Below are 288,358 nucleotides of genomic sequence, written 5' to 3'. Positions count from 1 at the left end.
ATCAGATCCTGACAATCCAGCCCACCATCCTGTCGTCAGACCCACCGTACTCCCCGCAGAGAGGAGGCCTCCTCAGGACAGGAAGGCCACGTGAATAGACGCCCAAAGACACAGGCTACTGCAGCCTTGTATATGACAGCAGGCTGGAAACTAGGCGGCTGCCTGTCAACAGGGCACTGGCTGAAAAAAACCACACACGTCCAGCAACGTTCTGTGAGGCCATTTAAAAATGCAGTAGATCTGGGGCTTCCCTGGTGGCGCAGTGGTTGCGAGTCCGCCTGCCGATGTAGGGGACGCGGGTTCGTGCCCCGGTCCGGGAGGATCCCACGTGCCGCGGAGCGGCTGGGCCCGTGAGCCGGGGCCGCTGAGCCTGCGCGTCCGGAGCCCGCGCTCCGCAACGGGAGAGGCCACAGCCGTGAGAGGCCCGCCTAGCAAAAAAAAAAAAAAAAAATGCTGTAGATCTGTAGGTGCTGATAGGGAACGGGCCCCGAGACCAGCTTGAGAAGAGCAAGACACGGCCACGTCCAAGGCACGCCTCCACCTCTAAAACATGACAGTGTGAGTCAGCACATGAATGAGAGAGAAGCTTCCTTTTAACTGCGGTTGCTTCTGGAGGGCTTTGCGTGTCTTCAGCAGGAAAGAGGCGATTGCCAGTATGTGTACCTGTTCATCTTCTGAATATTTTACGGCGTACGTGCATACTTTTTCAATAAAATAAAATATGTTTAATTTAAAAATATAAATTTATTTTTTTTTTTTTACATACAGATACCCAAACCACACCGGACCCTATAAATCTAAAAATAGGAAGAGTAATCTTGATCATAGAATAAAATGCTAAGGACCCCCCTTACAATTTTTTCTTAGTTCTTATACCAACTTGAATGTTTCTGAACAAAGTACGCGCACAAAACAGGACACTGATTCAGGTCTTTAAAAAGAAAATGCTTCAAGGTGACCCAGGAGAAGGCAATCTAGCTAAAAGTAGTTGGCAACCTCGCTCAGCTGGCACAGCCCTGAGGTCTCTTGCCTTTAAATTTAATGCACTTTGTAAGTCCTCGGCGCATATGCTAATTCTTGAAACGGTTGAAACAGTTGGTGAGTTTTTATGTGACTATTATGTTACCACCAATGCTTATTCAGGATTAATACACAATGACACAATAAACTGAGAAATCTGCTAACATCCTCAGACTAGAGGAGGAATTTCTGCCAACACCGCGAAAGCTCTTTGCTGGAGGCACGTCTGACAAAGAAGAGGCGGGGTAAGATTAGCACGTCTCACAATTGATAAACCCAAAGATTGCAGCTGTCAATGTATTTGTTTTTAGTTCCGGGAGTAACGTAATTGTGTAACTAGCTGCCATCCTGCCTGATTCAATCTCAATTTCTTCGGCAGTACTGAAATGGAAATCTCTTAGCATCTCAACAGTCCCATCTTCCAAGCCTAAGCACCATCCTCCAGGCTGCTGCCAAATCAATGGGTCAGAAGCTAAGAAGATAAAGACTTACTCACAGCCAAGAAGAAGGAAAGGCACACGTTCAAGGGTATTTCGGTGGTCATAACGCTGTCTGCCTTCCCGTCCCATCAATCACATCCAGGCTGTCAGAGCAAGGAGTGGATAACTTTTGAAGTGTAACTGAAAATAAGAAAAAGTCACCCAATTTTCACAAAATGATCAACTCTTTGAACACTAAGCTATACATTTTAAAGTGTGCTCGGAGGTCTGCGTCACAGAGCTTTATTGTTTCTTTTGAAAAAGGGGGGTGTCTGCTCTGGAGTTTTCTGCTTATTGGGGGTTCATGCCCCACAAACACCTAATAACTGCCTTGGATACTCAGTTTCTCCGAGGAAGAGCAGAATCTCGGCAGTGAAATATAGCAGCTGATTAACAGAAAATTTGCTGGTTTCTGCTGCTGTGCATGAACATTTAATCTCATGAAATATTTGCCTGTTCTAAAGGGATGATTGTACATCAGCGTATCCGCCCGGAAACGCGAAGCACACAGCTGCTCTCATCAAGCTGTCCCCGTAGTCAGCACAGCCGCAATCTTTTCATCCCCCATCAAAATAGGGCGTATCGTTCCTGCTTTCCAGATGAGGAAACCGAGGTTCCCAATGGCTCACCCAAGATCACACGGGGGGAAGAAGCTGAGGCCGAGCCTGGCTCTGGGACTATGAGGTCCAAGTGCACCCAGAACCAAGTCCCACCGACAGCACAGGGCTGCGCGTCAAGCCGGTCACTCAGCCTCAGTGTGGACAGATGGGGGTATCCTGTCCTGTCCCGGCAGCCCTGGGGCTGGCTGAGGACCCCGGAGGCACCACGTTTGAGAGTCAGTTTACCAGCGTTTCTCCCTCTCCCGCCTTGCTAGCCATTCCTGGCAGCAAGAAGAGGAAGAAGCCAAAGGCAGGTCGAAGCAGAACACCACCAAAGTCGCTGGCCTGGCTTCTTGCTCTGTGGTCCCTTTAGAGCAGCCATGGCCTGGGGAGGGGGTAGGAGGGCAGCAACCTCTCACGTCCCAGGGGTGAGAAGTCAGGGCATCCCGAATGACACGTAATCTTCTTCCAACATTGCAGCCTGTGTCGTGAGCAGGGTGGCCCAGAGCTAAACCCAAGACCCTCGCCACCTCCAGGAAGGCTGGTAAGGCTCAGTCACTGTCCTCCAAGGACACTGTTGCCTCCCTTCGCGTGTCAGGAAGTGAGGCCATGTAAAAAGTCAGTTGAATGAACTGATGAGCCCAGTGGGCTGGAACCACAAAACAGATCGCAAAAGCTGGTGGAAGTCTTCCGCAGAGGGAAAGGTAGAAGAAATATGTTGAACACGGATTCTCTTGGTCCGGTCTGTGAAGAAAACTCTCTTATAAGGACAGGGAACAAGGAAGGCTAAAGCTGGCCTCATCCTTTACATTTCCCATTAGCCAGCACCCTCATGGCAGGACCCATCAATTTAACTTGGGACGTCTGGCATCCAGCAAAGACAGCCCAGCCCCACAGGCTCACAAAGTGCCGACCAGCAACTCCGAGCTGCTGCCGGCCGGCGTGGGGGCTGGGTCACAGCAGACTTCTCTGCAGACCCAATTTCTCCAATTTATCACTTGATTTTGAGAAATCTCCTGCCTGTACTTGCTGCCTGATGCTGGTCTTACAGGAGTCACCAGGGCTCACTGCCCAGCCTGAATAATTGTTTTTCTTGGTTCGCTCAGCTCTCACCTGGCCAGTTTCCACCCATCCCATCAATCACATCCAGGCTGTCAGAGCAAGAAGCCAAACGTCTCAGCCACGATCCTTCTTGGGCCCGAGTCCCCTCAGCCCTTGAACCGAGCCAAGGCGATGATGCGGTAATGCTGAGAAGGCAGCTCTCAAGGCCATCGTCACCAGAGGTATGGCCTGTGTCCCTCCCCACCCTCCCTTCCAGGCACACATGCACACACATGCACACGTGAATATGCACACGTGTGTGCACACGTAGACCTGTGCACATATGCACGAGTTTGCACACAGTGCACACCACATATATACACATGCACACACGGGCAAACGATACACAGACCACAGACACCACTTGCACACGTGCACCAGTGGGCAGACACAGACGCACATACATACATACATACATGTGCGTACACATGCACACAATACACGCCACACACACGTGTGCTGCTCCCCACCCTAAGTCAGGCCTGGCAAGCCTACACATTGCTCCAGCCTGATGCTGAGCCTGCCTTAAGGCCCCCCAGATGGCTGACATTGTCCAGGTGGGCCTTCTTGCCCCTGGCAGAAAAGTCTAGTATTTATTGTCCAGAGAGCATCAGACACGACTGGGCCATTTTCCAAGCATTGAGGTGACCTGGTATTTTTCCCATGGGGTTTAGAACGTGTTGAATACATGAATTTGATCTAGGTGTGCAAACTCCGGGAAGTCGTTTAACCTCTCTGTACTTCCGTTTCTCCGCCCGTAAACAGCAGAGTGACAGCACCTCCCGGGGCTGCCGGCGGACGACAGGAATGGAGCCGGCTGCGCTCACCCATGTCTGCAGCCGCCGACAGACACCTCGCCATGAAGACGGTCTTACCCACAGCTCCGTGCCAGGAGCCACGGGCACAAAAGAAATGGAGGCTGGCGTCAAGGCGCTGTCATCTAAGAAGGGTTCGTCATCGTAATGGTATAAAAACGTGTGCAGCAAGCAGACACCAGGGGCCCACTTACGCCTCGGCCGTAAACCCTAAGGGTCCAGGTGCCAGCACAGGTTTCTCAGGCCACTGCCTCTCCTTTACTTACTGCCCAGACCTGTCCTTAGGGGCCCCACCTCTCCTCTGAGGCCGCAATCGCAAGAGTGTGTGAAGTGAAGAAAGCAAAAAAAAAAAAAAAAAAACAAAACTGGCGAGCAAAAGGAACGAATTCAAGAGACACCACCAGCCGCCAAACCACCAGGAAAAAAAAAAAAATTCTAAGCAAGGACAAGTCCAGCTTTGGTGGGGTCTGCATCTTATATCATTTGGGGCCTGTTCTTTAAGAAAAAGGGCACAAAGTGATAAAGTTAGGGACGAATGTGAAGAATTATTTCTAATTAGAAGAGAAACAACAAGTCACTGGAGCTTGGAGTCCCTTTCTTCTGGGACATCCTGAGCCAGGTGGTCCCTAAGGCCCCCACAGAGGCTCCCCGACTGAGACCCGGCTTCGCTCCGCACCTACGACCCCCGAGCCGGCACGGCCAGCACTTTCACGGCCACACAGGAGTGTCTTCGGGATAAATCCAACTCTGTGTGTCTTTCAGGGACTCGGATGCTGCCCTGCCTGCGTTTGTAAAGAATGATGACAGGTCGGGCAACAGCTGGTGTTATCTGATGATTCTGAGAGTCCACCTGCTGGCTTGAGTCGAGGAAATGAAGTTGAAACTCACCTGATCTGTTTTTCTTTTTCTTTTTCTTTCTTTTTTTTTTTTTTTTTTTTGAGGTACGCGGGCCTCTCACTGCTGTGGCCTCTCCAGTTGCGGAGCACAGGCTCCGGACGCGCAGGCTCAGCGGCCACGGCTCACGGGCCCAGCCGCTCCACGGCACGTGGGATCCTCCCGGACCGGGGCACGAACCCGCGTCCCCTGCATCAGCAGGCGGACCCCCCCAACCACTGCGCCACCAGGGAAGCCCTGATCAGTTTTTTATTAAGTGAACCAGATCCTCAAAAGAATCCCACAAGAGACTTTCTAACTTCTGAAAAGCAGGCGAAATAATTGCTGGATTCGTACTCAATATTTATTCCAATTAGCATCCTGGTTTTCGATAGCCTGGGCTTGCAGGGCAGTGAAGCAGCTACCTGGGCTGGACCACACTCACCTCCGCTCCTGCCTGATAGGATAGGCCTCCTCTCCCAGCACTCTCCTCCCTCCGTCGAAAGCCCCCCCAGTCCTGCGAGGACCACTCTCCTTTCCTGTGTCCCTCCATCCACCCGTATTCATGATCTGCTCAGCTCCATTTGGATATGGTTTGTCCACAAGTGTCACTGTGGAAGGTTCCAGAAATCTATGCTATAGCTCTCATCCTCTTCTCCAAGACGACAGTGTGGTGGGTGAAATGCCCCGCCCCATCCCCAAAGCCTCGCTGCCCACGTCCCCTTGGACACACACCCACCTCTCTACCTCACCTCTTATTCCAGCACCTCTGCGGATTCGCCCCCGTCACCTCAGCTGGACCGGGTCCCTCCTCTGCTGAGTCTTGAGACACTGACTTCCACCACCTCATGGCGACTTTCATCACAGCTACACCGACGCAGAATTCACCTGGCCTCACCAGATGGCCAGTTCTCCAAAGCCAAGTTTCCCCGCATACCTGGAACTCTGGTGGGCAGGGAACGGCAAGTGATAAAGAAACGAAACGTGCTTTTTATACAAAAGACCTCAGTGTACTTTCTATTGAAAACTATAATATTTTGAAAATTACCAATGAGAAAACGTGTTCTTTTGAAGAGCGACATTGGCTGCCTGGGGCCCTTTGGTGCCGAGGCTCCCACAGCAGGAAAACAAGGGTGATCATAACATGGGCTCTGAGGCTCAAACCAAGAGCTCACATGGGTTAGGAGAGCTTAAATGGGTACATGGAGGCACTCATAGAAACTAAGCTAATGACTCCGGCCTGGATCACAGAAAAGGAACACTCTCTATCTGCCCTGTCTCACCTGTCGCCATAGAGCTAAATTTACTTTGGGGAATAAGGCCTGCTGGGAAGCCAGCCTTCTGGAAGGGGAGGTCCTCACGCAGTCCAGACACATCAGCCCTCCTCCGAGTGGCTTCTGCCCGGGGAGCCGTACCGTGGCTTCCTGGCTGCGAAAGGCCCGTCTTCGCACGAGTCCCCTACCGCTTCCAACTGTATCCGTTCCAGATTTGTCTAAATGAGAACCACACATGCGGGCTGCTGCCTGCCTGCATTTCAACAGCACTCAAGCCTGAATCTCGGGGAAGTGTTACTCCACCACGATTCTTCCCCCGCTCCCCGAAGAACGTCAGGTCCTGTCCATTGGCTTGAAATTTCCAACATTCATATCTCCTCTAAATTAATAAATGCACTTGACCACGTCATGGTAGGGCTTTACCTAGTCTGCACGTATGTTCTACTCAGAACTGCCCATAGGGCGTTAGGCTTTGTTTCTGTAACCCGCGATGGACCTGCACAGATGACTTGATGGAACACATTTTTAAGGGGAAAATAAGAGATTCTTGGCTAGAAGGCCCAGGGCAATTACTCGTTCACCTCAAATTGCACAGAAGCGTCCTATCAAGGCTTCACCCTACCTGATAACAGACGTACAGCCCGTGGAAAGCACCCTGTACAATAATCTCCGCTGTCATGGGTCATATCCCCTTTGCCCTTGGCCTAACCTACTGCAGGTACCATCTAACTGGCCTTCCAGCCTGAAGCTCACCCCTACCCCCCCGCCATCCATCCTTTCTATAAGCAGTTATTTTTTAAACTCCTAACCAATGAGTTTGGGGGAACAAATAAAGTAGATCTGAACTTCAATGTCAAATGCCTTACTGCTGAGAATACCTACCCAATGTCATTTTGTTAGGTCATTAGTTTAAGGTCTCAGGTTTTCTAAAGCGGTCTAGAACCCCAACCTGACAATTCTATAAAAAGAGTGTTGAGAAATGAATGATGAATTTGGAGCAAGCGAAGGATATCTTTGGTGTTGAGCGTATCGAGAGGCACATGCCTGTCATTGATCTCTGCGTATATCATAACATAGCAATTATAATATCAACGAGCACGTGAAAGTGGAAAACCGCACTGACCACGTCTTACAGCTCAGAAGCATTTTCAGATTCTCTGCATCTTTGTTGATTTAAAACCTTCTAAGTGAATGTGTTTCAAAATGAAGAGTATATATCACTCTTGAGGGTGAGAATGTTAATCTGAGAATATTTTCCTATTTTGTGTCTTCATGTTGAAAATCTTCAAAAATAACATATTGTCTGGGTCAGATGATGCAGAAGAATGTTGCTTAATGTTTCTGCTGTGCTGTTTTGGAGTTTTAAGTTCACGCCTGGGCTTACAAGCTCAGGGATCACCTAAAGCTGTTCCACCTTTGATATGCTGGCGCGCTATTTTAGTACACTACCTTGAGGTTGCCATGCCCTCATGCCAAAACCCATAATCTTCCAGCTGAACTCATGTCGGGGGTTGTTTTAACCAGCTTTCAAAATAAAATTTCTGTTCAGAAATAATAATTTACAACCAAGAAGCATTTTTTCAAATACCAAAAGTTTGACTTCTCAAATTATTTAATAGATTTCATTTGACGTCACGAAATCCACCAGTAAGGTGGAGTAATGTATAAAAAGAGTCAGGAACAGTGGTTAAGAGTTATGCTGGCTGGGTTCAAATACTAGCACTGCCACATTTTAACTCTGGGGTCTTGGGTAAGGTACTTAACCTGTGCCTCAGTTTTCTTGACTGTAAAATTGGTATAATCTATACATCTCAAACATTACTTTCAGTAAGATTTTTAGTTCTCCTCTACTTCCAGGTACATGTCCCCTTGTAGTTAGATGCAGCCGTATGAAATGCTTTGGCCAAGGAAATATCTGTGACAGTGATGTGAGTGACTTCGGGGGAGAAACATTTAAGAGCTGGTGCTCCAAGATTTTCTCCAAATTTTCTTGCCCTAGAGAAACAATCATGCTTGCTCAAGCTGATTCGGAGGTGACATAAGATGGAAACAGAGCCTTCACCAGTGACTTGATGTGCACAAGAAATAAAAGCCACTGAGATCTTGATGTTGCTTGTTGCCATAGCATAAGCTAGCCCGTCCTGACTTGTACATTTCCCCATAGGGTGTTGTGAGATAAATGAATTAGTGTACAGAAACACTTAAAAAATGCCTAGCACATAAAAGCTATATAAACATTTGCCAAAAGTACTCTTTTGCACTTATTCTAACAAGTATATTTTTTCAAATCTTCACATCCTATAATTGATGACATCTCCTATTTTAATCAGCAGCAGCATTTGTTTCTAAAAGGTCCACAAGATAGTGGCACATCTTAGATCCAATGAGATCAACGTTATGATGACGATGATTTTAGGGGCTAGCGAGTAAAGACCAGAGGCCAAGTTTAAGTATGTAAGTATTGCATTCCCACCTCATGGTCCAAATAAAGGTTTTGCAATAGTTTGAGTAGAGGACAGCAGGGGAGAATGAAGTCATCGTATGAAACACAGTAGTGACTTGTGCTGAATTTAGCTGAGTGCCTGTACTTAGGTTTGGAGCAGATACATTATTTGGATTCAGTCTTTGTTCAAACCAACTGCTAACAGTACGTTAGTACTGAATATAATAGTAAATATGCAAGAAAGGACTTTCGGTAAACGCTTTATAAAAAATTATTCAGTATTCTATTTAGGGTGCAGTGATAAATTAATTCTCCTGTCAGAATAATAGATTGGCAGTAACAAGCAAATGCATTGGGTTTTTTTTTTTTTCCAGCAAAGCATCAGTCATCACAATAAATCAATGCTAATCTGCATTTTGTTGTTTTTATTATTTTCTCTGTATTGAACTTGCAAATGTGTCTTAGTTTTATAGTTGCATAAGAACTAGAAGTATAAATTTTTTCTTAGTTTTATATTTGTAGGTATTCATATAATAGAATAATAAACAATTAGGTCAAAACGGGAGGTCTTTCAAAAGGGGGGTTTTATACATTATTTAATTTTAAGAAACACTGGCCCAAACCATGCAGCCGTACGGTGCTCTTAGGTTTTCTGAGAACACTCATAAAATATTTTCTGTAAAAGAAGTCCTCCTAGACGCACAAGCAGAAAGAAACCTGGATCTGACAGCCAGGCTGCGAGCTGAGAGATATCCTCCCTCCTCCACCTTCAACATCACCAGATGTGCCCGGGTTCTCTCCTCACCTCAGTGCTGCAGAAGGTCAGGCACCGTGGGCCGAGGTCTGCAGCCGACAGGGGCGGGAGGGGATGGGCAGAGACCAGAGACCACGCCTGACAGGACTTCTAGGAATCAGCTCCTCTGCTTCAAGGAAAGAGACAGAGACGGTGTGAAATTGGCAGCTCCACGCAGGCTCCCTGAGCGGTGGGGCTACCTGTGCGGAGACAGCCTCCGTCTGCTGCCGTGGCCCCGGACGTGCAGGTAGCCCAGCCTGTTTGCGCACCGCCCACCGAGGGCTCCTGCGGGGCCCGCCGGTGCTGCCAGGGGCTGGCGCTGCTCTTGTCACAGCCAGCGGAGCACCTGGCCTCACGTCCACGGCACCTGTGCTGCCCTTCTTACCACCGGCCCCGGCGTTTCCCTCAACCCAGCCGCGCTCTGCTTGGCTGGTTTCACAACCACGAGCAAGGAGACGCACGTTCTTTTTGCCTCTTGATGGGCGTTAGGGACCTCAGCTGATCTCTTTAATGAATTAATTAATGATTTGGAAAACCTGATTAGCAAGGGCGTCATCTTGGCTGCTTGGGAAAATAGATTTTTCAAGGTAAAGAAGTGAGAAAACATTCAAATTTGATTATCTGACTCTCTGAACCAACATATGGGTTAAAAACAATAACTCTTAAGCGAAGAGAATTTAGGAAAGGAATCATCTTCTCCCAGATGTGCAGACTTGGTGGCTGCAGAGCTGGAACTGACCTGAGAGTATTCGGGTTCTACCCCCTACTGTTACAGAAGAGCCGAGACCTGGGAGGTCACCTTTCCAAGGCCGCAGAGCTAAGGGGAGGTGGCCGGGCTCGGAATCCAGCGCAGGTGCTCTTCCCTGACTTGCAGAAAATTTACTATAGCCAGCGGTTCCCAACTATGGCAGCCACACACGACGGACAGACCGTCACGTGTGGCCCCAGATCTGGGTCGTTGGGTGCACCAAGCAAACCCACTATGCGGCAGCGTCAGGCAGATGAACTCAGGGCACAGGGTCAAGCCCTGAGCTAAGAAAAACAGTGACTCGTTGAAACACACCCCACGAACATGCAAGAATGAGGCTAGGATGCCGCTGAGGGTTGAATTGTGTCCCCCAAAGATCTGAAGTGAAGTCTGAGCTCCCAGTAACGGTGAATGTGACCGTATTCCGAAATGGAGTCTTGGCGGATGTAATCAAGTTAAGGTGAGGTCCCTAAGGTGGGTCCCCGGCGTCTGGTGTAAGCAGAGCCCTCTGGCTCTGCCAGGGGTTGGGACACCTGGGTTCTCGTCCCAGAGAAAAGCACAGGTTTGCTGTTTGAAAGCGCTAAGGCTTGGGATGGTTCATTAGCACAGCCCGGTGTGACCCACCTGTGCCCAGACAGCAGGCCGGAGGGCGGCCCGGAGCGCCCAGAGCTCAGCACCACGGAGGGGAGGAGGAGGGAGCGGGGCCCAGGTCAGGGGAGCCCCCGTGGACCAGCCGGCGTGCGGGGACAGGCTTGCTTTCCGGGCCCTGTGAAGCCTCAGGCAAGTTTTCAGCAAGAGAGAGACCTGGGAGAGCGAGGGCGGCAGACAGGAGGAGAGAAGCCAAACATGATGGCCTGAGAGGGCGAGCCCGGGTCATGACCTCCAGGGTGCACTAGTCACCGGCTCTGTGACCCGGAAGGGCAAGTCTATGCCAGGCTTGATTCACCTTCGTAACAAGGAGAATAAAATGCCCATATCACAAGGGGCTTGGGAGGATGCAAGGAGTTAATCGATGGAAGGTGCCCGGCCAAGTTTCAAGCACAGGGTAAGTGCTCAGAAGCGGTGAGTGGGGACCATCACTCTTATCATTGGAGGTCAGCCGTCCAGTCCCCAGCCAGTCCCAGAGCTCATCGTCTACGTCTGTTCCCTACGTCTGAGCTCGGCTCAGATGGGCCTCCAAGATTCCCCACGAGAGCGGAATAAGCCCTTTGAAAAATCAGCAGTAAATTTAGGAGAGACTTGGGAGCCGCCAGAGCTGCTGAGCAGGGGCCCCGTTCTGAGCCCGGACAGGTGACGATGTTACAGTCAGTGAGGACGGAAAACCGCGTCAGTAAATTAACTGAACAGGCCCTGGGCGGCAGGAGCCCATTCCCTTTTTCACTCATCAGTTTTGACGAATGCAAACCTACAGTGGACAAAATATAATTAGGGAGTTCATTAAACCGCCACTAAAGAGATGAAAAGCGAAGAAGCGTTGCCCAAGAGGGCTTTGGACATCAAGGTCTCCTGAAGCACCAGAGGCTCAATTACCGCCGGGTCAATGCACCCCAGAGGGGCCTTAATTCCCAGAAAGGCTCAGACCTGCTGAGAAGGGGCCCAATGAGGCGACCACGCAGGTGGCGTGGGAGACGGTCAGCAAAAACGGCGATTACCAAGTAAAAAAGTTAATAAAACACAGCTAAACGCCGCCCTCCCCCCGCCGCGCGCGCGAATATCATAGCTTTAATTTTTTGGCTCTTCATTGCGAAACCTCCTAGTAAGGAAACATATTATAAATTAATGAGTATTGTGCGTTGCCTTTTAAGTGTGTTTTATTTATTTATTATTTTTTTTGGTTTTTGCGGTACGCGGGCCTCTCACTGTTGCGGCCTCTCCCGTTGCGGAGCACAGGCTCCGGACGCACAGGCTCAGCGGCCACGGCTCACGGGCCCAGCCACTCCGCGGCACGTGGGATCTTCCCGGACCGGGGCGCGAACCCGTGTCCCCTGCATCGGCAGGCGGACTCTCAACCACTGCGCCACCAGGGAAGCCCCAAGTGTGTTTTAATTTCTCAGCGTCGTTAGAAATCACCCTGCCTCGGTCCCAGGCACCCCGGGCTTACCTGGATGCTAAGCTGCTACCTAAGGAAGGACATGCCCTGCCTTTGCGAACTGCCATCTTCAAAGTGCGACAGACCCCTGCTGGCCCTCAGCACATGCTGACTCTCCTGGCTTCAGGGGGCTCTCCTACAGGAGACGCGCCCGTAGACGGCGTTCTGGGCCCTAAGAGTAAATGGCGTCAGTTGGCAGGTGACGGGACTGGCGAGGAGGCTGCAGGATCCGCTGGGCGCCCACCGTGGCTCCTGAGTCTCCTGGGCCCCAGAGCCCCCAACAGCAGCCAGAGAGGGTCCTGGGGACAGGGGCAGGGGCACGCTGATCCGGTTCCCCCACCCGGGGTTGCTGGAATCAGTCTCTTCCCAGGTGCTGTCTGCCTTCTCCTCCGGGGGGAGGGTCCCCCTTGCCACTTTGCTCTCATCCCAGGAGCCAGAGCTCTGCTTCCCGCTCAGCCCGATCTCAGCCTCTCTTGTCCTGGGTCACCTCCTCTCCTGGGAGGTACGGAGCCCTCGAGGGAAGGTGCCTCCGTCGGTGTCCCTCCCCTCTTCCCTGCACCCTGCGCCCCCCGCCTCCCTGGTCTCTGCGGGGGGTCCTGCCACTGATCCCCTCAGTGGACCACGGGCTCGGTCCCCCCCTTACCTCCCCCCACACTGTTCTCAGCCCCTGGTCATCAGGCTCCCACCTTCTGCCCCCAGAGCTGGTGCCGACGGTCACCGCTGACCTTCTAAGCTCCAGATTCAGGGTCTCGGGTCACTTCCTGTCCCTCTGCTGTACCTCCAGAGGCGGCTTCTCCTGAAGACGGCAGGAGCCTGGGACCCTGCCCGCCCCCCGCCCCCCCCACTCTTCTGGCCCCAGGCCCTCCTCTGAAGGATGGTCTCTAGGAACACGGCAGCGGGTGGGGCTGAGAGACGCCAGCAGAAAGGAGGGGACGGGGGAGTCAGGGGAGAGTCTCACCTACATGATGACGGAGGGGAGGGTGGGGCAGGAATGGGAAGAGGGGTCAGGGGGACGTGGGCGGGTGCGGCGGGAGCGGGCGCTGAGGCGCTTGGTTGCAGGGGGACTGAAAACAGATGTGGCCACGTCAGAGCCACCAGCAGGGGCCTGAGGAGGGAGCCTGGGGTCACCCCCACCCCCGACTCAGGTGTAAAACAAGGCGGCAGGAGGGCACCTGGCCCTGAGGGAGTTCAGAAAGCCAGGTGTCTTCTTCGATCCCTGGGGGACGGGGGGGCCGAGGCGCCCAGAGGAGGACGGACGGACGGACGAACCCGGCTGAGGAAGCTCCCGTGGGACCCGCGCTCCCCTCCGCCCCCCGCCCCGCGGCTGGGCTTCGGAGGCAGGACTCAGTCCCCGCGGAGGCCCGCGGACTCCCTATAACACCCAGGCCTGCAGAGGACGAGCCGGGAGACATGAAAGTCCACTGAATCTTGTCCCACGAGCAGTCTCCGTCCTCAGGGACATCTGATGACTGCAGTCCCTCCTCCAACCCAGAGCGGCCGCACGTGCCCAAACAGAGCAGCTCGCAGCCAGAGGCTCAGCAAATACTGAATTTGTATCAGTCCCCAAATCGGATTTTTAAGAGCAAACAGCTGTATGCCACGAAAGAAAGATCATGGAGGGGGTCTGCGGTGGAAAACTACCCATTCAAGACTTCTGCCTCTGTCCGCCTTGAACAAAGGCCAGAAGGACCTTCTCTGTCCTGCCCCGGCCCTGCCCTGCTTGTGTGAATCTCTCACAACCAGCCTGAGCCGCAGGTGTCTTTGTCTTGGTGGGTCTCCTCTGCCAGAGAGCAAGTTCCTGCAAACAGAGAGTCCGGCTCATGTTTGTTTGCTCCGCAGTATTCGAGCACCTGCATACAGTAGGTGCTCAGAGAGCTACTGAAGTGTCCTGAAGCGCACCGAACTGAATTAAATGGGATCCTTGTCCAGCCCCCTCTAGCTGGCTGGAAGGCCGAGTTGTTCGGCCCCTGTCGGCCTCATTTTCCCTCAAGGAAAGTCTCCCTCCTTCCTTCACCGAAACCCACCCCCAGGAGCGGCCAGCTGGGCTTCCCACATTGCCCGAGGCCTGGACACCGGGCCGGGGGTCTCCCTGACCAGCGAGGCAGGGCCGCTCAGGGCTTGGAGCCCTCAGGTGTGACAACACGCTCCAAGCAGCTGAAAAGAGCAAAGGAGGCGTGGGCACCGCCCCTCAGCTGCAGGTCAGCCGGGGCTGCCAAGGAGGATGAGAGCAAGTACCCAGCAGCTGTGTTTCAGAAGCTCTGCAGCAAAGTGCACTTTTCCCAGCGGTCCTGCCGCAGAATTCCTCTCATTTACAAACTCCTGATGTACATTAAAGTCTGGCTGATGAGCTTTGAAATCCGTCCCTCATCAATGGGCTCTTACGCCAGTTCTACCAGATATTTTTGTTGTTGTTGCTACTTCCAAGCATCACTTCCCTGCCAGAAAAAAAAAAAAAAAAAAAAAAAAAAAAAAAAAAAAAAAGGATGTTTGCTTCAAAAAGACTACAAAACTCACAACTGGCCAGTGTAAATGGCTCTAAATTTAGCAAATACTGTTTACCCAGCCCACGTGCCATACGTCTCCTCCCACCCCTTCCAAGACTGCCTTGGCCCGGAAGTCAGAGTTTAGCTGGACCGCGGCCCCCACGCCTGTCCTGGCCCGGCAGGTGCTGGGCGGTGTGCCCACTGCGCATGCGGCAAAACTGCACCCCCTCCTCCCGCCGGGCAGTGAACTGTGTCCCCATCCTGCTCGCCTGCAGTGGGTGGAGAGGCAGAAAACATCTGCTTTCCTCATCTGGCATTCGGATTTCAGCGTTCCCTGAAAGAGTCCGGGGAGGAGGACAGAGCGTCCCAACTGGCTGGAAACGCCTGCGCGGGCGGGGGGTGTGGACAGCTGGTTCGTCCGCGGGTGAGGGGTGTGAAGGGCTCCGACGACTGGCCGGCAGGCCCAGACCCTGCCCCTCGCCTCTCGCGCGCAGACTGCTGTGACCACTGATTGCTTTTACCCTCCGTGTCAACACGGTAGCAAACGCTGCCCAGGTGCACGTGTTTTGTGTGCAGCAGGTTGACAGTTTTTTCAAAGAACGCAACGCACAAGGGCACTTGAGCGCAGCTCAAGTAACGCCAAGAAAAACAGAGCCGGGGGTCTTAGGCTTTATGTGCCTTATGGTCAATTAAGACTTCGAAGCCAGAAGGACTCCTGGCTCCCCCGCCATATGCTGCCCCCCTTCAGATGACAGTTCCTCTCCTTTCTGTTCATCTGACCATGACCTCTTTTGGACGTGTTCCCAGATGCTCCGACTGCAGCCCCCTGTATCTTACATCCCAAGGGTGCTGGGGGCTGGCGTCACAGGGCGCTGCGGGCTCAACACAGGCAGAAAGTTCCCCACGAAGTTAGTCAGTTTCGGCAGGCCACCCAGAGCTGGGGCGTTGGGGAGGAGTAGTGAGCTGCCCCTAACTTGCTACCCAGATTGATTGGATTCACACTCTGGGCCGTTTCTCCTTCAAGGATGGAGAAAGAGGGATTGTTTTTCTTGAGCTGATGGAAGTTTTAATTAACAAAGAAATTTTAAAGTTTAGTTTTTATGGAAGCAGGAAACAGAACAGGAAGTCTGAGAAGTAACCAAAGTAATTAGGGGTTGAGAGATGAAGTAAGTAAACAGCAGAAGCACCTCGTTGGCTACAGCCAGGACGCAGGACCCTCCCATCCCATCCCTCCCCAGCCCGAGCCTGGGCAGCACGCCTGTGACTTAACATGGGGTATCTTCAGACACACAGACGCCGGGTTGAGAGTCGGCTGCCGGGGGGCCTGAGCACAGCCCGGGATTCTATTTGCCTCTTTTGTGTGAGCTTGCTTGTTAATTTCCAGGTGATCGGGAGGCCCAGCCAGGTTGAGACTCCTCTTGCTGATTCTCTTTCCATATCTATGAAATGTCAATGTTGGGCTTTTGTTATTTTTTTAAAAAAAAGGATTGAGAAACAATTATAAAATACAAGGAAAATTTTTCTGAGCTATTTAAATACGACGTTTACTTTGAGTATTACTTTGACGTTCATTTTATGTGCCATACCAGTTTATGGACAGTCTGTAAGGTCTTTATATAAATAAGGCATTTTCTATTCATAATCAAATCTCGAAAGGAGAGGGCCCCTGTAGCTAATTTGTCTCAAAATCAGTTGTATTTATGAGTGGAAAATGATGCTTAGGAGGCACTGGTTTAGACCGGCCTCCACAATGCTGCTAAATTTCAACGACCTGTTGAAAGTATCAGTCTTTCCCTAACCTCCCGTTCGCGTTTGTTTGTACGGTGTGCTGAAGAGCTGTAAAGCATCCCGAGTCTGGAGGGGCATTCTGGGTGATAGATCACGAGCAGCCCTCACGCCTGTGCTTGGTGCCCAATGAGAAGAATTCCCGTTCAGCTCTGTTCTTTCAGCAGGACCGGGCACTGGGGACCTGGTGGCCCTGGACTTTGAGTTCTGCCCCCAGCTGCTCAGACCCAGCCAAGGAAGAGCCCACGGTTGGCAGAGGGTGAGGAGATTTGGGGGACCTCTTGCCAAGCGGATTATGTATTCCCTCCTGCCCTTCGACCTGCCTGGTTGCTCTCAGAGCCAGGCTGGAGTGAGTGTCACCGAGAAGAGGAGAAATCGCCTGCTGGAGGCTGCAGCCGATGCCCCCCGCTACAGGAAGGCAGGTGATACACCTTGTCACAAGGACGAGGGCTGGGGTGTGGGGGTGGAGCATGGAGGGGAGCCCGTAACGCTGGGGACAGTAAGTCGGGATGTTACGAGCGACCAAAAGTTTCCTTCGAAGGTTCGTGTTCAGTTAAACTTTTTGAAGGAGAGGACAGCTGAACCCCCTGGCTCCCAGGTGCCCCGAGGGTCTGGGGGGGAGGGTGCAGTCAGACTGTCACAGTGAGCCCCTCCCCTCCATCAGCCACCTCAGCCTCTCTCCTTGGTGTCCCCAACATACCGTCACCTCTTGGGCAGCTGTGGAGAACGTTTTCTCCCAGTGGCCCCCCGTCAACTGACATCCCTGGAGACATCTTGCTGGAGCCGAGAGCAGGGCCCACGGGCTGCTGTGACGGGCACGCGCTGCTCCCACGGCAGCGAGAGGCAGCAGATCCCGGTCCTTCCCTCGCGGCGAGCTCGCTGCTGAGCTGAAGGGAATCAGGCTTTGCACCCCTCCGCTGGGGTCGCCCGGCCTCGGACCGTGGGGTCGAGGTGTGGGGGTTACCACAGCTCAGGCGCCCGGGAGCATCGACGGTGCCTCTCGTCACAGCCTTCCCTGGGGAACTTCTCAGTCAGAGGGCTCAAAGGCCCGAACATCACGCAGGTCAAACACCGGGAAGGTTCCACAGAGAGTTAGCCACCCATACATTAAGCTGCTTTGAGACAGATTAGGTATAGAAGCCCTCTCCGTTAAGATTTGATTACACAGATGAGATGCCGCATTAAAATCTTATATGGGGCTCCCCTGGGGGCGCGGTGGTTGAGAGTCCGCCTGCCGATGCGGGGGACGCAGGTTCGTGCCCCAGTCCGGGAGGATCCCACGTGCCGCGGAGCGGCTGGGCCCGTGAGCCGTGGCCGCTGCGCCTGCGCTTCCGGAGCCTGTGCTCCGCGACGGGAGAGGCCACAACGGTGAGAGGCCCGCGTACCGCAAAAAAAAAAAAAAATCTTATATGATAGTTGTAAACTGATATGGCACAAAAAATGAATCTCAAAATAATATGTGGTCAACATGGCATTTAAGTAACATAGACCCTTTTTTTGTATTTTATAATCATTTTTCTTTCAATCCTTCTTATACTGAAAGCCCAACATTCCCGTTTTATAGATTTGGGGGTGACAGAAATCCAGCGTTTGAGTGAATGAGGATGAGAAATCTGGCTTCACACCTTCCAGTGCAATGAACTCTCGGCACAGAATCAGATCCGACACGCCCAGCAGAGCCACCTGCCTGTCTTAGACTCCGGCACTCGACACCCTCGCCTCCCCAGGCCAGTTTAGAGGGAGAAGGCAAGGGATTAAAAAGCCCTGGAGTCTAGTTGATGGTACACTGTTGTGTTAGCGTCTGCTGCACAGCAAAGTGAATCTGTTACACGTATATGTATATCCATTCTTTTTCCGATTCTTTTCCCATATAGGTCCCTACAGAGTATTGAGTAGAGCCCCCTGTGCTCTACAGCAGGTCCCTGTTGGTGATCTATTTTATAGATTGTAGTGTGTATATGTCAATCCCCTCCCCCATAACCCACTCTCCAATAAAATTTTTTTTCAAAAGAGAGAGGAAAAATAATTTTTTTTTTAAGCCCTGGAGAATTCTTGCAATGTTGCAAGTTCCCCAGCCCTCTTCACATGAAGAAAGTAAAGTTCAGCTTTCTGAAGAGCCCTCAAACCACTGGACTAAGCCCCCAGATGAAAATAAAACAGACGTCAGCTCCGGGAAAGCCAAGCGATTCGTCTCCCTACCTCCCCACCCGACGTCCTCCTCTTGCTGCTCAAATTCTCGGCCGCTGGCCAGTTGCTCTGGGGTAAAGGGAAACCTGCCACGGCCAGTTACAGAACGTGTACCAGTCGACCACCTCGGCTTGCGAACTTGTCTGTGACACGGGGCACTCCGCCTTTGGGGGAGGGGACGGCCCCTCTCAATTCCTGCGACGACGTGCCCCTGGGGTAGGCTTTTCCTATCACACGACTCATCTAGATGACAGGCTTTCATTATTTCTGCACCTTATGCCAATCCGTATTGACCCACAAATGTTCCTGACCCTGGAACCTCTCCATCCTTTAGGTGGCCGTCGGCAGTGATGCTTCTGGAAGAAGGACGTATTTCAGTTGACGCTTCAGTGCCTTGTTCGTATACGAGTCCGGAGTGGCTGTTTCAATTTCTATCTGAGGCCCTCTTGTTTGGAAAAGTGAGACCGTCCTAGAAATGAAAGAGGAAAAGCGCAGGGCAAGCATCGAACCGGGAAATTTCTTACAAATAAAAATAGAGCAGAAGAGTTTTGCTTCATCACTTGTGGACATCACAGCCCGATGGTTCGAAATCTCCCGTGTTTGACAAACAGTTCAGGTCATTCGCCAGATCTAAGCACGCCCAGCTCCACCTAAGCTACGCTTGGTCACGAGCTATCTCCTTGTCTCCCACCGACAGCAGGATTTGATTTCTTCCTCCTCTTCTCTGCCTTTGTGTCCGGAAAGACTTGGAGTGAGATCCAGCTCATTGTTTCCTGTCCCATTTACAGCGAAATGGCTCTGTAAAACCCTGAGCCTCTGCCGTCTGCCTTCTGTCCTTCACGCGGTGCTGTCCGTGCCTTACAGCCACAATAGGAGAGCTGCCTTCAGCTCAAATACCAAAACCCGCTTTGCCCGGAGACCACACTCTTCACGGGTGGGGTCCTCTCTGCGGACATCACCCAGAAATGCCCTCTCTTTCTTCTCTCACTTCTTATTTCCAGCTTTCTGCAGACACCTTCTAAAATTTGCCACGCACATCACGAAAGGCTGCTTTTCCTTCCCTCTCTACTCGCCTGCAGCACGTCTCAAGTGCTCCAGCTTAAATGTATCACACGGTCTCCCTGTGGGCTCGGGATGTATAACTCTCACTCTCTGGCGATGCGGTTTACAGATGCCGTCTAATGTCCCGAATTCTGGAGTTATGGGAGAAAGTAAAGTAAAGGATATGACTAAACCAATTTACAGGGAGAGGGGGAAAAATGCAACCCAGGCAGAAGAAAACAGCATTCGTTTCCCACCGAATGTCAAGTAAATATGAAACTCCTGCAAGCGTTTCAGAACTTATATCCATAACCATGCATTTATATCCAATTGCTCATCACCATGGGAACCAGGGATTTTTGATTGACACGTTTAATGTAATAAAGACACAAAAGAAAGAAAAAATTGCCAAGACACAGATGTCCTCTGGGTGTAGGTAATTTTCTAGGTGGTGATTTAGTGAGTTTAAGCTTTTCAGGGATGGTTTATATTGGCTGTCACCTGCCCCAACACCAGACCTTACTTTAGTGGTTCTTAAACTAATGGGGCCTCAGAATTACCTGGAGGCCTTGAGAACCCAGATATCTGGCCTCCCCTGAGAGTTTCCAATTCAGTGGGTCTGGGGTGGGGCCCAAGAACCTGCATTTCTAACAGGGGCTGCAGATGCAGCTGGCTGGGGACCACACTTTGAGAACTGCCGCTTTGCTCACAAGGAGAAGGGCACCTGGGAGATGAGATTCCCCACTTTAACGTTCACACTAAACCCCTTCTACAGGCTTTACTCGGAAAGTCCTTACTTGGTTTCTTCTTCATGTCGGTGTTCAAAGCTCTAGAGTTCATTAACAAAACGGCATTTCAGCCAAGGAAGATGTTGTTCTGACAACAGTCTAAATGATCTCAAGTAGACCTGCCACAAATTTAATTTAGGTTTAACGGGAAAGTTTCACATGTTAATTAAACACCAACTGATTACTAAAGGCATACCCACTGTGGATTATCTGTGTCACAGACGTGGACTTATGACATAACTGCTAAATATAGGACTGACTGAGTAATAAAGAGCTGTCTCATTAGAGAGAAATCGAATGGCTATGGAAGAAACCATTTTTATGGGTGAGCATTTTTCACTGTTAGACTTGCTGATGCACAGCAACAAACAGACTTGATTTGGGATCCATTTTTCAAACTATTGTCCTACTCCTGCCCCATTTATTAAGTTGTTCACACCACAGTGAGATGACTCTCTCCCTTCCTTGTACTGACTTGTACACACAGATCCTAATGTGAGGTGCACTCAAACCTAACCTTGATTTCTATCCTCAGAGCACGAAAGAGTAACAACTACAGCAACATTCAGTCTATTCTATTGAGTCTCCTGTGCTTCGTGTTCTACATGCGACTGGGATTGTAACAGCCTTTTTCCGGTGAACAGAATCAGGGCTCGGATGGGTGAGGAAGTTGATCGAGACCACGCGGGAGACAAAGGTGAAACCTGGTCGCCTGACCCCAAAGCTCTTCTGCTTGGTCACTAAAGCTGTGTTGAACACCGAACAATTTAGAGTTTAGAAAATCTTTAACATATTTTGTGAAAGATTTTTATGTGGGGCCTAGCAGAACAATTTGATATGGTACATAACAGAATATTGTTAACATTTTGCAAATAAAAGAACTGTGGCTCAGTGAGGCTGAGAGATTTGCACAAGTTCACAGAGCAAGTTTCCAGAAACCAAGATTCGAACTCTACTACAAAGGCCCCTCTATACTCTATTATTTCTTTGGGGCGATAGATTAATATGCTCCACTCCGTAAGTTAAGAAGTATTTACTAACTGCCCACTATGTGCTAAATGCTAATAGAACATGTCTGCAGACCATTTTTATGATTGGTCAGCTGGATTGACGAGCTATTGTGAGAGGGTGAAGATGACCACATATTTTTTGACACGCCTCCCACTGAGAGATGGGAACTATTTCTCCTCCCATAGGCTCAAGGCTAGTCTCTGACTGCTTTGACTAATAGGGTAGGGAGAAAAGGACGCTAGGCCAGTTCTGTGCATAGGCTTCAAAAGGATTGGCAGCCATCACCTTGGTCTCCTGGAGTCCTGCGTTGCCATGTAAGAAGTCTGACACTCCTGCCTTAGAGGGTTTATGGGGAAGCCCTGAGATACATGGGCCCTCTATCCCTCTATCCCTGCTAGGGTGCCAGAGCCCTGGGAGAAGCTGTCTTGAAGCCCCCAGGCCAGCCTAGCTACCGGCCAAATAATAACAGGTAATCCTATTCAATGCAACATGGAACGGAAGAACGATACAGCTGAGCCCTGCTCAAATTCCTCACTGCCCAAATATGAAACGTAATAAAATTATTCATGTTTTAAGTCACTAAGTTTTGGGTTAGCTTGTTATGCAACCATAGGCTGTTAGGAAAAAAAAAAAAAAAGTTTGACCTAGAAGCAGTCTGCTGCTGTGACAAAAATTACAACATACGGCGCTGGGTTTGGGACCTGGTGGTAGAGAAAGGTCTGAGAGTCTTCAGAGGGTCTGTCAGTGGGAAGGAAGGCCAGTGAGGCTGGAGAGAAGATGATGTATGTTATGTAGGGGCAAATTGTTTAACAAAACCATCCCTTGCAGTAACATGGAAAATGAAAGATATTATCTATAAATTCATGAATTTGACTTTGGAGCTTTCCCAGCAGCATACAGAACTCTTCATCTGGCTGCCAACGATGTAATTCAAGAAGACAAAGATGAACCAAAGAGGAAACTGTTCATTTTTATTTTTTAGCAGAATGTAGAAGAAATATAAAGGAGCCAGGACTTGCTAGGTTTGAAAATAAAACTCTTTCTTATCCTTAGCCTCTCCCAGCAAAAGATTCTGAAAGGAAAAAATGGCTTCAGGGCAAAGATCAAATCCAGGGTGTTAGTGCAGATTCTTTGTTAAGACCTCAGGAGCTCTAAGGTGGCGTCTCATAGATGTTTTCGGACAAGCTAAGGATATCCAAGGCAGGCATCGAAGAACTTCTCTATTAAAAAAGATGGCTTCCAAGAATCTTAAGAGCACGTTTCCAGAGCTAGAGATAATGAAGGGTCTTCATGACTCCAGGACATCTGTGAATGTTGAGAAGGCCCAGCCTTCTAGCTGACCCTTGCAGGTCTCATGCACAGGAGTTAAGCCATTTCACACCATCCAGACCAGCCCACTTGCCACTTATAACCAGCAAGGGAGTCCAGTCAACCCTGCATGAAGCGGAAAAATTGCTGATCCAAGGTCTCCCCAAATTCCTGATCCACAAAATTGTGACATATAATAAAATGGTTGATATTTCAAGCCACTAATTTGGGAGGTCACTTGTTATGCATCAAATGATAACCATTACTATGACATGAATTTTCACGGTAAATGAGATAAGCACTCCCAAAATCAAACCCTAATTTTTATCATCACCGTCTATGTGCTCGTAACTGTAGCAGGTTCCACCAAGCTATGACCTGCTACTAACCACCTAAGAACCAGATCCAAGAGTTTCTTACACGTTCTGTAGCGATAGAGACCGCTGACTTCATCCTCCCTCATGAAACTCCTGTCGACTTCTGCGGCACATGGGATTTACAATTCTCTCAACTCCACTTTTGTAAATAACTATCTTTTGTCCCTTTCTATGTTTGCTTCTACACCCTAGCTTGAGCCATCCTATCTCTTACCTGGGCTGCCGTAGTTGCTTTCTAACTAGTATCTCTACTTCCAGAATGTTCTAAACCTCATGCCAGATTATTCTCCCCAAAGTGCAGCCCTCATCATATCCAGCCTTACCTTCCACTAAATATAAACTATTCACCCGTCAAAACATACTACTCACCACTCTCCAAATAGATGCTCCCTGGATCTTTACACACTCCGTTCCTTCTTGTAGAAGACATCTTTTTCTCACCCAACATCCATCCCAGCCTTTGAAAGTCAGTGCCAATCTAATCTAATTCCTAAGCCGCCACTGTACTGTTATTTTCCTTTCTGAGGAAAAGAGAGTCAGTCTCTCAAACTTCCGCGATGCGTTGCTCACATCTGCCCAGCAGCCAAGTGACTAATTCATAGATTTGTCCTCTACTAGATTACAGGCTTTGCCAGGTTAGGAACTATTCCCACCAATAGGATACACAAACATGGTAGCTGAATGCACTGGGGAAAATAAACCTTACACTCCAAAAAAAAAAGTTATATTCAAAAAACGACAAGACTAACACAATGAACAATTAGAGAACAAAATAGACAGTATATAAATAAGTGCTTTAGGACTCTGGAGACACGGAGGAGCAATCGAGAGGTGGAGTCAAGCAAAACTTGACGGGTGAGGCCAAATGTGCACTTGCAACTTAAGGTTGGGGGAAAGAAGTGGAGATGAAGGAAGCCATTTTAAACAAGAAATCAACATGAGTAGAAAGAGAGGTGAGAATAAACAGGAAATACTCACAGAAGAGTGAAGAGCTGGGCTTCAGTTAACTTCCCAGGAAACTCTTCAGTTAATTCTCCACGGCCAAGCTATTCTCCTAAGATAAGAAATCACGATTCTTATCCTAATCGGAGTCTTAAGATGACTTTATCTTTGGCTATAAAACCATAAAGATATTCCCCAGACTAAAAACTGGGACATGTAAGGGTAAAATATTTGAATCCAGTACCGTTTGAGAAAACCAAGGGAATATCATTACCCTGCCTGCTGAAGTTTTAGGCAAGTATTTCTCCAACGTGTAAGAATCGTGTTATAGGACGCTTGACCCCTCCCACGGGTACATCCACTGCAAAGAACATGAGCCAGGGGCCCTCAGCACCCCAACCTCTTGCTCGTTTGAAGAATCAGTGTCATTTGTTCAATGAACAGAAGGGTGCCTGGAAGAAAAGGATAAGTTCTTGAGGTAGAGACCGCCATGCTAGTCCATATCATATGCTAGTGCGTCTGCTTTCCCAGGGCACCCTGGAGGATTAGGCTCCGGGCCACTCCGGTGCTGAGGCAGGAATTTGGGCCAGATCTTCAAGCACTGCTCGTGCACATCCCCTGTTGTCTCTGCCACGGCAACCACAGATGCCGGTGGAAAGACAGAAGTGCCTCAAGACGGAAGCAGCCTGTATCCCTGAGCCCCTGTGGGGAAGACAGCTGTCCTGCAGAGTCACCTATATCTGCAGACTGTGAGAGAGAAATCAGCGCGTATGTTAAGCCACTGAGATTTGGAGCCTGTTGCTGCAGCATAACCTGGCCTATCCTGACTAATTCGTAAGTAGTTATGTATGTTTCCTAAACAAAGTGTTTGTGATCCTCATTTTAGACATGATGGATCTGGGACTCAGAGAGTTTTGAATAAGTTTCCCAAGACACCATTACCTACTCTAGGGAAAATTCAGGATACAAAACTATCTATCTAACTGAATCCCCGGAGTTTTTCACTTGTGTTGTCTTTTCTCCCAGGAAAATCTTCTACAAGTCATGGATATTACCTAGAAAAAGAGGCCACAAAATGGAAATAGAGCTCAGAATGCATCTTCAGTAATAGGGTATCTGTAAGCGGAACGACCCCTCTCCCTACCTCCCTGCCAACCCATTAAACAGGAACTTCCGCCAACGCGTCCACCCTCTCAGGAGCGTTGGGGCACAAGTAGCTGCTTTCTATCCACCACCTGTTGGCTGTCTCCCGAGGAAGGAGAAGAAGATGCAGGTAACAAGTAGGATCATGAGAGTCTGACCACCCCTGGTCCCCTGACAGTCGAGGCTCAGAGCCAGGAAAAGCTGCTCATGAGGGCCCTTCTGCACCCCTGGGCTTCCTTCCAGACCTGGTGTCCTGCAGACTGTAAGGTCACCATAGCAGGCCCTGTCCACCTGCTGGACCCTTAAACTCAGCCAGTAAGCTCAAGTTAGGGAAAAAGGAGTAGGAAGCTCATTTTGACCTCACATATAAGTCCCAGTCTACCCAGTTTTTCCAGTAAACAACAAATTTGACCCCTATCTGAATCCTGTATGTCTTTCTATATTAGTTCAGAATTCAGAGGGGGTAAGAAAACTGACTGCGTCAAAACCCTCCGACACCATCATCCTGAAAGAAAGATCAACAAAAATGTGCTTCATGTGAAACATCAACCCATTTAGCTCTGAGGACAGAACCTACAGGACGCGTCGATGGTCACTCATGTGAAATCCCTCAAGTACCGGCAAGCGGGGCTCAGAGTGGAGATCCCCACCCCAGAACAAATAGAGCTCTGGGGTTGATTTCACTGGGTTCTACTGGGTTCCGGGGCCTCAGATGTGTCCTCCTCCTCCTTTTTCTCCACTTCTTCTCTGTGTACAGGGCAAGTGGCCTCCCCCAGGGACCCCTGCCGGTGCATCTACTGTTGTTGGAGCTGACACCAGCCCCGGACAGGCCTTGACTGCTTAATCAGGGCTTCAGAAACAAGCCACAGAGCTGCGGGGCCTTTGAGGAGGCAGATGGTGGTCATATGTTTTCACGGTTACCTTTATAAATTATTTATTTTTTTTTTTTTTGCGGTACGCGGGCCTCTCACTGTTGTGGCCTCTCCCTTTGCAGAGCACAGGCTCCGGACACGCAGGGTCCGCGGCCATGGCTCACGGGCCCAGCCGCTCCGCGGCACGTGGGATCTTCCCGGACCGGGGCACGAACCCGCGTCCCCTGCGTCGGCAGGCGGATTCTCAACCACTGCACCACCAGGGAAGCCCTAAAGAATTCTCTTTTTTTTTTTTTTTTTGCACAGGCTGTGGACACGCAGGCCCAGCGGCCATGGCTCATGGGCCCAGCCGCTCTGTGGCATGTGGGATCTTCCCAGACCGGGGCACGAACCCGTGTCCCCTGCATCGGCAGGCAGACTCTCAACCACTGCGCCAGCAGGGAAGCCCCACGGTTACCTTTAAAAACAAGACAACAATGAAACAGATCTAGACCCACGGAGAAGGGAAACGAGCAGCCCCTGAGTGACTCAGACTCTCCAGCTCCACGTGCCCTCATCCCCATGGCTGAGCTGGCCTCAGGCTGACGGCTCTATTCTGGGCTGCTGGACCTCCTGCCTCCAAGTTAGGTGCTCAGCCCTGAGCCGGACCCCGGCTCAGGGGTCCTGCTCCCTCCCTCCCTCCCTCCCTCCCCCAGGCCTGGGTCCGTGCAGTGTCCCTCCCCATTCCCGCCCCGTTAGCTGGGTCCTTTCCGCAGCCTAGGAACTTGTCCCGGTTGTTCCCATAGAGGGACAAGGACAAGGAAATGTCTCTACCTGCCTCCCCTTCAACATGTCTCTGCTCTGCTCTCCCCGGCCAGCTGCCTCAGAGCACACACAGCCCGGGGCCTGCTTCCCGTCCCTGCAATGCAACCTGCAGTCGTCCACATCCCTCGCTGAAATGATTCTCTCTCCAGCCGTCTCTGAAGATGACCGGGACGGGCTTGAATGGTGTCCCCTGAAAACCCAGCCCCCACCCCCGGAAGCTGTGGATGTGCCAGATTTGGAGACAGGGTCTTTGCAGATGTCATCAGGTTAAGATGAGGTCATTATGGTGGGTCTCAACCCAGGACAATTGCTGTTCCTTACGCGACAGGGATAACGCCACGTGGCGATGGAGACAGAGATTGGAGTGACGTGTCTGTGTGAGGAGCGACGAGAGGCCCCTCCTGGAGGCCCCAGAACTGACGTCGTAGTTGGGCAGCTGCACCCTGGCTGGAGGAGCGGGGAGAGTCGGGGTCCACAGCAGAGCCCAGAAGCAGCCCCTGGGGACCTTCACCCGAGCCCTCCACATTGACGGTCACAGAAACACCTGCACCTCATTTTTTCTCTTGCGACTAACAGCCCTTTCCTCGCTCCTCCTTCAAGTTCTTGAGAAAGAAGGCATTTGATGAGAGCGGCCCATCATTCACACGGTGGCAGATCTGTGGCCAGCCTGTGCGTGTGGACCGGGTGCCCCAAGTGTTGGGGGTTCGCGCCTTATCCGTCAGGTGTGAGTGTAGGTTGTTTGCATGTGTGTCAGAGGCTGGGGTGTGGTTAACTAGGTTGGATGGAGCTGTAGGAAAGGACCTAAAAAGTATCATGAAAAAAATATAAATAAATAAAAATTAAAAGTATCATGGGTATTGGGGACACTTTTTTTCCAACTGCAATACACATTTTATAATTTTAGATCAACTTACTAACATGTTTCTTCCCAAATTCAAATGTCCACATATCAGTTTATCAGTTTAAATAGAGAAGGCAAGCCCTGTACTAGAAAACAAGTCACCTAGAAGCTGGTTTTTACATATTTGGAAGATCAATCTAATTATATAAATGTAAGGCCATTGCCCCGAGGACCTTTTATGACCTGATAACCCTCCATCGTGTGCAGACCTGGCTGCCACGGGGAGATGATCCACATTGTCTGAGGAGCCCGGCCCTCCTGGAGGAAGGGGAGAGAATGTCTCTTTGCAATTCTGTGCTTTGTTAAGCTCTGTGACGGTCTGAGATGCTCCTAACCGAGGCTCCACTGAAAGCAAATGATACCAAAGAAAGAAGGGAAATCCATTAAGGGAAGGAGACTGGCCTGGTACCCTAAATCAAACCAAGAATCTACGATTTCAGGGTTTGGGGCTAAATCTAGAAGCCCCTTGAGGCCCAGCCACCCTGGGATGGTGGTTTGGGAACAGTGGCTGCAAGCGTGTGGGAACTGAAATCCAGAGGGAGGTGCCCAGGGAGCCCACGGTGGACCAACAGGAGAGGCTTCAGCCGCGATGTGAATGCAGGCGCCAAAGCCACAAACGCGGCCAGTTTCTGAACGAAGGGTGACTCCCAGTTTCTTGGGAATTCTCATGGAGGGCAAGGGAAGAAAGGCCTCAACAGGGAGGGGGGGGGGAATTCCTTTTTTCTAGGCAGCAACGACCCGAAAAGTGAAATAAATGGGACCATATTTTTTACTCCGAGTTGGTAAAGCATGTTATACTGGCTACAATTACATAAATATATGTCATATCTCTTTCAAAATCAAAATTCAGTACACACTTTTCAGAGATAGGATAAGTAAAGCACAGTACTTTAAAGCATGCTGATTGAAGAATTTTACCTTTTCACCCGGTCTTTTGAATGCAGACTTGTGGGAAATTACCCAAAGGCATTTTTATTTTGGTCTTTTCCATTGCCCTTTTAAAATGCATTCAGTGGGACCAGCTTTACCTGCTCCTGGATGGAAACCGGCAGCTCACCGTTAGGGAATAAACAATCTTATGATCACCAAAGTCACAAACCCAATTTCATATCAGAAATTTGAATGTCCATCGCCACCTCCTTACTAAAGCTCTCCCGCCCCCGCCCCAACTTCCAAGCCCAATGATTACTTGCTATTTCAGACCTGGGGAACTTAGGGGTGGGGCAGGTAGTTTTTACCAAGACGGGATGATTTTATGATTTCCTGAGGATCTTACAGAGTTCTTCATTATTGGGGACTGTCCCCCTGCAGTTTCTTCCCCAAGGTGGCCAGTGGAGATAAAGGAGGTGGCCCCCCGGGCACCTCCTCCTCGTGAGAGGACTGGGATTCACGACCAGGAAACGAAGTTTTTCCAATTGCATCTCTTCACAGACTTTCACAAATTCTACCTTGTTCTTCTCTTCAATCTTCTGTTTGGTTGAGAAGTTCAAGACTGATGGAATCCACTTGGAAGACTTTCTCCTGTAAATTCTGCACAGAATATTTGTCTCACTTTGGCATCTCGTGGTGCTTCAATCTAAACCTCAATTTTAAAACCCAATCATACAGATTAACAATTTTTGGCAAAATTTGAAGTTATGATTTTAGCACCATGAGTTAAGCCAAGTTAAGCCAAGTTTCCCCCTTTTTCCAGCTTTTCTAAGATAAAAGTGACAAGTGAAAACTGTATATATTTTAGTTGTACAACGTGAAGTCTTGATACACATTGTGAAATGATTACCAAAACCAAGCTACTTAGCATAGGCGTCAGCCTCACACAGTTACGTGTGTGTGTGCGTGTGTGTGTGTGTGTGTGTGGTGAATATTTAAGATCCACCATCATAGCAAATTTCAGGTATACAACACAATATTATTAACTATAGACACCGTGCAGTACATTAGATCTCCAGAGCTTACTCATTCTATGCAACTACTTTGTACCCTTGGACAATATCTCCCCATTTTCCCCTCCGCCCGCCCCCTGGCAACCGCCATTCTACTATCTGCTTCTACGGGTTTGACGTTTCTAGATTCCACACCTAAGTGATACCATATGCAGTAATTGTCTTTCTGTGTCTGGAGATTTCACTTCGCATAATGTCCTTCAGGTTCATCCATGTTGTTACAAGTGGCCGGATTTCCTTTTTTATGACTGAATAATGCTCCCTTGTCTACACACACACACACACACCCCACACATTTTCTTTTGCCATTCATTCATCACCAGTCACTTAGATTGCTTCCATATCTCAGCTGTGGTGAATAACGTATAACTCTGCAATGAACACGGGAGTACAGATATCTCTTCAAGATCCTGATTTCATCTCCTTCAGCTATACACCCAGAAGTGGGATTGCTGGATCGTGTGGTAGTTCCATTTTTCATTTTTTCAGGAAGCTTTATACTGGTTTCCATAACAGCCGTACCATTTTACATTCCCACCAACAGTGCACAGGAGTTTTCTTTTCTCCACATCCTTGCTAACACTTATTATCTTCTGTCTTTTTGATTATAGCCACCCTAAAAGAGTGAAGTAATATCTCATTGTGGTTTGGATTTACATCTCCCTGATGGTTAGTGACGTTGAGCATCTTTTCATACACCTGGCCATTCGTATCTCTTCTTTTGAGAAATGTCTATTTGGGTCTTTGCCCATTTTTTAACTGGGTGGGTTTTTTGCTCATGAGTTGTTTGAGTTCCTCCCATATTCTGGATGTTAACCCCTTATCAGATGTATGGTTCTTTCTCTCGCCCAAAGGTTGTCTCTTCACTCTGCTGAATGTTTCCTCTGCTGTGCAGAGCTTTTGAGTTTTACACTATCCCTCTTGTCCGTTTTTACTTTTGGGATCGTCCAGAAATAACTCCACACATTTAGTCAGCCGATCTTTGGCAACGATGCCAAGAACACACAAGAAGAAAAGGATAGGCTCTTCAACAGTGGATTCTTTATTGAATGTTCACAATGGTGAATAGTGGCACACAGAAGAATGAAACTGGACCCTTATCTCATACCATATACAAAAATCAACTCAAAATGGATTCGAGACTTACATGTAAGACCTGAAACTATAAAACTACTAAAAGAAAACATAAGGGAAAAAGCTTCAAGACAACCATAAGCAATAATATTGAGGGAAGTATCCATTTTTAATGTATTTTCTACGTAACCTTTGATATGTATCTTACATATTTGACATGACTGAGCCAAAAAAATAATCCACCTAAGCGGAAATTGGTTGGCCAACATGCGCTGAATAATTCCTATGTGTCACTCTTGGCAGTGACCTTACCAATGCCACAGAGGACCCATGAGCTAAGAAACAAACTGCATTTAAAGACCAGTGGGGCCCAGGAGTTGACCATAGCTCCACCCCTGAAGTTCCAACATTGTATGATTGTAGCAAATATCATAACCTGTTCAATTTATTAGGGGTCAGCAAATAAAGCAATGCAGTAGTGGGGATTTGTAGACCTAGTCTTTTCATTAAGAAACAAGTATCACAGTTCACTGTTAGAAGGACATATTTATTTAGAAGGGACTATTTACGCGAATGTTCACAATGGTATAAAATGTTATTTGAGAGCACGTGGATAGTTTTGAATGTAACACAAATACCAATACTTAAGCTTTTGCTCTATTCTGCTTAGAAATATCACCCCTACCCCTGAACTTTGAAGCTGAGGTCACACCAAATGTTGCTTCAAGAGCCTATGTTAATAGTATATGTTTCGGGGCTTCCCTGGCGGCGCAGTGGTTGCGAGTCCCACCTGCCGATGCAGGGGACGTGGGTTCGTGCCCCGGTCCGGGAAGATCCCACGTGCCGCGGAGCGGCTGGGCCCGTGAGCTGTGGCTGCTAAGCCTGCGCGTCCGGAGCCTGTGCTCCGCAACGGGAGAGGCCACGACAGTGAGAGGCCCGTGTACTGCAAAAAAAAAAAAATAAAAAAAAAATATTATATGTTTGGTTTTTTAGTAGATTTTATTTTCTAAAGATTTTTCAACAAAAATAGGAGGAAAAAAAACACATAATCAGGGCTTCCCTGGTGGCGCAGTGGTTGAGAGTCTGCCTGCCGATGAAGGGGACGCGGGTTCGTGCCCCGGTCCGGGAAGATCCCACATGCCGTGGAGCGGCTGAGCCCGTGAGCCATGGCCGCTGGGCCTGCGCGTCCGGAGCCTGTGCTCCGTCCGCAAGGGGAGAGGCCACAGCAGTGAGAGGCCCACGTACCACCAAAAAAAAAAAAAAAAAAAAAAAAAAAAAAAAAAAAAAAACACATAATCTGTGATTTGAAAACTAAAGTTGGACCATGAAAGGAAAATTAGATACTTGTCTCCCTCTTGGTGGTAAGATACAAAACTGTTTCCCAGTTTTCTGTTTAGCATAAGTCACTTTGCAAAGCCCCGGAACACAACAGCCTGGTGTGCACTCCACTCCTGCCTACGCGCGAGGTGGGTTGACTGCTTCCAAGCAAGTCTGGAGTCTGGCTGTGGTCACCACCAAATAGACCCTCTACCGGAGACCTGCTGAGAGAGGACCCCATGTGGGCTCTTCTCACCAAGACCCGCCTGGGCCTGGCGCCCACCCTCCGTGCTGCTGCGGAGATAAGAGCACCGGGCACATGCCCCGCAGAACTACTACCAGCCCGTGTGGCGTCTTTGTGAAAGTTAGGAAGAGGCATCCCTTCCTCCAGGTGGATGCAGCCTTGGGCCCGGGCACCTGGCTTGGCCAGTAGAGGGCAGATGTCAGCCCAACCAGCTTACATAACCACTCCCTGCACCCGCCCGGGGCACCATGATTCAACTGCACACATGGAATTCCACTGACCAGGGAAGCCCCTCCCAGCTCCCTCCTCTGCCACCAAATTCTGAGGTCACCTGGTTCAACTGATTACGCAACACTGTACTTATTTGCTGGTGAGTCTGTTTCCCCCACTAAACTGTGAGCATTTTATGATGCACTTAATAGGTAGAATAAATTACTTGATTGACATTTTATGGAATTGAATATAGCTTTTCATTTTAAAGGACAGATGACACCAGGTTCAACTGTGATTTTACTTCCAGTGAAATCCTTCAGGCTTTCGGAGCAATGTAATGTTTTCTCCGCAGAATCACCTAAGTACGAAAACAGCCGCCGTCCAGAACAGAACGCTCACCCCAGCGATCAGGTGTGTGACTCGCATGTGGACGGGCCTCAGTTCTCATGAGAGACGATGATAATATTTATTAAATGCCTGCTGCGTGTCAGGCTGCGAAGGACAACCAAACGCGCGCAAAAGACACAATGAGGAAGCGAGAGGCAGCGCGCGGTGTGCCGCCAGCAGCACAGAGCAGGCAGTGACCCCACCTGAGCTCTTCCACGACTTGCTGAGGAAACACTCTTTTCTCACTGCTCCCTTTAGACGACACCGCAGACATCCTTGAGAAACCATCTCTGGAGGCACTGAAGGTCTTCCTGTTTGAAATTCCATTGTCTGGGCGGACAGCCGATGAACCCTGTCTATGAACTTAGAACATCTCGATTATTTTGGTTTGCTCCACTCTGATGCGTTGCACTTCCCGAGGGCCGTTCATCTAGAGCTTCCTCAGTGCTTTAGGAGTTGCTGTGAACTTTCTTTCCTAACAACCCTACCCTAGAACCATGGAAGGAAAAAGGTGTACAATCTGTTTCCTCTTCACAACCACTGCCAGGAACACATTTCCCGGGTCCTGCACCCTGTCCCCGTCCAGAAACCACAACAGACTTTTTTAAGGCTTGGATGTGAGAACTCAAAGAAACAAAACAAACCTGTTACCACAGGAAGAAAACCAGGTCTTTGATTCATTCACCAGGGCTGGTCTGCCTCACCCAGGAGGGGAGGGGCACGTGAGATGGGCCTCTTAAGCTCCCGAGGTCTCAGTTTCCCCACCTACGACCTGGGGAATGGTCTACCGCAAAGAGAGAAGCACACGGGGTTCCTCCAGCTTTCTTCACCCCCCAACCCTGCACCACCGATTTCAAAAAGGAAACTAACTTTCTTTCTCAAAGTGTCACCCTTAAGAACACATGCCTGATCCATCTTTGAAATACTGCTGGCCCTCAAAACAAACGGAAGCATTTTTGTATGAAAGGGTTTGAATAGGGACTTCCCTGGTGGTCCAATGGTTAGGACTCCACTCTTGCACTGTAGGGGGCGTAGGTTTGATCCCTGGTCCGGGAATTAAGATCCCACATGCCGTGCATTGTGGCGAAAAAAATAAATAAATAAATAAATAAATAAATACAATTAAAATAAAAATTGTTTGAATAGAAAATTTTAAGAATGAGCCCAGAAGTGTGGAGAGAGCCTATTTATCAGTTCCTTTCTTTGAGATCTCCTCTGCCTTTAGAACATTATGAGAATGTTATTAAGGAAGATCATTTCTTTCTCCAATGATTTTTAATAGGCACAGGTTATCCTTAGGAAGGATGGAAATGAATTAGGCCTTAGAAACGACAAGAACTGAACTCAAAAACCCCATCTTTGGCTGTTCAACTTACACACATGCACACACAACCCTACATGAAATACCTACGTGCAAGGTAAACAGAAAAAGAGATAGTATTTGATTTCTTGTACTTTGTAAGAAAACCACTAAATTCAACCTAAAATCGAATTTTACCAATACCATCTTCTCCAGCAAACTCCAACTAGTTTGTCTGGAAGTCCTCCCATGGGAGCACTTCCTGCAAAGACCGCGATCCCCGGAAGGACCACACAAGGCGTCCCCACGTTGAACGCACACGTTGCGGTAAACATCAGACATTGTGCCACGTCCAGGTCTGTCCTCCTCTGCTTCCACGCTGGAGGCTAAACTCACTCACATTCACAGCAAAGACCCCGACAAAGCAGCCGTGTGTACAGACTCGGAGACCCAACCTCCTTCCGACACCCTGAGCCCGGCACACAGCGCCAGGCAGCCCGGCCTTGGAACATGATCAAAGCAGAGCTGCTCTCAACACCCTACCTCTCCTGCCCACCCAACTGGGCCCCTCTTTTCCGACACCCTCAAGCCGCCCCTGCTACTTCCCAGAGCAGAATGACCAAAGTAAACCTGCTCTGGATTTTACCCCAGCCATTTCCTGGAGGTCGTTTCTGCCTGTTTGTGTGACAGAAGGGGAAACGGACAGAACAGAGAGAGGGAGCTAGAACGTTGCTGTGATGATATTTCAGTTAACTGGGGGCCTGGGTAGCATGAAGAAAGGTTCCTCTGATCCAGTTATTCCTACAAACTCACATTAATCCCTGGTCACTGTGGACATGTATGTATGCAAGTGTGAGTTACTAACGAGTGACTGTGCCCAGGTCACGCACACACACACGCACACACACTGTCACTCATTCTTTCCGAACCTTGTGGATATGCAGCATATTTTAATTTAGGAGGAAAAGATTTAAGCCTTGCATTTAAAGGGGACATATTTTTAAAGTTAGTCGTTAGTATGAGTATCAGCAGTTAGTTACTGTAATTCTCATGTTTCTAGCTGTGTTGTCTCCTAGGTTTAAAAGCACTTATCAACACCCCCGTAAGGAAAGCAAATGTCCCGACCACCAAAGCAGGAAGGCAAACCCTTTCAACCTGGCCCAAGAACACGTGAATCCGTTGCGTCCACGCATGGGTGCGCTGAGGCTAGCATTGTTCTCCACTGATGACAGATGGGAGACTGACCACTGTCCTCTAACTGCTCCCTGTCCACTGCCCGGGAGAGGAGGGAACTGCCTATAAAGCAAAGAAGCGTGTTCTAAGGGCTGGAAACCTGGGCTGGAGCCCAGAAGAGGAAGCGCTCATTCTGTCCGGTGTGGTGGCGGAGCCAGAGCTTGGAGGGAGGGAGGATTTTTCACCAGCAGCCGTGAGGGACGGCGAAGAGCATCTAAGGGAGCAGAGAGTCCAGGGCCGGGGAGCCCAGGACAGCGGGAGGTAAACTGGAGCACAGAGTAGGCGTCCTGGTGTGTCTCGGTGGTCCAGCCAGGGAAGCAGAACCGGTACAAGACTCATGCGTGAAGGGGTTGATAGCAGGGATGGAGCTCCACGGCACAGGTAGGCGGAATCTCTTCTCTCTCCCGGGAAGCCTCAGTCCTGAGGCTTTTTTACATTAGCTGGTTAAGTCAGGCTCACACAGATTCCCCAAGATCATCTTCCCGCTTAAAGTCAACTGAGCAAGGACTTTAATAACTCCTTCCGAAGCCCTTCACAGCCACACCCAGACTAGTGTTTGATTGAATAACTGGGACTACAGCCTCTCCAAGTCAACACAGCACCACGTGCTGTTACTACTGCTCATGTCATTTTGAGATTGAGGCACAGACCCCCTGGGACTAAACCCTGGCTCTGTCTCTTACTGCTAGTGCCGTGTCCTCGAGCAAAGCTACTCAGCTGCTCAGTGCCTCAGTTTCCCCACCTATAAGAGGATGATGACATGCCTTATAGAGGTATTATATGGATTAAATTATTTAACACTTGTAAAGTGCTTAGAACAATATTGAAATTAATAAGAACTCAGTAAGTGCTATCTGTTATTATGATACTTACTACTATTAGTTAAGGCATATCTGTGTGACAGCCCACGTGGCTAAGATGCCAAAAGCTACTTTAGCAAGTTGGCTGCAAGCTGGCTGCAGAGCCAGGATTGGAATTGAAGGTCCAAGGATCCAGTCCATTGATGGCTATTTATTTAGCATCTGTCGTGCTTGACAGTGTGTGGAATTAAAGAAGTGTAAATGAAACTCCATCCTTGTTGAAATTACATTCTTCTAGCTGAAAATCTGAGACAGGCGGACAGTAGCCAACAGTGCACCTGCCTGTCAAAAGAAGGGACTAGAAAATGGTACTTGGAAAGTTCAAGTGGAGAGAGATCACTTCCCCTTGGGTCAGTCTGGGGAGATGCCCTGGTAAGGGGTGGAATCTGTTCTTGGGCTTAAAGAATGGGCAGGACTGGAGAGGTGGAGAAGAGAACAAAGGGGAGGGGTCAGTAGCGGGGGCTGCATGGGCATCTTTGTCTTTGTATAGAAACCCCGAAGCACAGTCTCACGAGCTTAATACCACATCCAGAGATTAAAACACCTTTGCTCACGATTTTTTTTCTTTCATGGAGTTAGGTTTCTCCTGGTGTTTCTCCAGTGCTAGGCTTTCACTGAAGCAATAAGCAGCAGCAGCTGACACCTTATATTAAAAAAAAAAAAAAAAAAAAAAAAATAGCTTCACCAGTCTGGCACAGCTGAAGGATTTTATTTTACAAAATCTATAACCAGAAAACACTGGTTTTGCCTTTTGTACTAGAGATGTGATGGAATTAAAGGATTCAAGTTCACAAAGCCTTCATGAATAATTTAGAATCCTCAATCCCAGCAAGTATTCGCTCACTTTCTATGCACCCATATTGGGCACTGACCCTTGAAGAAGGTTTAATGGTGCTGAGTGAACCTTAACTCAGAATCACCTTCAACCACACACTCGTACACATGCTACTCTTAGTTGTTCTATGTCACTTGATGCCTAAAATCTCAGAATTAATGCATTTTCAGTATGATGGCGTCTGTCCAGTTTATTGTAACAAAAACTTAGTTGACATTTACTTAGCACATCCCAAATAATAACTCATTTTTGTCCTCATAACAAACCTTAGGTAGGAACCATAATGAAGCAATGATGCTCTTTTTGCAAATGAGGTAACAAAAGCACTGGGAGGGTGACTCACTTCTCCAAGCCATGCCCCTAGGAGGGCTGGAACTGGGGTTCAGATGCAGGCTCTCCGGGCCCTGAATCTATGCTATTAACCATTACAGCGCCTGTCATATTGGTCATTAGAAGAGTAATAGAGGCATCCAAGGGGTTCTATAGGTTTTCCACTACATGCTCGGGAAGGGTCAAGACATTGGGTGGATCTCTGCCCAATTTGGAAACTGTTTTCAGCTTGAACCCCAGCTAGCAGCTATTCTTCCTGTCAACCTGTGAATCAGGGAAAATGTTCTCCATTACCCCAGCATGGCAACAACAAGATACAAAAAACAAGCAGACACTGACTATGTGTTGCATTAGATCCACAGCCCCATGCAGAGTAAAAGACATTCCCAGGGCTAAAAGGAAGTAGTGGGACAATTTACAGCCCATATTTAGAGGAACAACCTTAAGAATGCCACCAAGACATGTTTAATACTCTGAATAAATTTTGAATACTTACCAACACAGACTCTGATTTTTCCCTAAAAGGTCATGAAGATCATTGGACAGAAAAGTGGCCCTCCAAGTGCAGATCTGCATGGAACCCAGAGAAAAGGGTCACCTTACTCTGGACCACACAAGGAAAGGAAGAGGAATCCGGACCAGCGGGGCATGTACTGTTGCCCAGCCTGGCTATGGGCTTTCCCCAGTTCCTTGCAATAAAAGATTTTGGAGTTTACACCAGACTTGTGCTATGTGTGATTTGTTACCCAGGAGGCCTTGTTATCATTAAGTTGGTACAGGAAGAAAAGCTGGCACAGTTAATCCACATGAAGCAGAAACCAGTATTTCACAGTGATAAAAACCAGTAGACTGGGGTTTATCTTAAACTGAAAACCATAAAAACAAATCATTTCAGGTTATTATTAAGCAACCAACATATCAAGTATTGATGGGGGGAGATGTCACAACATGACATCCTACAAGTTATATTCAACTTCCTCGGTGCAATCAAAAGAGGTTCAACTTTGCAAAAGTCAGAGCCCTTCATCTCTGCTTCTATGTGTCCCTCACAATCTTTTAAAACAGGTACTTGTTGCTGTCCTTGTCAATTATCTACTCTTCACTTGTTTGCTGAAATGGCTCTATCAGATGCTCACTTTTCAAGGGCTCTCACAAGATGGGAACAGCTCCTCAACATCAATTTCATCAACTTTGTATAATCCTGCCTCTATTGAAAGACCCCCCCCCAATTTCATTTTGCAAATGTTTTGTATGCAGAACAAACTCTGATGTAATAAAAACCTTGATAAAATAAGGAAGGCAGTTTCCATGTGCACTGGTCATTCTTCCATTGATTAGTGACTATTTTTATGTAATGATGACTTTTATTTTCTCCAAGCAGACTTGCAACTGAGGGAACCAAATTAATAAGGAAAGAGGATAGAGTCCTCCTGTCAAAATGCTCTTGCACAAGTTTCTTTTTATTTTCGTCATGAGGACCTACAACAGAAAAGCTCTCAGGAATTTACAGTCTAAGTATCTGGATCAGGTGAGCCAGTAACTCTCTAGTACCTTCCATTTTCGTTAAGATAAATAACGGCATATAATCAAAAGCGTGCAAATACAGAACTATTAAAACTGATATATATATGTAATATTCATTTTGAAATCTTTTTTACAGCTAGCTTGGTAGGAATTGAAACTAAACTATCACATGTCAAAAGTAACAACAAATCCTAAATAGACATTGGTAAGCAAAGGCTAAGGCTGGAAGAAACAGCACTCTGTTAATCTCTGAGGGCTGTGCAGGGAAAATAAGGGGAAGTCTAGGATCTAGTAAGGCATTAAATCAGACTGAGACTACCACATAATGAACACCAAGCCCCTCAGAAAAGAATACCTACAAGGAGACAGTATGAAAAGTCTGCTTCAACACTGGTGCTAAATGGAGGGGGGGAGGAAATTCCACCCTGAGGATTCTTAACCACATTCTGGCTCTCACTGCATTTGGGTCCAGACTCACACTACCTTGTGTAGCTCCCATAATGCCTGGTGTTGTGTCCACAGGAACAGGGCGAGAACCTTAAGCCTAGACCTCAACGAATTATGTTTAGGGATAAATTTCCAATTAATATATTTCACAATGCAAAATCAGGGAATACGTTTAAGGATACAAGCCACCATGAAAAAGAATCAACAGAAGCAATAGATATCAAAAGCAAACCCACAAAACAGCAAACCCACAAAGAAATAAAATTTAGAATTACCAAATAGAATATATAAAGTACACATGTCTATTATGTTTGAAGAAATTAGAGAAGATATCAAACTCATGAAGTAAGACCCTTAAAACAATTAAACTTTGGAAAGGAACCAAATAAATCTTCTAAAATTGGAAAACCTTAAAAATAAAATAACATAATGAAGTTAGAAATGCAAAGGATAGGTTAAAACAGACAATTAGACATCTTTGAAGAGAGAATTAGTTAACTGGAATATATATTTGAAGAAATATCACAGAATGAATCACAGAGATATAAAGAGAGAAAAGGAAATATTAATGAGGAATTGGGAGATATGATCATAGAGTCTACCATACACCTAATTGAAGTTTCTGAAGGAGATAATGCAAGGGTGAAGAAGAAATATTTGAAGAATAATGGCTGAAAAATTTTCCAAATTAATGATAAACATAAAACACAAATTTTGAGTAGGAATATAAATTCTAAAATACTGAGAACAATAGTATATTAATTAGGAGGGGCATAATTAAAACGAAGTCATCCTGAGGTTCTTGTATTCTTTAGAAAGTAAATATATTAATTGACTTTGGATTTTGTTAACTTTATATTTTAACTTTTTAGGGAAACCATTATAAGATAATACACTACTTCCAGCAAGCAGATGGAAAAATTATAATAAGGAAGAAACAGGAGGAAAATCCCAGCCAATCCAAAAGCAGGCAAGAAAAAAGAAAACTACAAGAAAAAGTAGGACAAAGAGAAAGCACAAAAATAAGGTATTAGAAATAAATAAAATATATCAATAAGCACAATAAATGTAAGTGGATTAAACTCATCAGTTAAAAGGCACAGATTATGAGACAGAATCTTTTTTAAAAATTATATATATATACAAATATTAAACTGGAGACACACCTAGGACATAAAGACTCAGAAAAGCTGAAAATTAAAAGATATACATAAAAAATACTAACCACAAGAGAGTTGACATTAATAATAGGAAAAATAGTAAAGCAATAAACATTAGTAGAGATAAATGGGATCACTAGACCATAATAAAATTATCAATTTTATTATCAATTCTATCAGGAGGATAGAATAATATTAAACCTATATGCACCTATTAATATAACATATCTTTTTAAAATGGCAAGACTTCCAAAGAAACTGATATAAAGGAGTATTTTTAACATTCTTTGCTAAGTAATTGATAGACCAAGACTTTTTTTATAATCAGAAAAGAATACAGAACATTTGAACAACACAATTAACTATCCTGATTTGTTCCTTAAAATTACAGAATTTGTTTCAAGCACACATGGAACATTTATAAAAACTGACCATATTCTGGGCCATAAACTAAGCTTCAACACATCTCTAAAAACTGTTAATATACAAACCACATTCCTTAGTCCCAGTGCAAATAATTTAGAAATCAATAATAAACAGATTTTTTAAGTCCTTTATATATGTGTAAAGTTAAAAACACCTTTTAAATAGCCTTAATTTAAAGAAGAAACCATAACTGAAAATACAAATACTCTGAACTAAACAATCATAAATATATTACCTATCAAAACTCATGTGTTACAGCTATATACTACTTAAAGAGAAATTTATAGGCTTAAATGCTTATTTTAGTAGGAAAATTCTGTAAAAGTCTGAAAGTTAATAAACTAAATATACAACTAGTAATTATATAAAGAACAACAGAATAAAGCTTTTTTTTTTTTTTTCGCGTTACGTGGGCCTCTCACTGTTGCGGCCTCTCCCATTGCGGACCACAGGCTCCGGACGCACAGGCTCAGCAGCCATGGCTCACGGGCCCAGCCGCTCCGCGGCATGTGGGATCTTCCCGGACCAGGGCATGAACCCGTGTCCCCTGCATCGGCAGGTGGACCCTCAACCACTGCACCACCAGGGAAGCCCTAAAGCTTTTTTAAATTGTAGATGGGAAGAAACAGTGAAAGTAAGAGTTGAAATTAATGAACAAAATGAAGATACCCAAAACAAAGGGATTTTAAAAAAACAAAGCTGGTCTTTCACAAGGGCTTAAAACACAGATAATTCTCTTGCAAGATTGTTCAAAAAAAAAAATGCATACACTAAAAAAATATATTCAGTACTCAGGCAAACCCGGGCATATGCATCAAAGTTCAGTGGAACTCACTCAAGGTGTTTTAATCTGTTAAGGCTTTAGTACATGGAATTAGGGCCTAAATATTGCCAGAGGGTGTGATAGAGCCTTTCCAGGTTGAACTTGTGAGTATGACTCCAATAACAATTTAGAACTACCCCAAGGGGAGCTACTACTTCTGAAGCCACCACTGGAGCAGGCAGTTTAAGAACACTCTCCCAGAGGGTGGGAGGGAGGGTGACGCAAGAGGGAAGAGATATGGAAACATATGTATAACTGATTCACTTTGTTGTAAAGGAGAAACTAACACACTATTGTAAAACAGTTATACTCAAATAAAGATGTTAAAAAAAAAAAAAAAAAAGAACACTCTCCCATAGCTGATGTCACAGCCACAACCACATTGGCCTCCTATAGTCCAAGACTTGGGCATGGACACTGGAGCACTATACACAAAAACACCCAAATAGGGCTTCCCTGGTGGCACAGTTGAGAGTCCGCCTGCTGGTGCAGGGGGATATGGGTTCGTGCCCTATATCCTCCCCCGTCCGGGAGGATCCCACATGCCGCGGAGCGGCTGGGCCCGTGAGCCATGGCCGCTGAGCCTGCATGTCCGGAGCCTGTGCTCCGCAACGGGAGAGGCCACAACAGTGAGAGGCCCGCGTACCACACACAAAAAAAACAAGTTAGGGACTTCCCTGGTGGCGCAATGGTTAAGAATCCGCCTGCCAATGCAGGGGACACGGGTTTGAGCCCTGGTCCAGGAAGATCCCACATGCCGCCGAGCAACTAAACCTGTGCACCACAGCTACTAAGCCTGCACTCTAGAGCCTGCAAGCCACAACTACTGAGCCCACATGCTACAACTACTGAAGCCCGTGTGCCTAGAGCCTGTGCTCTGCAATAAGAGAATCCACTGCGATAAGAAGCCCACACACCACAATGAAGAGTAGCCCCCGCCCACAGCAACTAGAGAAAGACCATGCACAGCAACGAAGACCCATTGCAGCCATAAGTAAATAAGTAAATTTATTTTTTTAAAAAAAGTTAAATTCCATCAAGAGTAGGGAATTATGCAAGAGTGTGTGTCATTGTGTTTGTCTTCGAGTTCTGCCCACCATACCCTTAGTGTGGCAAAATAGCAAGGAAGCTTTGTACATTTCCCACACTGGGTCTACGGTTAATGTTGTATTTCAGCATGGAAATGAGCAGTCAGTCTCTCAGAGAATATTGCTTATTGTTGTTTCATCTTCTGACCTTTTTAGTTATTCATTCACAAAACATTTTCCTCCTGCTCACAGCGTACTACTACTGTGCAAAGTGCTGGTTTGCAAAAATGAATAGTCCTTGTTCACAAGGACACCACACCCATGACCCCCTTATCCCATCAGCTGCACAAGAGCAGAGTTGAGCCGGTCTTTTGTTCATCAACTTATTAGTCAACCATTTTGCTACATTACTCGATGGTTTTCTGCTAAAACCTTCCTCTAGCACAACCGCAGAGGTGGTCATTAAGCCTCATTTTATTATGAGCACGAATGTCGGAGCCTGAGGCCAATGCTCAAACCAGATGTTTCAGGAAACCATTCTGACCTGCTCTGTGTTTAGTGAAAAGAATAATGATCTGTTTCAAACCAACTACCCAGCAAAGACTCACAGCCTTTCTCTTCTAAAAATCATCAAGGATAAGGGGAAACCTGCTTCAACAGCAAACTGTTTGTAAGCATGTCAGAACAAACCACAAGCTTTCTTCCCAGTGTTCAAGCAAAGCTACGGTGCAAAGCTGATAAAGCCTCACCCTGGAGTAGTCACCTACACCCCGGCATCCACTGAGCACCTGAAGGATTTCTGAAGTTAGCCGTCTGGGATGCAGAAGCTCAGGCAGATGGCCATTTGCCCAGTAATTCTCAGTCAATCTAACTGAATTTGAATCTTAAGTCACCACACATATTATCTTGTGGAACAGTGTGAGTGACCCTTGCCATCAAAATCAGATCAATGGTCCTGGAGCCTGGCTGTCCCGTGAGACAGCAACGTGGAGAGGTTATGGGGGGAAGACACCATCAAGGTGTTTTCCAAAAATAACTAATCACTTTGGTGCTGTTCCACTTTACATGCATTATGAGTAAATAAAATAAATTGCTTGATAATAATGATTGCTTCAAAAGAAAGTGGCATGTTTATATTTTGTCTAAGTGTTCCATTACCCTAGGGAGGTGGCAAAGGATCAGAGCTGTCAGCTGCCAGGAGGGTGAATGGTTTGAAGCTGCTGTTACATTTTATACCCAGTCTTATGGTTATAATAAATAATACATAAATAATAGATTATAGTATATGTCATACGTAAAGTTATATATAAAAATCATATATAGTTATATATAAATAAATAATATAAAATACATAATAAATATATAATTATATGTATTATGTAATATATAATGTATAGTAGTAGAGCTAAAGCTGCTTTAATAACAAATAAGCTGAGAGAAGAAGAAAGCTAGAAGATAAAGTTCTCTAGCCTATTTAAGTACCTAAGTGCCCTGGTCTATGGGTCAGGATGTTTCCTTCACTTGCCCAGAGTGACACTTAGTTATGGACTCTGATCTGGTGTCCTGTAAGAATATAATCTGATTGATTACATTAACTAATCCATTGTTAGGGAAAAGAAAGAAAGAAAGAAAGAGAGAGAGAGGGAGAGGAAGGAAGGAAGGAAGGAAGGAAGGAAAAAAGAAAGAAAGAAAGGGGGGAAGGAGGGAGGGAGGAGGGAAGGAGGGGAATTTCGCTGCAGGGCCACAGTGCTAAACTCATTCAAAGACATCTCCTATTATTACTTTTCTCATTTCCTGCAATTGAAGACCACTTCCATTTTCAATGACATTAACATAATGAGCCATATTCTCCAAGGAGTACAAAATGTTCTGTTAGTTCAACAGTCCATTCCCATCCCATTCAACGATACGATCGACATTTCAATATCACCACTCACCGTGGCCTCTAACAATAGGCATACTCTTATTTAAGGAGGAAATGGAGAACTTGGAGACCAAATTCCTCTGTAGAATCCCAGCTCTCTCTCTCCTCTAACCACTTCCTCTCTGCCACAGTCCTTCCTTCTCCCTCCCCTGTAGCAGTCAATCACACACACACACACACACACACGTGTGTGCACACACACAGGTACACGCGCGCTCCACCACCTTCCCAGTTTCCAGTAGAACTTAGTGACTGCTACCAGGTGTTTGCAGGGTTCACCTGTAAGGCCCATTAATAGAGGCTTAGCTGGAGACCATGAGTGAATACCACTGCATTCAAGTGACAACATGGGATTTTTGCGAGGCTACGGACACAATATTAATTATTTACCAAAAAAACATGACTTGCACCTGCATTCAAATGGAACAGTATCAAATAAAACTTATAACATGCAGATGATTTTAACTCCTTTATCACATATTTGTTTCTTAAAGCAATTACGTTCAAAGAGGCTCCCTCAGGCAATAAATCCTTATGTTTAACTTAACTGCCATTTTCCATCCTAACCAGGCTCCTCTGTAATAAAACCAAAACTCATCTGACATGTTTGTAGAGTACTTTATCCAAAGAGTCCCAAAGGCTTTACAAATTCATTCTATCAGAGGGAAGAGAGTAAATTATTCCCTTTATAGAGAGCTGTGAATAACGCTTCCTGGATTCCTCAGTCAACTACCTCTAACAGTGATCAACTAAATCAGGCTCCTCCAGCCATTTACAGGCACACATCCATCTGGAAGCTTGCAGAGACCCAGAGAGGCTAGATCTACTCTCCCACACCATGCCTCCATCCATCTTTCCTGTCTTTAATCACAAACCACCTTTCCCTCTTCACTCTGATTTTTACTCACCCAGTCAAAATGTGGAAAAAGGAAACGAGAACATTTCAAAAACTTAAGAATCAATGCACTAATGTAATCCCCAGTTACTCTGAAATTTAATGCCATTTCCAAGAACAAGCCTCCATTCCATCCTAAAAGCTACCCCTTGCCATTCATCACCAAAATTAGCTTCTGTCTGCTAACCTACATACTACCAGTGGTCACCCATGGAAGCAAAATGGAGGGAAAAAAGGAATAGTGATTCGTTAAAATAAAATAATGTCCAAAGACAGACAATATTTACATATATAAATGGTAGCAGCCATGAGACTATCACTAATAAAACACGAAAGAAGGCAAAAAAATAAATAAAGAACTGCAAGAACTCCCTTTCAAGGAACGAGTGAGGAAGCCCATAATGACGTCTTATACTACGCCATGCTTTTTCTCAGAGGGGCAACCAGAATCGTCCCATCCTTTGCTCAAGGAAAATAAACTGGGAGGAAATGCACCATTTGGCTGTGTTAGTTTCTGGAATTTTCAACAATAATCCCCCTTGGAATCACTCAATCAACCAACATTAATCAAGCACTGTTCTAGGCCTGATAAGGATATAAGCACACACAGTCCCTGCCTAGAAGGTGATCCACTGGGCATAGCTTTGTGTTTTCTACCACTGACCTAGATTATCTGGGCAGCATCTCGAAAGAGTTAACCATGGAATTTTTAATTTGTCGGTAGGAATACACACAAACCCCAATATTCTTTTTAATGTTAACATTACTTACACCATGGTAATAAATACATGCAGAACTGCAAATAAACAGCTTTATAGATGAAGAATCAATGCACTAAATGTTTCAGCTTCACTCTAGTATCTAATTGAGCCCAAGAGCAGCTTATTGCTGTGTATAGGCCAAATCAATAAAACATACACCTTAAAAATACCTATAAAATAGAATGCTACTGAACAGATACTATGGGGCTACAAGAGGCAATTACACGGTGCAATTATATAGCATAATACCAACAGCAAGCAGTTATCTTAACTGCCCATGAAAAATTATGGGATGTTTGACGCTAACTTGCTCTCCCATTACATCTTTCTCAAACAAAATCCAATATCAGGAGTATATTTATAGTCCTTTATTCACATATTCTGGCACTGTCACCAAAATTGAAATTTTTAGTGCTCAATAAGACTAAGGCAATGATTCAAAAATTGTATTCAAAGCATGAGTTCCTTTTGGTCCCAAAGAGGACACTGCTTAAGGCTGCAGAAAAACCATGTCTTCAATCTCGGTAAGTGGTCTGTGCTCCTAGGCTCACATAGTTGCAGTCTTTCGTGGGACCCTATTACTCTTCCTTGTTCCTGCTTTAGCACATGTGAGGAGAGCATTGTTTCCCTACAGATGAATCTGCTGGTGACCCTGTGCTTTCTTTGCCTCCAGAATTTCTGCAGTTGGAGATTCCCAATGGAGCCTGCTCCCCTACCCCCGGCATCTGGTCAGGACTTCCCCTCAGCAGCTACAGGGACATACCCCAGACCCCAAAACCAGCTCGTGTGGCCAAAACATGGGAACGGAAGAAGAGGGGAGAGGAAGGGAAGGAAACGTGGAGAAAATAAAGATGTGAGAAGAAATGAAATGAAAGAAAGGAAAGGAAATATGACCCCAAAGTTTGAAAATCATTTGAATCTGTATTCGGAGCTCTGAACACCCATTTTAAGGTCACTGCTTGACGTTGAGGAGACTCTAAATGATGCGGGCTCAAGTTCTGAAGGTTGTATCTTTAAAAGGGCCATGACCAAGTCTAAAAGTGAATGAATTATTTGTAAGGCTGGATGCTCTATTGCATGAAGAATGGAGGAAAAAAATGGTTAACTGTAGCCTGCAGAAAATAACTCACAGAGGAAAAAGATCAGTATCCTCAAATACTCAAACAGGTGTCACATAAAGAGGAATGAGACTCACTCCCCAAGAACTCACAGCCAGAACAGTTGGAGCTACTGGGAGAAATAGTTTTCAATGTAAGGAAGGATTTCCTAAAACTTGGGTCCCTGTACAGGAATAGGTTATCTCGGGCCCCAGAAAACTCCTATCACTGAAGAGAGCCAAGACCAGACGTCTACCAAATGGACAGAAGAGAAGCTTTCCCTTCGGGGAAGAAGAAGCTTGATGACTCCTAGGGCCCCTCTACACTCCAGCCTCTTGGGAGGGAATGGCGTCATGCGCCGGGACCCCTGCAGGCAACAGAGCATCCGAGAGAGAAAATATCCCGGTTGCTCTGGCACAGAGAACATTCCAGAACTGAACAGCAGCTAACTGCTCTGAAAACGAAGGAAAAAAATCACACCGGGGAATCTAAGGAATTGTGCCCTGATTAAGCATAATGAGTAGCAAGATGAAGGTCCATCCAGTGGAGTGGTACCCAACCCAACTGCTGAAGACAGCTGAGAATATTCTAAGAAGGAAATAGGCAAAGCCAGAGTTGCCATAGTAAAGTAGAGAGATTTTTTTTTTTAAAGAAATCTTTCACACGCATTCTCCCTCTTTTGTTTGGTTTTTTATGTTTCATTTTTGCTCTATAAACTATTACAATATACTGGAAGCTAAAATAGATGTTTTATGTTTTACCACGATTAAATAACTTCTTCCCGTGAATACAGCCATAGCGTCTCACTGGTTTTGTGTGCGCTTTGTTTTCACACCTGCCTCAAGCGTTCACACTGGCCTGATGCCCATAAAAGCGGCTCCAGTGACTGGGGGTGAGGAGAGTGTACAGGTGGAAACGAGAAGTCCCGCCAGGTTCAGGGTCCCAAACTGAACACCTGAGGGGAGCTTTACGGAGCTGGCAGCAGGTGCTCAGACCTCGCCCCAGTGTCTTTACCGGTTTAATAACCTGCACTCACCTCCTTCATTTTGCTCCATCCTCACCCCAGGAGAGCCTCACCGTGAAGTCAGTGTCCCCTCCAGGAGCCCACCCAGCTCTGCTAAGCATTGATTTTGGCAGGACAGGCCCTCGAGGTTCTGCTCAGCCCGCACAGGTCAGCTGGGGTCCCCGCCCACTCAGGGAACCAGGCTGATGGGGCTGGAGCCCAGCCAGTTGCAGAGGCAAGAAGAAAGAAGACAGGAGAGCCACTGAAGTGACTAACCTCACTTGCCCTCGCGTGTCATTGGCTGGAGCAAGTCACGTGGCCGCGCCTGATTTCAAAGGGAGCGGAGATCTGATCCTACCGGCGCCCTAAGTTAGAGGGAACCGCGTTTGTGACCAGCCCTAAGGGTCGCCACCACGACGGAGGGATTCTCACCTAACTGGCCTGAAGTCTGTGTGAAGCTAAGTGCTCCACGCTAAGGGGACACGCAGGTGTGCAGGAACGACCACCTGGAATGTAGATCCTGATGCTGACGACGCCACAGACGGGGCTAGATCAGGGCTTTTCGACAGAACAACCTGGAGCCCATTAGAGAATATTAATCGCACAGCTCCCAACAAGGGAGACTGAGCGGAATCTCAGGTTGTGGTTTCTGGGGGAACCACTGAAGCCGTGGCCTCCTAAGACTCTTTCCCACCCCACTTCTCCCAAGTCACATTTTTAGGATCACCTGTTATCTAGATTTAGAAAGGAGCCTGTGGCCAAAATCTGCTCGCGCATCTAACCCCCATGGCTGAGTCCATCTGAGCATTGTTACGTCACTGCCTCCTGAATATTTATATTCCACATTTACATGTTATCTGAGCCAATGTTAGCTTTGAGAGGGTGAAGCTGTAAGAGCAGAGCTGGCATTCCCATTCAGCCTAGGCTTCCTAACGCCTGCAGCTTCTCCGGCGAGGTAGCAGCTCATGTGCAAACATCTTAAAGGTAAAAAATCATCCCGATGAGACCACTTCCTCATATGGGGTCTACCGTTAACCGAGAAAAGAAAGAAGCGTGTGAAGCATCTGTATTTTTTTTCTCCCGAATGTGGCTGGAATTTCAATCTTCTCCAAGTAAACGTGGATCCATTAGGTTGTTTTAGAAACGAATGCTTAATGTTTACAATTCTTGCTGTGGCCAAGTCTCCTCTTCATTTCTAACTCTTTTTACTGGAGGATCCCTGGAGACAGTAATTTGGGGAGCTCCATCCTTATTAGAGGCAGATCAAGCCGCTCCTGTTCACTGGGTTTCAGCTTTCCTTTCATGGTATCAGGGGCAGGATATTATTTGCAAGCAGCCAAGGTAATTACCATCCAGCAGGGTCCAATTGTTTTCAATTAAAAGCTTTACTGCAGTCTTTAGTTTTTAATACCATTGTGGCCATCGGCTTTCACTGAAGAATCTACAAGCCAAAAGCCCAGGCCACATCTTCATGCCATTAAGTCCTGAGAACCACTTTCCTCCAAGATGAAAAAGCTCAATAGTCAGGGAAAAGAGGGCAAGAGCGCTGTGGCTCTTTGCTGGCCTGGGGGAAGCTATGGTATAGGATTCTAGAAGGTCACTCTCAGAAAGACAAGCACTTCCTCTTCTTGCCTGAAGTATAAGGTAATTGTCTTAATTCTCCACTTCATGTCAGCGGGAGATGCTCAACTTTAACTGCTCTGCCTCCCAGTTTCCACCCAGCCTCAGTATTCTAAAGCTCTGGCATTCAAAGTCTCTGAGCTATAATGGCACCAGACGTATTGTTTTGGTAGAGACATTTTCCATTTTTGATATTCAATATTAACTCTGAGTAGCTCACCGTGACCTGACCCAAAATCCAGGTGGGGGTCAGTTGTAAAGAGCCACCCAGGATACCTTATAGAGGCTCACATTGTGACAGAAGGTATTTAAACTGTTTTTATAGTTTAGAATCTGGACTCCATTTCCGAGGTCACAAAGTTATCAGAAATTAACTCGGGCTTTTTACGGACTTCTCAAAGGTGACAGCCCAAGGGGTAGACTTGGAGTTTCCAGCACAAATTTAGCTCATCCCTGGTGGTTTAAACCGCGGACCGACTCCACAAAAACCATTCACCCAGCTCCATTTCCTTGCCTTTCTCTACGACATGGGCTCTTTTGCAGCTCCCAGGTGTCCCTGGGCCCCAGCTCTGGCCAATAAGATAGACACGCAGGGGACCCCAGAGAGGGGTCCCTTCCCAAATAAAAAGGCAAAGCCTGCAAAGAGGAACCATTGGGACCTTCCGATTCCTTTCTCCCTGTCTTTTCTCTGCATTTATCTTGGACCAGGAGTCCGAAGGGGCAGCCACTGCCTTATGATGGTGGGTCAGTAAGCATGAAACCAAAGGCATAAATACTAAGGATGGTGGAGCAGAAATCCAGAAGGAAACTAAGTCCTGAATGGCTCAGAGCCAGCCCTGTACCACTGGCAACCAGACTTCTGATATATGAGACAAAAAAGTCACAAGCTGTTTCAGACCTGCCGCTAGGATTCGCTGTTATTTGGGGCGGGCGGACACTCCTGACTAACAGAGTAAAACAATCAGGAAAATAGCCGCAAAAGCATCTGAGAAAACCGGAGTACCCTCCCTCCTGGGTCTAGAGCAAGGAAATATTTCCACTTTGAAGCAGCAAATTTAATCTCTTAAATTGTAAGGGAAAAAACAAAAAGACTCAGAGGAATTCGCCAAACTCAAAGAATTTTGAATGTAAAATCAGCAATCCATGTGTAATAAGAGTTGTTGCCATTCTCCAAATATTTCTGGATTTCCTTCTTCCAGGAACATGGTAAGGTTATGCTTCCGTGCCCCTTCTGACAGGAGGCAAAGCCATATGATTTTCTTAGGCCATTGAAATGAGAATCCCAACGAAGGGTCATTCCCCAGCTGAAGATGTAAGAACCCGTGTGCGTTTCGCCGAGTTCTCTTCCTCTAATTGAGGTCATGGCGAAGCACCGGCCAAAAGGAAGCCTCCTGTCAACTGGGTCCCCAAAGGTCTACCTCAAGCAGTGCCCCCTGCTGACCCACACTGGACATGCAGCCTGAGTGAGGAATAAAGCTGCATTATAGATGTTAGATGTTATTGCTTGTTACAGTGACATAATCTGTCCCACGGGACTACTCTATGCTAATAAACAAGCTCTAGATGATGCAGGTAAATATCAAGTTGGAGAAGAGGATCTGTGAAAATACTGAAAATTTGCTCAGGAATTTTTAAGCAGATATGCCGAGGAATGTCATGAAGAGTAAAAAGAAAAGAGCAGTGGTTCCCAGACTTTGGTGTCCGTCACAGTCACTTGGGGAGCTTCTAATCATCCTGATTCTCAGGCCAACACCCACACAAATTAAATCAGAATGCCTGGGGGTGGGAGCCAAGCATCAGAATGTTATAAAGATCCTCAAATAATTCCCATGTGCAAGAAAGCTTGGGAACCATTCTATCAAAGTATTTTTATCTTAATTAAAAAAAAAAAAAAAACTTTCTTGATGAGCATAAAAATATTTCTTTCAAGGAAGTCAAAGAGCAACGGCGGCCATGCTGGGAAAGGAAGGTATCAAGCCAAAGATCTAACTGGGAGGACAAACCCACATCAGTTGGGTAGAAAGGGAAGGAACTCTTCCGGCAAACACTCCTGTAAACGTCTGCTCGGTACCTATTTAAGGGACCCACTGTCTGTGGCTTTAGTTACCGGATACCATCTTCAGGAGTCTTATCAGCAAAACATGACCGCATCTTTGGAACTGCTTTTATGAAAGACATGCAGACCCCACTGTTCTCCCCAGGCCCTGTGGCTTGGGTTATCACCCGAGAGTTCTGGTAGTTTCCCCACAGTTCAGGTCTCAATCTGGGCTTCAGAAAGGAGAGAAGCAGCCGACCCTCTGCGCCCAGCAGTCAGTCCTGGATGCAACGTCCTGCCTCAAGCTGCCTTCATGCAAGATGACACACTGGAAATCTCACGGTATTGAATTGCTCTCTCTAGAGACCAGCAAAGAAAGGAATTAGATATGTGTAAGGTCCTCCCGCACCATTTGCCGCCCAGCCCTAAATACCCCAAACTATTTTTATAAGACGTATGACAAATCTGAGTGAGGTCGGCCCAACCTGGAAAAGTCCCAGGAGCCCTTCGGATGCTTGTTCGGTGCCGAGCCCCAATACACACGGATGATCACACGGGTCCTCTGTGTTCCACGCCGCCTTCCCACCCACATGCCCAGCCGTCTTTCCTGTTAGGCCTTCGGAGTTCTTCAAGAACCCGTGCACGCAGCAGAGCAATCAGATGCTTTCGCCTCAGATGGCTTGGCTAATAGCCACTTCCTGTGGTTGTCAAATGAAAAGAGAAGAGCTAAGACGTCCCCGATGACTTACTGCATCACTTCCCGTATCTGACTGACTGGCAGCCTGTATCATGTAACATCACTCGTAAATTAAGAGCCTTTTGCGTGGGCGCTGCAGCTGCGCCCTCCACCCCTTTCTGCTGATTAGAAGGAAACCTTGCCAGGACTTCCATTATGAATAGTCATTTCCTAAAATGTAGCTCCAGCAGCTCTGACATCTAATCATGTATTAAGTGAATGAAGAGAGGCTGTATCTGCACCCTGTATACCCCTGAGCTCATTCTGAAGATTAAAAGGACCTCTTCGGTGTGTTTCCAGCGCACACGACGAGCACGACGTCCGCTCTCACCATGACCGCACCCCGCCTGCCCTCCAGCCCTCCCCCCGCCCTCTTCCACATTTCTGGGCTTGCCCGGTTCCTCCCCCCATCATGCCCTGGCCTGTGAGAAGAACCAGGGTGAGCTCCAGCTCCTGCACTTTGCCCAGCTCCTCAGACGCCCTGTGGTGCTGAGGCTGGACCGCTGCATCACGGTCCTCTCAGCCTCCCCTCCCAGGTGTACAGGTGGGCGGTCTCCAGGGTGCCGATGTTCGCAGAGATTTGCCTTTCTAGCCTGGCTGATACTTGAGGGCAAAAGACTCTCCTGCTGCCTAAATGGTATAGAGAGTGTGTGTGTGTGTGTGTGTGTGTGTGTGTGTGTGTGTGTGTGTGTGTGTGTGTGTGTGTTTGGAGTCAGATGACCCAGTTCTCATGCTGGCTTTGCTTTACCCGGTGTGTGGCCCCTAGCAGCCCTTGTGGGACTTGAGCTGTGTCTGGGCAAATCGCAGTCACTCTGATCCACAAGTTCCCCATCTGTAAAATGGGTATAACACCAAAATCTGTACTCTCGGCGTTGTTGTGAATATGCGAAAATACTTTACAAAATGAAAATACATTAGCTGTCATTATTGCTCAAAATAATAAGAATGGACTAACCAGCACTGCTTTCATCAAGACTTCACTATTTATGAGCCACATGTCCTGAAACAAAATATGTAATACTTCGGGGGCTTCACACAACTCAAGGCTCATAAGTTTGTTGTGAAGATTAGGATGAGGTGATATGAAATACCCACCAGAGTACCTGGCAAAAAGTAAGTGCTCAGTAAATGACAACTGCTTTTATTTTTATTCTTCTTATTGTTTGACTAGGACATGCAGATAAAAGACTTGAACAAGAAAAATAAGTGAGGTGCCATTTTTTATATCTTATGAGTCTCAAAAAGAAAAGATCAGGGAAGCAGGCTTTTCACATTTCCAAAATGACTTTGATTCCAAAATAAAGACAGACACTTGATAGCTCTGGAATATTGTCTAGCGGATTTGGGAACTCTGAAAAAAAAATGAGAACAGCTGACACACTACAGCTTAAATATAATCAGTCACTGAAATTGCTCTGCAATTTGTTTCAGTGTTTTTCTGTGGGTTTCTTTTTTTAACCATACATGTGTCCTAAATATATAATTATATGGCCAAATATAATAGCTCATTTAGAGTTATTGAGGTCTATTATATAGTCCAATAGGATCATGGGGCGGGGTTTGGAGAGGAGTGATGGTTATTAACTTGAATGAGTACCAAACAGAAGCCTGGATAGATGTTAATAGATGGGCTTAGTACCCTTTTTCTTCTTGTCTTTGCCAAAGACAGATCGTTTTCTTGCCCAAAACTAGATTGTTTTAAATTGATGTTATATATTCCTTCAAATGATCAAGGAAGCCTCTATGTAAAACTTCTTAAGGGCAGAGTATAAGTGTGGGTCTGTATGTGTATGTGTCTACGTGTATGTGTGTGTGTGTGTGTCTATGTGTGTGTATCTGTGTGCGTCTGTCTGCAGCGTGTGTATTCCAAAATGCCAAACCCTGTGTCTTGGACATAAGACATGCTTAATTTTTCAAGGAATAAATGAGTCACGCAAATTCCCCTCTCCCCAGACAGCTTCTTTGTGTACCAGTCTATGAAATGAGTATAACTTTTAGGCCAAACAGGAGAACACACTTTTCCTACCACCCTCACTTGGATTGTAAATAGAATTGGCCAGAGCCATGATCTTGTAGTAGAGTTAATCGCTTTGCCAATATATCCCTGTTGATTAACTGATGAATTCAATGCAGGCTTTTTGTCAATTTCCATTCCTATTGGATAGTTTCTCTCCCTTCAAGATAAATTAGTCAGGGCATTGGAGACCATATACTCAAAATCCACTATCTAATTTATTTTTAATCCCAAGAAAAACCAGGGCTGACGAAAGCTTGGCTATGCCTTAAACCACTGACTCCTGAGGTTCAGGGGACAGAAATGCTCATGCCATCACTCCACTGTGTGTACAGGGCTCTCGGGGTTCTGAGCCCTCGAGCAAGGAGTCCAGTCTGCTTGTTTAAGCCAACTCAAACCTGGTTTGAATCGACCTGGTCAATCTTTAACTTCCTGCATTAAAGTTTGTGAAGAACCACGTTTCATCCAGAACAGATTCATCTACCTGAGGGGCACTACCTCAGCAGAAAAATGTCACCTACAGAGGCGACCAGAGCCCGGGAATGATGCTCGTGTCTGGACCTAAATGCTGCATGGTCTGCTCCAGAATGTCTGTGTTTGCTGTCACAGGGAGAATTTTCATCAGGCCTGATTCTCACCTTCCAAAGATCCAAATGTCTCCAGGGATGCTCAATAAGGCATCTGTCTTCTCTCTGGAATTCACAGGAACCTTCTGGGGCTCCCAGATATCTGTGACCAACCAAGGGATCAAGCAACCACCACAGGGTAATTCCATGTTGGATTTGGAACTCTAAGTAATTTCAGCTGAAAATTAGATCCTGGGATCTAATTTTCAAGATCTGTTATTCTCCAGGGTTAGTCCAAGGCCACTCTTGGCGACAGTCCCCCAGGAAGCCAGGCGAGCTCTACACGGACTACATTCCAGGGGTTGCAGCTTTCTTCTTGTCATTGAAAAGGTCTCCGTCTGGTGGAGGAGCCCCGAAACGATGAGGGCTGTACGTGTTGTGTGGAGGCCATACATATAAGCGGAAACATTTGTCTCTCTGCAGAGGCAAGGCTTCTACAAAGGGAGAAAGAGGAGGTGTCTCAATCCAGCGCGAGGGTCTCAGGATACACTGGGATTGATACGGGGCCCTAGGATGGCTCAGCAAGAGGAGCAAGCTTCACGGAGTAAGGGATGACAGAGGAAACATCTTGGTGAGAAAGACCATTGAGCCTCGAGTCTTTCCATGATGCCCTCAGAATATCCCAAAGTTGATTTGAGTCCAACTGGTATTGAGCTCTCCTTCTATCCCCACGATGGCACTTGGATAATATCCTCCTTCCCTTCCACCAGCCATCTGGTGCTTCAGTCTTGCTCTCAACGTTTCTCACTTCTCTCCAGAATAAACCATGGGCTCCAGCCAGCGCCGGCTACTTCTCCCCGACAGATGAACCCAGCTCGCTTTCCCAGGAGTCGGTGAGATTTGATGCTACGCTGCCACCGGCTTTTGTGACTCATGCTCAGGATCCAACCAGACCAGGTTCTCGCCAAGAAAGAACGGGCCATCAGGAGCGGATCAGCCAGTGGTACCGGGTCCTACCACCCACCCCCAGACGGGCCTCCCGGCCTTTGTTCCTGCAGTGTTTCCCACCAGAAGTGTACCATCTCCCAAGGCTCCACTCACATCCTTCCTCATCTGGAAAGGCTTCCCTGTTGAACCCAACCAGGAGGGGCTGTTCATTCCCATGAATTCCCACGAGCCCTGTTGATGAGGAAAAGGGAACGATCAGCTTTGCCCGGTGAAGCCAGGGCACCTACCGTGAGCGAGACGCTTCTCCAAGTGCTTTGCACGTAGAACTCATTTAACCCTCGTTGTCGATATTGCTAATCACCTCCATCCACGGTAGAGGAAACTGAGGCACAAAGAGGACAGCTAACCCGCCCCGGTCACCGCCAATAAGTCACCAAGTGGGATCAAAGCCCAGCACCCGGGCCCTGGAGCTCGCCTTCCGCACGCCGATCGCCCCCTGAGGCCGTGCTCCCGCTTATCTTTTCCACTGGGCACACAGCCTGGCAAAGCCTTGCATCAGCTTTCGGTTCTGTGATTCTATGTGCCATGCCATCGCTCCAACCAGACTGCCAGCTCCAGGGGACCAGGATGCAGACATTGTAGAATGAAGCTGGCGGACAGCAGGGGCCCCTGCCCTCCTGCCTTGGAGCATTTGGAGGACCCTGGCTAAGCCGGCTCTCTGTTTTGTTTTACATCCACAGCATAAACCAGTGTTTCTGTGTAGGGTCCCTAAAATATGTCACTCCTGAGGCCAGGAGTAAACAGGGAAATGGCGCGAGAATCCGCCTCGGGGTCACGGAATCTGTATGTCTGCCGCGAGCCGCTACTGGCAGTGGATTTCCACCTTTGCACACAAACGTGTGGGCCTTCCTGGCAGACAGGCTTTCCACCTGAGCAGAGGAGAGAGCTTCTGGGGTTGGGAGACCCTACTGGTATTTTTGTTTTTGTTTTATGCGGTACGCGGGCCTCTCACCGTTGTGGCCTCTCCCGTTGCGGAGCACAGGCTCCGGACGCGCAGGCTCAGCGGCCACGGCTCACGGGCCCAGCCGCTCCGCGGCACGTGGGATCCTCCCGGACCGGGGCACGAACCCGCGTCCCCTGCGTCGGCAGGCGGACTCTCAACCACTGCGCCACCAGGGAAGCCCGGGAGACCTTACTATTTTGAGAGGAAAGTCAGTCTGCACAAGAATAAAGACTCAGCCAGATCCAGTCTAAAGCCCATCATCTGGGGTTGAAGCCGGAAGTAAGCAAATAAAATCGCTGTGTCCTCACATCTCCATAGGCTGTGGTTACCCGTGCAGAGACCTGATCCCTGGCAGAACTGAGCTACAGTGGTCCTCAGCGCAACGGCCGGGACTTGCAGGTCATGGGGACGACAGGACACACACGGGCAAGTCCACAGCCAGGAGACACAGCCCCTTTGCTAGCAGGGAGTTACGGGAGTTTGTCCTGCCTTGATTCTGCAGATCCCTGCCATGCAGCCACCTCCATTCCCCACGGTTAATTTGATCCATTCAGAAAGGTAGCAAGAAATACTGATTGCAAACCAAAGATTACCCCCATCCCAGGCCTGCCTTCCACCTTGCCCTCTACTTGACATTTGCGTCATGATTTACCTTTTGCTATTCACCGTTCTCTCTCTTGTTTACCTGGATCCCAATTGAATTGAGCAGCTGAATTTTCATTAAAGTCAGAGGTCTGAGGAAAGGACATGAGCTTTGGATTCCTGCCAGCAGGGCCATGTCTGTTCTAGTTCATTCACCATAAAATCGTGAATCAGCCGGACCCACGCTGCCTTGCTCCAGTTACGAAAGACATAGCAATGGGAGGAGATTCATAGATATGGAAAGAAGCTGATTTTTCTGCTAAGCTTCGCTCACCCTCAAGGACAAAAGCAGATCTGCCCCCAGTCTCTCTTGGCCTGAGCCTGAGAGGAGCAAACCGACGCTGGGCAAAAGTAAGAGGCTTCAGATCTACCTGCCTTCTTGTGGAGTTTCCTCATGGGAGCCCAGTGAAGAAGCATCAATGGTGCCATCAGGAGAGCTGAAACCCCCCTGAATCTCCAGCAACTCTCCCAAATCCCCTCCAATCAGCACTGCATCTAAATAAAAATACTGTATGTAAATAAAAATACTATATGAGACAGTTTCCAAATAAGCCTCCTGGCTTCTTCCTGCCCTCACTCCCGCAGTAGAACTTCCGGAGCTGCAGCAGGATGATGGTTCCCTCCCGGCACCCACTGACCACATCCCAGCGCCTCCCTGTCACCGGAGCATGAACCTGGCCTCACTAAGCTGCGATCCACCGAGACACGTTGTCGCTCGTTGCCACTTTCAGCAAAGCTTTACATGACAGAGAAAAAGGACCAGGGACTGAAGGGCACACAGCCCTTTCTGCAGCCTGCAATCTCAACTTGCTAAGAGTCAGGTCATTGGCAGCTTTGCAGAGTTGAAAATGCCAAATGCTTCTGTGACCCAGATGAAGCAGTGGTAATAGGTAACAGTCTTGTCTTGGTGGGAGAGAAGACTGTGACCCCAATCCTGATTCAGTGACCTTTCCTTAAGTGTTCCGGGGCAGAGCAGGGGAGCCAGCCCAGCAGGCAAAATTGGAACAAGGGTGCTGCCTTCCAACCAAAACCTTTTTTTTTCAGATGCCCTCAGTGAAGAAGGAGTGGGGAGGGGATAAACAGAGATCTTGAGCTGAAAACTGTCCAGATGCATCCCTGGCTATTGTCTTACCCATGGAACTAGACAGAGGAAATAGACAGAAGGACCTGTAAGTTTCTGAGTGAATAACATTACGGAAGACCCCCACTGTGACCATTCAACCAGTTCAAAATCCTTGATTCTCCAAACCTGTGGAAACTGGGCCACAAGACCACTGGTCCTGTAGAAGGACACACTCTGCAGTGTCCACTTCACACGTGGCCATGGAGGATAACAGGCAAGGCTGAACTGCCCAGACAGCCCAGTGGCCAAGGGAGTTGGTTTCTCCCAGAGAGCAGAACCAGCTGTGGCCAGGGGCTAAATAACACTTAGTCTCCCGCAGGACTTGAGCGTCACAACGGGTCAGTCATTTCTGTGGGTATCTTCATCCTTCCTGTGTCCAATGGGAGTCGTCCCTAAGGTTATTCTGCGTATATATCCTGGTTATAAAGGGCATTGAGCGGGAGGGCTGGATGCAGTAAGTGGATTGGAGTTGACGGTTCTCTTTCTTAGGAACGTGCAAATGTTTTCTGTGTGGAGGCAAAAAGCATGTACATGGGTATGTGGGTTACCAAAAGTGAGAATCGGGACAGAGACTCTTAATTGTCACTTAATATCCATTCTCCTTTCTTCTGCAGAACTAGAAGCCACGGTTCTTAGGTGGGAGCATGATGCAAGATTAAAAACCACACTTTCCAGCCCCTTATAGTCAATGTTGCTGGGTAACTAAGCTCTGGCCAAGAGTATGTAAACAGAAATGAAGTACAAAGCATCCTAGTTGTGTCTCCGCCATTCCCCATTTCATCCTCTACAAGGGCTAGAATGTGGACACAGTGCTGGAACATTTTAGATCTTGTGAAAGAGAGCAATGCTTAGAGACAGTAGAGCTATGGGTAGAAGGAACCTGGGTACCTGACACCTCAGGGCATGACAACAGCCATGGACCAGTTATGCTGGGCTGTTATATGGGAGAGAAACAACTTGTGTCTGCTACTGTGTCTTACTTCAGCAGCCAAACTTGTTCTAGTAGAGTAAAAAAATTTAGTAAACCTCCCAAAAGGCGGAAAAGGAAGGAAGGAAGGAAGGAAGGGAGGAAGGAAGGAAGGAAGGGAGGGAGGGAGGGAGGGAGGAGGGAAGAAGGGGAGGGAGGGAGGGAAAAAGGAAATAGAGAGAGAAAAGTAAATTGGAGAACAGGCTACAAGATTGAACATCCAAATAATAAAAGATCCAGAAAGACACACAGAGAAAATGGAGGAGAGGAAATCATCAGCAAGATAATTCAAGAACATTTTTCTCAAAAAAATGGACCTGTGTTTACAAATGGAAAGGACCCAGTGAATGCCCAGCACCATGATGAAGGTAGATTCACCCCAAGGCACATCACTGTAAAATTATGTCCCTAGGGCAAAGAAAATTCCCCATAACTTTTCAAGAAGAAAAGAAAAAGCAGGTATCATACAAAGGATCAAAAAATCAAAATGTCATCGAACTTCTCACCAACAACGTAAGCTGAAGCAAATCCTTCACAATTTTAACCTACTGATATTTCTAACCTATAATTTGGCAGCCAAGTACGAGGGTAGAACAAAGATATTTTCAAATAAGACAGTTCTCTGAAAGTGTACCACCAACTACCTTTTCTCAGGAACAGGAGGATGTTCTCCATAAAGTAAGGATTAGAGTACAAAAGCAAAAGACGTAGCTAGGGATCCAAAACAAGGAAGAAGCAGGGTGATTCCCAAATGGTGATGAAGAAAACCAGAGCTTTGTGGTTGAACTGAAAGACACTCAGTCTGGACTGAGTGGTTTAGAAGTCTCCAGAGATTCACTGAAGATGAAATTAATGAATTACCTAATGTGTTTGAGGATAACGAGAGATTTATACAATTAGGGGAGAGTTTGGGCTTAACTGGAAACACGTACGTGAATACCAAGCAAATGTAAAAACAAGAGCTTGAAGGTATCACGTGTGTGGTGGGCTCGGCCTGGAGGAGTGTGAAAAAATAAATCAATCCTCCTTTTCTAAAGTAGAAAATCAATAAATTATGCCTAAAGCTAAAATAAAATGAGAAATATGAATATCAGCATTTTTTAGAGAAGCAAAAGTAAATACCGAAAGAATCAGCTGAAAGAGTTGAAAGTGGTTGTTTCTGGGGAACGGAAAATGACTCAGTGCATGTATATGATTCTGATTTTTTTAATGGAAAAGAAAAGATGAAAGAGGGGAAGGAAAGGAAAAAATGAGAAGAACAAGAAGAGGAAAGAGAAGTGATGCCAGCACCAGGAAGAGAGTGAGGCTGAGGAGGGTCAGGGTTGGAGGGGGCAGACCAGGAGACCAGCATAAACCCTCCCTCCACTCCCATCCACAGGTGCAAGGATGCTTCGGAGGTGAGCAAGTGTGAGATATGAGGGCTGGGGACGGTTGGATGCCATGAAGTGAGAAACGGGCAACCAGGTAGGTGAGAAGAGGTCCAATCTAAGCACCAGCTCGAGTTGTAAACAAGGATGTCATTAAATCAAAACTCGGGGTAGTCAAATATCAAAGAATAACTTCAATGTTTACGTTTGGTGCTAAGTATACCACCTGCACATGAAGACTTCATTTTCATAGATTGTTGCTCCATCCTCAAAGGTAATCAGTTCACTTTTTTCAAAAAATGGAATGAACATGGAAACATTTAAACATATACTATTGAGAGTTACTGAAATTTCAAATGCAGAGTGAGTGAATTAGGGAGATTCCATCTTGGCCCCATTTCTATTCATTTCAAAGTTCCTGCGGGGAATAAGACATTTTTTTTCTGAAAAATGAAAGAAAAGTATGTTACTGGTGAAGGTACTATGATTTTAATTAGTTACATATTAAATGTTAAAAAATGGAACTGAGGAGGGAATTCCTTATTTATATTAAAAGGTAAGTTACCAAGAATTCTATTCTTTAGAGAGCATCTGTTTTTGTAACAGTTCATTTTTATTTAATAAAGTTCATGTCTTTTTTAACTGTGGAAGCTAAGATTTTATTATATTCCTCTGCTGTGGAAGAACCACAGTCTGACATAAGAAAGTGAGCTTTGAGAAGGTATAAATAAATAAGACAAAGGATTCAACAAGATTTTTTTTAATCATTACGCATTTGTACAGATGACAGCCAATAATTCTTGAAATTATGTGTTTCCTTTTTAACACACTCAGCTCTCCAGCACTGGCATGTAATAAAGGGTTGTAACTCACTGTACCTAAAGCAGTAGGTCAGGGTGGGCATATTATCTCAGCAGGGGCAGCAGTGAGAGCCACCAGGGACAGGGAAGGATGGCCACTGATTAGATGCCCGGGCTGTCAGTCACCCCTGAGGAGAAGCAAGAACACTACAAGGAGAAATAAAGGACGCCTTCTGTACTCTATCCATTGTGAGACAAAAGCAGTACGTGTGGGCTCCAGCGCAAGAAGACCCAGAGGCCACAAGAGAACTAACTGCACGGAGAGGCCGTCCAAACTCCAACGTCCCCCACCATAGTCACAACAGCACCTGTTCCTCGGTTCATGCCTGTGGCCGGAGGGGGGGATTCTATGTGACTGGGAGGGGAGCTTCGTTTATGGCTGAGTCCGCTAGGTATGTGGATGTGTGACAATATTCAGGGGTGTCTTTAAAACATATTGTTCAGGGAAAACCGTCCTGACGGTCAGTATTTTGGGCAATGCGCCTGGTCATTCTGTTTGGGTGGCCAGAGAAGTTCCCTGAGATCAGACGATAAATGAGCTCGTGGGCAATTGTGAATGGCCTGGCTGGTTGCTCAAGGACCTGAAAGGGAAAAGGGTTGGAAGATGGGGGAAAGAAGTCTGAGGTAGAAGCACGTCGACACGTGGGAGTGGGCACAGAGTGTAAAGACGCAGGTATCAGACGTTGACACCCACCAGAAATTACCCACACGGGAGGGGCAGTGAGTAAAGAAGTAGGTGAAATGATTAGGCCTGCTGACGTGAGCCCACCTCCATCACGGTCTGCATCCATGGCATGGTGAGCACTGGGTCAGTAGCGGAGCTGGAGACAACCTACAGCCCACCTGTACTCCCCGGGACCGATCTAGCTACTGCTGGGTGCCTCTGCGTTTCCGACCTGTGGACAGAAGCCCAGCGCTGAACCTCCAGTATGGCCGCATCCTCTGAGGAAACCAGCTGTCTACCTGGGGGCAAAGGCTGACCACATCGAATCCCCTCCACCCCACGAGGGCCGGCGGTCAGTGTCTCACAGAAATACACATGTATTCACAGTACGGCTTCGCCTGCTTGCAACATCTCAGGCAGAAGCACTAGTGAAGAGCTAGCCAAGGTCCTTGCTCTGCTGGCCCAGGACCCGGTACCACTTTACAACAAAAGCAGCACGGGGGTGTGTCCTTATCATCAACTCTACGTGTAACGTGTACCCTACCAGGCAGAAGTCGCCAGCCACGCCGAGCACTGGAGCAGCCTGCCGCAGGCACAGGTGGGGTGCCAGCTCCGGAGTAAAACCGCCCGAGGACACACTGCCATCCTCCGGCACGTGATACATGCACCGAGTCAGAATCTCCCTCTGACATCGTGTTCCCATGAGGAATACGTGCGTCTAGGAACCAAGGGATAGAAAGAGAAGTAACGCCACCACCACGGAAAGAGTGCCTCACGGGAAATTCTGGGTGGGCAGAGGGGCAATCTGGGGACAGACAGCAGCCATGACCCCGCAGGCGAAAGGGACACGAGTCCCGACACCAGTGAGGACACAGGGCGAAGAGCAGGGATCTGTCTCAGTGACTGCAGCCCCTCGACCCTTCAGAGGCCGGTGTACCAGTAACATGGCGCACGTACGTCTAACAGAGAGCACAGCACGTCAGGCTTTCACCTCCTAACACGTGTGCAGGGTTCACTTTACCTCCGAAACAGACACTTCCCTTATTATCTATGGCCTGACAGCTGTTTAGAAAATGAAGATAAGAATCACTTTAAAAGAGCGTTGTTTTTTTTTTCCCATGAGCCAAACTCTAGGACGATGTTTGAAATAAACAAATAAATCCCCTGATTCTAAAGCCAAATGGATAAACATCCCAAAGAAAGCACTGCTCTTCAGATGCAAGTGGGGAAACCCTGACACCACCTTTCAGCTCAGTAGTGCTGGGTTGGAGTGAGCTGGGCTGAGGGTGTGGCGCGTGGGATGGAGAGACACCGGCAGGAGAGGAACAGGGAGGGAGGGCAGGAGCTGCTCCCAGGACAGCGTGCCTTTAGAAGGGATGAGTAACAAGGTGCAGGGGCGGGTGTCCGGTGTATCGGATGCTTCTCAGGAGTCCTGGGATAGCAGATCCCCTCCCGGGCGGGTGAGCCTGGAAGGACCCTCCACACACGTGCCGCCTGCCCCTCCCCCGCGAAGCCCCGGCGTGGCAGCAGCACATCTACTCCCATCCGCTCCTCCTCCGCCACGGTCGGGGCTTCTGCTGGGCACTGGTGGTCCTCAAGCCTGGCTGCACATTTTGGGTTCACTTGGGAAGCTTAAATAAATAAAGAATTATTAAACAAACCAGTGAAATCGGAATCAGCCGAGGGTGTGCGCTCTTAGGAGCGTTCCCCGTGTGACCCTCGCCAACAGCCAGGCGGGGGAGCCCCGCGGAGCCCCTCTCACTGCTCCACTGCCCGGGGTTCTGCCCTCGGGAGAAACGGGTGGGGCGGATGCGAGGAAGCCAGCCGCGGACTGGTGAGCTAAGGGTGTCCTCATCCACTGCGCCCTCTCTCTTCTCGGCGCCCGTGAGCCCTGGCCCCCTTCGCCCCAGCCTGCGTCACGATGACCTGGGGAGCTCGTTCCGACAGGAGCGCTGGGCGCCCCCCTCGGCGTGTCTGACTCCGGAGACTTGGGGTGAATCTGCATTGCTAAGGCCCCAGGCGGATGCGGACCACACTTTCCTCATGGTTCTTATTTTCCAAATTTAGCCCACCTTGGTGACCTTCTCCTGACCTCTCCCATGGACTCTTCAATGAAAAGCCCTATTTGCAAAGCGTGTTTTCCACAGACTGCCCGGCACAGGGCATAAAAGAAGGATTACTTTGCAGTTTTGCTGTGTCAGCCTGCTGTGAACGTCCCTCGGGGCTGCGCCCGCTTTGCTTCCGCAGCACCGAGGTGCGGCGCGGGCAGCCCTCGCCCGCCGCGACCCTCGGTCACATAACGTCACATCCTTCTCCACCTCGCACGCAAGACCCGAGCAGGACACGCACGAGAGGCTCCTAAATGTTTTTCTGACATGAGAAGAATTTCCTCATATTTTCCTACTGAGGGGCTTATTTAACCATGATGAAAAATATGAAACACACACTATTTCCAAACCGGGTAGAATAATAAATGACTACTGATCTCTTGAATTAAACGGAACTGAAATAAATTGCTTGGAATGCATTAGTCGGCTCCCCATACACCAATGTTTTCACCTGATTTTCTGTGCCTTTGTAGGAAGAGTCTTCATTTGCACAAAATCAAGCCTGTAACGATGTTCCAAGCGGCTAGTACGATCCTCCCAGCTTCAGGAATGCAGCAGCAGGGCAGTTTGGGCTCTGCTCCGAATTAAGCATAACTGGTTCTAGGGGATCCATTTCTCAAATTTTGTTCTTCTGCCTCTCAGGCTTTTCACTGCTTTGCAAACTGTTTTCCCCTCTGGGATGGCGGAAGTCAGGCCTGGATGGTGAGTTCTGTGCTTTGGAAGGCCTGTTAACACTTTCAGGGGGGACCCTGACCGCTAACACACTTAGGCTGGAGGGTGTCGTGCTGTTTGTAGGGCAGTGGTTCTCACGGAGGTGACGGACACCTCCCGTGCGCTGACCTTGTTACAAGACCTGAAAACGTAGATTTTGCGTGTCTTCCCCTAAACATAGAGGGCACTTAGAATGTCAGCGATGGCTCCTTGCTCTTTGGCCTAGCAGAACCTGGAGAAAGCTACGGCCCAGAGGAAATAGATGAGGACAGCACATCTAAGTGGGTTTCTCAGCTTCCCAAGGATTGGGTAAGATGATACTATTTTCAAGGAGTTTAAGGCTCATAGGATGGGCTTAGGTCAACCAAGTACCCTGAATCCAAGAACCCAGAGCTAGAGAATGCCAAATAATTGGAGGTCTCCCCCTCAGTCTCCCCTGTAAATCAGAATCTTCTCCTGTCATTTTTGGCTACTACTGGGAGATGTCCAACTATCAGTTCATAATGTAGTCTGAGCTCAGTTCACTGAGACGCTGAGATGCTACATGTACTGCTAGTTCTATTTTTTTTAAATGTAGGTTTTATTTTATAAATTCTAAGCTACTGCATTAATAATAAAAGCATCCACGTGAGTAATACAGTAATACAAGAGTCGAAAACTCAGATGCTCTAAGGGCCAACAAGTAACCTAAGTGAAGAGGCCCAACTGTCAGACAGCAGGACTGGTGGGGTCTGTCTAAGGGAAGCTGCGCCCCTCAGCCACTCGTGGCCATGGGGGGATGTAGGCTTGATAGTCCTCTGACTTTTCAAGAAAAGTGGGAAAATGAAATTTTTATGTGAAATCTCCTGGCTTTTAAGTATTGGCAACTAATCCCAAAATGTTTAAAACTTTGAGCAGCTGAACAACACAAATCTAACAATCAATCCAGCACTTGAGCCCACGGTCTCTCTTCCTATTTGACCTTTTTTTTTTTTGCGTTACGCGGGCTTCTCACTGTTGTGGTCTCTCCCGTTGCGGAGCGCAGGCTCCAGACGCGCAGGCGCAGCCGCCGTGGATCACAGGCCCAGCCGCTCCGCGGCACGTGGGATCCTCCCGGACCGGGGCACGAACCCGTGTCCCCTGCATCAGCAGGCGGGCTCTCAACAACTGCGCCATCAGGGAAGCCCCTATTTGACCCTTTGAACAGCGTCGCCGTTTGGAAAGGCAGAGGGCACATCTCCCTTTACGTAAGCGTAAACAGAGTCCACAACCGCTAATGACTTGTAAGGGCCTCCCGGAGACCTGGGCAGAGCCAGGACCCAGACCGAGGAGGGTCTGCTTCCATCGGGGCATTCTGCTGGCCGTCCCTGGCTGCTGGCTCGCTGGGGGAAGCCCACGGCAGGTGTTCAGGAAGGCAGGCCTCCCCCCATCCCATCCTGTGGCTCTGCCGTCTTCAACCCACGCCTGCAAAGTCTCCTGATCCGGCCAGCAGAGGAGGGAAGATGAGCAAGCGTCACTTGTGCGGACCCATTATGGGCTGGCCTGGAAGCAGCAAGAGCTTGGTAACAGCGCAACAGACCCCAGTCGCAAGGGAAGCTGGGAACTGTAGTCCAGCAGCACGCTCAGTAGAGAGAGGGGTAGACAGATTTGGTGACCTCCTCCTTCTCCCGCAAACGTACATGAAAATGATTCACGTTCTCCAATGTCGTCCTTTCTGCAGTTGAAATCTCCTTTGCATTGAGGCTTCACATTTTTGAAATATTATTAAGATTACAACTAGAACATGGACTGACCTGATAAAACACCCAGCTGCTCCCTGGTGCTCATTATTTCTAATACAGTGCTTTGCACGTAGTAGGCATGCAGTCATGTTTACTGAAATGGATTTAAGGGGCCCTGGGGTTGGTCCCTCCTTCAGGACACCGGGCTGAAGGAGCTGGGGCCAGTGGCTCCATCCTCTCTCCAAGCAACTGGCCTCCCAGTCTGGCTGTGCTTCCCACCTGGGGAGACGATGGGTGCAGGAGGAGCAGGGGGTGAGTCTAGACATAACACCCCTCTGTGCTGTGAGCAAGTAACCTTAGGCAGGTAGGTCGCTGCGTCTCTCCAAGCTTTGGTTTCTCGTTAGTCGAATGGAGATACTGTCCCCATGACATTCTACAGCACTACTATGGAGTCACATGAAGTCAACTGATCTGTCACCGTGCTTAACATATAGAAGCTGTTGCATGAACAACTGCTAAATCAGTGAGATGCTAGATAAGGCGCTGTGGCTGGAGCGCCCTGGCGACATTATTGGGGAGATCCCAAGTGACCCAGCACGTAGGTGAGTGCTAGGTCCTCACAAGCAAAACCCCCGTACTCTTCACACAGGGGGGGTTGTCGTAGGAATCCTGGGGCTGACAGCTGCCCCAGGAGAGGGACTTCCTAACCAGCGTGCTGGGTCCACAGTTTCGCTAGGACATTCTGACCAGCCAGCCTTGGGAGTGGCTGCGCGGCCCCCGCGTGCGCCTTCCAGCCTCCAAGCAGCTCGGTCAGGGGTCCGAGGTCCCTCCGCTTATCCCCATGTAGCTCATTCTCTGTGTGCACTGGGGCGTGAGAAAAGTTGGTGTGCTCTCTCCTTCTTCAGCAGAACAAAGCTTTTTTCTCAGAAGCCTAGGTCACGCAACAGTTAAAAATGGGGCTTCTCCGGTTGCAGGGAAGAACAGGAACTCTCCCAACTTGAAAGTCAGCGAGCCGGCCGTGGCCACCGAAGCCTGCAGGCACCTACCTCCCTAGGAAGCTGTGGGCTACGTGCGGAAAAGTGGTAAAACGGGGGCCCTGAGGGGGGTGGGGGGAAAGCTGCGCATCTCAGGTCCAAGGCGGGACCAGGACCCTGCATTCTGATGGAGCTTCCCGGGACTCCTTCACGGACACAGGTGTCCCCAGGTACTGGAGCCTTCTAGGGCTAGCCTTTCACGTGACGTGCGGTCGTGTGTGCAGGGCTGTAAACCGTACTCCACGCACTACAGTGGCTCTCAGACCATAGCTTGCATCAGAATCACCTGGAGGGTCTGCTAAAGCACAGATCCATAGGCCCCAACCGGAGCGTCTGACTCAGTACGTCTGATATGCAGGCCCCCAGATTTGCACGTCCGACAGGATCCCGAGTTCCCAGGTGATGCCACTGGCCTGGGATCGCCCTTAAGAACTGCTGCTCCGGGGGCTTCCCAGGTGGCGCAGTGGTTGAGAGTCTGCCTGCCAATGCAGGGGACAAGGGTTCGAGCCCTGGTCTGGGAAGATCCCACACGCCGCGGAGCAACTAGGCCCGTGAGCCACAACTACTGAGCCTGCGCGCCTGGAGCCTGTGCTCCGCAACAAGAGAGGCCGCAATAGTGAGAGGCCCGCGCACCGCGATGAAGAGTGGCCCCCGCTTGCCACAACTAGAGAAAGCCCTCGCACAGAAACGAAGACCCAACACAGCCAAAATAAATAAATTAAAAAAAAAAAAAAGAACTGCTGCTCCAGACCAGTTTCTCAACCTCAGCACCACTGAGATCTGGGCTGGATAATTCTTTGTCCCGGGGCCTGTGTCCTGCAGGATGGTTAGTAATACCCTTGCTTCTACCTCCTAGACGCCAGCAGCAGCCCTTAAAACCGTGGGTTAGATCCATTTCACCTGCCTTCATGAATCAAGGTCTTCTGAGACTCGCACGTCCTCCAAGCAGCACTCGGCCTACACAAAAACCTGCTCGCCCGAGGTGTTCTCCGGGAACTCAGAGTCAGCTGTGTCTAGTTCCAGCTGAGCTGGTTGAGACCGGATAGGACCACCGACCCTCCAACTGGGCATGCGCGCGTGTCCGCTCTGTGACCTTTTGAGGTCAGAGGGCAGAAAACTCCACCCTCAGGTCAGGCTCGGCCCCTCCCTTTGGAGCGTGCAGAGGCCTGGAGCTTCGGTACAGCCGCGCAGGATGGCGACGACCTCACCTTTCTCCAACCACCGATCCCCACACTCCCCACGCGTTAAACAACCTGCTTCTTCATTCTTCATCCCATAAATACCCCGGGCCCCTTGCCTTTGGGGAGGAAGCTCCGAGGCTAGTTCTGCGGCCTCCTCACTCGACCGCCTTGTGAATGAACCCTCTCCTCGAGGTAAGCCTCGGTCTCTCAGCGCTTTGGGCGGCTGCGTGTCGGGGCAAGATGAGCCTAGTTCAGTATCACCCCAACTTGTGGCAGCCAAACGTGTCTCCAGACATTGCTGAATGTCCCGAACAGGCCGAAAGTTCTCCCCTCCCAACACCTATTTGAGGATAATTGGTCTAGCGGAGTCCAGAGGCCTTCCTAATATTGGCAAGTCGGTTTGAAGGTTATAGGCAGTGAGGTGATATTTTTCCATCATCTTCTTTATAAATTCTCCTGGTCTGCTCGTTTTTCACCCCTGCCAGCCCTCTGCCCCCTGGGGCTGCTGTCCCATCCCCACCTCTGTTTACTCCAAGCAAGGACAGAGCTCTCCCTCATTCCTTTAAGTTGTTCCCCCACCACCACCACTTTCTTTATCACAAGATTCAGCTGATCTTGTTAAAGAAGGTTCTCAGGCCTCCCTCTGGACCTTCTGACTCAGGGCTGTGGTGAGGCCCCGGGATCTGTATATTAAATGGGTCCCAGATGGTGCTGACATGGTAAAATCTGGGCAGCTCTGCCTTGGTGCTTCTCAAACTTCAAAGTGCAAATCAACGCAACTCGGGTCTGATTAAATTCCAGATTTGGATTCCGTTGGTCTGGGGTGGAGCCTGGGATTCTGCATTTCTAAGCAGCTCTCAGGGACACCAGCATATGCCCCGGGGCCACAGGCCACTTCCAGCTGAACATCAGACTTCAGACTCCAGTGTTTCTGGGGATGCACTGGCCCTTCCCCAGCCCGGGAAATTTCTTAGGAGCCTTGTCTATGGTCCATCTGCCACCGTGTTCTAGACCGAATCCCCATCCTTCCATCCTCTGCCATCATCACGGCCCCAAGTCTGCTCTCTGGCTGCTGCGCAACCACCAACCCCCTACTTTACACACAGCGATTTCCTTTTCCCTTTCCTTCACTCCTCTTTGCTGACTCCTTTTGAATCAGAACCAGCTGGAGAGGGTGCCTTGAACTTGTCACCTGAAAGGTTCCATCAGGGTGTTTTCTTAAATGAAAGTCCAGCTTTGCTTCCATGAGAAATCCTTCGTGCTTCTGCTGCAGTGGTTCTCAGAGTGGAGTGTGGTCAGCATCGCCAGGGACCTTGTGAGAAAGGCAGTGAATCAAAAGCTGTGGGGGTGGGGCCCCCGTCTGTGTTTTAACAAGTCCCTCAGGTGATTCTCATGCACCTTGAGGTCACGGAACCTCAAGGCTGGCCGTTCTAGAGCACCGCCAGCGTTTAAACAGATTCCCTCTCCCGTCTGCTGAGTAAACATCAGGTCCGTGTCACACCAGCCAATGAAGTCACAGCTGCTTGGTTAGTTGCTGGACTCCAACAGCTAGTGAGGTTTAAGCCATCTGAATGGTTCTGCAGGTGGCATGCCACCTTACTAAATGCAATATACATTTACAAACACAGGCGATCTGGAAGCATGAGTTGTCCTTTTGATTTATACTTGTAATCACACTAATGCCTAAATTATTTATGTAAGTGATAAGGCCCCATCAGTTGTAGGCGCTCTGAGGTGAGCCTATGTAGATAACTGCTCTCCTTCCCGAAAATAAAATATGTCAGAATAGAATAACGTGGCATTTTCTTAAGAGCGAAATGGTGATGTGATTTGCAAATGCCATGCTCTCAGGGCAGGAGTAACATTCTCATTATTCATAATCTACCAACAGACCTGGAATCTAGGAGCTGTTATAAAGGCAAACAAGGTGAAAGTCTATCTACACATGCCAAACACATCGGGTATTTGTTTCTGAATTATTTAGACTTGATCACCCGCACATGCTGATGGTTTCATGTTGGCATTAATTACCTCATTGAATCACCTCCGCGCTCGGAGAACCGGCTGCAGAAACAGGGCAGACGTTGATTTTGAGTTTGGTGTCCTCTAAATGAGCAGAGCACACCTCAGAACAAAGGAAAAGGAGTAAAACTGTCACCTGGAGACCTCGAGAGAATCTAACAAGATGCAAACCCATTGATACTTGGTTTCCCATTGAGCATCAAGCTAGTTTCTCCATGAAGCTGGGCTGGCACAAAAGGTGGGCATGTGTCTGGTGAATACGGTCTCTGTGAAAATGCTCCATGGTGGACCAACTTTCCTGTCACTTAAAATATGATTTCTGAATATGGGGCACAGGTACATTATTTTTCCTGGTTCTCCTGATTTACACCAGTTCTTCCCTATCAATGCAATTGAATTAAAAGTAAATGCTGCAAAGCCAAAGAAGAGAGGAAATCTTTCCCATCGACCACCGTTTCAGTGGGGGAAGGTAAGTGCCAGACCCTCAACCCTGCAGTCAGAGAAGCAGAGAAGTCGGCTTTGCTGAACGTGCATATCGAAGTGCACGAGGGGAGGGCACCATGGGAGCAGAAGAAAAAGCCGGAAGACAGGGCACAGCCTGTGACAGGCCCTTCCAAAGCGGGGAGCAAATTGCTGAAACACAGATACTGGGGGGGGCAGGACTCTGAGACGGTCCCCAGGATTCCCCCCCTGGCGTGCACATACCTCTGGTGTGCTGGCTGGGACCTGCGGATGTCACGAGGTATCACTGTGCGGTGGGGTTTGCGATCCCCTGTCTCTGGTAATCAAAAGATTATCCCATGTGGGGCTTCCCTGGGGGCGCAGTGGTTGAGAGTCCACCTGCCGATGCAGAGGACACAGGTTTGTACCCCGGTCCGGGAAGATCCCACGTGCAGCGGAGCGGCTGGGCCCATGAGCCATGGCCGCTGCGCCTGCGCGTCCGGAGCCTGTGCTCCGCAACGGGAGGGGCCACGGCAGTGAGAGGCCCGCGTACCGCAAAAAAAAAAAAAAAAAAAAGATTATCCCGTGTGGGCCTGACTTAATCAGGGGGACCCTTGAAAGAAGGTGACATCGTAGGGACTCCTTCCTTCTGGCCTGCAAGAAAGCAAACGTCCATGCTGTGAACGGCCCACGGGGGTCTCGAGGAGCTGAGAGCAGCCGCCAGCGGCAGCCACGAAGAATGAATTCTCCGCAGGACACGTGAGCTTAGCAGAGGATCCTGAGCCTCGGACGAGACCCCAGCCCCAGCCGACACCTTGACTGCAGCCTCTGGAGACCCTGAGCTGACTATGCACACGACACACCGGCCGCCTGGGCGCAGAAACTATCAGGTGATGATTTGTTTTGTTGTAGCTGCTCGAGGTGTGGTAATTCGTTATAGAGCGACAGGACACTAATACAGATGCATAAAATTTTTCAGATGAATGTTAGTAAGTGGTTATTTACTTAATTGGAGCACTTTTTTTTTTTTTTTTAAAGAAAAAGTTAACTTGAAACTACATTGATCAGCTGAGTCAGCCAGAAAAAAACATTGTAAATTCTCTCCCTGGAAATTAACAGCCCTGGGAGACCCTCCTCCTGTCCGGGCGCCATTCATCTGAACCGAGTGACATTCCCTGAGCACCTTCTGCATTCCTGGCTCTCCCACACAGGTGAGCGTATGTTCCCCCGGTTCTCACTAAAGCGAAGTTTAGAACGGCAGTCACACTAGCAAGGTGACTATTTTTTCTGCCTCTTATCGTTTTTTTTTAATTGAAGTGTAGATGATTTACAATGTTATGTTGGTTTCTGGTGTACAGCAAAGTGATTCACTTATATATATATATTTTTTCAGACTGTTTTCCATCATAGGTTATTACAAGGTATTGAATACAGTTCCATGTGCTATATACAGTAGGTCCCTGTTGTTTTCCTATTTTATTTATAGTAGTGTGTATCTGTTCATCTCAAACTCCTGTTTTATCCCTCCCCCACCCCTTTCCCCTTTGGTAACCACAAGTTTGTTTTCTAAGTCTGTGAGACTGTTTCTGTTTCGTAAATAAGTTCATTTGTATCATTTTTTTTAGATTCCATGTATAAGTGATATCGTATGATATTTGTCTTTCTCTGTTCAACTCACTTCACAGTATGATAATCTCTAGGTCCATCCATATTGCTGCAAATGGCATTATTTCATTCTTTTCGTGGCTGAGTATACACCACTGTGTATATATACCCATCTTCTTTATCCATTCACCTGTCGATGGGCATTTACGTGGCCTCCATGTCTTGGCTATTGTAAATAGTGCTGCTATGAACATAGGGGGGCATGTATCTTTTCAAATTAGAGTTTTCATCTTTTCCAGGTATATGCAAGGAGTGGGATGGCTGGATCATATGGTGGCTCTATTTTTAGTTTTTAAGGAACCTCCGCATTGTCTTCCATAGTGGCTGCACCAATTTACATTCCCACCAACGGTGTACGAGGGTTCCCTTTTCTCCACCCACTCTCCAGCAGTTATTGTTTGCAGACTTTTTGATGATGGCCATTCTGACCGGTGTGAGGTGGTAACCTCATTGTAGTTTGGACTTGTGTTTCTCTAATAATTAGTGATGTTAAGCATCTTTTCATGTGCCTGTTGGCCATCTGGATGTTTTCTGTGATCAAATGTCTGTTTAGGTCTTCTGCCCATTTTTTGATTGGGTTGTCTCTTTTTTTGATAATGAGTTGTATGAGCTGTTTGTATACTTTGAAAATTAAACCCTTGTTCACATCATTTGCAAATATTTTCTCCTATTCCATAGGTTGTCTTTTCATTTTGTTTATGGTTTTCTTTGCTGAGCAAAAGCTTTTAAGTTTGATTAAGTCTGATTTATTTATTTTTGCTTGTATTTCTATTGGCTTGGGAGACTGACCTAAGAAAATATTGCTACAATTTATGTCAGAGAATGCTTTGCCTATGTTCTTGTCTAGGAGTTTTATGGTGTCATATCTTATATTTAAGTCTCTAAGGCATTTTGAGTTTATTTTTGTGTATGGTGTGAGAGGGTGTTCTAACTTCACTGATTTACATGTAGCTGTCCAACTTTCCCAGCACCACTTGCTGAAGAGACTGTCTTTTCTCCATTGTATACTCTTGCCTCTTTTGTAGAAGATTAATTTACTGTAGGTATGTGGGTTTATTTCTGGGCTCTCTATTCTGTTCCTTTGATCCATATGTCTGTTTTTGTGCCAATACCATGCTGTTTTCATTACTGTAGCTTTGTAATATTGTCTGAAATCTGGGAGAGTTATGCCTCCAGCTTCCTTCTTTTTCCTCAGGATTGCTTTGGCAATTCTGGGCCTTTTGTGGTTCCATATAAATTTTATGATTATTCTAATTCTGTGAAAAATGTTATAGGTAATTTGATAGGGATTGCATTAAATCTGTAGATTGCTTTAGATAGTATGACCATTTTAACAGTATTAAGTCTTCCAGTCCAAGAGCATGGGATATCTTTCCATTTCTTTGAGTCATCTTCAATTTTCTTTATCAATGTTTTATAGTTCTCAGCATTTAAGTCTTTCACCTCCTTGGCCAGGTACTCTTATCTTTTCTTGATAGTGGGTCCCAGTCCCCCTGTGTGGTTCCCACCTCGGGTTAGTTCTGGTTCTCTCCAGAGCCATCACACAGGTTTGAACCAAGACTCCCAGGGAAAAGTGCTTGGGGTCCACTGTTTTTCTGGCTCTCTGCTCTGGCCTCCACATGCTGCCTCTTAATGAGACCTTTACTACCCACTTTGCCTCCCTTGGGTGCCCAAAGAATCAGCTTCCCCACCATGAACTTCACTAACACCCACGACATGTTAGACCCTCTCGGGTCCTCAATGTACTGAAACTATGGATAAACCAGATATCCCTGGGCATCCAAATAAAAGCTCCCATAAGGCTCTTGTGTGTAAAGGATGGAGGTGTGTACTCAGCAGCAAATCATCTGACACCTCCGCATCAAAGCCCCTCAGACATTTCTACAAAGGCCCCCCACCAAAGTGATGCTCAGTTCCAGCCTTCCCCACCTCTCCCCCCAACACCCAGGCCCCTGTTTGTTTCTCACGTAGGGAAGTTTTGTTACTTTGGCGCCTCCATTCTCTCTTTCTTCCCCAAAGCACTCTCAAAGCCTCATCAATCTCCACCATCACCCTACTCCCAAAAAGAATATTCTTTCTTCAAGGGGAATTCCCTTGCCAGCTGCTAGGATAATAAACTCTCTCAGGATGTTGGAAACATGTTATGTTCCCCAAAGAAGTGGAGGTAGACCCCAAAATATCTTTTAGCATTTGTATAAAGCAGCTTGGCTTAGCATCTGCTGCCTAAGAAACGACCCCGGAACTCACGGACTTAAAACAACATGGATTTATTATTTTTCATGTCTCTGTGAAATCTGACGGGGCTGCTTCTCAGCTGGCTTCCCCTGGGCTCACTCACGCAGCTGCATCGAGCTGGACTGTTGGCCCGAAAGAGCCGCGATGGCCTCGCCGACACGCCTGGTCATCGTGCGGCTGTAGGTGGGCACCCAGTTCTCCTCCACATGGCCACTCCCCCTCCATCACATTAGATGGTGTCTTCCCAGAGCTGTTCGGGGCCGTGTTCTAAGAGGGAGCAGACGTCACAAGCCTCTTAAAGCCTAGTCTCAGAAGTCACAAAATGTCATTCCTATTGTGTTCTGTTGGTCAGAACATGTCATCACAAGGCCAGCCCAGGTTAGGGGAGTACACGGGGGACAATGAACTTTAAGTCCTGATGGGAAGAAAAACAAACTCATATTGCAAAGGGGCAGCTCTACCTGGCTGGGAGTAACCATAGACCATATTTTGCAACCCCTCTTACACAGGGTCCTGGACCGGGAGACAGGTCTGAGGAGTGAGAGCATACGGCTCCTCAAGGCTCTTTGCCCTTGGTCCTCGGCCTGCACTTGTCTTAAACACATTGATTCCGAGGGCTCTCAGCTCCCAACGTGGCTACGCTTGCCTGGTACATCTAAAGCCAAGAAGTAGGCTCTGTTTTGTCCCAAACTTGGGTCACCCCTGCTCTCCCACATGGAGCTCCTCAAGCAGCCCCGAGGAAAGGTCAGTGCAAACCGAGGCTCTGGGACACCCCTCCTCTCAGAACCGAAGGCCTCCAGGCACTGGACACACTGGCCTTTTCTTCCTACGCAGGGACATCGTGAACACCAGAGGCCAGCGAGAGTCGGGCTCCGAGGACAGTGGGGGCCGGACATCATGGGCCTGAGACTTGACTGGATGGACAGTGAAGAGAGCCAAGCAGAAAACAGGGCCTGGAGCAACAGAGACCAGTGGGGGCAACGGGCAGATGGGACGCCAAGCTATCAGCTATGCTCAGGAGGTGCCGGGGGAGTATCGGAGTAGATCTGGAGCAAACCGTGAGGGACTGAGCCTGAGGGCACCACCGGGCCAGGAACAAACCAGATGGCTTGGTTCACAGACAGAGGTCTTTCTGTGCACACAGCCCACGGAAGCTGCAGCATCTCACCTGTGTAATGTAGAGTCCCGTGAAGAAGTCAAATATGAAAAACAAATCACAGCGTCCAGGGAAACTCCACAAACTTAACCTTGTCACCTTGATGAAAATGAGCCATTAAAAAAGTAGACTGCAGGGCTTCCCTGGTGGCGCAATGGTTGAGAGTCCGCCTGCCGACGCAGGGGACGCGGGTTCGTGCCCCGGTCCGGGAGGATCCCACGTGCCGCGGAGCGGCTGGGCCCGTGAGCCATGGCCGCTGCGCCTGCGCGTCCGGAGCCTGTGCTCCACAACGGGAGGGGCCACAACAGTGAGAGGCCCGCGTACCGCAAAAACAAACAAAAAAAAAAGTGGACTGCAGAGCCCAATTCCTCAGTAGAATTATCCAAGTTAATTAACTTGATACATTTCAGCTTTTCTCCGTGCAGTGTAGACAGAGGCACACTCAGAGAAAATATAAGATTACTTTTCCCCAAGGAAAAGCCCAGCAGTAAAAAGGCTTTAATCTATGTCCTTTCAAAGTCTACAACTTCCCAAAGAGGGGATATCTTTCCTTTTCCCTCCAAGGGAATATTCTGGGTATTCACATGAACGCATCTGGCTGCTCAAAAACGTCACGGTCGAGAAAAGAAGCAAGCGAAAAGGACTTATTTGCCAGTTGCAGAGTTAGGGGTGGCAAAATTCTTAGGGATGAGGAAAGGAAGAAGACAGACTTTTTCAAACAGGCAATTTAGCAATTATGTTTGGGGGGAATTTTTTTAAAAGCAGTTTGGTACATTTCTATTTTTAAAGTAATGACATATACTTGATCAAATATTGCTAAAATGCTATTTCCAGCAAATTGCACAGATAATTAAGTCTCATTTCAATGATGTTTGAAATAATAGCAATAAATCTTTATGGGTTCTTGTATTCAATCCATACTAAAAATCCATTTAAATTTTATTTTAATACAGAGTTTTCTCATCTCAGTGACTTTTTATGAGTTTAGTTAGCTAAGGATATGTCCACATAGGCAACATGGAAAAGAAGGAAATTATTTGGTGAACTCAAGTGTTTTAAAAATAGATTTATTCTAATTACATATAGTACTGCTTCAGTTCTTCATTATTTTTCCTTCAATGGCTTCAGTATCTGTATTGTCAATTCCCCTCCCTCAAGTTTCAGAATGAATGGAGTATAATTTTCTCCCATACTTATAATGCAGGTTGAACGTTATAATAAATACAAAATTTAACAAACTACTTCCCATATCTACATGAGGGTGGTGGGGGGGGGGGAGGTGGTAACGAGTGGTTAGATTAAAAGGATCCCTAGACACACTGTTGTTGAAAAATATCATAGTTCAAGGGCTAAACAGAGCTCTGAAACCATGCCTCCCGCAAAGTAGCACAGAGAACTTCAGTTCTGTTATTTCTTCTGACGTTCTCAACTGCTCAGGTATTTTGGAGAGGAAAAGCAGCTTCCCCAAGGCACACGCCTGGTGAAAAGACTTCTACTGGGACCAACCCTGTTCCCTGAACCCAGGACCCAACACGTGTGAAGTGAAGTGGTTTACAGTAGAAGTATTCACTAAGCCCTACGTGATGCCAGCACCCACAAGAAAATGCACCCCTGTTATCTAGATAGGTCAGCTGAAATTGTCTTCATACATGAATTTCTATAATATTATATTACTTTTGCATCTTATTTCAGGGGTCGGCAAACTTTTTCTATAAAAGGCCACATGGTAAATATTTGGGGAGTACAGGCTGTCCGTAAGGTCTCTGTCACAACTCGTCAAATCTGCCATTTTAACACAAAAGCATCCATAGACAATACAGAAGCAAATTTGTGTGGCTGTCTTTCAAATAAAATTTTATTTACAAAAATACCAGGTGGGACAGGTTTGGCTCATGTGCTGTAGTCGCCAACCCCTGCTCTAGTTGACGCCTAGACCAGAGTGTTGACGTTACCACCGAGGTCAGCCTCGTTACAAAATGGAGGGTATGAGGAGGTCTATGTCCTGAGTGAAATTTTTATGGGCTCACTTTATATTTCAACACGTACACACTTCCAAAGAAGGATTTAGAAAGGCTTAGAGAAAATCCCCGTTTGGAAATGCACAAAAGATGCTCGAGATGATCTGAAACTACTCGAGGAGAATGGGAAGATAGGCAACTAATCTGGTGGTTTTCCCGCGTACGCAGGGGCTGTATGGGAATAAATTTCAAACTCGGGATGAATTAAGCCCTGGCATGGGCCCTGAGCCTCCTGGTGGACCAAGCGGAGATGCAAAATTCCTCGCAGCCCCGTATTTCTGAGGGTTCCTCAGACACGTCCTGACATAAACCACATGGCTGTATGTGGACAGATCTTTAGCAGAGGGGCGCGTGCATTTCTATGCAGAATCGAGTTAATGGAGTGCATTGCTTTGTGTTCGTGCCCCCAGGGTGGAGCCTGGAGGATGAGCTCATCCCACAGGCCTGGCTTTTTGACCCGAGTTCCTGCATGAAAGAGGCTGAGTGACAGCGAGTGTGTGCTCCGCAGAATAAACATGGAGCTTCTTTCCGGAGCACCAGATTATGTCCAGATTTTGAAGACAGGCAAATAACACATCTGTGCTATTTAAAATGAGTGTGCGAACCTCCTAAAATCGGAATACCTGGGTGCAAGTTCCGGCTTACTTCTGAGCCTTGAGGAAGTTGTCTAACGTCTCTGAGACTTAGTTCACTAATCTGTAAAATGGGCTTAATAATAGTACCTCCTGGGGTGGGAATAAGGATTAAATCACCTGCATCCTTGACACAATTGCATCCCCACACAAATTGCTGCCTCTGTCTCACGTTTCCAGCCTCCGTGAAGATGGGCCCCTGTCTGTCTGCATCTCTTGGTGCTCTCACTGTCCCTGAGACACCAGGGGCCCTGTTCCTACTCAGACAAGTGGCTGGTGTTTCCAGCATCCAGATATTAAGCACAGTAAACTTCTCGTTCCGCCTCCATTTCATCTCTTCGTTTCTTCCCAGAAAAATTCCTGAGTTGGCTTTGAAGGTTCATTGGCCCCTGGACTGATCAGGAAATGATGCCCGGTTCCCACCAGCAGAGACGCTAAGAAAACGGTCTAATATCACACCTGACATCTTCAAAAGACGCGATCAGATCTGAATTATTTTCCATGTTGAAGGAGAAACTAAATAATTCATAACACTAAACCACTCTGTTTGAACAAACATTGCTTATCAGAAGTACAGTGCTATCTATGGTAGGTCATGAATTTGCATTTCTAGCAACAAAGCCATTTATTATATTTTTACAAATGTCAGGTTCTTATAGAACCTGCATTACAAAAAAAAAAAAAAAAAAGACTTTCTTCCTTGACGTAAAACCACTTGTTTTTAGACTTCATCACTCACATTACTCAATTTCTTTACATTTAATTATTCAATTCAAAAATTATCTATTGATTGTCTGCTGTGTTCAAGTCCCTCCCTTCAGAAGTTTACATTCTGAAAAGGGAATATAGAGTGTGCAACTGGTTGCCATCTAAAGCAGAGGAGGGTCCACGTGACAAGAGAAGCTGCGGCTCTAGAAGGAAAAAGTCAAGGCTGCAAATCCCAGCTCTCCACCTTCCCTGCAGGGAGAACCCGGGCAGGTCTCTTCCTCTGCCTCGGCTTTAGTCTCCTTGTCTGCACGGGGTTCATGAGAACACCTTGCACGCGGGGCTGACTGCACCACGGTGCACTGAGACACTGCACGCAAGTGCCTGCCTCGGTCGAGCCTATAGGCGAACAAAACAATGACGACAGACGAAAAGCTGCCCAGTTTAAAGCGGGACAGAGAGACCACGCAGCAAGAGATTTAGAAACAGACTGAGGTTTAGAAAAACAGAAATGAATTAAGTTTTAGGAAAAGTAAATAGCTTACTTTTCTCCATCACCCGAGTCTGTAATCTCAAATTCAAAACTCCTACAGCCATGCCTTGGTCACTGGCTCTTATGAAAAAAGCAAGAGCAGAGGATAAGGAGGCGACAATGTGGTGAATGTGCCAGGCTCTGGAAACAGAAAAGGACGCGGGGGGATGCGGGAGAAGTGTGGCCTCACCCAGAGCCTGGGAAAAGCCAGCGGAGGGGAAAGTGGTTTGCCGTGCGAGACTCCCCGTTATAGAGAACGTATTCAGGGCATCGCTCAATCTAACGCTCAAACCCCGAACCCCAGACTCCCTCGAAGACCCCCCTCCTGCCTTCTTCCTGTTTTCTTAACTATCAAAACCATCCTTCTGCACAAGACAGGCTTTCGGTCATCCCATGAAATGACATGGGCTCACTTCAAATACCTCTGCTTCGGCAACGTTAATGGGTTGGGATTTGTGGAAGGTTCTTGTGAGTAGGAAACAGCAGAAGGTATGGGATGTCACCTCTGAGGCTGGGCTATGCGGGGACCGTGGCTTCCATCTTCGAGACTGTGTCTCGCCCTCTCACGCCCACTCTGACAGATGCCTTGTTGGGGGGCTGCCCTAGGGAGAGGCACGCGAGGCAAGGAACTGAGGACAGGCTCTGGCCATCAGCCAGCGAGGAACCGAATCCTCCCATGTCGTGAGCCTGAAAGTGGACCCTGCCCCGGGCTGAGTCTCCGGATGAGACAGCAGCCCTGCTGACACCTGGGTGGCGGCCGTGTGGGGGCTCGGGGACAAGCAGCCAAGCTGTACCCAACTCCTAACCTACAGAAACACTGAGATAATCAGTGTTCGGTACTGAAATCCATTACGTTTGGGGTGATTTGTTACACAGCGATAGATAACTAAGACGTTGCCTATATGCTATTTTCTTTGAAAAGAATTTCAAATTTTCCTTAAGACGATGAAGAGGGTCTCTTTATTCATTCAGTTTTTCCTCAGTAAGAAATTTTATGAGCCGCTCATAAAAAACAAAGCTAAATTTAGCCTCTACCATTTAAATCACCTTGTTCATTCTCTACCCTGCTTATCACAGGACCTGAAAACATGCTTCTTACATGTGAAGTTTTTATATTTTTAATTCTTAAAAATGAGAGAAAAAAAGAGAAGCCAGATATTTTTTCTGCAAATAGTATTTGTGCTCTTTAAACAGAGAACAGCATTCTCCCTCAAATCTCAATTTCTAGCCTCCTGCTCTATCAAGTGTTGCAAAATTACATTTTTCCCGACATTACCTGGAAAGGTGGTTCCTTTTCATATCTTATGCACTAGCTGCTCTGACAGTGCAATCTCTGTGCAGAATACAAAGAGCCCGTTATTTGGTAAATTAAAGCTTTGTTTACTGTGGGTGTATTATGGGATCATGACATTCCTCTCGTCCTGTCCCCTGGGGCGGCAGCACTGAGCATCACCAAACATCTCAACTCGTTCCAGCCGAGTCAAGACTTTGCTCCAAGCAGCATCCTTAATATTCGCCATCTGTAGTGGGCGCTTCTACTAGCAGAAGATACGTCCTAAGCAGTGTTCATAAAAGAAGACTTGAATCAGGCTTTGTCTCCATCTACAAAACAACGTGGAAAACGGAAGCAACTATCTGGATAGTTCAAGCATCTTCTCCATCAAAATCTGCTTTTTCTGGAAATAGCTTGATAATTTATATAAAAATATGCAGGAGGGGAGTTTTGGTTAGTTAAGCATCCTGTGGTCCTGAATCCCCTTGCTGGCCAGTCCAGACCCTCCTCTCTGGGGGGGGTGAGGATGGGACCCTACGGGGCGCACTTAGCTGGCAACACCGTCCTCACCTTGTGCTGAGTCCCTGCAGGAGGCCTGCGTGCACCTCTGACCCCGATACCCTCCACCCAGCTCTTCCACTGGCCTCCCGGTCACTTCACCCTGGCACAGAGAGGCCTCCTGAGCCCTGACGTAAATGGCTCCCCTTCCTGCTGCCTAGTTTCTCTCTCCTTTGTCCTGATACGTTTTCCCTCTGGGTTCCCGTCCCTTCCTGAAATCACATATTTACTGACTCCTTTGCAACGTTCTTTCTCCCCCTGGAATGTGGAAACGTCAGGCATAAAGTCATCAAGTCACAATGATTGAATACAAGAATGGGTGAATTTAACCAGGTTGCAGAAGAAAAAAGAGCACACATATAATGCTCCAGCAGCCCAAGTAACTGGATTATGAGGATATAAAAGAAGGAAGCTTTTGAAAAAATGGAAACAGGGAAAGAAAAATAATTAGCTCATCCTGCAACACAAGGCATTAGAGGAAACATTCGTGGATTATTTTCAGGAGCAGTGACGGGGGAAAAAGGGGCGGAGCGTCCGTAGCTCAGCCCCCTGCGGGACAGCCCGTCACACATCTGTGAAGAATGAAGCCATGAACTGGGATGACACGTCCACCAGCCCGGCTCTGTGTCAGTCCCCCCGGCTCAACTCTTAGGCGCACGGCCACCAGGAGCCAAGACAAATGCACCCTTCGAGGCTGGTGAGAAATGCATATTCCTTGTACTGCAAGGTGGTGATAACCCGGTAACTGAGCGGGGGTAATGAGATCCGCGGCCGTAATTGAGCCTAAATGACAACTGCGGGGAAATGACTGGGAACCGTGCCTCATTACAGGACGGCGCGCTCCGCCCAGGCTTCCACACCGACCCTCGGCACGGACCCTCTAACGATGATGTATTTCGCTGCTTCCTGTTCCTGCAGAAGCCGCCGGATCCACGTGCGTGGAGAGAACAGACGGATGGATGGCTTGACCCTGGGCTTGGCCTGGAGTTTGGCTGCCGTGGAACAAAGGAAAACGACGTCCTCTTCTCTGTTCAGGACAAAGTCCCCGCCTGCTCGGTGAGAGTGCGCACAGCCCCTCCCCGCTGCCCTCAGCTCCGCCCAGCGAGGCTCGAGCTGGGTCCAGTGAAGGAAGCCGGTGGTTCTTAAGCAGGGCTTTGCCCAGACCTATGCTCGTCCGCTTTCCCTCATGTCAGCATTTCCTGCTTGGCTTCTTGTCCCAATGCCGAGCTGTCCCCTTCTCCTTCTCCACCGATGCTGTGATGACAAAAGCAAGTCCAAACAATTTAGAGCAAGAGTGTCGGTAACCGACAAGGAAGTGCTCTCCATCCCCTGACACGTGACAAGCCCACGAAGGCCCAGGACACTTCCGCCCTCCCAGAGGCCCGGAGACCTGCCTGTCCCGAGACCGGGCCCTCTGGACAGAGGCTGAGGATAACCTCACAGCTGAGTACATTGGATAAACGGCAATTAAGTTATTCGAAGGAAAAAATAATTGATTGGAAAGCAGTTAACTTGTGCTATATAATCAAAACAACCAGCTGGGGAAAAATTTTTAATATGTAATATAATTGACTAGAGTTAAAGGGAGAGTTAGGTAATTCCAAACAACCACTTCTTCTCACTGAGTTCAGTCGTTCTCTAGCCACTCCCTCCGCACAGGGGGACAGGTTGTCACAGCAACAGGTTGTCACATGGACCCTGAACGGTAACCACACCGCAGCGCAGTTGCCCCGAGAGAGCATGAGTCCGCTGCGGCAGGGCCGCCTCTCAGGCACCCCTTTATCCTCAGGGCCCAGCTCAGAACCTGGACCATGGAAGGTGATGTATTAGTTTCTTATTGCTGCTGTAACAAATCACTACAAACATACTGGCTTTAAAAAGCACAAATTTGTTACAGTTCTGGAGATCACAAGTCTGACACACATCTCACTGGGCTGAAATCAAGACACTGGCAGGGCTGGTCGCTTCTGAAACTCTAGGGGAGAAATGGTTTCTTTGGTTTTTCCAGCCTCTAGAGGCCACCCACATTCCTTGGCTCACAGCGCCTCTCCCCCGATCTTCAAAGCCAGCAAAGGAGTCTTTCTCACATCTCATCACTCAGACCTTGACTTTCCCACCTCCCTCTTCTACTTTGAAGGGATCTTGTGATTTCATTGAGCCCACCACGTAATCTGGGACAATCTCCCTATTTTAAGGTTGGCTGACCACCAACCTTAATTCTAGCTATAGTCTTCAATCCCCTTTGTCCCGTAGCATATTTACGGACTCTGTGGCTACAGAGGCGGACCTCTTTGGGCAACCCTTGTTTTGCATACCACAGGGCTCACCAGATACGTGTTTAGCGTGGAGTCAATGAATAACTCTGGCTATTTAGGACAGTCACATGGCCAACAGACAACTATCCCAACCTCAAAGCATTTCATATTTTAAAAGGAAAAAAGCTCCAAATTATTGTCCATTTCGACATCACTCGCAAAGGTAAAGATCGGCAACTTTCAGCCACACTAAGAAAGTGATCGGTGATTAACTGTATCATCAGTGACCAAGTGGTCAGTGCTTCAGACTAAGGGCATAGTATTGTGTAGTCCAGAGGGAAGTGGCAGGAAATGTTATTGGTTAGGTTGTCCTTGGATGCCACTTAATGGAAGCCAGAAAAGTTGGTTTTCTAATTAATATTTTTTGTTTTTTCTTTAAAATTTATTTATTTTTGGCTGCGTTGGATCTTCGTTGCTGCACACAGGCATTCTCTAGTTGTGGCTAGCAAGGGCTACTCTTCATTGCCAAGTGGCTTCTCTTGTTGAGGAGCACGGGCTCTAGGCGTTCAGGCTTCAGTAGTTGCAGCACATGGGCTCAGTAGTTGTGGCTCATGGGCTCCAGAGCACAGGCTCAGTAGTTGTGGTGCACGGGCTCAGTAGTTGTGGCTCACGGGCTCTAGAGCACAGGCTCAGTAGTTGTGGTGCATGGGCTCAGTAGTGTGGCTCATGGGCTCCAGAGCACAGGCTCAGTAGTTGTGGTGCACGGGCTCAGTAGTTGTGGCTCATGGGCTCTAGAGCACAGGCTCAGTAGTTGTGGTGCACAGGCTCAGTAGTTGTGGCACACAGGCTCAGTAGTTGTGGCTCACGGGCTCTAGAGCGCAGGCTCAGTAGTTGTGGCTCATGGGCTCCAGAGCACAGGCTCAGTAGTTGTGGCTCATGGGCTCTAGAGCTCAGGCTCAGTAGTTGTGGTGCATGGGCTCAGTAGTTGTGGCTCACAGGCTCTAGAACACAGGCTCAGTAGTTGTGGCTCATGGGCTCAGTAGTTGTGGTGCACAGGCTCAGTAGTTGTGGCTCACGAGCTCTAGAGCACAGGCTCAGTAGTTATGGTGCATGGGCTCAGTAGTTGTGGCTCATGGGCTCCAGAGCACAGGCTCAGTAGTTGTGGTGCACAGGCTCAATAGTGTGGCTCATGGGCTCCAGAGCACAGGCTCAGTAGTTGTGGTGCGTGGGCTCAGTAGTTGTGGCTCATGGGCTCTAGAGCTCAGGCTCAGTAGTTGTGGTGCATGGGCTCAGTAGTGTGGCTCATGGGCTCCAGAGCACAGGCTCAGTAGTTGTGGCGCACAGGCTCAGTAGTTGTGGCACACAGGCTCAGTAGTTGTGGCTCACGGGCTCTAGAGCGCAGGCTCAGTAGTTGTGGCTCATGGGCTCCAGAGCACAGGCTCAGTAGTTGTGGCTCATGGGCTCTAGAGCTCAGGCTCAGTAGTTGTGGTGCATGGGCTCAGTAGTTGTGGCTCACAGGCTCTAGAACACAGGCTCAGTAGTTGTGGCTCATGGGCTCAGTAGTTGTGGTGCACAGGCTCAGTAGTTGTGGCTCACGAGCTCTAGAGCACAGGCTCAGTAGTTATGGTGCATGGGCTCAGTAGTTGTGGCTCATGGGCTCCAGAGCACAGGCTCAGTAGTTGTGGTGCACAGGCTCAATAGTGTGGCTCATGGGCTCCAGAGCACAGGCTCAGTAGTTGTGGTGCGTGGGCTCAGTAGTTGTGGCTCATGGGCTCTAGAGCTCAGGCTCAGTAGTTGTGGTGCATGGGCTCAGTAGTGTGGCTCATGGGCTCCAGAGCACAGGCTCAGTAGTTGTGGCGCACAGGCTCAGTAGTTGTGGCACACAGGCTCAGTAGTTGTGGCTCACGGGCTGTAGAGCGCAGGCTGAGTAGTTGTGGCTCACGGGCTCCAGAGCACAGGCTCAGTTGTGGCACACGGGCTCAGTAGTTGTGGCTCACGGGCTCTAGAGTACAGGCTCAGTAGTTGTGGCACACGGGCTTAGCTGCTCCACAGCATGTGGGATCTTCCCGGACCAGGGCTCGAACCCGTGTCCCCTGCTTTGACAGGCGGATTCTTAACCACTGCGCCACCAGGGAAGCCCGGAGTTGTTTTCTTTTTAATTTTGATTTTTTGGGGTTTGCTCAATAAGCTCTGGAAGCTCCCTCTAATTGACAAACACCATGTGCTGGGAAGAAGGCTTAGATGGGGCAGTAGACTCATAGATGCTGGTGGTCCTGGAGAGAAGATTGATATTTTAAAGTCGTTTCTCCCGTGGAGAAGGCAGGATCTGATCAGGTAAGTTACGAGGATCCACAGCTCCCTGCCTTTCCCTTGCCAAGTGGCATCTCTCCCCGCCAGGCACTCTGCTTTTGCTCCTGAGAACCTGACGGGGCTGATGGCAACTCCACCTCCCCGGAGCCTGGGTCAGGGCTGCTCAGAGCAGCGCTGTCCAGTTCAGCACCGTCAAGGAGGGTGACCTCGTTCTGCCCTCTCCTTGGGGTCTCTGAGGCTACGTTGCCTCTCGGAGATCTTTAGGGCAGAAGAAGCACCTCTGAGGAGTGGGGTTGGACACGCAGGCTGAGGCTTTTCCTTTGAATATGCGCTAAGCCCAGGTGAGGCCACACTCAGGTTAGTCTCCTGTGCTGTGAAGATTTGCTTCTACATCTTCCTAGAGGATCTGAGAGTGGCTGCGCATACCACATGTGGGGGTCTGCGGGCAGCTGGGCAGGTTGCAACTTCTTTTTCAAGAAAGAGAGGGCTTGTAGCTTCCCTGTGGTTCCAAAGACCCCTACAACCGAGTTATTTTTAACTTTTAGCATCCTGGCAACATAGACAACCCCACTTATGACCTTTGCATTATAACTTAACATTGCTTTATGAAGAGAAAATATCAATATCAACTTGTTAGAGGTGCCTAAAATATTTTTAAGGCAGAAGATTCAGATTCATTATTATTATAATTGAGTATGATTTATTGGATATTCACTATGTGCCAGGAAGTATACCAGATGCTGTAAAAACACATGACCACATCTAATCAGTATCACAACTTAAGAGAAAGATTTCTTGCAAAGGAAAATAGTGAAGTTCAGAAAAGTGATACAGCTTTCCAGGTGGTTGCAATACCTGTTTTCAATATTGAGATATGTAGTGCTATTTCTAATTACCTAAATATCTATTTTCTTGTTGGTCTAATCCATTATTTTTAAAATGTGAAGTGTGAATCATTTACGTCTTGAGATTTTCAAGAGACTTATATGTTGCCTTAGAATTTCTAATCAAACCAAGGTGTACTTTCTGAAGTATTATAACCACACCCTCCTTGCTAGATGCTTCCAAGACAGCTTAATGATTTTTCGTTCCAATATCCCAAATGTGGCCCACCCTCTCTTCTCTTGTTTATTATCCATTTACATTTACCCCAGAGCCGTCCTCTTCTAGAAGTCCTGTTTGTGGTGAGAGGATTGAGGAGAAATGGGAATTTTAAGAAAAACCGGAGAAAGGTGGGGCAACTCTGAGTCCTTCCAATTCCCGACCCTGGAGCTGACCACCCCCATCCCTGAGCTGCTCACCCCTCTTCCGCTTAGCCTCCCTTTCCCTCTTTTCTGAGTCAAAGTTCCTTCTCTCAGAGCCAGATCCCCCTACCCTAGGCTACATCATTTTTAACAAGACTTGCTGGGTATTGAAAGGCTAAGCCAGAAAGAAGACCACAGTTCTGGACCCTGGCCCTCTCTCAGGTGGAACATAATCGAAGGCTCTTGTGATGAGATATTATACAATGCCATGTGAAATAAATACCTAAATATGGGTATTTTCAATTCCTCAGAATTTCAACCACTAAACATTACAAGATAGGTCACCTGTCACTACAGTAACAGGGCCTGAGACTCTGCTCTGGTGCCCTCTGAGAAACAGAAAAACAGTCCTGGTGTCCAGGAGCTGGCCTGGCACCGTCATCTAAGTGCCAGTGCTGCTGCAAGCTGGCCTGGCAGGCTTTGGTGTTCTGGTGAACGCAGAAAACTTCACAAAATGTCACATCAGACAAGGCTACTTTGTGACCACCATGGACTGAGACAAGAATAAGACCACTAGTAATCATGTCTCGACAGAGAAAAACCATGTACACTGTCCAGGCCACAAAATACCTGACCTCCCCCCATCCTGGCTGCCATGAGTGCCTGTGTCTTTACTAGTGACAACCTAGCCTTGATCTAGTCTTCCCTCCTTCAGGTAAGATTTATTACAAAGCCCAATCATAGAATTACCACAACTTCCTGACAGCATCCAATCCAGAGCAAAGCTTAAATCCTCCCCCAAATCACCCAACTAAAGCCCACATCCTGTAAGGCCTCTTTAACACCCTCTAACTGCAACCCTCACGTTCCCAGTGGTGTACGTTGCCCCTCAGGACGACAAGTAAGCAACCCAACTTGTTCAAACGCAGGTGTGTTTTCTTGATGGTCTTTGGCTGGGCTGGGGGTGGGCTTTGACACCATGAAATACTAGTCAGTAGGTCTAATTGACAGCTGTGGACTCCTAGCCTGGCAGAAATTCTTTAAAGAAAAATGGTAACTATGTAAAGGTGATGATTCTGTTTTGAAAGCTATGTTAACCTCTGGATTCCACCATTTCCTCACAGTCAAGATGTAGAAGGGATAAAAAGGAATGGAAACAGTTTTCATCCTTAAAAATAACAGTGTGTCCTGATAGAAAAATAGGCAAGAGATATGCAAATCAGTTCATTGGAAAGAAACACAAATGACACACTTAGGAAAAGAAGCTCAACCTTGCACACAATAAGAGAATTGCCCATTGAAACTGAGATGTCATTTTTCATCAGATTAGTGAAAATCCAAAAGCTTGACCACACATGGGAAAAGAGGCAGGACTTCACCTTCCTCCTGCTGGACTTACTGGTGGGAATGACAATGATTCAGTCCCTGTAAAGAGAGATTTGGCAGGAGTTGACAGCATTACATATGCATCACCCTTTTTAACCATCAATTCCATATTTAGAAGCCTGTACCAAAGATACACTGGCAAAAACTCAAAAACGACATATTCACATGGCTATTTACTTGTTACTGTTCATAACAGCAAAGACTGTTAACAACCTAAATGTCCATCACTAGGGAATGGAACTGATTGAACTTGAAGACAACAGAATACTACGTAGCTGGAAAAGGAGTTAGGAATCTCTCTCCCCGGTTATGGGGTTATCTACAGGATAAATGGTTAAGTGAACAAAACAAGCTGCAGAACAACATTACTAGTGTGCTACCTTGTATGACTGAAAGGGGAGGGAGAAGCCGAGGTCAGACGCTCGATCTTACCGAACGCACCTGACCCAATGGTTTTGGCTTTGAATCTACATAGTGTTTTACAAATTTTAAAAAGAAAAATTAATTTAAAAAGAAAAAAATCAAAACACTGAAAATAAGCCAAAAGAATATCCAGCTTGTATCTTATCCACCTAAAAGAATTCTTATAATAACCCTAAAACACAATATTTCGATGGTATGTCTTTAATGGGATATATCCTAAGGCCAGAAAACATCTGAAAGTAATCCTAAACTGCTGTCTCTATCTTTTGTTAGTTATAATATTATTATTATTTTGAAACACACACACATACTAGAGATAAGACAAATAATAATTGTTAACAACATTAGGGAAAAGTTTTCAGTGTAAAGATATACTTAAATTTAAAGTGTTCTAAATCTTGTGTTCATCCACAACTATTTCCTTAGAATCAGTTCTTAGAAGTAAAATTATTATATATGCAACATTTAGATTTTTTTAAACATATTGACAAAGCAGCCTGCAGAAAGTTTGCAATAAATTTGAAAACCACTTAATATAGCATGTACACATGAATAAAACCAGAGGCTCAAACCATGGGGCATGATTACAGAAAATATTTCCATTTACTGTAGTAAAAATGGGGAATGATGGAAATTAAGGCTGTCGTTTTCCATTGAACCCAGAATATATAGACCCTTGAAGGCCAGGCTATGGGATTTGGAATCCATTCTGTATCGACAACCAATGAACCTCTGATGGCTTTATTTGGATGGGAAGTGCTACAACCAAAAGTTGAACTTTCAAAGGATTAGTCTAGCAGCCTGTAAAGGTTGAGAGTGGAGCACCTAGACAAGGGACATGTTGGGAAGTTGTTGAAATGGCAAGGTAAGAGGTGGTAAGGACCAGAACTGGGGTGCCAGCATGGAAAATGTGGCAAGGGAGCAGGCGGGAGTGATTATATCTATAGGACATGGCAAAGGAAAAACTGGTAAAGTGAGTTTGCAGAGGACATGGCCAAAGTTTTGATTACTGGTGAGAGTGGAGGGGGTAGTCTGGTAGAGAAGAAAGGACACATCTTTTACTGATGACAAGGTGAGTTTGCATGAAGATGGAAAGAAAATGGAGAATGCAGAATTTGGAAAAACTCAAATGGCCTCATGTTTACGTAAGGTGTTTAGTAATGTAGAAGGTAATACATTCTGTTCCCAAAATGGACACTCAAGTGGGAGTTTGAGAAGGATGGCGGTTTTGTAATACATTCTGTGGGACCTATGAGAAGAAGTTATTCAAGATGAGTATAAGTATTGCCCAGCAGCACTGAGAGATGACCGAGTTCTACTATGTGAATTTGAATTGATGTCAGTCTTCCTAGATGTACAACTTTCTTTGCAAAGTGCAGCAGCAGAGAGAAGATGATGTGAGATTGATTAATGGGTTGATTGAAACAATGAATTCATTAGTTCAGTACTTGCCAAGCTCTTGGCAAAGGACTCCTATGGATGGCAGCACCATTCTACCAGCTCCATAGGCCAGGATGAGGACCCAGTGGCACATCAAACACACATATTTTCTGCACTCAAGGATGTGGTCCAGGAAAGGACAAAGAGGAAGAGGAATCCGAGACATCATGGAGAGTGTATTTGAAAGATTTACCAAGGGGTCCAGTGGTAGAGAGGCTAATGACGGCCAACACAACCTGATGTGCTGAGAAAAGGGACAGTGAGACGGCTTGCACTGGGTACCAAGACGACTGCGCCATTTTCGCACTACACAGAAGTTCACCCCAAGGGATGCGTGGGGTATAAATCCACGCTGTCATCCTGGTGAAGCGCTGAGCCTGTGGGTCTGTGCCCATGCAGAAGGGAATCATTTTCCAAATTGCCTGTCCAAAAGGGGACACCTTTTTCTAATTAGCACAAAGGCACTCTATAGTTTGAGCTGAAGGTCACAGTAAAGATCCAGGTTTACCTGAGAAAGAAAATAGGGGATTGTGATCAGAGAGAATGTCAGATTTCAAGTTTTGGGGGGTAGAACGAACTCAGTGGAATCGGAGGATATTTGAAAAAAGAAGCAGGGAAGAAAATAAAATTAGGAGCAAAGGAATTGGAATAGGAACCAGGGGGCTGATTCATATATTGGGGAAATGGAAGAAAAGCAGAATGGAGGAAGATAGCATGGGGACACAGGCAAGGAAGTTGGCTGCTTCCTCACTTGGCGATCATGGCTGTGTCACACTGTAGAGTGCCTCCTGATGGGAAGAGTTTGCTGTTGCTGTGTATTCTCCTTTCTGGAAGACTCAGCTCTGACTACAAAGAGTATCTTATTAAGCATTTGGCTCAGCTCACCCAGAACAGTAAAGCAAATAGCTTTCTTGTGTCGTTTCTTTTTTATTTGTGTGTGTCATTAACGTTAAACACATGATGTTACAACAACAATATAATTGACGACTTAATGGGCCGAATTTAAATTCAAGTACTATATCCATTCATCTAAAAGCTACCCCTTAAAAGTCTGTAAAATTACTTTATTGAAAAATTTTAGATATAACTCTACCAGAAAATCTCCTCTGAATAATAATGCCATAGATTTTGCAGCTTTTTTTTCCCTTTTGGACCAGCTCTTACCTTCTTCCTACAGATGAGTTGCCAAAGATGTGACCCAAAACCTCAACCCATCAGGTTTTAGAATACGTGTCTCCAAAACCTCAAAAATCCACAGGGGTGTTTAGAGAAAGGCAGGGCACCAGAAAGACATGCAATACACAAGATGTTAATTGGAAGAATTGCCAGAAAGAAAAGGCAGGATATGTCCCTCTGTGGGTTGATGCTGGTGTGAGTTTTCCAGGAAGGACCAAAAAAAAAAAAAAAAATCACAGTTCTCAGCTCTGTTCATTTCAATGTTCATCGAAGCTGATCTCCCACCAGGCTGGATTTATTTCCTGGGGCTTCTGTGACAAATTACCAAACACAGTGGCTTAGAAAACAGAAATTTATCCTCTCATAGCTCTGGAGGCCAGGAATCTGAAATTAAGATGGAAGCAGGGCCATACTTCCTCCAAAGTCTCTAGGAGAGGATCCTTGTTTGCCTCTTCTAGCTTGTGGTAGCTCTAGGTGTTCCTTAGCTGGTGGCCACATCACTCTAACCTCTGTCTCCATCATCATTGGATTTAGGGCCCACCTGGATAATCCAGGGCGAGCTTATCTTTTTTTTTTCTACAGCTTTTTTGAGATATAATGGACATTTAACATTGTGACATATAACAGTGTGTCAATGTATATACTTATATATTTCAAAATGGCCACGATAGAGTAGCTAATACCTCCATCACATCATGTAATTACTGTTTCATTTTTTTTTAATTTTTTTGGTTGGGGTATAGTTGCTTTACAATGTTGTGTTAGTTTCTTCTGTACGGTGAAGTCAATCAGCTCTATGTATACATATAACGCCTCCCTCGTGGACCTCCCTTCCCCTCTCTGCCGTCCCACTCATCGAGGTCACCACAGAGCACTGAGCTGAACTTCCTGTGCTTTATAGCAGGTTCCCGCTAGCTATCTATTTTACACATAGGGTATATATATGTCAATCCTAATCTCCCAGTTCGTCCCACACGCTCCTTCCCACCCTGTGTCCACACGTCCATTCTGTACATCTACACCTCTATTCCTGCCCTGCAAATACGTTCATCTGTAATATTTTTCTAGATTCCACATATATGTGTTAATATACGATATTAGTTTTTCTCTTTCTGGCTTACTTCACTCTGCATGATAGACTCTAGGTCCATCCACATCTCTACAAATGACCCAATTTTGTTCCTTTTTATAGCTGAGTAATATTCCATCATATATAGCCAGGACGTGGAAACAACCTAAATGTCCAACAACAGATGAATGGATAAAGAAGATGTGGTGCATATATACAATGGAATATTACTCAGTAATTACTGTTTCTTTTCTGTGGTGAGAACATTTAAGATCTGTTGTCTTAGCAACTTTCAAGTATTTAATACTACTGTATTAAAGTATTGTATTGTATAATATTGTATTAAAATATTGTATTGTTAACTGTAATCACCATGCTGTACATTAAATCCCCAGAACTTACTCATCTTTTAACTGGAAGTTTGTACTCTTTGATCAACATCTTCTCTTTTCCATCTTTTAACTGGAAGTTTGTACTCTTTGATCAACATCTTCTCTTTTCCATCTTTTAACTGGAAGTTTGTACTCTTTGATCAACATCTTCTCTTTTCCATCTTTTAACTGGAAGTTTGTACTCTTTGATCAACATCTTCTCTTTTCCCCACCCCCTGGTAACCAACACAGTACTCTCTGTTTCTATGATTTGGAGCTTTTTAGTTTCCACATATAAGTGATATCATACACTATTTGTCCTCCTCTGTCTGACTTATTTCACTTAGCTAAATGCCCTCAAAGCCCATCCATGTTGTCACAAATGGTAGGATTTCCTTCTTTCTCATGGCTGAATAACATTCCATTATTATATGTATATTTCTCACATCTTCTTTGTCTATTCATCTGTTGAACGACACTTAGGTTATTCCCATATCCTGGCTATTGTGAATAATATTGCAATGAACATGGGAGTACAGATATCTCAAGGAGATCCTGTTTTCATTTCCTTCAGATATATGCACAGAAGTAGGATTACTAGATCATATGGTAGTTCCATTTTTAATTTTTTGAGGAAACTCCATACTGTTTTTCATAGCAGCTGCACCAATTTACATTCCTACCAATAATGCAGACGCGTTCACTTTTCTCCATATGCTATCCAACACTTGTTTTCTTGTCTTTTTGATGATAGCCCTTGTAATAGGTTTGAGGTGATACCTTATTGTGGTTTTGATTTGCATTTTCCTGATTATTAGTGATGTTGAGCACCTTTTCATGTATCTGTTGGCCATTTGTATGTCTTCTTTGGAAAAATATCTATTCAGTTCCTCTGCCATTTTAAATTGGATTTATTATTATTATTATTACTATTGAGTTGTATAGAATAATCTCAATACCTTTAACTTAATTACATCTGCAAAGACGCTTTTTCCAAATACAATCATGTTCACAGGTTCTGGGTGTTAGAACATGAACATATATTTTTGAGGACCACCATTCAACCTCCCACCCAGGTATAACTGAATGGTATTTATCTCAGATAGGATACTTTTGGCTGCAAGGAACAGAAATCACAGCTCAAACTAGCTTAGACAATAAAGAAGTTTATTAGCTCACATAATTGGAGGTACAGAGAACCCAGGTGTGGTACAGGCCAGTGGAGAAGGAATCATAGATCCAGATGTTTTTCTTCTCTCCACTCTCCTGTTCTAGTATCAATTTCTTCTTGAGGCTTGTTGTGCAATGGTCACTGTAACCATCAGGGCAACATGTGTTCTCGTTCATGGCCAGCAGAAGAGAGCAAAAGAAAACCTCACCCTCCAAACCACAGATAAACATCTGATTCAGACAGATTAGATCAGGTCCCCCACGGAACCATAATGGTTCCCAGAAGAATTCCACATCCCATTGGCTAACATAAATTCCTGGATTGGGGGATATGCTAAATGTCTTCTGAACTGTATGACTATGATAAAGAGGGAAGAAAATCTGAACAAATTTATGACACAGCAAGGGGAAAGTAGGCACTGAGTAGGAAAGTGATAGCTACACTAGGATGCTTAGTAGTAATTATCATTTTAGAAGGATGATGACCTAATTTGAGACCACTGATACCTCAGGGACCACGTGGATCCTTCCCTTTTCTCTTATTAGGTACTAGCATTTGAATTGGTCCCATGATGAGCTAGAAAATCTCAAACCATTTCTGATAACATTTTGAGTTAATCCTGTCATTGATCTGCCTCCATGAGAAGAGGAATAAGAGAAAAATACCCAGCTGCCCTCTGTTGCTGTCTCATTTCTTCAGTTGTGTAAAACAAAGGACAAGGCTTTTGCCCTCTGTATCTGACATCCGTCACTGATAGCTTCTGGAAACAATATCCTGGTCTCCAGCGAGGAGAGAACATGCCACAATTAAGGTTTGCTTTGGAGACACTTGAGACTTCTGCAGGACACCAATCTCAACCATTTTGTGAGCATTTTACTAGTTTAAACATTGAGGGTCATGGTATCTTTGAGTCACAAAGCATCTCTCAAAATCCCACTATGAATCTAGTTTATGGCTTTTATTTCCCTTCTATGAGTCTAGGTTCAAACTCACAAGGAGAGGGTAAATCAAAGAGCAAAGATCACCAAATCAGAAAAAAAAAAAAAAAAAAGGATTTTCCCCCATTCTTTTTAAAGTGAAATTTCATGGAAAATTTAGAAAATATGGACTTCCCTGGTGGCACAGTGGTTAAGAATCCGCCTTCCAATGCAGGGGACATGGGTTCGATCCCTGGTCTGGGAAGATCTCACATGCCACAGAGCAACTAAGTCTGTGTGCCACAACGACTGAACCTCTGCTCTAAAGCTCATGAGCCACAACAACTGAAGCCCACACACCTAGAGCCCATGCTCTGTAACAAGAGAAGCCACTGCAGTGAGAAGCCCATGCACCACAACAAAGAGCAGCCCCTGCTCACCGCAACTAGAGAAAGCCTGTGCATAGCAACAAAGACCTAATGTAGCCAAAAATAGTTTTAAAAAAATATTTTTTAAAGAAAATTCAGAAAATATAGAAAAGTGTAAGATGAAATTGAAATGTGAGTCCATCACCCATAAAAAGCAAACACACATTAACATTTTGGTGTATATCCTTCCAATGATATTTATGTGGATAAAAATCCTCTAGACAGATGGAGAGCTAGAAGTATGAAAGCCATAGCTAGATAGACTGGTAGCTTTGGTAGATGTTCTTTTTACTTAAAAACATAGTGAGAAATTTCCCATGTCTTTAAATTGACAACATGACTACTGGAGAAATTTTTGAAATTTTTATTTTGATAAAATTTCAAACTTGGAGGACAACTGCAAGACTAGTAGTTAAAACACTCCTGTATCCTTTACCCAGATTAATCAGATTAACCAACTGTTAATCTGTTAATCAAACATTTTGTCTCATTTGCTATTTGGGCACTCTCTCTCTCTCCCTCTCTCCCCCATATGTATATTATATATATATATATAATAATATATATATATTATTATATATATATATTCTATGTATGTATTTCATATATTTATTTTCTATGTATCCTTTTATATTTTTCTCTAGATAAAACGTAGAATATGTAGAGAGAATAACAACATTTATAATATATATAGAATAATCTATATTTATATATGTAAATATATAGATATTATATATAATGTTATATATATACCTTTTATTTATACATTTTTCTCCATCTGTGAGTAGATTGCAATAGCACACTTCTTTATCCTCAAATTCTTAAGGGTTTATTTACTGAGAATAAAAACAGTCTCTTACGAAGTACCGCAGTATATTTATCAAAACCCAGGAGTTGCACATTGATACAAATACTATTATCTAATCCACAGTCCATTCTCAAATTCCTTCACTTAGCCTAATATTGTTTTTATAGCTCTTTCTCTTTCCACAGTCCAGAATCCAATCCAGAATCATGCATTGAGAGACTAATTTCATATATGCCTAATATCCCACCATATGGATTTCTGTATTTTATTAACCAGTTCTTAGTATTGAATGTTTACATTTGATTTCTAATTTTTCTTTTCTGTGAGTAATGCTACTGTATATTATCCTTGCTCTTACATCTTTGTCCCAACCCCTTTAGATAATTATCCTAGAATAAATTAATAGTTTCAACCATGTGAAATTGCCAGTTTTATAGGTCAAAATGATCAAATATTGGTTATTTTATTTGTTTCAACTTAATAGAAAACTGGAATTACTCAGGCAAAGGAAATTATTAAGGTGTTTGGCAAGTTCTACCAAATTGCCCTCCGGAAAGATTCCATTTTGACCTTCCATAGCACGTGAGATGCCCAGTTCCTTTTATTCTCATCAGCAGTGGCTATTGGTATACCAATATTTAAATTGTTGTTAGGTTAGTGGGAAAAATTCATGTTATTGTTTTCATTTACATTAGTTTTAAAAACCAGGGTTTTTAAATATTTAAGATCTGTTGACCATTTACATTTTTTGTCTTGTGAATTTGTTGTTGTCCTTCCATTGCTCTGCTGGTGTTTTCATTATTATAAAATTGATTTTAGAAGCTTTATATCTAAAGGGATAAGCTCTTTAACTGTTTCCCCAAATTGCCTTTTGATTTTATTGTGCTTATTTTGCCTTTTGAGGATTTTATCTCTATATAGTCAAACCTATAATTCCTCCATGATTAAAAGCCCTTCGTCCTCCCACTCCAGACTCAGATAAATATTAACCGACTTTTTTTTCTTAATTTTATATTTTTTAAAATGTTGAACTGGTTTCCCATATGGAATTTATTTTAGAATATGGTCTGCATGATGTGAAGTAAGCATTGTAATGTAATTTTTTCCAACAGTTAACAAACTTGCCAATGCATTTATTAGAATATGTTTCCCAATTGATCTGAAATATCAAATGATCTGAAAGGAAAAATATGTATCCCAACTGATCTTGAAGTGCTTAATTCTTATGCTGATAGTATTTAAATATTCTATTATGTGGATCCTTTTATGTGATCTATGCCATATTGTTCTGATGCTATACTGTTTTGATTTTATAATTTATTTTAGCAACTATTTTTGTAAGAAAGACCTCATCATTACTCTTCTTTTCAAAATTTCTTTGGATATTTTCCTTGGAATCATTTTACCAAGTTGCCAAAGAATCCGTTGTAATCAAAGTAAAAATTGTACTAAATTTACAAACTAATTTGAGGCAAATAGGCAGTTTTTGCAATTTTCTGTTGCCATGCAGTAAATACACATACCTATATACATTTTTTTATTCCAATAATGTTTATGGCCTTCAGTATTTTAGTTGTATTTATATATTGCATATTTATCATTAAGTTGTTCTAATTAGTTTTGTAATTGTATTCTGAGTAGCAAAATTATGGAATTTTGAAAATCCTTATTTTTGTGTGGATACTAAATTTATTTGGAAGTTTTGGGTGAGTGCAAATAGATGTTACTACTGAGACTTTCTCAGTAACTGCTTACCATGGCTTCCACTAACATCTAACCTGATAGACCAAGTCTTGTGAAGTAAACGCGCAACCCGCCCACCAGGACCCTGGGCGATGCGTTGAGCCCCAGCCTCACAAAGGAGAGGCTGCAAATCAGCCAACTCTTACAGATGCGACTCAGGACACCAGCGCCAAGCACTGCTGGTGGCCGTTGCACTTCTGGCTTCATATTTTCACTCTTCTGGACTGGCAAAACAGCGCTGTAAGAAGAAGCTCAGTGTAAACAGAGCTGGAAAGGCTGGTGGGGTGTGCTGAGCTTCCTAGCAGTGAGCCCAGACGGCTCCCGGGCTACTGTTCATTTCCCACACGGAAGCTGTACTTCCAGAAAAATCGAAACGACTAGAAACTTAAACACAAAAATTTCTTCTTGCAACTCAACTCTGGTTTCAAAGTAAAGAGGCCCAAGTAGCTCAGATAACAGGTAATAATTTTGTGGATGTACCTGAGAAGTAACAGGGCTGGAGCCATGCGCGAGAGGCTGTGGGAACTGGATTTTGCGGGCACGGTAGGTGGCCGGGGTGGAGCTGCAGGAGGCGCAGACCTCGATCCTGCCTGCGTTTCTGAATTAGAAACCCTCCTCGTGGCTACAGCCCTGCACCTTGGAGACGCTCCCCGACGCTCCTGGGAGCCCTACAGCTTGCCTGTCACATACTCTGGCACCCAGCATTGTCCCCTGACGTGGGGCTGCTGGGTCAAGATCACGATGGAAGCACACTGAAACAAGGGATCAAATCTTCTACACGTGTATTTAAAATCCACAGCCATTCTCACACCCCAAACAGAGGGGAGTTGAGGTCAACACACACCAGCCCCACTTTGAGGGCCCCCGAAGCAGCCCCTCCAACCTGTGATGGTGAATTCTATGTGTCAGCTTGACCAGGCCCTAGGGTGCCCACGTGTTCTGTCAGATATTGGGTGTCGCTGAGGGGCTTTCTGTCTGAGCAGACTGGGTAAGATGGATCTCCCTCCTCAGTGTGGGTGGGTATCATCCAGTCCCTCAAGGGCCTGAACAGAACAAAAGGCGCAGGAAGAGAGAATTCCCTCTCTCTTTCTCTCTTGCTGCCTGTCGTTGAGCTGGGACATGGATTTCTCCTGCCCTGGGACTGGGTTTACACCATCAGCACTCCTGGTTCTGAGTCCTTCTGTACCGTGGGTGTTCCACTCTCAGGGCTTCAAACATACAACCTGTTCTCCTGGGCCTCCAGCTTCATCATGGGACTCAACCTCCCTAATTGTGTGATTCAACTTCTTAGAATAAATCTATTGGCTCTGAGTCTCTGGAGACCCTTGACTAATAGAGAACCCGAAAAACACAACACAGCCCGAAAAAGAACCTGAAGGAGGTGCACACAGGAGGGAATCCCATGAAACATGAGCTCTCAAACAAAAGTTACAAACAGCACAGGGAAATCCAGCTGATGAAGAAATGCAACATGAAACAGATCAAGCAAATGAGAGAGTAAACTGCCAGAAGATAACAGAAGAAGAGCTGTGACCTTAGGATGCTATGTCCAGCTAATTTATTATTCGAGGATGAGGGTGAAATTAAGATGGTTTGGGACATATGCAGACAAGAATTACCACTCTTAGAAACCTTTGCTGAAAGAAATACCAAAGGATATACTTCAGGAAGAAGAAAGTGAACCCAAAGGGCGGGTGAAAGAAATCAGTAAAGCATGTTGGCAAATCTAATTAAGTAGGGACTTAAAACTGTATGCATTAAAAAATCTTATCATCTACATCAACTTGTAGCTAAAATTCCAGAAAAGAAGATGGGATTCAAGGATTGCATTTCAAAGGAATATTAAAGATTAAATGTTAAAAGTTTGGTATGTATGTTTATGTTTATTTTTTCTGGAGGGGAATCCATAGTTTCCATCAGACTCTCAAAGCGAGTCATGACCCCCAAAGAAAGTGAAGAGCCGCTGTCCTGGTGGCCCTCAGAACAGGCACAACACAGAAGAGGTCCACACTTCTCAGAGCTGCCCTAGACCCAGAATATACTCCAGTCCCCCCGCCCCCTTCCTCCCCGTGTCTGCTCGGGGGTCGTCCAGCTTGAAGGGCTGGAGGATGGGCTGAGCACTTGGTCCCCTCTGTGGCCTCTACCTAACCGCCTGCAACTGTGACAAGGACAGCTCATGGTCTGCGTCAGTTCCTGTGACCCAACCCCGAACCCAAACCCTAAAGGAGCTAAAAATAAAAAAAAATTAGTCCAACGCAAATAATTTCATCTAGCTCCTTTCCAACAGGTGGCGAGATTTTTCTCTTTAACTAATATCATAGATGTTTATGCAGGAAATAATTCACAGCTTTAGTATCCTATAGCCAGAACCCTTGTATCCTAATTATGGTAAAACTCAAATCAATGAAGAGAGACTGGGACGTGTTGGCAAGATAAAAGCAGTCTCCTTCAGCAAATCTGCTAACCACTCGCTGTGAACCAAGTGGAAATATATCATATCTACCGACATTCAGCAACCTCATCAACCTAGAGCTAAATTTCTGCAGCAAGAAAACGACTATTAAGAAAGTTAAAACTATGCAGTGGGACTTCCCTGGTGGCGCAGTGGTTGAGAGTCCCCCTGCCGATGCAGGGGACGCGGGTTCGGGCCCCGGTCCGGGAGGATCCCACGTGCCACAGAGCGGCTGGGCCCGTGAGCCATGGCCGCTGCGCCTGCGCGTCCGGAGCCTGTGCTCCGCAACGGGAGAGGTCACAACAGTGAGAGGCCCACGTACCGCAAGAAAAAAAAAAAAACCAACAAACTATGCAATGACCAATTTGATTTATTTCCCCTTGAATTGATTGATTTTTTTAAATGGAACTACAAGACACTGTGAGTTTGATGGTGTAGATTGCTGTTCAGCAAACGTCCTGCTTGCTTCCGTGGTAGGAGAGAATTCTGACTCTTTAGCTGGGCTCGGCCCTGCAATCAGCTTTGCCCCCTGCCTAGTGGGCGTGATACAACCAGAGGCCATTGGCTTGTTTGTGCTCTGCGATCTGTCAGGAGAACACGCTCTTTTGCTGCCCAACCCGGCCCAGCCCACCTGCAGACCCAAGCATGAAATAAACGTGAAATAAACGTTAGCTGCTGGAAACGGTGGAGTTGAGGGAGTCTTCTCAGGCCTCTTTATTGTGGCTGCAACTGATGAAGAAATTCCTGTTCATGCCTCTTTTACAGGTCAGAAAAGCCGCCCCAGCTAAAAGAACACCTTTGCTTGCAAGATGGGCCATGTAGAAAAGCTGGGCTCTGACACGTGGGTTATTTTAGGGTTGTATCCCCTCAAAGAAAACAGGAGAGACTGTCATCTGTCAGAAGACCAGATTCAGAATCATGATAAACAAGAAACCTGTGTAAACACCCAGTACCGATTTATAATTGCTGGGGGATACTCCTGGGACTCCGACCACTTCTAGAACGTTCAGGTTATAAACGAGCCATTCAGTTCACTGGCTTTTAAAGTTTGCATGACCTTCCAGGTGTTTGAGAGCTGATGTTGAGATTAAATCTAACATTCAAGACTTTTTTAATGCTTAGAAGTTTATCATTCAAGAATGTTTTTAATGCTTAGAATGAAAATTATACATATGAAAAAGATCAATGTTTAAATTCATTAGCAATGGTCAATTATTGTGCCTTTAAAAATTGCTTTGTGGGAGTTGGGAGGTAAAGATATTTGCTTTTCAGGGAAAAAACAGAGAAAAATCAGGTGCCTTTCTTCTCTCTCAGCAAAGGGTCTCACTATCTCAGGCCCAACGCTAAAAACAACAGCCTTTACCACTGAAACAACTTTTGTCAGAAGGATTCATATTTATTATTGGGTCATAAAGTAGAGCTGCAAGTCTATTCTTATTACTCAGTGCCCAGGCATGCTCCACGTGAAGAAATAAGGGTGATTATAGGAAACACCAAGACAGTTCCAAAGGCCAAGGCCATCAGCTAGCTTCCACTGGGCTCTTTACGCCCAAGGAGGTTGTGTGGTGCGGACAGCAGTGGTTTTGGTCCAAAGCTTCAGAGGCTGACCCACTCGGACTGGAATGTAGGCAAGTCCCTAAAGCCTCTATTCCTGAGCTTCCTGACCGGGCAGTGGAGAGAAGGACGGCTGGCCTGTAGGCTCACTAGGATTAAATGAGTTCAAGTGGACCAGTTTTCCTCAAAGTGTTGTCGCTGAGTCAGCAAAACCAATATGACCTGGGGCCTGGGCAAAAACTCACACCCTCAGGCCGACCCCCAGACCTGCTGCATCCCAAACTCGGGGCTTTAATGACTCCAGGTGACGCTAATGCAGGTAAACTTGGAGACACGGATGTGGATAAAGCTCTGTGCTTGAGCCATGGGGAGCCCTCCGTTCACTGGAACAGAGAAAAACATTTCATCTGTCTTAAGGGTCTGTTGTATTCATCATGACTAACTATCATTACATGTATTTTTATCCTTCTCATTATCGTGACTGTTCACACACAGCAGCGACCTGAGCCTGGGCTACGTGAAGCAGGAACCCGCTCGTGTGCACACACCGCTGCCTGTGGGTTTGGGAGGTGAGTAGCTCACACACCGCAGAGACCCTGGCCGGCTTCGCCTCTGGAAAGCATGACTCATGTTGGTCTGCCAGCTCCAGAGTTGAAATTAGTCTCATTCCAACTCAGACACATATTTTCCAAGTGAAGACAAAAAGAACAGTTTTCTATGAACTCGTTTGGATCCATGTGTGATCTTCCTTTTCTCTTGCTCTCCCCTCTCCCCCTCCTTTTAGGCAGAAGGTTTTGGGGACATAAATTCTATAACGTCCTCATCCCCAAAGTGAGCATGGCAGATGTCTTGTGCAGACAAGACATCTTCCCTGCACCCCCAGATGGGTATCAGGATTCACAAGAAGTGGGTCTGCACCCTCCACCCCAGGAATCTATAAACTGAAGGAAAACAGCTTTTCTTTTTAAACTGTTTTCACGGAAGTGCCTCTCTCCTCCACCCTTCCATCACCACAGCCCACAGCTTCCGTGGAAAGGCCGCTGGGGCCTGCCTGGGCACCCCAAGCAGACGAGCCTGCGGCCAGGCGGGCACCTCACAAAGCCCGAGGCCACAGGCTGCCCGGAGCGAGGCCCGCAAATCGCCAGTGCTGAGCAAAGCAGATAGCAAGCAGCGGCGTCAGGATGGCGAAACCAGGTTCGCAGAGACGACTGTTTCTGTGTTTTCATTCTTGCGTGACATCCTGATTATTAAATATTTGCAAAGCACGGGGCGTGAAATGCAGCGAGAGAGGCCGGCGTCCTGCTTAGTTGCCTCTCCCCAGGGCCGGACAGAGGTGGGAGCTGCACAGCTCCACCACGAAGCCACCCACACCTGTGGTCCACCTGCAGCACGGTCCACCTGCACCTGTGGCCCACCACACCTGTGCTACTGGCTCTTTGCAGAATGCTGGGGGCTGTGGATTCCAGAGGTAAGGACTACATGTGCTTCCTAGAAACTGATTTAACCTCAGTACATTTCAGCTCTATGAAGTATACATGCAATATGCAAACTTGAAGTGAGAAGCTGTAAGCAAACGTAGTTTTTTGCCTTTGTTATGAGTAGAAACCACAAGAAACTATTTATAAAAGTGCAAACCAGTTACATTCCCTCCTTGTGACTGTTTAAAGTGCAGATCCGTCCCAAGAAGGCTGGGTTCCAGGCAGGGTCCCAGACTCATCCTTCCTAGTCGTTGGCCCTGACATTCAGCGCCAGGCTGGCTGCTCCTGTGGGACTAAGAGGTCACCATCCCTCAGGGGCCGGGGAACATTCCGCGACACAGTCCTCAGAAGACTCCCCAGGATGAACAGCCCAGGCAGGGCTGGCGCAGGAGCTTCCAGCAGCCCTCCGCGCACTGCCCTCGACCTCCAGCTGTGCCTTGCAAATGAGTCCTCTGTGATGGGCCTTAGAATGAGTCTCCAAAGGGACTTACCTCATGTTAATATCAAGTGGGAAATATACATCTCTCCCTCCTGCCTCCTATTAACTAAATAACAGAAGCATTTATATGAGCCCAGCAATAAAAGAGGGAAAGGAGATGAAATCAGAGAAAAACCTATAAAGATGATGAAGCTTGTTAAAATAAGAGCCATTAATGGAATCCATGGCGCTAGCGCTAAGTGCAAATTCACAGCGTCTCTTTCAGATTCTGATATTTGCTAGAATGATAATTCCACTACTGATTGTATTTAATTATTAAAATCTTTTCCCCAAATGAAATGCAAACTAGTTTTCTGGATGACAGACTGTTATTAACTTAGGCAGCTAAATAATCTTAGCAACTATCATGCGTGAAAATGGAAAAATTATTCGGCTTTTATATGAAAACAACACAAATGAGACAAAAATGACAAAAAGGTGATTCAAATCAACACGTTAAAATAGAAGATGCAGCTTCAAAGTGATGTTATCCTATGACTGAAGCTTCAAAGTGGAAAGTTCAAAGTCTGGACATGGAGAGGCAGCCAGATGGGCGTGGCTGTAGGCAGCTTTGCAGCCAGGCAGTGGAACCGGGCCGGACCCCACTCGCCCCTCTGCAGCAGATCCCCGTCTCAGCCTCCTTCCCCCTCCGCTTCTAAATCCTGCTCATAGGACCCAAGGATATAATGGTGGTGATTAAGGCTCAAAACTTTGTCCTCTCCTGGGGGAATCTGCATTTTAATGAAAGATTAAACTTTACTCCACGGCAATGGATCCTACAACAAGAGAATTTTAGGAGCCAGAAAACTAAGATGTTAATGGAGTGGATATAAAGGTTGAGAGGAGGGGACCAGGCAGAGCCTTGGACTCCAGGAACCATCCGGACTTCTGCTTCCCTGAAGGCCGCCCCAGCATTCTCTGCCTTCCCTGGACTGGGGAAGGGAAAAAAGAAGGGGACAGGTAGATTAATTCTTATTTCAACCACATTTTCACCTGCAGGTTCAACTCACCACACACAAAATTGTGCCTGCACTGATGTTAATAAATGTAAATTAATAGTAAACTGATTATGACATAAACAGGAGGGCCGAGACCTGGATTTTTTTTAAAAAGAACTAGTTGGGATTTTATTATTCTGTGATATACCAAAGAAAATGCCTTTCAAAGCATATCAGGATATATTTTGGTCCAGAACAGTCCCAGAATGACTGGACAGGCCACCTAGAACTTTCATTTATGTTTCTAAACATTCAAGGACATCCTTATAAGTCACTTTCATCAAAACAATGTCTTAGTGATTCCTGCAGGACCCACTAGTCGCTGCAACCTTAAGATAAGATGCCTGTTTCTTAGTGTTTTACTCAGTTAACTTCGTAAGCTTTCATTTGGTTTCACAGCAGCAGCATTAATGAAATGAGAGCTTGTGCCCAGATATCGATCGGCCGCTTCCTGCACGGACACTGTGGTTTTGCATCAGTCCCTTTTGGAGGCCGTCGTTCTCCAAGCGCTGACACAGAATCCCCGTTAACGAGATTGCCTTACACAGTGCTGCAGGGGGTCCGGGGCCCCGGTCGCCCTCCCAGCTCACCAAGTCCCTGCGAGGGTCAGTGGACCGCCAGCCAGTATTCAGTGGAAATAGTGACAGACGGTTTTCCTTCTGGAACAGGGAACAAAGCTATCAGTGTGGTTAGTGCTGGACTCACCGTCCACAGAGTGTGTCCAAGCCCATCAGCCTCCGGAGGTAAAAGTAGTTTTTCGGTAGGTCACGCCTATCTGCCCACCTCTCCAGCTCTCACCTCCCAATCTATAAGTAAAGAGTGTAACCCCCTCTGTACAATGGAACTCTGCTGGCACATGGCTCTCACATAAGGCGGTGCCAGCCAGTGGCTGCGGTCTTTTTAACAGCAGTGTTAATAAGATGCCCACTGAGAAGAGCAAATGCACTTTAGGGTGACTCGGGAGGCAGCTGAGGATGAGCTCCCTCTCTCACCTGTACGTGTGTTCCAACAGCTGCGGTCAGCAGTAGGGATCTTTGAGAAGCGAGAGGACTGCAGTCCACAGCAGTGAAGCAGCCACATGCAGAGGGCACGTGGGGCCCCGGCTGCCCACCTGCGGTTCCCAGATGTCAGGGCACGCTGGGAGGGGGTCAAGCAAGGTCCCTGCTCTCACGATGCTGATGTTCTAGTGGGAAGCAGGGGCGAGCTAGCCAATCAGTAGTGAGGTCGTTTCAGCTAGAGGTAAGCGCCCTGACAGGTAAGCTGCGCGGTGAGGCGGGGCTCACTTCAACGGCTACTTTAGATGCCAGGACAGAGGAGACAGTAGAGCTGAGCCTAAGTGACAAGGAGGGAGCCACCTGAGCCCTGGGAGGAAGTTCTGGTCAAGGCCCTTGGTTGCAGAAGTCCCCAGGTGGGAGTGAGTGTGGCATGGTGGGGTCACCGTGGGAGCCAAGTGGTGTAGAGCCTGGTGAGCAAGAGGGAGAGTGGGCCCAGGTGGGGTCCCAGGTAGGGTCCCAGGTGGGGTCTCAGGTGGGGTCCCAGGTGGGGTCCAGGTGGGGTCCAGATGGGGTCCAGATGGGGTCCCATGTGCATTCCAGATGGCGTCCCAAGTGAAGTCCCTGGTAGGGTTCCAGGTGGGGTTCATGTGGGGTCCCAGGTGGAGTCCTGGGGGTTCCTAAGGTGGGGTCCAGGTAGAGTCTCAGGTGGGGTCTCAGGGTTTCAGGTGGGGTCCCAGGTAGGGTGCCAGGTGGGATTCCAGCCAAGGCCTGCCCTTGTCCTTGGCCTTGTTATTCCAAGTGTTACAGGAAGCCAGTAGACTGTTGAAAGCCAGAGATTCACCTGGTCCCGTTTGTTTCTAGGAAGATGCTTCTAGCTGCGGTTTGAGGCTGGACGGTGTGGGTAAGAGTACACAGGGTGGGAGCTCGGTCAGAGGAGAGGAGAACGGAGACTAGAATCCAGGCTGGACCCAGCGCCCACACCCCAGCTGCCCTCTGTACCTTCCACGCCACCCTGCCTCCAGGTTCGGACGGGAGAACGGCTGTTCACACCCGATTCCAGCCGACACGCATGAGACTTGGTTGTTTCGCAGACGATTTAATCCGATGCCCGCAGGCCCTGCATCAGACAGCAGGTGGAAGGCAGGCAGCAGAGATGGAGGAAAGGAGTGGCCCTCAGTTCCTAAGCAACCTCTCTCACTGAGACTCAGAGCCTCAGCACTCTCAGGTCGCACCCCGAATTGGAAAAGGTAGACACAGAAGACGAGAACTCAGGGCCTTCCTGCTCTCTGCGTGACTAACAAAAAAAGAAATAGGAAAAAAATTCAACCTATGAGCAAACGAATGGTTCTTACTTCTCAGAAGTCCGAAAGGGTTTCCCATCAGATCCCTAGGGGCTGCTTGCATTCCAACATTTCTACTCAATGCTACTCTCTCTCAAGAGCCCCCAGCTAGGGTGACCTTTCCAGGGAAAGGACACAGAGGGCCTGAGAGATGAAAGCCAAGAGGAGGAGGAGAGGGGGACTGGGCAGGCTCCTACTCGGGCTCCAGCTCTTTGCATTTCGGGCAAGGGACCTTTGAGGAGTGGCGTGCCCGGTGCCCTGGGTGGGGGGCGGGGGGACGCGGACTTGCTCCTGTCACTGTTCTGTCCTGGGGTGATGCACCCGGGGCTGCTGTTCAGTGCTGACCGGCCAGCCTTCATGAGAACTCGGGGCAGAGCCACTGACACCAAGGCAACGTGCACCCACGTGCGTGGGGGCCAAGGTGTCCCAGCACCTTCAGAGGGAAGCCCTGGCTGCACCAGCGGATTGGACAAACGAACTGACATGTTCTAAACAGCCTTGGCTCCACCCTTGATTAAAAGCGATCTTTAATTGAAACATCAGGAGCCTGAGCCAGTTTCATCCTGCCTCTCCTAAGTGCTTTGCACAAAACATTAACTCCGGAATCTTATTACACATTTGCAACTCCTTTGACAAACATAATTGATAATTTAGCTCCAATACCGTCTTGCGCAAGCCATATTTTTAAAGGCTCGCGGACAACAGCAACTTACTGAGGGGGCTGTGTTAAGTGTTGGATTGATCTGTCTCTTTACAGAGTTACAGCTGAAACAGCAATGGACTAAACAGATCGTCAAAGAGAACACATCTGCCAGCTCCAGCCTGTGTTCACCTGGAAACCTGCATCGTCTTTAAGGGCTGACAGCAGGTGGGCGGACGAGAGCAACTCTGGTAGAGAAGGAGAGTCGGGCTCTGAGTTGTGTTGCCCTTTGCTCTCAGAGGACAGCCTCAGAGGATCTGCCTTGCAGGGTTAGCGAAGAGCCTCACGGAGAGCGGATCTAGATTCCTTGGGCATCGCAGACTTGAGGAACTGTAATCGAGGTTTAGATCTTGTGCCCTGCTTCTGACTGGTTACACTTCCCTAGCTGTACCCATGTGGCGCTGCCTGTACGCGTGGCCCCCCCAGCTGTCCTGTGACGCCCATGAACGAGAATTTGTTCATTGGTAGCCTCCATGAGACTACATTCAGTCTCAAGGGTGAGAGAAAGATAAGGAAGGAAAGGAAATGGTTACTCTTAAAACTCTTTAGGAATTAAAGAAGAAAAAACGCTCTCACTGTAACCTTACTCGTGGTTCCAGGAAATTTGAATTTCAAGAGGATAAAAATAGGTATTATGCCTAATTTCAACTCATTTCTCTCCAAGGGATTCTCTCTCTAAGAATTTTATTTTAGGTGTTACTTTCTTCTCAGTACCATCTTTAAAAGTGATCTGGCCTTCTTAAGGGCCTTCCCAGCACCTATCAATGGGCAGGCATTGTATGAAGTCCAGCTTGGCCGTCAGGTGGATAGACTGTTCAATGAGCGCCAGTTCAGAAAAAAAAAAGAAAAAAAAAGATTTTGATTCTATAATGAAGAGAGAGTAGCAGCTTTCTGTTCTAGAAAGGCAGCACCTTGGGAGCGTTTTAAAAATGAAAATCCCGACTTGCTTTTCTGTTCCCAACAAGGGAACTGAAACTCAGACTGCGAGAAATAAAATCAAATTTTGAAATGGTTTCTTATGAAATACCTTTGCCTGCCCGGTGGCATGAATGGATACACTAGCTGAAATTGTTCCTCGAAAATTGCTGTTTCTGCTGCTTCTTACTCTTCCTCGTTCTTTGCCTCCCATTCCTTTACTTCCTCCTTTACGATTTTATTTCAAATACTGTTTTCCCTTGAAAAGTTGCCTGTTAAATCAACTATACTCCAATAAAAATTATTTTTAAAATTTTAAAACATAAATAAAAGTTGCTTGTTTACACAAAGAAACATAATTTCGCATAATATACCAATGATGTTGGTCTTTTTTTTTTTTTTTTTTTTTGCTTTTCCTTTCCTTTCTCTCTTTTCCCTCCTTGGTAGACAGAATAATGTTTCCCCCCAAAGATGTCCGCATCTTAAGTCCCGAAACTCACGAGTATGTTACCTTACGTGATAAAAGGGACTCCGCGAATGCGAATAATTAAGGACCTTGAGATGAATGGGGAGACACTCTTGGATTATCTAAGTGGGGCTAATGTAATCAGCAGCGATTTCTTTTGTACGAAAGAGGCAAGAGGGTCAGAGTCAGAGAGAAAACGGGACTGTGAAAGGAGAAGTCAGAGAGGACAGTAGTTGCTGTACTGCTGCCTTGGAGGAAGAGGCCATGAGCCAAGACACGAGGCCACCTGCACGCGCTGGAGGAATTCAGGACACGAGTTCTTTTCCTGGAGCCGCAGGCTAGACAGGCACGTGGTCTGCCTTCCGAGGTCCTGCAGGGGTAGTTTTACCAAATGTTGTGCCGTAGCATAACAAGCCACCAGCTCTTCAGTGATCTGTTTTCCCAGACTATTACTTGAGGGGGAACAATTAGTCAACCTTGAACACTTACCTCGGACCCTTATATAAACAGGAAGTAAACTTTTACCTAATTTGAACCATTAGATTCCTTGGTTTCTTTTCTATAGCAGCTTGTGCCACCCCAACGAACAGAAATTGTGACCTTGAGGTGAGGTGTGTAATGGTCAGGTCACGGATGGCAAGGATATCGATGTAGCAAGCTGGGTTCGGGGGACCACGAAGAGGTCTCCGCCACGTGACGTTAACATTATAGATTATTAAATATTTTTCTCAATGTTCAGATAATTATACTCACACATATTTATGACATATGCACATACATGCATATACTTAGATAATGGAGGGATCGGTTAGTTTTTTTATGAAAGGGAGATCATATTATAGTTTCTCTTTTCACATGCAACAATACGCTGTAAAATCCCTGCAATTCTGTATAATTCTAATTCCTTCTTTTTGTGACAGCTGCATAATATCCCAGGTAATTGTTCTGTAACTTATTTAATCATTTCCCTGACTCTGCATCTTCATTTGGTTTTGCCACTGTGAACAATGCTGTGATAAATATCTTTTACAAATATTTTACAGATTGATGCTTTGTTTCCATGGGATAAATTCTCAGGAGTGAGACGGCTGGGTTAGAGGGTCAATATATTTTTGTTCTAACAAATATTCCCAATTTGTTTTCCAAAACAACTGTGACGTTTTACATTCCCTACCATGCCTGATGGTGCCCTTAGCCTCACATGCTCACTGGAAGTCTTTTTGTTGTTATTGCCCAACTGTTTGGTAGTTCAGAAATATCATGAGACTGGGCTGCCATCTTACTCTGACAATTTTGTATTTGATCATCTTTCAATACTACTGTCATTTTGGATTTGCTTTTTGGTGAATTACTTCTCCAAATCTCTCACGCATTTTTTTTTTTTTTACTGGGTTATTTACACCCATCTTGGCAATTAGTAAAAATTATCTGTATATTATACAGATTAAACCCTTTCCTCAATAATGCCTATATTTTTGTTCATTTTTAGGCGTGCTTATTTTTTCATTTCCCATACAAAACTTTCTGACTTCTATATAGTCACATAATTCTATTATTTTATTGTTTCAAGGTTGCCAGATAAGAATCTCTCTCACCCCTAGGCTGTAAATATAATTGTTTATTTTGCTTGAAGTGTTTTTTTGTCTTTAATTTTTTAATTGAATATTTAATTCATGCAGAATTTATTTTTATATAATGTAAGATAAGGATCTTGTATATTTTATTTATTTTTATTTTCTTACAAATAGATGGCTGGCTGTGCCAGAACAATGTGTATTAAATAATCCTTCTTTGCCCAGTGAATTGAAATACCACTTTGCCACATATTAAATTCTCATATATTTGAGATCTATTTCTGGATTTCCTATCCCTTCCACTGATACACATGTCTGTTCTAAGAAGCTCCCTAACTGATCTGAGTACTGACTTTCCAGTTCTGCCCGCTGGTGGTTCACGTCCTCCCTCCCTGTTCTCCTTTTTCTTCATTATTTTCAGGTATAGATCTCTCCCATATAAACATTAGGGTCACTTTACACCATTAAAAAAAATTGGAGAAGTCTTCTTGAATTATAGTGTAAAAATATCTTTCCTATTTTATTTTTTTATATCTTTGTGCATATCAGTTATACAAATGTTGGGTCTCCTTGAACCGAGTGTAATCATCAGATCCATCACATCTGTAACCTGCCTCACGATCAAGCTGGCTTTGATTGTTAATACAAAAATCTTGCATGTCCTTCAGGCCTCAAGTAGCCTAAATAATAAGATATTCGGCAGAGTTGTTTTTCAGGAACTCGGAGTCAGGTGTATCCAGTTCCGAGCTGGAGCCTGTTAAGAATGATGGGGACCACCTACCCTGTAACTGGGCATGCGTGAGTGTCCTCTCAGTGACCTCTTGACGTCAGAGGGCCGAAACTCCACGCTCAGAAAATACTAACACGTGAGGCTGGTGAGGAAGCGTGTAGCTTAGCTGCGCCTGCGCAGAACAGGTACCTCGCCCTTCTCGTATTCCCAGCCTCCTTTCCCCACGCTCCCCCGCCTCGGCTTCATCTGATAAGAAGCTCCAGACCGAGCGCCTGCCTTTGGGGAGGCAGCTTTGAGATTTGTGCTCCCAGCTCCTCGCGGGGCTGCCTCGTGGGTAAACCCCTTCTCTGCTTCAAACTTTGGCGGCTCGGCGTTTGACTTGAGCGTCCGGCAAAGGAACCTGATTCGGTAACATCTTTTGCTTGTATTTATTTTATCATTTTTTTTTTCTAGTTCCTTTCACCTTTCATCAGTTTTCTTTTTCTTTGCTCATTTCTGTGAACTCTGCCCCTTATTCTTATTTCCATGATATTCATTCTCCCTTGTGTATGCTGCAATATGAAACGATTTTGCATTTTTTCCAAAATTTTCTGACTTCCATTCGTCTCTGAATTTTTAAAAAAATTTAGTTTGTGACGTTCTTTCAGAGTTGCAGTTGCTTTATAGGGATGTTTTTCTCTTAAAATTCATTTTGAAAGATTGTATGCCAATTATCCTCTGCATTGTGCATTCTTTGTTTTGTTGTTAATTTTGTCCTTCTGCTGAGAAGCTTTCATTTTCTTCTTACAGTATCTTTCTATGAATGTAGAAGTTTTACTTTTATAATTCATTTTCATGTGAGTTGAATTTTATTGAACAAGCTCTTAACAGAAGAACTCAAATCAGCTAAAGGACTACTTCCCATGGTTTCTCAGTTAAAGGGCTATTTTGTCTGTTGCTAGAATGACGGGCAGTTTCTCTAATCCAGAGACCTCTGTTCTCCATGGATTTTTCAGAACTTTTCCGTTTTTCTCCCCTGGTACTCAGTCCTGCCCTGTTCATTCTTGTGTTTCCACTAACCCTCTGGGAACACCCACTTCTTTCTTGGCACCCATAGTGGCTATTGATTATACTGTATTGATTATATTGATTATACTGATTTCTGTGGGGTTTTTTTTTTCCCCAAAAACTTACTGATGTTTTGGAGTTTACAGGTTTCCTCTATCTTACAGTTTTACTGAAAGGTGTATATTATTAGTGTCTTCATACATTTTCCTTGTTGCTCTGTGTGGTTTTAGGAAGGAGGAATATGAAGATATGGTTGCCACCATACTCCTACTAGAACCCACTCAGTCATTTGGCCTTTCTTACTGATATTTTGTAGTACAGACTTCCAAGGTTATATGTGTCACTCCATTTACTGCTTTAGCTATATCATACATATTTTGATCTATGGTACTTCTGCTATCATTCACTTCAGAATATGTTCTGACTTTCATTATGATACCTATGTGACCTATGCTGTTGGTCATGTATTTCTGAGTTTTCAAGCATATGAGGAATTTCTGGTTATATTTTGGTTCTTAATTTCTAGGTTAATTGTACTGTAGACAGAGAGCAGAGTCTATTTAATCTTTTGAAGACTTGCTTTGATACAATATACAGTTAGTGATGTGTATTTAGCAGTTATGGGATACAATGTTCTAAGTAAAAACAATAGGTCAATATTTTTAGTCATAATTGTTAAAATTAGTCTGTCTGCTTTCTATATCCCTACTTTTGTGTACCTGCTTTACTGATTAATGAGACTACACTAAAATCCAGTCTGAATGTGGCTTAGCTTAATTCTCTTTATAGTTCTAATCATTTTTTAATTTATCTGCTTCAAATTATTTAATTATTAAAAATTGACAAATGTCTTATAATTATCTCTAATGTATCTTTTTTCTTAGGTTGATTTTGTCTTATATAGAAACGTCTGCTTTCTTTTGCCTGGAATGTTGCTCATATATATATATTTTCCATCCTCTAACTTTCAATCTCTTTGTCTCCTGTACTTTGGATATGTCTGTTGTGAACAACATGTAGCTAGATTTTTTTTTTAATCCAGTATAATAACATTTTATGTTTCCACTGGAGCTTTTAGTTCATTTATAATTTGTTACAACTGTTAAGGTTACATTTATATCTTCTTTCTTATGTTGTAGCTTTTACTTTTCCTGACTTTTAATTTTCCTCTTTTGTTTTTTTGGTCTTATTTGTATGGATTATTTTTCTCCCCATGTTTTTCCTCCACAGAATGGAAATTAAATACTTTGTAACTCTTCTTAGTGGTTACCCCATCATGTGCTATCATGTCTGCAGAAACAAACACCAATCTTTTCTGAAGAAACCCTGTTCTCCTGCTCTAACAGAGACAGGACTGTGCCCAGCACTCTTCCTTTTATTCTCATGCTAGGATTGCCCTCCCACACCCCATGCCTTGAATGTAGATGTGGCCACGTGACTTCCTTTGGCTAAGAAGAGGTGAAGGAGGTCATATGTGGTTAAGAAGCAATGAGTGATTCCCTTTATTCTTTTCCACCTGCTGTTAGGAATATGGAAAGATGTGTCAACATGGAAACTCATTTCCCCTGGGTCCTTGAGGGCTTGTGATTGAGCACATACTGACCTGTATGTGGCTAAGTGGTGTAAGGGAAAATAAAGCTTTATTGTATTCTGTCACTGACATTTGAGGACTGCTTGTTACTGTAGGAAAACCCAGCCTAACCTGAATGATTCAATATTTTTTGAACATTTTTATCGAGGTCCAGTTGATTTATAATATTATGTAAGTTACAGATATATAACATAGTGATTCACAATTTTTAAAGGTTATATTCCATTTATAGTTACTATAAAATATTTGCTATATTCCCTGTGTTGTACTATATATCCTTGTTGCTAATCTATTTTAAACATGGTAGTCTGTACCTCTTAATACCCTATCTCTATCTTGCCCCTCCCCCTTCCCTTTTATTGTTATAGTCACTAGTCTTATTTTTTTAGATTCCACATATAATGGATATCATACAGTATTTGTCTTTTTTAATCTGACTTACTTTACTTAGCATAATACCCTTCAAGTCCATCTATGTTGTTACAAATGGCAAAAATTAATTCTTTTTATGGCTGAATAGTATTTGTGTGTGCGTGTGTGTGTGTGTATGTATACATACACATACCATATCTTCTCTATGCATTCATCTGCTGATAAACACTTAGGCTGCTTCCATATCTCAGCCATTGTAAATAATGCTGCGATGTTGGGGTGCATGTATCTTTTTGAATTAGTGTTTTTGCTTTTTTCATATACATACACAGGAGTGGAGTTGCTGGGTCATATGATAGAAGTTTTTGAGAAACCTCTGTACTGTTTTCCATAGTGGCTGTACCAATTTACATTCCTACCAACAGTGTATGAGGGTTTCCTTTTCTCCACACCCTTGCCAACATTGGTTTTTTGTGGTCTTTTTGATGATAACCATTCCAACATGTGTGAGGTGACATCTCATTGTGGTTTTAATTTGCATTTCTCTAATTAACAATAATGAGCATCTTTTCATATTCCTGTTGGCCACCTGTATGTCTGCTTTGGAAAAATTTCTACTCAGGTCTTCTGCCCATTTTTAATTGGGTTGTTTGCTTTTTTACTGTTGAGTTTAATAAGCTGTATATATATTTTGGATATTAATCCCTTATCAGTCATATGATTTGCAAGTATTTCCTCCCATTCAGTAGGTTGTCTTTTTGTTTTGTCAGTGGTTTCCCTTGCTGGGCAAAAGCTTTTAAGTTTAAATAGGTCCCATTTGTTTACTTTTGCTTTTATTCCCTTTGCTTTAGGAGAAAGAAAAATTGCTATGATTTATGTCAAAAAGTGTTCTGCCTCTGTTTTCTTCTAGTTTTATGGTGTCCAGTCTTACATTTAGGTCTTTAATCCATTTTTGAGTTTACTTTTATATATGGTATTAGAGAACGTTCTAATTTCATTCTTTTGCATGTAGCTGTCCAGTTTTCCTAGCACCACTTATTGAAGAGACTGTCATTTCTCCATTGTATATTCTTGCCTCCTTTGTCATAGATTAATTGACCATAAGTGCATGAGTTTATTTCTGGGCTCTCATTCTGTTCCATTGATCTATGTATCTGGTTTTGTGCCAGTACCATGCTGTTTTAATTATTATAGCTTTGTAGTATAGTCTGAAGTCTGGGAGGGTTATACCTCCAGCTTTGTTCTTTTTTCTCAGGATTGTTTTGGCAATTCAGGATCTTTTGTGGTTCCATATAAATTTTAGTATTATCTGTTCTAGTTCTATGAAAAACACCCTTGGTATTTTGATAGGGACTGCTTTGAATCTGTAGATTGCCTTGGATAGTATGGTCATTTAAACAAGATCAATTCTTCCAGTCCATGAACACAGTATATATTTCCATCTCTCTGTGTCATCTTCAATTTCTTTCATCAGTGTCTTATAATTTTCCAAGTATAGGTATTTTACCTCCTTAGGAAGGTTTATTCCTAGGTATTTTAATCTTTTTGATGCAGTTGTAAATGGGATTGCTTCCTTAATTTATCTTTCTGATAGCTTGTTAGTGTAGAGAAATGCAACAGATTTCTGTATACTAATTTTGTATACCGCAGCTTTACCAAATTCATTGAGTTCTTGTAGTTTTTTGGTGACATCTTCAGAATTTTCTATGAATAGTATCATGTAATCTGCATGACAGTTTTACTTCTTCCTTACCAATTTGGATTCTTTTTCTTTTCCTTGTCTGATTGCTGTGGCTGGGACCTCAATACCACGTTGAATAAAAGTGGTGAGAGTGGGCCTCCTTTTGTTGTTCCTGACCTTAGAGGAAAAGCTTTCAGCTTTTCACCATTGAGTATGATGATAGCTGTGGGCTTGTCATGTATGACCTTTATTATGTTGATGTATGTTCCCTCTATGTCCACATTCTGGAAAGATTTGATGTTAAATAGATGTTGAATTTTGTGAAAAAGTTTTTTCTGCATCTATTGAGATGATCATATGGTTTTTATTCTTCAATTTATGAATGTGGTGTATCACATTGATTTTTGCAGATATTGAAAAATCCTTGCATCCCTGGGACAAACCCACTTGATCGTGGTGTATGATCCTTTCGATGTATTGTTGGATTCAGGTTGCTAATATTTTACTGAGGATTTTTGCATCTATGTTCATCAGTGATATTGGCCTGTAGTTTTCTTTTTTGTGACTTCTTTGTCTAGTTTTAATATCAGGGTGATGCTGGTGTTGTAGAATGAGTTTGGAAGTGTTCCTTCCCCTGCAATTTTTTAATGAAATTGCTTGAGAAAGACAGGTGTTATGTCTTCTCTAAATGTTTGGTAGAATTCAATGTGAAGCCATCTCTTCCTGGACTTTTGTTTTGAGTTTGTTTTATTACTGATTCAATTTCATTACTGGTAATTGGTCTGTTCATATTTTCTGTTTATTCCTTGTTCAGAATTGGGAGAGTATACATTTCTAGGAATTTGTCCCTTCTTCTAGGTTGTCTATTTTATTGGCTGGCATATAGTTGTTCATAGTAGCCTCTTATGATTCTTTGCATTTCTGTGGTGTCAGCTGTAACTTCCCTTTTTTCATTTCTGATTTTATTGATTTGGGCCCTCTCTTTTTTCCTGATGAGTCTGGCTAAATGTTTATCAATTTGGTTGATCTCTTCAAAGAGCCAGCTCTTAGTTTCATTGATCTTTTCTATTATTTTAATCATTTATTTCTGCTCTGATCTTTGATATCTGTTCTAAGTTTGGGTTTTGTTTATTCTTTTTCTAACTCCTTTTAGATATAAGGTTAGGTTGTTTATTTGAGGTTTTTCTTATTTCCTGAGGTAAGCTTGTATCACTATATACTGCCCTCTTAGAACTGCTTTTGCTGTTCCCATGATAGATTTTGGATCATTGTGTTTCTGTTTTCATTTGTGTCCAGGTATTTTTTGATATCCTCTTCGAATTCTGACAGTGATCTATTGATTGTTTAGTAGCACATTGTTTGGCCTCCACATGTTTGTGTTTTGTGCGGGTTTTTTTTTGGTAGTTGATACCTAGTCTCATAGTGTTGTGATCAGAAAAGATGTTTGGTATGATTTCAGTTTTCCTAAATTTACTGAGGCTTGTTTTGTGGCCTAGCATGTGATCCTGGAGAATGTTCCATGTGAACTTGAATGTGTATTCTGCTGCTTTTGGGTGGAGTGTTTTATATATATATTTATATTATATATATTTATATGTTATATTTATATAAATATAAAATGATAAATGTAAATATAATAAATATAAACATAATATAAATATATATTTATATTATATAATGATAGTAGTATTATTATTATTGCTCCTCCCCTTCTTGGGATCAGATAGCAGCTGCCCAGACCTGCTGGGCCAGGGACTGACACAGGCTCCGCCTTCTCATTCAGGCTGCCTGTGGAGAGGATTAGGTCAATGCTGAACCATGGCACCTCCTGCCTCAAACCCCAGCAGACCGGAGGAGGCTGACCCCAGACTCACGCAGTGCCTCCAGCAGCCGTGCAGACACAGCATCCTTGGCCGCCTCATGCCCATCCTGCCCATTGAGGGCCAGCACAACCCAGATGAGGCCACTGAATGGCACTGGATGCCCAGGGATCACCACCTGGTACCAGAATATATTATATATATAATGTATATTTATATTTATATATATATGTGTATATATGTTATACCTACATGTAATATATTTATATATTACATATAACATTTATATGTAATATATTTATATATATTATATCTACTGAGTCCATCTGATCTGTCATTTAAGGCCAGTGTTTCCTTATTGATTTTTTTTTTTTCTGTCTGGATGATCTGTCCATTGATGTAAGTGGGGCATTAAAGTCCCCTACTGTTATTGTGTTACTGTTAATTTTTTCCCTTTATGGCTATTAATATTTGCTTTATGTATTTAGGTACTCCTATGTTGGGTGCATATCTATTTACAATTGTTATATCTTCTTGGATCGATCCCTTTTTTCACTACGTAATGTCCTTCTTTGTCTCTTGTTGCAGTCTTTATTTTAGTCTGTTTTGTCTGATATAAGTATTTTTGCCCTTGCTTTCTTTTGATTTCCATTTGCATGGCATACCTTTTTCCATGCTCTCACTTTCAATCTGTGTGTGTCTTAAATGAGTCTCTTGTAGTCAGCATATATATAGTTATTGTTTTTGTATCCATTCAGCTCCTCTGTCTTTTAGATGGAGCATTTAGTCCATTTACTTTAAAGTAATTATTGATATATATGTTCTTATTGCCATTTTGTGAATTGTTTGGGGGTTATTTTGTAGGTCTTTTTTTCCCCTTCTGTTGTTCTCTTCTTTTGGGATTTGATGACTATCTTTAGTGTTGTTTGGATTCCTTTTTATTTCGTGTATGTGTATCTTCTATAGATTTTTGGTTTGTCATGACTATGAGGTTTATATACAACAAACTATATATATGCTTGATAGCTTTAAGTTGTTGATTTCATGATTTCAAATGCATTTTAACAACCTGCATTTGTACTCTTCTCCCCTCACAATTACTGTTTTTGATATCATGTATCCTTAACTACTTATTTTGGATATAGATGATTTGACTACTTTTGTCTTAACCTTCCTATTAGCTTTGTATGTGGATCATTTCCTATCCTTACCTGAATGTCTGTTTCTTTTCCAAGGTTAGGGAAGTTTTCAGCCGTTATGTCTTTAATTATGTTCTCAGCTCATTTCTCTCTCTTCTCTTTCTGGGATCCCTATACTGTGAATATTATTGCTCTTGATTTTTGTCCCAGGGGGTCTCTTCAACTTTCCTGATTTCTTTTTCTTTCTTTCTTCTGTTCAGCATCAGTGGTTTCTTCTACTCTGTCTTCCAGCTTGCTGACCCATTCCTCTGTATCATTTAGTCTACTGTTGATCCCTTCTAGTGTATTTTTCATTTCAGTTATTGTATTCTTCATCTCTGTTTGGTTGTCCTTTATATTTTTTAACTCTTTATTTAAAAAAATTCTAACTTCTCACTCTGTGCATCCATTCTTTTCCTGAGTTCTTTGGTCATCTTTATGGTCACTACCCTGGACTCTCTCTTGGGTAGATTGCCTCTCTCCACTTCACTTAGTTCCTCTTCTGGGGTTTTATCTTGTTCCTTTATTTAGAATATGTTCCTCTGTCATCTCATGTTGCCTAACTTTCTGTTTTATGTATCTGGTCGGTTGGTTATGTTTCCCACACTTGAGGAAGTGGCCTCTTCTATAGGAGACACCCTATGTGTACCAGCAGTGTGCCCCCCTCTCATCACCAGAGCTATTATGCTCTAGGGGATCCCCCTGTGATGGCTGTGTGAGTCTTTGTGTTGCTGCAGACAGCCTACGTGGGCAGTCTGGTTGGCTTGATTGGCCTCTGGTCTGTTTGGTGGCCAAGTCCTGCCTAGTGTGGAGGCTGTTGGCTGCTGGTTGGGGGCACTACAGCATGAGGCAGCTGACTGCAGAACCCTGGGGGCCCTGGAGCTAGTGCTGGGTTACTGGTGGGTAGAGTCAGGGTCCAAGAGACCCCTGAGCTGTTTCCTGCCCACTGGTGGGTAAAGAGAGGTCCTTGGATCTGGGTTTAGGACCCAGGGATCCCAGACCAGGTGTCAGAGCACCCAGGGATTCTGAGCTTGGTACCTGCCCACTGGTGGGTGAAACTGTGTCCTGGGTTCTCTGGCTGGAGGGCCATGGGTATCTTGGGTCTAGCGCCTGCATGGTGTGTGTGGCGAAGTCCTGGGTCCTCTGGTGGGTAGGGCCATGCCCAGAGGTAGCTGTGGGCTTGGGGTCTTAAGGCAACTTGTCCGCTGGTGGGTGGGGCTGTGTCCCTGCCCAGTTAGTTGCTTGGCATGAGGAGTCCCAGCACTGGTGCCTGCAGGCTTTTGGGCAAGGGCAGCATTGGGTCCTGGGACTAATAAGCTAGAGGGAAGATTCCAGAATGGCACTTGCCACCACCAGTGTCCACGTGGTGGAAGGAGCTCCCAGAAATGGTTGCTTCTGTTGTCTAAGTCCCCGGGGTGAGCTGAAGTTGCCTCCTGCCTCTCCAGGAAACTCTTCAGGATCAGCAGGTGTGTCTAACCCAAGCTCCTATCAAATTACTGCATCTGCCCTGGGTTTCAGAGCATGTGAGATTTTGTGTGAGCCCTTTAAGTAAGGAGTCTCTATTACCACCAGCCCTCTGGGACTCCCAAAAGTAAGCCCCACTGGCCTGGGGGATATGGGATTTGACTGTATTGTGACCCCACCCCTCCTACCCATCTCACCATGGTTCCCTCTTTATATCTTTAGTTGTAGAAGAGTTTTTTTCTGGTAGGTTCCAGTCTTTTTCATCAATGGTTATTCTGCAGACATTTGTGATTTTGGTGTGCTAGTGAGAGGAGGTGAGCTCAGGGGCTTTCTACCTTCGCATCTTGCACCTGCCCTGAATGATCCAATATTTTAACTCCATTTACCCCTTTCTAATGTATATACTATTGATGGACATTTAATTTTATCTTGTTTTTGATAAACCTCAAAATATTATTTTATACAAAGTTTATTTAGACTTATGCACATGTTTATGACTTGTGATCTTTACTTCTATTTGCATGTCAGATATTTCATCAAGGATCACTTTTCTTCTGCCTAAAATATGTCTTTTAGAATTCCCTTTAGCATAGGTCTGCTGGCAAACTCTTACTTTCGGTTAATCTGAAAATATATTTTGCACTTATTCTTGAAATATTTTCACTATGAAATTTAGAAAGTCTAGATGTGGATTTATTTTTATTCATTAATCTGATTGAATTTATGATTTGGTGTTTTTCATTAGATCTGGAAACTTCTCATAGTTTCTTCACTTATTGGCTTTGCCTGGTGATCTCCCTGTCCTTCTGGAACCCTGAGTACATGTATATTGAAAATCACTCCGTCTTTCATATTTTATTTTTCAATATCTCATTCACATTGTCTGTCTGTGCTACATCTGGTTATTTTCTTAATTTTCTTTTCAGATGTATCTAATCTCTTTTTAAACCTATGCATTAGGATTTCACTTTCAATTATTATATTTTTCACTTATAGGCATTCTGTTTGTCTCTTATATGTCCTTGGTTGTTCTAATAAGTTTCTTATTTTTCATACATATTTCCAAGTTTGTCTTTTATTTCCTTCAGTGTATTAGACATAGAAATTTTGTAGTCTGTTCCTGGTACATCTCATACCTACCTTTAAGTCTTTGTGACTCTATTTCTGCTGTATCTGTATCTGTATTTATATCCTTACACACATATATGAGTTTTCACTGCTGGTGCCTTATTTCCTTGTTTGCTTATTCATTCATTTTTCTTGGAATTGTATTTGTTGGAAAAGTCTGAGGCCTGCGGTGAAGGAATGTTTTTCCAGAGAAGATTTATGCTTTGTTTCTAGAAGGTTTAAACCAGATCTTTGGCTTGAGATGGTTTTTAGTCCATCAAGAAGGCTTGAATTTAGGCTGAAAGTTGGTGTGAAGACACCTTGTGGTTAAACTTCTCAGGGACAGCCTGCTTTTCTCTTCCTCCACCAGGCAGACTCAGAGCTGCAAGTGGGCACTTCTCCTGATGGTCCTTTGTATGTCTGTGTGGGCAAGTCCTTTCTAATATACCCTTGTACTAAGGAGTCCCAGCTGTTTGGGGTGTGGGCTCCCATTGGACTCCCCACCTTGGGCTGGCGCCAAGTCTTGCATCCTGTACTCCATGCCTCACAAAATAATGAAATTGAGACACAGGTTTCCTGGCCTAGCAAATGTCCCCTTAGCAAGAGCCAGTCTCCATGCTCCAGTTACTTCTCTAGGTTCATGCCATCATCTAAATATTGACTAGAGGATTCCTGACTTTCTTGCTACTTTGTTGGCTTAAAAGTTTTTGATAATATATTTTATACAATGTTTTGCTGTTTTCAGTGGGAACACATATTTGAATACTCAGTCTGACATATTACCAGACACAGAAATCTATCATTCAGTTTAGAACAGTCATTCACTGGTTATCTTTCAAGTATTAGAACCGATTCTAGGTGCTAGATGCATAACACAAGGTTCCCATCTCAGGGTCATCATGAGATGGTGATAGACACAGAGGAGCGGGAGAAGTACTACAGACATTTCCAGAGTGCTTTATGGGAGTTCTCAGATACTTGGAAGGGTTGACTAACCATGTGGCCATTCAGCAGAGACTTTCTGACTTCAGTGTTGAAAAACAAGGATCAGTTAGCCAGCAAAAGTAGGAAGCAAATAATGGTGTTCAGAGGAAATAGCAAGTGGCATGGTTAAAGCTTGGAGAGGTGAAAGAGCACATCTGTTGGAATAGCAATCATTCAAATAGGACTAGCGTTCAGAGCGTGAGGGCAGAGGGCGGGGAGAGATACTGGCGGGGAGCTGAGCGTGAAGGATGGGAGAGTGTTGCCAGGATTCCTGAGTAAGGTGATCAGCTATGTGTTTGGTTGCCTTGAAGCTCTCCAAGAGCATATGTTTCAGGAACAACAATAGGTATGGTTCATCTCACTAGAGGGCTTTTGTTTTGCTGAGGAAGGCAGATGTGCTGAGGTGGTTTGGAGGCGACTGTTTTACAAAGGTGGGTCTTGGGGGAAGGGGTGCTGGATTCTGGTGACTGGAGAGGCTGGAATGGAGACAGAGGCATAGAGTGGGGGTGAAGGGGATTAAAGCAGATGCTAAAGGGATATGAATGTTGTGTGAAAGCGACAAATATCTCAAAGGAGATGTCTGCAGGAATCGCTGCTTTGTGCATAACACAACCTCAGTAATAATAGCTTGTCCACAAGGTTAAGTTGTAATTGGCACATCAGGGGCTTGCAGAAAGGGGGATGATACAAAAAACAGAATCTTTCTGGGCTCTAGACTCCAAAAAAATAATGAGGGATGGGAGTGGGAAAGTCCAGGAATATTCTCTAGTTTGGGAGGGCTTCTGAGCCGGGTGGAGGATTAGCTAGAGACAATAAGTCAGAAGCAGGGGTGCTGTGCAAGGGTGATGGGTTGACTGCAGTGCCCCAGCATCAACATGGTGGCCACCCCTGGACAGGAAGATGATGGAGAATGAAACTAACAGGGTGGTCACCGGAAGCAGGAGGTCCCGAGAGAAAGGAGTCAAGGCTGACTTCCAGGTTCATGGGCAACAAGTGGATGGCGAGTTAGAAATCTCTGAAAGGGAAGAGGGTGGGTCCCATGTTGGATTTGTTGGGTCTCAAGCATCCTTTTCTATAGCTTTGCAGGTACCTCCACCACAGGGGGGAAAATGTACCGAATTTGACTCTAAATAGTGGGGAAGAACTTAAAATGGAGATAGCCTTTGGTAAAATGCCGTATGATTGTAAACAGTGTCCACAATTTAAGTTCATGCCCACTAAGTTCAGTTCATTCCCGTCCCAGAGGCGTCTTGTGTGGCCAGAGGGAGGACGCTGTCGTGTAACCTGCAGTCCTTGTAAATCCACGTGGCATGTAAATGAGACTTCCTTAAGGTTCTGAGTGAAAAATGAGGTTCCCGGCATGATTATGTTGCTGACCGTCTATATTTTTCCCGGCTTCGTTACCAACTCAATTTCACTGTTCTAGTCAGTTGGCCAATGGCATCATTTTCACACCTCTGTTATTTTAAAAACGGGGTTTCCAACCTCAAAGATCCATTTACTTGAACAACTGCTACTGTGGTTCCATGTTTATACAAACCTTTCTCCTCTACTCCGCGACTCAGCTCCCATCCTGACTTGCTTTTGCAGTCTGGAGCTTGGAAAGCTGCTATAATGCCAGTTACAAGACTCTTGCTTTCTGACAAGCATTCTAATCTGCTCCAAGAAAACAAAATGTCTAGCGTGTGCTTTACTGTGGAAGTGTGGTAGATAACACCCAAGAATGTAAGAGTTTACAAGTTTAAAAAACCAACAACACTGACACTGGCGATCTCGCCTCCTCCTTTCCCTGCCATTGTTCACCAGCCGCCCAATTAGGAGGGTGATTTGACCATTCTCATCATCAGTTCTCAGGGGATTCTCTGACCACCTGAGGGGCCCAGTCTCAGTTCTAGTCTCCCCTCCCCCTCACTCTGGCTTTTTCTCTCTGAGTTCTTTAAGAGCAGATCTGTGTCACATGCCACGGAGTAATTTTGCTATTACTGCATTTTCTCTCGTACCTTTCCGAGGGGCTAGGTTTCTTGCAAAGCAAAGCTGTCCTCACACAGGCAGCGTAAGAGCCGAAGATATTCCAGAGCGTAATCGTGCTTGGTGTCTGATCACCCCTCGGAGCCAAGTGGGTGACTCTTTCAAAGGCTGCAGCCGGCTTCTACCGTCTGCATCCTGGCCTGGTCCCCGTGGAAATAGTGAAGCAAAATCTGTACTACGGGAAGCATGTCAGGAAACAGCAGGGACGTAGGTAGTGAACAGATGGGCTTGCTTATTCGACACCTTCCCTTGACGACAAAAGGCAGTGGGCCTGGCAGACCTCGCTCCAGCCGCCCACGTTGTTCTCAGGAGAGGGTTCTCTCTGCGCTGTTCACTCCTCTGACGGGGACAGCAAAGCCAGTCACTTCCTGAGAAAGTCACGGATGTGTCTTGGAGGAGCTGGTAAAGTGACAGCAGGGCTTCCTTTGCAGGGACACAGACAAAATGACGACCAGCAGAGCCTCCCTCGCCTTCATTTGCTTGTTAGCTCTTCGGTTGTATTTCTTCAACATTAGGGTTTAAAAGAATAACCTTTCAGCAAGTTCTGTGGTCCATGACAAAGGACATTAGGGGGTCTGGTCACTGTAGGCCGTGCCCCTGGTGCCTTGACATCAGCGAGCAGAGGACGAGAGTTTAAATGTCATTTCTGGGAAGGTTTCTCAGCGAAGGGTTGGAGGCTCTCAGCACTAGGCTGGCATCTGTGTGCCTTCTCTTGGTCACCAACCGGATCGTTTACACGCACGTGTCTCATCTGAATAGTCTTAGGATAGAAAAACAGCGGGGAATAAACATCCTAATCTAATTGTTGGGGGTATGTGTAGGTATTGTTGATCTTTGAAATTTTCAAGTCACATAAACTGAAGTTTAATGTACAAAGTAGAATTTATTCTAAGAATATATAGGGTTTAAATAGCATTGCTTAAGAGTGACACGTCCAGCAATCACAATCGTATATGCCTGTTATAGTTGGGGGAGGAGTCTAGTTTGATTTTCTTTGAAAACTTCGGTTTGTTATAAAATGCATCAATTATTTTAATCATGTAGAAAATGTGCAAAACATGTTGCTTAACACTTCCAAGAGCGCCTGGGTGCCCGACTTTAAGTGCATGCATTTCTTAGGAAGGCGTGTCACGTCCTTTCAGGACTTTAATAAGGTAGAAAATGCCCCCTGACCGTTGACTCCAAATAGTTTAAATGTATGTTTGTTTATGTTTAAAAGAATGCAGCACCAGGAAAAACACAAGACAATAATGGCAAACACTCGCTGAAAACATACCAGTCCCAGTCAATGTGCTGAGAAGCTGACATTCATTAGCTCATTTAATCCTCTGAAGGGCCCTAGGAGGTGGGCACTGTCTGTCCATTTTGTAGATGAGAAATCTGAGATTTGAGGTTTAAATAACCTGTCCAAAATCTCCACCAGATGTAAAAAGTCGCCATAAACCCAGATAACCTATGTTACGCTGATAAATGGCGATACTGTGTTGTGAGAAAGATATTAATAGAAAACCTTAGAGATGAAGGGTTCTAACTGGAAATTCTGAGTGATGGACAAGTACTTTTAACTCTTAAAAAAAAAAAAAAAAAAACAACCAGGTGTGATTTTTTGGGGAGAGTAACTTAAGAGCTCAACCCTGCCCTGCTGGATGGGAGAACGGGCTGCTACTGGACCACGGAAGGAAACCCTGCTTCTTTCTCCACCTGGGCTGTGGTCCGTTTCACTCCTGGGCATTACTGTGACTATGTACAAAACGGGGGAGAACACTGGGGTGATACCTCAGGTCGGCAGGGCCGTGGTTTCCAACGTCTGTTCCCAGGTGCTCTTGGGGCAGGTCTGTGACACACACAGGATATTGGCGCCGTCATCATAGATGGCAAACTATTATTCAACCTAAAATCTGTTTATGGCAATAATGACAAGGGCAACAGACGCCTCATTCCTTGAAAACGGGGGGGGGGGGGGCGGGTGTGGAGTCACGTTACAGCTAATATTGGGGAAAATACAAATTGCTAAAAAGCACACCACCACATAGGACAGAATCCCAGGCGAAGAAACTTGTGAATCGAGAGCTCGAAGAGGCTCGGCCGCTTTTCCCTCTCCTCGGTCCAAAGGAGAAATCAGACGTCATGTGGAGAAATAGGTTTGCAAATCGTGACACACCTCCCAAAAGGAAGCATCAGAATGAGCTTTTCTCCAAAATCCTAGTTGCTGTTCCTCGGGGTTTGCCGAGTGCCCGATGGCGCGGCCACGCGGGCCGGACAGCAGAGCCGCCCTGAGCGTCCTCCCTGCTGCTTCTCATCGGACGCCCTGTGCTGGCCGGTGCATTTCAAGCTGGGCTGTGCGCTCCTTGATCACTGAAAAGTGCTTAAAATTAGGTTATTTCCATTCCCTGAGTCCTAATCTAAGTCTGTACTTTCCAAGGATTTATTAATGAAAGTAAGTCAAGACCAATAGATTTCTGTTGTGAAAACGATGCAGAACTCCCTTTAGAAGCCCAAACACTCACATTTTAAGGCAGCAGTTGTCAGACACGTGTTTGGCGAGTGCTTTTTAGTCTTCTGTGTATCATTTCAAATATTAGCGGTAGGTGATTTTTTTAAGCTTTTGTTATAGAGAATGAGGCCTTTGTACTCGCTGGTAATTATTGGTAAAAATGACTTTTAGGTTAAATAAACAAGAGTTTATAGACTAGGGCTCAATTTCGATGTGGTGTAGTAATTTATTAGTAGATATTTCAGTTCTGCTTCAATGGCCAACTGTACAGTTTGGAAAAACCCACATCAGATGTAAGAGCTTTATAAGTGCACAGGCCCTACCAGCAGACAGCTTCTGATGAAAACATTAATGTGAATATCTCCTTAAGAAATAAACTGCTACAGCCTACTGAACATTTACTATAGTTAAGAACCACCCTGCTGTCAGGATGTTAGAGCATAAGATCCACAGAGAACTAAATTCTGTGGGAGGAAAATCATATCATGCTAACTTCAAGGAAACTGAAATCCCACAAAATTAAATGGTGAATCTGAATCAGGTTACTCGGGGGGGAAAAAGAGGAAAAAAAAAAAAACTCAGTTGATTCAGAATAATTGAAACCAAGTGGAAATCTTCCATTAACAATTCATGTCTCTTCAAAAGGAGATTTGTAGCAACGAGGGATCAAACGGTTGATTCTAATAAAATGAACATTATCACTTCAGGTCAAGGTGAGAATAAAGCTAGTTTTTATTACACTCAGAATTTTCTGAGTCTTTAGTGCCCTATAGCTTTTCCATCAACATGTACAGTGGTGTAAAATAATTTCCCAGAGGTCAAATCTTGGTAGAATTTTCTTCTCTGGCTCAGAAGTAAGAGACCAATCATTTATGAATAGAACTTTCGTACTGGATCCCAGGAGGACCAAAAGTCATCCCTTGTAGATAATACCTGATGTTTTGGTAGGACGAGTAGACAGATTATAACAATTTTTTGGTAATAGAAAGTCAAGATAAATTTCAAAGAATGAAACGTGACACCTGCCATGTTCTAAATAGGAGATAATAGGTAAGTGAACAATCCGAGTTTTCTGTTGTATTTAACTGTGAACTTCTTTCAGCTTTGAGCTATCACATTTGATATCACATTGTGACTTTCCCCAAAGTGACAGGTTCTGCTTTACCCTGCCGCCGGCCGCGGCGGGTCCTCAAAGTGCAGCAACGATCGACGAGAGGGGGTAGGGAACGGAACGCACCGAGGTACGGGATCAGAAGGGCACAGACAACTGATGGTTGCAAGGCAAGTTTAGTAACAAAGCGTAGCCGTCTGTACACCCCTAAAGCAGGGAATTTGCTTAGTCCCGCCTTATCGGCATCAGCTGGTTGATTGACTTCTCGGCTTAGTCACGCCTTATCGGCATCAGCTGGTTGATTGGCTGCTCGGCTTCTCCCTCAAAGGCACCAATTTCCCCTCCAGGGTTGCTTTTCCTAGCTTTAGGGAACAACCAGGGACTCCCAGTAACTGAGCAGGTCCCTGGAGCGATTTGGCCAAAGGCCATCTCCTTTTTTACGTTCATACCATAAAGTCCAGGATGCAGACCAAGGAGAGTACAGTCGGGCCCTGAGGCTTATGAGGGTCTTAATGGCGCCTTCCTCAGAGGGCAATGCTCGCCACATTTCCCCCTCTTTTATTTTTTAAAGCTTGATAATGCAATTTCAACCCATACACCTCCTGACGAAGAGCAGCGAGACGAGATGGCCAACAATAAAGCGTAACAAACAAGGTAAGGCAATTAACATCAACAATACACTTGACCCCACGGTAATCAATCCTGTGAGTCCATTTTGAAACCAATGCATTGGGTTTAACCACTGAAGCTGATCCAAGAGTCCTTGAATTAATTGTTGGGGCCCGTCTTCTTGTAGATGAGCTTCTTGAAATGCTTGTATTTCCGCATTAAGTTTTTGTATGTCCAAACTAATGTGTCCATCAGTCCATACACTTAAAAAGTGCATTTTTACTTTGTTCCAATCCCAGTCAGTTTCATTATAAGCGTGTTGAGTCACACAAATCCAAGTATATTTAGCATGGCAAATAAAACGCATTTTCAATTTTAAAGCCATAATTTGGTCTCCTAAACGTATGAGAGCATTTTTTAACTCATCAACCTCAGTTTTTAGTTGAGTATCAATATGACTTTGTTATGCTAATGCAATACTGGTATTTTTAGACAATTGATTAACATAATGTGCTTGTTGTACAGTTTTACTTAATGCTAAACCGGCGGTAGCGGCTGTGGCTGTTAAAGCGGCTAAGGCTAATATGCTACATATTAATATTCCAATGAATCGTTTAGGTCTTTTTAAAGCTTCAGATAATTCTAGCCAAGCTTGCATGCTAGTACTATGATACCATGGTTCAGAAATATTTACAGGCAGCATTACATAGGAAGGTTGTTTTAACATCATAACAGAAAAAGTTCCTTTCATAGGCAGAATGCAAGTACTAAAAATACAATTCTGACAAGTTATATTATATCCTAAGGAACCAGAAGTAAACTCAATCTGTAAATCTCCTATTAGCAAGGCATATGAGGGTGTAACACAAGTAATAACCGGTTGATAAGAATAAGACAATGCAAACTTCCCCAAATCCCAATGCTTATAAAAAACCAAACTATTATTAGTAACAGAAACTGAAGAAATTAAAATGGTACCATTATTATAATTTAAGGTGCACCAGATTTGAGAATTCAAAATCAGATTGGGGAAAATCAGAAGGAAAAAAGGAGGGAAACTTCAAACTTGTAACAGCTTTAACTACCCTTAAACTATGGCCGGCCAGTAAAGTCCCTTGTCCTCCTACATATACTTCAACACAAAAATAGTATCTTTGACTTTGCAGCTTCTATTAGAGCTCCACTTTCAGCTTTATGATTAGACCCATCTTTGTTGCTGTAATTACCAGTCTCATTCTTTCCATTTTTGTTATTGTTGCCCTGTGAAATCATTTTTTTCTAGAACAGCAAGAAGATGTAAAGCTTTCTTAGCTTGGTAGGTTAATATATACAGGTCTACGAGCAAAAAACACACTGCTTGGGCAAATTTTTCTTAAAAAGGTTCTATGAACTGATAAAGTTTTTCACCAACGGATATGGCTTCTGTATACTGTCGGACATGATACAGGATGACTGCTTGATTGTAATACAACATACTGTTTTCAACATCATCTAATCCATCCATTTCTTCCTGATTCTTCAACTGGTTAAGTGTCTGTCTTAAACTATCTGTTGTTGTCTGGTTACTTTTGAAAAACAGCTACTGCCGTATTCAAAATTATATTATAATCGTCTTTGTTTATATCTTGTAGGCAGGCAAGATGTTGCAGACAGACATCATAATTTCTAGCTGTGAAAGCCTGGAAAGCACTGGTGGACAACTCCTTCTCTTGATCAGTGATCTCAGGTAGGTTCTTGGATACTTTTTGTCCCGTATTTTTTTTACTTCTGACTATTGCCCCGAGTTACTATCAACTTTACTATGTGGCCACACTTTCACCCCTAACTCCGGGGATTCACCTACCGAGATTCAGACGTCCCTCTCGTCCGGTCCCTGTTCGGGCGCCACTTGCCGCCAGCCGCGGCGGGTCCTCAAAGTGCAGCAACGATCGACGAGAGGGGGTAGGGAACTGAACGCACCGAGGTGTGGGATCAGAAGGGCACAGACAACTGATGGTTGCAAGGCAAGTTTAGTAACGAAGCGTAGCCGTCTGTATACCCCTAAAGCAGGGAATTTGCTTAGTCACGCCTTATCGGCATCAGCTGGTTAATTGGCTTCTCGGCTTAGTCACGCCTTATCGGCATCAGCTGGTTAATTGGCTTCTCGGCTTAGTCACGCCTTATCGGCATCAGCTGGTTGATTGGCTGCTCGGCTTCTCCCTCAAAGGCACCAATTTCCCCTCCAGGGTTGCTTTTCCTAGCTTTAGGGAACAACCAGGGACTCCCAGTAACTGAGCAGGTCCCTGGAGCGATTTGGCCAAAGGCCATCTCCTTTTTTACGTTCATCCCATAAAGTCCAGGGTGCAGACCAAGGAGAGTACAGTCGGGCCCTGAGGCTTATGAGGGTCTTGATGGCGCCTTCCTCAGAGGGCAATGCTCGCCACAATTTCCCCACCCCTGGTATAAAGGGAATGGATTTTAAGTGCATCCAAAATACCGTCCACTCAGCTAGTAACTCCTGAACCAGGGTCTCTGGTTCAGGCTATCAGTAGCTTCATCCTTTGCTCCCGGTCACCTATTCCATTGTTTTCTAAATGTACCACAACTGGAAAAACTTTGGGAAGCCCTGTTCTGGGGCACCAACCTGACCCCCAGGGTTCTGGGGCAAAAGCCAGGCCTCCTGACATACCACCTTCTCCTCCTTCTCCCTCCCCTTTGCGGAGAAAGGTGCCTATGGTATCTAGGTTGGGCCATAAAGTGAAGGAGAAGTTCGGAACAGTTTGGCGGGAAGCACAGAGTTGGGTGCTCTCTGGGATAAGCGAGAGGCAGTGATGCGGGCAAAGACGCTGGTCCAGGGTTCCGAGCCCGAGGGGATGGGGGTTCGTTCGGAGCAGGACCGCTCAGTCGGACGCCACTGTCCAAGGACGTCGCACGCCAAGCGCGCTGGGGGAGTGGGCGGGGCTAGTGGCTGCAGTTGCCCAGGTACGTACGCTGTAGGTCGCCTGTGGCAATGCAATTCCATCCGACACACGTCTGGAAAACGGGACTCTCTTGGCTCTCAGTTTTGTTTTTAGCAAATGCCACCTGAAATGGTAAATAGGCTGCAGTGTGGGGTTCACGTACAGGGCAGATCTTTATGTCAGTGAAGCCCCGTGAGAAACGTGTGTCTTTAAATTCGGGCGGTTCTGCTGTGGAAGTGGCACTTCTCAGAGTATTGCAGAGCTTTGAACCAGCCGTTCCCAGGCCTGTCGCCCATGGGTGTGAATTTAGTGTGAATTCAGGAATACCGTTTCTGGGTCTCTCTCTGGGCATCTGCTTCCTCATCTGTAAGCAGCAGGGTGTGAGTCTGCATGTTCACAAAGTCACTTTTACTTCTAAGGGGCTTTGATCGATTTTTTTTTCCCTCTAATTCTTCTTATTTATGATGCTAGGCCATCTCTGAGATATGGAAACTTGGGTAAACTGCTTTCTGGATGCTGTCCATCCCTCAGTAACGTAAGTGTGTGCTTAAAGTGATGATCAGAGATAGTCCTGAACATTGGAGTATGAATGAGGGGCACAGTCTGTTCTGTAGATGGAAGAGACTGAGCAGGATGGTCTCCACACTGGTACCATCAAACACACACGCAGGCTCCGGTTATTCTAGAACCCAGTGATCACCCACCTCCTTCTCCCTGGTTCAAGGCCTTCACTGTGGGTCCAGCCAGCTGGTCCACTGGTTTCCACACCAATTTCAAGGCCTAAGCCTATCCCTTGAATTTACAGTTCTCTGGGCACAGCTTTGGAAACGGGACATATGGTGGCATTTATTCACTCAGCAGATATTTATTAAGCACTTAGGTAGGTTCCAATCACAGTTAAATGCAAAGAGAGACGAAACTGAAGGTACACCCTACTTGGGGCCCGTATCCCTAAGGCCACACTAGATGTATTTTCACTCAGATCTGAGGCTGCTTTCACAGAACAGAGCTATAGCAAAAGGACTCACAATCTTAAGAATCTTATTCTCAAAGTATATAGGCTACTAAGATTAAATGCCACGCTGCCATTAGATAAAATTCCTCTTCTCAGACCAGGACCATAGTAAAAGGATTCAGGGAGAGCTGTTTAATTTTGATGCTATTATTAATGTATCCCATGGGAGTAAGATTTCTGAGCTCAGTAACACGGCTAGTAGGAAGAGGGCCATAAGCCTTCCTACCCTGGGGGGGGCGTGCTACATCACACTAGGGCTTGTCTTTGGATCCAAAGGAGACCCCTAGTTCCCTAGGACATGGAGAGTTAGGACCTGAGCTGCTGGGGGCCTGGGCCTAAGAAACGCCTTTTCCAACAGGGAACCAGAGAAGGAGGAGGACGAATGGGTTATTTCCCTTAAGACTGAACGGCCAAACCAAAGTCGCTTTATAGAGATATTTTTGTTGAATAATAATTCAATAAGATGGGCTTTTAGGAAATGGGGTTACTTCAGATATGGCTACATCAAGAAGCGAGACTTTCTCTTAAAATCTAACCATCTTTACCATAAACATTGGCTTTGCTTCCCTCCTTACAAGAGAATCTTAAATTTACTAGATGTTCTGCAAAGAATCGGGGCTTAGAATGCCGTTGTTCTGTAGACTGGATAATTAACATACTATTTTTATATTACGTGAATTTGTCTTCCCCAGTCCTAGGCTGTGAGCTGTTTTAAAGCAAGAGCTGTTTCTTCACTCTTGTCTCACAGAGGACAGGAAGAGTATTCAGCACAGTTTTGTCAGCACACAAATGTTTCTTGTGTGCGTAAAATGGCTTAGTAATTTTGGGAGTTTTTCTTTCACTTATATTTGTAGTTTTAATAAATCTGCATGAATTCCAAATTGGATTTGTCTACTGAAATAATGTAACTGACTAGTTCAGTCTTGAAATTCATATATATATATATTTACCTCCTTAATCATCATCCTCCTGTTAAATTCTGAATGCAAAATGATACAGCTACTTTGGAAGACAGTTTGGCAATTTATTACAAAACGAAACACACTCTTACCGTATGACCCAGTAATTGTGCTGTTTGGTATTTACCCAACAGAATTGAAAAATATGTCCACGAAGAACCCCGCACACACACGTTGATAGCAGTTGTATTCATAATTGCCAAACCACGGAAGCAACCGAGATGCCCTTTAGTAACTTAATGAATAAACCGTGGTCCGTTCAGACAATGGAATGTTATCCAGCGCTGAAAAGAAATGAGCTGTCGAGTCATGAAAAGACCTGGGAGAACTAAACGCACATCACTGAGTGAAAGAAGCCAGTCTGAAAAGGCTACACACTGTATGATTCGAACTGTGTGGATAAGGGAAAACTCTAGAGACAGTAAAAAATCCGTGGTTGCCAGGGGTTGGGGGAGGGATGAAGAGATGGAGCACAGAAGACTTTTCAGGCAGTGAAACTACTCTGTGTGACACCTCGATGCCGTGAAACATTTGTCCAAACTCGCAGAATGTACAGCGTCAAGAGTAAACTGTAGTGTAAGCCATGGACTTTGGGTGATGAAGATGTGTCGTAGGTTCACCGGTTGTAACGAATGCTTCCTGTGGTGCAAGATGTCGGTAGTGGGGCAGGCTGTGCACGTGAGGGTCAGGGGGGACTTGGGAAACCTCTGAACCGTCTGCACGATTTTGCTGTGAAGCTAAAGCTGCTCTAAAAAACAAAACCTTTGCCAGAATCACCGGGGCATTAAATTAACAAAATAAAATGACGTCTGTTCATCTGTGACATTTTCTGTGATGGAAGAAACCATGAAAAAATAACTATGATCAAGCAGCCTCAATAAAGGTAGTTAATTATCTCTGTAAACACACATATTCCACATTAACTTGGCGTATTATAATGTACATGTAGAATTGAAATCTTTATTTGGATAATGGACATGCAGTTTTTATATTCCTTTTCACAAAGCACACAGACTCCTGAGGAGCAGGTTACACGGTTCTGATTGGCTTTGCAGTGCACCAGGTTTTTAGATACTTGGATGCTTTCGGCAAAATAAGTCCACAGTGCAACTGTGGAAAGCAAGCTTATATTGCTCTGAAAAACAAGAAGTAAATGCACAATATATACGTTATACATTTGTCTCTTTTTAAAAAATATTTATTTTCTTATTAGTCATCCATTTTATACACATCAGTGTATATACTCTATGGTTTTTAATTTGTGGCTTCACAAATATTTTTAAAAATTTCTTAGAGCTGCTTTGCTTGAAGAGCGTAACTTAAGGGTGGTAGAAAAAATTGATAACTTTTGTTTCAAAAAGAGGCTGAAAATTACTTGTTGAATAAATGATGTCTTCTATTGAAACTTCCTATCTTTTTTGTGTACACAGACCACATATTCGAGGCTTATGAGTAACAAGAATACCAAGAGCAGAATGTCCCAGCCTGGTCACCAAGGGAGCATTTTTTAAAGGACGTGGATACCAACGTGGGTGAGTTCCTCTTGGTTTGACTTTAAACCATTAATCTATCTTCTTACATGGCTTTACCGTATTTGGGCAACGTAAGTTTGATACACAGCCGTTTGGTTTTAATGCATTTCGATGTACAGAGAAATGGTTATTTTTATTCATTGTAGGTTACTGAGTTTATTGAATCATGTACTGATTGTTGCGTCTGATTTAACACCATGCGTCCAATCCGGTTAAGCGCCCAGAAGTTGGCTGGTGCACGTAATTCATCAATATGAGTAACACCAAGTACAAGACAGACATGACTGACTCCTGATGGGACGCTTCCTAGTGTCTTCTATCTGACAGTTACTTTTTAAAGCCATCGGTAGCCGATTTGGTACTGCAACAACCCCTTTCTAGCACGTAACCCGACAGCTTACCCCACCCCGCTATTTCTGTATTTTAATTTCATTACAGCAATTCTGCAAAGAGATCCTACTCTTAAGAAATGTTCATAGGGAGGGTAGGTGGTAATTCAGATGGAAAAGGAAGGCAGAAGAGCCTATTTGCACCAGAGCCTGAGGCGTTCCTCACCACCTGCTGAAGACTGTCTGCCAGGTGGCTCAGTTTGACACTATTACCAAATTCTCAGCTAGGAACCTGCTAGAAGGATACAGATCTCACAGCCTGCACTGTTCTCATCACCACCTTTGGGTCTAGTAGGATCACATATGAAAAAATACTTAAGGAATGGGAGTGGGTGTGGTAACCAACTCCATTTTTTAAGTTTGTATTATTTAGTTAAGTTTACATTTTTCTTTCCTATTTTTCCTTTCCATTAGCTCTGTCTAATGGGGTCTTGAGGAAAGTAGTACTTCTCTTTGTTTTTTTTTTTTTTTTTTGTGGTACGCGGGCCTCTCACTGTTGTGGCCTCTCCCATTGCGGAGCACAGGCTCCGGACGTGCAGGCTCAGCGGCCATGGCTCACGGGCCTAGCTGCTCCGCGGCATGTGGGATCTTCCCAGACCGGGGCACGAACCCGTGTCCCCTACATCGGCAGGCGGATTCTCAACCACTGCGCCACCAGGGAAGCCCTTCTCTTTGAATTTAGGGCATACAGTGGTAAGGAAAGAATGAACTTCCCCATATTGCCTTTAATCATACTCTTTCTGGCCACAACTCGTTGCACATTTACTCAAATGTGGAGTTCCGTACATAAAGATATCACATGTGTATTTCAATAATTAAAACAACTTATACCTCCTGGCTATGACTTCTCATTAGTTTTAGTTCAGATACAATCTATACTTTGATTTAATAACTTTTCTTTGCTGTAAATTCTCTAGGATGGAGTTTAAGGGTGGAGGTGGAGAATCTTTAGTAGAGGATAACAAGCAATTTAGAAAAACTTGGGGGCTTCCCGGGTGGCACAGTGGTTAAGAATCTGCCTGCCAATGCAGGGGACACGGGTTCAAGCCCTGGTCTGGGAAGATCCCACATGCCGCGGAGCAACTAAACCCGTGAGCCACAACTCCTGAGCCTGGGCTCTAGAGCCCACGAGCCACAACTGCTGAAGCCCGCGCGCCTAGAGCCCGTGCTCCGCAACAAGAGAAGCCACCGCAATGAGAAGCCCGCGCACCGCAACAAAGAGTGTAGCCCCTGCTCGCCGCAACTAGAGAAAGCCCGCGCGCAGCAACGAAGACCCCACGCAGCCAAAAATAAATAAATAAATTAATCAAACTTATGAAAAATTTGGGTTAACACCTCTTTGAAGGAGTCAAGCTATTTACAAGGCTTTCTTGGTATTTATTACTACAAGTAATTGACTGAGTTCACATCTGAGATGTCTTCCTTGAAGAGTACAAAATCTCTTTGTCAAATAGACTCATGTAGAATTCAGTGAAAATGCGATGCCCTTTGGAAGACATGGAAGTAAAACTTATATGGCATTTTTTTCCTTTGTGTCCCGCCATGCCAGTTTGCTTTTAATTATTATAAGCTCCAAGAACAGTGAGAGAGACTCAATTCATTTAAAAACCAACACTGATACTTAGTGATGACAGACTTGACTACTCTCAGATGTGATATCAAACTTTCCCAGTTTTCTTAATTTTTTCCTTTAACTTCAAAACCGATTTTCCTGCTGAGAAGCCCCACAGACTGAGGCTTGAATAATAGTTTAAGGTGGGGCATTTGTACGTTTGATTTGTTGATCTAGTTTTCTTCCCTGGCATATACCAGATTAGATCTTAGCTTCTCAGATTCTTAGCTTTGGTGTTTTCATATGTGCAGTGCTCCACCCACTAACTTTTAAGTTTTCCATTTTCCCACCACCTAGAAATCTAGAATAAGTTTAACCTCTGAAAAATTTTTCAGTGCTTTTACCTCAGTGAGAAAACAATGAGCAAAAGCATCATTAGCATAAATAATTAAAATGTGTCCAAGACGGCTTCTCACCTGCACTGTTAGTCTGTTCTAATTTTACAGGCTAAATCACTTAAAACACTGTGACAAGGGGTTTTAAAATTCAGGTTTCAAGCTTAGGCAAGGTACTTTATTCATTCTTGACCTTGATAAAGTTTGAAGTTAAATGAGTGCTTATGGAATTTTTAGTATCAACTCCAATAGTTCTAGAAGAAAATACTGGTGGATTAATTCGCAAACGTTTTCTCCTAATATTTTACTTTTAACCACTTGCCCCTCGTTTTTCTTAGTGTTCGGTTAAGTAAGCAGTGCATACATTAAGAAAGCAGAACCACAGGAGTTAAATTTTCATCCTAGTTTTGAGATGCTGTCTCAAACTGGAACTGCTGTGCAGCACGTAAGAATAAGCACCCCCTCTGTACTGCACAAAATAGTACTTAACCGGAGAATCTAATCTGAAGGTACATTTTCCCGAAAAACATGATCCCCAACTTACTGTTACGAATATATATATATTTTTAGATGTGGGATATTTTTAAAATGTTCAATTAGCTTAACTGCTTTCTAACGAGACCACAAAGAGCTCCCACAAAGAGGTAGCAGATAATTATAAAAAATGACATTTGGAAGGAAACCCAAATGTCATGGAATCCCTCCACACAACAGAAACTCCTACCTAAATATTAAGAAATGTATGAATTATCAAACTAATTTTTATATAGAAACCATACTCATCTGATTTTTCAGGAGAAACATTAAAACCTGTCTTACATTATACCCTTTGAGAAGCTAGTTTGGTGTCTCAAGAGTCAAAATTACCGTTCTGAATCTGAAGATTCAGATGTCTACAGGAACCAGGGAGGGGATGAAAAAACTAAACCAGGTTAGAATAATGGAAATCAACAGTCCAGGTGTGATACTGGGGCAGTAAGGAGTAGTGGGGCAGTGAGTAACTGGGAGCTCTTGGTTTAAAAGGGATAGTGGAATTCCTCAGTTTCAGCTGATGGCTACCTCAGGCGCACGCAGGCTGCAGTTTTCTAGATAATTTGCTCTTTGAAGAAGTGTAGACTTTATGAATAGATTTTTAAAAGTCTACTAAGACTTTAAATGCTGGCAGGTAGTTCAAGCAACAGCAACACTGTAGAGGCCAAACCAAACACCATCTGTGGGCAGCTAGCTTGTACCCATGCTCTGGACCCTGCTTCTGTCGGCTTCTAGAAGCACGTGGGGAGAATACTGCCAAGGAAAACAAAGGTTCACGTGCGTGATCAGAAAGGAGGAAAAGAAACCTGGAGAATAGATTTATGAATAAGTAAGGACTGGGAAATTTCAGGTGCAAAGGAGTCCTAAAACTTAGATGTCAAGATAAAATCTTTGAGAAAAGGTTTCAAACCACTGGTATTTTTACCAATTCTTCTTTGTTCAAAAAATTGATGACACTAATCCTTTTCACATAGCCTACAGGATCAAAATTTGGTCAGCACTCCTTTTTTCTTACATCTAAAAACTATATATGAATTGTATCTGAGTTTCCTAATTAGAAACAAGTATTTGGGATGCACATCCAACTGAGAAACATTGTAGTAAGTCTGTTTACTGATTTCCTTTTCTTACCACTGGAAATCAGGGAAAATGTTATGATCAGCTTCTAGTGAAGTGAATTAGAGCTCCAGGATGTCATATTCCTCTGCTTTCTTTTAAATAGTGTTAAAAGCACCAATAGAAATTGAAAGCGAAATGTACATTCTTTATTCTGATATTTATACGTGTGGTGGGTGCGTGGGGTTTTTTGGGGGCGGAGGCATAAGCCGCATTTTCAGCTGCAGCCGGCTTGACAGGAGGAAGCGCATGCACGTTTTCCAGTTGGTTTATTGCACGTCATGTACAGTCTTAACGTGGTTCTCCATTCACATAGGATTGGGGAAGACCTATTTCGACTTTTCTGTGTACAATTTCCACAAATAAAATTCGAAGTGTTTTATACACACCACTACAATATAAACCACAAAAGATGTATTTGGTAATCAAAATTTATCAATGATAGCATGTTTTAAAAAGGTATAAATTTTTTACCACGGGAGCTGTGCTTTTTCCCACAATGTGGTGTCTTTTGCCACGAAGGGACAGCAAAACGGTAAGCAATGAGAAATCCACGTTGTGTTGCTATCTGCTGCACCTACCAACCACTTCTCCTGAGAATTAATTCCCCCTCCTTCTCTCCCACCCCCTGCAATTAGTGCAGCAGAAACACAGAAAGGAGAGTACTACGCTTAGGTGAACCAGTTTGATTCAGCATTGAGTACCAGGTAGGCATATAATTTTGTTACATCTCTTCAAAGCAAAGGCAGTTTAACTTAGACAATATTATGTTAAAAGAAACCACAGGTAAAATTACATGTGTGTACCAAATGAATATTTCTAAAAGTAACGTCTATAATATGAATTATTTTTCCATTTTAAATAAAGGTATTACTTGTGACAATGTTTAAAAATTACCTTATGTACTTAGAAAGTTTGAGTCCAAAAACTTTTCTGGGTGATTTTTGCTATTAAATAATGGACTATAATTTAGCAATACATTTCTTTCTACCAAAAATCACTTGCTGGAAATACTACAATTGCTAATTGTTATCAAGGAATGACAGACATCTCATTCCAAACACGCAAACAAACCCCTCCCCTTCCCCCCCAAACTGGAGAAGCCCTAGACTGTCATTTATAAAAGTGTTAGACTTAGCTGATAAAAAAAAAGATTGATTTGGTAATGAGCAATTTAAACCTGTTGTCTGCTTTTGGTTTACTAGAAATTTTAGATCCTTCATATTTATCCAGTTACTTTAGAAAGTTAACCACCTCCTATCTTGTGTAAACACATATGCACATCTTGGCTTTATGGACAGGGGGCTGCAACTGCCCTTCTAGGTGGACTCTACCCTACAGAGTAGGTGTAGGTGAATATCGACTTCCACGCTACATTTTTCCTGACATTTTGCCTAAGAAAAAAATGCTTGACTACTAAGTACATTAATCTCACCAACTTCTCGACTGAAAGCTTAACTTTCAATTGCTTTGTCAAGTGCTAGTAGCATAAAACAATAAACTGCCTCTGGCATTTTATCATTCTAACAATTTGGTGATTCCATGTTTTATACTATTACAGCCTGTATAAAAGTGGGCTCTGTAATGTTATTTTTGTCTTTTAAAAATGGACTTTTACAACATCAAGGGTGGCAATATGACATACATTACACATAAAAGTAGTACTCTTAACTGAAAATGAGATGAGACTGCATTCACAGGCTTCATAAAATGTGGCATAAATTGTACAGAAATTCTTCATCAATCTCAGTGACACGGTGCCATGATGACTTGCATATTAGCAGCTTGAATGACATCTTCAGGTTTTTACAGGATATATACTAGCTGTATGGCAATGTGAACTTTTACAGAGTAGCACAGTAAAGCTCTACCTAATAATAATGCATTGCCCCCCCCCCACTGGAGAAACAATATATTTGTTTGATCCAAAGAACCATCTCAATTATGATTAAATCAGATGCTCTCACTAGTCTATGTATTTCATGTATGTATATATACTATGGTAGTACTCTTTGATTGGTTAATAGCATATTGGTGTTATGGCTTCTGTAACATGACTCATTTTAGCCCCAAATTTTAGAACTTTAAAATAAATAAAATGTAATTTACAAAAATAAGCATTATTTACAAATGCAAAAATTCATCCTGAGAATTTTTATTATCCAGGAGAACTATTTCACAGAAAAGGAAATACCAGTATCTGTGAAATAAAAATGCACCTCAAGAGTTAAACTCAAGAATTGATATGTAGAGGTCAATTTACCTAGGTTGCAGCCAAGAAAAGCATGAAGATATTTAACAGATCTTCTTAAACTGACCTGCATGCAAGCCATGATATATATAACTTTTCAAATGCTATTACACTTCTCCCTTAAACTTCGTAATGTATTCTGACTGTATTTTGTAACCGGGTGAGACACACAGCTGAGTGACGCTGTTTGATCTCTTGCTGAGGGTTCCGCGAGGAGAGGCGGGTCTGCGGTTGTGAACGGCTTTACCCCGGACCGTCCTGAGACCCAGAGCCACTCTGCCTTTGGCTTCACCTGTGTTTAGCCCCTCGAACAGGAGCAGCTGGCTAAAACAGCTCAAAACTTCTTTATAGAGGAAAAATGTCCAATTAAAACACACATCTGAATAAAGGTAAGACATCAGATTCTTTGCTTTATGTGACCATAAAATTATCTACTTATAGAAATTTCAAAAAATGGTTCAACAAAGAATCAAACTGGTTTCTCGGGTATATCATTATGACGAATCTCTTTACTCTTTATGCTGTGAGCAGTGATTATTTTGGAGAGAGAAAAATAAGAAATTGTGGAATTAGTAATGCAGAGGTTGAAAGGCAAGTGGCAGGACTAGAAGAACGCCTCAAACCAACACTACTTTGTTCCCATCTCTACTGGCGCCTACCTACCCCCGCCCGGCTCTGAAGTAAAAGCCCAGAATAACCAAAGCCATTTTAACAGTAGTGTGCGGAACTGTCAGCTGACAAACAACATAAAAACAAGTCACGCTATGTTATCTGTGGTCACGTTCTTCAGGGTTAGTCCAGGAATTCAAGACTTTACATTCCTTTGTCTTTATTTGTTTATTTTAATTAAACACGTAAAGGTTAATAAACAGACATAGTCCAGAGTTAGTAGGTTGGTATTATAACATTTATTAAAATAATGCTATGGGTTAATAGAAACAGCAAAGAACCAAAGAATTAAAATGCAAGCTATGTAAAATCCCAACTAAAACCCGAAAGTGTCTAATGTATTCATTCATTAGCTAACTAAAAGCCCAAGAAAGACAAGACACCCAATATAATAAAGTACTGCAAAACAATTGGCAATTTTCAGTTATCAAAATTGTGGATTTTGCATTTTGTATCCTTTTCTCAATCAAGAAAAAAATTCTTTTTGAATGTTATATAACATACATATAAAACAAGATAGAAAAATACATTATAAACTTGTAACAATGGCTGTAAATACATTATCTTACATGTTTCTCATAGGCAATAGGTTGGTTATGATACATAGATAGCATGAAACTACTGAGATAATAAAGAATAGACAAAAATACATGTCAGCTGTACGGTAACATACAAGCGACACTCCCATCTACCCGCACTAAAAAATTACATAATACTGTCAGAAAAAAAGTCTTAAAAACTACATATTTTAATAAGAAATAAATTCAATAAAGAATAATACTGAGAACCAAGGCATTCAGAGATTTCAAAAGTCATGCTTTTTTTCAGTTGATCCAAAATTTTGTCAACTAAGTTTTCAAACGTTTGTTCAGAGCCAACATTACTCATAAATGTCACACATTTATTTCATACATTTACTTTCTTCCCCATAAAAGACCTTTGATAAACATCTATAATGTCCAGGCATAACATAGTTGAGATGAAACTAGATCCAATACTGGTATCGTTTTTAAACTATCACCTCAAGTGTTTGAGTGTCGCAAATTTATTCAACCAACCAAACAAAATAAAAATCAAAATGGCACAGCATATATTGTAAATAAATCAAAACAACTGTATGTGTAACAGAAAGACAAAGCAGTGGCATGTTAAACTAAAGCTAGCTGAATACAGAACGATGAATGTCTATTGCATAGTAAATAAACTGAAAATGGTTTCCAAGTGAGACAAGATGATGGAGCAGGTCACCACAAAGGTGCTTACTGAGCTTACTGCTGACCTTTGACTGTGAAGCTGTGAAGGTATGTAAGAGGGAAGGAGCTGACGAGCTGGGGAGCCACCGCCACTTGCTATTTGCCACGTCTGGTACTGAGCAGTTAATGATTACTTAAGAGTTTAGATGTAGGCTTTGTGCACAAATCGCTTCAACTACAAAACTGAACTTCATTAAGAAATTGGAAGTTTAAACTCACGTGTAGTTGACTATTATATGCACAATGATGCTAGTTTTTCACATTCTTTTAAAGTTAAAAAGGGGGTGTTGTTGGCTTAGGTTACTAAAACCAGCAGAGATGGACTACCCAAGTGATCTGGTATGGCAGAAACAAGTCTGATTAAATTTGGTTCATTTAAAACCTTGTTTTCCAGAATGAAAAACACAAAGATTCGTTTTTGTGAAAAAGGTTGCTAATATACTATTATTACCTCCAATTAATAATACAAAATCCAATACCCCTCCCCCCCCAACAAAATAGAGCTCTAATTTTGTCTGTAAAGTGATGTTCAGATCACACATAATTTTTATTTCAGAATCCTTTGGACTAACATTAAATATCACAATAACCAAAAGCACTCAATTATGATTTTAAAAGAATGTTTTAAAACTTACTTGCTAGGCATTAGAAAAGTTATCAAATTTTTTCACAGTATCAGATTTGGCAAATTTATGTCAAGGTAACGTGGCAAAAATCATAGAATTCAAACCATCAACTCATTTGTCTCCCCTCACATCTTCTTTCACATACTGGGCGACTGAGTAACATGCATTAACTTGTATTCTGAGGGAGGAGCTGATCTTACAAGACAGTTGACTAAATGACCATGAAGGAAAATAAGGCACTTTCTTTTCTTTAGACTTATTCCAATACTTAAAAAATAAAAAAAAGACAAAAAGGCTCTTTTGGTCTTTTGTTTCTTGACAACCACCAGAAAAAATCATTTCATGAAATAAAGGGTTTCTTTGTTCTTTTTTTTTTTAATAACACTTGAAAGTATAAAATGCTACATTTCCAAAAATATATATATTTTTTTCTGCACCAGCACCCTTGTATAGTAAAAGTATCTACTTTTTGTTCATTTGTTTCAATGCACTACACTTTATCTACAATTTCATTACATGTATACAGCAAATAGGCAAGCATGGCTTTTACATCCTTAATGATTTTTTTCTATACAGGGAGGTTTAAAAAAAATATTTGAACAGTTTGCCCAGTAATGTGACACATAATGCATGTACCTTGTTCTCGTATATTTTTTAAAGGAGGTGTAAAATAAAGGTTCAGTAATTTTAACTCAGATATTTATCTTTTTAAAAATAGTGTTGCAGTTTTGTTCTTTGCATTACTTCTCAAAATTCCTTAAGATTTTCTCTCATGGCACACTTCTAATACTTCAAATTTTGGCAGGCAATATAAAAAAGGCTGCAACTTCTGCCCTTTGAGGGCACTGTAGTGACTAAACAGCATATCAAATTTTGAATACTTTTGAAATCACTTCACCAATGACATCCCTGACCAAAGGTTCATGCATGATGCATCACCACACAGTACATTCAGAGAGCTTTGACTCGCTATGAGAAGAAAAGATTCCTAGAAGTCTCTCACAGTAACTGCCTCTGTCACTGAGTAGTTAAGGGCCATCTGTCTCCCCTTCTGAAGTGAGGCCTTCTTACCGTTCGCTTAGGGTGGGACATTAAAAGATGATCAGTGCTGTGGGAAGAATGGGGCCTTATTGCTTTACTACTATTCAGTGCAGGTTCTAGAACCACTTTCACCCAAACAGAAAAAAGAAAAAAACAAAAACCAAAAAAAAAAAAAACCAAAAGCTGAGTTGGAGGACAATTTCTTTGTCTTTTGTTTGGTTAGATGGTAAGACGAACGGACAAGTGCCTCAGCTCGCTGCACTGACGACAGGCAAGCAAAGGCGATTACCAGTTAACTGATCAGCAGGCAGGCATGGTCAGGTCATCATTGGGTGAAGAGTTCAGAGGTCAGAAGGTCATAGGTTAGTTGCCGGTGGCGGCTGGGTGGTTAGAAACAAAAAAACAAAAAACAAAAAAAAAAAAAAAAAAAAAAAAAAAGAAAAGAAAAGATAGAGAAGAGATTAGTTTCAGCTAGTGACGGCTTAATGACAACATGAAAAACTAATCACAACTAATAAAAAAAAGCATGTTTAATTCTGACAAACTGATTGACACCATCTACAGAATACAATAAAAATCATGACAATTTCATATCATGATTTGAACAAATGAAGGAGAGCCCACTCCCACAAAAAAACAAAATTAAAAAAAAAAACCCAAAAACTGTTAACAGGAAAAAATAAAATACAACTAACAACTAATAGTTAGTAGCAGTCAATGAAGAAAACTGGAAAACAACAACGATGAATAGGTTTGGTATACAGAATTCTGAAACAGTCAGTGCAGTTATCAGTATCTGACTGCTATTAAGCATTAGTATTCTCTCAGATGCAAGCATTAAAGCAACTATTAATGATGGATGTGATTATTAATAACTGATGATCAACAGAAATGAATCTAAAGAAATTTAAATTTCTATGAATAATCTGGTTCAACATAAACTCTGGGCCAAACAAGGTTTCTTTTGTTCAATAAATGTTTATTGCTTTTTCAATTATTCTATTTACAAACAACATGGAATTTCTTGGCCTCATGACACAATGCAATACTAAACTGTAGTCTAGCAGTGTTGGACACATGGGAACCAGAAAAAGGCCAGGCCTTCTGCACTAGCCAACACTTTCCAGTTGAAAATACTATTTTACACATATAGAACACTTATAAAATGCACTTGCATGTAAACACTGTAAAATCCTGCCATTTAAAATTCTATACTCAAAAAGCTCTAAGTACATCAAAAAATAGAAGAAATTTCTAATTGATACCAATAAGGCATTTTAAAACTACAAACAGCTTTCTTTATTCAATTTCAAAGCTAATACTCTGCAAATAACAATAAAATCTGACATTTCATATACATTCCTGCTTTATATTTTATATTTTAAAAGAAGCCACCTGTAAATACTATTTTCTTTTGCAAAGTAACAAACAGAACAAAAAAATTAAAAAAATTACAGTAAAACAAAGTAGTTCTCAAGTGGAAAAGTTATCATTCCCAATGTCCTTGAGTTGCTCCTTCCTTAATCAACCTCTGTCACATTCTGCTTCACCAAACTTGGTCCACTTAACAGTAGTATGATTTATTAAGACTCATTCAATAGCTTAATTATTTCTACTATATTCTGAGGTTTGAGAGAATTTTCTGTACTGTTGCCACTGTGACTAAGGCAGAGGAGATGTAAATGAAAAGATATTCAGTGCAAAGGCAGATTCTGTGCCACTTCATAAATCAAAACCCAGTAGGTGTAATTTCACAGAGTTTAAATGATCTATATAATGGACTGGTTTACCTTCATATAACAAAAATGCTTTCTATAGTCTATCATTTAGGATACCTTATATATACTACAAAAATACTGTATCTTCAATGTGACCAAATCCTCCCTGAATTTCTTAAAAATAAGTGGAATTTTATTTAAAAACTGCTATTCCAAAATCAAAAAAGAAAATAAATATTTAACATGATGTAGTCATTACCACTTCATAGGTACTCCAGAAATATAGAATCTTAAAGCATTTTCGAAATCACTTAAAATTTTGATTAAAATTGTATTAAGTTTCTTATAACAAATTATGTAATGATGGTTTTTGTAAAATTATTTAGAAAAATTGATTATGTTTTTTTGAGTGTGGAATACATAAACAAAGCAAACTACCATTTACATATATACCAGTAAACCTAGACTATATCCTCTGCCAAGTCCTGGCCTCCTACAGTACACACAGGTGTATCAACCGTGCAAAAAGCACTTATGGTTCATCACAACTAAAAAGTCAGTTGGTCTTTTATAGGCTTCAAATTCAGTTTTCAAATATGTGTAGAGGTGGGTTTACTTTTAGTAAAGAACTAGATATTTGTCAACCATGTAGTACTCTAAATGCTCTATAGAATTACATGGTTATATGTCTAAGGGCTGAGTTTCCTTGCATTAAATGACACTAATCTTCCCTTCAAAAGATTAAAAAATAATAATTTTTTTTAAAAACCTCAAAAATAGAGAAAACAGTAGTATCATAAAATAATTTAAGTTAAGGATTTCAGACCTCTCCCTTAGACCCAATGAGTGCATACAGTGATAGTAACAGCAGTATATGAGTATCTGTTATTTAAAAAAAAAAAAAAAAGTAGCATTTCGGTTTGCTGACATTGCATTTTTAATAAAAACAGTGACAGGACTAATCCAAACACATATAACTACAAAAGAGCCTCACATGGAATGTGCTGTCATTTCCAAATACAGTAAAATCCTCCTAATATCTTCAACTATCTCAAGGCACTGGAGTATTGAGTAGACCAGTAATTATTGTGTTAAAACAAAATTATGAGAAATCTCCTAAAAGGGGCATGCAGGGAAAGGTTAACAACAGAAGAAAAACTACCTTAAAATACTCTTTAGAACTGCTTTAGACATGAACAATGTGGGGGAAAAAAGCTCTGATTATTCACGGAATTATTTGGTTTCCTTAAATAGAAAGTTACTTAAAAAAAACATTTTTTTAAAATTTCCTCCTTCACTAGGAGACTTTTTCTGATACACAAAGGGTGGTTTACTTGTGCATGACACACACTTAACATTATCTTCATAAATAATCATTGAGCTTGGGGGTCTATTTATTGAATAATCTCTACAAGTAATATATGTATTAGTTAAAAGTCTTCAAACTAATTATGTATGATGCTATCATCAGTGTCTTTGGGAAGGTATTTTAGTCTCATGTGGACAACAGCTGTATCCAATATTTATCATCAGTATTCAGGATAACCATGTAGAACAGGTAGGTCTCTCTTAAGTTCATAGAAAAGGTAGGATCAGGATATAAATACATCACTTTCCACCACTAATATTAGAGACTTTGATCAAATTAATTAGTAGGTAATAGATGTGCCATAAAAAGCTTGTAAAAAAATCCTTTTCTATCTTGCTTTGGATTCCTACCTTGTAATGAGAAACTTAGAAAACAATGTCAATAAACCGAAACCATCACTCCTCAATAAACATAAATAATTTTATAAAAGGGTCCAAGGGCACATATAGGACACAAATTACAAATGCTGAGAAGGAGAAAAATGAAGACTTCTTTCCCAGTCACAGGTTAGTGGATTTTCAAACAGCTGGATTCATGTCACCACAGAGCTTCAAGAGACAGTTTACCTTCAGATAATATATTTTAGCAGCAAATGACAAAAATCAAAGGATCCATTTTGGTAAGAGAATGTAAGAATAAAAGGGAACTGATTTTCTGATTTATAAAAAAAATCCAACTTCATCAAAGTTATCTTCACAGTCCTTACTTTGTTGATTTCAGCTAAGTACTTGACATGTATACCCTTGTGTATACAGTGGTTCAAGTATCTTATTAAAAAGGAAAATGGAAACTAAATCTTCAGTTTTCTCCAAAAGGACACAGGAGGCATATATTCCTTTACTTCTCTCGTTAAAGCACCATCCGCTTAGTTCATTTTGCAAAACCAACCCAAAATTTCAGAACAATTAAAAGGTAAATTTTAGCAAAAATTACTCCTGAAAAATAACTAAGGCAACATGAAAATTTAATAGCTCCCCAAAGGGACTAATTTACGTTTTAGTAGAAATAAATCATTGTACATACTAATATAGAATTTAATAAGTTAAAATATGAAGGGAGAAAAAAAAAAACACCCCAAAAAACCCAACCCTTAAACCTGTCAATTATTACAAATTAATTTAGAAAAAGAAAAGAAACGATGTGCAGGCAAGCAGTGATATCTCTTCCATCAGGTGTGGTGTTACAAATCTTATGGACACCCAACGCATTTCTCATAAACAAGAACTGCAGAACTAAACTAACCTCGGTCTGCGGTCACAATCCTTTGGTAAGGATGGACACGCATATCGTGCCTTCGAACTTTAGTAGCCACCGCACCTAGTTAAATTGCAATTACCAAGACAAAGTTAGAGAACATTCAAAAGGGAAAAGATAACAAACATTAACAGCAGGTTTATCAAAATGGATTTCAAATGTTCGTTTACTACAAACGTTTTCTTTTAGGAGACATGTTAAGGCACAGTAGTCTTAAAATTACCCACAATACGTTGCGTAGATATGCATCTATTAATATTGCATTCACTTCAATAATCTTGGCCTTAACCGATTTTATCCATTCATTTACAATCCCAAGTTACAGATTTCATGAACTCTATTAGATCCAAACATAGTTAAGCTTTACTAGTCACATATTCACTGAAGTGCCTTTCTTGCAGCAGGACTACTTAAATAATGCCATGTTTAATACTGACAATTATTTTCTAACCTTAAGACCACTTCCAGAGTCTATCACTTAAGAAGGTTTAAAAGCAATTCTTAAAGCCTACGGATTGTGGTTCTAAACTTTGAGTCAATAAGTATGAACTGCAATGAATTAGGTGATTAGTAAAGCAAACAGTATAGTACACTTAGCAGTCAGTATACTACTATACACTCCTTTATAAATTACCGTTACTTTGTAAGATTACAGCCTAAACCAATTAATAACATACTTTTCCTTTCTATCAGTGTGCAAAAGTGCAAGTCAGTCACTGACTGCTAGGCTAAGCGTCCCTCCCACCCCCTGGAGGCTGCTGAGACTAAGCATTTGTTAAATTCAGATCTGATGAGGGTTCAGTTAAGACCGTTCTTGAATTCTTAGCCTTTCGTTGGGAAAGCCATACCTAAAGATAAAAGGAAGGGAATTAAAAATTAGTCATCAATGAAGATTTGATGCTAATACCAATCTCCTCACTACCACCAACACACATGTCTGCATCCGTTTTGAAGGGCACTGCTCATTTTAAAATAATATGATGAGACTTGATATATAGCATGCATGTTATCTGTGTGCAAATTTATTATAACATAGCAATGTGAAATATTTTCTCAGTTCTCCAAGTGGTCAATATCATGTTTTACTGCTTAGGTGGCAAAGCGAGAAATAAAATTGATAATGGAATCTCGTCATTTAGTACTCATTATTATTCATCTTATGAATGTCAATTAGGTATCTGTATATTTTGCTTTCAATTTTGTCAGTCTAGTAATTATTAAAAATTAAAATTTTCCAACACAACAAAAGCACATTGCTTTAAAATGAGAAATTTTACTGCAGTGCCTCTTGCTGTTTCTAAGCAGTAAATTGGTCCATCACCCCTTTTTTCATTTTAGAAAAACTAATCTTATGTAAGTATAATCCCACGAGGCAAAATCAGCGAGATCTTGCACCGAGAGTGCTGGAACAGCAGCTGGGGGCTAAGAGTGCCAGCCCTGCAGGAAGCAACAGTCAAACTCCTCGAACAGACGCTGTGCGTGCAGCAGAGAGGAGCTCTGGGGGAAAGGAGCAGGCATGGGGCCACAGGACAGAGCGTTAACAGAAAGGAAAACGTAAAGGGGTTATAGGTTATATGTTATTTTAAAAATGCTTCGAGAAATATGCAACAGAAACAGGCCTCTCCTAAACAGTTCTATTGTATAATTCTGACCTATAATAATACTTTTTACAATGATTTAGAGATAAACGGAAAACATGTACAATAAAATGTATCTGCTCATGAAACAAAAGGCACCTGAGTGCATGCACACACACAGATAACATACAGAGCATCGTGGCTTTTTTTAATTGAACAATGAATTTTCAAGTTTAAATCTTAGTGTCCAGGTTCAGTAAAGACTTTCATATTTTTAGAAATCAATATTAATGCTGGGAAAAAAGAACGTAAAAGATCAAAGTCCTAGAAGTCAACAGCATGCACGCAGCACCAAGGTCATACACAATTCAAGAGAAAAGAATTCAAATTCTGTCTGGTAAAACAAAGGGGCAGCCCGGAAACAGTTTGTTCCACATTGACTGGTCGTGTTAGAACAGCTGCTGTACTCTAGTCCTTCATCCAGCAAGTCAATGGGCTGAAATATCAGGCATGACTGGCATTTCAATCCACTCTATAAAAAAAAGGCATCAGTAATGTCTTTTTCAAGCACACACCACTTTTTGTTCATGTAAAACCGAGCGTTTATAGCATGATCTCAATTTCTGTCTCAAATGTGATTCAAATTCAGTGACTTGGTATTTACTTCATTCCATACTGTACGACTGAAATTACGAGTGTCTCTTATGTTTAATATTAACTAGGACTTCAAACAAAAGAGAAAAGCTGAAGGAAACTGAAGAATGCAACTATTTATCTGGTCCCTTTCACATTTTAAGTGATCACAAATATTAGAAAACACACATCAGTTTTTAAAATATCTCAAAAGACTTTCACAAAGAAGTTTAAAATTTAGCTGACAAATCTCCGACGGAAAAGGAATCTAAAAACTGGGTGGTGGAGGTGATGAAGAGGATAGGCCAGGCCAATAGGTGGGATCTAAAAGTCCGAATGACCGCAGCGATGTCAAAAATGTGAAAAGTATTTTCTGTTTAAAATGTTCATCTCAAATTTACCCAACCAAAGTGAATTTCAGTCACCAAAGTGAATCTGAATAAATTTAAGGTACAATTATTTACAGGGGGAACCCTTATAAGAGGCTGAAATGGAACAAAATTTAGTTTTCAGTCTTTCTAATGGAAACCTGTCTTGCCTCTCTAAAACGGATATATCATTTCGAAGTCTGGGGCAGAAGTTACGAAGAAAAATGTCATTCACCGTACAGGGAGAGCAACTTACCTAATACCCCGCTAGGCTCAATAGGGTACTCAAGGATCGATGTAGCTGGCGCCAACGTGTAGGGGTATTCATAGGGCGTGTAGATTAAACCAGCTTCAGGCCCTGGAGGGACTATCGCAGCAGCTGGGTGAGGAGTTCCGTTTGGCATGACAGCGGTCTGTATCTGTCTGATCAAAGGCATTATGGTAGGGCCAGCTGGCGTAGGGGTGCGCAGGGCAGCTGGCGGGAGAACGGGCGCAGGCCCCGTGATAACCCTTGGAGCGGCCTGGGCTGTGGCTGCAAGAGAAAAGGCAAGGGCTGCTACAGTGAAAGCGAAGAGATTGAGAAGGAGGCACAGGGACAGCCGAGGGCGAGACGTGGGAAACGAGAGGGCAGGGAAGGGAAGGAGAGAGCAGAGAAGGAGAAAAATAAAAGGAAATCGTTAGTACATGCACTGGTCACACAGAAATGCCAAAGCACACCAACCAAATGCAAAACAGCTTCCCCTTCCCCAACGTGATTGAGAATAAATGTGCCAACATTAAAAAGCCACTGGGGGAAAAAAGAATGAGACCATTAAAACAGGTTATATTTACTTCATATATTTGATAGATCTATGTTTTTAAGATTTCATGAGACTAATGGTGCATGCAGAAGCACAAAAAAACACTTGCATTAAAAGATGTTAAAAAATACTTGGTAATTGGAGTCCACAGAAATACAGTTCTGGTACATTTCTAAAGAGTAGTTTCAATTACAAATGAAGGAAAGAAAAATTTTCATTGCATTAACTTAGTCAAATAACCAACAGTTATTAATTTTCTGCATCTGTAGGAATTAACTTCTTTATAGAAAAAAATACAAAAAAAAGTTACATTCCTAAACACATGACTATTAATGATATACTCAGTTTCATGAGTAAATTAAAGCCAACCATTTGTAAAAGTAACCACTCTAAGCACACTAGGGTGCCTATATTTGGAAAAGTTGGCTATGTCTTAAAAATTCTATTTCTTCAAAAAAATTAGTAATTTAAATGACATCATGTTCATATGAATGATGTGTAAAACTTAGATTGTCTCAAAATACAAAATTCACATTATTTCATTTTTAAACATAAAAAAGCAATCCTCTTACAGTTTATGAAAGCATGCACAATACACATAAAGGGGAAAATAGGATTAAAAATAGTATCTACTGCTCTCTGTGAACTCACATATAAAATCAACAGAGAAAAAATACTGGAGGAAAAATGTGCAACGCAAGGGGAAAGAAGAGAATTCAACACAAGAATCAGTGCATTCAGATATATTCCAAATTAGCTTTTTAAAAAAAATTTTGTCCTTTGCATAAATGTAACAAACTAGAAGTCTTAAATCTGTAGTTAACAGGGCTTCCCTGGTGGCGCAGTGGTTGAGAATCCGCCTGCAGATGCAGGAGACACGGGTTCGTGCCCTGGTCCGGGAAGATCCCACATGCCGTGGAGCAACTAAGCCCGTGAGCCATGGCCGCTAGGCCTGCGCGTCCGGAGCCTGTGCTCCGCAATGGGAGAGGCCACAACAGTGAGAGGCCCGCATACCACAAAAAAAAAAAAAAAAAATCTGTAGTTAACAGAAAATTTCCTGAAACTCTTGAATTTAGAAGTTGAAATTTCATCAAAAGAATAAAAGTTTGTAAACTCAAAACTTTGGCATGCTGGCATAAAATAAAGAGAGTGCCCTCAATTCTTGAAAGCAGTAAAAATGGGACAGTTAGTCCCACACATCAAGTGACAGTTATTTTAACTCTTCACTTTGTTTAACTGTTCATGTATTGTGCTGCCAAAAGGAGAGAGGTCTGGGGACAAAACAGCTGAAACAGCTGTAGCTCTGAGCCTCAGTCTCATTCTTACGTGATTTAATGTTGGCATCTCTGTAGGTGCCATTGAGAATTGCAAGCTCCATCAGCTGCATCTTCTTCAGGCTGTCTTCTCCCTCCGCCTATACATGGAAAATACAAGAGCACTAAGCACTTGAAATGGTCCATACACATCACAGCCATATCTACGCACAAACCTTAAAATAGGTACCATGTGACTACAGCCATCTGTTTCAATCAGGGAAAAAAGATGGGGGAACCAAAAGGTGCTACACGCTGAAGCCCGTTCTCAGTCATGGGATGCTGATACACAGGATACTCTCAACTGCCACCAGCTACATTCCTCACGTAAACGACACTGATTTATTAATGTTCTTCTAAAAAGCTTTACTTTTAAATGGAATCAATGGAAATGTTAGGTAAATTAAATATAGTATAGTCTCTACAGCACCTATCACTTTGTTGAAGAGTCTAAAACTCAAATGTATTCATTAAAAGACAAAAAAACAAAAAAAAACTGGGATTTTAAACATGTAAGATTTGACTGTGGTATTCAGGTAAGGAAATCTGTTTAATTCTCCCAAAAAGGAAAATTTAATAAAATCATAATCATAAGAATTTCTAAAATTTGTGTATATATTCTCGTTTCTTAATGCCAACATCCCGCTCTCCCCTCAGTTAGCAAATGCTATCAATTCTAAAGCAAAGCCATCTTTAGGGTCATCTGATACACTGTCCAAGCCAAGAAAAACTTAATAGTGAAATGGGGCACTATTAGTAATTATGCAACAGGCAAGACCCAGGGATCTCTCTGATCATCAAAATGTCTGGCCATTTCACTTACCGTGGATTTGCCCCACACCCTCTCCATGTACTGTTGTCACCCTTGCTCTTGTCATTGTTGGTATATTACCAAAACTACTACAATAATGTGTTAATAGTATCTGTTCTCCATTCAATCTATGCACGATGGCCAGATTAACTGCCCAAAACACAACTTTCATCTTAATGTTTCTTAACATTCTCATGTCTTAAAACCCTTCATGGTCTCTTGCCGTCTAAAAAAAAATAATAATACATTTAAACTACCTATGGTCTGGCCCCAAACTATCTTCTCAAGTTAAATCAATCTGTGTTCTTTACACATATCTTATGTTATCAATCAAGCCAAATCACTCCGTTATTCATCTCTGTGCATATTCCTATTTCCTCCATCTTGAATGCTTCTCCGCGCTCCACTCTACCCTTCATCCTTCTTTCCAAATCCTACTTCATCTCTGCAGACTTCAACCTAAGTGCTACCTTCTCAAAGGGCTGTATCCCTCGATCATATTTTTCTGCCCCGAATTAGTTTGTTGTCTATCACAACTACCGAGCAAAGAACAAGCTCCTAGAGAACAGAGCCTATTTCCTATTTATCACTGACTATCTTCCCACTCATCCCATCTCCCCAAGTCATTTGCTAGGATTTCGTTTTTAAATGACTGGTATGAGAAATCTTTAACTGTATTTATAAATCTCAAATGTCTAAACCCTGCAGGATGAACTTCAGGAGCAGAAAGATGAGGTTCATTCCCGAAGATGGTGGCAGAAGTGGAACTATGTGCTGCTCACATATTTTACGCATAATCTAAGCCTCGGGACTTAATATTTCAAAGGAAAGTAACCCAGCGAGATACATTTTTCTGATGTAACATTGGTCCTTCTTGATTCAAGAAAGGAGCAGGTGACAAACTTCTCAGTCCTTTCCTATTACACAAAACTCTGTCCCTGGCACTATAACAGCACATGGGGTACTATAGTTTGTAATAAAGAGAATTGCTAAATGGACTTCTAACAAACCACAAAGAATTTTTTTTAAGATAAGTGAAAACATCATGAAAACTGATGTGCCACTGTCGGCATGTTCCACTGCCGACTTTTCAGTAACCTACTTTGCAGTAGTAGAAAATGGAGAAGATACTTGCACTCTGTGGAATTACTATTCCTTGATCCCTATGAACTAGTGTAGAGATGAATAAAAAAAAAGAATATGATTTATTTGAAAGACACATTACTTGCTAAAGATAAAAATAAGTAAGCAATGTCACTGGAAGCGAAGAATTAGAAATCTGTTATGGGGCTTCCCTGGTGGTGCAGTGGTTAAGAATCCACCTGCCAATGCAGGGGACACAGGTTCGAGCCCTGGTCCAGGAAGAAAGATCCCAAGTGCCGTGGAGCAACTAAGCCCCTGCGCCACAACTACTCAGCCTGCACTCTAGAGCCCGTGAGCCACAACTACTGAGCCTGCATGCTGCAACTACTGAAGCCCATGTGCCTAGAGCCCGTGCTCTGCAACAAGAGAAGCCACCGCAATGAAAAGCCCGCACACCGCAACAAAGAGTAGCCCCCGCTCGCTGCAACGAGAGAAAGCCTGCGGCGCAGCAACAGACCCAACGCAGCCAAAAATAAGATAAATTTATAAAAAGAAATCTATTATGATAAAACTGCTTAAACTTGTCCACTGAAAACTAGTAATACTAAAAATTAAAATTTGCCACATCGTTTCAAACCCAAATCTATGTATAACAGAATACCAAAATAAGTATATAAACTATACTCTGTGTAAACAGAAAGAAAAGCAATAGGTATACCTTCAGTCACCTTCCACAAGGAAGTGGAAAATGATACACATTTGAAAACGTCAGAAAAGTAAGAAAAAGAAATGAAGATGAAAGAAGAAGTGAGGTGACAATGCCTCATACACAGTGCTGTACAAAGAGGAGCTAGAACACATGTTTTCACTGAACAGCTTCTTTCGGATAACAAAATAACCACACTCATTAGCTGGTGATGCAGTGTAAAACTTGGGAGGAAGGCAAAGAAGATGATGATGGAAGAAGTACATGTGTGCGTGTGCAGGACCTGTGCATGCATGTGTGTGCCTTTTGCAGGGTACAGGAAATGAAAAACTGATCTAGTGACATCAACAGAGGAGAATAAAAACCAGGGCAGCACAGCTTTCACTAGGTAGTGTCAGTGAAGTGTGTCATAATGACACAGTTGCTGGAGGCCACCAAGACTTACAAGTTACGATATGTACACTGAATTATATCACATTATGGCAGGCTATACTAGTTATCTCCTAGCAGAACACAGAATTTAGTCGGCAAAGCTGGCCTGTGAACCTGGTGGTCTCACTCCAGAACAAGCTTCTCTCTTGCATCCTCACCACTCCTACCCACTATGCACGGACAGGGCATGACGTTATGTCTTCAGAGACAACTATGGACATTTGGGTGGCTCTAGTTGTGGGATATTGTGAATAATGCTGCTATGAAAATTCTCCTACAAGGCTTTTTTTGTGAACGTAAGTTTTTATTTCTCTTGGATAATTACCTAGCGGTGGAACTGCTGGGTCATGAGGTAAATGTATTTTGCATGGAAAACATTACATGAAGATTATCAAAACATTGTAACACATTTATCTTTGAAATATAAGTTTAAAAATGTAACAAACATTGATAACTTCTCTACAGGTCCACTGCCCTGCATCTAAAACCTGTGACATCAGAAGTGTTTTGAGAATTTTTTAGATTTGTAGAAAAATAATATACCAATGATTACATAACATCCCCAATGGGTCTGGTGGAATACTTCAGTAATCCAAACTATAACAAACATAAAAATACTTAAACTAAGTGGGATTAAAAACAGACTGTAAACACTTTTCTGAACTTTTGGGGGTTTGCAATTATGGATGACAAATTATGGGTCTGTATAAATATATATAATTTATGCATGTATTACTTAATATACAGCTATGTTATCAGCTATATTTAACAGCTATGTTAAAAGTGACAGAAATAGACCATGGTTAATATTAGATCAGAGTCACATGGTTTTAATGTTTTAAAGTAGAACAATTTATATACTGTTCTACTACCTTATTAGAATTAGATACTAGATCTTCATCATCTAAGCATTTATGCTGCATAACAGATCTATGGCACTGGTACCTTATTATCCTGGAGGCTCAAAAAGATTAGGCAGCTTACCCAAGGTTACACAAGGTCACAATGCGGAACCAGCTTCCAAACCAGAGTACCTGATCCAAAGTCCTCATTATACCTTCTCCAATGTCATGCACAGTGACTTAAAGTGGAAGTAGTTTTTGAATTCATCAAAGAATTCACTAAGAAATGAAGAAAATTCTGTTTATTTGGTATTTTTAAATCTATAAAGTACACATTAAAAAAACCCCACTACAACAGTGTAATTAATTACAACAGAGCTAAAACAAATGTTTATTTCCAAATAATTAAAATGTCAACTAACACAATAATTTGAACCACTGCCTGTAATAAAAGCCCAAACTTTCCAGCTTAGCATTCAAGGTGCTGAACTTCTATGAGCAGCCCTATTTGCAAATGTTTTGCACTAGTCAAAATCATCTGTCCATTGTCCCCTAGAATATATACTTTGTGCCTTTCTGCCTCTAAGTTAGACAAGATCTTTTCTAGAAGCATGCTGAGTATGCCTCTTTTGAGAGCCCAGATAGATCACTGGCCTCTCCAGAGTACACAGCCTTTGCTAATCATTCCCACAGATAATGGTATCACTTTTCTAAATTTATGCTGCTCCTTTTGGGGAAATCAATCATATAGAGCCATGTGTTATCTCTTCTTTTCTATTTCTTCATGTTGTTTTTAGGAAATTTCTTACGTGACCTGCAGGCATGAGTAAACCAGTCTTCTTTTTGCCTCCAGTACCCTGCAAACACGAACTTGCTCAATACATTAAAAAAAAATGGATTCTTACTTTTCTATAAATTTGAAGTAATGAGTAGAAAAGCTTTTCCAAGCATTTAAGTACATGACTTAATTCACCTGGAGATCAGGGCTGAACAAACAGTAACCACATTTTATAAACAGTTTTAATAGCAATCGTCGCCTGCATCTGCCCTGTCAACTAAAGGAAAGTCTGACAAAGAACTTAAGGACTTACACTTAAATAGAGGGTTTTATACAGGGCAGTGACGTAACAGCATGTCTTTAAAGGCTGATTCTGGTATTTTGTGAATGGACTGTTGGGGGCTCGAGTATGATTAAAGAGACCCAGTCACAAGCTTTAATGCAGTCCAGGTGATAGAAGAAGAACTGGACTGGGGTGGAAGTAACATAGACGGAAAAAGTTAACTTGACAGGACCTGATGACTGACTAGATATAGGGGGCGAGGAAAAGGGAGACATTAAAGAATGATGTTGAGGGTTTTGGATCAAGCGATAAAGGAGACAGTGACTCCACTTAATGAGAAGACAAAGGCTGAGGGAACTTCCAGAAGTTCTGTTTAAAAATATTAAGCTTGAAATCCTTATTTCAAACACCCCAGTGGAGATGTCAGGGAGACAGCTGAATATGAATTTGAGGTCTGCTTTTCAACTTAGCCTATAAAAAGCGAGTAGAAAATTTTTATCTCCCACACCATTTTCAGAACATTTTCCTCCAAGATGGTACAGCAATTATTAAATTTCAAGCTGACCTGCTATATGCTTTTCAAATGCTGGGTCTAGAACTCTATATAGTTCTGTATCTTCTAGGCCAGCTGGTTTGTTAGGCTCTAACAAGTGAGGGGCATTAGAGTGAGACCGAAGAGCTGGCTGAGGGGAGAAGGAACGCCGCACCCTCTGGCGCTAGCCGTTCTCAGCTGGGCACCTACCTCGCCAGGGGCGGCTGTTTGCAGGGCCCCACACTCCTCTCCCAGAGCTTCTAGAACCTTCGCCGAGCATCCCCAGCCCTCAGCCACAACCAGTGTAGCCACTCTTCTGAGCTACTGAGATTCTATCACCAGCCAAGTGGCACCACTTTATCAGAGGTTCTCCCTCTACACAGAACTTTCTCAAAATGTCTTAAGATCTAATAATAGTACCATTCTCTCTCTTATCTCCCAGCTCTGGGATAATAGCTGCTTCCCGAAGTTTCTAAATCTGTATTACACTCTTGTCTCCTTTCTCCTTTTTAAGTTCTCAACACCTACTTAACCAATAACTTTATTAATTCTCTCTGTTGAAACACCTAGTGTAGTTTCTGTTTTCCTGATAAAGAACTGGCTCCCCAGCACTACTTCATCACCAAGATCTGAATTTCCCCACCTGGCATATTCATGGCCACATCAGCTTCCTCTCCTTTTATGTCACCAACTTCACTCTGTGTCAAAAATCTAAGTACACTCTATGATGATCTGTTATTTCTTTAGATTATTTAAAGGTTCCTCGATTCCATGTTCCTTCCTTTTCCCAGTCTTCAATGTTCACTTAACAGAGGCTAATGAGCAGCTACTATGAGGTACATCCTCGGCTAATGAATCCAACACACCAAAAAAAAATGATATTCACAGATCGAAGTGCATTAGAGAAATTCCCAGAATCCTTACAGAAATTCAGTATCGAAAAGATGTACCGGAACTGCTATACTTAGGTGGAGAGGCAAAGTCAAATTAGCATCATTACTTCACTTGGGCAATAGAGCCTGCTTACTTTTACAAAGTAAGCCCTTAGTTCAAATAGTATGTGAAAAAGGCCGTTTCACTGAAAAAGCCGTGGGTCAAAATGTTAGAGACACAGTAAGGGGAAAGAAATCTTGTCATGTATTTTTCTATTTCCCATTAATTACACTATGCAATATACTCCGATTTAATCACAATACCTGGTTCAGCAGCAACAACTTAACACAGATAAAGCAAGGTAAGGCAGAGAAAAAGCATGAGACATTTTATTTAATCAGAAAAGCTTAAAACACTCAAACACACACACTCACTGACAAACACATATTTACAAAGCTCCAAACACTACATAGACTACATTCTATAAAACGAACGCTTTCACCTGAGGGTGAGACATTCTGTCTTTTTTTGACAAGCTATAAACAGATTCATCTCAAAGCAGTGATGATCTCGGAAAAGAAAAGCCATGTCTACTAGAAAGCATTTATTCCTTTCTATGTGAAATATAGTATGATACAATTTGAAATATTATTTTTTATAGTAAGCTTAATAGAAATGACAAACTTTTGAAAGATTTCTATGATCCACAACTTAGGCTACATACTAGTATTAGTAATAAATAAATAATGATAGTAGATATAAATAATGATAGCAGATATAAAAATAAACAAATAATGATAGTAGAGCCACATCATTATTTTATAGGGGAAAAAAAGACCTCTAAAGTTTACTGTATTGTAGGTGGACTTTATCAAACTATATGGCTGGGGCAGTAGAAGAAAGGATAACGACAAATTGTGAGCTTAAGAGAGCCTTATTCTATAGCAGAAGATGAAGAGTGAGAACCTGAAGACAGTGTCTAAACATCTATTTGCTGTGAGAGGTATACAAGAGGAGTAGGCAAAAATATACTACGACAGAAGCTGACACAGGGTGTAGTGGAAGACCAGATGAAAAAGTACGGGGAAAGAATCACAAAACACTTTAAGGACCTGATGATAACCACGGACTGTCTAGAATACATACAATGGTATACAGACAAAATGTGATGCACAATGGTAGGGGGTTAACCATGAGAACTGAACTCACCCGTGAGCATCTGTGATAAAACTAATTCACCCCAAATGGTCTTGAAAGACTTCCAGTATAATGTCAATCTTCTACAGGGCTTCTTTAAAGTAACCCATTTTTCACTAGGAGATATTCATTATATTTCTGAGCCATCAAGCACAGTCTAATGACCTCAAAGGAGAACAAAGGAAGAAAGCTACTTGTGGTCCTTAGAGCAATCTGAAGTCACTGCTGCCACTTTTCCTTTATATTCAAACTATTTTGGGATATAATCATTATGGTGACACACCTGAGGCCCTTAATTTTGGTTGACTCCCACCTTAACCTTTGTTCTTTGTTGCTTCATAAGCTATCTAAAGGTGCCTTCATTATAAATAGTTGACTAAAACTTTGAACTAAATTAAGGCCAAGGGAAAACAAAGCAGAGAAGGCAGGAAGGTTGGTAATTTCTTCAAACGCCAGCTGGCGGCATCTGACCTCTCTGACTCACAAAGCAGCAAAGGCAGTGAAGGCAGATCAGGTGGTCTTTTGCACTATAATTTTTGTTGCAGATTGTTGAGACATTTATCAATTTTCCTTGGTCGGAAAAAAATAATTAAGCTAATTAAGTATTTCATTTTTTAAAAGACTTTTTGCCCCCCTGCGATTTGACTGACTTTCTATTTGATCTGTTTATACAGAATTTAACCTTTCTTATCTCATTTAATCCTCTTGATAACTCTGTAAGGTATATAACACAAGTATCATCTCTTCCACTGGCTGCACTTTAGGGTAAAATGAAACAAAAGGTAGGAATTTGGCCACCATGTGGATAAAGCACTTGAATACTTCTTATACTCAGCCATTCCGTGAGAGTGAGAAAGCCATGTTCGCTTTAGTCACACTTGAAGAACCAAATAATAATAAATAAAATTTGGAATGTAAACAACACATTCCTTTAGGGATGAAAAATATTTTACCTCTGAAGTAAATTGCAAATACTCTCCTATTTCTTAAGTGGGAAGCTATCTATATAGCAATCTAAAAACCTCATTTTAAAGTAGGCATAAAATAAGTCAGGGAAAGTTAAGTACAGCAGTTGACTGAACTTGCCTTAGAAAACTTTTCTTCTATAGCAGGACCAATTGTGAGTGAAATAGCTGTTGTGCTAAAGTACACCATACCTTAGAGGAAAGCAATCTAGGAAGTTCCTCTACTTAAGAGATTTGAACCTTATTAACTTTTACAGTAAACCAATAAACCACTCTCCTTAAGCAAGCTGAGTATGCATGGTCATTTTGGGTTTGGGCTCTTCCTGTCTTCTCTGTGGCTGCTATGTTTACCCTGTATTTTGAAGCGTTTTATGAACAGTAAAAATCATACCATATCCAATAATGAACCCATAAACGTTTATTAACATAAAATTATCAATAGAAACAAAACTGAAAAGTGGTGAAAAAGTGTAAGTGCTGGGAAGCATCATAAGAAACCCAAGAGCTCTTTCTTCAGAGAGCAGACGGAACTCACTGTCGGTCACAGATGACAGTTGTGTGCTGCGACCTCAAGTCTTGGCTAGATGTTTAAATGTACATAATTGTCAACAGATGTGCTGGGAAGGGAACAGGTATGTTCAGGCTGCCAAGGAATTCCCTATAACACCTGATGAGTTCATCCAGGAAGGGAGGCACTGACTTCCCTGGCAGTTCAATGGTTAAGACTCTGTGCTTCCAATGCAGGTGGCCTGGGTTCCATCCCTGGTCAGGGAACTATGATCCTATATGTGGTGCGGCGTGGCCAAAAAAAAAAAAAAAGAAAGAAAAGAGAAAAAAAAACAAAACAGGGAAGGGAGGCACCTGCCTCAATAGATTTCTTCCCAAATACACTAAACTGATCTATTTTGTAGAAGGCACCAATGATGTACCACCAAGGAGGGAGAAAACAGTACCACCCTAAGCTACCAGGCACAGGACCATTAGCCTGTTGAGTAGGATGTACCCAGGAACTGAGAGCAGAAAACACTGAAGTCACTGGCACTTACAAACAAGTTGACCTAGGTATTGTCTTTTCAAATCTAGGTGCTTCTACATTGCTTTAAAATTGTATTTTAAAATTACCCATAATCTATCACTCTAGGAAAACAGCATTTTTATTCCCACATAGGTTTTATTACGAATGGAATTTTTCCTTTAATATTTGTTATTCAATTTTATATCTTACTATTTTTATGAAATATTCTACCAACATTTTTTATATTATAGTCCTTGAAATTCTAAAACATTATATTCATTATATAAAAGTTTACTGAAACACTATCTCTTGGACAGGTTTTAACTAACGAATAGTTTGCCCTCTTGGAAACTGGTGGTGGGCACGGGGCGGGGAGACTGGGGAAGGGAGCTGGAAGTAGAATATTAAGCAGTGAGAACAAACTGACAATAAGGACCTTCCAGAAACACACTACAACGGCACTGAATGAAGTTGGGGCTGGTGATGAACAAGGAGGGAAGGCTTTGGGGTATGGTTACATAATAATATAACAATTTGAGACCTAAAGGATGAGTGAGAGTTAAAGAGGGGAGAAAGAATGAAGTTGGTTCTGAAAACAAGAACATGTTCAAAAATTTAGAATCAAGAGTATGAAATAAATAATGAAGCTGGTAAGGTAATAACAGTTTGCAAGTCATGCTCAAGCAACTGGACGTACTTCTTGGAGTAATTAGAAGTCATCCAAGTGTTTTAACCTAAGGAGAATCATGATTAGATTTCTATTTTAGAAGCATCACCCTAGCTTCAATAAGGAGAATATATGGAAAAATACAGCAAGATCATCAAGATTAAGAGGCAATTCTAGGTTCCTAATCCAGGCAACACATAATGATATCCTAACTGAGGTGCTTCCAGTGGGGATGGAGAGATAAGAATAGAAGTGAGAGGTGGTTAGAGGGTAAAACCAACTGTAGGTGTGTCAGGTGGTGTTTAATGGTTCCCTAGCGCTCAACATTAACCTTTTGTTTTATAAAGAATTCTGTTATAATAAAATAGATAACTAATAACCTGCTGTATAAAAAAATAAAATTCAAAAAGAAAAAAAGAAAACGGTTATAAATTGCTCTCCGGATGGGGGACTACTTCTTTTGAATAAATACCATGAAGATGAATTGCATTTATTTACTCCCCACTTCATTCCAGAAGACGCACACAACGTTAAACTATGTCCTAAAAAGGTTTTTCTAATGCACATGGTTACACAAAGGTATGGGTAATCATTTTATGGAACCTTCAATAACCTGGTTTTATCTTTTAGAAAATCTAAACAAAACAATTGCTAACCAAATGGGAATAATGCCACTGAGCTCCTTGAACAGTTCCTTCAAATTGGGCTTTTTCTCAGGCATTAGAGAGCTGTGATTCCCCCACTTCTTTTCCCATGAAAACTGACCATCAGCTAAGTTTGTTACTAAAATATTGTAGTTCACAAAAAAGGTTATGTATATGGTAAACTTGATGATCACTGTTTCTGTGCCTGGCAGCATTCACCTGACAAGCTAGCCCAGTAACAACAAAGAAAGATTAGGGAGTACAAATATTGCTTGTTTTGATTGCTTACTGCTTTTAGTACTTCCTTACTGCTTTTTTGTGTGTATATACGTGTGTGCGCGTGCACGCATGCATGTAAAATATATACATACATATCACATGTATGTACAATATATAGTTCTTAAAAGTTACTTGTACTTTTAGGTTTTTTATAGTATGGAAAATAACAGACATATATAAAATTAGTATACTCTTAAATATGTTAGATTCCATTAGCAGATTTTATATTTCAAATACTTCCAATTTACAAAAATCAGTACCTAAAATTGGGTTCATGTAAAAGATGTATGCTTTATAAAGAAATTGCTGTAATGCATTTCTTTAATTTAGGAATGCCCACAAAGGACTGAGTGGTTCAAATACACTTTAACTGGCTTGTAACTACAGTCATGATCAAATCTAAGAACCACTGCTTTACTTGGTTTTTAAACTACAGAAGAAGTATTTCTTCTTCTCAACAAGAGCTAGTGCTTCAGTTTTGTATGATTATTTTGAGGGATGGCACAATTCTTACCACTGGTATTAATACACAGACAAAAAATGGTATTTTTTTCTAACATGAGTTTTCATGATAATGAAAATAGAAAGCAATGAATTAGAGAATAACATACATACAGGCAAGCCACTATTGGTAAAAATTTGATTGATGTTACATAGGCAAGGAGCTTTATGTTAGGATGGTCAATGCTTTAAATATTTGGTATAAATACTTAAGGAATAATTTGCTAATTGTAAAAAGGCAATGGCTCTGGTTCCAGAGTTAGAAGTAAATCAACTCTGGATCTGTCCTGTTATAATTTGGGTCTACAGTACCAGATTTATAGCTTTTTCAAAAATCTTTTGATTATTGAAATTCTCACAGGAAAAAATAACTTTGTTATTGCAAGTTTGAAATTCTCCTAATTTCCCATGAAAAACCTTTTATAAATCAAAAGGTTTTTTTGTAACCAAAGTTTTGATTGTTTATTATTTGGAGCACACCTCTTCATTTGTTGCAGAACAGACTGGACTGCATACCTTAATTTCAAAAAACAACTATATTATTAGGTTCCTAGTATCTATAATACTAATAAATATTTGTTCAATGAACATAAGCAGATGCTTAACACACCTGTCAAAACAGTAATGTATTAGAGATCAAAAAAGAATAGAACTTTTTCTTTAAGAGGTTATGAATAACAAAGTGAAACACTACTACTATTGCATATTAATATGTACTTGTTTAAAAAACCTGACAAGTACTGTGTAGTGTTTTTAGGGGAAAAGTTTCCTATTTGCTGGTCTTTCACTGGAAGTTTTAAATCGTTCAAAGCCCTTGAATATTTAAGAGAAAATTTTCTTGTGGTTTTTCCTGAGCCATTTCCCATCTTAGTTTCTACTATAAAACCTACTATCCACTTCCTCCACATCCAATCCAGAGGTCACTATAATACACCAAATAAACAAAGAGTGTTCTGGGACCTTTAAGTTATTTAATATAGGAGGGACTATAAGTGGGTAAAGGAGAAACAACATGAAACACAGTTAGGTACACATCAGCTGGAGATGAGCTATGAATGCCATGCTAACAGTTTTCATTTTTACCATGCAGTGACGGAAAGCCACGGCAAACGTGTAACAGGGAGTGTGATGGTGCTTCTATACACTAAAGAGAGAGCTCTGTGGAATCTAAAAAACAAAACAAATGAACAAACATAACAAAACAGAAAGGGAGTTACAGATACTGAGAACAAACAGGTGATGCAGTGGCAGAAAGAAATAGGTGAGGGCGATTAAGAGGTACAAACTTCGAGCTGCAAAATGAGTCCCAGGTATGAAATGTACAGTATGGGGGATACAGTCAATAACTATGCAGTGTCTTTGTGTGGTGACAGATGGTAACTAGACTTACCGTGATGAACATTTCGAAATGTATAGAAATACCAAATCACTATGTGTGTAACAGGAACTAATATAAGATGGTAGGTCAATTATACTTCAAAAAACAAACTCATGGAAAAAGAGATCAGATTTGTGGTTATCAGAGGTGGGGTGTAGGGGAAGGGGGAATTGGATGAAGGCAATCAAAAGGTACAAACTGGGCTTCCCTGGTGGCGCAGTGGTTGAGAGTCCGCCTGCCGATGCAGGGGATGTGGGTTCGTGCCCCGGTCCGGGAAGATCCCACATGCTGCAGAGCGGCTGGGCCCGCGAGCCATGGCCGCTGAGCCTGCGCGTCTGGAGGCTGTGCTCCGCAACGGGAGAGGCCACAACAGTGAGAGGCCCATGTAACACACACAAAAAAAAAAAAAAAAAAAAAAGGTACAAACTTCCTGCTATAAGATAAATAAGTACTAGGGATGTAATGTACAACATGAAAAATATAAATACTGCTGTATGTTATATGTGAAAATTGTTAAAAGAGAAAATCCTAAGAGTTCTTCATCACAAGGAAATATATCTTCCTATTTATTTAATTCTGTACCTGTATGAGACAATGGGTGTTCACTAAACTTACTGTGATAATCATTTCATGATGTAAGTCAAATCATTATGTGTACACCTTACAGTGCTGTATGTCAATTATATCTCAACAAACTGAAAGAAGAAAAGGACAGGAGAAAAAAAGAGAGTGAGCTCTAGCTGCAACGAGGAGGGAGTACCAGTGGATCTAGCCCAATAGTGAAAACAGAAAAGAGAAAGAGTCACGTGCTATTAAGAGGCAGAAGCCGAACTTGATGAGAAAGTACGTGGAAAGGACTGCGGCTTGGGGGAAAGCAGAGGAGGAATGAAGGACATATGACTTCCAGGCAACTAATGTCATCCACAGAGAGAACACAATGTAGCAATCACTGTATGAGGAAGACAGGGAAGGATGTGACTTTACTTTTGGAAATGTTACGTTTGAGATGCCTATACGTCATCCATGGGGAGGTGCTGAAAAGACTGGTGAACTGGAGTTCAAGATTAAAAGCATAATAAAAAATGATCACTATGGCAGTGGTCCTTGGAGGTATGGTTACTGATGAGACTGCCCAGGAAGAACCAATTAGAGAGATCACTCTGTGAAGTATCCACCTTTAGTGAGAGCATGACATTTCTGAAGAACAAGCATCAAGTGATCAAATAAGTAATTAGGAAACTCATTAGTTTTGTCCTATTCTCATTTATACTACTAAATCTAAATCTTGCTGTGTATTGAAGTCTTGGTTTCTAGCCTGGTAAATAGCAGTTTCTCAGTAGAAGTCTGTGAACTGAACTGCTTCTGACAGTCACTAAGTGCGTCTTTTAATTTCTACAAGTATGTTATAATTCCACAGGTGCTAAACTCAGTAATCAAGGTATTTTATTTAAACAGAGCATATTGCCATCGTTCACAGAATTCACGAAACAATACCACAAAGTAAGCGAATTCATGAATCTGCTAACTTGCTCGGAGATATTATATTCTACAAAGAAGTTTAGCAAAAATACTGATGCCATGACAGTTTAATGGCATAACTTTAACAAATCAATTTATATTCAATTTATACATTAAAGATTATTTTTTCTCCACAAAGGCATTAAAGGTTAAGAGAATAAAAAACAAAACACATCTACTTATATAATCCTGCAATATAGGCTTCAGAGTAATTCCCATAAAGGAGAAGTCTTATTATTAATAAGTATCACTTTTGAAATTAAATGTTCAAAATTCAGCTATCAAAAATACAGAAGAAAGTTCAAGCCATGAGATGAGCTACCAAGTAAGTTTACCTGAGACAGTCTTAATACTAAAATGCTCATCTGAATCATTAATATACTACTAAAATCTCACAGTTGTAGTTAATCTGAATTCTACTTATAAATATAACACTAAAACATTTGAAATGTCAAGAAAAATTGAGTATAAGGGTCAAAAAATAAGAGCAAGTTAAATAAAATATGGGGCATTTGGTTTTCTTAACTTTTTTGTCAATCCAATTTCAAAGTACATTAACACAAAGTGAATGGATTACAAATGTTTCACCTATATAGAAGGAACATGATGCTACTTACCAACCATCAGAAGGGCATGCAAACAAATTAAAGGGATGCATGAAAATAATTGAACTGAAGAAGACACACTGAGAAATCACCCACCTATTTTTCTATTAAATAACTTGAATTCTTTAATAAAAATATTTATATTTTAAATTAATTTTAGAGATTTGTGTGGAATACCATACACTTAATAGGAACATAGAGAAAAAACTAAACTGCATTATCCCAGCCAGTGAGCAGCATATTTAATCATGGAATAGAAACACTAATATTTAAGAATAAACAGATACAAGCAAGAATAAAATGTTATATAACAAATTCAACATGCAAATTCTGAGGGATGCATGGAATACAAGATTAAAATGGAAGGACTTTCTATATAAACTGCAAAAATATTTCTTCAGGAATAAACATACGTCGCCCCGTTATTCTAAGCCCAGACCCCCTGTTTCATGTTTGCAACACCTCACATTCCGAGTTGTAGGCCAGCTATACTGCCAACCCCCACAAAATTTTGTATTTAGAAAAGCTCCCCCTCAATGAATCCTTACATGAACAAAAAGATGTTTTTCAAAGACTTTATTTATGAGAACTTGTAGATAAGACATATTTTATTATTATCACCAAGAAACTTCATTAAACTGAAGCTTCAAGTTTGGGGAAAAGCCCCTCTGATCGTTTTAAAAAGCCTAACCCACCTCCAGACAACATTATGGCTGAACGGGGGGGGGGTAAAGAAAGCTCATAGACCTGCTCAGTGATTCACAAAATTTTGGTTTGATAGTGATTGAAGTCAAAATCTACACTTTGTCACACTTTCTTAATTTAATCTGTCTGTATGGATTGCTATCTATCCAAACATACAGTGCTTTTAATTATTTGTGAAAATTCTAGTTGGAACAACGTTCCTGTGACCGGCCTAATGCAGAACAAACACCACAGCTGCAATCTGGTGGGGTATACAAAGACACTGATGTAAAATCGAATTACATTGTCCCACTCTGGAAGAAAAAATTAATCAGCACATTTCAACTTCTGCAAATACTTTTCCTCTCTCATCATGTTTATCAAACAGTACACACCCACTCCCATCAGAGTACCTTACACTTAGCATATAACATGCTAACACCCTTTTGATTCCAGGAGTTCTGGACTTCTATGATGGTCTTTGTATTCTAAATTTCAATGTGATTTTTAGAAAGTCTTCCCTGTCATTAGGTCTAGTTTTATTGATTTATTAAGGTTCAACAATAATCTTAGAAATACAGAATTTGAGACTACTACTTTGATAATTATACCTTAAGTAGTAAAGATTAATACATAAAATTTATTGTACTTTAAAAATATTTATTTTATACTTTCTCATCGGAATTGAACAATCATTCCACATACCTGCATCTCCTTGTGAAACATTTTTGAAAGATTCATCTATATTTACAGGCTACTAAGGTTAGCAACAACCAATTTTTCACTTTCCTTACGAAACTTTAATCTAGTGACTCGAAAAATGTTAACAGACTTCCCCCCAAAGAACTTATTCATTGCGTGAGAATATTTTACAGTCTCAAAATTATAAATACTTAAATTTTACTAAGTGTTTTATCTAGAGGGTGGATATAAACCGCCAATGCAAGAACTATTAGTATTACTGATATCTTGAGGACGAATGAGGTTATACAAGCATAAGTGATGTTCACCACCGGAGGCATTTACGGCAGCATTTTCTCACTAAAAAGTCATTCCACTAAAACCCAGTTCTTTTGAGAGACAGGGAGAGCCGAAGCTCTCTCTGCAAGTATTTACATGCAACCTGAATAATCCAGTTTACGAGTATAAGTACCTTACTTGTTTTCCAAAAAGCTTTAAATGTTCATCTCTGTGAGACAAATATGACAAGTGTAAGATACATATTTATTATGTGCACTAAGCAAAATTAAAGTTAATCTTAGGTTAATGTTTATTAAAACAATCACTTTAATAGCATTATTTGAAGATACACTTAATTTAGGAAGGCAAATTTATGTCTAGAGTTGTCACTTTTTTCCTCCAGAGATCTGGAAGAATACATCTTTTCTTAAATGTGCTTACTGTACTATAGTGAAAAGACAAGCCATAGTAGTTGGATCATCTGCGTGGAAGCATGGATCAGTTTATTCCCATGAAGAATTTAAGACGCTATCAGCCTTCTATACAGTCCTGCCTATATGAGAGGAAGCAAGGACTGGCTGCTTTCAAACCTGTAATTTATGAGTTTATTCAAACGCGCCAAATTGCTTTACGTAAACGCCTCTCACATTTAAAAATTCCCATGGCAACTCATTTAGTTTGGCAGACAGGAAGACCCAAATTCAATCCTTTTATCCTGCAGCTAAACCATTACAATGGTAATTCTGCTCTGACAATCTGAAGAGACTGCTAATTACTGTACTCTGGGTCCCTAGACAGATCTCCCATTCAGATTAAAATAGTTGTGCAAGGAAGAAAACGGTAGCAACACCCTCTTTACATGAGAGAGATGCTCTCTCATGTTACAGCTCTATCAAGGGGCAAGTGCATTACAGCTAGACATCTTTTAATGTATCTTTTAATACCTTACCTTCTTTCCCAATAACATGAAAAGGAGGGAAATCATACCACAGATTTCAATTACTGATCCCTTGGTCAAGAACTAAATGCAGGGCCATCAGTTCATTAACAATCCAGTTTAAAACTTGAACTCCAAGATGAGACTACACTATCTCCATCCAGAGTCATTACCTCTCTTCCTAACTTACTCTTTAATTCTTTTCATTTATTTTCTGGTGATAATTAATACACAGTTACCTAAGAGTCAGATGGTGATAGCACTAGAAGAAACAAATCTCTGGGAAACATGAAAAGCAAAATTAATAAAAACTTTTTTTGTGAAGGACCCTTCACTTTTTCATTACTCTCCCAAATAATGATGACATTGGCAACTATAGTTTTTATAAAAAGTGAATTTAAGTTACTTTTTTTTAAATAATATTTTTCAAATTTCATAATATTCCTGAAATAACTGGCAACAACTTTAAATTTCAAAATCCTCAGCTGGAAATTCCTCAGAATCTACTAGATCAATTACTTAGGTTAATATTACTGAGCTCTATGTTTATAAATGCTTTCATAAAGAGATCAGCTATATTCAAAACCAACTCATGTTCAACTCCTCAAATACCTATAAACAAACTTAGAGTCCAAAAAAAAAAAAAAAGACATGCTTATACCCCCCCATAAAGTAAGAAAGTGAAACAAACACTTTATGAATTGTCTGGGACTAGTGGCATCTTGTGTACCAAAGCTGGTCTTAAAATTATGAGACAGTGTAAACTTCAACAGCCTGAAATCACTTAATTTCTCTAATACAGGCTATGGTGACTCATTTCGTCTTTTCAGTTTAGTATTACATCTCCCCAACAGAAATCTTTTACCCCCATTCTTATTGAAAGAAAGGAAAAATTATAGTGAGAAAGAAGACATTTGAGCATATATCCCTCACTTCTACTTTCCCAGTCTTCATATCAGTAATATTCCCCGACTTCCACTGGTCTAGTGTTTTTTATGTCCCTTCAGAGAAGATTAGAAAAGATCATAGGATATGCATCCATATGTCTTAGCTAATGATGAAACAGTATTCTTTTCCAACAAAACAGAATGAGAATTAACTGAAAGAGGGATGGCACCTGATACCCGAGATGGTAGATGGACTCTCACAGTGAGTGACTGAGGGGGAGTGGGGGGGACGGAGAGACTTGTATACATGTTATTTTTTTAAGTAACATTAAGTGGTTTACAATTTTCTTATTTATTAAGCCGCTGTAAGCAAAAAGGTATATTGGTGAGATCACGGACTAGCAATTAGGGCGCCTTTTGCAGTTAGGGACAGAATCACTTTCATCTGGCATGGTGCCTCCTGTGACCAGGAATGAGCTTGTAACTGGCATGGCCAATGATGTAGCTGAGGTAATCAATCCATATAACATAAAGAAAAAGAGGAGAAATGAGGAAACATGTGTCTCGCACTTTCACATAACTAAAATAATAACTTTTACCTTTACAAAGTCCTTCTAAGGCAAGTAAGCAACAATAACCCAATTTTACAAATAAGGAAATAAAAGTTCTGAGTTTAAGTGACAGTCCCTGACCATGCATGATTTGTGCAATCCTACTGCATTTGTTACCACTTTAATGACTTGAAATGCACAACTCTCCACCTCTAAAATGCATATACACTAATCCCCTCTGTCTCTAGGAACTATGTATCTTGAAGTTCCAGCTCAAGTCTCACCCACCTATGTGAAATCTTCTCCCCTAAATACCCCAGTCCACTGTGACATCTTCCTGTAAACCTCTACAACATCTTCTTTAACACTGATTGCCACCTATATACTGCTTGTTACTATCGCTCTAGAAAATGTGTTGCATTAAATAATTGGCACTTGAGGGGGAGAGGGAGACAAAGACTTCAAAATTAAAACAAGGGGAAAATTGCCACTACATAAAATGAAGAGTGAAATCTTTTTATGATGCCAAACTGTTCATATAGGTTGTGTAAGCTATACATACACACATACACATGTGCACACATCAAATTAGTCTGCCATTTCAGTGCCTTCAAGGAGAACACGCTAGTATGCATGAATATTATTACAATGAATGAATGGAGATCTTTACACATCTTCTAGTAATTAACAAAAATAGGGGGAAAATGGGTAAGGATAGAAGACCTGAACATTTTCAACCACCTTCATCTAAATGATATTTATAAAACACATACCCAACTACTGCAGAATACATGTGCTTTTAAGTGTAAAAGGGATATTCACCAAAACAGACAATATGATGCAATATAAAAAAGTCCTAATTAGATGCAAAGAGAATGAAATCTTATAGAAAACATTTTCTAACAAGAACAGAATTAAGTTAGGAATCAGTCACAATAAGATTAATTTAAAAGTCCCAAATATTTGGAAATAACCCATAGGTCAAAGAAGAAATCATGAAAAAAATTAGAAAATACTGTGAAGTGAATGCTAATAAAAATACAGTATAATATTATATTTGAGATGCAGGTAAAGCATTATTCAGAGAGAAAATTTTTAGTATAAACAAAAGGTCTCAGAAGTGTAAAAGAAAGGTCTTAAGTCACTAATTTTCCACATTTAAGAAGCTGCGAAAATGAGGTTAAACCCTAATAAAGCAGAAAGAATACATAAAAGCAGAAATCAATGAAACAGAAAAGGAACAAATAGAGAAAAATCAACAAAACCAAAAACTGGTATGTAGCAGTAAAAGATGATTAAAATTAATAAAGCTCTAGAGCTGGACTGATCAAAAAAAAAGGAAGTCACAAATTACAAACATAATGAATGAAAGCAAGGACACTACTACAGATCCTACATACCTTAAAAAGATAAAAAGGGAATATTATGATCAACTTCATGACAAAAAGTTTAACTTAGATGACAAAGACAAATTCCTTGAAAAATACAAAAAAAAGAAAGAAAAAAATCTAAGTTCTATATTTATGAATGAAATGGGATTTGTAATTAAAAGCCTTCCCACAAAACCACAAGACACAAGATTAGAATATTTGTCCAATGAAGGATTTAGTCCCAATATATAAAAAGAACTGTTTTAATAGTTAAAAAAAAAAAAGAAAAGCCAATAAAGAATGATAGATTTAAAGATACTTCATCAAAGATATATGATTTCTCAAGCAGCACATGAAAAGATGCTCCACATCATTTGTATTCAGAGAAATAAAAATTAAAACTTCAACAGGTGAAAGGATAAACAAACTGTGGCTTATGTATTCAAATGGAATACTAATTACCAATAAAAAGGAACAACCCACTGACACATGTAACAGCATGGAGGAACCTCAAAAAAGCCACGCCACATGAAAGACAGGCACAAAAAATGAAATCTAGAAAAGACAAACTGATCTAAAATAGGTAAATTCATAAAACCAGAGAGTAGAATGGTGGTTGCCAGGTGCTGGGGGAAGGGAGGGGCGGTAGGGGAAATGGGGTGATGTCCATAAAAGGGTACAAACTCTGTTATGAGATACGTAAGTTCTGGGGGTCTAAGGTACAGCATGGTGGTTACAGTTAATAACACTGTACAACTGAAATTTACTAAGAGAGTAGATCGTACAAATAAAAAAACAGTAACTATGTGGGATGATGAATGTGTTAATTAACTTGATTGTGATAATCATTTCACAATGTATATATGTATATTAAATAATCACATTGTACACCTTTAAAAAAAAAAGCACTTGTATGTCCTAAATATAAACAATTTTTATTTGTCAATCTTATACCAATAAAGCTGGGGGAAAAAATTAAGTTTTTAGATCATAATAGAAAAAAAGGCAAAACTAACCCCAGTAGTTGCCTGGGGGCGTGGGGGGGTAGTTAATTGATAGCAAAGGGGTAAGAGAAAACATTTTGGCGTGTCGGAAATTCTGACTGTGGAAGTGGCTGTAAGTGTATACAGTTGTCAAGGGCCAGACTGTACATTTCAAATGAATGAGTTTTTATTTTATATGTAAAAAAAAAAGGAAAAAATTCCTCAAGAAGCACTCTTCTTCCGTCATGTCTTCAAAATGACTATTCTTCAGCATTAAAAAGACAGCTCATATGTATTTAAATCATGAGTTTCCAGATTATTTCTCAAACAGGTATCTCTATAACGCTAGATGTGAATACACTCTCAGAAAAAAAATTTTGATGGTCAATTAAATTTGGAAATGGTTTCTACCAGAGGTTCACAATACTTACTAGCATGTTAAAGGCTTCCTTTACCCCAAATACCTATGAAAAGTATCTCATGGAATACAGTCAGTCAGGGAAATGTCATTGCCTAAATATTAAAGATCTTGCCTTAAATAATTTTCTGTACCCCTAGTGTTCTGAAATACAGCCAACCTGGAATAAGTATTTGTTAATCTGAATAGAATACTAGAATAGCTACACTTGGGATAGCCAACAGGCATCTCAAATTTACTAGATCCAAAACTGAGTTCCAAGTAATCTCTTCAAAATCTGTTCCTAACATATCCTTCATCAAGGTAACAGCAATTATATCCTTCAGGCTAAAAATCTTGGTGTCATCTTTTTATTTTTTATTTTTTTTGCGGTACGCAGGCCTGTCACTGTTGTGGCCTCTCCCGTTGCGGAGCACAGGCTCTGGACGCACAGGCTCAGCGGCCGTGGCTCACGGGCCCAGCCGCTCCACAGCATGTGGGATCTTCCCGGACCGGGGCACGAACCCGTGTCCCCTACATCGGCAGGCGGACTCTCAACCGCTGCGCCACCAGGGAAGCCCTGGTGTCATCCTTGATGCCTTGCTTTCTAACATCCCACAGACAATCCATTAGCAAAACCTGCCAGTTTCACTTTAAAAATATGCTCACAACCAGACCATGACTCACCGCTATGGCTACACTGGCCCAACCCATCATCACCTCTCATCTGAATTAATGCAATGGTCCAGGAATTGGCAAACTTTTTCTGTAATGAGCCGGACAGTAAATGGCTTTTCTGAGCATATGGTCTCTGTGGCAGTTACTCAACTCACCACTGGAGCACAGAAGCAGCCACAGACAACACGTAAATGAATAAGCATAAGCATGGCTGTGTTTCAATAAAACTTGTCAGACAATGCAATTTGAATTTCATATAAGTTTCACATTTCATGATGTATTCTTCTTCTCCAAATATTATTCTTCTGATGTTTTTCCCCAGCCATTAAAAAATGTAAAAACCATTCTTAGCTCATGGGCTATTCAAACACAGGTGGGAGGCTGGATTTGGCCCATGGGCCATAATTTGCAGACTCCTACAAGAGCTTCCTTTCTTTCACCTTGTGCTCTTTATTCTATTTTAAACAGAGCAGGCCAGCAAGCCTTATAGAATATTAATCAGATCATGTCATTTCCCTCTCCTTAAGCACTCCAATGGTTTCACCCATTCTAGACTAAAAGCTGAAGTCCTTAAAATGGTTAACAAGGGCCTGCAGAATAACTAATCAATTGTCCTAATATGTACATGAGGATATTAAGACCAAATTAATTAAAAGCAGGTTTAGATACTCTGTTACAAAAGGTAAAAGAAATGGGAATTTATAGCATATTACAGTATCAGTGTAGCAAGAATAAAGGAAACAAAAACACCTGATGACAGAATTGGCAAGTGAGTAAATTAATTTAATATACAAGCTCTCTGTACGGATCAAATCTACGTTAAAGTAATTTGAATATACAAAGATAAGAAGTCATAATTTCCCAAAATTCTGTATATTTGTAAGCACATTAGGTAAATGCTAAGCAAAGACTGTAAGAAGTTCAGCCAAGAAATTTAACAAATGTTTCACTGTACTTATGAGAGTATATTGAAGATCACAAGAATGTGAGGAGGTATGGTTCAGATTTATGGAAATGAGATTAAACAACTGATTAACTGTACCTACAATGAAAAGGATATTTTTAGTAGATACTTGATGGTAACAGATTTAGACTTGCCAGACTAGTCATACTATAAATAACGAAAGAAATGACTCTTCTCTAGTTATGTATGGTTTATTCTGTGATTTAAGAAACAAAAGAGATTAAAATAAACAGATTACTGAAATCAGAGAAACATCTGAAATAAAAATGGTATCATCCAGGGTAAACAAGTTCGTTAGGTAAAACATTATGACTCTACAAATGAATGAAGTGTGATCATCTCAAAATCCCTACTCCTTTGGCAGTGAAATGAGAAAATGCTAAGGTTTCTCTGAGTTCTTGTGCTTGCTGGAAAAATGGGGGGAAAAGAACTTACTTTGTAAGGTTGTTTTGAAACCCCCATTTGAATTTTAGAAGTTTGAACTCTAAACATTAAGTTATGTGTGGTGTTATGTAAACTGATGGAGACACATTCAAATCATCAGAATTATTAGAAAAATTAGAATCATGTCATAAGGAGCACAGGTACAACCTTTACTGAGATTTATTAGCCTTATCTCCAGATGTAAAATACAGAATGGAATATTTATTACATTTAATTATAAAATTTAAAATCAAGCACAAAGTCTACCAACTCTCCCCTCCACACCCCCATGTCCCTTAAGCCAGGATTAGATCTTTTGCTATATAACATTAAACACAATAGGCACAAAAACATTAAACTATACACAACTCTCTACCTCTTTCCAAAGAAGAACTTATTCTACATGGGTAGGTAAGAAACATTTATACTGAAATAATACAAAGGTAATCCCATACTTTAGCTATAAGTTCATTCCGTAAATGATATGTAAACTGAATCATATTCCCCACAGAAACAATATGAAACTAGGGATTGTGTACCTGTTCAAAATGTGACCATAAAGATTTAAAATTTTTGTTACAAAAATCTAATGTAAAAACTCATCTAACATATTTTTAAGAACCATGAGAATTATTGTATTCACATTTTTGTGATTAAAGATTAAAAAGTTTAATAATACCCAGGGTTTGAGACTGTTGAGAAACAGGTATTTTCAGGTAACAATGGCAGGACTACAAATTGGTACAAATTTTCTGGAAGGCAACTTAGAAATTTTAATATGAGTAAAGTACTAAAATTTAAAATGCACTTTATATGGAGTGGAGGATAAGATCACTGAAGATGAAGCAATAAAAGAACGGAGAGGCCAAGAGTACTGAAAGGATCATTTACATAAATAATTAAATCTTAGGGGAAAAAAATTGCAACTCCTTTTTCTGTTGTCCCATTCTTTCTTGAACTTGAGCTAATCAGGCTTTTAAATCCACCATCCAAAAATCTGTTGGGCAAGGTCACCAATGACTACTACTTGCTAAATCCAATGGTTAACTCCCCTTTCTTATCTTAACTGAACAGTCTTCAGCAACAAACTTCTCTTGGCTTCCAGGACTCCACACTCCCGGTTTTCCTCCAGCCTCAGTGACTCCTCTCCTTGGGGTCTTTTCTTATGTCACCCTCCAAAATTCCTCTTGGTGTCTTATCTACAATCCCTAAGTGTGAACTTCCATAGTTTTTATTACCTTAGAAATATTAAGTGAGTTAAAAGTGTGAAAAGTGCTCAGAATGGTGCTTGGTACATTAGTAAAAGTTAGAGCTCTTATTTTTCTAAAAGAAAATCTTACCATATTATGGGAAAATTTCACTATGATACATTAACCTTTCTGTGGTAAACAATGATATATGCCAGTAGAGTACGTGGAACCCACAGACAACTCAAATAATGTGCTCCCACTAACACAGCTCACCAAACCTAAGTATTAATTTGTACAGACTTCTGTACATCCGTTACTTGCTTGCAATGAGAAACTGATCCAAAAAAAGAGAGAAAGCTTTCACTACCCTACTTACTGATGATGCACCTACACTCCTACCCTATAATAGAGTGATGCAAAGGTAATAATACATTTGAAAAAACAGGCCACTAATTGATTTTGCTCCCCTCACAACATTCCCTTCACGAAAAATAAACAGGGAACAGATTTTCCCATTTAAGGATTGGAGCAACGTCTATGTTTGTCTATTATTCTATAGTAAATGATTTGGAAATTATTACTTACTGCAGGTACCAGTAATTTCTTCACCTCCTCAACAGCTCTCTTCAGTTTGATCTCTGCTCTGTTCTGAGCATCTTCCACAGTGATCAGTACATGTAAATCTTCATTGAGATGCTCCCAATTAGGCTTGCCTCGATTTTGCTCCTCCTAAAAAATTTACAAAGCATACTATTACAAATTTTTCTTTTCAAAGAGAGAGCACATCTTTCATAATAATAACCTGTTGCAATTATTAAGCTATGCTTGCGTTGTTTTGCTATGACATTATAAACCTTTTAAATTTCTTGGCAAAAAGCCTGAGTGTGAGACTACTGGGTATTGATAGCTAATTCAACAAATATTTGTTGAGCACTTACTATGTACCAAAAGCATGGAGCCAGATACTAAGAGTATAAGAGTGAACAAGGCAATCACAACCCCTGCAGTGCTCTTATGTACTAAGAAGCTTATGTATAGTGTCATCCTCAGGTTATCGTGAAAAGTATGTTGTCATTCTTATATTTTACTTACGAGTAAATACAAGGTCATCGAGGTTTATTTAAGCAAGTCACCTGTCAAGGTGAACTAACGAACACCTTGACAATTTAGGAACTGAACCAATATTTTCATTCTAAAATTCACCGATTTTTCCATATCGTTACAACTACTTTTAATAACATTGGCTGAATTCAAGATTAGGAAAAGTATTTTGCCAACAGACATTACTATATAAGACAAATGCCATTTGTTTTAAGCATTTCAAGTAGTAATTATAGAACCATTTCATTATAAAAATAATCACAAGGAATAAACGTGAGAATAGTCTTAACTGTATTTCTATCAGACAGACCTTACTTTGAAAACAGTTACTCTGAGGAGTAACTGTTACTCTAAAGAGTAACAGTACCAGTTACTCTTTAACCATACCATCTTAAATACTAGTTTTAGTAGAGAACATCTACGTTTCATTTCCTCGGTATCTTCAAATGACTTAGTGAGCCCCAGGCTGAAAACACCGCCAAGCTATAGGGAGGTTTAGAAGTAGAGTTGGCCATACTTCCCCTTTCACCTAATATATAATAATTTCATAACCATTTCTTGCTTTAAGCTTTAGAGATAATATACAAATATATTTATAAATATTTCATAAATACGAATTCTTTAAACTAAAAACAATATAAATTTATAAATAAATATAAGAATGGTATAAATAAATGCATATGGCTCAGTGCCAGGTACCATACATAACCAATAAACAATACCTGTTGTTGAACTTCCATCTTTAAAGATTACTATTTACTGAACTGTGAGATTCCAATCAAAGAAAGTAAAACTGGTATAAAAAAAACAGCTTTCTACTACAACTCATACGTCTGCAGAGGCCACGCTAGGAAAAAAATCTATGGAACTCAGCCAATAGGGATAGAAATAAGTTCTTAAAGTATATGATTCTGCCTCTATTTTCTGTTAATGTCATTAGTATGAAAATGCACCCAAATGTTGTGAGGGGAAATGAGAAACAAAACAAAGCACACCAACCTATGGTAGGCCATCTATGTGTTCCCAAGGAGTAAACTCAGAGATACCACAGTATGCTCACAGGGGTACCACGGGGTACTTGAAATTTCAAGGGAAACAGCAATAGTTGACATCTGTCAGATACCATGCAAACTTCTAGCTCAAAATACTGGACTTAGTCGATATTAGATCACGCTACATTCCTTGTGATGATGTCTTATCTTTGCGATGCTAGGTTTTCAGTGGTTGCTGTAATAAAAAGCCAAGTCCATGCAAAAATCAATGTGGAACAGGAAAACTGGGTGGTAGTGTTCAATCTGATTCCCAGGTTTGAGAATGTGAACAGTGCCCCAAAGAAAAACAAATCCCATTAATAAATAATGTGGCTATTTATAAATAAAATAAAAGTTTTTCAGTTTAAGTTGTTTTGATAAACTGTTTGGAAGTAACTATTTAATAATAAGAAGAAAAACTATGAAGTATTTCTTTTCATCTAGGGGACACCATGAAAAACGGACAGACCCGAGGAGTCAATGAGTCAAGAAGCTGGGAATGTCAGCCAGGGTTATCTGTGTCCCGAATATAAAATGTGTAGATATACCTCTACTGTGGCAATGAAAACCAATTTTAAAATCCAGGTTTTAATTTTTGTCGAAAACTGTTGGCCAAGATAAAGTAACATGAACACGACTCTCTTGCCTGAAACAACCCCCCACCCCCCCAAAAAAAAAAACAGGCAAAACAAAAGAAACATCAGTCCTCAAGCCTCTGGACCTCAGGCAATAGGACAGTGAGGCTGAGAGATGGGAAATCAATGAAGTAAGAGCCATTACTGTCCCAGCTCCCTGGCTGGGGAATCTCTAGGCTGCAGTCCTGGGAATGGTGCCAGGCTGCCTCTCTGAGTTGAGATGACTAAGCTTAGCATCTTGGGAGACCAAAGCAGCTAGAGCTCACCAAAAAGAACACTGGAAAGAGCTGCACAGAAAGAGAACTCTGGAGATCTGCACAAAGTTGACTCAAGTATTCAACTGAACACTGATCAGCGCATATGTGGGAAGAAATACCAGAGGCCAGAGAAAGAACTAGCCAAAGGATTCAAGGTATAAGTGCCAGGTTCTCACACAGAGCCAGATGGGAAAGACTTCATGATATACAGACACTGGGTAAAGTACAGAGGTCTTGCCTCACTAGTGGAAAATAATTACTCAGTAGTCTGAACACTGCTCCAAATAGTGCCTAAATAAATCTTAAAAGCAAGATATAAAAGGATTGAACTGTTTCCAATTTAACTGTGTCCTAGAACAAAGCCCAAGAATAACTACAGGAATATGTCCCCCCAACAAGGTAAAGTTCACACTATCTGGCATCTAATAAAAAATTAACAAGCAGGGACTTCCCTGGCAGTCCAGTGGTTAAGACTCTGCCTTCCAATGCTGGGGGTGCGGGTTTAATCCCTGGTTGGGGAGCTAAGATCCCACATGCCTCGGGGCCAAAAAAACAAAACATAAAACAGAAGCAATATTGTAACAAATTCAATAAGACTTTAAAAATGGTCCTCATAAAAAATAAAATCTTAAAAAATAAATTGACAGGCAAAGGAGGAGAAAAATGAAACATATATAAGAAGAAAAATCAATCAATCGAAACCAACCTAGAACTGACACAGATGTTATAATTAGTAGACAAAGACACTAAAAAGCATGTGTTTGTGATATTATTAATGCATACAGATACTAATACAAGGACAACTGAGGAACATTTATACTCCAAAACATTTTAGCAAGGCCTAAGAATGAAAATTAAAATCCTAAGTGACTTGCCACAGAAATTTTTATACATGGGGAAGACAAAAGTCAGAGGATTTAAAAAGGAAGGGATATTATTTACATGACAGGAACAAAGAATAAAGCTGCAGTATAATTTGAACTGTGCTTTATTGGAGGAATAAATTTTTGAGTGTACAACACTTTGCTTGGTAAATGATACTCTTAATAAATTCATCAACTTAGGTGCCTGTTAAAAATACAAAAATAAAATAAAATTATACCTATCCTAATGTTTGCTTCAAAACAAATAGTTTTGCTTATGGTTTCAAAAACACTTATAGACAAAAAAGGTGAAACTAATGTAATCATGTACTTTCACTCCTTCCTAAAATTCTTCTAAAACACTGTACAGTTTAAAATGCACAAACTCATAAGGAAGAAGAAAATGTGAAAGGAAACAATTTGGAAACTAGAAAGCAGATGGCTAAGTAGTCAGGGACTTAGCTAACCCAGGCAAGAAGAAACCAACTTAACACTTAGAGCCTCCATAAGGGCTTAGGAAATTGGCAGCAGTAAAAATTGGGGATAAGGGTGGGGCTAAGACTGGAAAACTGAAGGAACAGCTGAATCTCCGCATCCCCTATCCTTAAATAGCTGGCTATCTAGCACTCCCTAATTTCTAGCAAAGGACTAGAAATGCATTCCTGAAGAGTTCCACTTTCTAGAACTGGGTTTTAATGGGCAGCTGACAGGATCATTTACACACTGAAGGCTGAGGTATCCAGTCTTTTCCCCCACTCCACACCCAGAATGAGGACAGCCAGCCCACACACTGGGGGCAAGAAACTGGAAGACCTTTCTCTGGAAAGTCTGGCCAACCCAACAACAGGAAACCACCTGAAAAAAGCAATCGCTGGGCAGTGAGAAGAAAAACTCAAAAAGACTCAGAGTTAAGAGAAGATACTGCATCCTTGAAACAAGTAAAAAATGCTATGGGGCTTCCCTAGTGGCACAGTGGTTGGGAGTCCGCCTGCCGATGCAGGGGATGCGGGTTCGTGCCCTGGACTGGGAGGATCCCACATGCCGCAGAGCGGCTGGGCCCCTGGGCCATGGCCGCTGGGCCTGCTCGTCTGGAGCCTGTGCTCCGCGATGGGAGAGGCCACAGCGGTGGGAGGCCCGCGTATCGCAAAAGAAAAAAAAAAAATGCTATGAAAAGAATTCAAAACATAAAAAGGAACTCATGAAACTTAAATATGATAGTAAAAATAAAAAATGTGTTAGAGGCGTTTGAAGATAAAAACTGAATTCTCCCTCCAATTAGCAGCAAAGACAGAGATGGAAAATGGCAGAGAAAGAGTATAAAAATTAGAGAACTAGTCCAAGAGGTCCAAAAACTGAATTACTGAAGTTTCACCAAGAAAAAGGAAGCAGACGGGAGAAAAATCATCAACATATTACATACTTTTAAAACAAAACTGAATGATAAGAGCTTCCAAATGGAAAGGGTCCAATGAGTTCTCACACAATGAACGAGTGAGATGAAAACTAAAAAAGTCAACTAGTAGCAAGGTAAGCACAAAATGCAGCAATAGAGAATAAATACCTAAAGAATCTCTTCAAGAGTAAGAAGTGACTGTGGCTGGTGCTGGCTGTTAGCAGAGGAAGAGGATGTTTTCTACATCAGGCTCTACAGAATTACATATTTTTAATCTATGAGCATATTAAACTTCATTTAAAAAAAAGGTTTTAAGATCATTCCACTCAGAAGCCACTTTTATACAACTGTGGTCCATTCTAACTCAGGAAGAGTTAATGCCTTTAACAGTGAGTTTGAGCCTAGTAATTATTCACTACAAATATAACTTCTCCCTGTATTTTCTTTCTGTTTCTTAAACAGATAATAAAGGCAATCTGGAACTGGCAAACACTACAGAAGTCAATAAAACATTCATAAAGGTTCTCTTTCAGCTATAAACAAACAAGAGATAGAGTAAGATTACAGAGTGTCTACTTCTATATCCCAGAATACCTGCAGTAAGAATCTACTCCCCAAATTTCTCACTTTAATAAATAATTTGGGACAAAGAAAAGGATGAATTAAGCAGAGAGGACGGCAAAATGAAGATACACCAAATATGGTCTAGCTCCTAGAAACTGTGGTTGAGGTATTAATTTCTTTTTACTGTCACATTTCAAATAGTATTTCAGGAATAAACAGCTGAGAAACTGATGTGGAAAAAACAGCTCATTACAAATTATTTTAGGGCTTCCCTGGTGGCGCAGTGGTTGAGAGTCCGCCTGCCGATGCAGGGGACACAGGTTCGTGCCCCGGTCCGGGAAGATCCCACGTGCCACGCAGCGGCTGGGCCCGTGAGCCGTGGCCACTGAGCCTGCGCGTCCGGATCTGTGCTCCGCAACGCGAGAGGCCGCAGCGGTGAGAGGCCCGCGTACCACACACACACACACACACACACACACACACACACACACACACACACACACACACACACACACACACACACACACACACACACACACACACCAATAATAAATAAATAAAATGTTCCACCACAGTGGTAATTTAAAAAAAAAAAAAATTATTTTAATTTCTGTTTTACAGTCACCAAAAACATTTCATATAATGTGCCACTAAATCTTCAGCAATATATAATAATATGGGTTTTTTTCTATCCACATATTCGCAAATTTACATTTCCAGCACAGTCCTTATTTCTAGACCTCCAAATTCAACTGCCAACTTGACGTGTGTGTCACTGTCTCTAAAGCACTCTCAACTCACCATGTTCAGCTCATTACCTCCCTTCTGCAAACTAGTCCCCAATTATATCTCAGCTATTACTGACCCTGAGTAAGTTTTCTGAGTCAGTGTGAATTTTTAATACTTGAGGACAAAGACCAATTGGTTTTGAATAAAGTCTGAAATGCAGTTATCAGCTTTCTTTTGCCTTGACAGAGAGGCTGCTGTACATTCACCCGTTCATTTCAATCCACACTAACTTCAGGTGCCATTTCTCGCTTACATTCACTCCACACTGTCAATAAATTAGCCTATTGACAAACATGGATTCTGATACCCACAACTTCATGCAATTTATCACTTACATCCAGAATGCTTTCTTTAATATTTACTTATTTTTTTTTTTTACTTTTTTTTTTTTTTTTTTTTTTGCGGTACGCAGGCTTCTCACCCCTGTGGCCTCTCCGGCTGCGGAGCACAGCCTCCAGACGCGCAGGCTCAGCAGCCATGGCTCACGGGCGCAGCCACTCCGCAGCATGTGGGATCCTCCCGGACCGGGACATGAACCCGTGTCCCCTGCATTGGCAGGCGGACCCCCAACTGCTGTGCCACCAGGGAAGCCCTAATATTTACTTTTATTTATCTTTTGCTCTAAGTGTGTCATACTATAACTTATAGCTATCTGTGCATTGTCTTTAGCTATTAGATCGACTGAACTGAACAACTGAGCTTTTATTATTGGGGAGCATCACTAAAATCAAATACCAGATTGCCTCCCCACAGTGCTCTTCTGTATTCACGATTACTGTGTCTGCCTATATAAGCCTCCAGACAGTCTCCCTTGATCATTTATCTTAGTTTCTGGGCCTGCTTCTTTTTGACCTCCTATTTAAGTTGCCAGTTACATTTGAACATCTTTACCTCTTATCTTTTATTCTTGTTCTCTTACTTCTCTTCTAGTCAACTTACTCAGATTCTCTAGCATAAAGCTCATGAGCGCTGATTTTCATATCCCACAAAAGACAATGCTGTTCCTTTATTCTATCAGCTCAATATTACCTTGTTTCAATATATCAGAAGAACAGAGTAAATAAGGGTCAGTCTTTTTAAAACTGCAAGACTAAAGTTGTATCTTAATATAACAAAGCAAAATGACAGCAAAGACAAGTTATTCATAAATAATTCCTGTGTTTAAAAAAAGTTCAAAGCTCAAAACTGATGACCTTGGGTTTTTTTTTTAAGGCAGTCTGAAATGACAAGACAGCATTCAAGGAAATGGAATGTATCTTTATTTATATAATAAAGTTTAGTAGCATATAAAACAGCTCTGTAATACCGTTCATAACTGATTATGAAACAGATAAACACATTTACCAATAATACTTTATTATGGTCTATATTCTTGGCAAATGTACTATAGAGAAATAAATGTCAAGTAGCTCTTAGTCTCTCACGTGATGATAAAGAAATTCAGAAATGAAAATGATGCTGATACTACCTAAGCTTTCATTAAACACTTACTGTTTGTCAAGTACCACACTAAGCAATATAAACACATCACACCTCACTCAGTCATCCTAACAGCCATAAGACTGAGGTCCTATTATTCTCACTAACATGTTAATAAGGAGGTTAAGGCCCATAAAGTTTGCCCAAGTCATACAGATAGGAAGTGTTTACCAGGGAGAACATTAGAGCCTGCAACTCTCAACAACCAATTCCTAAAACATGACATCACCTACATGAGAGCCCTAAAATTAAGTAAATTGCCTTAAAATAGCATCATAAATTAATGAAAGAGCTAGAAACAGAATACTGAAGTCTTGACTCTCTAGAATTTTTTTCTACTTTACCATTTTACCTTTAAACATTTTTTTACATGGAATTTTAAGCACATCTTGTTCTTATAGAATTTTAGAGCTGGTAAGGAATTTGGATGCAGATAAAGAAACAGATTAATTATCTGGTAAATTTATTTAGTGTTTTCTTCCCCTAATTCCACGTCATGTTCTCTTTCTTTGTCAATGAATTCCTGATTAAGTCACATGAAGAATAGTATCAACAACTGGCAGAGAAGTACCTGGTAAAATAGATTTCTCACACCTACAAATACACTTTTTTCCTAGATGAGAGAAATGCCTATCAAATTTCAATGACACAAATATACAAAAATGATAAACCTATGGCCACTTAACACAATTCCTCCACTCACTAAAATTTTCAGTAGGGGAAAACGAAACTCTTGTCTTAATACACAATGCATACATATATCCAACACATTCCTAAATTAGGGCTAATTAAAATCACTGTCCTGAAATAAGTTCTAACCATTACTTTTCAATAAAACATCATCCATTTCAGGAGACGTCACTGGTGGCGCAGTGGTTAAGAATCAGCCTGCCAATGTAGGGGACACAGATTCGAGCCCTGGTCTGGGAAAATCCCACATGTCGCAGAGCAACTAAGCCCGTGCACCACAACTACTGAGCCCACGTGCAACTAGAGCCCGTGCTCTGCAACAAGAAGTCACCTCAATGAGAAGCCCGTGCACCGCAACGAAGAGTAGCCCCCACTCGCCACAATTAGAGAAAGCCCGTGTGCAGCAATGAAAACCCAATGCAGACAAAAAAATAATAATAAACCTTAAAAAAAATCATCCATTTCATTTGCTGTATACAGTGATATACAAATATTAAGTTAAAAAAATTCTCAGAATTTGAGAAACTACCTTTTGATTAAAACCAAAACAACAACAACAAAAACCTCGATGAGTCACTGACCTCTGAAATTTAAAATTATGCTCTAATTACAATATCTATTTGAACAACAAAGTAATTATAACATGAAGCATCAGAGCACACTGATTGCCCCAACCCCTGCTGACAGACTCTTTTAATTATACATTTGTAGTCAAAGATTTCTTCCCCTACTGTGCTCTTAATGTGAAAGTTCATACTCCAAAACCGCCTAGAAAGGAATTCTGAAGTGTTACATATTTAAGCAAACCAAGGTTCCAATAACACACTTATGAATATATACATCTTAAGCCAAGTGATAAAGCCTAACATATAACTATCCCCAGTTGTATAATCTTAAATTATTTTAAGAAATGTACATTGAAGAACATTTTTTAAAGGAGACTATACATAATTAAATTGCTCACTGACTGACTCTAGTTATAAAGTTGACGTCAAAAAAAATTTCAACTTGAACTTGAGTCCATCAACAACCATATTTTCAGAGCAAGTTATTTTCTAATATATAAAAATTAGAATACTTTTACATTCAGTTTGTGGAAATCATCATCTAGGAATGTCTTATAGGCAGCAAGCATTCAACAAATGCTTATTAGCACAATGAAATATTTGCTAAATTCAAAAACTTTTAATGTTTTATGCCAAATATTTTCCAAGTTAATAACAAAAGGACTATTCTCAATATTCTCCCTTCATAAGAAACACCTAACTCCTACAAATATTGAAAAACTGTCATGTTAAGTCCTCATTCCAATTTTCATATATTAATTCCACTAATTAATTGTAATTATTGTATTTTGAAACTAAACTTATGTATCACCAGTTATGGCCAAACTATGGACAAATTATATTGGTCTGTCCCAATCATGACCAAAATTAGTAAACTTTCACTAGAGCAGAGCCACTTACAGTACCCATGACCATTTGGGAAGCTAAATATGATCTTGATAATGCCATAGTTAAGGCTGAAAAGACTGAACTAAATATATGCAAACAGTTTCCCATACAAGGACAAAAATGATCAAGTGATTTCTAATTGCATTTCGCAGCAAGTTTAAATATCAATGGCTGCCTAATGCTTCAAAAGAAAAAGAGAGAGAGTAAGAAGAACTGGCATGAAATCCTTCTGGAAACTTTGGGCTGTGTTTCTGTTTCTAATAATCAGTCATATAAAAGTAGTTACTGTCCATGGAAGCATGAAATGCTTCCAAATAGCATTAATAGAATCATTTCACTATTCATATGTGAAACCCTGTACTGGATCTTACTCATTCCCCCATCTAGCAGACATAAAGACTATTAAAGGCAAAGAAAAACAACCATTTGTTTTAAAATGTGTTGTTTTAAAATATTAAATTGAAATATTTACTTGTTGACAGCACACTAAGGAAAGAAAATTAAAAATAAAAAGGACTACCATTTCTACTCATGCCCATTTTCTTTCCCAAATCATCAAAAATCCAATTTTAGAAATCACCTCAATGAAAATTTCTCCAGGTTCTCTCAGACAGGATGTTTCCTAGATTCCCATTCTATCATTTGTTCTTTTGACTTAAGTCTTATGTATATTACTATCCAAAAAGCTCCAAGAAGTCTGGAATCACTCAACTCCCATCTCTTTGCACTGACCACAATAAGTGCCCCATAACTATTCAATATTTATTGGACAGAGCACAGCATGAGGTACAAAAATGAAGTCACAGCTAATATTATTAACAAAAAATAACATATACTGGGCTTTGTACTCAGCATTTTATATCCATAAAGTTAATCTTTTAAACCTTAGAGGTAGATATTATTATAATACCTATTTCTCATTCGAAAATGACAAACTAATGGGCAGAAACCTAACTTAATGTCACTCAGCTATACTGACTTCAAATCATACACTTCTGCCTTAAAGACTTTACAACTAACAGTATGTTAAGAAGACAAGAAAGGTTAAATATAATATTTAAAAAACAAAAACCCCAAAAAGATTACAATTATTTCACTCAAAACTGTAACAAGAAACAAGATGAACATTTTGACAAATCTACCTACAGGGTAACTTGCTGCCTCGAGCAAAAATTATTACCAGGTCTATGTATGACAACTTTAAGGAGACAGCAGGTGAATGGCAGCACGTGGTTCACTGTCACAAACTTTTTCCTGAGGGAATTTATTCAGGAAGTAAAATCTATAGATATCCAAAACAAAAGAAAACAATCATTTGTTTTAGAATACCTTTTCAAAAAACATTTATTTATTTTATTTATTTATTTTTAGCGGCACTGGGTCTTTGTTGCTGCACACGGGCTCTCTCTAGTTGCGGCGAGCAGAGGCCGCTCTTCGTTCCATTGCGCAGGCTTCTCACCGCGGTGGCTTCTCTTGTTGCGGAGCGCAGGCTCTAGGTGCACGGGCTTCAGTAGTTGTGGCATGTGGGCTTCAGTAGTTGTGGCTCGCGGGATCTACTAGAGCGCAGGCTCAGTAGTTGTGGCACACAGGCTTAGTTGCTCCGCGGCATGTGGGATCTTCCCGGACCAGGGCTCAAACCCGTGTCTCTTGCATTGGCAGGAGGATTCGTAACCACTGCGCCACCAGGGAAGCCCTAGAATACCATTTTTAAATATGATTTTTAACATCCATTTGATGATATTCTAAGGAATTTATGATATTACACTTACTAGCCACTTACTAGCTGTTTAATCTTGGGCAAAGTATCTGAACCTTGGTCTCCTCATCTGTAAAACAGAGGTAAGTTCTTAATGTGTTATGTTTGTATAGCACATAGAAGAGTAGCTACCATCTCATAATTGATGTCAGCATGGTTTGAACAGGCTGCTATTTAAAATCAAAGAGTAATAGAAGATTACAGGAAATGATGTAAGTAGGAATATGGGGAAAGGAAGACTGAACAACAGCAAATAAAATAACATGACTAGAAGCTATAATTTAGAAAAAAAACTGGAAAAGTACTTTGGGGATAAAGAGTACTAGCTTAAGAAATCTATTTTTTTAAATTAACTTAGTCAATAAAAATATATTAAACATATTAACACAAAATTATTTCAAAATATAATTTTTAGGCTACAGAAGCTTCATAAACCTGTAATCTCTGAGGTTTCAGACTAAAGAACTCAACTGATCAAAGCACTGGACTGCCTTCTATATAGGGTTTGGAATTGAAACATCATGTAAAGGAGGATGACCACAGCTTCCCAGAAAGAGGAATAAACCATGATTATTCCACGAGCTCTACAGAAAACAGACTAAGGGTAGTAAAAAGAATTTATAAAAATTTAATGAAATTGAAAAGTTCAAATATTACTTCTTTCATAATATTTTCCCAAGTCACCCCCTCTATGAGAATTCATCTCTCCCCAACTTTGCTTCCTTCCATAGAATTTTATGGCTTTATGATATACTTAATACTATAATATAGTCTTCTGCATCTGATATAGAATAATAAGCCTCAAGAGAGCAAGACAGTTTTCTTTTTTGAATTATTCACAGTGCATTTAAAAATGCCTAAGTAAGAGTTTGGTACCTAACCAGTAGCTTAATATTCTTCTGTTCTTCCACCCTACACAGATCCGGACTTGCACTTCTTTTATGATACTTTTATCAGTTTCTCTCAAATATTTATCTGTGTATTTGTCTTATTTTATATGTATATATTCTATAAACTAAATGCTGTGTCATACACATACTACTAGTTTCTCAACATATATGCATGCTACCATAATAAACATAGTACAAAGTCATTTAAAATGCATTATTAAATTCATAGTAGGCTTTTTTTAAAATAAAATTATTTATTTATTTGTTTGTTTTTGGCTGTGCTGGGTCTTCATTGCTGTGCACATGCTTTCTCTAGTTGCAGTGAGCGGGGGCTATTCTTTGTTGCAGTGCGCACGCTTCTCATTGCGGAGCACGGGCTCCAGGTGTGCAGGCTTCAGTATTTGTGACACTTGGGCTCAGTAGTTGTGGCTCATGGGCTTAGTTGCTCTGGTGGGATCTTCCCACACCAGGGTTCGAACCCGTGTGCCCTGCACTGGCAGGCGGATTCTTAACCACTGCGCCACCAGGGAAGTCCCCACAGTAGGCTTTTTTAACATCACTATGCATTTGCTTTACTCAACACATGCTAAACTACTGTCCTTATATGTTAGAAACCATTTCCCTAACTTATCTGGCAAAATGTTTTGTATATAGTAAGCACCGCAGAAATATCTGGAATTAAATATTCCCTACCCCCCAAAAGTGAACAAGGTACATAATATAGTGAGGAAAGAACACAAACTTGAATGCCAGCCTATTTCAGTACCATATTTCAGTTATCTCAGTAATAACCTTGAGTAACTCATTCATATATTCATTGATTTATTCAATAAATATTTATTAAGTTTTTCTACTATACAGAAGATACTTTCCTAGTGAGCAAGGTTTATGATAGGTAACTGGACAAACATGAAAGCCCTTGAAGAGCTTAGAGACTAGGAAGGAAGACAAACATAAAATAAGTAATAACAGAGTAACTACTTACACTTGAGATGAGTGACAGACATCAAAGTTCATTGTGCTATAAAACAGCATACTAAGCCTGACTGATAAGGCTTAGTATGATATCTCATGAAATTTTATTTCCTCATTTGTAAAGGTTACAGGGTTGCAAGGATTAAATGAATGAAAGGGTGTTTAAGACAGTGACTATCTCACAGTACCTAATACTTCTGCTGTGTAAGCTGTGTAACTCCTACTACCCCTACTCCTTTCCTAAGTCTTAAAAGATGGCTTTCCAGCTAACAGGGATTTCCCTTAAATCCACTGCGGGACTTCCTTCCTGATATTATGTTAACATAAATAACCATCAGGAAAGTCACAGTTTCTCAATTACAAAGTCTCAAAATTAAAGCCACAGTAAAAAAAAAAAAAAAGAAAGAAAAAATTATAATAATAATAAAATAAATTAGGAATTAATCAATAATTCCTCTAGATTAAAAAATACAGGTACCCACCCGCAAATACCTGGAATATCATAATTCTTTTCTTGGTAGTGACCATCAACCTTGAGAAGTTTTAGAATTAAGATTAGAATGATAAAAGTAAATAAAACCCATGGTTAACAGTTTTTGTGTGTTTATCTAAAATATCTGTAACATTTAAAATTATCTGGCATATTTAAGTATCTTAAGATTATCCTATTTCAACTAAAATAAATATAGATGGGAACCCACCTCACACCCCAGAAATTATAGGAGGGATGTGTCGGAAACATCCACATTTTAAGAAGCTCTACAAAGAGTTCTAATACACCGCCAGATAGTAGTAGGTGTAATTACTATGAATAGCATACCTCTACACCTCTTGGATAGTAATTTGGATGATACAATGTCTGATGGTGATCAAAAATTCAATTCTGAATTATCCAAATGGTTAATGTATTATGAGCAGAGTTCTTTCTTCTCCTAATATTCCTAAGTGTTAATACATATTTCACATATCCATACTTCTCAGTGGATAAAAAGCAAAGATAACTTTACTTAATTGGAAGAACTAGGTAAATCCAGGGTTTCATGTTTTTCCTACATCATACTGCCTATCATCCAAAACCTATAAAAATCCAAGACTTTTTTTCTTTTATTAAAATTTGGCTACCAAGATATAAGAAGTGATCTTTCTTATAACCCTTCAGTATAATTCCATTAGCAAGACATAAGCATAAAAGTCATATGGTTAATTAATGCAGAACAGTATGTTATGTAATACAATTTTCCTTTTAAAGATACAAAACACTTTCACTTCCTGTGGGTACTTCTGAAATATAAACAATCCAGAGTAAGACTCTGACATGTCAAAGATGTTAATAAACTGAAAACATCAAAATTACTCTTCAGTGATGTTGTTAGCATGACTTGAATGGGTTTCAACAGAGTCTGAATACAAGTAAGTATGAACACAACCAAGAGTACCATTTCAAACACTTGCATCTAATAGCTGGTAGTCAAGCTAAAAGAGGGTAGTTTTTAGAAGTGTCTCTTACCTTTTTTTTCCCCGCTCTACAGGGATTTTAATAGGCAAAAATAACTATATGAATGCTTTCCTTCATGAATTACAGTTACGCATCCAGCATTTATAATTTCCCTAAAACCTGTTTTTAAAAAAATCCTGAACTTTTGCCAACTAAAACCTGGCCTGTTACACTTAAGACTTTTTATTGTTACAAACTTTCACTTTTTATATATTTTATACATTATCCAATGTTATAATAATTAATGCTCAAGTTAAAGGTTGATGATTTTATTGCTATTTTTACAATTTGAGCTAATTACCTGAAAATTCAACTGTATCAGCCAAGAAAGGAATAATCTCTCAGCAGAATAAAGAATAAAACTTCAGATGTTTTGTTTTCTTATTAGAAATCATTTCAAGCATGCTCAAGTTTTGCTTTCTTTATTAGAAATCATTTCAAGCATGCTCAAGTTTCAGAGATATGGAACTAAAGTGAAATTCTTAAATTCCTCTCCCTGTTATCAACTGACATCCATGTAAGTGTATAATCAGATACTATTTGCTTCAAAGTCTTAATAACAGCTTATAAATGTTCCACTGGAATAAAAGCAAAAATAAACAAATGGGACCTAACCAAACTTATAAGCTTTGGCTCAGCAAAGGAAACCATAAACAAAATGAAAAGATAACCTATGGAATGGGAGAAAATGTTTGCAAATGATGCAACCAACAAGAGCTTAATTTCCAAAATATACAAATAGCTCATATAGCTCAAAATCAAAAACAAAAACAACCCAATCAAAAGATGGGCAGAAGACCAAAACAGACATTTCTCCAAAAAAGACATCCAGATGGCCAACATGCACATGAAAAGATGCTCAACATTACTAATTATTAGAGAAACGCAAGTCAAAAACCAGAAGGAGGTATCACCTCACACTGGTCAGAATGGCCATTATCAAAAAGAATACATATAATAAATACTAGAGAGGGTGTAGAGAAAAGGGAACCCTCCTATACTGTTGGTGGGAATGTAAATTGTAGTAGCCACTATGGAGGACAGTATGGAGGTTCCTTAAAAACTAAAAATAGAGTTACTATCAATATATATCGAGCAACCCCACTCCTGGGCATATACCTGGAAAAGATGAAAACTCTAATTTGAAAAGATACATGCCCCCCAATGTTCATAGCAGCACTATTTACAATACCCAAGACATGGAAGCAACCTAAGTGTCCATCGACAGACGAATGGATAAAGATGATGTGGGGGACGGACACACACACACACACACACACACACACACACACACACACACACACAGGAATATTACTCGGCCATAAAAAAGAATGATATATTGCCATTTGAAGCAACATGGATGGACGTAGAGATTATCATACTAAATGAAGGAAGTCAGAGAAAGATATAGTATGATATCACTTGTGAAATCTAAAAAAAGATACAAATGAACTTATTTACAAAACAGAAACAGACTCACAGACATAGAAAACAAACTTACGGTTACCAAAGGGGAAAGGGGTGGGGAGGGATAAACAGATACACATTACTATATATAAAATAAACAACAAGGACTGACTGTATAGCACAGGGAACTATATTCAATATCTTATAATAACCTATAATGAAAAAGAATGTGAAAAAGAATAATTATAACTGAGTCACTTTGCTGTATACTTGAAACTAACACAACATTGTAAATCAACTATACTTCAATTAAAAAGAATATATATGTGTGTGTTTCATCAGTGACCAAGGGAACATTTTTCAGTGACCAAGGAAGAGTATATTACTTGTCCACTAGAGATTAAAGACAATAAGATGTGCTTGCACAAGACACCCAAGTCCACTCTCTTTCAGAATATCCTTGGCTCCAGTTCCTCTTAATTAAGGAACACATGTAACAAATGTTATTCACCATCTAAGTGAAATATGAATGCACACTTGCTCAGGTCTAAGACAAACTTTGTAACAACCATATAAATCACTGTAAAGCTTATGAATTAAGCTTATCATTAACAATTACTGTGGTTAAGTTTGAGAACAAAGTTCAACTTAAATAATGCTAATAGTAATCATTACAACCAGAGAAAACATCTTTTTGAAAATGACCACAGAAGTAAAAGACCCAAAACTGAATGCAAATCTTTCTCTCATGTCCCCTCTCCACTGTGCCATACTGGAAGCATCACCACTGAACCCATTCTCTTCTTAGGTCCACATGAAATGTGACATTATCTGCAAGGCCCCCTCCTTTTTGTCAAGCTGTCTCAAGAGCTCTTTCATCTGAACTTCTCTAGCAGTCCTCTAGCTGTCCTAGTCATGTGATTCTTATTACTGACACATTTTGATAAGGCAACTCCATATCTCTATGTAGCTCATCTTTTTATTTCTACTATGGGTGAGTATTCTACTTAGGATTAGGATTCCTGCCTGACACATCTTAAGAATATTCTTCACACTCAAATGTTTAGTTAGTGAAATAAAAATGAATCTGGTGGGAAATGGGAGAGAAAATACGAAGTTCAGTAAATGCCAACTCTATGTAACAATGCTAGTTCAGCTAAGTTTATCTAAAGAGCAGAACATGTACCAATAGATGTTCACACTGAACAGACAGTCCGATGACTACTTTCATGCTACTCTAAAAAGAAAGACTAAATACTAAATAAATCAATCAATCTACACAGCCATTAAAAATGCAAGCCTCTGTAAACACCTATTGTATTTTGGAGAGTTGGAAATGGCTGAATTGTTGTGGCCTCCCCAGGCTTACCTCGTTGGGTCTTCTTGCCAAAATACAAAATTAACATTCTATGAAAACAAAATGAATTTACAAATCGATTTAACTTGATTTTCCTTGAAAAACAGAGTGTTTTTTTCCTAACTGTTCCATGTTACAAGAACAACTGATTTTATTTTCAGCAGATAACAGAAACTATTACACAACAAATGGAACCCTAACCTTCAAAGTCTGCAGCTCATAAATTGCAAACAATTTATCTACATGTACAAATTTAACCTTAATGTTAACAGTTAACAACCTAAATTTATATCCCTTGCTCATATGCTTTAATGCCAACAATAACAAAGGCCTTCCTCCCAATAAAGTATAAAATACTCTCTTCCTTAACATATTCAAGTAGTTTGAAACCATTTTGAAAAATATACCCAGGAAACCCCAAGACTTCATAAGTCTGTAGCTCCCCTCAGTTATGCGAACTACTGGAATAAAACTAAAAAAGTACAACTGATGGAAAATTATTTCTATGTAAAACACATTATTTTCCAACCATGATTCTGAGCCCCTTCTAATTAAAAGCTATGCCTGTCCATCCTGCCTATAAAAGGACAGGCACTGTATCTTGTGTATCTTCGGCACTTAGCATACAGCCTACCACAAACACACACACACACACACAAAATTATTCAGTCTGTTAAGTAAAGGAATCAAGAAATGAATTAATTAATTTTCAGTTGATGTGACCTGTTTTCCTGGAAATGGCATTTTCCTAGTCAGCTTCTATAGTTCTTTTTCAATTTAAGGTAAGAATCAGACACCTTTCTCGATTACTTGAATTCTAATAAAATGAAATCTTGCTTAGATAAAAAACCTTCTGAATTATCACTTTCCTTCACATTGAATATTAAAAGGAGCCTGTACACTGAACATATAAAATCAATGTCAGGGAGGTAAAAAGTTAGCAGGGGCCAGTAAACCCATCTATTAAGTATAACCTAAATACAGGCCCAAAATGGACCAGGTGACTCCTGATTGATATTAGCTACCTAGAAATAGCTGTGTATCTTCTACATATCTTCTAATAACATCTAAACTTATATCCCTTGCTCATTTATGAAACTAATCTTTAATATCAATAACTAAATAAAGAAAGCTACTATTTATGAATAGTTAAGTTATCTGGGTGTTGTCAACTACAGTTGCCAGAATTCCATTCTAGTATGTTTCCAGTTAGGGTGAGCAATAAAGTGTATTCCTTCCCAAGAGCTTGGAGGACAAAAGTGAGGCAATGGCCATCTTGTAGAATATATACACCTTCTCTCAGCTATTCAACCAAGCATTAACCTGTGCTGCTGTGAAAGAATTTTGTACAAGTAACTTAAGTCACTAGCCAGCTGACTTTATTCAAAAGGGAGATTATCCTAGGTGGGCCTAGGTTATTGAGTTGGAAACTTTTTGGGATTAGGCCTTTTCTAAACTCCAGCTACTCCAAACACCAAGTGGGTCAACAATTGCTCTCCCTTCCCCATGGATCGTCTTTCCTGACTGCCTGCTCTGGACCCGTGACTAGGAACCAACACAAGTGTATACACCAACTCCTCATAATAAACCCTTGTGTGTGTGTGTGTGTGTGTGTGTGTGTGTGTGTGTGTGTGTGTGTGTGTGTGTCCTGCTGCTTTTCTGGTTAACCCCTACTTATACTCTTATCATTAAAGTTTCACCTTCATAAAAATTATACAGTAAAATTTAAAGAACCCCATTAAGTGACCAAAGCCATAATTATGGCATGAATGTAAAGAGGCTAAACATTTGTCAACGTGCGTTTCAAAGCAGTCAAAATATGTTTAAGGAGTATTTTTAAGCTGAAAAAATTGAAGTCTATTCCAGAATCTGGACCAAACCTGAAACCTAGCAGGACCCTGAGGGGTCCCTCCTGGGCACAAAAGCCTTTCCGTGTTCCCTGTTTCTTGCTTGTAGGAAACAGGCTTCAATCAGCCTCCTTGACTTTCCAAGCGTTCCAAATGGCAGGTTCAAACAGTTGTTAATCAGGGAGCAGAGGTGATGTGGCGACAAGGGAGGAGCAGTCAAGGAACAACAGTGCAGCCTTGGGGCAGGGTCCTGATTCCTCCTTAAGGAGTATACATAACAATATCTTTGAGGTCCTCTTCGGGAACTAAGGCCTCCATCCAGGTGGGGGAGGCCAACTCCAGACTGAGCACAAGACTGCTGGAGCCCTGCCCTGTTACCTCACCACCAACCAACCAGAAGAAAGTCACACAACCCCAAATTTTGCCTATAAAACTTCTCCCCCAAAACCATCAGGAGTTTGGGGTTTCTGAGCATGACCCACCCGTTCTCCTTGCTTGGCCCTGCAATAAGCCTTTCTCTGCTCCAAACTCTGACGTTTCAGTTTATCTGGCCTCCGTGAGCAACAGGCACACAAGCTTGTGTTCGGTAACTCACACTGCTAAGAAAAAAAGTATTATGTCTGGTGTGAAAAAATAATTACTAAACATGTTGGATTAATCTATACTCAATAAACGTGATAGAAAGGAGTTAAAACAGGGAAAATGAAAAGACTTCATGAAGTAAGTCATCAGGCATTAAAGGCATATTGAATAGGCCACAACCTCCTCCCCCTTTTAACTAAATATAACAAGTAATTTAAGATGAATTTTTAGAAATTCTCCACTTTATCCAAAAAAGACCTTCAAGCAACAGAAAGAGTAGACTGTATGTGTATTGTGTGTATGCATACACATTTTTAACTTTCTACAAAGAGCCTGCACTCAAGATATTAATAACCCACAGAGAGATATTAATCTCATTTTTACCTTAACATCCCTGAATATGACTGAATTTAGTTTGTTGGTATTTAATCATGAGAAGATAGTATTTGAAAATAATTTCCTACATAAATGCACAGATTATGTTGCAATAAGGTGACAGATTTGAGAGACTAAAAAGAAAAGTTAAGAAGCTTTGGTCACTTATTAACCATCAATTGCTAGACTAATTTTGTATCTTAAATAGAAACAGTAGCTAATTACCTATCCACCCCCGCCTGCAAAAAGACATGTCAAGTATTCAATAGTTAAAGTGTCTCTTAATAGTTTAATAAATGAGACATAAACTCTCTTGCAATTCCACCTCACATATGGAATAACATGTTATCACCATGTAATATGGTTCCCTTTCCAAATTATTCAATGCATAAAGAACACATCGATATATACTTCTAACACTAAACAGAAAAGTACCTAGAATAAAAATTTTAAACTCTGCCCTTTTCTTAAACATCACAATTTCAAGACTGAGTATACGTTAAATCAAGTGTATTTCATCCTTTTCATTACCATGTAATATTCTATTACACGAGGAGACCAGTATTTCCACCTCCCCATTAATGGTCACTTATGCTGTTTCCAATTATTATTATAAAAAGAGCTGCAGTAAACACCCTCATATCCACCTTCCAGAATACACGAGCAGGATTTTCTTAAGGAACTGATAAACAGTGGAATTTCCACAGACAAGGTCTTAAAAATAAACAAACACCTACTATTAACAGACACTGCCAAATTGCTATCCAAGGTGGCCGTATCAATATACACTCCCCACACCTCACTGCATGGGAGCTTATGTTTCTCCACATTCCAGACCCAGGTAGTATTTTTATTTTTGACAACTCAGTGGGTGTCAAATGGTATATCACTCTCGTTAAAATGTGCATTCCTCTGAGTATTAATAAAGTAAAACATCTTTCCATGCGTTCACTGTTTATTCTAACAGTTTCCTGTTCTTTGTGTTGGCCTTTCACATACTCTGCCCAGTTTTCGACTGGATTTGTGGTCTTATTTTTGTTTTTGAATGAATTCTTCATATACTCTGAATATAAATACTTTTGTGGCTATTCTTTAATGGTTCGTTGTATCTTTTGCATAACAAGGTTTTTTTTTCCTCCAATGTAGTCATATCTATCCATCTTTCTTTATGAGTTTTCTTCTCAGTAAGCCTTCCGTACCTTGAAGTCACAAATACATTCTCCTACAGTTTCATCCAAGAGTTAATCATTTTGCTCCTAAACTTTGTGTTTAATTCATCTGGAACTTCTTTTTGCCTATGCAAACCCAACTCTCCTAACGTCATTTGTTGAATAACCACGTCTCTACTTCTCAACTGCCAGTCCTCTGCATCTACCCTTTCTTTCCACAATATACACATTATATATTACACTAAAACAGTTTTTATTCTAATTCCACTGGCCTACCCATTGTCCCTCAGTAATATACACAATTAATAAAATGATGAGAATGAAATGCACTCAACGCACTCCTCCATTTAGTTTTACTTTTAGAATTATCCCAATTACCAACGGTCAGTTTGACTAATCTTCAGAACTCTGAAACCACTCAATTCAGTCCCCCCCAAACAAAAAATGTTACATTATTTCCTAATAAGCAAAAATAATTTATTAGATTTAACTATTAAAATTGATTCAGAAACAAATCTATGAAATATAGAATTCCAGTTAATGAGTTTTCAAATGTATAACTCTAAAGTTGTTCACTGGATTTTCCATGATTTAAAAAATATCTCCAATATTTCCAATTTGGCCCACATTTCCATTATTAATATTTATTTACAGCATGTCACCCATTCTAAGAAATTTATTTTAAAAATATTTTAACATCTTTGAAACCTGTAGTGTCTTACTAATACTGTAAGCTAGTCAATAGTAGGACACATCTGTCCCTGCCTGATCACCCATAGGAGAGGCAGTTTCCCACAAGCCTGGAGCATCCCTGTATGTTCTCACAGGGTGTGCAAGGGTGCAAAGCTTAACTATCTCCTCAAACTGAGCAGTTTCTGTAGTCAGTCACGTAGGTAACTAAGCAAGACAAGAAGACCCCATCTTGAGAATCCTGGCATAGGAGACTATGGTCTGTTGCTTGTTCACAAGTGCTGGGACCTTGGCCCTGGTTCCTCTTCAGCAATGCAGCACACTAAGTGTACAGATGTCAGGCTGGGAACTGAGTCTCAGGGAATCAGTGCAAATAAGCTGATAGCCTGTTACTACTTTTGCTGTGAGTAAAAAAGTCTGGTCTCTGATTCAGGAGTCTTGGTTCTTCTGCCAGAATCCTCAAAAACATAGGGTAGCAAGTTAACTTATTAGCTTACAAGTAGGATAAAAATCTCAGACCCTTTACTTCTCTTGACAAGAATGTATATTAAAACTTGCAATAGTTTGGGAAAAACTGTAAGGAAGAATAACGAAGCACTCCTTTAAAAAGGCTGTATCATCAACATTACTGGACTAGACTGCTTGCTATACAGTATGACTGAGTAAAAAACGTGAGCTAGAACTCTCTGAGATGGTCTTAGAAATGTATTACATAACTTCACTTATACTTTCCTTTTAAGATATACCAACGAATACAATTAAAAAGACAAGACTGGGCTTCCCTGGTGGCGCAGTGGTTGGGAGTCTCCCTGCTGATGCAGGGAGCGTGGGTTAGTGCCCCAGTCCGGGAGGATCCCACATGCCGCGGAGCGGCTGGGCCTGTGCTCCGGAGCCTGAACTCCGCAGCGGGAGAGGCCCACGTACTGGGAAAAAAAAAAAGGACAAGACTAAGTAAGCCTATACAAAACAACTTCTACATGAACAACAAGCTTTCTCTCAGGTTATTTGGTTGCCTTTATTCCCTTGCTGGTACAGAAAATAACAGTGCGACAGGTTAATAACATCAAATGTAGTTCTGCTTTTTTAAAAAAAAGTCAGTTTTATACAAGTTTATCTACTTTGTGAATTGTTTTTTAATTTTTGAATTTTATTTTTTTTTCATACAGCAGGCTCTTATTAGTTTTTATGGTTGAGTAATATTCCATTGTATACATATGCCACCAATTCTTTATCCATTCATCTGCTGATAGACATCAACATGGTTGCTACCATGATCTGGTTATTGTTAAATAATGCTGCAGTGAACACTGTGGTATATGACTCTTTGAATTATGGTTTTCTCAGGGTATATGCCCAGTAGTGGGATTTCTGGGTCATATGGTAGTTCTATTTTTAGTTTTTCAAGGAACCTCCATACTGTTTTCCATAGTGCTGTATCAATTTACATTCCCACCAACAGTGCAAGAGGGTTCCCTTCTCTCCACACCCTCCGCAACATTTACTGTTCGTAGGTTTTTTTCATGATGGCCATTCTGACAGGTGTGAGGTGATACCTCATTGTAATTTTGATTTGCATTTCTCTAATGATTAGTGATGTTGAGCATCCTTTCATGTGTTTGTTGGCAATCTGTATATATTCTTTGGAGAAATGTCTATTTAGGTCTTCTGCCCATTTCTGGATTGGGTTGTTTGGTTTTCTTTGATATTGAACTCATTACATGAACTGCTTGTATATTTTGGAGATTAATTCTTTGTCAGTTGCTCTGTTTGCAAATATTTTCTCCCATTCTGAGGGTTGGCTTTTTGTCTTATTTATGGTTTCCTTTGCTGTGCAAAAGCTTTTAAGTTTCATTAGGTGCCACTTGTTTATTTTTGTTTTTATTTCCATTACTCTAGGAGGTGGATCAAAAAAGATCTTGCTGTGATTTATGTCACAGTGTTCTGCCTATGTTTTCCTCTAAGAGTTTTACAGTGTCTGGCCTTACACTTAGGTCTCTAATCCATTTTGAGTTTATTTTTGTGTATGGTGTTAGGGAGTGTTCTAATTTCATTCTTTTACACGTAGCTGTCCAGTTTTCCCAGCACCACTTATTGAAGAGACTGTCTTTTTTCCATTGTATATCCTTGACTCCTTTGTCATAGATTAGTTGACCATAGGTGCGTGGGTTTATCTCTGCGCTTTCTATCTTGTTCCACTGATCTATGTTTCTGTTTTTGTGCCAGTACCATATTGTCTTGATTACTTTGTAGTATAGTCTGAAGTCAGGGAATCTGATTCCTCCAGCTCCGCTTTTTCCCTCAAGACTGCTTTGGCTATTCGGGGTCTTTCATGTCTCCATACAAACTTTAAGATTTTTTGTTCTAGTTCCGTAAAAACCGCCATTGGTAATTTGATAGGGATTGCATTGAATCTGTACATTGCTTTGGGTAGTATAGTCATTTTCACAATATTGATTCTTCCAATCCAAGAACATGGTATATCTCTCCATCTGTTGGTATCATCTTTAATTTCTTTCATCAGTGTCTTATACAGGTCTTTTGTCTCCATAGGTAGGTTTATTCCTAGGTATTTTATTCTTTTTGTTGCAATGGTAAATGGGAGTGTTTCCTTAATTTCTCATTCAGATTTTTCATCATTAGTGTATAGGAATGCAAGAGATTTCTGTGCATTAATTTTGTATCCTGCAACTTTACCAAATTCATTGATTAGCTCTAGTAGTTTTCTGGTGGCATTTTTAGGATTCTCTGTGTATAGTATCATGTCATCTACAAACAGTGACAGTTTTACTTCTTCTTTTCCAATTTGTATTTCTTTTTCTTCTCTGATTGCCATGGGTAGGAGTTCCAAAACTACGTTGAATAATAGTGGTGAGAGTGGACATCCTTGTCTTGTTCCTGATCTTAGAGGAAATGCTTTCAGTTTTTCACCATTGAGAATGACGTTTGCTGTGGTTTTGTCGTATATGGCCTTTATTATTTTGAGGTAGGTTCCCTCTATGCCCACTTTCTGGAGAGTTTTTTTAATCATAAATGGGTGTTGGACTTTGTCAAAAGCCTTTTCTGCATCTATTGAGATGATCATATGGTTTTTATTCTTCAATTTGTTAATATGGGGTATCACATTGATTGATTTGCATATATTGAAGAATCCTTGCATTCCTGGTATAATTCCCACTTGATCATGGTGTATAATCCTTTTCATGTATTGTTGGATTCTGTGTGCTAGTATTTTGTTGAGGAGTTTGGCATCTATATTCATCAGTGATATTGGTCTGTAATTTTTTTTTTTTTTTGTAGTATCTTTGCCTGGTTTGGTATCAGGGTGATGGTGGCCTCAGAATGAGTTTGGGAGTGTTCCTTCCTCTGCCATTTTTTGGAAGAGTTTGAGAAGGATGGGTGTTAGCTCTTCTCTAAATGTTTCATAGAATTCACCTGTGAAGCCATCTGGTCCTGGACTTTTTTGTTTGTTGGAATATTTTTAATCACAGTTTCAATTTCATTACTTGTGATTGGTCTGTTCATATTTTCTATTTCTTCCTGGTTCAGTCTTGGAAGGTTATACCTTTCTAAGAATTTGTCCATTTCTTCCAGGTTGTCCATTTTATTGGCATAGAGTTGCTTGTAGTAGTCTCTTAGGATGCTTTGTGTATCTGTGGTGTCTGTTGTAACTTCTCCTTTTTCATTTCTAATTTTATTGATTTGAGTCCTCTCCCTCTTTTTCTTGATGAGTCTGGCTAATGGTTTATCAATTTGTTTATTTTCTCAAAGAACCAGCTTTTCGTTTTATTGATCTTTGCTATTGTTTTCTTTGTTTCTATTTCATTTATTTCTGCTCTGACCTTTATGATTTCTTTCCTTCTGCTAACTTTGGGTTTTGTTTGTTCTTTCTCTAGTGCCTTTAGGTGTAAGGTTAGATTGTTTACTTGAGATTTTTCTTGTTTCTCGAGGTAGGCTTGTATACTTATAAACTTCCCTCTTAGAAACACTTTTGCTGCATCCCATAGGCTTTGGATTATTGTGTTTTCGTTGTCATTTGTCTCTAGGTACTTTTTGATTTCCTCTTTGATTTCTTCAGTGATCTCTTGGTTATTTAGTAACATATTGTTTAGCCTCCATGGGTTTGTGTTTTTTACGTTTTTTTTTTCCGCTGTAATTAATTTCTAATCTCATAGCGTTGTGGTCAGAAAAGATGCTTGATATGAGTTCAATTTTCTTAAATTTACTGAGGCTTGATTTGTGACCCAAGATGTGATCTATCCTGGAGAATGTTCCATGTACACTTGAGAAGAAAGTGTAATCTGCTGTTTTCAGATGGAATGTCCTATAAATATCAATTAAACCTATCTGGTCTGTTGTGTCATTTAAAGCTTCTGTTTCCTTATTAATTTTCATTTTGGATGATCTGTCCATTGGTGTAAGTGAAGTGTTAAAGTCCCCCAATATTACTGTGTTACTGTCGATATCCTCTTTTCGAGGTGTTAGCAGTTGCCTTATGTATTGAGGTGCTCCTATGTTGGGTGCATATATATTTATAATTGTTATATCTTCTTCTTGGATTGATCCCTTGATCATTATGTAGTATCCTTCCTTGTCTCTTGTAACATTATTTAAAGTCTATTTTATCTGATATGAGTATTGCTACTCCAGCTTTCCATCTGCATGGAATATCTTTTTCCATCCCCTCACTTTCAGTCTGTATGTATCCCTAGGTCTGAAATGGGTCTCTTACAGACAGCATATATATGGGTCTTGTTTTTGTATCCATTCAGTGAGCCTGTGTCTTTTGGTTGGAGCATTTAATCCATTCACGTTTAAGGTAATTATCAATTATATATGTTCCTATGACCATTTTCTTAATTGTTATGGGGGTTTTTTTTGGTAGGTTCTTTTCTTGTGTTTCTCAATTAGAGAAGTTCCTGTAGCATTTGCTGTAAAGCAGGGTTGGTGGTGCTGAATTCTTAGCTTTGCTTTTCTGTAAAGCTTTTGATTTCTCCATCAAATCTAAATGAGATCCTTGCCAGGTAGAGTAATCTTGGTTGTAGATTCTTCCCTTTCATTGCTTTAAATATATCATGCCACTCCCTTCTGGCTTATACAGTTTCTGCTGAGAAATCAGCTGTGAACCTTATGGGAGTTCCCTTGTATGTTATTTGTCGTTTTTCCCTCATTGCTTTCAATAACTTTTCTTTGTCTTTAATTTTTGCTAATTTGATTACTATGTGTCTCGGTGTGTCTCTCCTTGGGTTTATCCTGTATGGGACTCTCTGCACTTCCTGGACTTGGGTGGCTATTTCCTTTCCCATGTTAGGGAAATTTCGACTCTCATCTCTTCAAATATTTTCTTCGGTCCTTTCTCTCTCTCTTTTCCTTCTGGGAACCCTATAATGCTAAAGTTGTTGCATTTAATGTTGTCCCAGAGGTCTCTTAAGCTGTCTTCATTTCTTTTCATTCTTTTTTCTTTATTCTGTTCCACAGCAGTGAATCTCACCCATTCTGTCTTCCAGGTCACTTATGTGTTCTTCTGCCTCAGTTATTCTGCTACTGATTCCTTCTAGTGTATTTTTTATTTCAGTTATTGTACTGTTCATCTATTTCTTTGTTCCTTAATTCATCTAGGTGTTTGTTCTTTAGTTTTTCTAGGTCTTTGTTAAACATTTCTTGCATCTTCATGATCTTTGCCTCCATTCCTTTTCCGAGGTCCTGGATCATCTTCAGTATCATTATTCTGAGTTCTTTCTCTGGACGGTTGCCTAGCTCCACTTCATTTAGTTGTTTTTCTGGGGTTTTATCTTGTTCCTTCATCTGGTACATAGTCCTCTGCCCTTTCATTTTGTCTATCTTTCTGTGAATGTGGTTTTCCTCCCACAGCGTACAAGATTGTAGTTCTTCTTGCTTCTGCTGTCTGCCCTCTGGTGGATGAGGCTATCTAAGAGGCTTGTGCAAGCTTCCTGATGGGAGGGACTGGTGGTGGGCAGAGCTGGGTGATTCCCTGGTGGGCAGACCTCAGTAAAACTTTAATCCTCTTGTCTGCTGATGGGTGGGGCTGTGTTCCCTCCCTGTTGGTCATTTGGCCTGAGGCAACCCAACACTGCAAGCCTACCTGGGCTCTTTGGTGGGGCTAATGGTGAACTCTGGGAGGGCTCACGCCAAGGAGTACTTTCCTGAACTTTTGCTGCCAGTGTCCTTGTCCCCACGGTGAGCCACAGCCACCCCCCACCTCTGCAGGAGACCCTCCAACACAAGCAGGTAGGTCTGGTTCAGTCTCCTATGGGGTCACTGCTCCTTCCCCTGGGTCCTGATGCACACAATACTTTATGTGCGCTCTCCACCAGTGGAGCCTCTGTTTCCCCCAGTCCTGTCGAAGTCTTGCAATCAAATCCCGCTATCCTTCAAAGTCTGATTCTCTAGGAATTCCTCCTCCTGTTGCCAGACCCCCAGGTTGGGAAGCCTGACGTGGGGCTCAGAACCTTCACTCTAGTGGGTGGACTTCTGTGGTATATGTGTTCTCCTGTTTGTGAGTCACCCACCCAGCAGTTATGGGATTTGATTTTTACTGTGATTGCGCCCCTCCTACCATCTCATTGTGGCTTCTCCTTTGTCTCTGGATGTGCCATTGCGTTTTTTGGTGAGTTCCAGTGCCTTCCTGTCAATGATCATTCAGCAGTTACTTGTGATTTGGTGCTCTCGCAAGAGGGAATGAGCACACGTCCTTCTCCTCTGCCATCTTGAGCCAATCTCCCATGAATTTTCAAAGAAACATCTTTTATTTTAATCATCAAAGTAATACTCTGTACATTTTCTATTTATTAAATTTTGCTTTGATCCACTTCACTGTTATTTCTAGATCCTTAAGTCTAAATGTACCTCATATTTACGGCCAACCCGTAGTTTTAATTTCTGGCTAATTCCCAGGGCTCAATTCCATTGTGACTAAAGAACATACTGTGAATAACTTCAGACTTCCAAACTTTCCTGAGGCTTTCTTTATTGGCCCAACACAGTTATTCGGCAAAATGTTTTGAATAACTTCAGACTTCCAAACTTTCCTGAGGCTTTCTTTATTGGCCCAACACAGTTATTCGGCAAAATGTTCCACATGCACTTTAAATGAATGAATTATGGCACTGTTGGGTGCAATGTTCTTTTTTTGTTAATTAGGTCAAGTCTGCTAGCTGTGTTGTTCAGATCCTCTATATTCAATTGAGTTTGCTTATTCTACCAGTTATTTAGAGTTATGCTAAAATTATGATTGTGGGTGTTTTTCTTTCAGTTCTGGTCATTTTTACTTTATGTATTTTCAAGCTATGCTACTTGGTATATGCAAATTTAAAATCACGATCTCTTCTTGTTAGACTCACCTTTCATATAACTTAAAATTTTCTATATAAGCAATCAGAAAGTATGGAAACAGAGTTTCACATCTTTCCAGTCTGTATGCCTTTTCTTTTTCTTGTCTTACTGCACTTGCTAAGACCATCCTTTGTTACAACTTGGAATAGAAGTAATGAAAGCAAACATCTTTGCCTTGTCTATGATCTTAGGAGAAATGCATTGAGTCTTCGTGTTGAGTATGATGTTGCTATAAGTATTTTCACATTTGGTCTTTATCAAATTGAGGAAGTTCCCTTCTATTTTTAGTTTGCTACATGGTTTTCTCATGAAAGTGTATTGACTTTTGTTCAATATTTTTAATGCATCTCTTGAAATAATCATACAGCTTTTTACTATATTTATTGATATGATGAATTACACTGATCAATTCACAGATGTTAAACTAATTTTGCATTGCCAAGATATATCCCATATATCACTGAACTCAACATGCTAAAATTTTATTTAGAATTTCTGCATCTATGAGGAATATTGATCTTTATTTTCTTTTTGTGGTGGTATCATGGTATGCTAGTAATTACCAATTTACGGTAAAGTTAAAATGAAGTATTCCCTTCTCATATCTTTTATGAAAAGGCTTCATATAGGATTAATAATATTTCTTTCTTCAAGTTTGATAAAATTCATTAGTGTGAGTACCTAGGCTTTACACTTTCTTTGTGGGGAAATTTTAAATTATAAATTCAGCCTCTTTAATCAGTATAGGGCTATCCAAATTTCTGTCACTTCTTGGTAGTAATAATTTGTGTTTTTCAAAGACTTTTCATTTAAGTTGTCAAATTTATTGGCTGAACGTTGCTCATAATATTCCCTTAAAAGTTTCCTAATATTTGTAGGATCTTTAGTGATATCCCCTGTTTTATTACAGATACTGGTAGTTAGTGTCTTCTCTTTTGTTCTGGATCAGTCTACCTGTAGTTTTATCTATTTTATTAATATTTATTTTATTTTTTAAAAACACATGTTTTAGTTTGGTTTTTTTCTATTGCCCATTTTCTATTTCAGTAATTTATCTTCTTACTTTTATTATCTTCTTTCTACCTACCTTGGGTTTAGTTTGCTGTATTTTTAAAATTTTAATGAGGTAGAAAATGAGATAACTGAAGTTTTTAAAATACAAACTTTTATAGATATAAATTCCCTGCAAATACTGCTTTAGTTTGATATCACAAATTTTATGTTGTATTTTCATTATCATTTAGTTACAAATTTTTTCTAGTTTCTCTAGTGACATCTCTTGACCAATGGATTATACAGACATGCATTCAATATCCAAATATTTGGGATTTAATTCCATTTTGGTCAGAGCTCATCTCCTATATAATTTCAATCTTTTCCATCTTATGGCTTACCATATGGTTATCCTGGTGAATGCACATGTGCACTTGAAAAAAAAAAAGTGAATTCTTCAGTTGTCACGGGTAGTGTTTTATAAACACCAATGAGGTCAAGGTGGCTGATAATTCAGAACTGCAAACGTTCTTAGGTGCCAAGTCTGGTCCCAGTTCAGATCTTTAGCTGAGATCCTTTAAGTCTGTTTTGCACATGTGTGTTTCAGGGGTCAGCTGGAATTTGGGATTCCTTCTCAAAGAAGAGTAAACCACATATAATGTAGAACACTCAATTGGCTGAGAGTATTTTGATACAGTGTTATGATAATTGAGAAACACATTATGTAAGCGTGTGTTCCACTAGACTAGCATTCATTGGCTGAGAGTACATGACAGCAGGCAGAGCACAGAAAAACATAAACTGGAAGTTTACTTTAATACATTTATAAGTAATTTTTTAAAAGAAAAATATTTCAGAGACGAACAACATTAAAAGAAATGACACTGAGTAGAGCAGCATCAAACAGCATACACAGGATGTACATAGGCTTGCACATCCTTTACATGCATTACCTGTAATCTCCCTACAGTGGTCCTTAGTAGTTATTAATTATCCAAATTACACTGATCAAAGACCCAAGTTAGGAACGTTAATTGATACCAAACAAACTAACAGGTAATTTACTGATCTGACGATAAGGAAACTAAAAAAACCAAAAAAACAAAAAAACAGAGCTTTAAACTTGTGTTAGATTTAGAAGTTCAAACAAGTTAAAACATACAGAGCTTTAATTGATAATCAGTGGCTACTAAACTTCCAAATTAAGAATATTAAGACTATCTCTCTTAATTAATAACCCATTTATGAGGCAGCATGAGATCATAAAATAAGATGTTAAAGTCTATAAAAGGATATACGGTACATCTTGGAGTAAATAGTTTTTTATTCTATTTATTTTCCATTTACCAAACACAAAGCTGCCAACAAGCAGCTGGAAAAAGTAAAATTAATTTTATTTACCTCATGTCTTCCCAATAGATAACAGAGGGCATTATAGCTGCTTTAATACACATTTTAATTGAGTGCTGTCACTGGTAGGAAGAAAAGTGTGGAACCAGTGCTTTCCATATCAAACAAAGCAAGTAATTAACAGTCATTTTGGCACAATCCCTTATCACCAAAATACACAAAGGATGCTAAGTTCTCTCAAAGTCAATGCTCTGTTACCAAAAAGCAGAGCTGGTGTTTCAGGGTCATATTCGCTTTTTTATTACACAAGCATACATTTACTGCTCAGTGAGACACCTATAATTAAACACAAGAAGCCTATAATGCTAATATTCAGGCTAGCCTGCATGTTAGGGGTTCCCCCCCACTCCCCATACAGATGATTGCCTTTCATTTTAGAGTTTCAAGTAGCTACAGTTCACTTGGTTTTGATTACATAGCAATTAGATATGCAAATACATAAGATCCAGTAAAATACTTTTTCAAACATCAGATTGTGAGCAATCAGGCCTATTCTCTTCCCTTGTATATACAAGCAGCTCATTAAACAACTATTGTCTAAAAAACATCTCTGCCTCAAATGCCTTGGGGTTTTTTTTTTTAATGTTAAAATCATTCAAAACATATCCTTGGAATGAATAAATCTCTCTTGGCAGCCTAGTTCATGTGTATATATGCCAGAGCTGGGTGGGAAAGCATGGTAAGTGACCAAAGGAAAGAACATAGCCTAATTCACATTGTCTGTTTAGAGTTACTTCAAGACTTGTCAAGAAAAATTTTTAAATATACTATTTAAAACTTTCTGTTAAATGACACCTATTATTCCTAAATATTTCAACCACTTGATTGAGAAACTATTTTCATCTTACTTAGTAGGTTTACATTATAAGCTATATGCAAGTGTTACTATGGAGAAGAATCATGCATATTGGGGAGAGGGAAAAGATTTACACTTCAAGAAGATCAAAAATTGTTACCTATGTCTCAGTGTGACTTGAGAAAGTAAAATAGCCACTGATGTTCTTGCGAAATATACTCACATATTCTCTCTACCCAGGCAATTAATTTTACTTACAGGTTTTAAATTACAACTTTGCTTCTTAACCTTAAGTCCTATTCGACTAACTTATAAAGTGCTTGTTGGCTGTCTTTCTCTTTTTTTCTCTATTTTGTAATTTAAGTCATGTGTCAGTTGTTTATATTTAAGTAAATTTTTTAAGTGTTTCTTCTGCATTTTCTATTTGATGCTCCTGTACTTCGGAAATTTCAAGAAACTGGCTGACTAAAATTCTGTGGTAAGAACAACATAATTTTTTAATGGGCATTAATTATATCCACACTTCACTGAGGAAATCAGAAATATAACTGCAGTAGCCCACCTTCGAGTCCCTTGCTTCAACTCCTATCACCGTCCGTATACACATCCCTTTACAACCCACTCTCCAACGGCTTCAGGTCATGCCACACTGCTTAAAACCCTCCATTGCCCTCCAGCTGCTCTTGCAATAAAATCCAGACTCCTTCCCCTGCCTGCATGGAAGGATCTCTCCCACCTCATCTCCCACTCTTTTCCACCCACGCTGACCTGGCTATTCCTCAGACAATCTAAGGTCATTCCTCTCTGAGTGCTTTACACTTACTCTCATTTTACCCTCTTGTCACAAGATAGATGTCACCTCTGCCCACAGCCCTGACTTGGACGCCCTAGTTAGAAGCATTCCACACTGATCATACTTATTACACCATTTGATGCTATTCTCTTCATGGTACTTATCACCATCTCATACTGTAGTGTTCATTTACTTACCTGTTTATTTTCTGTCTTCCTCTCTATTTGTGCTCCACAGGAACAACCTCCCAGCTTTGTGTGTGGCCCAGAGTAGGGAATCAAAAAATACTTATTAAATTATTTAATAAATTTTGAAAGGTAGAAGAAATAATTTTCTAGACAGAAAAAAACATGTGAATAAATGTATGTAGGGGCAATCAGGAATGGTCTGGTTGTTCAGAAGGTTAGGGGATGGAACTGAAAACATAGACGAGACTGGAAAATAACATTGTGTGAAGGAGATAATAGACTTGGTTGTATTACACTGCCATTTAAGGTTAAATTAAATGTACACTGTTGGTGATGGTAATGAAACAAGACCATATGATGTGTGAGCTTGGTGATGCCACCACCACTGCTTCTCAGACTTTTCATCCAGCCTGGCACTTATGTCACAATGGGTCCTGGTCTTCCTTGACAGCTTGACGAATTGTTTTTCATCTAATCACTCCATCAAAGGAGAATTGCTCAAAAATGGTCACTGACAGTATTCATACCTTCCACTGCCAATAAAACTCACTTTCTATGTCCAGATTAGGTTTTACTTATCATTGGCCTATTCATATACTGCAAATTGGTCCAAAATAAATCGTATATCTAGGTATCATGGATAAAAGTTAAGAGCTCGGTCACTAGCACATTTCTAGATTATTTTTAATTCTTCCTATAATGAGTTTAAAGAGTTTTTCAGAAAGGGAAAAAGCACTGAAATCACTGATTCCTGAGTGAATGAGTATAACTAAATACATACTGTATCAATGGCAATGGAAGGAAAGACCTAAAAAAACAAAATCAGCATCCTTAGAACCTGGTTTATGTTCCAAGAGGTAAATGTACAAAACCTGCCAAACATTCACAATCATCTCTTAAGTACTTTTAATAATAGAAATTTACTTCCTCAAAATAATCAATGACAGGAAAAAACAAAAAAAGAAGAATTCCAAATTAAAAGGGGAAGAGAGGGAAGGGAAATGAGGGACAGGAACAAAGAAGACCGAGGGCACTAAAGTGGTAAATGTCAAAAATTGGTGAATGAGGTGAAAGGCATATGGGGTGTGGGGAGGGTTCTTTATACGCTTTTTGCAGTTCTTCTGTAAATTTACAGTTACTTCAAACTATAAAATACAAAGCTAGAAACAGGAATAATTTGTTCCTAACTGCTTATTTCTCCGCATTTTCTGTATAAGTTTGCTCTGCCTAAGGCAGCATGACCGGACAGAACTCTTGAGCAACAATGACAGTGGCTTGCATCCACTGTCCAAAAGGGTGGCCACTTGTCACAGGCCCTCCTGAGCACTTCAACGTGACTGCGTGACTGAGCAAGCTCAACTGTTCTCTCGTTCAGTTTTCATTTCATTCTCCATATACAGCCAATGGCTACCCTACTGGACAGAGCACAGGTCTAGGCATTTCACTTGAAAAGAAATGTACAGACTAAGACTAGTTTAGTGAGAAATGACGATATGCTTTTGGGTATACCTTAAAGCAAGTTCAATTAAACAAGCCTGGGGCAAGCTAGGGAGATTAGGGATGGCGAGCATCCTGAACTCAGTCCGCCTGCCGATGCAGGGGACGCGGGTTCGTGCCCCGGTCCGGGAGGATCCCACATGCCGCGGAGCGGCTGGGCCCGTGAGCCACGGCCGCTGAGCCTGCGCGTCCGGAGCCTGTGCTCCGCAACGGGAGAGGCCACAGCAGTGAGAGGCCCGCGTACCAAAAAAAAAAAAAAAAAAAAAAAAAAAAAAAAAAAAAAAAAAAAAAAAAAAAAAAAAAAAGCCTCTATCAGAGATCTGATCAGGATAACATTTATTTCCTGCCAAATGATTTCTGCTCTCATGCCAAATATATAAAATGTTTTTGTTTTTTTTTTTTAATTTAGAACTCTTCTACCAGTTAGTTCTACACATGTATAATGTTCTAAACACAAATTCATGTACTGTTTTCCATGGTGACTTCATTATTTTCTTGTGATAATTATAACTTGCTATAAAAACTACATTTTTAAAAACCTTAAGTCCTAAACCATCACATTTGTGATGTGAGATGCTTCTAAACAACTACGATTACCTCCTGAGTTTTTAAAATATATGAAAAATCTGAACAAATGCTTAAGACAGCCTCGACACAAAAATCTTATGCTCTCTTATATCAACAAGTAAAAAGAAAAGTGCCCTGTACACAATGGGAATTCTAAAAGTTAATAGGTAAAATTATTTTTTTGTATAAATTATCTACACAGCTTAAATAATCAAATAAAAAAGTTTATAGTAACTAAAGGTAAATCAGGTAATGGAAACAGGACATTTAACTGCTTGGCAATGGGTGAGAAGAACCTTTATTTTATTTCGTGACATAGAGTACTACAACCTTGCATATACCTCGACAGAAAGACACACATATATATAAACATACTAACAAGATATTAGTAATAACAAAAAAATTGACTTTAGTAGATATTATGCATATTACCTGAGGGGAAAAAGAACAGTTAAGAGATGACTGCAGAGGTCTAGGCAAAAAATAATGAGAGCACAGATTTAGACCATGGTGGTGAGGAGGCACCTGTGGGAACTCAGAAGATACTGAGCTGCACAGTTGTGCAAATCTGTTAAATGACTGACTGAGGGTAGAATGGACTCAAGGATATCTCCCAAGTGGTTATGTTTTGTTTCTTTTAACCACAGCTGCTGGTAAGAGTAAACTAATAAAGAACAAGAATCAAATCCTATAAATAAGCAAGGGATCAAGTACCAGAGCGCAGAATGATCCTCTGATGTACACGTCTTCCACAATTTATTTTCTCCAAGTAAACAGAAATCACTTCTCACTCTAAGGGCAGCTCTTTGAAACAGACATATTAAAAGCAACATTTTAATTTTCTATCAAAACTTTCATAAGGCCACAGTATCATTCCATAACAACAAATCTCAGACAGCCAGCATACAAGGAGATTTAAGAACAATGCTAATGTTTTGTGGAAGAAAGCTGAACAAACACCAAAACAATGCCCCAAATCTAAGGGGGACTAAGTAATTTGTCATCCAAATCAGGGTACTTTGAAAGTGAAAGGAGATACTAATAATTACGCCTAGACAATAAGTACAGCTGAAACCATACTGGGCAAACCAAACCTTAGTGTTGCCCTTCCAAAGAGCTATACTGAGAAGAAAAACTTCAAAATATGAAGGTAATTATGGTTTAGAAACACTATACCTTTGCTTAGGCAAACAAACATTATTTACTCTTACTTTTCCTAGATCATTTGGTAACAAATATAGCACACCTGGACAAATTAGAACTAACTGCCTAGGCAAATTCTTACCTATACAATCAGAGCAAATTTTTCCAAAAACTAAACCACTGGACAAAAAAATTCCTCAAAAAGTTAGAAAGAATATTTGCTACTCAATTAAGAACTTCAAAAATTCTAATTTTACGTTTTTCACATATTGAAAAAAAGACAACTGTCAAAAGTGATTAAAATTTAAGTCATTAAAATTATTTTAAAAGCAAAATAACTGAAAATGTGAAATTTGCAATCTTACCCGACAGAATGAAATAATTTATAAAAGAATGTAAGATTTAACTGAATAAATAAAATCATAATGAAAACAGAAAATAGCAAATATCTACACAAACTACTGAGGAATGTAAAAGTCTCTGATACTAAAGACAGAATCCAAAAAAACCACAATAAAATATAGTTTGACTGTTCGGGTCATAATTTCTTTATGTAAAATAATTATAAGCAAAATTAAAAGGCAAACCATTCCTTCCTTCAACACGTATTTTCTTGGTACCAACTACGTGGCAGGTACTTACAGCTCTACCACTGAGGACAGGGCAGTGAACAAAACAGACAGCACTCTGCTCTCATCACCAAACACACACACCCTTAATGGGGGAAGATAAATAATAATAAACAGGTGAAGCATGTCCGGGGTGATAATGGAAGCAAAAGGGTAAGAAAGCAGTGTGGCAAGGCATCAGGATTTGCTGTTTTGGGGCAGAGTGACTACAGAAGGTTTCTCTGAAAATGTGAAATTGAACAGAAATCTGAAAAGTGGAGACTGAGTTACAAAAAGATACCAGGGGAAGAGGATTCCAGGTGAGGGACCAGCAAGACCAAAGCCCTACAAGGAGAGCATCAGCATGCTGAAGGAATGGAAAGGTGGGACCTCAGTCACAGAGGTGGCAAAGAGAAGCCTGGAAGGCAGCTAGACACAAGACCAAGCAGGGCCTTGTTAGCCACAGTAAAGAGCTGACTCTTACTGAACACATAAAAATATACTGCAGGATTATTCTTTAAAAATCACTCTGGGGCTTCCTTAGTGGCGCAGTGGTTGAGGGCCCGCCTGCCGATGCAGGGGACACGGGTTCGTGCCCCGGTCCGGGAGGATCCCACATGCCGCCGAGAGGCTGGGCCCGTGAGCCATGGCTGCTGAGCCTGCGCATCCGGAGCCTGTGCTCCGCAACGGGAGAGGCCCGTACACCGGAAAAAAAAAAAAAAAAAAAAAAAATCACTCTGGTTGCCAGAGGGAGGCAGAGAGGAAGAGTGGAGAGAAGGAGATCAAAAGACTACTGAGGAAAATCACAATGTAATAATGAAACTCCTGCACTCAGCCTGGGTTCAAATCCTGAGTAAGCAACTCACTAGCGAGGTGAAGAGAACCTCTTCTATGTCTCCGCTTCCTCATGGATAAAATCAGAAAAACAACAGTAGCTACCTCATAGGGCTGTTGGGGAATTAATGAGTGAATTCCCGAGGAGCAATGAGAGAGCAGCCCTAAGTCACCGCACGTGCTCAGTGTGTGGCACTCTCACCACCCCCAGCAACCCATCACTGCTGTCACCAGCCACCCCGCCCCACTCAACCCAGTCCACATGTAAGTAGGCAGTCCAGAATTCAGCGGACACTTTAGCCTAACTCCACACGGGGAGTAGGGGGAAGAGTTATTTTTTTGGGGGGGAGGGGCAAAATTTTGTTGGCAAAAGGATATTTACGAAGTTGCAAAGTATTTCCCTTAGATTAGTTATTCATTTAAATGGGGGAAAAGTATCTCTACAATGAAAAAATATGATTGATGCCATTTTAACCAAAGGATGAAACTTAATATCATCAATATGGGGCAAACTAATATTATGTGCTGAGGACACAACATTTAAAAAAACAAACAAAAAACCCCCCAAACAAAACAAAACAAAAAATCCTTGCCAAAAATGCAAGAACGAAAACAAGTTACTAGTCAGAAATTAATCTTTTTAGTTACAAAGGTGAAATGATACAGAACTTCCTTCACATCAGAATATGAAAAATAACAGTATTTTCTATGTGAACTGATTAGTAATCTGTATTTAGAATACTTTATAGGTATCTGAATTCAGCAAAAGCTTAAGTTGAAAACTTATTAAGACCTTTTAAGTTCTTAATTAATCAACTGGCCAAGTTGTTAGGAGCAGTCCTAACTATCTGCTACAATTTCTATTTGCTCTTTTCTAAGTAACGTATAATGCACAAAATGAAGAATCAGTTTTGACTTTTTTGGACCCAAAGACTCTGGCCCTATGACAATTCCTGATTTAAAAAAATAATTTAGCCAGACTCAACAAGAAAAAAAGGGAGAAGACTCAAATCAATAGAATTAGAAATGAAAAAGGAGAAGTAACAACTGACACTGCAGAAATACAAAAGATTATTAGAGATTACTACAAGCAACTGTATGCCAATAAAATGGACAACCTGGAAGAAATGGACAAATTCTTAGAAATGCACAACCTGCCGAGACTGAACCAGGAAGAAATAGAAAATATGAAAAGACCAATCACAAGCACTGAAATTGAAACTATGATTAAAAATCTTCCAACAAACAAATGCTCAGGACCAGATGGCTTCACAGGCGAATTCTATCAAACATTTAGAGAAGAACTAACACCTATCCTTCTCAACTCTTCCAAAAGACAGCAGAGGGAGGAAAACTCCCAAACTCATTCTATGAGACCACAATAACCCTGATACCAAAACCACACAAAGACGTCACAAAGAAAGAAAACTACAGGCCAATATCACTGATGAACATAGATGCAAAAATCCTCAACAAAATACTATCAAATAGAATCCAACAGCACATTAAAAGGATCATACACCATGATCAAGTGGGGTTTATCCCAGGAATGCAAGGATTCTTCAATATATGCAAATCAATCAACATGATACACCATATCAACAAACTGAAGGAGAAAAACCATATCATCATCTCAATAGCAGAGAAAGCTTTTGACAAAATTCAACACCCATTTATGATAAAAACCCTGCAGAAAGTAGGCATAGAGGGAACTTTCCTCAACATAATAAAGGCCATATATGACAAACCCACAGCCAGCATCGTTCTCAATGGTGAAAAACTGAAACCATTTCCACTAAGATCAGGAACAAGACAAGGTTGCCCACCCTCACCACTCTTATTCAACCTAGTTTTGGAAGTTCTAGCCACAGCAATCAGAGAAGAAAAAGAAATTAAAGGAATCCAAATCAGAAAAGAAGAAGTAAAGCTGTCACTGTTTGTAGATGACATGATACTATACATAGAGAATCCTAAGGATGCTACCAGAAAACTACTAGAGCTAACCAATGAATTTGGTAAAGTAGCAGGATACAAAATTAATGCACAGAAATCTCTGGCATTCTTACACACTAATGATGAAAAATCTGAGAGTGAAATTAAGAAAACACTCCCATTTACCACTGCAACAAAAAGAATAAAATATCTAGGAATAAACCTACCTAAGGAGACAAAAGACCTGTATGCAGAAAATTATAAGACACTGATGAAAGAAATTAAAGATGATACAAATAGATGGAGAAATATACCATGTTCTTGGATTGTTAGAATCAACACTGTGAAAATGACTCTACTACCCAAAGCAATCTACAGATTCAAAGCAATCCCTATCAAACTACCACTGGCATTTTTTACAGAACTAGAACAAAAAATTTCACAATTTGTATGGACACACAAAAGACCCCGAATAGCCAAAGCAATCTTGAGCAAGAAAAACCAAGCTGGAGGAATCAGGCTCCCTGACTTCAGACTACACTACAAGGCTACAGTAATCAAGACAGTATGGTACTAGCACAAAAACAGAAATATAGATCAATGGAACAGGATAGAAAGCCCAGAGATAAACCCACACACATATGGTCACCTTATCTTTGATAAAAGAGGGAAGGATATACAGTGGAGAAAAGACAGCCTCTTCAATAAGTGGTGCTGGGAAAACTGGACAGCTACCTGTAAAAGTATGAAATTAGAACACTCCCTAACACCACACACAAAAATAAACTCAAAATGGGTTAAAGACCTAAATGTAAGGCCAGACACTATCAAACTCTTAGAGGAAAACATAGGCAGAACACTCTATGACATCAATCACAGCAAGATCCTTTTTGACCCATCTCCTAGAGAAATGGAAATAAAAACAAAAATAAACAAATGGGATCTAATGAAACTTAAAAGCTTTTGCACAGCAAAGGATACCATAAACAAGACCAAAAGACAACCCCCAGAATGGGAGAAAATATTTGCAAATGAAGCAACTGACAAAGGATTAATATCCAAAATTTATAAGCAACTCAGGCAGCTCAATAACAAAAAAACAAACAACCCAATCCAAAAATGGGCAGAAGAACTAAATAGACATTTCTCCAAAGAGGATAAACAGATTGCCAACAAACACATGAAAGAATGCTCAACATCATTAATCATTAGAGAAATGCAAATCAAAACTACAATGAGATATCTCACACCGGTCAGACTGGCCATCATCAAAAACTCTAGAAACAGTAAATGCTGGATTGGGTGCGGAGAAGAGGGAACACTCTTGCACTGCTGGAGGGAATGTAAATTGATACAGCCACTATGGAGAACAGTATGGAGGTTCCTTAAAAAACTACAAATAGAACTACCATACGACCCAGCAATCCCACTACTGGGCATATACCCTGAGAAAACCATAATTCAAAAAGACTCATGTACCAAAATGTTCATTGCAGCTCTATTTACAATAGCCAGGACATGGAAGCAACCTAAGTGACCATCAACAGAGGAATGGATAAAGAAGATGTGACACATATATACAATGGAATATTACTCAGCCATAAAAAGAAATGAAACTGAGTTATTTGTAATGAGGTGGATAGACCTGTCATACAGAGTGAAGTAAGTCAGAAGGAGAAAAACAAATACCGTATGCTAACACATATATATGGAATCTAAGGGAAAAAAATGTCATGAGGAGACTAGGGGTAGGAGGGGAATAAAACACAGACCTACTAGAGCATGGACCTGAGGATATGGGGAGGAGGCAGGGTAAGCTGTGATGAAGTGAGAGAGTGGCATGGACATATATACACTACCAAATGTAAAATAGATAGCTAGTGGGAAGCAGCCGCATAGCACAGGGAGATCAGCTTAGTGTTTTGTGACCACCTAGAGGGGTGCGATAGGGAGGGTGGGAGGGAGGGAGACGCAAGAGGGAAGAGATATGGGAACATATGTATATGCATAACTGATTCACTTTGTTGTAAAGCAGAAACTAACATACCATTGTAAAAGTTATACTCCAATAAAGATGTTTAAAAAAATAATAATAATAACAACTATTTATGTCTTTAAAAGTCAGAGTTAACAATTATACATGATTTAAAATAAAACAATAGCATGTTTTAAAATTCAAAGAGCAACAATATAATTTCTTTAAATTGTTATCTTTCATAACTGAAGGAGAAAAATAAAAGTAGTAGGATAGAATAGTATGGGTCACTAGGCTTATGAAACTGTCTAATAATTTGTCACTAATATAACAGAAAAAAATTTTCCATCAAAGTTCTTGTTAAAGCATTTTGAAAAAGGAAAACAACTGATGCAGCATAATGATAAACACATAAGCAACATTCCACTACTACTTCTGTCCACAGAGAACTGAATCTTCTGAAAGAAAATTTGTTATATATACAACACATTATAAGGTGTTCAAAGATTCCTTAACTAAATTGACTGCAATCCAATCAAGACTGAATTTTAAAAGGCTCATTAACAGCATCTAGTGATAAAATGGACTCTCCCTTTTCACTGAAACTCATGTCTCATTTCATTAGACATGGACAATTAACTCATCTTGGTATTATTAGACCTATGGCAGAGTAATTAGCTTAAGTTTTACAGGTTACTCAAAGACCTACTTTAGTACAGGTTTATTCTCATTGGATCCATCTTTTTATCCCTTCAAGAGTGTCTTAGACAAATTAAAAAAAAACTATACTTTAAATAAGTAGTAGCAGAATTTTTATTTCAAATCTCCCCAATCTTTCTTAGCACTTAATACAGGCAAAGCAATGACTCTATTCTATAAAAATGTACTGAAATACTATCCAATCTGAATTAAACATTTAATTTGTATTGCACTGCTTTATATTCTTCCATCTTAAAACAATGCTAAGTCACTTGAGTCCAAAATGACATGTAACCAGAAACAGAACTAAAAAAGTGAATATTTGAAAACACTCAGAGCAAAAATGAGGGTATGAGAAGAAAGAAGAAAAGTGGGGAGGAGAGGACACCACAGGACTAGTTTCCAGCCCTGAAAAAAACCAGCGGATCATACAGCAAGCTGGTGTTTAAGGCAGAGCTGCTGCCAAGGGTAGCCTGCCAGTAGAGAAATCAAGTGTTTAGGAACTTTTACAGCATTCTGACTGGATAGTTTTGCCTGTTGATATAAAAAGCTTTAAACAGGATTAAAATTATTTTTAAAAATTCTGTTGCTCTGCTAATTTCATTATATTTTACAAAAGAATTGGTCTACGATGAATTAGAATTTTGTTGTAATGTTCTTCTGTGGCAGATAATTTGGAAAGTACTAATTTAAAACTCTTCCAGAAAGGCAGGCCTTCCTTTCTCTTTAAAAAGAAACCAATCGATCACTTTTGAGGCTAAATTCAATGCTATGTCCCATGACATTTAAAAAAAAAAAAGAAAGAAAGAAAAGAAAAGAAAAAAAGCGGAGGAGGACTTAAGTTACTAGGGAATTAGTTTATAGCTAGAGTAGGACACCTTTGAGACATAGGACTGTCACTAAGTATGTCAAAGTCCCTAAGGTTAAGAGATTATTTTGTTTTGAATTCAAAGTAGAATTAGGATCAGAAGATCTAAGTTCCAAAGACAGATTTTCTGAACACAGGGAAGAACTTTCTAAGTAAAGTGTTCTAAGACTTGGTTATTTGTTTGTGGCCTTTGGTCTCTTCTCCCTTCCATCCATCCCTTCAACTGCCAAGTTATCTTTTCAAAACAATATATCATATAACTCCTTACTTTAAAAACATGAGTGCCGATGCACTGCTTTTAGAATAAAAAGAAAAAGTTTTAATATCATATTCAAGGTTCTATTATCCTCAGATCCCAACCTTGTCTCCAATACCACTTCTCCCACTATACCTTATAACTTCCACTGCAGTATGTCAAGCATTAGCATAAGGACACATACTGGTTGATCCTACCTCTGATTTCTAGAATACCATTCCACTCATCTGCCCTGTAAGTTCCTACTCCAGTCCCATCTTCTCTAGCTTTCCCTGAAACCCTCAACCTGTAAAAGAACTCATCACTTCCTCGGCTTCCCACAGCACAATGTGTAACACCTGTTGTGGTATTTACCACACTGCATTAGCCCAGGGTCAATTTAAAATCAGTATCTTGGGGGTAAAAGATAGCTGAGGGCAAAAAATCATAGGCATTCAAAAAATACTTGCTGCCTAAAAAGGTAGTAAGTTAACTATGACAGGAGGTGGTGAAAATCGAGTAACAACCATGTGCAGTACAGGAACTAAAATATCATAGAATTAGATACAGTGTTAGACTTCTTGGCTTTAATAAGGTTCCTTCCAAACCAGATTATACATTACTATAATTTTCATAATCACTCTTCTAAAGCAACTGACCTGTTTTTATAGCTAAATACTACTATTCAAATCAGATACATGGAATTTTCTAAGCACGTAATTTATAAAATTAACATTTTTAAGAGAGAATCCATAAAAATTCCTACTCTCTGATGCACTGAGTCAAAGGTACCAATGGCATGGGTCAGGGCAGGGGGTATTAAGGCAGGGATACAAAGTACAGAGAAAAAGCCCATTCCTCACAGGGTACAGCCTTTCTCAACTGATTCCACAGGGAATCAAGTACTTAATGCCTGGCCTAAGGCATAAATTATATATAATTAACCTCTCCTATCTTTAATGGTACTCGTTATGAACCACTCTCAGTGAAACTGAAGAACTTCTAAGATGAGGAGCCTAGCTGAGAAGGGCTGTGTAAACTAATAGAAAATTACAGCACTTTTCCTCTTGAAAACATTTAAAACAGTAATTAGTTTCTTGGGCCCAACCAGAAGTTTATTACAATATAATGTACCTTAAGACCAGTTATGGTAATACCATTTCAACTATGTCTAACCATTATTCATAAATGGGTTCAATGAGCAAAGAAGAAATATATTTCAAACAATTGTCTAACTGGGAAATCAGAGACGGCTGCATTGCTCATAACAGCAAGGACCTTTTAAAGACACAGAAATATATACTTATGCAACAGCTTCTTTAACAGCACCTTACATGAAAGTTTAACTCTGTTGGGAAACTGGTTCTCACATACATTGCTGAAGTAATGCAAAACAATAATCCCTAAAGAGAAGACTTTAGCACTAGCTAGCAAAACTATATACTGCGATACCACTTCTGGAATTCTATTCCAAAGATAAACTAGCAAGTACACGTAAAGATGTATATAAAAGCTATTCAATACAGCACTCTTCCTATGTGTTACAGCAAAAGCCTAGAAGCAATCTAAATGTCCACTAATAGGAGAATGCTGGACTAACTTATGGTACACAGACACAACGGAATGTGATGAAGTTATTAAAAGGAATAAAGACTGTCTCTATATACTGACAGTAAGTGGCCCAATGATAACTATTAAGTAAAAAACAAACAAAAAAAAAAACCAGGGCAAGGCATAGAAAAGTGTAGAGTATAAAATAATCTATGAAGGGAGAAATTACACACACACACACACACACACACACACACACACACACGCTTATGTAACCGTTCATGTAAAACAAAGAAATGGAAGGATAAACCAAATACCAAAATAAAAAATTTACCCAAACTGCAAGACGGGGGGATAAAAGAGACAGGGATAAAAGCAGGACTTCTCTGAAAATTTCCTATTTTGTAGATTTGATTTTGGAACCATGTAAATATTTTACAAGTAACAGAAAAATAAGAAATTCGTAAAACTAGAAAACCAAGTGTAACAAATGAGCTTAACTGTTTATCCATATGATGGCATAACTGATATATACTGAAAAACTATTGAGTGTTTTAAAAGACAGTAATTTCTCTCTCTAGTGAAACATACCCTAGAAACAGTAAGAATTGGTGAAAAATTGTTTTCACTGACTATACTGTTGGCAGTAGTGTTTGTATTGTTATTCTAAAACTGTTTTATATATTTTAGAATAAAGAAAATCATTTTGTCATTAGGAACCAGCATTTTCAGTGGAAAACAAAATATAGATACAAGATCAATTAAATAAAACACTGTAGTTTTCATTTTAAATGAGAATGAACTTTGTAAAGATACTTATATTCCTGAGTGTGTGTGTGTGTGTGTGTGTACCTATGTATATCTCCTAGCTCTGTCCTGAAAAGGTCTACAAATAATGAGTAACACTAGAACCCATACTGCAGTTTCTAAATACTATTTTTCACTAATAGTCATCAGGGTTCCTTAAAGAAGTGGCTGATCTCTAGTCTGGGGAGGAAATCTTACGATGAGCCTGGACTATTATATATACCAGAAAACAAAGTTACTAGCCCCAAACTACTGGGATTGTGTTAAAGGGACCTGGAAGTGAATTTGAAAAGCCCCCCACTGGTCAAACCACATGATCATCAGTTAAAAACACTTTCCATCTTAGAAACACCTAATAAAATGTGTACAGCTGAAATTATGTCTGCAATTTGCTCCCCCAATCACCTGGCAGGCGGCGGGGGAGGAAGGGTAGGGGGATGTGGTCACACGGGGAAGGAGATGGACAATGCTAACAGTGGGTGATGAATAAACATTGTTCAAAATGCGCCCCGATGAAAGGTGGTTCTTCTGGTTGTTGTTTTTTTTTTTCTTTTTTTTAAGTAAACTATACCTATGCTCCAGGTTGTCAGAAAGCCTAGTACTCAACAAGGATCAATAAAGCAGGCTAAGGGGACTTCCCTGGCAGTCCAGTGGTTAGGACTCTGTGCTCTCATTGCCGAGGGCCCGGGGTTCAATCCCTGGTCAGGGAACTAAGATCCCACAAGCTGCACAGTGTGGCCAAAAACTAAAAATAAATAAATAAATAAATGAAGCAGGCTGTTCGGACCATGTTTGTACGTGATGTTACATCACTGGCTATCACAGCCACTTTAGTATGTCAAACAAAAAACTGTATTAATTTGATTATTTTCCAAGTGTTGACAGAGCAACAACATCTTTCATAAAAATAAAAGTCTAAGCTGCCCCCACAAATCAAGCAAATTTATTTTTGCATATACTATCAATATTGCCTTGAAACATCTTTTAAGTGTGCTTTCTTATCAGCCAGCACAAAGTCTTAGACATTATAAAGCTCAGTGACTTGACAATTAAACTGACATAGGACAGGGTACAAGGCTGCAGGAGAAAATGCCAATTATAAAGCATCATGAATAGTAAAAGATTCACTTTCTATAGCACATGTAAAAGTGTATATAACTGCAGAGAGAACGATCTACAAGAAAACATTGTCAATAACAGTAGTCTCTAGAGTGATAGAATCAGGCGCCTATACTTTTTCCCAGACCACACACACTTTTAAACTTTTCTAAAAATATCACATATTAACTAGTTAAAATATATATGCACCATAAGAAATTAATAGGACTATAAGAGACGTTTAAGAAAAATTTGTAACGTACATGAAAAGTGACATATAAGAAAAGTTATGAAATTCTACCTATGTTTGCAATTACACAATATGCCTCTCTAATAACATTCATAGATCATGGTCCGTACAACACTGCAGTTCCTCAAGAAGTTAGAGGGACAGCTCTTGGAAAGGAGAGACTGTGGTCAAATATATTTGGGAAACAAAGTTAAAAACTGAATTAAAACTTTATTACAGATTGATCTAATTTTAAATTCAAAGCCCATATTCTGAAGAGAATGAATTGCAGAGCTGCATTTCAATGTCCAGCAAGATATATGTTTATACTGAGTGTAGTTACTAGTTAGAAATGAGGGACGAGATAAGTTATTTGACCTCTCTAAGCCTCCATTCCTGTTAGAAGAGTAAAAACTATCTTTTGAGATTGCTAAACGGTCTGAATAAGACACTGCACAGATCATGAAAGTGGTTAATACCATCTGGCCACTGCTATTTGCAGCCCTAGAAGGCCAGCTGATTCCCTGAGTGTATACCCCCGCTTCATGTCAAGCAAAGAGCTCTAACTAGAATTGCTGAGTCTTACTGGAAATTTCCAGAAGACACAACATTTGACTAACCTTGCTTTGATCAACTGTAGACATCTCCCCGGTGAACATTTCTGGGTGGGAGCGGGGAGCAGGAACACAAAGACGGCCCCTTAGTCTCTTATGAAGTCTGAGTGCAGTTCTTGCTCTTAGGCTCCATGAGTTTACCCAGTACCATTCCCCTGGGTATTTTTATACAATGACAATACTGCTGTGCCCATCAACAATGCTGAAGTAATACCAATTGAAGAGAATGAAAATTAAAGTGGCACATTCACTCCCTTATTTAAAACCAACAGCTTAGAATGATACAGCACTGCCTATCTTCCCAAAAGAATTAAAAGCACATAGGATTTATAATTATCTCTATTTATAAAATCTTTTATGGGGCGGGGATAGGGGAGCATCTATGCCTTTCATTTATTACCTAAACATTCATTCCTTTCCCAGATAATTTTTTCCAGTTCCTGCTCCGTGCCAGGTACTCATCAAACACCAGGGAAGTACTCCATAAAACAGACGTGGTATACGCCCTCACTGGGTTTACCAGACTAGCCGTGAAGGATACAAATCAGCGAACAGTATTCCATCATAATACCTTGGACGGTCAGTAAGTTAAGGTTTATTTTCTAGCTTTCTCAGCTTTCACATAAACTGACAACTCTGCAGAAAAGTTTAACGTTTTCCTTTACACACGTGAAATATACCTCAATCGGCCTTATTACTGTATTTCTTTTTGCCTCCACCTATTTGTCATGTTCTTTCTAAAAATAACAGCCAAGCAATGAATGACAGTACCTTCCATTTTGATCTAACTTTTACTAGCATTTTTAAGAACTCAACAGGCGGAGTAACTACAGCATAAACCAAAATGACTTGGTTGACAATTATGGGCAGATTTAAATTAAGATTACAGAAAACACTCTTGGCATTATAAATCTACATATAAATTCTTCACCATAATATCAAATATACGATAGCCATTCAAACTAACTTGATATCCCCTAAGTAAGTATGTTCATCTGTAGCACTTTAATAAAACTAAAAATATAATCTGCAGTCAAAGTTTTGTTGGTGTCTTAATTTATTACTGTTTTCATGCGTTAATCTGTAAACATTTTTTATTTCATTAGACAACAGTACATATTAAAAAAAAATGTGCGAACTGCTTCTATTTGTGCTTAAGAACAAAGTGGACAAGACAGAATATGGATACACCAACCACCAGAGAAACAAAACAGAAAAGCCATCAGAATATGGGATATTCAAAGGTCACAAAGCAACAACAAAAGTACTGTCATTTCCAAAGCGTAAAAAACCGTAGTATTCCCCCCATGATACAATATGAGTTTAAACATAAAATGTACTAACTAATAATGTTAATATAAAATTTATTAAGAATCATTAACATTAATTGATTGATTACTATGTGTCAAAACACTATTCTAAGTGCTTTACAACTGGTTTAATCCTCACAACCATAAGAGAGAAGTGACATCACTACTCCCTCACTACATTATATGGCACAAAGAGACGGAGTAATTTGCTAAAATCACAAAGCTGCTAAGTGATAGAACCAAGATTCAAACAAAAGCAAGATGGTTATAGAGCTTACTCTCTTAACCACTCTAATCTTCTGTCAAAATGATAGCAGAAAAATGTTATTCAGGCTACAAAGTTCAACTTGACCGAAAACAAAACTCACAATGTCTCATTACAGTTCCAAGCTCTAATCCTCAGAGCTGCCTGTGAATGTGTGAGTAGAGTAAGTGGAGAGCCATTGTTACAGAACTAACAGAGGCTGAGGAGAGGGCAAAACAGCTTTGTTAACTGACTGATATTAATAACTTGTTTAACTGATGGATACACTAATCTCTTGGTGAAGATTTATTTGTCCTTCAGTTGTTGAGAGTTCATCTCATTGTCCCTAGGCTATTAAATTAGCATTACTTAATGCAACGCAACCAAAAGTGCAAACAGGGGAACCCGAACTGCATGGTGATACGAGATTGCCACTCAACTGATTCACACAATATGCTTAAATTTTTTTAAGATTCTAATAAAAACAATTATTTTAAATACAACAGCTAAATATGCTTACGGAGAAGCCACATGCTTGCCTCAAAGTATCTTTATACTCAGCTGACAAGAACAGCTTATAATAAGATCTATAGATAATCAATATCATTGATGGCCTCTCCCTCCAACTTAACTACTAAGTCATTATTTGTCTGTAAGGAGAGAAAATGATTGAGATCCAGTCAGCTTATGGGAGAGCTTAAATGAAATGAAGTGAGAAGCTCAAAAAGATGCATATCAGAATGAAGTCAGAATACCTTATAGGTCTGGTGTTCATTCCATAAGCTCCACAAAGTGATTCAATGCACATGCTCTAACATAACAACAACATAACATAACATTACGGGTCTATCATTTGATATCCCTTTCAAGGCAATGTATTCAAAAAACAAACAAACAAACAACAAACTCTTCCTAACAATAAATCTAATCTTTGGCAATCAAAATCTAGGTTATTTTTTAAAATCAGTCAAACATTTTTTACACAGACAGAAATTTCAAAAGTATTCTGCCTCATAGTATCACTGGATAAAAGGAAACAAGGCAAAAAAAACCTTCCTAAAAACAACGTTTGAAGTAGGTAGTTAGGTGTTTATTATACTAGAAAAACAAAAGTGGCAAAAGAAAAAAGCAGAAAGCAGGAACAATACACTTTAAAGTAAAATGTCTAGAAAACTTAAAATCATCACAAAATGTTGGTAAAAACCAAAATGACTCTCATATGGCTAGTTATAAGCCTTTTTTTCCTATGTTTACTAACTCTCCTGATGAGATGACACACATCCAAAGTTATTCATTTGATCCTTCTCATTTAAATCTCATCAAAAGAAACATTTTAGATTTTTCAAAGTTTTAGTTACATCTTTTATATATACAACATTATAGTCTGACTAATTTCCAAAATGGCATTTCTGAAGTGTAAAAACCAAAGTTAATATCATAGACTGACTGATATTAGCTGGCTAAATGAAAAATGATAATCAAAAAGGGAAAATCATGACACCACCTTTAAAAAGTTCAAAAGTTTCTGACATGAAATAATGTATAGTGCTTTAGGGTCTAGATATTTTGTTACTAAAATTGGAAAGTATAAGTAAATTAGTCACATAAAGACCTGCCCCATTTTCAAGGACTTACCTTCTTTTTATCCCTCATTGAGCCTTTGCCTCGGACCATTATCTTACATCCTGTTTCTGCTTCAAGTTGTTTCGCAGTAAGTCCTCTAGGTCCAAGGATTCTCCCAACGAAATTAAACTGGGGGGAAAAAAAAATCACCATATATTATTCACTTAAAGTTATTTTAAAGTATAAATAAATTTACTTTCTTCAGTTAGATTTTTTAAAATATTAAGTTGAAATAAAATCTTACGAATTTCTTGACAAGTTTGGGGGTGAAATTACAGCAGCTCATGTTTAGCTTGAAATTTTCGTATGTATTAATACAAATTATGGATTAGGAACAACAGTATCTAACTAAAACAGGTACTATACTCAATTGCCCAGCAACATGTAATCTAAACCAGAGTATATTAAAGAGGTAGACAAAATCTCAGGTGCCACCCAAGAATGCAAATCCCTTCTACAAAATCCTTTATGACAGAGTTCAGGGAACTGTTCATTATGTTAAATAGTGGTTGCCTTTTCTACAGAAATCCTTGGGGGAGAATTCCTATCTTATTTATCTAAGTTATACTTTCTCCAAAGCAACTGTTCAGAGAGAACTGTATTCTGGGGTTGGTTGCCAGAACACTGATGGCCAAATTTGGATTCCACCCTATACTAAATATTTAAGTCATGAGAGTCTACATTTTTTCACCACATTCCTTGCACAATTTTATCTCTGCATCCTTATTTTCCTTTCTATTTTCCACTTCTATCTTTAGCTTATACTACTACTTTGACAAAGAACCTTAACCCTTATCACGAACAGGACAGTGACAAAAATAATTATATAAATAATTATCACCCCTCCAACAGAAACTTCGAGTATTCATTAACAGAAGTTAATTTTTTTCAGAAGTCCAATGGGAAGAACAGATTGACTCTGAATATTGAAAAGTAAATTTTCCTCATTCACATGTCATCTGCATAAAAGACCAAAAAAATGAATGTTTATACTATCAGTTCCACAAAGACCGAGGGGTGGTTTCTATTAACTTATTCAATCAATTAAGTTACTGATTCTTATGCTTCCTACTTTTTTCTTGCATTTTAATCTTACTGTTAGTGTATCATTAGTAACACTAATATGCCAGAATTTACTGCTGTCAAGGCTTAAGAAGCCAGGACAGTTCTTCAATCTTCTGTACTCCAATGGCTTCTTACTTTGCCTTAGCTGCTCACCAGTACTGCCACATCTTACAAAAGTGATTCTCAAATGAAAAACGGGTAGTACACGTATAAGGATGGAAGAAAGCCCTCTTCCCTCCAGGGATTACGATATAAGTTTCTCCATCCCAAGTTGAGGAGAGGGAATGAAGTTTTATAGAATCTGTGACTATATATAGAGGTGGGGTTGGCAGGTTGCAGAAAAGTAGGAAGAGTCTGCTAAATGAACATAGAGCCAGGCCTGTTGATAGATTTTCTGTGATATGTGTGTTTTTTCTCTTTCTCAGACCCTCGTTCTAATATATTTTTACCCTGTACTGCATGAAGTTAGTCAATTCTAGATTGACTTGGATTTAAAGGCAACCTCTTAAAAAATTTCATGGAATTCTCTGTTAAGTACTAAGGGTAATTCAGACCAGCTGAGCAATTCCAGTAAAACAGGACACAGAAGGAAAAAACATCTGCTTGAATGCATCAGAGACCCAGCAAGACTGTGAAGAATTGCTAATTCAGAATCGTAGGGAGGACAGAGAATCAAGAGGATGTAAGCCTGGCTTTGGGGAACTCCTTTTCCTCCAGGTATGTTTGATGAATCTGGAGAGGACAGTTGAGAGCCTGAACTTCAAGGGACATGGGTTGGAGTGTGTAACCTACCTATGTGAGCTCCTCCCCATCCCCAGTCTTTGCTTTGGGTAGGGATCTGATGGGTGTGCATTCTGGGGGTAAAAGTGAACCCTAATTTCCTAGGCCCTTACAGACTCTGCATATCAACATCAAAACTGTCTCAACCTCAATAAGCAAAATTGTACTGAGGTGATCTTGGGTTGCTAGTTAACAGTAGGTACCTGTCAGAAGCTGACATGTATTCTCTCTGGAGGAAGATAACATAAACTTAGGCCTTATATTATTTTTGTAAGCTGTTTAGTAAATACATTATCTGACACACACTAGAAAATAACCAAACACACAAGAACGTAAAATGACATTAACAAAAATCTGAAGAAACAACAAGACAAAAGAAACAAATCCACCAGCACCAGGACTCTAGATATTAGAATTATTAGACCCAGGCTTTATAAGCATTATGTTTATTATGTGTAATATTGTTTAGTTTGAGTATTTTTCAGTAGAATAGGAAACAACCTTTCATTTTCAAATTCAACTTAATGAAACATGTATTCAAGGCTTCCTATGTGGCAGAGTGAAACAGATGCTAGGAATTTTTTTAAAAAGGAAGGGGAGGAAGAGGAAGAGGAGAAATTCTCCTTGCTCTCAAGAAATCTGTGAAAATGCCATTACTCTATTTGCTACCTTGATTGTTTCTTAAAATAAGTAGTCTTTGCCAGCTCTTCCTCAATAATAGTTGTGCTCTATACAGATCTTTTTCCAAAGTAACTCATATAGTTGATATACATTATATATCTCAAACATGGCAAAGAATGTCTGGAAAAAATGCATTACGAATGGAGGTACTTTAGCAGTTCAAATAACCAATATGTAATTGTTTTTTATTTGTGTCCTCTGTCAAAGTGGTTGGCCTCCACTTCATGACATACAAACACTTAGAAGACCCTCTGTGGGGCTTCCCTGGTGGCACAGTGGTTAAGTATCCACCTGCCAATACAGGGGACACGGCTTTGAGCCCTGGTCCAGGAAGATCCCACATGCCATGGAACAACTAAGCCCATGTGCCACAACTACTGAGCCTGTGCTCTAGAGCCCGCAAGCCACAACTACTGAGCCCACGTGCCACAACTACTGAAGCCCGCACGCCTAGAGCCCATGCTCCGCAACAAGAGACACCACCACAATGAGAAGCCTGCACTCTGCAACGAAGAGTAGGCCCCGCTCGCCACAACTAGAGAAATCCTGTGCACAGCAACGAAGACCCAACACAGCCAAAAATAAAAATAAATAATTTTTTTTTTTTTAAAGACCCTCTTTGGCACATTCTATTCTTTTCACATATTAAATCTCTTTTGCTGAAACCACAGCATTAAGATTACCTAGAAAAAGACTTCAACCATAGCTAAGTAATCCTCCCAATTATTATTTACTAAATAAAAAATGTTCTAAACCTAGTCAAAACCAACATATTAAATCTGTAACAAAATTTTCCTAACCTTATAAATGAACCAATCTCTACTGCACCACAACCAGCAAAAAACAGCTCAAAAGTGTTAAAGTGCATACCACTGAGATTCTAATACAACTGAAACCATCAAGGTCATCCTTCTCAAAATGGTATAAGTAGAGAAAGAAAAAAAATTAATCATAGCAGCTGCTTTGTCTACCACAACCAACTTCCAAGTTAATATCATTTGCCTTGCATTAAAATTCATTCTGTGTTGATTTATCATGCTAGTTTTGCAGCTTCAATCAATTAAACCAATGTCACAACACATTCAAAGAAATCATTTCGAACAGCCTAAGCTAAACTACAACTTTAAAGGCCAAAAGGGAAAGAAAGAAGAAAAAAGAGAGACATTCATTAATGCTACTGTTTAAGTACAGACCTTCTCTGTGGTTTACCAATTATATCTCTGCCGAGTGGCATGTTAATTTCTAAAGAAGAGGTTAACAACAGTCATGTCTAATGCTATTTGTTGCTGCTGACTTAATTTTAAATAGACATGACAGAGTTCCCCCAATGACAAAATATAAAGTATTATAGCAAATCTTTCCATTAACCTTTTAAAAAATGTACAATTAAAGATAAAACCCTCTGTGGCACACTATCAAATGAGAGAACTAATAAAAAATGGATTTCCAAAAGCATTTCAGTGAAACACTTCTAAGAAGTGTTAAACAGTAATTTCTGCTTAAAATTTTGGAAAAACAATTTTAAAAAGAAGATGTATTTCTTTGGATTGCTTTTCATACAATCAATTGATAATCTGTTTTTAAGTATTTTGTCTAGTATCTCTAAGGTGTTTTAGTTATATATCTTACAAACCTTACATCAGATCACATAAGCAATTTAGTAAGGTATCAAACACACACACACACACACACACAAATGTATATTTGTTGATAATAAATGTATATTTATTGATAAAGTCTTCTGCTTAGCAGATGCCCAAAAATGGACCACCTCAAGTGGTAGTCAACACTAGTAAGCCATCTTATGCAAATGTGTAAGATGAGACAAGAGTCGTGACTACTTAACATTACAACTGTTTTTAATTAAAAGTACCAGAATATTTTGTTTGATTTACTGTTTTATTAACTCGACTTATGGCAGCAAAGGAGAAAATGTTAACTATGCAGATTAAATTTAAAAGTTTGCTGCATCTAAAGTCACTCATTGTGAATTGCATAATGTTCTTCCAATATCTGAAACCATTACCCAATTCAGCAAATTAACTGCTCTTGTCATTTATGAACAAATAAAGTTTCAGCATATGTCTTTATGATTTTCACTTTCATCTACTCATTAATGTAAATGAAAATACCAACCAATATTCATGTCAGAACTATATTCATTCATCAACTGAAATCAGTTTGGCCATGGATAGAAGAGTTCGGTGGGGGGGGGGGGGGGCGGTGAGAGAAAATCAAGCAAAGTCTTCTGTTTAAGAAAAAAAAACAATGAATATATCAAAATGCCTCATACTTTTTGGGTAGACAAATGTCTTATCCCTTCTCTATGTTCATATTAATTCTAGATGAGCAGCCAAATATGTCTTCTTGAGCTATATAATAATTACTATAGGAACCATTTTGCAAAACCTTTCATATATTAGGCCTTTCTACACATCTTCTGTTGGTGGCACAGGGCTATGTAAGAAGAAACATTTACACCAACAGATGTAAAAGTGAAAAACTTGGTAACCAATAATAACCAAAATATGAAATCTATAGCACATGAATTTGGATATCCTAAATTAGGTCAAATCTTTATTCTTTGAGTATAGATATAATTGGGAAAGAGGCTGAAACCATACAAAACAAACTCAGGTGAATAAGACGATGATTATCATTGTGGAAGCTAAATAACAAGTACTTAGAAAAACAAAAAGTTATTTACCAACTAAAATAAAAACATAAAGGCAATGAAAGCCAACTGTGATCGCAGGGCATTCCTTGAAGTCAGAAACCAGCAACGGTGTGTGTGTGTGTGTGAGTGAATCCACTGTGCCTCACACAATATACAGCACTCAGAAGAAACTAGTTATTTGTTCAGATTGTTGGATAATACAATTTAAAAGGGTTCACAGAAATCACATAGTGATTTTTCACTCTCAGTAAAATCACTAAATAAGTTATAGGCAGCACAGGAACTCTTACACATTTCAGAAACTTCTTAAATGGTAAGCCTGACTGATCTAAGGATAAATTCCAAATGACAGAGTCAATGATGTCACAGAAACAAAACAACTATTATTTCCACTTTCCATTTCAATACGGAAGTATCCTGAGTGCTAGGATTATTTCACTCAACATTTCTTAGGTGCTGAGTACGCTGAAATATGTTCTACTATGAGTGTTGCAGTAAAAGCCAACTTCAATGCTTGGCACTTTACATGCAATAAGTCACTTAATCCTCACAACAACACTAGAAGACAGTTACCATTATCACCTACATTTAATGCATGAGAGGTTACAAAAGTAGTCCAAATCCTAGAACACCTAGATTGACTACAGAGTTCGGACACAGTAGGGCATAATGCCTCTCTATTCTAAAGACCTTAAACATATACACCCTGATCATACTAGATACTCATGTTTAGTTTTCTCATTCTTGTTAATCATTCAAAAAGTGTTTAGTACAAAGTTTATAAAACCTTCTTCAGATTCAAATTTACTTTCAGAATGAGTTCCATCTATGTCACAAAACATATCATTACCATACTACTTTTACATAACCACGCCTTGCCTTTTCAATATTGTCATGTCTTTTACTGATTAGGATCACTGCCTTAATAATCAACATACATATCCTTTTTACCTTAATCAAACCTTTTACATGAATGAAAGCCCTTATGTGATTATTAGTTCATCCACATAATTCAACTACAAATACGTGTAACTTCAAAAAAGAGACAGCGAGAGCGAGAGAGAAGAGTATGATTATTTGAGTCAAGACTGAGCTTATAAGTGTTACCTCAGACCCTGAAGATGAGTCTAGGAGATCAAATACTTAGTAATTCTGACCACAGATTATGAATACAGTCTAAGGCTCTTTGAAATTGTCTTCTCAAGTTTTGCTGCATAAATAGCAGCCTCATACACTGTTCCAAAAGTACTAATTCAGCTCTTAAAGAGACCTGCTCTTTTTTGGCACAGATTTTAGTTCCATTTAACTTACTGGTAACTTCTTTTATATTAACCCTGCTTCAATGCTCCTAAATTGTTAAGTACAACTCAGTTTACAGGGATTTTTAATTATTATATTCTATTAATATAGTACTTTTATCATCTCTTACTCTTGGTTCCTCTACAATATTATCCTCCACATGTAACAGACTAAGAAATCTTAATATTTTCATTGTTTAATCTGTCCCCTTGTGTTCTGAATTTCAACTGCCATTTCCTTCGTTCAGGCTCTTGCTACTGAATGACACCGAAATTTTACTGGTTTATACTCAGATCTCCTCTTTGGCCTTCATGTTTCTAATTACTTCTCAAATTTTGTTTTTCTTTTTTTTTAGTCTGTCCTTAAAACTGCAAATTTATACTGCTTTTATACAATCTTACAAATAAAAAGGCAAGAACGTAATCAATCATTGTTCTGTAACCCCAAACAACACAACATGATACATTTTTTTAAACTCAATCAATTCCTTACCAAGTAATAAAGAAAAAATTGTCATACCAATATGAAACATGGAGATGGCCAAGTTCATGCTAGGTAGGCTACTTATTGATACTATTTTTGAACTTAGGAAAAGCAGTGTTCTACTGAAGTCAAAAATTAGATTTCAGGAAGTCCCTAATTTATTATGAACTATTTTGTTCTAAAGGGCTGGGTTTCTTAAGACATATAATATGCTTTCCCAATGAAATAGTGAAATTTAGTTCCAAGGCTAATCACTGAAAAGTTCTATTTCAATGTCCATGGGGTAAAGTTAAGGCAGGTTCTATCAAAAACTACAGTAGTTTTCTGCTCAAATTGGAACCAAAAGAAGGCATATATGATGAGTTCATTTACTCACAAAATAAATTTAGTTCACCTATGATAAGCAGGCACAAAAATGGGTGGCCAAGCTCAAGTGGTATAACCTTGGACTACTCCACACCCCATTTCATTTGCCAACTTTCGAGGGGAGAGGGTTAGGATTCCGAAGATTCTGTTATTGACTGCTTCACTCACTTCCAGGAGAGACTGCCCTCCCAAAACGGGCCAAGAGCAGATCAGCACCTTGAGCTTTCCTTTAATATCTAACAGAAACATCCAACAGCCTGGAAAGGCAGGTTTCTCTCCAATCTTTGTATTTTATCCTTTGATTACTTCAGTGAGAATCTTAGAGATATGGAGGTTGATGCCTGTAATTAGGTTTCCATATAATTCCAAAAGTCCTATGTAACAATAATTTTAACAGAGCAGATCCTAACAAACTCTTTTTGGATAAGATAAATCACAGATTTATTTCTATCTCAACTGAGCCTGGAAAACATTTGCTTACAAGCAATAATTCTTCCCTAAAACCAAACTCCATCTTTTAACTTGTTCTTCTAGACACTAGTCCTTTTTAATAACAAAATATATTACTTACAAAAGAAAGCATTCACATTTTAAGACTCTGAGAAGGCTTATTTTAAAAACTGTTAAATTTTGAAAAAAACTGAGCTAAACAAAATTTGTTTTCAGACTGTCTTGAAATCCTTTTTGGAATAATTTCTATTAACATCCTAAGAAATTTGGTATAACTCAGACCACAAAGAGCCTATTAAATATTTGGTACACAGTAGCACCTCAATATATCCTTGCAGAATGAAATAAAAATGAAACTTCAAAACCAAATGTCATGAAATTGACCTTCACTAAATTGATCTGTTTGAAGTTACAAGTCAACAATAACAGTTTCTCTACCTAAAACTTAGACATGCTCTATATTATCAAATTGTACTGCTAAGTTAAAAACTCCAAGAGGTTAATATGTAATCTGAAACACTTCACAACGGCATTCCATAAAAGTATGTATCTAACCTTCTTCAAATCAACAATCTATCTTTAAGAGTTTCCTGTATAAACTATCAAAGAAGAGATGTGCAGATGTTTTAAAATATTTTCACTTATAATTAATATCATATCCTGCCAAAAATCAAGGCTTAACCTTGGTATTGAGAAGAGAGACTTAGTAGATCATTAAATTTTGACTTAACGTCCATTTGTTTCTCAGAAGAAAAAGGTGAAAGTAGTTTATATCAAGCCTTTCAACACAATAAGAAAGCCACAAGAGTCAAAGGAACAAAGGCTTAAGTAAAGATAACCAACTGCATTGACCCCTTCTCTTTTCATAACTCCTCCAAAACAAATGCCAGCTCAACAGGCAATTTGCAGATGACAATCTTGAGACAGTGAAACGTACGAATAACTCCATACTAACTCTGAAGCTGTGACTAGCCAAACTTTACCTGCAAGCCCAAGAGAAATAAATTGAAAGGTGACTTAAAACTCATACTCCACCACTGACAGACTATTATTATGAGCTATAGTGTGTACTGTGAAAAATATTATAAATCTACATTATTTATAGTTGCCGTGCTGAAATCCTACAAGCTGGAAAAAATATTTGAAAGGGCATTTACCCATTGTACAACCCTTTGACAGTATGTGTCACCACGCATAGCCTAGACCCAAGACAAACCTTTTAACGCTATAATCATTGAAAACTAAAACCTATTTTAAAAACATCAGAAAATCAAAGTTATCTTCATATAACATTTCTGGGGAAAGTCTCACTACAATTTAATCATAACATATCCCAAGCTAACAGCATCGCAATCTAATCTGTTCATGTATATACAGGCTAACTAATATCCCTAACAGCTAGACCCTGCCAATATTTGAAACTTATTCTACCACTCTGGCAGATCCTATAAAACAATTTCTCAGAACCCAAAAACAATAACCAGGCAAATTTAATGACAGAATTATTACTGACTCATTAAAACATAATTATCTTTTACTTATATCAATCAGAGTTAACTCCATTCATATACTGTTTATAAGATCTTCATGGATTCAAACAAGTCCTTAATAAACTGGCCAGATCAACACTTTGATGGCCTATGCATTAACTTTAGTCTTCAACCATGTCAGTCATTTTATGAATGTATGATAAACTTAAATAGTCTTAAATGATAATGCAACAGCCTTTCTCTTTCATATCACACTGCGGGCTCCTTCAAGGATAGGAATTTTTCCCTTAGTCATGATCATAAGGACCGTACTCAGTGCTCTATCCAGATACCATATATTTGTTACCTTCATTCCTCTAAATAATTCTATGAGGTAGACCTTATGATCTTATAGACAAGGAAACAGATTCTAAAGTTTACATGTGCTCAAAGCCAGTGTGAGAGTCTTAATTATTTTTTGCTAATATTTATTCTAGTCCCCTTCTTATGTGGACGGCGTGACTTGATGATGCAGTTTATCAACCTCAGCACTTACTGACATTTGGAGCAGGATAATTCCTGGTTGCCGGGGCTGTCCTGTGCATTGTAGGATGTTTAGAAGCAGTCCTGGCATCTACCCACTAGAGGCCACTAGTACTCCCGCCAAGTTTTGACAACCAAAAATAGCTCTAGAAATTGCCAAATGCCCCAGATGGGCAAAATCATCCAGTTGACAATCACTGAGCTAATGGAATGTTAGCTGATGGAAGAAGGGTAGAGGTCTTACACGTGTTTAAGCAATTTGGCTTGGCTTGGCTCTGACACTCCAGTGACCTGCCATGAAAAGAGCTTGCTCCAAGTAGCTGCTGCCCCTTTGGGCTGAGCCCAGCAGGAACATAAAGGTAATCTAAACCCACCCAGAGCCAGCCTAGACCAACCTCGGCTAAGCCCAATCAGCAGAACTGCAGCCAACATACAGTGTAGACTAAATAAAGAGCACAGAAATCAATGCTTGTTATTTTATGCCACTGAGTTTTAGGATAGCTTACATGGAGCACTGCTGTGAGAACTGTTGACAAATACAGCCAGGAAGGCACTAAGCCAGGATTCAAAACCTAGGCCTGAATGGCTCAAAAACCCACTATCACCTCAACTATGTCAAAGTGTTTTCTCTACTAAATTAATATCCCCACCTCCAGGACATGCTTAGTACACAGTAGAGATGCAATAAAAGTCTGCTTTATTAATAAGTATAAATATTAATAAATGTGTAAAATTTTTAATACATTTTCAACAAGCTACTCATATTACCTTCTCATTCCCATACCATTAAGCCACTGATTCAAAAACATTGCGAAGGACACTATACGGCACTATCTAATTCCTCAAACGTGATCTAAGACTTTCTTTTCTTGTCAGTCCCAGAGCTATACAGTCAACTCCAAAACAATACCTCCAAATTAACACTTACTTTTATAAATAAGTTGCTATGTGCAAACTCAAAAGGCAACATATTTTTTTTAAATTTCAGCAATATTTGAAAGAGTGAGGCTTTCATACAGATACACACAACAAATATTTATTATACATCTACCGTTTACTAGACGTTATCCTAGGCAGTGAGAATACAAAAAAGGGAAAAATCCCCACCGTCATGGAGCTTACATTCTGGTAATACTTACACAGCATAATGGCATTTTCCAAGTGCTTTACATGTATTAACTCACTTATAACCCCTCATAAGCCTGTGAGAGACTATCTCCATTACAGAGATGAGGAAACTAAGAACCGGACTTGCCCAAAGTCACAATACAAGCAGCAGAGCCACCCAGGAGTCTGAGTCCCTACTTTTGACCACTATGCTACACTGCCCCTTTGAAGCTTTAATAAAGCATTTCTGAGTCAAATAGGATGAATTCACTCACAAAATCGAGCCTACATACAAAAGGGGGAGGTGAGAGAGAAGCATACGTAATGATCTCTAAGACATATTAAGAAAAACAGAAGTAAGAAGAATGCATATTTGTTTCATCGTGGCCAATATCTAATTCATAATTCTGAAATAAAATCTTTTCCATACTGCCAAACTCAGACACACAACACACGCCCTTGTTTTATTTTGTTTAACATTATTTAATTTTTTTTAAAGATGAGATACAGTTCCTAGTACAGACTACAAAACAGTTACTATTCATTTGGTATGTACTGATAACCTCAAAGAAAAACTATATGCGGATCCCAATTTTGCCAAATTCTTTTAACAGAAATTTAAAATCAAGGTATTAAAAAAATGATCTGGAGAACCAAAATGGCTTTATACCTGTTTCTCTCCTATGAATAACTAAATTTCTCATTTAAAAAGCTTTGATAAAATAGACACTTTTGGGTGACAAGAATCATCCACAACTCATATACCCACCTGCCTATTTGACATGCCCACATCTGGATGTCTGACTTCAAACTCAACACCTCTAAATCAGAACCTAAGCCCCACCCCCAAACCTGCTCTTCCCTCAGTCTTTCACAGCTCAAGAACTGGTGATTCTGTTACTCCAATCAATCGAAACCTCTGAGCTATTCCTAATTTTCCCTCACACCCCATATCCAACCTACCAGCAAATTTTGTTGGCTCCAAGTCATCAATTATGAAGGATCCAAGCATTCTAAGTCCTCCTGTTCAAGTTCCTCCTCTGCCCCCTAGCTGGTCTCCCTGCTGTCACCATCACCCACAGCCTTTCTCCACACAGAAGCCAGAATGAATCTATTAAAACCCAACTGAGCCCACAGCACTCCCTGGCTTTCCATTTCACTCAGTAGTACAGGAAATCCCTACCGGGACCCAGGGACCCACAGCCGCTTGAGCATAGGGCCCCTCTGCTAACTTTCTAATAACCTCGCATCTTACTACACTTCCCAGGCGTGCTCATGCCTCAGAATCACTGCACTGCTGGTCACTCTGCCTGGAATGTTCTTCCCCCAGGCGATTTCATGCCTTCCTCCCCATCACTCCATTCATGCCTCTGCATTCCCTTCATCTTATAAGAGATTCCTCGACTATAAACACATAGCTACTGTTTATCTGCTCACTCCACTTTTTTTTCCACAGCACTGACTGAACCTAAAAAAAATATTCATTTGTTTATTGTCTGTCTCTGCTACTGCAATGCCTGCTCCACAAGAGCAGAGACATTCAGTTCACCACCGCTTCCTGCCTTCTGAAACAATGCCTGGTAAAAGGACCCTACGTGATTACCTGTTAGCCCAGCTTGTGATGACAATGTAAACAAATGAGAGCAGTGCTTCTCAAACTTTAGCATGCATCAATATTATCTACAAGGCTTGGAAGGCAGACTGCTGGGCTTTAGCCCCAGAGTTGCTGACTCATCTAGTCTGGGGTGGGGCTTGATCATTTACAAGTTCCTAGGAGATGTGGATACTATAGTCCTGGGACCACATTTTGACAACCACTGAACTAGACAATGTTTCGCTCCAAAACACGTGTCAACAACTGTAGTTGACCATGACAGTGAATCTCAACTGGTGGAAAAAGGATAGGAATAGAGTAAAAAGGTGCCTCCCCCTGGACCCACAATATAAAATACATCTCTTCTGACTTAGAGGATTATACAGAACATGTGTCTTTTAAGTAATGCAATATAAACATCATTCCCTGAATAGCATTTTTTTTAAAGAATGGGGACCAGGCAGATTAAGGTTATATTCTCTAACACAGTCTCATGCTCTTACCTATTCTGTGTTAATGGCTTGTGCTGAATCCTTATCCTTTAGAGTTCAAACAAGCAGATGAGAAGGCTGGTATGTTTTAGGAGATACTGAAATACCCAAAAGTAGTAGACTCCAATGGGGACAGCTGCCCAAATCACAATTTAGCACACCAAGGAATCATCCAATACCCAGAATAGGTCCAGCGTGGTCACGTCTAGGTTATGTCAGTTAACCCCAGGCCTAACTCATGGCAGACTGGTCCAAAATACATTCTCTCTCCCAAGAATCTGAAGTTTGAAGATAAAATCTGAGAGGCACTGATGCCAAATTATGTTAAGAGCAAGGCTCTCAATAGGGAAGGTCTAAACTCCCACTGCTGAGATTCTCAGAACTGCCCTGGTTCCTGTGTTATACGAAGCTTTGTTCTCCAGCTATTCCTTTAACCCTCTGTAGCACACCCAATTATCTTCCAACAAACTCTTTCTTTGCCTATGTTATCCAGAACTGTTTACATATTCGCAACCAAAAATACTTACTAAAAAAGAGTAAATGTATTAGCTTGTAAGAAAACTATATTAGAAACGCATCTTATGAAATAGCAACACTTTTTCCCCATTAACTCAACTTATGACATTTACTTCCCATCTCCAAACTACAATACTTATCCATACAATCAATGCAACTTAGGGTACACATCACATTTTTGACCTTATAATACCAACTCTTTCTTGTATTTCCTTTCAGAAAAGTCCTCTGTAACACAGCAAAAAGCCATCAATTTGCCTTTACATATTCAGTAGGTACTGGATACCTATTATGTGCCAATATTATGTACACTGGGAATATAGTAGAAAATAACAAAAACCGGTTCTTGTTTTAAGTACCTTATATTGTGCTGCGGAGATAAGAAAATAAACAAATAAAAAAGAAAAATATCAGATAATAAGTGCTATTGCAGAGAAATAGAGACTTAAGAAAAATAATGAGTAACCAGATTGCTTTTAGATAAAATGGTCAGAGGAGTCCTCTCTAAAGTGACACTTAAGCTAAAAACTTAATGACAAGAAGAAGCCAGCCGGTTAAGATCAATGCACAGAAAACACAAAGGTACCTGGGCTGGGAACAGACTTAACTTATTCTTAACAGTCAATGTAACTGCAGTATGTTGAGGAAGAGGGAAAATCATTTAAGATGAGGTCAGAAATAAAAAGGACCATATCATGTAGGGCTTTGTAACCAAAGGCAAAGAGTTGGAGCCTTTTATAAATTAATTGTATAGTATAAGGAGGCTATCTGCAACAAGATACGCGGAGAATAGCTGAACAAGGAACTGAGATGAAAAAAATATTATAAATAGTGGTTATGATAAAAATTTTAGCGCAAGGAACCCTAGGTGTCCTACAGTCTAACCTCTCATTTTTCTGAAAGGATGACACAACTTCGCTGAGGTCATATCAAAGACAAGCACAAAGTTGTACTTGTTGCTCTCTGACATTCAGGCCAAAGCTCTCTCCATAATTCTTGCCTCAATTTGAAATCTAGAACCAAGTCTTTACTGGGTTCTAGACTTCCAAAGAGACACAGCAGCATTCAAATGAAAACATATTTTTTAAAAGAATTTTTTATTAAATTATCCATACCAAAGTATTCATGCCTCTAGTCCCTCACATTTAATTTTTTTTAAAAGCAGCTGACAATGCTTAACTATTTACCATCAGATATATCTCTTCCCGAAGTATGTGAAGCAGGAAAAAAACATTGAATATAAACAAAATATACTTACATCTGGGTATTCTTTTACAGGCACATAAAGTTTCTCTTGTAACTGAACAATAGGTCCCACAGCATCAGGCAATTCTGCACTCCTTTTCTCTGTACTGCCATTTAATGTGTCATTGTACATGTCTTTCCGTACTCTGCTAATTTCTGTTAAAAGTAAAAATTTTAAATGTGTTAGACAAAAAAATATTCTTACTAGCCCAGGAAAAAAAAAAAATAAGAGGGTAGGGGAGGATTTCATTGATAAAGTGTTAAAACTCAAAGAAGAGCTGTTGACCTAGTCTGTCATTCTCTGGATTAAGTCTACATTTAACAGAACTACAGTCTTAATTAATTTCTACCAGAAATCAAACTTATACCAAATAATATATTTTATTAAAAATAACTTCATTGGAAGCACAGAGTCTTAACCACTGGACCGCCAGGGAAGTCCCCAAAATAACTTCAGAGCCCAAGCTTTTATTCACTACGATACAGACCAGTTGTTTTACATAATTTCTCCATGCCTAAAAAAACCCAGTCATTCCAAATGATAGCTTCAGCCAAATAACTATCCTAAGAATGCCTATAAGACAAACCTAATACCAAAGCTTCCTTTATACTTCAGAACTAACCTATCTGAATGAGATTTAAACCGGACCACTTCCTCAGATATTTTAGGTATCTTTGGAATATCCAAAAAGAGATGTCCAATAGATACACAAAATTTAAGTTTAGCAGAAGTCTGAGTCTGATACCCGAATGTATTGGTTAAAGCTACAGGAACAGAAGAGATGTCTTAGAGGGGGTATAGGGAGAAGGAAGAACTGAATGACCCTAGCACCATTTAAGGGATGAGGAAAATAAGATCCAAACCAAGAAGAAATGGAGGTAGACAGAAGAATCAGGGAAGAGAAGCATCAAAGAAGCTGAAAATGACAGATTCCAAGACAGGGTGATCATCAGTATCAAATACCACACAAGTACCGTAAGGCAAAGAGCCAAAGAGGGTAGTACCTTGGATGTGACCACTAAGCCATCGGTGATCGGAAGTTTTGAGGAAAAGATGGTATGGAGATTAAACTATGAGTTAATGAATGAAATAAAAGAGAGATACCTAAAGTCCATGACCTTTTTAAAACAATTATTATGACAGTTCTCAGGTATGAATATCACTTCTAAAAAAAATTATGAGAAATCTATCTTAATAGATCAAGTCCTATACAAAGATATCAATTAATTCAAAGATATCAATTAGTTCTTCAAGAGTTCTTTATTAAGCTTCCATAGGCCCTTGCCCACTGGAATTCACTGTCTAATAAGGGTTGTCATTATTAATTTAGCTGAATGCATCTGTAACCGTCTCTCCACGCTATGGATTATGTCCTCCTTGGGGAAAAAGCTTGTGTCCATTAGTATTTAAAAACAAAATTCCGGGTTTCCCTGGTGGCGCAGTGGCTAAGAATCCGCCTGCCAATGCAGGAGACACGGATTTGATCCCTGGTCCAGGAAGATCCCACATGCCGTGGAGCAACTAAGCCCGTGTGCCACAACTACTGAGCCTGCGCTCTAGAGCCCACGAGCCACAGCTATTGAGCCCGCGTGCCACAACTACTGAAGCCCGTGCACCTAGAGCCCGTGCTCCGCAACAAGAGAAGCCACCGCAATGAGAAGCCCGTGCACCACAGCCAAGAGTAGCCCCCACTGGCCGCAACTAGAGAAAAGCCTGCGTGCAGCAACAAAGACCCAATGCAGCCCCAAAATGAATTAATTAATTTTAAAAATAAATAATAAAATTCCCAAAGAATTAATTATAAATAAGAAAATTCAGGTAAGATGACTAGGTTAAAGAATATATAAATATACAAAAAACAGTAACTTCATATTAAGTTGTATCTGTATGCCTTCCAAACATAGAATTTCAATTTATTGCTGTAAAGGAACTATCAAATTTCACACTTTAATTTTCTTAACTAGTTATTTAAATCACTTTCAGTTAAATAAAATCCACTGCAGTAAAAAGGCATGATCAAAGGTGTTCTCACCCAGTTATAAAGACTGTCAATGAAAATACTGCACTACAATACATTTTCTGCTTCAGTGATGGCAATACTCATTTTATAACGAATCTTATCTCTTAAATAACAATTTGCTTGTCAAAGTTTACCAAATGTTTATCTCTGTATAGAAAGTGAACTCTTTTTAAAAAAAAAATCAAAAGAAGGTACCTTGTGTTTAACTACATTATAAGGACAAGAGTTGATTCTTTAAGTTCTTTTTTATACTTCTATTCTCATAATGAAATCTTTCTCAAAGATGTCCAGTATCAAATTAGTGTTTATCTTAAATTAGCATATGACAGCAATTCTCAAATCAAATTTCCAATGACCTACAATTTAAATATAAATGGTTGTTTACATAATTATGTAATTACAGCAAGTAATTAACCAGAGGGCATTAGAAAAATTTAATTAAAATTGCACATATATCCTTTAGTCAAGGTCTCTATGTAAAGGCACTTTCAACATTAGTTTATTACATTAAAATTTCCTCCTCAAAAACTGCCCAATTCTTATTATGAAGTTAATAACACTCATATAAAAACCTGACAATAGCATAAAAGAAAACCACAAATAAAATTTGCTTGTAGATAGAGATGCAAATATCCTAAGTGAACAAGCTCCACCAGCCACACATTAAAAGAATAATGCACCAAGACAAAGTGGAATTTACAGCATGAATGTGAGAATAATTCAATATTTTTTAAAAAATCTTTAAACATAGTAATACAGTAGGTTGAAGAGGAAAAAATGATTTTCAGGAAACAAATTTATCAAACTTAGCAAAACCAAGAAAATCCATTATAAATAAGAAAATTCAGGTTAGATGACTAGATTTAAAAATAATATACAAAACCCAACAACTTCATATAACCAATTAGATGATGTAATGGAAGAAAAGATACATTTACCACTTAAGTTGTATTTCTCTAAACATTTTTGTGATTATTTAATACCTTAGAGTTCCATGAAATTCTGTTACCTGCTGTATCCCCAGCTCTTACAATAGTGCCTGGAATACAGTGGGTCCTCAATTAATACTCAGTAAATTGAACAGATGGATGGGTGAATGAAGAGAGGAATGAACTAGGTTCTAGGGCATTAAACAAGTCATGGCCCCAGTTCTCAGAGAAGTTAGTCTAATATGGGAGGTATATAAACAAACAGATACTCTAAGGTAGAAAGAAGAACAGTAAAAGGTATGGATTAGAGATGTGAAAGCAGGTGTCATCAACTCTGCCACAGATAGGGTATTAAAGTCAAGAGGACAGGAACTCTCACCTGTTTTCTAATGACAGGAGTATGTGAAGTAAAATTACAATGTAATTATATATTCTACTTAAAATTTTAAAATCCTTCTACCGTGTTTCTTCCAGTATCTAAGATATCACTCAATTTAATAATAGAAAACAAATTAAGACAGTTTGAGTTCTCAAAGAATTTACAATTTTCACTGTAAACTCTAACCAGCTGAGTACTACCTTTATCAACAGCATCTTTCTAGTCAACAAATCATTAGCACTTCCTGGCACATTACTTAGGACACTAGAGTCAAACAAGTTCTGATTCCAGTTCTAATAGTAACTGTGTGATTTCAGACAAGTCTCCTATTTACCCTCCCTGTGCCTGTACCTCATATGATTGAAGGTTGCTTATTGAATGACTTCAGTGAATCCACTGGTTTCCAACCTTAGGAGGCAAAGACTCATTTATTGTTTTTCCCATAACTCCAATGTTTTTTAAAAGTTTTGTCTCCAAGGCTTTTCAGTCTTTAAGGCCTGGCAATCAGAGCTTTTGTTAACGTTAACCTAGCCAAAATATTACAGAAACCTGTCACAGGCATGGGCACGTGCAATGCTCTAAATTCCTTCATGAGTGGGGGCTCACAGGTGTGTGTTTATGAAACATGGGAGCGCTTCAAAACTAGTATGTTTTACATATTCTTTTGTTTGCATCAAACATTACATGATAATGCTCTAACGTCCCCATCTCCACACTACCTTCATCAAACAACAGCAGTGGTTCAGAGAACTACAAGTTCGGAACCATTTGCTTAATCACTTAAGTGTACAAATTCCTATTTACAATAACCCCAAAGTATCCCCAATATCAACACAATCCATTTTAGACATCTCTGAACTGTTCTCAAATGTTACAAATTTTACTGAATTTTATCTTCCCTGAAATTTCTCCCACTCACCCCCTCTCAACACTCCAAAGCTCATCAAAGAGGTTAAATGCCTCTTTCATATGACAGTCCTACAAATACTTGAAAAGTTCTGTAATCTAAGTGTCCTCTTCTCTGAACTATATGACATAGCTTTATACCCTCCCACTCACTTAGACATAATCCACTGGTCTACATCTCTCTTAAATTGGAAAACCCTGTAGCACACACATCCTTCCCTGACCACCTATGAGTACGGACACTGAGGCTGCCTACCTCCGGTCCCAAACACTCCACTTCCACTGCACGTTTAAGAATACCCCCTTACTTCCCTGATGAGCACAGTGCACTGCTGACATGGTAGAGGTAGTAGGCCAACCTTCCACCATTCCATACTTCCAGTGGAAAATTAAAATTCTTTTCGTGGTTGTTTTCTACTAGACTAATACCTTCAGACTGATGTGAATCTATCAGTTGACATTCTTTAGGGATGACTATTCTGTGAGTCAAGGATCCAATTAACTGCAATTTCATAGCATACATACATTTCTCTAACCTGGATATTAAAATTCAGGCATAACATATCAACTATTTGATGACATCTCAAGCTACACTAGAACTGGAATCTTCCGCTGGATCCACCAGAGTTAACCAGGAAATAATCACTTCTGGAATCTACAGGTTGTGCCATCAAGTTGAGAATGTTGTTTTTCAGCTTCTGGGAGTATTAACCTTTCCAGCATTCAGGCTCCTCTCATTTTCCATGTTTTCTTGAATTGACATTCAGTGATCACATTTTTTCAAATTTCAATACCCTCAAAACCATTTTTGTCTAGGCCTGAAAATCTACTTTGGTTATACTACTTTGTCTCCTCACACTTCTCTGCTTTAATTATCTTGATTTTTTTCCTTTTCCAAACTGAAGCTCAATTATCAGTCAGTGATTCTGCTCCTAAGAGGGAAAACAATCATTGCACAGTTCTGTTTTACGTAACCTATTAATATTACATCATCAGTCTTAAGTCTTTTCCCTTTCCCTTAATTCACCTAACTATGGATGTAACTAAAAATGTGTTTTAAATTCATTCTTATGTTTCATAAGCTTTAACTCACTGTGATTTTAGCTTTTTCATCACCACCACTTGTGCTGTATCTGAGCTACACTGTACGTGCATCCCATCCTCTGCCACCTTAGAATTTTGCACATTCTTTTAAAATCTGAACTATTAGATTAACTAATAGATCAACTTCTCTGTGGAAGAATACAATGTCAGAATTAGGACAACATGCGGAAATACTGGAGAAGAGAAAAATACAGGCTAAGAAATCTAACTTACAAAATTAAGTAGTCATTTCAGAAGATAGATAGATAATGGCTGTGCATAAATTTAATGCTGCAAAGTTGGAAGACTAGATAAAGAATAAAATATAGCCCTATTTTACTTCCTGGTTTAGAATTTTTCAACAAATTAAAACCAAGAAAATAAAATATAAAAAGTATTTACCAGCTCAGTAGTAAACAAAAAAAACCCTAATGATACAAAAGTAATATTTAAAACTGCATGAAAAAATTATTTTCAGAATTTTTAACGATGCAAAATTAAAAGATGGCTTTTCAACACACTGAAGAAAACTTCATGGAAACCACACCTTACACTCAGTGTTGTGGTAGCTAATTCCAACTGCTCAACCAGCTAAGCTGATATGATAGACATATACATTTTATTTGGGCATCTATCTGGCTTTTCTTCAAGTCTTACATTTAAATTCATCAAAAAAATTACCTTATCCATTGTAATACAGCTGGAACTAAAATACAGGAAGAAATGAAAAGGTTACAGTGTCATTTGACCATAAATGTCTCATTATTTTAATTTAACATTTTCCATTAATTTGTTCAGTAAAGAGCCAACTCTTTATAAATATGTACATATGCTTTGATGTACACAGTATACATTTTATAAACAAAGTTAAAATGACAGCTTTCATCATTCTAAATGAATTTCAATGGGATCTATTACTTCCTCACTATCTGCAATCCATCTCTTACTGAACGCTAACCTGGTATACTAACACAAAAAGCAAAGTAAGATTTTAGTTGTTTTAGGTCTTAATTAACAAATCACCAGTCTCTATTTACATGAAATTCATTAAATCTTACAGCAATAATATTAAAAGTCTACTTATAAAGAAGGACAACTGCTACTACACAAAGAGGTGGCTGTTATGTGCCCTTATGTACTTAGGGACAACAAAGATCTCTTCTGAAAAAAGAACCTCTAACTCAGGGTTTAGTAAATACAGGGAAAGCTTTAAATGTATTTTGAGCAGAGCAAAACCCACAGAATAACATAACTTCATTGTGCTCATTTTAAAAAGCCACATCCACATGGTACAGAAAACAAATGAATTAAAAAGCAGGTTACTAAAGAATATGCACTATTTAATGGAATATATTTTGCTTACTTGACCAAATAAATCTGATTTAATTTTGAGGCAACTACACTGAAACTGGCAAGGAAAAAAAAAAAGGAAAATCAAGCTACTGCCAATTCTCTAGATGGGACCTTCCCCGCAACCGCCCAGTTAAACTGCGTTTTGTATTTCAGGACTATAAGCACAAAAAGAAAAACTACAAAATTAAATTCAACAGCCCTCCTTTAAACTGCCAAAATTAACAGTTGTTCAAAGTTGTTGATACATTTCACATAAAAAATATGATATAGTCCATCCTAGTTCCAAGATTGTTCTCAGCAGCAGTTTTGTAACATCAAAGGTATTTAATAGTAGCTGCACTTCCCTGGAAAGGCTCTTTCAAAGGTTACAGAAAAGAATGTTTATTATATGATCCAACTTATACTAAGTATGTGAATTTTTAGATGGACACAGAGAAGTCAAAAAAAGGATGTAACAACTATTAAGAGTAATCATCTCTGGGAGATGGATTTACAAGAACAGTTTAGCTTTCACATTACTATATAAATATTTTTTTACAATAATAACACTTAGAAAATTAATTAAGTTATCCTCATTAGGATGGTAGAAAGAATTCTAAGTCAAAATGCAGAATATAAATATTGGATTCCCCATATAAAATTATAATAAAGGTTAAATCACTCAATCTCAGGTCTAAAAATAAACCACAAAGACCTATCTAATTATTTTTTTTAAATGAGGACCTCCACCATGCTAAAAATACTGTGTATGAATTTTCACGTGATCCTCACAGAATCTGAGGTAGTATATAATACCCATTTTACAAAAAAAGGAAGGCAGGCAGGAAGAAAATGTTCAGAGTGAAGAATTTGTCCAAGGTCATAGCTAGTGCAACCAGCTTTCATTTAGGGTTTCATAAAGGAATTCTGGAAAAAGAAGTCCTTGAAACTCACGTTAAGAGATGGTAATTAGAGATGGAAAATAAGAAAGTGGAACAATATGACTCAGCAACCCCACTACTGGGCATATACCCAGAGAAAACCGTAATTCAAAAAGACACATGCACCCCAATGTTCATTGCAGCACTATTTACAATAGCCAGGTCATGGAAGCAACCTAAGGGTCCATCAACAGAGGAATGGATAAAGAAGATGTGGTACATATATACAATGGAATATTATTCAGCCACAGAGAGGAACGAAACTGGGTCATTTGTAGATATGTGGATGGACCCAGAGAGTGTCATACAGAGTGAAGAGTCAGAAAGAGAAAAACAAGTATCGTATGTTAACACATACATGTGGAATCTAGAAAAATGGTATAGATGATCTTATTTGCAAAGCAGAAACAGAGACACAGAGGTAGAGAACAAATGTACGGATACCAACAGGGGGTGGGGGGTGGACTGGGGATTGGGATTGACACATATACACTATTGATATTATGTATAAAATAGATAACTAATGAGAACATGCTGTATAGCACAGAGAACTCTACTTAATACACTGTGGTGACCTAAATGGGAAAGAAATCCAAAAAAGAGGGGATATATGTATATATGTAACTGATTCATTTTGCTGTACAGCAGAAACTAACACAACATTGTAAAGCAATTATACTCCAACAAAAATTAATTTTTAAAAAAAGTGGAACAATCCAGCTTTTGGTTTATTGCTAGCCATGCTGTAACAAGTACAGTCTAGTACGTTCACTGTTTTACTAGTGACTCCTCTTTCACTCCATGCTATCAGAAAGCAGTTTTGGGGATGAAATCTACGCCTTGGTTCCTAAAGACGGCAAAATAGGCTATTAGAAAAAAACAGAACAGAGTGGAGGAAAGCATTTTTTTTTAGGTGAATAAAAATTATTTAACTGAAATAGGTATCCTTTCTCATTTAAATTGGATTTTGTTTGGAGGTTAGTTACTTTTAAACCTGGTTAGTTTTACATATTATATATCAAGTATTATTTAATAAAATGTTGCCTTCTGGTCATTTAATTTTTTTAGAATACTCAGGGGAAAACAGTCCTTATCTCTATATAATACCTGTTGTATTAATATTTAAACCTGAGGTTAAGAAATCTAGTTAAGACATATCTGTCAATGAATATTTGAAGAATATGTAACGGTAAAATGGTAAATATCACCAGAATCCAGCTAAAAAGTAATACTTGAGAATCTAGCAATTTTTACTAACGACTCTTTTCCCAACCCTTTTAATATCTCTGGAAGAATAAAAATAAACTCATAGCAATGGAAATGGGTAACCAGGTTACAGGAGTGAAAGAGAGATGTTTCACCATATAGGCTCCTAACAGGCCTTTGAATTTTTAATCATCTCAATGTATTAACTTTTCAAAAACACATTTTTAAGAAGCTTTTACTTACAATACGATGATAGTAATGGATTATAATCCATGAGACTATAATGATATAATTGAATACATATGAGAGAAAAGACAAATTTTCCTTGTAGAATTCCAATAAATAAATATAGAAGGAAAAATGGATAAAGAAAATCATCATTAGAAAACCACCAGAGTAATAATTACTGCAAGCAAGAACCATTTGAAAGAGAAACAGAATATCTGTAGTTTCAGAGTATCTTCCCATAAGTTATTTATTAATTACAAAGGAAAAAAATACTGTACAGTAGAAAACCTGGCAGACACCACCTTAACCACATGATAGTTAATATTAAGAATAATAAGACACGTACTCTGGTATGATGTGCTGAGAAGGGTCCAACAGAACTTCTGTGGTTTTCTTGCCAAAATGCCTAACCTCAATCTAATACTGAGAAAACATCAGACAAACCTAAATTGAAGAATGTTCTACACTATACAACAACGACCAGTTATCTTCAAAAGTGTCAAGAAAAGTATAATGAAAGAATGCGACACTGCCACAGACTGGAGGAAACTAAAGAGACATCACCACTAAACGCAATGTGGGATTTTGGATTGGATCCTGAACCAGGAAAACTATGTTTGTAGAAACACTAGTGAAATCTGAATACATATGGGCAAGTGAGTAAATAATACTGAATCAATGTTAATTTCCTAGTCATATGAGTTGTTAACATTAACCTCTGCACTATTTTTTTCGATTTCTCTATAAGTCTAAATTCATTTAAAAAAACAAAACAAACTGAAAGTGTTTGCTTTAGCCTTCAGAGTTACTTATTCTAATGGAGTAGGGGGGGATAGCTGTGGGAGAAAATGAAAGCCATGCAAATGTCTTACTTTTCTAGTGTTTAAAAAAAAAGAAAAGAAAATGCCTGCTTAGCAATTAAACTGAGGATGTTGAAATCATTCAAAATAATCTTTAATTCAAAATAATAAAAAAAATTTTCAACAATCTCTTTAATCTTCTTTATCAGGTACTGCTTAAAAAACACATGCACTTTAAACCTTCCTTAAGAACAAGGAAAAACAATACAATCCATAAACAATGACCTTTCCGTGTAGAAAGGGAATCTTTCTAAGAACTACATGCAGTAGGGAAAAAAGCACCGGCCTTGAGTTTATACAACCTGGATTTTACTTCTGATCCTCTACAAGATTTAGCTGTGCGGCTTTGAACTTAACCCTATGGGTCTGTTTCCTCCTCTGCGAAATTAGGTTAGACCAGATCACATGCATAGTTTCTTGCAGCTCTAAAATTTTATCAGTTAGGAGTGCACCCTCCTGTTTCTTCAGAGAATCCCATTCTGTGCCCACTGTTTCAATACCCCACAAAAAAAGGGCTAATATAAACTCAATGACCAAATGATAAGCACAGACAGCCCTACTCCTGTCGGAATTACACATTCCAAAATGTCTTAAACTTCTGGGCACCAGGACTCAGTTTAAATGATACTCTTGTAAAGCACCAAATCCTTGTGTGACCAGGCTCTACACAGTTGTATTTGGAGAGGTGAGAAGGGGTCTGTCCCGATGTATTTCATCCTCTTCAAACTCCAAATCCCTTAGGGCTTTAAAAGGAACTTGGTAAACCAAAGTGAAAATGAAACAGAACACCCCCAAATTCTGAGGGAATTATGTCTGTTTAAGGGGGAGAGGTGAATTGCTTTTCCTAAGTAACAATTTCTTTGATTTTTAATTATCCTTTTTAATTGTATTCCAAATTCCATCTAAGCTCAATGTAGGAAAAGCCTAAGATCTGTAATCGTGCAACACGTTTATCTGCACGTTACCTTAATTCCACAAACTAAAGCAAATGAACGTCAAATGACATTCACGGGTGTTACAGCAGCCCATATACAAGAGAAATCCTTCATACTATGAAAAAGTTAAGGAGAGTTTTTTTAAGGCATAATAAAAAAAAAATCTACTACACACAATGTTCAAAAAGGTCCTTTTATAGCAAGTATCAAAACTGTAATTAGGAAAGAATAAAACTTCCATCTCTGTAACAAGAACAGCATATACAGTACCCTCAGATGTTAACATAATGGGTATTGAAAACATTATTTTAATATGGTAAACAATATGATCCCCTTTAACTAAACTAAAGCCGTTTTACTTTACAAAGAACTGGATTCAGAAAATCTAAGTAATGTTACATATGCTACTGGCAGAACTACACGTACTATATTTTTACTGACTCAATTCTATTATCACTTAATATTCTTGGAAAGCATTTGTGTGTGTGTGTGTGTGTGTGTGTGTGTGTGTGTGTTACGCGGGCCTCTCACTGTTGTGGCCTATCCCATTGAGGAGCACAGGCTCTGGACGCGCAGGCGCAGCGGCCACGGCTCACGGGCCCAGCCGCTCTGCGGCACGTGGGATCTTCCCGGACCAGGGCACAAACCCGTGTCCCCAGCATCGGCAGGCGGACTCTCAACCACTGCGCCACCAGGGAAGCCCAGAAAGCATTTTTAATGTGAGCTTTTAATATGAAGAATACAGTAGTCTTTTTGAGGTCATAAAACTTTAACTCATTGTAATGGAAACTAAAGCACTATCATAAAAATTTTACCAATACAATCCAACAAGAACCCTGGTTAAGGACATTCCAGATGAACCCTCTCCCTTGAACTCCAAACACCTGTATCCAACTGCCTTCTAAACATGTAACACTGACACATTAAAAATCACTCCTTAACTGCCCCCCGCCAAAACTTTTTCCTCCTGATCTCAGACCTGGGAATGAAACAGAGTTGACTGATGGTGGGGAGGGTACCACACAATCAGTGAGGAGAAGTATCTCTTAAACTCAGACTAAACGAATGAGGTCAAACTTCTTTCCAAGGTATGAGTCTCCCTTCAAAGTCTGCCTTGGAGGACAGCACTTCATTATTATAGTCTGCTTAGATGGATTTCCTTACAGATAAGTACTATTCTCATCTCCACTTTACAGTTAGAAGACTGGGATTTGGGGATTAAGTACTTTCATCAAAGATCACATAACTTGAAAGTGAAAAAGTCAGAATCCCAATCTAGGTCTGACTCCATACCTTATTGTTCCAACTACCAAAATTAAATTTGGTTGCTACAAGAACAACTGGTCTTGATGATGGGAAAAGCAGTGATGGCAGACAGTTAAGAGGCAGACAGAAAAGGAAAAAAAAGATGGGGAAGAGGGTAAAAATTGGAGATATGGATAAAGAAAAAAGGAGGGAAACGCAGAGATATATATATACAGTAATAATGAAGGAAAGAAAGAATGGTACAACCCAAGTTGAAAGTACAATGAGGGCTTCCCTGGTGGCACAGTGGTTGAGAGTCCACCTGCCGATGCAGGGGACGCGGGTTCGTGCCCCGGTCCAGGAAGATCCCACATGCCGCGGTGCGGCTGGGCCCGTGAGCCATGGCCGCTGAGCCTGTGCGTCTGGAGCCTGTGCTCCGCAACGGGAGAGGCCACAACAATGAGAGGCCCGCATACCGCAAAATAAAAATAAATAAATAAATAAATAACAACCTTATTTCAAACAACACTGTACCACTCTTATCACACTGAAAAATGAGTGAAATCCAGTCATTAGAGGCCGTCCGTAATAGTAGTTTGAAGCCAAACCCCTAGGAAGACTAAGTATAGCAAGACCTGCCATCTTTAGTCAGATCATTTCATAGGCAAGAAAAGGATAAGACGTACATTAGAACCCCCCAGTATACTTTTTTAAAAGCAGCTAAGTGGAAAAGGCCATAAAAGTACTCAACACCAGGCCAATTCATAGGTGGCTGGGAGGCATTAGCAGGAACCTTCAGAAAGACATCAGAGTATCAAAACTTAAGAGAAAGTGAACCCACTTTCAGAAGGTCAATATTAAACAGAACAAGTTTTGAATGAAACTTAATATACTTCCTACATTCTGAACATGCTGTGCTATCTCTTCTCTTATGAAAAGAATGACACTTTCAAGTCAAGCAAGCTATTTACACAGTCAACACACCACCACCTTCCTTAGAGTGGTAGTTACAGAAGCTAAAGATAATTTAATGTACTGTGTATATAAAGGAAGACAACTTTAAAGAAAAACTTTGCCTCTCCAGGTCTTTGTCCAGAACCAACATAAACTATCAGTTCACAAGTTAGGTAAAATTTTACTTTTTAAGAAATTTACAGAAAAGGTGACTGAAAAACTGTAAATAATAATCTGTGATAAAGAATAAACTGTTGAAAGTGCAATCTTTGAAAAAACCCATTACAGTGTCTCAGTCAGCCTCCATTTCTTCATCTATAAAATGGAGTTATCTCCAGCTCACGGGATTGACAGAACGATTAAACGGGATAATGGACAGAGCGAGAGACAGTGTGCCTGATACATAAGTTATGTCCATATCATCATCATTAACAATGACTGTGACGTAAAATTATACCCTGTAAAATTATGTATACTGACAGGTGGGTCTGAAAGATAATATTTGCTGATCGGATGAATATCTCTTACATAAAATCTGTAATCGGTCTTTTTGCAGAATCTATAGACATAAAAGATACTCAGAAAAGGCACCCACCAAATACTGTTTGCAATTGACTTCTTACACACAAATTCACCATAAATGACAAAAGGAGGCAGAAAGTAACAAAAGATACAGCTTAATTTTTCCAACTCATTTTTACTAAGCTCTTCCTCAAATATTCAAACATAGAATCCAGAAACCTTACAAACTACTCAAATAGAAACCCCTCAGTACACTCAGCTTATTAAAAATGACTCTTAAATACTTGGAGCAAATGCTCTCTATGGCACCTTTCCCACAACACCTTCTGTAAAAAGTGTTTGCTCCAGGATCTGACCTGTTTTGGTTTAACCACTTTTCAGAAAATTTTAAGATTATTTTAACCTCAAATGAGTAATTTGGGGGAAGGGAAGTTGAGAAGACATTCTGGCTTGTAATATATCTTTACATAACTACAACTTAATACATTAAAATAGCTATCTAAACAAAAACAAATAAAACAACACAAAAGGATCACATCTTACACTGTCACCTTGAAACTCCAATATTACTGTGAACACTCCCCTTACTTCACTCCACTGACAATCCTGTAATTTTGAGCTAATTCAGTGATGTGACTTTTCAAACAGGGTTTTCTAAAACCCTTTCAGAACTCAGAAACTTAGGAGCTTCAGGTGTTTCAGACTCCGACATAAACAATCTTCAACTAAATCGTGGCCACCTTTATCACAATAATAAGATTTGTATGTGAATGGAAGCATATCACTAAAACAAACAAAAAAAAACTTTTTAAAAAGTAAACCACCACCAATATCTATGGAAACTGAATTCAGTATCAGCCTATAAACAACTAATTATACTCAGTCTACTAAAGAAAAGCAGTACAGTTTTAATGAAGTACTATATGTATACAGATGTGTACACATATAGACACATACATGCAAATACATACACGCACAATACTTATATATCATTAAAGTTATATATAAGTTATATACATACATTATATGCGTGCATATACAAATACTACACATCATATAAAATATATTAAATATTGTTGAAATATATTAACATACACATTATGTATGTATACAATTTATATAGATTCCATATACCTTATTCTAACTTCATCTTGTATGTTAAGTGCGTGAAATTTTAGTTTTTTTCTGAAATTGAAAATAAAGCTTTCAACGTACTAATTTACTGGATCAGGAGCATCAGAGTTAAAATAATTATACTTCACTTCTCTCACAAAGGTCTAACGTAAAGAATATTATCTTTAGGGTCTATCTCTGAATTCTAAACTTGCCAGTTTACTTAAGCCAAATAAACCAAATGACCAAGCACATATCACTGATAAAAGAATAAAGGAGTTGATTTATTTTAAACTTTACAAATTTCAGAGATGGCTAAACATTCTAATTTATCTCCAACATTACATAGAAGCTTACTTCTCATATGGATGTTATTACAATCTGGCACTTAAAAGTAATTTAAATGAAACCACTTTCAATGGCAAAGATACAATTGCTGGTACTTGTTTTAATAAGAAAAACTAATACTTCTATTTCTTAATTTCTTACGTTCACTCTCACGTGCACAACCTCAATAAACTGTTTCCTAAAAACAGAGAATTAATTTGTAAACCTTTTTTCTTCCTTCTATTTTTGCTTTCTCAACCATCAAATTTAAATTCCCATATTTCAAAACTAAACACTTCTATAATCCTATACTTGAAGAGAACACACACTTGTCACAGCTCTACTCTAAAAATGTACCATACTGCCCAGAAAATAAATCTATCAGATCAGGGTTGTGTACCCAAACAAAATCTGATAACCTACTAGAAGAAATCCTTATTTCCCTTTGGAACCCAGTAGTTTCAGTAAGTATACTAAGAAATATTTTTATCTCTCTCATTGGTCTTTTTACATTCTAAACATTTACCATCGCCGAAAGGCCTCACTTTCCAACAGTCACAAATAATTCTCTAAACTTGGACACATATCTGTTAACAAATATGTGTATCATGGGGGGAAAGTACACCTCAAAATACATGCAACGATATTACCAAGATTCAGGGTTAAACACCCTAAGTGCCACATGTTGGATCAAGGGTTAAGTTATTCATAAAAAACAACAAGCATTAGTTACCTAGAGTAAAAAGTGACAAAGTCCAGATTTCCCACAATAGAAATTCTACTATTCTGTGTTTAAATTTTATAATATAAACTGTTTAAACATAAAACTGCAAAAACTGAGAGTTTATATGACAGACATTCTAGCAATTCAATGTTGCTTATAAACCCAGATTATTCTGCATCCTTTAAGATTGTAGTCCATCATATAAATGGCAGAAACATGAATTACACAACAGATGAACGTTAAGTGTGGTAAATGGATTTCAATTCATTAGGCATACCAATGTGCTGAAATACAAAAAGGCAGCAGTATTTTAGCATTTTAATAAAATACAAAAATGTATGTGTTAAAGGCTTTATGTACAAAGCAGAAGCAACTTCAAACCAACTATCTCTAACTCTTAAATAGAACACTCAGGTGTCATTCATCTGAACTAAACAGACCAAGCAAAATATCCCGTGATCCCCAAGTTCTCCTCAATGTCAAAATGGGTGGGTAAATTTAAAGCTTGTTCTCTCAAGAGTTGCTTTACTGGCAATTTTCTCCCAGTATCAAGGTCTGCAATTTCCATTTGGCTGCCAGTTTGTGATTAAATTCATCACCTTTATTATTAAAATGTGCTTTACTCCATGGCCTGCTGCACAAGAACTATAAGGAAAACATTTTTCACTGCTAACGGCAAAATCATTCTAAGGCAACCACCACATCCACTCAGACATTAGCTTCCTCAACCTGATGCAGTAGCCTATCACTCACAGGAAAAACATGTAACAACTGTGTAACTCACAGAAACGAAATTAGATTCTACAGAAATTCCATGCTTTAAGTTTTTAAGATAAAACGCAACCAATTTCCTAATTTTCACATTCAGTGTTACTGCAAGCAAATCAGTTAACCACAAAAGTCAATATACAGAATATTTCCAAATTCCAATAGAGAGACATAATTTTTCAGTGTTGGAAAATTAAGTGTCCACCTTTATCCTATCATTCAAAAGTTCACGGTTTGTATTGTACCTTAACTTTTACTATCTGGGCAAACAGCCAATGGTCAAAGATAATTTTAAAAGATATATGTGTTTATATAACACGTCTATCTAACTTTACCTTCTTAATAAGTCACAATATAAACTTCAAAGGAAAAAAAGTCAGAAAAGAAATAAAAATATTTCCCAAATAATGGCATTAAAGCTAGTCACCATGTCGTATTTAGGACAATACTACTCACTTCTGAGATTTAGATTTTTTAAAAGATTATCTATAAAATTAACATTTACTTTTACAAACTTGGTCTGTAGAGCAAAAATTCAGAAAACTCTTATTTTCAAGTAAACTTCATTGTATTCATTTTAGAATTTACAGGGGAAGAAAGAGAACTTAAATTTCACATTAAGATGAATTACCAGATCATGCAATGTGAATCTGGAATAAATTTCCATTTTCCTGCTAGCAAATGATGTGATCCCTTTCCATCTTAACCTGTGCATGCCTCTGTCACAGCAATGTAAGCACTGTACTTCGTTTTTTATTTCATTTCCATCTCCACTCCATTGTACGTCTCCTTAAAAATTGGACTATGCCTTATTCATCTTTGTAACTCCAGCACCCAGCAAAGTGCTGGATTTTTTTTTTTTTAATTCTATGGAAAACTAAATTATAGCAGGAGTCAACATCAGTTTTCCTAAAACCACACAGGTCACAATCCATTCAATCTATAGTATTAGTCATGACCAGTATTTTTTAAATGGAATAGAACAGAAAAACACTATATTACATCAGAGGTAATACAAATTATTATTTCATGAAACTTTCATTTCAGCTGTTATATAAGTATATATGTATGTGTACAAAACAAAGTATTTCTCTTTTTAGGTAGCATTTAAAAATTTAAGATATTATATCTTTCTGGTTCATGTTTATACCATTTTTCTGGTTCACTTTTATACTGTCAGCATATATGGGCTGGCCAAAAAGTTCAAACTTTTTGGCCAACCCAATATACATTTGTTATTCAATAAATAATGTTAACAATCAAGGAGACTCTTTTTTTTAAACATATATATATATATTTTTTTTAATTAATTGTTTAGTTTTTGGCTGTGTTGGGTCTTCCATTTCTGTGCGAGGGCTTCTCTAGTTGCGGCAAGCGGGGGTCACTCTTCATCACGGTGTGGGGGCCTCTCACTGTCGCGGCCTCTCTTGTTGCGGAGTGCAGGCTCAGTAGTTGTGGCTCACGGGCCTAGCTGCTCTACGGCATGTGGGATCCTCCCAGACCAGGGCTCGAACCCATGTTCCCTGTATTGGCAGGCAGGTTCTCAACCACTGAGCCACCAGGGAAGCCCTCAGGAGACTCTTGACTTACAAAATGAAAGACTTCCACTTCTCACATCCCTTACCAACATGTAAAATAAACAAAAAAGGGTCAAAATTGACCCTTGAACAAAGAGGTGGATAATCCAGGTATAACTTATGTCAGCCCTCCGCATCCACAGTTCCTCTGCAACCATGGATACAGCCAAACATGGACCTTGTAGTCCATGTTTTATTACTGTTGAAAAATGTCCACATATGGGACTTCCCTGGTGGCGCAGTGGTTAAGAACCCGCCTGCCAATGCAGGGGACACGGGTTCGAGCACTGATCTGGGAAGATCCCGCATGACGCAGAACAACTAAGCCCGTGCACCACCAACTACTGAGCCTGCGCTCTAGAGCCCCGGAGCCACAACTACTGAAGAAGCCTGCGTGCCTAGAGCCCGTGCTCCGCAACAAGAGAAGCCACCGCAATGAGAAGCCCGCGCACCGCAACCAAGAGTAGCCCCTGCTCACCGCAACTAGACAAAGCCCGCGCACAGCAACGAAGACCCAACGCAGCCAAAAAATAAATTTATAGGGCTTCCCTGGTGATGCAGTGGTTGAGAGATCGCCTGCCGATGCAGGGGACGCGCGCTCGTGCCCCGGTACAGGAGGATCCCACATGCCACGGAGCGGCTGGGCCCGTGAGCCATGGCCACTGAGCCTGTGCGTCCGGAGCCTGTGCTCCGCAATGGGAGAGGCCACACAGTGAGAGGCCCGTGTACCGCAAAATAAATAAATAAATAAATAAATTTATAAAAAAAGAAAAGAGAAGAAAAATGTCCACGTATAAGTGGACCCCTGGAATTCAAACCCGTGTTGTTCAAGGGTCAATTGTACATTTTCCTATAACCTAAAAACAAACCTAGGATTTTTCTAACTCAGATCTTACTTTCACCTTCCCTCATTACTGTCCTTCTCTAACTGATCCATTTATCCATCCCTCTACTCTCTTCCCCTTTACGTATTTTCTTTTACTCAAGACTTACAAAAGAACAACATAGTGTTTTTTTAAAGACACCTCTTCTAAACCCTTCAAATTTTAGATAAGTCTACTCTATCTGGCCTATGAAACTAAAACCTGTACAGAACATCAACACAAACATGTCTAAATATTATTCTAGCAACAACAGAGAATCTGAACTGAGCATTCAAAAGATATCAAGTGGCTTTCTTGCTTTCCCTTATCATCATCTTGGACTTTTATCACATTGTTCTAGGACACATGACCTAGATCTATAAGGAAAGGTTGGTGGGGGGAGGGGGAGAGGAACAGTTTACTCTAACAAATGACTTTAAAATAATTGTATAGAGCATGGGCAGTGAACGTTCTTATCCAAATATACACTAACTTGTTCCTAGACCTAGATTCAGCCTGCAGGAAAATGCTAATGGAGACTACCAAGAACCTAGGAGAATCTTCTCTGTCTTTGACCTGAAACATCAGTTTAATGACAATATCACTGTGTGCATTAAAATTCTTAATTTTATTCTTATTTTAGAGAAAAAGTTAAAATACCCTAGGTAGGTATTTCAAGCAATGAAATAAAATTTAAAATAATTAAGACCACTCATATCAGAAGGTAGTCACATTATGCAAATTATCAGTTATGACATAATTCTCCATAGAGGGGATCAGGCCCAAAGGTACCCTCTGGCCAATAATATAACTTACAGATATACTTCTGTCACAAGAGCCAAATGAGCTACTATTTCTGAAAGCAGCAGTTTCTAATCTGTAAAACTTCATGAAAATGAAACTTCATGTAAATGAACTGCATTTACATACTATTCAATTAAAGGATGGAACTGTGATCTCTAAGATCCATTCCAGCTTTAAAATCTGAATTACAGGGTTTAATTGAACAAGGACAAAATTTTTAATAAAAATCCTTTGGGCCTTCCAGGTGAAATGCTACTCTACCATCCAACCCTTGTACTTCCCCCCTTTTGAAAGGCTGCTGCAAATTATAAATGTCATCAAAATTTCATTGTATGATTAAGACTGCATAACTGCTGTAACAACAGAGAGAGCTAACATCTTACATGCACAGATTAAAACAGAAGTTCACAAAAAAACACTCAACTGGTTACTGACTTACAGACCTCACAGAACTACACCACTGCATCTCAATATTTATTAAACACTCTAACAAAGAAAAATATTTTTCTTTTCAAAAGTTAACAATTCCTCTTCGCCTTACAATGCATCAGTTCCCAAATTTAAAAATTTTACACTTAAACCAGGCATATATTAGAACATCAACATATTTCTATGTGCTTATCTATTTCAAAGCATGTTTCATTCTAACGTTTAAATTGTCAAGATTCTGTTTTTACTTAGAAAATTATACTTTTTAAAATAGCACATCTACATTTTTATTTAAATAACATACACTAATTGAAATAAAATTCACTATTGAAACCCTCTGCCTCAATTGTTTAAATATAAAGCCAGAAAGGACACTTTTCTTGCTTCCTTCAAGATGGAATTTGAAATAGTCTCAAACAAAAAGAAATTTAACTATCTTTTCAAAGAGTACTTTGAACTGACTTGAACCAGCATTCTCATTCAAAATTAAGATTCCCAATTATTATTTAAACCTTCCTCTCTCTAGATCCACAGGTCTTTATAATCATCTCTCTAATATGTCCCATAATATATCCTCACACCACTAGTTCCAAGAAGAAAAAAAAAGGCATTCCTTTACCAAGCAGTTTCAGAAAATTCTTGACTGCAGGTCCTGTATATTTAACGTATCAACACCAAAGAATACGCAGCACTTCTTTGACTACAGAACCTTTCTGTTCTCAGACCACTTCAAGAAGCCAGTATCACATGGAACAGGTTTCAAAAACACTTCCCTAAAGCCTCCCTCAAACCACAGTTAAATTAGGAGATCTTCAATCTCTCCCCTCCAACCTAAGAGCGCAGTCTTTCAAGCCATTAGAGCAAAGCAAATGGAGAGGATGAAAGGCAAGCATAAGACAAAGACCCATACCACACATACAGACCAAGATATGCCAGCAACTCACCTTTAGTACACAGCTTAGACTCACCATTCTAGAAATCACACTCACTAATCCAGATGTACCTCTTCCCCCATGCACCTAAATCCAACACAATCACCAACAGACACATATAGAAAAAAAATAAAACAAAAGGCATCCTAATAAAGGGCTAAGTAAATCCAAATGTACCATTAAAACAGAACAGAAAGTCAGACAAAGTAGATATGGGTAGATTAGAAGGAGTAGTGAAGTGGCAAAACACTGGGGGGTGGGGGCGGGGGGTAATAAGTCAAGAAAATCTGAAATCTGTAGCAAGCATATCAATCCATCACATTAATATACACTAAACATAATATGGAGGCAGATAAACGAAAAAATCAACTAAGAGAAAGATATAAAAGGAAAAACCTTAAATGGGTCTCCCATTATCAAAAGGACAGAATCTAAAATCCAGGCATTTAAGCTTTTCTACAGTAGAGAATTACTTTCTTTCTCCTACAAAATGTTCTCACATTCAATGATAGCGTTCCCTTTGTCTACAGCACTACTCCCTTACCTTTTCACCACTTCAATCTTATCTATCTTTCAAGAGCCAGGTGAAATTTTTTACCTCTTTTCCTGCAACATTCCATAATCTCCCTACCCTAAACTGACCTCTTTAGCAAGTCTTTAGTCCCCTCTAGTTTATATTACTTTTATTTCATGCTATCTACCCTACTACTCAGACAACTTGAAGGTATGGAATGAATCTGAAGCCTTGTTGTATTCCTCCTAACACCCCACACATAGTATGCATTCAAATATTTGCAAATAGAATAAAAAAATTCAAATAAATACGTTCATTACAAGCTAATATGTGAAATACGCAACTCTGACATTACTCAAAAATTGCATGTCACATAAGAGCAATCATTTTACTGGAATGCAGCATAAAATGCTGATTTCCAATTACCACATTACAGAAATAAAAGAGTTTGGTATTCACAGGGCCCAGTTACAACACTCAGTAACTTAAGGCTTTTTAAACAGTAAGTAATAGAACTTCTGAAACCACTGATATTATCACCACACAACTTCCTAAAAGCAAAATGATACATCCAATAGAGAAGAGTTAACAAATTTAACAGACCTCTATAAGACAAACTACGTTACCATAAAAATTATATTGTTAAAGGATATAAAATGGCAGGGGAAAATGCTCATGATGTAATTTATTTTTAAAAAAACACACTCAGTGATACTATTAAAATAGGATCCCAATCTTGTCATATCCATAAATAGAGGGGGGGATAAAAGAATGGAAGGAAATTCACCAAAAAAATGTTAAGAGTCACTATCACTGATTTATGGGTGATTTTTTTCTTTCTTTTTTTTTTTTTTTTCTGCGGTACGCAGGCCTCTCACTGTTGTGGCCTCTCCTGTTGCGGAGCACAGGCTCCGGACGCACGGGCTCAGCGGCCATGGCTCAGGGGCTCAGCCACTCCGCAGCATGTGGGATCTTCCCTGACCGGGGCACGAACCCACGTCCCCTGCATCTGCAGGCGGACTCTCAACCACTGCGCCACCAGAGAAGCCCCGATTTTCATTTTTTAATTGATACATTTTAGGTTTTTTTTTCCATGAGATGAAGAGTACTTGTTATGATAAGAATACGTGTCTAATTCCTTATAACAATACATTTTTAATGATTACTAGGAGGAAGATATTTAAAATTCTCATAAACTCTCAAATGGCTATAAGAAACTGTCTTAAAAATGTATACACAAAATCTTCCCCTAAAAAATAAAAATTCACATTAAGGTTCAAAGACAGTATGCTATGATAACTCTCTGCCCTCACACTACCACCTTTCCCAGGATTCAGAGACCACAAATCACCCTGTTGTGAAAGGTAAATTTAGAATGTTTGCATCTTCGGGAAACCCCTGGCCATCCAGTGGTTAGGACTAGGCACTTTCACTGCCGGGTTCGATCCCTGGTCAGGGAACTAAGATCCTGCAAGCTGTGCAGCGTGGCACCACCACCCCCCCACAAAAAAAAAAAAAAAAAAAAAAAAGAAAAGAAAAGAAAAAGAAAGGTTTGAAGAAAAATCTTCAATTCTCTACAACATTTCAAGACTAACAAAATGGAGAGAAAGAAGAGTCTGGGGAAAAAGTAAAATTCAAGTTATTATCAGTTCTACACAGGTACCACAGTAGATCTCTTCTTCCCTGGTCCCCTACATATAAACAAAGATAATATATCTATTCTCTCATGTCTGACTTCAAGTAATGGAAGGAAAAATGGTATTTTACAATTGACTTGGCAATTTAAAAAAGCCTCAGTATAACAACTAGAAAAATGTAATTTAAATGCATTAATTATTAACAAAACACATACTTTCACAAATCAAAAAGTTCCTAAAAAGGAACTTAAATAAGCAATATTTCTTTAACAATTGAAAGGCATTTTTAAAACAAAATATATATTTACCTAACCAAAAAAAAAAAAAAACTGACAAGGAATGCTATAAACTATAATAAACTGAGATAAGATTACCTTTTTACTGCTGATAATTTTTTATTACTATAGTAAAACTATAATCTCCAAAAGAACTTTATCGTGCTATAGTAAACTATGGCACACTTTTTTTTTTCTTACTTAGATTAATAAACAGAAATCAATTACCTGGTTAAAGATTTTAGAATTGCAAAGATAGTATACAAACAGAATACCTTTAAACAGACTTAGTCCCCTTCCAAAACAAACAAAAACTCTTCAAACAATGAACCTGTAAAGGTAGAAACTGTATTTCAGAAAATTGCTGTAATCAATCCAATGTCCTAAACCAGTCATATTTTATATATTTTCTAGAGCTAACACACGGTCTCTTAAAAAAACAAATTCTTTAAAGAAATACCACAACTGATTTACATACCACCCCAAATATGAAAGTCAATAACCAATATTTGTTACATTCCTCAGCAACTCTTCTCTTACAATTTAGAGGAGAAAAATTTCCTATTCTGGCAAGAGGGTTATTTCTCAACACATTTTAATCACTAAACACTGTCTTTTGTGTACTAATACCTCCATCTGCTGGAACATAACTTCCTTACTACCAAAAGTCCTTAAGGACAAAAACTTTACAGTAGAGATTCTGCAACTACTTAGAAATAAAACTTTAATACTTAATTTCTACCTAGGGATTTTCTCTAACTCACAGGAACTTTAAAGCCTAAAGAGCTATCCTTATTCTTTTACCGATATGATTCAGAAGAATTTACTAAATTAAAACACTTTGCCCGCTATCTTCTCTTCTCTTCCTGCCCTTCAGGCTTAAGATACTAATCACTAGCCTGAACAGCACAACCTTCTCCTTTTAAGTTAACTATCTCTCTGGATCTTACCTCCATAAATATACACACTCACTAACCCCTGATTATAAAATATATTCTCCTCTAATTTCTGCTAGATATGGGGTAAAAGCTAATAGAAACAGTCAGTATAACAACAAAAGAACTTAGCTAATAAATGACATCATCAAAAGGTCAAAAACAAGATTTGGTAGGAAAAAAAAAAACCCTATAGATAGAATAAAGCCAAAGAAAGAAGGAAGAAAATCACAATCAGTTAGAAGAACAAGAAGTCACTGGTTCTACCGATAATCTGTAATATGTCTAAAATGTATAAAAAACATTTAAACATGTTCAGTAGTTTTACTATTATTCGTAATATTATTTTGAAAGTATGTTCTCTACATTGTAGGATAAAGTAAATAAGTAATTGTCATTGTCAGAAACCATGATATTTTGGTGTTGGCAGAAAAAGAAAGATGATTATAAAATTAAATATAATGTTAAAATTGAATTGAAAATACAAACATGAATTCATTAATTTAAAATCAATACTGTCTAGCTCAGAAAATGGCCAAATGGCCTGGAAGTAACCTCACCCTGACAGCAATCAACATGTTTAGTGCCTAAATTCACATCTCCAATACCATTCCATTAAAAAGAACCTTGGAGAAAGGGTTAATTCTAGTTGTGGGGCAGGTGAGCTTGGGGCATCAAACTGTCCCAAAAAGCAAGGAAGATTTCAAAAGACACAAGAGTCAGTTAGATTATCACAGGCCAAAATTGTGAAAACCTGAGTATCAAAAAGAATATTAATTGCAGTGAGTCGATGAAGATCCATGAGCCCATAATGATTATCATGAAACACAAAAAATTCATTAGTCACCATTTGAGCCAGCTAGGAAACCAACACTTTACTTTGACAACCAACCAATAATTAATAAGAATAAGCACTGATCTGACTTTTCCATTAGGATCTTATTTTATAATAGTAATATTCTCTGCTGATAAAAGAAAGCTTTACCTTTTAAAGAACACCTAACTTTACAGTGGAAGGATCAGTCTATCCCCACTCTAACCCAGATTATCAATTTTAGGTTCACTAACAGTAGAACCAGAACTGTGCCCCCAGAGCCATGCAACATTAAGTACACAGTATCCCCTATGACATTATACTGGAACCTGTCCAATCCTTTAGATCTAACTGCCAAAATAATAGATACAGATGACATAAAGGAACAAGCCCAGTGACAAGAAAGTTACATTAATGTCATAAAACAAAAAAAGGATGGTTCTAGATTTAAAAGATTTCAAGTCCTAACAACCAGATTCAATGAATGGTCCTGAGTCAGATTCTGATTTGCACAAGCCAGTTCGGTCACAAAAAATATTTTGGGGACAACTACAGAGATCTGAATGTGGACTGGTTATTATATTAGTTGTAGGATTAATCCATTTTGTTCAGTGTGAAGTCACTATGTAGAATACTGCTAATTTTTAAAGAGATGCCTAGGGATTTATAGGTAAAGAAAAAATAATTTGTATGCATGTTTAGTTTTAGATAAACACCATTTTTTTAAAAAAAACTCTAGAGTTTAAATCTAAAATGCAGAAAGATCAAAATATATTTTTGTTAAATATTTCGAGAAAACATAACAATTTCTTAAAATTCCCTAATCTCTTAACTCTCCACATTGTATCCAAATTCTACTTCCTTAAATCCATATATTCTATACACTCTTCTTAGTTTACCCCCAAAGATTTCATTATGGCATCCTGATATAACCCAAGCCATCGATGGTTCCTTACAAAACTCAGAATAAAAGCTGAACTATTCGCCCTGGCATTCAAGGCCCATCACAATATAGCCCTGAATTAGTCTTCTGGCTCTGCTCTTCTAATTCTCACTACTTCTCTATATGCATTTGCCATTCCAAGTAACTTCATCTAAACACATTTTGTGAAAGTCTTTCAACCTCCCATCACTACTGTTCTGACACCACTGCATTTTTCTCTTCTGCTGGAACATCCTTCACGCCCCCCCATTCACCTCATTAAATACCGATTAATAATACCACTCACCTATGACTACCAACCCAGGTTCCACTTCTCAAAACAACCTTACTAGACACTTCAGCTCAAAGTGACTTCTGAACTTTCAGAATGTTGGTAGTGAATGATTCTCCTGCACACAAAAATTAGGTGATGTGCAAATGGATAAATTACCTTTCTCCCTTCTTCTCTCATTCTCTACAAACTGCTTTGCTTATCTGCTTGCCCATCCTATCAAAAACAACCTTAAAATGTTGACAGAAGTTAGATGTCTACGAAGCTCTTTTGCATAGAATATTCTCCGGCCTCTGAGTATTCTGATTTGAAGTTTGGCAAGGCAGTTGATAACTCAATTTACAGATGAAGAAGTTGAGGTTCAGAAAGGTTACCTATATGTCCAAGACCACCAAACTAATCAGTTACCTGCAAGTCATGATTAAATCCCAGGTCTATTTGTCAAAGAACTGTTACTACTTTGCAACACAGTCTCATTCGTATATGGACAGAAACTGGAATTCATTTTCATCTTTATGCTGGCTCACTTGTGTACACATGCACACACACACAGAGTCAACACTTGAATACGTCATAATGGAAGCATCACTGCAACAATGGTGACAGCAGCAACACTAATAAAGAATTAGGGGCAGTTAATTTCAGAGTAATTTATATTTGGCCTTGGTTTGAAATTTTTTATTTCTTCTAATCAATTCTATCAGAGTGATACAATTACTGTGACACAGCAAACAAGTTAACTGTGGTTTATACTTAATTCTTTTGCATACACTTGAAAGAAACAGTGGATGCTGCAGATGTCGGCATCGGGAATGGGGTAGGAGCTACCCAGTGCAGCATTATCTCCATTCGATTCATCATCATCCACCTCTTGGCTGGCTTTATTTACTTGCCTACCTATGCTTTTAACCACCCTAAGCTAATCTAAAACTGATACAAGTGTATACATTCCTGACTCGAATCACCTAGCAATATTAAACCTCTAAATAAAACTTTCCAGTCAGAAATGTTTTTTCCTCTTGAGTAGTTATTAAAAGTAGTAATAATAAAAAGAACACCAACAATACTAAATATTCACTAGATTTATTTGTACCATGTTATTTTAAGAGCTAAAGCTCTATCCTTTGGTTACTAAGAAATTTAAGTGAATGAGTTGAAAGCCTCTTAAAACGTCTTAACTTTCTTATTAGCCCTTTAACTATCATAAAGATTTACCAGGAAAAAATGTGTGTGTATATATATATTTATATTAACTCCGAAAATTTGACCAGCATTTTGCTCAACTCCAACATATCACAGAATTAGCAAAACCCCCACTGCTTTTTTTTTTTTCCTTCATGTTCACAACCTGAGGCAACAGCAGCAGTTTTCTAGTACTTGGCTGCGTTTTTCTTCTCTAGTACCGCTCAGGGAGTTGCACATTCACCAAACAGATCACCTTGCTTTGTGATCTGGACAAGTCACAACCTCTCCATACCTTGGTCTCTGCACCTATGAAATGAAGACCTCATCCCCCAAACTCTCAGGTCCCTGGCAGCTCTGAAATTCCATGAACTTCTGGTATTACTTTAATATGCCTTATACTCAACTGCATCTAAGAAGAAATGTTTTGTATTTCTTCTAGTTCTTTTCACACACACATCTCTTCAAACACTCTTTGTAAAAGAATTTTGAGACCCTGTAAAATAGTATTACACTGAAGTAACGAAAACAAGGTTCCAAATAAAATCTGCCCAGAAGTTTGCTTTCTACCAGTGCTTTCCTTTCTCTTTAAAATGTAATAAATACATGTATGTTATATATTTTTAATTTTTCTTATATATTTTAAACTATTAAATGAGCTTAAAAGCCACGGGTTCCTCCAATAATCTGCAACTGACCAAGTGAGCATGCCCAATCTTTACAACTCATCCTGCACAAAAGCCAAAAGCCAGGTGTTTATTTAAGACCCACTCCATTTTCCACTGTTAATATATAATCATTTCAATCCTGAGGCCAGGCAGAAAACCTTCCTTGCTCTGAACTTCACCATCCCTAGCACCCAAGCCCCAAGGATTTCAAGGCCAGCTCACACTCACTGCATGGCTCCCTTTATACGCATGCGTGCTTGCACACATGCGATCACACACACTCTTTCCTTATTACCATGGCCATACAGCCTAGGACCACTTCATGGGTTTAATGGCATTTTGATGTTTTTCTGAGACTTCAACACCCTTGAAAAGCAACCAAATTGACATATTCTGTTCTGTAAGTAATGTGATAGAAATGTTAACAGTAAACGGATTCATTTCACCAGCCTCAAAATTTAGTTTAATAAAATATGTAGGTTAGAATCAATACATAAAGCAACATTATGAACATAAACACAATTTTATTTTATTAGACTTGATAGGATTGCTGGGTTTTCAAACTAAGAGTTTCTGCTTTAGAAAACTGAGGAAATGTTGAAAACATTATATAGTCACTGCCTCGCTAATTACAAGAATTCTGGATAAATCACTTAACTTCGACAAGCTATATATTTGTTAAAAACTCTTGACAGATTTATTTTAAAACACTGTTAAGGCTAAAACAAAAAAGTAAACTCCTTTTAAGAGAGTTAAATTTCATTTAACTGAAAATGTCAATTTATCAGTCTTCTAAGTAAGGGCACAGTTTCAAATTAGCTTTAAGAAACACCTGTGTTTAAAAATTGCTATTTGTGTTAAATTACTGTAACAGCCACCTATGTTTATACTCAGCTTTCCTCTAAACTAAAACAATTCAAACAGTTCTTATTTATCCTGAGCACATCAAAGCAGCACTTAGGGACAAGGAATCTTTCATATTTATTGTGCTTTGCACAGAGTACAAGAACTAGGTATCCACTGAGTGTTGACTTTTATAGGTAATTGACTAGGGGAAGGTTCACCTATATAATTTCATAAATGCCAAAACTTTCAAGAGCTGAGATGAGCACTGATATACTTATGGACTGATGTATTTTGTATAAGGACTGGCTAGAAACTACTGCTTAAGTAAGGCAACTTTATCTTTCTAATTCTCAGTCATATCAATGGTAGTCAAGTAAAATTAAGATTAGGCTCCTTGAGGGCAAGTACTGCAAAAAATATTGTAAGATTTCTAAAAAATACCATCTTTAAGAAAAAAATACACGTACCTTTTTTCTAATTGCCAAAACTATCTGCTTAATCCCATGTTTTAGAGAAATTAGAAATGAGAAAAAGATTTAAAGTGTGAACCTATTTATTAATTCAACAAACATCTGAGATCATATATGTGCCAGGCTATAAGGTGGGCCACCTTCAAGGAACTAATTCTAACAGGGAAGACAGACACAAAAAGAGATAATAATATTACAATGTTAAGTATGATGGTAACTACATAGAGAATAGTACCTAACACAGGCTGGGGTTATATTTATAGTCAAATTTCATAACACAGTCACACTAACAAAACAAACTACTCACTATGAAAAGTTTAATGCTATTTTTGCTTTCTGTTAAATGAAAATAGAGCTGTAAAAATCTTACTTGGACATCAAACAATCTAGCTATTTTGAGTCCCAAAACTGAAATGCTAATTCAAAAAAAAGGGATATAAGCCTTTCCTAAAAGTTCTCATTAAGAAAAAAATACATTATTGCACTTAAAATTCACAATGAACTGTCTTAATGTCAAAAAAGGAGGGGCCGGAGAAAATGACTAAGTCCTGTCAATCATGTAAATAAAAAACTGGTACCTAATTCTCATTATGACTTCTTGGCATGGGCCCATGCACTATCCCCTTCCCTTGACCCTAAAATAGATCCTTGCGTATCTTCACAACAGCTGACATACAAGTAACAGAAAATCGCTCAGTAGGCTCCTTAACCAAAAAATAAATCCTAACAATGGCATGGCACTTCCAACATCTCCAACTGAATAAGGCAAGTCTTACTTACAATTGCACCACTATAAATCAAAGTGTATTAACAGCATTGAATTCTCAAGTAAATTAAAATGTAATTCCAGTCAGATTATAAAAAGCTGGCCTTATAATCACCCTGGTGTAATTCTCTTAATACCAAAAGAGTCAAAAAAAACAAATCAAAAACCTTACACTGGCCGCAAAAAACGAGCATCTGAATCATGCTCAGGAAAGGCACGGAGGGGTCCACTTCATGTCTTTTGTTGCAGGAATCTATTTCTCTTAAGAAGTAAACCCAAAACCATTTGTTCTTATGGAAAACTGATGCACTTCAATCAGCTTCAGGACTGTGACTACTAGGGGGATAATAACAGAAATAAGATTATGTACAAAGCATTAAGAAGGTAAAATTAACTTGTTTTCACTTGATTTTCTCAAAACCATTTAAGAAAAGGTGCTCATACCAAACACAGTAGCAAATGTGATTAGCAGAGACCTATTTCCATTAACTCAATTACGTTATATCCTTGGTAGTACCGATTACTACAAAGCATGTAAACTAGATAAAGTTAAGAAAGAGAAGTCACCTGCATCATAGTATGTACATGCGTTTTGAATACACAGCAGGCCTACGGGAGTTGAGTTTCGAAAATACAGAATAAATGTAGAATAAATGACCCGTGATACAAATTATCATTTCCATTATTACCTTACTAAAGCTGCTGACACCTCCTGGGTGAGGAGAAAAAAGGAAAATGTAAAGAACTGATTATAAATACTGGCTTGCTTCTTATTACTAATAATTCAAAGGATTGTGCATACAAAAATACAACCTTTGCTCCTAAACAACAGATTAATTACTTCAACTTAAATAAAATCCGTTTGTCACAGACATTGGTTACTGTCAACAAGGCTTCTTGGGGGTGGGGGGCTGGGGGGGGGGAACAAAACTATAGTAATCTTACATAGCAAAATTCCTCTCAATACCAAGAAACAACCACATAATTTTTAAACTGATCAAGATTTCTAAAGAAAAAAGAAGGAAGAAAATTGAAGTGCAGGTAAAACTGAGAATGACACATTCAATAATAACTGTATAACAAATGGAAATTAACATGGAAAAATGTTCACTAGTAAAGCAAATTTTAATTTAAAATACTTTTTGCCCTCATTTTCAAGGGAGAGGGAACAGGGACAGAAAATAAATTGAGGTCAAAGAGAAAACTTACATCCTCCCTGACCCCAAAAAAGACCATGAAAATGTGAATTTTTCAAATCAGTAATGCAGACTCTAATCTAACACGTTTGCTCACTTTTTCTGAGCCACACACTGATTTTTCAGTTATTCACAATAAAAAGATTTAGGCTAGCCTTCCTCATAAACCACACTATATATTCGTTAATTTTCGTATCTTCCTAAGAATGAAAAATCAGAATCTAATTTTAATATCCCTAGATCTCCATTTCCCCCTATTTGGGATTTTTAAGTCAAAGTGATTTTATTTTTACTTTTACACCGTCTCTATTCTAAACTGGAATATTTTATTAAAACAATTTGCATTCAAATACTGTTCCTGTGGTCCTGCTTAAGTTTCATTTTCACGACAAAGAAAGGTTTCCAAAAAAAAAAAAACCCTAGTAATAGCTATTCTTTCCCATGGATGGATGGTCCCAGGGTTCAGTGGAAAACTTCTCTTTAAAGGCAGAGCAGTTCAACACTTTTAAACCTTGGTTTTATCTGTAATCTTCTCTATTGTCAATGAAGGATTAAGTATCGGAATTATCAACTGAAGTTATGTCATTCATACCACTGGCCCAACCTAGAATGCATTCACAACCTAAAAAAGCAACCAGGTTGAGGATACTTGGGAGAAAAAGCTGACAACCCCTCCCCCACCCGGCAAAAAACAGAAAACAAAAAAAGATTGTTCACAGTCCATAGTCAAAATATAGGCTAAACGTTAACTTGGCATAAAATCAAAATGTTCAGTCTAATGCATTCAAGTTTTAATCAACCAAAAAAATCTAGAACACAGAAATCCCAAATGTGTAACCAGCCAAATAAAAACTCTCAAACTGACAAGAAAATTTTTCAAAAGCTTACTTTTGAAAAGTATTTCAAAACTGCTACTCATTCAAAACTTCTAATTATCAGAAGACGCATCTACTGTAACCAAGTATAGTATCTTAACTCAATTAAACTAATCACTAAAGTAAAATTTATAGTTTTAACTAAATTTAAAAACAATTTTTCAGCCAATTATATGGACAAAGGAAATTAGAATTCCTAACCACAAACAGAAGTCATGATTAATTTATTTGGGACAATGACAGGCCACAAAGAGGTAAAGCACAACTTGCCAAATTTCAGAATTAAGTCACCCAGCACGGATAAAACGTGATGCACTTCAGAAACCAATATTTTTCTTAAGTCAAAATACGTTTATAATAAGGCTAACAATTACAGGAAGCAGCTTATTCCACACTAAGGAATAACCCCTTTTCCTGTGTGTTTGTACTGGCCTGATAAAAAACAATCAAACTTCCTCATCATTATGCTGCCCCTTTTTAAACATCCTAGCTATTATACAGAAGCAATCTTTACGCTGGGGAGTTGAAAAGGCTAAAACTCAAGATAGAACTGAGACAAGAGATGGAGTAAACCATAATGAAAGGGAAAAAATATATATGTTATTTAGAAAATATCATCCTCAACCAGTGGTCTCCAACATTTAAAACTCAAATGGTTACTATTTTCAGAAGAGAAACGAACAAACCTTTGTTAGAAATGACATAACTGGAATTCTAGATTCAGAAGATTAAAAATTACCAAACCAAAGGTTAGAAACTTTTTAATAGAACCAACTCCAAATTATCATTGAGAGAATTCAGACCAACATAAAAGTACAAATGAGAACCCTTTCAGAACTAATCAGAGAAACTCAAATTATTTACTTCAAATAGTGCAAAAGAGGAGAAAATATTTCCAAACTTTTTAATAATCTCCTATGCTGTTTGATTGAATTCAACATTTTAATTCAAAGAATGCAATTTAACTTTAACCCTAATATTGTCAAAACCTATTTTCATTTTAATGTTTATAAAGGATTCCTTCTGTACAACTGTGCTTAAACAAAAAACAAAAATTTTTGCTAATACTACCAAAACTTTAACCGCACCAAAATACGCCAAGAAGGAAATAGCTTATTACTTCTGCAATGTGATAAAACTGTTCCAGTAATTTGAAAGTGTTTTCAAAGTTTTCAAAGACATATATGGACACAAAACGACAAATGAAATGACCTATGATTTAAGTTTCAACTAAATTTAATATAGGTCAGGTAACTGAGTATGTTACATATTTTGCTCCAAACATTTCTCATGTTTAAAAAAATAACTGGCGCCCCTTAGCGCCCACATTTGGAAATACTCAATTTAAGAGTTCCAGCAATTTTTTTTTTTTTTTTTTGACATTCCAGAAAGTTTTCTGCCTCCACAATCTTTCAAATGCCAACACAAATAGGAAAAGCAGAACCCCTTAAAGGGACAGCTCAGGTTTTCTCCGGAACAATTTCGTGTTAGCAGATTTGCTGTTTCAACTATGGAAAAAGCCCATTTCAATATGAGCTACTGCTGTATGTTTTAACATACGTAGGCAAAAAAACAAGTACGCAGTAATAGCTAACAGTTTTGTACTTTTAAAGTTGTCTCTATGACTTTCTTGACAACAAAAGCTTCTGGGATTCTTCTTGAACCACCTTTTAACAGGGAGACATTTCCGGTCTTTTGTTCTTTCCTGATATTCCAACTCTAACCTTCAGATTCCTTTTCCCCAGCTCTACGGTTAAAAATCTCTCAAAATTCTTGCGAAAAAATCTAAAATCCCCTGCTCAGCGCTATAAAGGACAGTTTTCCGTTTTCTTTAAGCAGTCCTCCGGTGATGCTTCTAAGCAGAAGAAACTCCTCGATACTCGACTTTCAAAATAAACATTTCTGTTGGTCATGTTTTTCCCTAGGCGTCCCCAGAAATGCACAGCCACCGGACGCGAATCGTCCCGGTCCCTGCTGAAGACCTTGTCAAAGTAAACCCAGAGTTGGCCAAAATTAATCTTCTCGTCATTCTTCGCTCGCCACAGCTCTCCGCCAACAAAGGTTTGCGGCGAACTTCTACTCGTTTTTATCTTGGCCCTTTCAAACGTCTCGGCCTCCCGTCCTAGCAGCCGAGGCGGCGGCGCCCTCGGGAGAAGGCTCTCCGCCGAAGTTCTTTCGGACGCGGGATTACGTTTACATGTGTCCTCGCGGTATTTCGCGTTCACACCCCCACCCCCAAAAGTGAAGTTCAACTCCCAAACATTTCTCGCTTCCCCAAACAAAAGGATAAAAAGTGCTTTCCGCTGTCATTTTGTCCTCGCCTTCGGCTGCATCAGCAGTACTTTCGGTCGGCTCCGGAATTCCTTTAAATTAACCAGCCCCACGCTACTCCCCTCGAGTACTTCCAAGCTACACAAACTTCAAAAAAACCACAAGCCACACTGGACTTCCCACTCTGGGAGCCGCCAGCGACCTCTGGGAGGGCCCCCTTCGGGAGCGGCCCCGAGGCCGGTGTCCTTCAGGCGCCCGTGGGGCGCGGGGCGGGCGAGGCCGGGCTGCTCCCCGGGAGGCCCGCAAAGGTCGGGGCCGTCGCGTTGCTAGAGGCCGGGCCGGGAGCCGGGGGCCCTGCAGCCTCCCCCAACGCACCCGCTTGGGCGCCGGTGGCGAGGGGTCCCAGATCCCGGGCCCCGCGTCCGGGGGGGCGTCCCGCCGGCGGGGCCCGCCCGCCGCACCCCGCGAGCCCAGCCTCGGCGCCGCCTCCTCGCGCCCCGCCCGGGCCTCACCGTCCCCAGGCGCACGGTCCCCGCCAGCCGCCACCTTCCCGCCCTCCCCACACACCGGCGGGCGTCGGGTCCCGGGAAGACGGGGCGCCGCCCCGGCGCGGGCCGCGAGGGGCCGGCGAGGCGACTCACCTTCGTCCAGCAGCCGCTCGAGATGGTTGAAGATCCCGCAGAAGTTGGGCAGGCTGCTCATGAGCTTCTTGTCGTTCATCAGCTGCATCAGGTAATCTGGGGTGGGCTTCGGCTTCTCCTTCGTTTCCATTTCCCCGACCATATTCCAGGCTCCGCAGCTCACTCCGCCCGCCGCCGCCGCCGGAGAGGAGGGAGGGGCGGGGAGCCCCGGCCGCCGGCCGCTCCGGACTCGGCGTCCCGCTCCGCTCCGCTCCCGCGCCGGGCGCCGGGGCGGCCGGACCGCGCGCTCGCCGCGCTCTCCCCGCCCCCGCAGGCACTTTCCGCCCGCGGCCCGACGCGCTCCCGGCCCGCCGCCGCTCCTCGGCCGCCGGCTCGGCGCGTCGCTCACGAGGCCGGCGGGCGGGAGGCGGGTCTCCGCGGGCCGAGTGCGGGCGCGGGCCGCTCGGCGCCGGACGAAGAGGAGCCGGGCCGCCGCCTCTTGCTCGGCTGGTCGCGCCCGTTCAGCCGCCGCCTCTGCCGCGGGCTCGGGGTCTCTCTGGGCTGATCTCCGCCGCGGCCGCCTCTGCCGCTGCCGCCGCGCTCTGACTCCGCTCCTCCTCTTCCTCCTCCTCCTCCTCGCCTCCTCCTCCTCCTCCTCACTCACTTGGCGGCAGAGTTCGCCTCAGTTCAGGCGGCGCTGCCAGCGGCGGCGGCGGCGGCGGCGGCGCGGGAGGAGGGGCGGCGGCGCGGGGAGGGCCGGGGGCGGGGGGCGGGCCGCAGGCGGGGCCGCGCAGGGCGGCCGTTAGCTGGGCCCGGCCGGCGCGCTCCTCCTCCTCCCGCCGCCGCCGCCGCCGCCCCCCGCAGCCCCCCGGCCCAGGCGCCGCCGCCGCACCGTCTCCCTCCGGCGGGGTGGGCGGCCTGAAGGGCCGGCGGTGGACGGCAAGCCCGGTCTGAGCGCCGGGCCGGGGTCGCCGCCCCGGGCGAGCGAGAGCGGAAGGAGGGGCCGGTGCGGGGCCGAAGGACGAGAGAGGGGGACGGGTGGCTGTGCTTTCCACTGGGGCGGGGGCGCGGGTTGCGCCGCCTCAAGCTCCCCGCCGCCGGGCCGGCTCGTGTGGCGGGCGCGGTCTGGCTGTGGCGTTACGGGAGAGGGATTCCCAGCGGGACGAGCTCCTGCGCGCCAGGGCTGCTCTCGCCGCCGCACAGCCCTATCCTCTCCCTCGTTACTATAGTTTTTTAAAGGCCTCTCCACCACTCTCCTCGCCGCCCCCACCCAAACAAATTTCTTTAACGTCCTGTTGCTTCACGGGGACTTTCGGGGTGGGCGTCACGTGGCCCGACACGTAGCCGTAATGCCCGAGAGCGCGTGCGTGCGTGGAGGTCGGAGGCCACGCCCCTTCCGAGGGTCGCTCCGCCCTCGCCGGGGCCCCGGGAGCAGAGGGGGAGGTGCGGGCCCTGTGCGCGCCTGCGTGGGGCGGGGCCGGGGAGGGGGCGCAGCCCCGGGAGGGGGAGGGGATGAGGGGCGGGCCGAGCCCAGGGGTCCTAGTTCGGGGACTCCTGCGCGCGGTTGCCGGGCCATCGGACCCCGGGGGGCGGGAAGTAGCGGGGTCTTGGCTCTCGGCCCTGCGCTGTAATGTTTCTGCGGCCCCGGGTCCTCCTGCGCAGGACGTGTTCACGATGGGCTCCGACTGCCGCTGTGTCGTTGGTGGGCCCGCACGAGGACCCCCGCTGTCCCAGCGGTCTCCTCCTGCCTCGAGAGCCACGCGGCGGGAAGGAGCCGGAGGAGCAGCGGGTTCGCGTGGGCGCCCCTTGCCGCCCCGACGGCGTGGCTGTGGCGGTGGCCGTGCGTCGTGGGTCCGGGCTGGGGGGCGCGCTCCGGTCCCGGGTCCGCTCCGTTGCGGCATCCAGCTCTTCCAGGCTGCGGTGAAGAGTGAGCACCGGCTGTACCAAGTCGGGAGCGGAACGTGCACGCTGTTTGCGATGTAGCGCTTCGTGATGGCATCAGTATCCAGTAATAAAATGAAGCCGCGATAAAGAGACGAAACAAGGAGCATGCACCTAGTTGGAAAAGCGAAAGTCAACACTCATATTCGCAAACTTGCAGAAGTAATCATACCTTGGGCACGAGGTTTTTCATGCAATACAATCGAGTTCAAATATTTAGGTTTGTTTGGGATATTTTTCTGAACTGCAACAATGCAGTTGCAGTTCAGAAAATTTGGTTTATGTAATGTTGTCAGCCACCAAATCTGTATCTGCATTTTATTGCAAGCTCTTTATAACATGTTCAATTAATAATGTAGACAAAATTATTTAACATCAAACTGACCCTTGTAAGTGTGACACGTGGCTAAAATATCTATATCATGTCTATAATCATGTCAACTGTGTTTTAACTTAAGTGAGAACTTAGTGGGTTTCTTGTGGGGGGGAAATTTTGCTTCAAACAAATTCTGAAGGACACTTCTAAGTTTGAGTTGTATGGAAACTACGAAATGAATTTCAAACAAAAACTCTGAGTGGCAAGTAGCTACTGGCCTACCCGTTTAAAAAGCAGAAAGTGAGTTTGCTTTTAAAATTAAACAGCTTTGATAGAGGAAATGGAATTGCTTTGTTAGACAAAGTTAAAAACATTTAACTCAAATATTTTAAGTTCACCAACATCCATTACTGTTAGCAGAGCTATAGAATATTCACCTAATTAATCTATTAAAGGGTGAATTTTGTAAATGCAGGGAATAGTAATTTGACCAAAAAGCTGTTGTCATTTCGAAAACTAGTGTAAGGTATGCTACCTCCCTACCTGGCTAAATGATAGGTAGTTGTAAAGGGGTTTGGTACTAAGTGATTCTTTTGACTCTAGTGTAAAATGTTCAGTTTCCCTTCTTAATCTGTTCACTTTTTTATTAAGCTCCTAGGCCCTGTGCTAAATGCTTCACATGTATATCTCATTTAATTTTTAGTTCAACCTTGTGGCTTTCACCTTATGCTTTTATCCCCATTTTACATAAGGAGAAACCCAAGGAGAAGGAGGTTAAGTAACTTGCCCAAGACTGTAGCTCATGACGCCTGGGTCTGGGATTCAAATCCACTTATATTTTGTTCTAAAATCATGTTCTGTGCCCCTTTACTGACCGTATCCTGTAAGGTTGGAACTTATGATGATGTTCCACCATTTTTGACCCATAGAAACCGCAGTTTCATATGGCTCACCGGTTCTTAAAACTCTAGGTGAACCAAGTCAGAGTTAAAGAACAGTGATAGACAGTATTCATTTCCTATGTATTAAATCCCTTAAGGTTACAGCATTTGATAATAGCTACTATCTTTTGCCTTTTCAAATATGCATAGATTACTTCTCTGCTCACGGTTCTTCAGTGGTTTGCCCCTGCAGATGAAAAACCCAGAGATCCTACAGAGGCCTGTGGGTCCCGGGTGCTCTGGCCCATGCTTCCTGGATGACCTTAGCCTGGGCTCTTCCCACCCTGCCCCCCACCATCCTGTCCCCTTCCCTTCCTTTGACAAGCCAAGCAGGCCTTCTACTCCAGGACTTTGCCTTGGTGTTTCCTCTCATTGCTGAGTTTTTCCCACACATCTGCAAGCCCCCTCCCACTCTCTCTCAGGTCTTAATCAGAGAAGGCTTCCCTAACCACCCTGTATAAAATAGCATATGCATGTACGTAGACACACACACCTTCCATATTCTATCTGCTTACCCACCCCCCTTTTAATTTTTTTCATAGCTTGTATTTCCATGTGACATGTTCTACCCATGGGTAAATTTGTCTGTCTCCTCCCCCTACACTGTAAGCTCCATGAGACCAAAGACTTTATTTTGTTCCATCTAGAATTCCCAACACCTAGAAGAGTGCGTGGTGCCTATAGGCACGTTGAAAATATGTTCAAAAAAAAGTATTAAGTACTTGAACTGTGCAAAACCCTTACCTACATTATTTCTTCTAATCCGTACAGCAAACATTCAAGGTGGGCATGAACAGCTAGATTTCAGAAGAGAGATGGCTGATGCTTAAGAATAGTAAGTAGCTGGTCCCATACAGGGCAGAACTGGATCTGCACAGGGCGAGGGTTCTCACCTGTCTGCAGGTATCCACAATATCTCTCCCTTTTCTCTCTCAAACTCCTACCTCAGGCATTTTAGGCATATATTACACCATTAATTACCCAACAAATGACAAGTGCAGTGAGGAACACAGAAATTCTTGGGATACATCACTTGCCTTCCAGGAGCTTTAAAAGGTAAAAATTAATGTGGAAAGACTTTACATTATTACAAAAAAGTCATTTTTATGATATTCATAAGTTACAATGTATTCATAAGTTACATAGTAACATATGTATGGGTTAGCTCCCATTTGAAGATCCTTAGAGCTTTTTTCACTGTGAGAAATTGTTATTCATGGAGTTCTTACAGGAACTAAAATATTTCTTGGACTTAAGCATCAGTCTTTGATGGCTTTTTGTCCCAATGTTCTTTTTAAAAGTCTTAATCCTTAG

At 41.1% G+C, this 288,358-nt stretch overlaps 1 protein-coding gene across 7 annotated transcripts; it reads right to left on the bottom strand.

Annotated features, from left to right (window-relative positions):
* Positions 1-141,803: 141,803 nt before the first annotated feature.
* On the bottom strand, positions 141,804-284,137 carry QKI (QKI, KH domain containing RNA binding). Of its 7 annotated transcripts, none has more exons than XM_059082959.2 (8): positions 283,868-284,136; positions 248,499-248,641; positions 233,732-233,848; positions 182,142-182,285; positions 156,437-156,524; positions 154,567-154,866; positions 151,721-151,795; positions 141,804-147,771 (listed from the first exon to the last, which is right to left on the bottom strand). In XM_059082959.2, exons 1-8 carry the CDS (start codon positions 284,007-284,009, stop codon positions 147,755-147,757), a joined length of 1,026 nt encoding a protein of 341 aa, XP_058938942.1. In that variant the 5' UTR covers positions 284,010-284,136; the 3' UTR covers positions 141,804-147,754. The 7 variants fall into 7 exon arrangements, with proteins under 7 accessions (XP_058938942.1, XP_058938940.1, XP_058938939.1 ...); XM_059082957.2 differs by having other exon boundaries at positions 154,567-154,842; positions 283,868-284,122; XM_059082956.2 differs by having other exon boundaries at positions 154,567-154,863; positions 283,868-284,108.
* Between the last annotated feature and the right edge of the window lie 4,221 nt (positions 284,138-288,358).

The sequence above is a fragment of the Kogia breviceps genome, chromosome 13 (assembly GCF_026419965.1).
Source record: "Kogia breviceps isolate mKogBre1 chromosome 13, mKogBre1 haplotype 1, whole genome shotgun sequence".
Classification (NCBI taxonomy): domain Eukaryota; kingdom Metazoa; phylum Chordata; class Mammalia; order Artiodactyla; family Physeteridae; genus Kogia; species Kogia breviceps.
The sequence above is the reverse complement of the archived record's forward strand: the minus strand, read 5'-3'. Positions and strand labels throughout refer to the sequence as shown.

Coding starts and splice junctions, on each gene's coding strand:
- QKI (XM_059082959.2), bottom strand. CDS start 284,009: ATGGTCGGGGAAATGGAAACGAAGGAGAAGCCGAAGCCCACCCCAGAT. Junction 248,642..283,867: donor CGAGCGGCTGCTGGACGAAG/GTGAGTCGCCTC, acceptor TACTTTTAACAG/AAATTAGCAGAGTACGGAAA. Junction 154,867..156,436: donor AGATGCCAACATTAAATCAC/GTAAGAATGAGA, acceptor CTTTCACTGTAG/CAGCCCTTGCCTTTTCTCTT.